General features: G+C 30.2%; 7 protein-coding genes across 16 annotated transcripts; 4 read left to right on the top strand and 3 right to left on the bottom strand.

The window, feature by feature from the left end:
- Positions 1-1,696: 1,696 nt before the first annotated feature.
- On the bottom strand, positions 1,697-124,287 carry LOC129906730 (ATP-binding cassette sub-family G member 1). 3 transcript variants are annotated; one of them, XM_055982738.1, is made up of 8 exons: positions 124,112-124,287; positions 116,855-117,210; positions 54,304-54,918; positions 12,740-13,042; positions 7,743-9,007; positions 7,577-7,677; positions 2,353-2,641; positions 1,697-2,278 (listed from the first exon to the last, which is right to left on the bottom strand). In XM_055982738.1, the coding sequence occupies exons 3-8, from the start codon at positions 54,501-54,503 to the stop codon at positions 2,067-2,069; spliced, it is 2,370 nt and encodes a 789-aa protein (XP_055838713.1). In that variant the 5' UTR covers positions 54,504-54,918; positions 116,855-117,210; positions 124,112-124,287; the 3' UTR covers positions 1,697-2,066. The 3 variants fall into 3 exon arrangements, with proteins under 3 accessions (XP_055838713.1, XP_055838789.1, XP_055838633.1); XM_055982814.1 differs by lacking the exon at positions 124,112-124,287 and having other exon boundaries at positions 116,855-118,923; XM_055982658.1 differs by lacking the exons at positions 54,304-54,918; positions 116,855-117,210; positions 124,112-124,287 and adding an exon at positions 13,143-13,918.
- LOC129919594 (uncharacterized) lies at positions 80,690-82,207 on the bottom strand. The gene has a single exon (XM_056000573.1). The coding sequence runs from the start codon at positions 82,205-82,207 to the stop codon at positions 80,690-80,692; it is 1,518 nt and encodes a 505-aa protein (XP_055856548.1).
- Positions 82,415-86,005, bottom strand: LOC129919682 (uncharacterized). Its single transcript, XM_056000688.1, has one exon. It carries the CDS (start codon positions 86,003-86,005, stop codon positions 82,415-82,417), a length of 3,591 nt encoding a protein of 1,196 aa, XP_055856663.1.
- Positions 124,288-191,444: 67,157 nt separating the features above from the next.
- On the top strand, positions 191,445-237,326 carry LOC129907688 (uncharacterized). 4 transcript variants are annotated; one of them, XM_055984189.1, is made up of 7 exons: positions 191,445-191,682; positions 192,840-193,054; positions 221,623-221,726; positions 232,233-232,349; positions 232,437-232,678; positions 232,759-232,995; positions 236,458-237,326. In XM_055984189.1, the coding sequence occupies exons 3-7, from the start codon at positions 221,625-221,627 to the stop codon at positions 236,765-236,767; spliced, it is 1,008 nt and encodes a 335-aa protein (XP_055840164.1). In that variant the 5' UTR covers positions 191,445-191,682; positions 192,840-193,054; positions 221,623-221,624; the 3' UTR covers positions 236,768-237,326. The 4 variants fall into 4 exon arrangements, with proteins under 4 accessions (XP_055840164.1, XP_055840236.1, XP_055840091.1 ...); XM_055984261.1 differs by having other exon boundaries at positions 191,445-191,619; XM_055984116.1 differs by lacking the exon at positions 191,445-191,682 and having other exon boundaries at positions 192,679-193,054.
- Positions 237,327-246,299: 8,973 nt separating this feature from the next.
- Positions 246,300-255,854, top strand: LOC129907436 (uncharacterized). 2 transcript variants are annotated; one of them, XM_055983783.1, is made up of 5 exons: positions 246,300-246,324; positions 254,299-254,955; positions 255,024-255,201; positions 255,308-255,521; positions 255,588-255,854. In XM_055983783.1, exons 2-5 carry the CDS (start codon positions 254,314-254,316, stop codon positions 255,808-255,810), a joined length of 1,257 nt encoding a protein of 418 aa, XP_055839758.1. In that variant the 5' UTR covers positions 246,300-246,324; positions 254,299-254,313; the 3' UTR covers positions 255,811-255,854. The 2 variants fall into 2 exon arrangements, with proteins under 2 accessions (XP_055839758.1, XP_055839679.1); XM_055983704.1 differs by lacking the exon at positions 246,300-246,324 and adding an exon at positions 246,644-246,817.
- Positions 246,342-265,181, top strand: LOC129907564 (uncharacterized). Of its 2 annotated transcripts, none has more exons than XM_055983942.1 (5): positions 246,342-246,466; positions 263,643-264,286; positions 264,347-264,524; positions 264,596-264,809; positions 264,865-265,181. In XM_055983942.1, exons 2-5 carry the CDS (start codon positions 263,645-263,647, stop codon positions 265,070-265,072), a joined length of 1,242 nt encoding a protein of 413 aa, XP_055839917.1. In that variant the 5' UTR covers positions 246,342-246,466; positions 263,643-263,644; the 3' UTR covers positions 265,073-265,181. The 2 variants fall into 2 exon arrangements, with proteins under 2 accessions (XP_055839917.1, XP_055839852.1); XM_055983877.1 differs by lacking the exon at positions 246,342-246,466 and adding an exon at positions 261,599-261,796.
- A 1,955-nt stretch (positions 265,182-267,136) lies between these two features.
- Positions 267,137-286,975, top strand: LOC129907287 (uncharacterized). 3 transcript variants are annotated; one of them, XM_055983520.1, is made up of 4 exons: positions 267,137-267,287; positions 285,531-286,353; positions 286,411-286,624; positions 286,677-286,975. In XM_055983520.1, the coding sequence occupies exons 1-4, from the start codon at positions 267,240-267,242 to the stop codon at positions 286,882-286,884; spliced, it is 1,293 nt and encodes a 430-aa protein (XP_055839495.1). In that variant the 5' UTR covers positions 267,137-267,239; the 3' UTR covers positions 286,885-286,975. The 3 variants fall into 3 exon arrangements, with proteins under 3 accessions (XP_055839495.1, XP_055839414.1, XP_055839559.1); XM_055983439.1 differs by lacking the exon at positions 267,137-267,287 and adding an exon at positions 271,047-271,148; XM_055983584.1 differs by lacking the exon at positions 267,137-267,287 and adding an exon at positions 271,218-271,430 and having other exon boundaries at positions 286,677-286,966.
- Positions 286,976-288,358: the final 1,383 nt, after the last annotated feature.

The raw sequence follows: 288,358 nt of genomic DNA on the forward strand, positions 1-288,358 counted from the left end.
CATTAAACAGACAGCAGAATATGACAAGATAAATGCTTTCGAATGGGACCTTGTTGTTAAGTGGATAAAAAGTTTAACAGGGCACTATTCAAAACTTCTATAAAGTGTCGGAAAGGGTTTCAACATTTTAGTTTACATTTTTTTTGTGATGAAATTAGTTCTCATGAAAAGATAAATAACAATTCATTTTCCGTAACCTTTTTTTGGAAAATTCAAAAAGATTGAATGATTCATAGGAAATCTATGGTTGTGCAGCAAATCGCTGTTGGATAAATAACCTTAATCAAATAAAATAGAAATATGAAAAAAAAACACAAAATTATAATTTTTAAGAGACAAAAAAAATGTGATTTATTTATTTATTAAAAAAATATCACCAAATAAAAATAAAAGAATATTTGTTTCATTTTTGATTAATTATAATATAGAATAAAAAATATATATAAGATAAATTGAATAAAATTTTCTAAATTAAAAAAAATGAACATCAAAATTCAAAATATTTATTATAATATCACAATAAAATAATAAATTAAAAAAAATATATAGGTAGTAAAATAAAAAAATCCCATTTTTAATCCAATTTTGATAATTTATAAAGTAAGTTAGAAAAATAATAATTTTACACTGATTTTATGCGATCCGAAATTGAATTCTAGTTGTAGAATCAAATTCTTCGCTTTCTTTAAATACAAAAAATAACCAAGCACTGTGTGTATAAAAATATTTTCATTTTTAATGTATGTCTGTTTTTTTTTAATAATAAAGATAAATAAAACTATAAAAATGCATAAAAGAAATAAATGAGTTTTTGTTCAGAGGCCATTTCATTTTTCCTTTAACGTTTTCTTTTCTATCATGACAAAAAATCTAATTTTTGTTTATGTTTTTATTATGTTGAACATTTCAAGGTATTTTTATTTAATTATTTTTTTTTTGTATAATGCATATTTTTATTTTTATTTAAAGTTTTATATTATTCCAATTCGTTTAAATATTTAAACATAATGTGATGACAAAAAGGACGGAAGCTAGTTGTTAGTATTTTTATGTTGATTTTGGTTCTTTTATTTTTTTGTGAAACATTTAACTTTTAATGATTTCCACTCATTTTGTTTTTTAATACAAAACAAATAATATAATAAAATAAAATCAAAGATGTTTAGAAAAATGTGTTTTAGTTTTTCTTTGTCTGTTTTGCTTCCTGATTTAAAAAAAATATTATAAATGATTTTACAATTTTCGTTGAAAAATAATATTTTTTTAAACGTAATTTTATAACTTTTAAATATGTATGAACGGCAAGATAATTTTGAAAAAAAAAAAAATACGTTGGATATCTCAATTGGTTTTTTTAGTATTAAATATGTCACTTAAGGTGCCATTTTAAGACGAAAATATTGAAATAAATAAAAGAAAGTGAAATATCATAATTAATTTAGATTTGATGCCTTACCGCATTTTTTACTAAAAAAAAAACTGGCACCTTAAGATACATATTTTTAACTTTGAAAGTTATATCACTTACTGTGCGTAAAAAATGAGCATTTCACTTGGAAGGACAGAACCTTATTGCAACAAACTTATCTCAATACCCAACTTTTTTTTTTTCAAAAACTTTTTTAACTACATAAATGTTTTTTGTTTAATTTCTTTTTTTTAAATGCCTTAATAGTTACAAATGTGTATGACAGTCTTTTTATTTTAATTTTTTTCTTCTTTTTTTCTAAACTTATTTCTAAATAATGTGATGATTTTTTTTTTGTTTATTGAAATATCTATAATTATAATTTTAAAAAATATTTTCGTTACCTAAACATTTTATAAACTAATAAAACGAAAAAAATTATATTTAAAATTATTAATTTTAATCTAAAGTGCACATTTTTTTTTTTTTTTTGAAATTGTGTCTAAAATTTTGTTTTATAGAAAAATAATTGAAATCCCCTAAAATATATTTAATAATATTTTTTTTTTTTTGCTTTTTTATAAATTTTATATTGTTTCTTATTACACAATTTAACATTAACACTGATCCACATTTATGTATAATATTTATAATAATTTTAACGAATAGAGTGTAATTTCCATCTTAATACAAAATATGCAACAATACGTAATGCTATAAATGTACCAATTAATGCACAACTATCAATCCAAAATTCAGCTTTGTCCATTGACATTTCTTCAAGGAATTTTTTAGGACTACGAAAATGACAATAGATTTCGGAACATTGTAATTTAGCACGATCCATGCCGTAAATTGATACCATTGCACCTTTTTTTAAAAAGAAAAATGATACAAAATATTAAATATTTTTGGATTGTTTTTGAAAAGAAAATAATATTTACCTTCGAATCCATATCGAACATAACTAACATATGTAACCCATTGCAAATATCCAGGTATTGTATCAAAATTGACAAAGAAACCTGAAAATAGGATCGTTGGTATCGTGGTGACTGGTCCCAGGAATACGCCAGCCTCAATATTCATGCCAGCGCCTATAAGTAGACCCAGACTTTGTGCTACCAGCGATGTTAGCACACAAATGAACACAAACATATAGACACGTTGCAATTCCATTGGTTGAGATGTTAGGTAATAGACAACTATTACATACACACTGGAAAATACGATCTATAAAAAAATAAAAAGAAAGGTTAAATATCGGAAGAAATATATAAACAAAATATGTAAAGTTCTTGAATAAAATTAAATATCTCAAACATGTTGTAGCCCTTTTGTCAAGAAGATGACTTGATTCCTTATTTTCATAGCACTAAAACAACAATTTAAACATTTAAAGGTGCGCCACATTTAAATTTAAAAGCACTCTTTTAACTATTGAGCTATATATTGACCACGAAAAGACTGCACAAGACTTAAAGGTTTAATAATAATTTTTGAAAAAATTGATATTGTTTGGTAAAATAATCAGATAGGTAGCTTGGAATTGACCTAAGAGCTAGCAATTAAACAAAATCCAGTTTTAGAGATAACAAGTTGTTATTTTTGGAACAAATGCTTACAAGAATCGATAGAACCGTTGCACAGTGTGCAATTTTACATAACAAGTGGAACTTTATTAAAATTCGAAGTTTTCCGAATATAAATATTTTGATGTATTATGATGAAAGGTTAAATTCCATACAATGAAATTTTAACAAGGAAACAAAAATTAAAACTGCATGCGGCGTTCTGCAGTGTCATGAACATAAGTTTAAAATAAGCAAAAATATATTTAAAGTTAGTTGATTTTTTTGAGTGAAACTAATAGTTTGTGTATTTTATTATTTATCAAAGCTAGCTGGACAAACATTTTTTTTGTTATTTTTTGGTATTCTATTATGATGTTACCACAAAAAAAATTGTGTTGTTAAGTCTTAAAATGGAAGAAAATTTAATTTTGTTTCAAGATCTTAGGCCCTTTATTTCAATTATTTGTTCTGACTTCGGATGATATGCATAAAAAATAGTAAATGCTTTTACTAGAGAATTTTCAAGTATATACTATTTTTCATATGCATAAAAATGAAGTAAATGCTGAAAATTAAGTATTTACTATCATTCATAGTAACTACTTTTTTGGATGAACTTTTTCAGTAAATACTTTATTTCATATGCATAAAAAATAGTAAGTACTTTTTTTCTTTAGGAATTACTAGATTTTTTCAAGGTTACAAAATACCAACTTGTAAAATTGATAGTATATACTTTTTTGTTTTAAAACCGCAATTATGAAGCCATGAAACTTATGAATAGCAGTCTTGAGTCATATTTTGACGCAATCTTTTCATGGTTTTTTCTTAAAAATGGATGGTTGTAAATATTTGTAGAAATGGCAGAATTTTTATGTATCAATTACCAAAAATTTTAGAATGACCGATTATCGGGCTCAGAGTTAAATTTAAAACAACTTTATCAATAAGTCATTATTGTAAATGAATAGTAATTTTTTTCAATACCTAAGTTTTTATTTTAAGTAATGTCAAGTTTCAAAACTGTTGAGATAATTTCAACTCTGAATCATATTTGAAAGTTGCTTGAAATATTAAAGCTTTTTACAAATTCATAAAAGATTATTTTTAAAAAATATAAAAAAAAAACTTTAAAATAATATAAAATTTGGTTTAAAGTTAAATAACGTTTTTTTTTTTAATGCATCACAAAGAATTGGAAATCTAGAGCCGCTTTTTTTAAAAGAAGTTTTTTTTTCATATAAAAATGTTGACAAATTTTTTTTTAAATAAAAATAGTATTCCATTAAAAAGAAGATATATAAATTGATAAATAAAAATAAAGTTTAAATAAAATTATTGAGTAGTTTTCAAAATAGATTTTTCATACAAAATTTCGATCTTTTTTTAATCCAAAAATGATTTTATTGAAAATTTTGCTTTAATTTAATATTCAGGCCACTAAAAAGTTTTTGTTCATGCTTTTTTATTGAAATTGGTGGTGTCGTTTACCAGAAAACGGTTCTATGGGAAATACCGTTAATTTCGGTCCATATTTTCAATATTACATATTTTTTTTAAATCGTTAGAGCCGTCATGTAATATCTGATTGTTATCTCAAGTTCGATTTTTTTATGCTGCTGTTAAGTTCACTTTTGACTCACAAAAAAAGCACGAACAGATGTTCACATCACAAACTCAAATTTAAGAAACAGTAAAAATTTGTATTGGATAACACGTTAAAACTTTCAGAACAATTTATTTGTACGCTGCTAAAGCTAAACGAAAATTTGTCTAGGTCTCCAAAGTCAAAAAACTCTGTTTTAGCAAGTAAAATGACCTGGAAAATTAAAATGCTAGTGGCAAATGATTTTAATTTTTCCAAATGTTCGAGTATAGCTAAGAATTTCGTTGGCTAAGCTGGAAATAATTTTTCCTTCAATTTAGTTGTGCTTGTTTTGATAGAAAATTTTCGTATCGCTTCAGCAGCATACGTACCAGGCTTAAATACGAAACGAATACCAATCATCTAAAAAAAAAGTTTTTACTATCATTTTTGGGTGAATTCTAGTATTTACCTACTTGGATGAATTTTGTATCTACTAAAAGTATTTGCCTTCTAGCAGGTACTTTTTTTTATGCATACGAAATTAAGTAAATACTATGAATTTTACCTTTTACTAGAATTTATAGTATTTACTTTCACCTTTTACTTTAAGTAGGTACTAGTTTTATATGCATATCACCCTTCGTCCAGCTTTTTAAAAATGTATCCGCATGTATCTTTCGTGAAATGGTGCTTAGGACCTCGCTCAATATTCTATTTATCAGAATCCGTAAAGGGTTTTTGTGAATAGCTGCGGCCCCCATACAATATTTTTTTCTTTTGTTCAGATTTATAGGCCAAAAACGTATTTTCGATATTTTCAAAAATGGTAAATCAGATTTTTGTGAATCGCAAATTACTTTTTTAGACTCCTGATAATAATATAAGACAAAAAGATTAAATAAAATTTTTCGATATCATTGTAGAAATACAAAATTCAAGCCAAGTAAACTTCTACAAGCAGGGATGCTTTTGTTCACAATGATGTTAAAAAACAGCATAGTTATTTCTCTCAATAGATGTGGAAAGCCTCAAGTGTCAATTTAAAAAAAAAATGCAAGCAATTGCTTTCCTCTTATTCAACAATATCAGTGATACACTGCTGATCAAAATTGACGGAAACACTGACAATTAAAATTTTCGGTGTTTTATCAGTTTAATTGCTTTTTTTTTGTATGAGAAACTTATAGTTTAATTGATTCCACAAGATTTTAAGAAAGATTTGTTTTCGTAACTTTTTTTCTTGGTTAAAAAGTAGAAGTCAAATACCCACTGGTTTCTTTTGAAAGGCTTCATTTCAATTTTACATCAAGGTTTCATCAAAATTTGTATGTCTTAACGTTAAGTCAGTCATATTATTAGGCCATACAACTTTTTTCCTTGGCAAAAAAGAGATATAATGTAAGTCTTCTCATTGGGAAACTTTGAAATATTGTGAGAAAAAATAATCATTTGATCTTAAGAGGCCTCCGGACAAAATTTTAAGAAAAACGAGAAATTTGGAAAATTTCTTCACACTTTGTGAGGTCCACACAACACTTATTGCCAAAATCTTATTTTCGAATTAAAGATTGACATTTAATCTAAAATATAGTCTAGCCCTATTTTTATTTTTTTTAGTTTTGATCATACCTTATTTTAATATTTCAGTAACAGTTTTTGCAAAATTGTCCAATACACAGAAACGAAATGAACAACAGCATTTCATAAATCAGAAATTTCTAGAAGTTATTACAGTGAATTGTTTTTTTTTTTTTTGTACAATTTGATACAAAACAAGATTCCAAACAGTTAAAGGTTTTGGGAAAAATGTGATACCATAAAACTTCTTGTGTAAGTTAGCAAAAAGCTATTTAAGTGTAATTAAAAAAAAAAAATCATAAAAAAATACAAAATGGGGTCTCTACAGTGAATGTGTGAATGCACCTTATAATACAAGTAGCACAACGGCTCCCAGTATTGATCAAGAAGTTTTGAATATTTTCACTTCAAATTTAGATCTTCTTTAGTACCTATTACAAAAAAACGCACGCATGCGCACTTGCCTTAGGCGAACATTTTCTGAGTGAGTGGTAAGCTATTACTACTGACCCTACTTCCACTTCTCTCTAAGCAAAATCAATCAACGTTTTTTTGTGAGAGCAGATTTTTAACTATTGGGAGCCGTTTTCACTACACTCCAGGGCCTAAAAATCCCTTAAGGGCTCTGAAGTTTTTGGTAAGCAGTGATTTTGAATTGTCAGAATAATCAATATCAGTGAAAGCGATCAGAGCTTTAAAGAGAGTTTGCGTCAAATCGGATATCAGATGAAAATTTCGATGATTCGCCCAAATAACATCAAAGAGAAAATTGTGACCACCTAAAAACTATGCGTTATTGTTTTATTATTTGTTTTATAAGGAATTCTTATTAAAATCAACGATTAAAAAGGTATTTTCATAGAATAAATTTTGATTCGATCTTAATCTAAAAGCAAATTAGCTCTGTAATACTCAGTATTTTTAAAAATTTGAAACAATCTTATATGGTTAAACATGGCAAGAGTGTTGACCTTACTTTCAAATTATTTATTCAGAAGTAAGAGGCAGAGGATGAAACATTTCCAAACCTTCTTTCATTTTCTTCAATCTTTCAAAAGTGAATATCCACTTGGAGAATCTGAAGTAAAAAATATAATAATGGAACGGTTGACGAAATCCATCATGAGTGTTGACTCCCTGACGAAGCCAAAAACCTTATCTTCACTCTGTCAACACACCTTGAGTGTCAAAACGAATTGACACCTCTCTGACGATCTCACAACATGACACCGAGGGTAATGGCGTTGACCGTTTTCGTTCAGGGTCCAATCCTAGCTTAAATATATTGTCTTTATTGCATTGTAGAGTCCAAATTTTTCACGACTGAGCTTCTGATAGGTTTGAGTTTAATTTTTTCCACAAAATTTTAACTTGATCTTTGCTATAAAAACTATAGGTCACTATTTTAAATATTTATTTTTAAGATACCTGAAACGGTAGATCCGCAAGTGTTTTGGCGAAGTAGAAAGCCTTCAAGGAATACCAATAGTTGAGATGTTCCCTCACAAACACTGACATCTCAGTTGGAACTATAAAATAAAAAAAAGAAAAATATAAAACCGTTTTCTTATATAATTAACCTCTCAAGGCTTACATGTTAGAATAGTTGGCATCATTGCAGTGAACATAGTGAATAAAGTCGTAAAAAATATACATCCTGCATTGCTCATAACTTTCGATGCTTCATTGCCAACATCATAATAGATCATTCCAATAATTGCTCCCACAATAATATGCGACGCAAGTCGCATGTGCGTCAACATTTTATCCCGAATAATGGTCACAAAGGAACGTTTCAGCAGTATCCAAAATTGTGTCCAGCCACTGGTCGGGAAGCCTGATTTATTGGGCAGGGTTATAACACTTTCGTGTGAGTCCAGCAGAGATGTGGTGCAGCCAGGACCGGTTGGTGTCTTGGATGACATACTGCTATTATCATCTCCATTGGCGGTGGTGTTAGTGGTTGGTGGCATGTTTATAACAGTGCTCTCAGACTTTGTTTCACATTGTTGTTGTTGCTGCGGCTGCGGCTGCTGGGAGTCCAGCTTCGGTGGTTTCAGTTCGCAAAGGGCATCATTTCCGATTGCTGCTGGCTGCTGTTGCTGCTGCTGCGATAACGGTGGTGGAGGGGCATTGCCCTTGATAAGATCATTTGAAATATTTTTATTGTTCACCAAATCAATGGCATATTCCTTCTGGCTATACTTTTTGCATTTGCCATTCTTCACAGCACACACTAATTTGTGTACAGCTTCACCGTACTCGCCGCACGCCACTTCCATCACATAATCGGCAGGATTGTGGTAGCTGGGGCAATCGAAGCCCAATGAACCCAAAAACGGAACCAAACCTCGAACTTTACCTTCATAAATACTCTGACCTTCAGCCAGCATGTAGAGATGATCGAACTTCTCGAATAGCCTAGCTGATGGCTGATGAATTGTACAAACTATAGTACGTCCGCCACGGGCCAGTGACTTGAGCAGTGAAATTAATTGGAAGCACGTTGAGCTGTCGAGTCCCGATGTGGGCTCATCAAAGAACATTACTGGCGGATTATTTACCAATTCTAAAGCAATCGATAGCCTTTTTCTTTGGCCACCAGAAAGATTGTAGGTTTTTGTGTTAACCGATTCGGTTAGACCGATTGTATCGAGAATCTCTTTGACAACAACCTTTTTGGCTTTGCTATTCATGTCTTTGCCAAGTTTTAGATTTGCCGATACCATCATGGCTTCGGCAACTGTTAAATTGGCTATGAGAATGTCATCTTGCATAATGTAGCAGGATAGTTTGCGGAATCTTCTAAGATTGCGGTCTTTTCCGTTGATTAGTACAGAACCGCTTAATTGGGAGGTTCTGAAATGAAAAAAAAGCACAAAAAATGGTTACTGATTTTGTAAAGTAAAAGGTTTTGACACTAAAAAAAAACGGGTCGGAGTCAAGATCTCGGAAACCGAAATCGGGAAAACCCAAAATACTGAAAATCCAAAATCCCGAAAACCCAAAATCCCAAAAATCCAGAATCTTGAAAACTCAGAATCCCGAAAATCCAAAATCCCGAAAAGCCTAAATCCCGAAAACTGGAAAAATTATTTAATATGATTATTCGGGATGTCGATTTTGGAAACAAATCTTAAGCATGAGATTTTGGTTTTTTTGAGATTCTGGGTTTTCAGGATTCTGGGTTTTCTTTATTTTGGATTTTCGATATTTTGGGTTTTCTGGACTCAAAATTTCAGGATTATGTCCGTCTCCCTAAAAAAAAAACTGATTAGACTAACAAAAAGTTAAAACCTATTTCCTAGACTTCTTAATTTATTCTTCTTTATTTATTATTTGAGATCCATTTTGTTTTATCTTTGGTTACCAACCTCGTAGAGTAAGGAGCTTAAAACCTTTAAGGAACAAGGATTATGAAGACTCTGACGACAAGTTGTATTTTTCCCCGAAAAAAAAATATATATAATTTCCTTCAATGTAACCAAAGTAACATGTGTATGAAAAAAAAAATCTACTACAATTCCTAGAATAACTGGATAATGTTACAGTGAAATATCTCCTCATTAATAATAATAAATCGCGTTTGTATTGCTTTCCATCAAACTTGAGCATCAGTTTTCTATAAAACCTTATTTAACACTTTTCCTTTGTTATAGCTAATTAGGTTTGTTGAAAATATGAAAGCCAAAGGACACGAGACTTTTGCATCAAAGAAACAAAACACAGAAAAAGGATCTACAAAAAGTAATAATTCTTCGAATTCATTTATAGAAGAGAAGATCCTTTTGAATTCATTATGCCATTGGCTTAATTGAATTGACTGGATGTTTTTCCTTAGAGGTCTTTCATTTGACATTTTCTAAGATATAATTAGTCTGACACAACTTCACGTTAAACAAAAAAAAAAAAAAAAAAAAAGAAAACTGGAAAGAGTGGTCAGTGAATGAAAAAAAGGTGTACACAATAAGGTTGTCTGCGTTTTGATTTCAATTTGTGTTGCATTCATAAATTGTCAGTATGTAATATTCAATAGAATACAAATAAAAATGAAAAAAAAAATGTTTTGTGAAAAGGCAAACAAATCAAGGATATGCTTGAGCACACAAATGATTGCTGGAAAAGGTTCAACTTTATGACATATAAACCTACACGTGCAAACACAAAATGATTATGTCTTTTTTTTTGTAAAGTTGTATGAATATTGATTTATGTTTCGGGAGATATGGAATCAAGGTTGAAGGTTTGGAAAGTAATGTAACATTTAAGGAGCCTAAGTTAAGGAATTTTTTCTGACAAAAAAAAAAAAGAATATAGGAATTTTAGTCTATTATGCACATTATGAACTTGAATCACTGCAAATGATTAAAGCAGGGCGATCGGAACAAATGTGCTTGCCTGGGCCCTACTTCATAAACATTGACAAGTATGACAGGTGAATATAAGTAAAACGACAACTGGACAATGGTCTATATCCTCTCTCATAAATTAATTGACAAATTTGTAGAGTTGTCAGAAAATTTGAAATCTGTCAAAATTATACGGATCATACAAAAACTGTCATGGCATTGAATTGTCAGATTTTTTTTTGTGAAATGTCACAAATTTCCCGGCAAATATTATATTTTTTATATTTTATTTTTTTTGAAAAATTTTCTTAGTTCCAAAAAATTAAAAAAAAAATCGTTTGTATAACAATTCGATTTTTTGCGATTCCAAAATTTGCCTATGGTAAAGAGCAAGTAAAAAATCATAGTTATATAGAATAATGGAATTTCATTTATTTTACTGTTTTTCATTCTGGGGGTGACACCATAACAACCGCCCCGGTTGCCACCCATGCTAGCTATGCCACTGCATATGAGGCAACTTTAAAAATGTATGTAAATTTAATACTTTGAATGTACCTATTAAATATCTAAATCCAATATACGATTTAATAAAATATAATATTTTTTTAATTAATAAAATATTTTTCTTTTGTATTATTTTAGGTATTTTCTTTCTTACGAAAAGATGAATAATAATGGTGATATTATTGTCTCTAATATTTGTTTCGCAAGCTATGCGTAGATTAGCCTTATTGCCAATACAAATTTATCAGTAATTCATGCATTTTAATTTGAAAAATCTCAAAGTGGCTCCAAATTAGTATGTTTTTTATTTAAAATTTTTCTTCAGAAAAATTTTGAACAGATCCATTCTTTTATAGGTATACTTTTTCTGAGAATTGGTAACCCTAAAATCATGCACAAGAAATTTTATTTCTATTTTAAACTGGCTTCTGCTGTCGTTAGCGTTTTTAATACAGTTTGAGTCAATTTTTAAAAGAGTATCATTTAATTCAATAATGTTGTATTAAAAAAAGAACAAATTAAAGTTACATAAAAGTAATTTAAATTAATATAAAATTTATATACAAAAATTCGCAATAGTAAAAACTAATTTTTTGTTTTGAAAAAAGCCTAATTTTTGATTTAATGACTTAATTTATATTTCCTTTACACGTGAACGCAAAAATAAATTCAATGCACGAATTTACTGTTATGGTAAGATTAGCTTAGCTAAAAAAAAAATGAAATATTCAATTTTTAATAAATAAAACAAAAAATCGTTTTCAATATTCCAAAAAAAAATTTTAATTGACTGGCATTAAAAACCAAAGTTTCTAAAATTCCATCAATCCTTTTTCTGAAAAAGGAGTTTAAAAAAAAAAAAATAGTTTAGGTACATTTTTTTATAAAATTCAAAACTGAGTTCTTTTACTTATTACTTTTTCTTATTTTAACGGTTATTTTATATCAAGGAAACTAATGGTCCTTTAGAAGTTATTTAAGTGTCAGAGCAAATAAATTTTGTTTTTTTCAAATCTAGTGACAAACTCTGCTCAATACCAGAACGTATTTAGTTCTTTAGAAAGCTGTGCATTAATGTGTTTCGATTCTAAGATCACAATAAAAATATTTAATTATCACTAGGTACATTAATTAGAGACATGCATCGTATTAACTTTAACTCTTTATTTTTATGGATTCGGGTCATAGTCTATTACAACTGTGAGCTCTCCATGAGATAGGTATTAAAGGTTTCTGTTGTTGAGTGAGAAGTTGTAGAAAAAGATTGTAATGTGGTTATACTAATTCAATACCGAAATTGAATTCTTAAAATCTCAGAGGAATAAAAATACCTACTTTTTTTGCTTCAGTATTTAGTTTTATGGCAATTGCTACCATAAAAAAATTATTCGACTCCTATTCATTCAAATTTTTCTTTAAATTGAATTTTTAATACTGTATTTTTTATTTTTTACTAAATTAAAGTTGTCAATTATCAGGAATTTTTCCAAACAGAAATCAGGCTTCCTTTTTCAAATATGTACTTCCTGCACCTTCCTCACAAAATTTCCTATGTTTTCTACAAAAATCTTAACCGTAATTTATTAATACCAAAGTATTCAATGAATCCTTCCAAAATTTCTTTACTTTTCATGATATTCCCTGGCCAAATTTTCGCCATGACAATCCAGTTTTGTTTTGTTTGTTTGCTTGTTTTTTTTTTTTAACAGGGAATAGCATAGCTTTTTTTACTTACTTGTATCCAGCTAAAATATTCATGAGCGTACTTTTGCCAGCTCCTGATGGTCCCATAATAGCTGTCAATTCACCATTTCTAAATTTACCACTAACTCCTTTGAGTATGGTTTTGAATCCGCGCCTCCTGCCCTCCGATACCGAATACGAAATATCAACGAATTCAATATCCACCGGAGGCCTCTGTGGTAGATGTGTAAGAGTGACAGTCCCTTTTTTCTGGCCATTTGGACTGTTGTTTTGTACCTTGGGAGCGAGTATGTGATTTCCGGAAATGCTGCCATTACAAAGATTGTTTTGGGAGCTGTAATTGAAAAAATACAAACAATAAATATTTTTTTTGTAAAAGAAATGTAAAAAAATAAATGAAAAGAAATGTATTTTATTGTTTGCTTTTTGCATACTTCGTACAACATGAAAGCGGATGTCCTGCGCTTAAATATCCACTTTTTGCCAACCTCGCATTCATTAAGGACACATTCTTCGAACAACTGCTGCTGTCGACACCGCCACCAATGTCAAAATCCTCACAAATTCCACCACCACAACCGCCAGCGGCAGCACAGCCAGAGCCAGTCACATCGTTCACAATGACTCCTTCGTAGGCTGAATTCCTAAAGCCGCACACTGTTGTGCTCTGAAAGCTCTCCAAAGGATTCTTGTAAATATTTACCACTAAATTGCTGCCACTGTAAATGCTGTCAGAGCGTTTTAGAGTATGGTTGGACACTTGCATTGACATCGAGCGCAAGGACGATGACATAGACACTGCCGTTGGCACTGTGGCAATATTCAAGGACCCCAAGTCCTCCAGGCTGCTGCAGCCTGACATGTTTTTCATTATGATTTATTCGAGTCTCTTTTATGTTCCCTTAAACCGAATACAACTTTTACACATTTCTATTTTATGATAGAAGAGGTCGGGTATTTTATGTTAACACACAATACACAACTGCTAGCAACAGCTAGATGCTAGAGAGAAGGTCTTCCTGTGGTCAAATGAAATTTTAAACTAAACGCTCTAACCACATCTTTTAAATCGAGACATGGAAAGATGCTTGCGCTTCGTGTTCAAAGTAAACATTGTACTGATGGAAGCTTATTTCGAAGGCTTTTTCGAATACAGCACAAATATCAACCACATTCACCCCCGCCCTTTAAAAAGGTGAACATTCGGAGTGTGTCTGTTTTATTGATTCAATTAAAAAAAATTACCCCAAAGCAAAACAAAAACGAGAACTAAAAACAAAACCGAAAACAAAGTTTCAAATTAACATCTGATGTTCTTGATAAGCATAATACAAAGTTGATATTATACAAATTGTTATCAGCATTGAGAAATTGAAAAATGTGCACTCATATCATAAAAAAAGATGACTTAATTTTATTAGAATGGCTTTTCTGAGTGTACTCTGAGAGTCTGTGAATGTATATTTGGGTTCAAGTCTCTTTTCTGGTCTTTGTCTTTTAAAGACTCTATCAATTAGCCAATGGATGCGAGTACATATTATTTAAGAACCTACCTCAATATTTTTTTGAATAAATTTATTGAACTTAATTGTTTGTAATTTAACTTGTTTTATAAAGGGGAGAAGGTATAATACAATTTGTTACAAAATTATAGAGATATTTAGTTAGGGGAAATTTATTTTAAAATTGATTATGATCAATTGAAAATTATGATACCTTTGGCTTGATTGATTGATTTTGGAGAATTTGTTATTCTATCCGGAATATAAAGGAAATGTCTTGTGTTTGTATATTTAAGTCAAATATTTAGTGTCGATTGTTCAGTTATTATTTTATTTTAAACAACTGTGAACCTAAGGAAATTTAAATTGAGCTTCAAATCAAGTATAATGTTATGGTAATAGAAAATACAGTTTTGTAATAAGAAAAATGTGTTCGAGTTTTTTTCTCTGCTGAGCGACTAAAAAAAAAAACAATAAAGCTTGTGGTTAAGGGAAATCTTTTATGGGCCTTTTAAAAATAATTTGAAAAATTTCAGAAGACAAAATTAGTTCCTGGTTCTACCTATTACCAACTAAACACGTTCATTAATTTATTATTTAGAAGAGCAGCAAACACCGAGGAATAGTTTTATTTCTACAGCAATACCAATCAAAGTTGAAACTTGAACGGTCACTATGGTGTATACGTAATTTTTTGTTTAGCTTATTTTTTTGACAAACAAATTATGAAACTACTTTGTTGCATTTTCTTTAAGAGTTATTTTAAATCAGTCTCAAAATTGTTCTTGCTAACTTTTCACGGTTATAGCTAAATTGGTAGATGTACCAAAATTTTTTTGTATTAGTGCAAGATCCCGCCATAGTTATATTCTGGCAAAAGGCATAGGGTTTCCATGTTTTAAAGCTCATTTTTTGAGTTTTTTTTTTCAAACTATGAAATTCAGAGTTTTAAAGGTGTATAATACAAAAAAATGTGACAGAAAAATTAACTTAACAATTGCATTATTTAGAATTTTTAGAAATTTGTTAAGGGTAAACAAAGGTGAATTTTGAAAAGAGTCGAAAAGCTATAGAAAAAAAGATAATAACGAAATCCATATATTTGGAAATCACAACTCGAAGTCAATGTTTTTGAAAAAATTTAACCAAAAACCAGAATAAGGGTTTTTAATATAATTTGTATGTTATTTTTATTTGTAAAAATGGTATTTTTGTAAAAATACCATTTTTAAAATTTTTTTTCATACTTCAGAGCCGATGCGCGACCGGAAGATATGAACTGATTTTGATTATTTTTGAAACCCTTATTTGACTTCACCATTCGCAACTTTTCCGCGCTATTACGATTTGAAGTTAAAAAAAAAAGTGTTTTTCGGCCCACTCTAATGTACATCGACCTATTTCTGACATGACACGCCAATTTATATTGATTTGTATTAGCATTTTGTTACTTGTTTCTTTTTACCTTGTTTAAGGTTAAGAAAAAAAAAAAACTTTAGGGAAATAAAATGCACGACTGGGTCGCACGTACTTGCTCTTGTTTCAAGTTTCTAAAACTTTTAAGAGTATATGTATATATAAAAACATACAAAATTTATTTGAAAAGAAAAACTTAAAATTCGTTTTTCAAAAGAAAAAACAACATCTTAAATCAAATTGAGCCCCAAAACCAGTATGCAATTTCATTTCTTTTATTAAGAAGCATTTTTAGAAAAAAAATTCAAAATCATTAGAGTCGTTTTATAAAAAAAACTAATTTTTTATAAATCATTTTTTGAAAAAATAAAAAAAATTTTAAATAAAATTTGGACCAATTACCAATTCACATCTAAAAAATCAAAAAATCTAAATTTCGAAAAAAAATCAATATATTATTTTCGAAAATTTGATTTTTATATTATATTTTTATATTATTATTATTATTTTTATATTTGATTTTTATATTATTTCAAATAGAACCAGTAGTTTCGGAGAAAATCGTTAAAAAAACGTTTGTAAACAAAATCGTTAGAGCCGTTTTCGAAAAATTTCAACTTTACTAAAATTGGTATATGAAAAGTACCGTTATTTTTGTTCCAAAAATATTTATTCCAAAAATGCCTCTCGCCAAATAACGCTACATACAAAGTTTGACATTAATCGATCAATATTTTTAGGTTGTAGCTTCGTTTATAGACAGACGGACTTCCGGGACCCACTTTTTTGGCATTCTGTAATGTCATGGAAAATTATTGTCTCAATTTTTTTTTTGTTGTACGAATGCATAACTCGATGTATACCACCTATATCGCAAGTAAAAAGCAAGAACTTATGAAAAAAGTTCTTACAGATGGACGCAGTCGAACAGACTAGCCGGAAACGCAAAGACCTACGGATAGCATGACGCAAGCAACTTTTGTATACTTTTCCATCTTCGTAATGTTGGTTTTGATTAAATCTTCAAATTTTTTTTGACCAACAACTTTTTAATAATAATAAGGTTCCCACCTTGAGAACAATTTAAGTCTCAAAAAAAATTGTGTTTTGCTCAATAATGCATTCTTAAATAAAGTTAAGTCTTCAATTCTTGCTTCAAAAATATTTACTACATTTTTGACTGTCGATACTTTTGGTTTTAAAAGCAATAAGTTGTTGGTTCAACATTTTATTCTTAAAATGAGAATGTAAATATTTGCCTTTAACACTTTGCATTCTTAAATATTGTTGGGAATTTTTTAACCCACATAAATTCTTGGGACAATGTATAAAATTCTTGAAATTACCAACGTTTTTCTCTGAGTGAGGGATTATTTAAGTTCCAAAGTGCATTTGCCTCTTAAATATTTAACTGCTTTTTCTGTTTATAGCATTCATTTACAATATTTTAATAAATCAAACACAAGAAAATGAAACTCCTTAAATGAGTTTTTAAAAATTTTACTTTTACCTACTCTACATTATATATTCGTGCTTCAGTTTCTTTTGATTCGTACATCGTGTAGTTCCTATATTTATAACACTTCCACTTTACCTTAGCTTTCTACTCTTAGATAACCTTGGTAACACATTAAGCTTCAATAACACACTAAAAAGTATACGAGTATAGGTACGTTATACTTCAACTCAAATGCCATGTATCCTGTTCGGTATCCAATATCAAAAGGAAATCCATCCGTTGAGGTTTTTAGATATATTTTATTTAAAAAAAAAAAGAAAAAAGTGTTGAAAAATTTTATTCTCAAGTGTGTTATAAAAGTAATAGCAGTTGTGCATTTTCTTTTTCTTCATCATCATAGTGTCGTTTTCTCAAATGGAAAACTCTCTTCAACAAGATGCGAGCTTTGTGAAATGGGATTTTTTGTCCTTCTTCGTTTTGTGCAACACTACTTTTTTTCAATATGACCTCGACATTATTTCTGGGAAGTGAAGTGATTTTTTTTTGCTTTTTTTTTTAAACCTTTTACGAGTGACTTTATAGGTACGAAAGTGCCTACTTTTATTTTATTGATAATATTATCGTTTTCAAAAAAACTCCTAAACTGATACCAATATAGTCACATCCGGACCCTTTAAATAGAGTCAGCACATTCTTAATTCTTATGCTTCTCATAAGAATGCTTTTAATAAGAATCTTATCTATCTTTAAATTCGCAGAATGCAATGCAGCACTTTTAGCTGCAATGCATTCTCGCCCACAACTTGCTGCTTGCTTCTCTTTTAAGATACCTATTGACACCAGTTGTGTTTTGATCGTCAGAAGTTGAAGTTACAATATTTATTACAAATTGAAATAATAAAATATCATTTTAAGAAAAGCAAATAAATACATTTGTTTAAATCAACCACGGCACCCACGATCACTGGCGACGAGGATTAAAAAAAAAAATATAAAGAAAAACAACAAAACCACACTCAAACAACAACAACAAAAATTTGTGCCCAAAATCGAAATCCCAATTTGAAGAAGTGACAAAGAATTATTGCCAAGCGATGGATGAGCTCAAAAGATGTAATTCAACACGAAATAGGATTGAAAATGCAGGAAATGGTGATTATTATTATTAAACATTATATTTTAACTAAACATAGCTGTGCCAAAAAGAATTGAAAAGAAAGAAAAATAAATAAAATAAAAAAAAAAGTCTATGCCATCTACCTAGTGTATAAAATTTGATGAGCAATTCATTAATGTGTTTTCCCAAATGAAGTGAAAAAAAAAAAAAAACAGAACTATAATTTTTGTTGTTACAATTCTTATTTTAGTATTTTATAACGAAATATAAGTGAATTTCATAAATACCTGATCATAAAATAAATGGTCTATTTGAAAAAGAAGGCGACAAAGTTTCCAATCCAAAATTGTAAGACAAAAAAGCAAACCCTATTTAAATATTGACAGAGATACATAGTGCAAGAAGAAAAAAAATAATATAGCTAGCTAAGCTGTTTTGAAATCAAATGACTCCAGTGAATTTTTAAATTGTCTTTTAGTGTATGTTTTTGTTAATACATATAAACAAAAATTATTCATTATTCAAAATATAATCATAAATTTTTTTTTTCTCCACATTATTATAAGATTTGTTAAAAAAAAAAAAAAAAAAAAAAAAAAAAATGGCTAATTCAGTAGAAAATATGAATTTAATTCTTAATTGTATTAAGAACATACAAGACTTTGACGGAACTGACAAAAACCATTTAGTGGACTTTCTACAGCAGGTTGACTATTTAGTTCCTACGATTGACAGCTTTGACGACAACAACAAAAAAGTTCTAATAGGTTTCCTTAAAAATAAATGCGTTGGACGCACACGTCCAGTTCTCCAAAGACACGGCTTGATAGAAAGCTGGAAAAGAATCAAAGAAATTTTGCTTGAGAATTTCGGTGAAAAAGAAAATAGTTTCACCTTAATAGACAAATTGAAAATGTGTAGAGTAGACTCTACTATTGAAAAGTATTTTTATGAAATAAACAAAATTACCAGTAGAATACATATTCGTATTCTATCACATGGTGACACAAACTACACAACTGATGAGGTAAACAGGATAGCTCTGAAAGTTTTTAGAGAGAACCTTCCAGAGCCTACTAAAACTTTAATTTTTAGTAGAAACCCAAGTAACTTAGACGCCGCTTACAAAATAATTCTAGAAGCGCGTCACCAAAGTTATACGATTCTTGGTCCTGTTATCAAAAATAATTTAAATTTGAATCAAAATCAATCAACAGGAAATCCATACAGAGGTAGGAACAATCAAAACTCTTTTGTATACCAAAGAGGTACTAATACGTTTAGAAACAGAAATAATCAAAACTTTAATGAGAATCAGGAATCAGGTAACACATATAGAAATATTAATAAGAATAATCAAAACTTAAACGAAAACCAAGTATCAGGAAATACTTACAGAAACATAAATAGAAATCATCAAAACCCTTTTGATAATTATGGGTCAGGAAATACGCGTACTAGTAGAAATTATCAGAATTTTAACGTCAACCAGCAAAATGGAAACCCCTTCAGAAATAATTCCAATTTGAACCAAAATCAGGGAACAGGAAATGGCTACAGAAGTAGAAATCAACAAAACAGTGGTGCACGATCTACAGAACCAATGGAATTGGGAAATTTTTTAATGGAGAGCCCAAACACCTTCCCTATATAATAATTAATACTAAAATTAGAAAACTTTACTTTATTGTTGATACAGGCGCAGAAGTCAGTGTCATTAAACCTCAGATATGTCATCCAAAATGGAAAAAACAAGTTCACATACCAGTGAGATCGATCGGAGATAGTTTTGTTTTAAATACAATGTGTTCAATTCCAGTTTTCAAGGAATTCAATGAAAACGAAGATGTTTTTTGCGAGTTTCTAGAACACGATCTCAAAAATAACTACGATGGAATAATAGGTAATAATATTCTTAAAAGATTTAATGCAATTGTAGATTACCCTAAACAGCAGTTAATATTGAATAAAGCAGTGCTTAAGTTGTATTTCGATAAACAAGAAGAAATTTATGACAATCTTGCATATAATAATGAAAATGTAGTAGAAATTAATTTTAATAATGAGGTGGGAATCAATAACAATATAGGTGAATTTATTGAAAGCGAGCATTTAAGTGAACATGAGAAAGGTTTACTTTACGGTGTTTTGAAGAAATTTAAAAGAACATTTTACAATGAAAATGATGACTTATCGTTTACAAATGAAGTAAAGCATCACATACATACAAAACATGAATTACCAGTTTATTCAAAACTATACCGTTATCCGGAAGTACATAGAGATGAGGTTGATAGACAAATTGAAGAAATGCTTAAGCAGGGTATAATAAGGGAGTCTAATAGTCCTTTCAATAGTCCAATATGGGTAGTTCCCAAAAAAGAAGACCTTTCAGGTAAAAAACAGTGGCGCATAGTTATCGATTACCGAAAACTAAATGAGATAACAATAGAAGACCGACAGCCTATGCCAAATATCGAAGAGATATTTGATAAATTAGGTCGATGTCAGTATTTTACAACGCTGGATCTCGCTAAGGGATTTCATCAAATTGAAATGCATCATAGCGACATTCATAAGACCGCGTTTTCCACATCCAATGGTCACTACGAATTTCTTCGTATGCCATTTGGATTGCGTAATGCACCTGCCACATTTCAAAGACTGATTAACAATGTATTAAAAGAATATATTGGCAAAATTTGTCTTGTTTACCTGGATGACATTTTGATTTTTTCAACTAGTATTGAAAAACACATGGAATCACTATCCAAAATTTTGAAACGATTAAGAGAGGCTAATCTAAAAATTCAATTGAATAAATGTCAGTTTATGAAAAAAGAAACCGCATTTTTAGGTCACGTGGTTACACCTGACGGCATTAAAACTAATCCTAAAAAAGTTGAAGCTATAGACAAAATACCACTCCCGAGTAATCAGAAAGAAATTAAAAGTTTTCTTGGCATCACAGGTTATTACAGACGGTTTATTAAAGATTACTCTAAAGTTGCTCATCACCTTGTTAAGTACTTGAAAAAGAATACCAAAGTCAATAAAAAAGACAAAAAATTCATAGCTGCGTTTCATAAGCTTAAAGAACTAATTAAAAATGATCCAATTTTAGTACACCCTGACTTCAAAAAGAAGTTCACATTAGTAACAGACGCCAGCAACTATGCGTTAGGGGCAGTCTTAACCCAAGATAATAAGGCTATAAGTTTCGCAAGTCGATCTCTGAATGATCACGAAAAAAAATATAGTACAATAGAGAAAGAGCTTTTGGCCATTGTTTGGGCAACCAAACATTTCAGGCCTTACTTATATGGAAGAAGTTTTGTGGTCAAAACTGATCACAAACCATTAGTTTGGTTAAATTCCTTAAAAGAGCCCAACATGAAATTACAACGTTGGAAAATAAAATTAAATGAGTTTGACTTCATAATAGAGTATATTAAAGGCAAAGAAAATGTAGTAGCCGACGGGCTAAGCAGAATAAACTATGAAAAGATCGACAATGCAGATGAAGTTTTAATAAATCTCAACGAGATCTTTGATGACGAAATTGACACCGTGCACAGTGCAGACACTGACAGTGCCGATTTTATATCTATTACTGAAAAACCACTGAATATTTTTAAATACCAATTCGTATTAAAAAAATCAATAAGGGAATCCACGACAAAAAAAATCATTTTTAAAAAGAAAATACGAACCACGTTGTATATAAATTCTGAAAGCAATTTATTAGAATTAATGAGAAATCAATTACCCGAAAAAGGTTTAATAGTTGTATTTTGTGAGGATAATGAATTGTTTTTGACTTTTCAAAACAATTACGTAAAATATTTTTCAAAGAATAAAAATCTCAAAGTAATGAAAACTAGTAAAGTATTGGAAGATTTAACCGATAAAGAAAAATTGTTGAAAATCATTGAATATGAACATTTGAAAAATAATCATAGGGGGATTAGCGAAATATTCTTAGAAATGAAAGCTAACTACTATTATCCAAACCTTCAAAAAGAAATTCAAAAATTCATAAATAATTGTAACATATGTAACTCAGCTAAATTTGACAGAATGCCTATAAAACATAAATTTAATATAACAGATACCCCTACAAGACATAACGATATTGTTCACGTAGATATATGGTTTCCTATGCGAAATGTCATGTATTTGACAACAATTGATAAACTCACCAAATATGCTACGGCTGACCTTTTAGAAGACAGAACATGGATTTCAATTACAAAAGCACTTAAAACCCGAATGCAATATTTGGGAAAGCCAAAACTTATCGTTACTGATAACGAACTAGACACAGTTTCAATAAGACAATTTTTAACTTCATATGACATTCAACTTCATGTCACAACTCCTTATTTGAAAACTGGCAATGCTGACATAGAACGCTTGCATTCAACATTTAATGAACACATAAGACTGTTTAATGCTGATCCTTGCAACGAAGATAGTCTTGATGAAAAAGTTTTTAAAGCTGTTGTTTTATACAACAATACAATTCATACAAGTACGAAAATGAGGCCAATAGACTTTATAAACAATATTATTTCAGAGGAAGAAATTACCAGTGGCGTATCCAGAAAAAATTTTGGAGGGGGCTGGAAAATTTTTCAAAAATTTTTAGAGGGTAAATGTGGGAAAAAATTTTCATTTCTTTTTATTAGTCTTTGATCGAGAGTTAAACGCTGTGCTGCGGTACTGAAAGTTGTATAGTAGCATTATACTGCTCTCGACAGATTCGTACTACTTTCTCCTCCTTTCACATTCAGAGTACCTAGTGGTTTTTCAAAGTTCTTGTGTCCCAAACATTTTACATAAACAGCAAGAAGTTGTGTCATCCTTAAAAAAAAAGCACTTCATTTCGTTCGAACTTTGTCATGGGCTGAATCCAAAACTGTTAACAGATTTATTCCTATCACGTCAAGAGTTTTTGAGCTAGACTCATCAATATTTTCGTTAATTACGCCCATGTTCCACAATTCGAACGAAAGTGAATTCAAATCACTTTTCAATTTCACGTGAAATGAAATATCAATATTCTTCACTTCGATCGAATTCGAAAACTTCGAAATTGCTTCTAACTGTCAAAACTGAAGGATCTTCCGTTTTTATTTTGTTTCTAAAGTGAAATTACTGCAATTGCAGATTCATTGAAAAAGGCCCCCAAATTCACGAACAGTAACATAGTGAATTGAATTCGATCAGAAAATCTAAATGAGTGAAGAAATGCAGAACACCTATTTCACTTTCGGCAAGTGAATACGCAAAAAGTGAAATGCAGAACGTGAAAGTCTGAAAAACCAATTTTGAATGAAATTCTTTTTGATGTTTAATCCGAAATATATATGTTTTTTCGTAATATGCAATCTCAAAACGCCGTATTTGATCGTCTTAAGTATATTTACTTTTTTTTAATAATATTTTTCTCAAAGATATTGGAAATAGAAATTTTTGATATCTCAAAATCTAAGTGGCAAACAGGTTTCTTTAAGAAAATTGCAGTTTGCGCTTCCGATTTGGATTAAAACAGCAACAGCAATCCAAATCGGAAGCGCAAACTGCAATTTTCTTAAAGAAACCTGTTTGCCACTTAGATTTTGAGATATCAAAAATTTCTATTTCCAATATCTTTGAGAAAAATATTATTAAAAAAAAAGTAAATATACTTAAGACGATCAAATACGGCGTTTTGAGATTGCATAAGAAGTTTTGCAATAATTTAACGAGGATGTAATTGGAAGTCAAAATACTAAAAAATGATAGGTATAAAGAATTCTGAATTGGACTAAAATCCGAAAAACAAAAATTATCCCAACCCTCATAGTCAGCTTAGGCTCTTACTCAAACAAACCCAAACAACCGTTTCAGAATTTGGAGGGGGCTCGAGCATCTGTGCTGCCTCTTAATCTCTAAGATTTACGAACAAGTTTCAGTTAATCATGTACATTATGATGAAATCAGCTAAATACAAACATGATCTTGAATTCTTGGGGGGGGCTTGAGCCCCCTGAGCCCCCCCCTCAATACGCCACTGGAAATTACCTCATTGTCTAAGTTATTACATGCAAATAAAACAAATAAAATAAATAAGTTGAACGAAAACAGAGAAACTGTTACTAATTTTGAAAATGAATTCGTTAGAAATAATAGAATAGGGAAGTCAAATCCTAAGTATATAAATATAAAAAACTATAAACAAGCAGGAAATCATTTGATATCTGACAAACATCCAAAAAAATCTTATAAGAACCAAGTCAAACGCAAAACTAAATTCCAAAATTATCATTACAGACAAAATGATGACGTTGGCAATTCTAATGCTGTTAGTTCCTCTAATCAGCGGACAACGAATTGACATTACCCCAATTCATAATGACAATGGGTATACCATTGTCAGATTCGAAGAAACTAAAATAATTGATCATTACAATAAGTTTTTACACATTGTAAACATATCAAAATATTTAGAGGCGACAGAAGCAATTGAAACAAGCTTTAAATCCCTTAAAACAAGTAATTCAGTAATGGAAATCGGAATGACAATTATTGAAAAAGAAATAATTTCAATAAAACAAGAACTGTATTGCTTTAGAAACTACATGAAAACTACACGCCAAAAGCGAGGTTTAATAAATATTTGGGGTAACGGTATGAAATTGTTAGCAGGAACTATGGACAGTGAAGACTCTAAGGAAATATATTCGTTTATGGAAAATGTAGAAAAGAATATGAAACAATTAACTGACGAAACGAACAAGCAAGTTGAAATAAATAATAATATGATTCAGAATTTTGAAACCATCAGAAAGCATATCATAGAAAACGATGTGAAAATGAATCAATTTTATAAAAACATTTCGACTTTGACAGAAGACATTCTTTTTAAGACGGACAAAAACTCTTTGATCCTACAGCTTTACATGTACTCATGTAATTTAAAAAATGAAATCTCTAAAATTAAAGACAATATTTTGTTATCAAAAATAAACTTACTAGAACACGATATGTTTAATATTGATGAAATGAGAGATTATAACATAACTATTGAAATGTTACCACTTATAAAAACTGCTGTGCTATTGAAAAATAATCTTATAATATTCGTTGTATCAATTCCGATATTTTGCAAAGAAAAATTTTATAATTCAGCCATTATACCTATTCCAAACCTAGATTCAATGGAAATTGAATTTGATATAACATTTGTAATCATAAATGAGATGAAAATTTACCTCTCAAATACAGAAAATCTTTTAAAAAATAATTTAATTCCATTTCCGAACAAATGTATAAGAAATCTTTTAAATGAAAATAATGTTTGTAACTATAAAAGTAACAAAGAAACTTCAATAACAAAAATTAACGAACACACCATTGTAACTAAAAATCTGGAAGTCATTGAAATTGATCAAGACTGCATTGATCAAAAAATTGTCATTAAAAATCACAATATTATTAGTATTGAAAACTGTACAGTAAAATTAAAAGAATTCGAAATAAGTGTAAAACAGAAAACTTATTATGAAACTTTTGTAATACCGCATTTTATAACCAATACAAGTAAAATATTTAGTAACTTTACATTATCTGATTTAAATTTAAGGAATATTGAAAATAGAAAATATATAAAATATGTTGAAAATAACTACAAGGTAACTTCAAGTTTAACTTTTGTATTAATTATGTTAATTATAATTACAATTTAATTATATTTTAAATGTAAATCTAAAGGAAAAGCAAGCAATACTATTGAATTAAAAATTAATCCTTGTTCAACGGAGACCGTTGAATCTATGGGGGGAGGAGTCACATCCGGACCCTTTAAATAGAGTCAGCACATTCTTAATTCTTATGCTTCTCATAAGAATGCTTTTAATAAGAATCTTATCTATCTTTAAATTCGCAGAATGCAATGCAGCACTTTTAGCTGCAATGCATTCTCGCCCACAACTTGCTGCTTGCTTCTCTTTTAAGATACCTATTGACACCAGTTGTGTTTTGATCGTCAGAAGTTGAAGTTACAATATTTATTACAAATTGAAATAATAAAATATCATTTTAAGAAAAGCAAATAAATACATTTGTTTAAATCAACCACGGCACCCACGATCACTATATCATCTTTTTAGAACCTTATTTCTTAAACAGGGTGTTTCAGGTACTAAAGACTGACGATATGTCAGTCAGACACGCACCAACTGCGTTTATACTTTTTGTATAGATTTGAGCCCAGAAAACTCGAAAATCTTATCTAAAAAAATATTTATGGATAGGTATTCGAGATATGATTTTTCAAAGTTTTTTGTTGTTGTTCTTCCCAGCATACTTAGTATTCGGGCTTTATCTTGAGTAATAAACGACTATAATCAAAACAGAAAAGTCGGAGCCTGAAAGCTGAGTAAATAAGCAAGAAACACTAGAACATTTTTTCTGGGTCACTCCAGATAATTTTTTTCAAAATCTATGGATAAAATATACAGATATGAGTATTTTTGGTTCAAAAAGACCAAAAACAGTAGATTTTGAAAGTCCATATTTTATCCAATTTTCGCCGTATTCAATTTTTGTGACCATTATGTAAATAAAGTATCTTCTTTTCTACTTTACATGTTCAATATCTTTAAATGCTCAAAGGATAAAAATAGACCATTTAGTAAAAACATCAAGAATTTGTTTTTTTACTTGGTAAAAATTTTCAAATTCAGCTTACTTTTCATGTTAAAAAAAAAAAAAACTCAAAAAGTAACAGAAAAAGTTGAAAATATTGATCGTTACAAAAATGGTCATACCTTTATAATTTATCCATAGATTTTGAAGAAAATTATTTTTTTATCTTTGACAGAAAGTGTACTTTATACATGAAAAATTTAAAACTATGAGCATTCGAAAGATTTTGATTTTTTCTTTCGACAATAAAGTTTTTTTTGCAAAAATTTCCTTTAAAAAATCGATTTTTTAAGAAAATAGAAGACCCTATGTACTTTAGAAGCCTTAAGCTCAGGATTTAATGAAGAAAGCTCGAAAAATCCATAAGGAACTCACAATTCAATTTCTATAGATAATGGGCTTATTTCCTGGAGAGTGATATCAATGAACCTTGTACTTTAATACCTGCTTCTTGCATGAGCTTATATATTAATCCTAATTACCTAATGGACTGGTTATCAATAGCATTTCTTATTTCCGGTCCAAAAAATAGCAAAAATGTGATGATTACAACAATCTTATTCCTTCTTATCAATAATTCAGAAGAAAGAAATACCAATTTCATTTGATACATTTGAACTTCTCAAAGTCTGAGGCCTTTTTCAAACGACAGCATCCAGCTTAAGCTATTATTTTACCTATAAACAACAACTAGTCTCCAAAGTCAACAAAAGAAAAGTCTCCAAACAGATGAATCAATAAAATGAATTTCTCAAATGAACTCAAATTACAAATAAAAGGTCTTGCGCAGAGCATGAAACAAAAAAAATCAGCTGTGATGTGAGCTCTTTGTTAGTGTGAGCAATCGCAGAAAATTTACTCAAAAAAAAAGAATGAGAAATAAACATAAACAAAACAAAAAGATAAACAAAACATGTGGAATTGTAGATACATTATCTATAGAGATAAAAAAAGATAAACTGGAAAGCAACATGTTGCAGGAAAAAATTAACAAACTTAAATAATGGATATTGGAATAGTATATTTTACTTCCATTCTCGGTGCAAATGTACTTAAAATGAACTCCCCTTTTTTACATTGCATGTGTTTTTCTCTTCTTGAGGTCATGCTCTACTGAAGCTGGCTGACGCAGCAGCATGTACCCTCTGCGCCCGAAAACACGAACCACGAACCAGCAAGAAGTAGTATCGACACATGTGGATGGGATTGTAGGAATCATGAATTTCAAGGAAAAGAAAAAGAGCATCTGAACGAAAAATAAACAAAATGTATAAATTAGCGACTTCCGAGGTGAAGACATGCGAACGGGAGACACTGACATAGGTTCAGGTTCTTGAGATTTTCTTTATATTCTTTATACATACAGATACTCAGACGTTTAGTTTTTGTTGATTCTTTATAGATTGGTTTGTCGATGAAGTTTTTCTTATAGGTTTGTACGCGGGTTGTCGATTAAGAATTTTAACCAATTTTATGATGCGATTGGTGGGCTTTTAAAGTGCATACGATATACCGGTTTTTTTCTGGCGGTTTTCTGGGACATGGCCAAGTGCAACCTGCAACGGGTAGTGGAGTCGTTTTAATGTATACTGCATGATTCAGTGGCAAGTACTTTGTTCAGAACGTCGAAGTATCAGTTAAAGTATTCTATTTTTTAATGCTGGATATTTATACACTCTATACAAAGTAGATATCCAGCCCTTACTATGGGAGATAGGTAAGTACCTACTGTTAATTTCGCCCCAAAATTAACTTTTCTTATAACACTGGTCAACAAGGTTTTTGTTACAGACACCAAGATATACTTTTCTATAGGTTTTTTGGGTGCTGAGCTTGAATCCGAAGTCAGAAAAATTCTACCACATCACGTTTTTGAGATAATCCCGTTAGAAAATCGAAAATGCCGCTTTTTTACCAGTTTTCGAGATTTTTTCTTAGCATTTGGTTATTTGTTTTAAATAAATTTGTAACGGTTTCTAATAGAACTAAATCTTGTCTTTCAAAATCCGTTTGAATCTTTTAAAAATCTCTTATCTTCTTTGAGAAATCTGAAATTGAAATCAACGTGTTTGGTATATCTCATGTTTATTTACTTTTAATTGCGAATCTCGAAAAGTTCTTTGCCAATCGCTTTCAAATTTTGACACAACGTTCCATTTAGAATCTTGCAAGTTTTTAAATTTGCGAAGGTGGTTAATAGCAGTGAAATACATCAAAGCGTGACCGTGTCAGATACTTATACTAAATAATTACTAGTGAGAAAAATATAATTTTTTTCTTGTTAAAAACAAGATAAGAACTTACTGGAATGTAAATGAAACGTTGTGTCAAAATTTGAAAGCGATTGGCAAAGAACATTTTGAGATATACTATTAAAAGCAAATAAATATGAGATATACCAAACACGTTGATTTCAATTTCAGATTTCTCAAAGAAGATAAGAGATTTTTAAAAGATTCAAACGGATTTTGAAAGACAAGATTTAGTTCTATTAGAAACCGTTACAAATTTATTTAAAACAAATAACCAAAAGCTAAGAAAAAATCTCGAAAACTGGTAAAAAAGCGGCATTTTCGATTTTCTAACGGGATTATCTCAAAAACGTGATGTGGTAGAATTTTTTTGACTTCGGATTTGAGCTCAGCACACCAAAATCCTATAGAAAAGTATACCTTGGTTTCTGTAACAAAAAAAAGTTTAATTTTGTTGACCAGTGTAATCGAATGTTTTAGAATAACAAAGATAAAACTTATAAAACGTAGACTGTGCCGTTTTGTTTGCCGAGATTGTTAGCCAAGTGAAAACATATCAAACCAATTTGATCTAATATAAAGTTTCTAAAATCTTTAAGTTTTTTTTTTGTGATAGGTACCTATAACACAAACCAAACCAAAATTTTCTTTTAAGTGATAGAATAGGTTCAATTTGAAGAGACAGTTAAATTTTCCTACTTTCCGAAAGTAAATTAATTGAGTTGGTGTTAACGCTTCATTGTATTTTGGCTGCTTTATATTAATTTATATAAAAAAAAAAAAAAAAATTCGTTTTTCAAACATCTGAAATCAAATTGAGCTCCAAATCAAGTATGCAATTAGTAGGGGAGCCCAGGAAGGGATTTCGCGCGTTACTCGAGCGCGTCAGAAAATCATATGGGGAGAAAGCTTGTTACTCAGTAATGTACTCCTACCAAATATAAAAGCTTGATACAGTGGTCTGCGTTGTAGGCAGCCCGTCAGATTAGTAAAAAAAAAAAATCGATCCTCGGAAATACTCGAGCGCGTCAGATTAAGAAATGGTAGGTTAAGTTCATCCAGAAAAGTGTATATTTCAATAATCTGACAATTTGAGCGTGGCATAAGAAAATGGGAGAGGCACAAAGTTGTAAAAAAAAACGTCACCTCGAAATACTCGAGCGCGATTTTTTTTTTTTTTATTCTGAATGGAATTTTATCAGGAACACGAAAAACATATAATCTGACGGTTTTCATGGGGCAATATAGCCAACATTTTCGATAAAGCATGAACGTACAGTAAAAAAAAATACAATTTTTTGGTTCGTGTTGCTGAGTTTTTAACGTTTTTGTCGAAATATCTTAATTTTTTTTGTCTTATTTACTTACACTTATTATGTGGATACGGATTGACTTAAAAAAATCTAAAGAATTCATTGAATTGGATAAAAAATAACGTGTCAAAGGGAATAAGCCCCAAAAGACGTTTTATATGGAATTTACTATCGGAGAATATCCAGTCCGGTCCAACACTCAAATTTTTTTATCGAGGTATAACGTGACATTCTTAACTTTATAGCAAAAGCCCCATCTTTAATAAATATAGAAGCTCTGATCGTCTGGTCATTACGTAATGTTCTTAGATTTGGGGTATTTTTTCTTTCGTTAAAGACCAGACGAGCAAAACTTATGAGTTATGACTTTAGGTACGTTTACTTTTTAATAATATAATATCATACGAAAGAAAGATTATCAAGTAAGTATTATAACCATTTTTGCTTACAGAAACACGAGATGACGACAAAGTTGAACAAGTGGAAACCAACCTGGAAGAGGAATCCAGTTATTATGAATATTAAATTATTATTGATTGACCTTTGTATATAATATGTATATAATGTAAATTTTGTATTACATCCAGTAGGTAATAACCAGAAGAAACGAAAAATATTGTTTTATTCAAAAACTGTCTAATTTTTTTTTAAATTGTCAGATTAGCAATACACCTTAACATAATTGTCAGATTATCATTTAGAGTGACTCCGACATCGAGCTGAACCTACAGTAGAAAAATCTGACGCGCTCGAGTAACTTAAGTTAGCAATTTTTTTTTACATTTTCAAAAATGATTTATAAGTGTAGGCCACGTCCAAATCATCAGTTATTCAAATTGAATTGAACACTATTAGGAGTTCATTGAACGTACTCTCTCAAAATCTGTCACGCTCGAATAACTTTTTTTTTTTAATTTTTTCTACCGCTTTTTGTAGCCACCCACCACTGTCTTATCGTCAGATTAATATTTATCGGTTATCACAAAGTCAATGCGAGTATACCCTATTAATATCTGACGCGCTCGAGTATTTCAATGTGGCAGTTTTTTTTTTACATTTTCTTAACGTGTTTATAAGCTTAATTGGAAAACTTCCATATACTTTTTTTCGTTTTAGAACCTAATCTTCGCAATCAAATAGGTCCCCATGGCGCTCGAGTAACTGCAAATTTAGCATCTCGGGCTCCCTTACTAAAAAGTATTTGGACCAGCTTTTGTGTACCTATATTTGTCCTAAATTCTTTGCATATCACAGCCCATTATTATTTTTAAATATAGTAAATTTCAAGGCTACCTATTCAAACTTATTTTTTGCAAACTATGGAGCGGCAAGGAATGCAATAAAAAATAAAAGGCACGACTGGGGTCGCACGTACTTGCTCTTGCAGTTCAAAGCACTTTTATGTTAGTCTACTTGTAGATTTAAAAAGCTGGATCTAAATTTAAAAAAAAAAATGAATATTGGGGAAGAGCCGACATTTAGGGCAAAATTTTGTTAAATGAAAATTTTTTTTTTGTTATTTGACTTTTTGCAGAAAAAATAAAAATTCAACGTATACAAAGTTTAATCAAAATCGTTAGAGCCGTTTTCGAGAAATTCTTAACATCGTATTTTTTCGTATGGGAGGTATACGTTCTAAACGAGATAAAAAAAAAAACAAAAAAAAACCAACTTTCAGAATTCCATAAAAATCATCTGTACCAAATTTGAAAAAAAGCCATCCACCCGTTAAGGCTGTGGAAATGTGTACAGATCAGATGGACGCACAGACGCACGGACGGAATTGCGGGACCCACTTTTTCGGAATTCTCCATCATCGTAATGTTGGTTTTGATTAAAACCTCAATTTTTTTTTTCGACACAAAACCAATACTTGCCCTATAGATACGGTGACCATCCGTCCCGGTTTACCCGGGACTGTCCCGTATTTCTACAGCTTGTCCCGGGTTTTTATTTAAGCAACTCGGGACGTATAAGTGTCCCGTATTTTGTAATTTGTCCCCTGATTGTCCCGTATTTGCACATTCTCTGATTTTTGTATTCAATATTTTAAATAACTTGTACGGAAAACAATAAAAAAGTGGTTGGAAATTAAAATTTTTCGGATAAAGCCTAGTACGCTGCTGAAGCAAAAAGAAAATTTTTCTAAGTCTCCAAAGTCAAAAAACTGTTGCTGCAAGAAAAATTGCCTGGACAAATAAATGGGAGTGACAAACGATTGAAAACTCTCCATATATTCTTGCAAAGGTAAGAATTTCGTTACCTTAGCTGCGTATTGTGCAACGAAAAGCAAAATTTTCGTTTACGATTTCGTTGTGCTGGTTTTGTATGAACATTTTCGTTTCGCTTCTAGACTAGGCTTCAGCTTTTTTTAAATGTTCGTCAATTATTTAGTTCCAGCTTCTCTTTGTTAGGTTGCTACACCAGGTAAAAACGAATAAAGAACAACATATGGAAGAGTAAAGATCCCAGATAAGTTGAAAAACTGTTAAGGACATTTTGTGTTAAAGATCATACAATTTCAAAATCATTTGAAATAAAATTGAAATGTTAAAAAACATCTCTCCCGATTTTGATTAAAAAAACTTTGATAAAAAAAAGTTATTAACAGACATTATTATAAAACCATTTTCTTGATTTCTGATTTCGTAAACGACTTAAATGATTTCAACAAAAACGCTCCCATAAAATCGTTTAGAAAATCTTGATATCAACACAAGGAAAAATTATGAAAACTCATTTAAAAAAATTTAATTTTTTTTTTAAATCAATATTTTCAAAACGATCCAACGAATTTTGTATCTGTCCCGGGTTTCGCTTCCAGAAATATGGTCACCGTACCTATAGAGCAAGTAAAAAAATTGGAGGAAGGTAATGAACTTCCCAAATTATATGTAGGGGAATTGGGGGCAAGACCGCCCACTTAGTGTTGGACTGTCTTAAAAATCAATAAAAAACATCTTTTAAATAGAATAAAGTTTTTATTCATTAAGTTTAATGTTTTTTGCAGAAACTCTCATTATTATCTATAAAAAAAACCGTTTCTGTTGTTTTAAATGCAGCCTATTTGTAATAATAACACAATTATGCTATATTTTCATTAGTTCTCACTCCATCACAAGGTTTTTGGTACCATTTGGTACACATTTTGCACTTAATCCAACAATACTTTGGATTGGACCAAGAAAGCAGTTGCAGATAGAAGGTACAAATACGATCTGCAAAGTCCTCTTCATCAGAATCATCAATTACAGTATTGTTTGGCGCCTGTTGCTTAACTCTTTGGAAGATTTAACGGTAAACTTCTGATTTCACTTTGTTTAGGCTACCAGAGCTTCAAATTTCACCCATGGGCGGTCTTGCCCCAGTCATATCATATTTGATGTTCTGTATTATTTTTTTTTAAATTTATCTTTATGACTCTTTTCTTTCGCAGAGAATACTTTTTAATATTCACTTTCTATTATAAAAAAAAGGAAAAGTTAAAAATTTGAATTATTTCAGTGTCAAAAATACAACTGACTTTTCACATGAACGATTACAATTTGGTGAAAAATCACAAAATTTACCGTAACTCTTCGGGGTCTTAGCCGAAATTGCTAAAACTTACAGACGTGATCGATCTTACCAAAGTGCACCTATTTTATATTGCAAGTGTTGCCAACTCTACTTTTTTTCATACAACATAGTACGAAAACCGTCTTACCCCCATAGGCGGTCTTGCTCCCACTTCCCCTGCATATAACCTGTGAATTTTTTCGGTGTAAGTATTGTTTGGTAACATTTTCTTGATGAGCTCGTCCACCTTTAAGACGTAAATGCAAAAAATTGATGTAATATATGTTCAATCAGACGGCAAAATCTGTGGCAGATGAAACATTAAACAATACAACTGTTATGCTTGTTGAACAAAGAAAATATTTTGGTTTGTTTCAATCGACAATCACAGACGGTTTGTTGACTTGATTCTATTTATTTACAAAATCACTAACATGGTTATGATGGTTCGAAATCTGACTGAAAATCCTGGATTCAATTATTGTTGTAACGCTACCTTTAATTCTTGACTTAAACTGCGTGAGTATTACCTACTTTTCTTTATTATTTTTTTACTTCGTTTCTTTTTTATCAGTTATTGTACCTATTTCAATTATAGACGTAACTTGTTACTTGTATTTTGACCACTTGGGCACTTTTTCCAAGCTTTAAAAGCCGTTTTTTTTTTCTTGTTATCACTGCTTAAATAATGAAAGATCAATGGAAGCTTAATCGGGTAGTTCTCTGATAGCATTTCTGATTGATCAGCCGATAATTATTTTAAACGATTAGCTGCTTATCTGTGAGATGCAATCGAATTTGCTGGAATACTGAATCCAGTAAGTAGGTATTATTATTTTGCAACCAAACGTATTCTCTTTGCAAATTCCCCTGCAACTCTTCTGTTAATACAAACCGACTTGGTATGTTACTGCTAATTGCTTATTAAAAAAATATTTAGTAAAATTATAAAAACGACAAATAAAATGAACCTATTATAATAATTTTGGTGTGATAACCAGAAAGATAATTTCACAAGAGCACCAAAAGTGCGGTAAGAAATAACTGATTTACAATTTCATCGCCCTTAGAGTAGGTACAAAGCTTCTGTAGCAATGACCAAATAAGTGGTAATCAAAATCATACATATAATTCGTCTACAGGAAACACTTTGAAATTAAAATGCGGTCATGATTACTTATTTGAAAATATTATTCCAAATAATTTTTCGAGAAACCTTGAAATGGGGTAACAGGAAATACATTCGTTGCAAAAAGTAACTTTTTGAATATCCTACATATATTGCAGATCTTTTTAAGGTTACCTATTCTACATATTTGCAAAATTATGAAAACAAACACTTAAAGAACTCAACTGAAAGCAAGTTGTTAAAGTAGACGAAATGGTTCAATTCAAACATTTTGGTTACCAAAAACTTAATATTTTGTTTTCCTTTTTTGTTTATTGAGCTTTTTACTCACGTATTTCTTTCAAGAGTTGGGCTTTGAATATCAATTGAACTCAGTTAGTGGGTTATGTTGTGATCAAAAATGCATAAAATCACCCATCAGCTGATGGTTCTTAATGAGTTTCATTGTAATTCAAGGTCAATTTATCGATATTATTTCTTTGTCGTTTCAATGCGTTTTTTTGATCAAAATTGAAGTCACGATCACGAACTTTTTTTGGAATAAACATGAACCTTTGTTGTTAGTTTTGTATAGACAAGACACTTATGAGTAGGTATAAAAAAAAACTATTAAATCATGAGCTTCCTTTAAATTGTTTGCACATGGAGTATTATTTGCATGGTATAAAAACACTTTTGGCTGTGTTATGCATTAATGGTTTGTAGAAGACAAATGCAGAAATGTCTGCAATTTTTGACCTAGAACATTCCATTCTTCATGGATGAGATTCTACTTAACCTCAACCACTTTTTTCTACCACAAATTGAAATCAATATTTTCGCATCATTTAATAAATTGATTTGGTTAATTTTTGGACGAGCAATTACGCATTTAATTTGGTAACCCACAAGAGAGAGTAGGTCATCACGAAATAATTTCCATTTTCGTTTTAATTTTTAATCATCGTGCGAAATTTCAACAAACCTATTATCTACGACGATTTCATGACAAAATTTTAATTGCTTTCAATATCTCCGAATAAAACACGAATACGCTATTAAATCGACAGAAATTTTAATTGCACTTTCAATGAGTGAGCGACTAGAAAAAAAAAAAAAAACAAAACATCACAAATTCATTTCGTTTTTGGGGGAGAATCATTTTGATTCTATTTTTGGTTAAAGAGTTTGAAAGAGAGAGTTAAGTGACAAATAATTTTGAATATTCTTTTAATTGATTTGGTATTATTGTTGATATTTTATATAATCTAATTGTTTGTTTGTTTTTAAGACCCATCTAGTCTAGTAAATTATAATTTATTCAAACTAAACTGAAAGAAAAAGGGACACTAACTAACTTTTATTTAACTAACGTTAAATAAAAGAAAACAGCATTCATTGAACTATTATTTGTATTTATTTAACTTTGAGGATGAAGATTTTAAAATCAATGTGGTAAAACAAAGAATTTTTGAATTAATTCAGAATCAGAATTATATCTTTTAAAAGCCGAAAAAACATTAAAATTTATAAAGCTAACAAACTTAAAATTTGGCTCATGTTTACTTCAGTATTTTTATTGAATGATGAATCTCTGAAAGAATTCACTGATCAACTATATATAATTTTATATCAATGGCCAGCCAAATAATCTAGCAACTGTTAGACTATATATACCCTTATTAAAAATTTAAAATATATCATTTTGGCAATTTTCGAGTTTAAGTTGTATTTAAGCAGTGAAAAACTGTGTTTTATTATTGTCGAATATAAGCCCTTCATGTGAAGCACTGGTTTTTCATCATATAATGACTGCACAGGTTTGCTCTTAACATCATGAAAATCTTGGGTAAAATCACAATGTCGCGTCATTAAAATAAACGGATCACTCCGAAAACATCCCGAATTACTTTGGAAAAAATTACATAACTCTACACCTTAAGAATGGGTCGCTGCTGTACGATTGTGTTTTTTTTTTTTTTCTAAAATCATCTTCTGAACACGTATTGCTTTGGCAAAATCTTCGGTAGCCGGGAAAAAAATAAATCATGGAACGTGATGTTTAAAGCACGGGTTGGCCACTAAAACCAAGGGTAGTTCGAAGTTCGTTTAAATTAATGATTTGGTTGGCCCCTTAAAATCACGAGATTCCTCTATAGGGAAAAGGTGAATACATTCACCTTTATTACGTAAGTCGTTTGTACTAAATCGACACAAAAAACGACTAGCTCTCGACGCTAAAATTGAGGCTTAAGTAAAGCAATTACAGTGTCATAGGAGAGAGGGGCGAAGAGCGAAGGGGACGGCCAAGATAAATTTCTATTTTAAGACAAATTGTAGCTCCCACAGCAAGTCATTTTAGTATAGGTACAAATGACTTAAGTAATAAAAGAGGACTTAAGTAATAGTATAGGTACAAATGACTTAAGTAATAGGAGGGATTTTCTCATACAAAGTATGGGCAAAAGGCGCAGAAGCCGATTACTAGTTGAGGGGCGGCAAACCTGGTGTTTTAGTCTAGAATATGGAATTTGCAATGACTAATGGGAGAAAAAGTCATTGGAAACATTTTTTTACAGAATTTTTGACTTCTATGAGGTGAACAGATAGGTCTCCAAATTTGCCGCCCTAGGCTCCAGCCTACTCAGCCTTCTGGTAAATCCGCCACTGCCGCCAATATCCACATTATTTATCTTTGACCCTTTCTGAACTGAAACTCGGTCCTCATATTTTGCATACTCAACTACCTCTAGCGCCTGCACTATGAAGCCTTTGATGTCGAGAAGGGTTTACGACAAGGTTATCATGCAAGATGCAACCTCTTTTACATCGTATTTGAAGTCAACTCAACATCTGGCTAATGCGAGTGTCATTGCATTATCGTAAGAATGAAGCGAACTGTCAGTGGTGCGTTCTCTCAGCAGCAGATTGTCCTCGAGGATTCAAACATCATACACAGAAGTTATAAAATAAAGAAATAATGAAGAGTTTTGAAACCAGATTTATGCGCGTCAAAGAAATGAAAACCCAAAGTTATGAAAAACCAGTGCTGTGAATGCCAAAGCTATAAAACACTGTTTTCGGGTTGGCAGCAATTGAAAGGAACCTTAGGTATATATTAGGATGGTCCTTATTTGGAACGTGCAGTTGGACAGCCGCCATCCGGTTGGAAATGTTGCGAAATGAATTTCCTAAGTTTTTTAGATTCATACAGACACTCTTCCTCTTTTGGATTTTAAGTGAAATTTTCGTGTGCAACAGTTCCTTTGATTTTAATAGGTAGTTTTAGATAGGGTATTCCATTAGAATAGCTGATTGTACCAGGACACTTAGATATAGAATAATTTTTTTTTCGCTATTTAGAACTAAAAAATATAAGCACCACCTTAATGTAATGGTGCATCCCTCACTCAAGCAAATTACTGAGCTATAAACATAAAGCAGATTAGCAGACCTCAGCTATAGTTCAACTCGAAAATAGGCATGCAAAATTTTCAATTCTTCGAAAGAAAAATCCACTAAAAAATCCACACTATAAAATCACCTTTTTTGGTCGACAGCAGAGAAATTTGAGTAATAAGCGTTTTTCTATTACAAAACGAACATCAAGCTACGCAAGTTTTTTTTTCTTGCTTAAGCAGGACTATCATCTCGAACATCGGAGTGCAGTACCGAAAACCCATGCAAATCTTAAAAATAATCCCAACAAAGAAGCACTTTCTACATTGACTCGGAAGTCGGAACTATCTTTTCAGTAGTGTTTCGTCGCAAATTGAAAATCAATTTATCACCGACTCTTCCCTTCACTCCATCAACGTAAATATCAAATGGTGAACAAATTCAATCGATTAGGAAAAAACGGAAAATTATTGCTGTAGTCAAATTCTTCTTCTTTGGCCTAAAATAAAATGTCCTTAAAGTTTATTACCCTATCCAGAAGACAGAAGAACGCCTTAGTTTTTTTTACATAAAAATTCTTCTGATAATGCTCATACAGACTTATGGGATGGGAGAATTCGATTCAGGTGATGGAACGGAAGCCTTGTCTACGAACTGTAGACTGAAGAAATCTCTTGTTGCTTCAGGTCCAAATTACTAAAAAATTATTGAAAATAGTTGGACACCAATTACTTAACTGTAACTTCAAAAAAAACTGATCCTAAGTACCTAAGCTATAAATCTAATGTTAAAAATCAATAAATTCATATATAAAATAGTCCACATTCAACATTTGTTTAGAATCCTTTGCCAACAACTGAATTGAAGAACTGATTTGTATCCAAAGACAAAACAAATGAATTTAAAATTGAGGTCAGCTGTAATTAAACCATAATAACCTAGCAAAAAAATATGATTTTTTTTTGCACAAGAAAAAGTTTTAAAAACTTTTTACAAATTCAATCGCGTGACTCTACCAGAGCTTAATTATGTCCATAAATTGCATGCAATTTGGGAAACACCCCATACATTGACAGCAACAAAAAAAACAAAAAAAACAAACACACACATTCCGTATAGAAAGTTCGTCCTTCGTCCTTGTGAACCATGAACGTTGTTCGTCGTCGACCAGAATTAGAAAAGCAACAATAGAATCCAATGTAAGCGTAAAAAAATCTATATGATTTATGTCATAAAATTCCTGAAAATGACTTCCTTCACAAAAGTCATTGTAACTTTCAACGAAAACAAAAATACACGTCAAGCGCATTCCATAGAAATTCCAAAACATTAGGTAAAAACTGGCTGCTATACACTTTCTCGTCATTTTGACGTAAATCTTTTGGTCAGCACATTAAAATGAAACAAAGACAAAAAAAAAAAAAAAAAAATACGCAAGGAAAACACGTCCGCAGGAAGACTTTTCTTCTTTCTTTTAAATGTTTTCGACAAAAAAAAAAAAAAAAAAAACCAACGAAATTTTACTACACATTCGAAGTATCGATTTACATTGCACTCCCGTGTCTTTCTCTGTTTTCTTATGTCGATTTTTTCACTAACAAAGATATATTTTTTTTTCAACTTTAAACGAACACATCTTCGGTGCGAGTGCACTTTGAAAAGCACAAATCACTCGTGAACAAAGCACCGATTAAGGAGCAAAAGACCATCGCACTTGCATTGCATTCATTCATATTGAGAGACTCGTAAGACCGCACTTAACATTTAACTTACGTAACGCTAACGATTAAGAAAGCTTTAAGGGATTGCGCGAACAAAATGTACGAGTACCTACGTAAAAAATAAAAAACAACAACGGATTTTTCTGCTTAATTACTATTGATTGTGACGACACCAAAACACATTTCAATTGCCAGGATGTGTGTGTGTGTGGGGGAAGGAGGACAGAAGTTAGCTAGCTTAGCCGACAAAACCGGCAGAGAATATTTTTTGAAATCCGCTTTTTTGCAAGTTGAACGAGTTATGCTCTACAACCGACCGAGGACTGAACAAACCGAAATCGTTTATCCAAGTTTCAACCGCACAAAAAAAACAACAGCCCTAGCCCACTTTTATACCACCACCGACCATCATCATCAGCCTTTAACTATATGGCTAAGGCAGAAAAGTCAGTCCGCCGGAACGTTTTAGAATTCTATACTTTTTCCGTTTCGTAGTCATTACGACGACAACGACACGACTTTTAAACAAATCAAAAGGGTCTTCGTCAAAATAGGGCAAACGGGCTTATGACAGTTTGGGGTTGATGTCTTTGATGGTGGGATGGTGGGACATGGCTATATACTATATTGAGTGAGTGCATGAATCCTGGCATTTTCAGATAGAGCCTACAATAGCTAGCAACATCAAAAATACATATATGAAAATGCATGCAAGCAATAGTCGTAGTTGTATTCTTTTTTTTTTTTGTCTTTTCGTTTTTATTGTGTTAAAGGATATAATAACAGTATCGATTTTTTTTTGTATTTTGTTATGTTTTGTCTTTGGGAAAAACCTTTTATTATGATTGGAGGAGTGCCGACATGGCTGGATCTTAATTATATAGACCCGGAATCAATGTCATTTTGGTATCATTTAACTTGTGGGTTATTTATGATTGTTTCAAATAAGAATGGCCTATTGGGAAAATAAATTTCATTTGCAGATGTAGTTTGGTCTTTCATTAACCTTTTTCATAGGAACTTTTATCAAATTTATTGCAGCGATCGAGGCATGCCAAAAGTGTTTGCATGACAGGATAGTGCAGTCATTATACATATGTATACATTTGGAAATGAAAAATGACCGAGAAAGCTAAATTTTGTATATGTTGTAGGGGATGCTTAAAAAAGCTTATCTTGAAGTTTTCGACCAAGATTTCCTATGAGCTTTTTCCGCAATAACTCGGCTATCCTTCGAAATACGAAAATTTTACAAGGAGCTTTTTTGGAGCTTTTACCATGTTCTACAATTCATGCATACACATTTTTTGCGTAGGGTAAAGTCGGGTGATATGGCACCACGGGTGATATGGCACCCTTTCAATATCTCCCACTTAATGACTTCTTTTCAAAGCAAAAAGAGCAAAATAGAATTCAGTCTGACGTAAGCTTTCAGTGGATGCATTCGGATCCGCAGTAACCATTGCCACTTAAATTTAAAAAATAGACAAACAAAAAAGTGAGTTCAATTTGAGCGAAAAGGTTTTTTGTGTAAAATTGTTGTACGTGTGGTTCCAAAAGTATTTGACGCAGAGGGTTCATTTTAACACAAAAAGAACGGTAACGGTTATATTTTTGTGTTTGCTCATTGCAATAACTAAGCAAACATGATTATTCGTGTCACTTGAAGAAAACAGAAGTGTAGTCAAATGGGGGATATGGCACCAAAAACCTCGGGATATATGGCACCCAAAAACCTCGGGATATATGGCACCGGTGCCATTTCCCCCGCATCTAATTTTTAACCTATTTATTTTTCAACTGACAATTGTATTTACAAAAAACTTCAGCAAACTAGGCCAATTGGACTAAAACCCAGATCACAGTAGCCGTTGGAGTTGCTGAATGTCAAAAATAAAAGCAGGACCTAAGCATTTTGCGATTCTTTTCACACTTCACTACATTAAAAAGGCTTCTTAAATGACCAGAACCTAAAAGTTTGCCAAATAGCTTTCAGATTGGCTGAAAAGTGCGGAATAAGGCAGTAATCATAATTTCACTTTTGGTCTTATGATTCGTGTACGTCTTTCAGCAACACATGCAACAAGTGTCACAAAAAAATATCAAGAAGAAATAGGGTGCCATATCACCCTCGATCAGGTGCCATATCACCCTCCATTTTTTCAATCATGTTTTTTTTAATGTTTTTTATTTTTGCAAAAAATAACAACAAATTATCTTTGAATTACACTTATGTACCTATTTTGTATTTAAGAAATAGTTTTAAAATAAATCTGCTTTTGTTTGAAATAGATATCTTCTTTATTTCTCAAGTAATAACGAAAAACGAAAATGGGTGCCATATCCCCCGACTTTACCCTATCATGAACCGTTTTCGAGATATCGATCAAAAAAGTCAAAAATTTACGATATGCGATTTGTTTTTTGACATTATCTATTTTTGGTGATGAATATCCAAAAAAATATTAAAATCAAATTTGTAGACACTGTTCAGACCTACAATTTTTACAGATGCATTATATTTTACAGATGCATTTTAGAAAATATAAATTGTTGGAAGTAGTTAAAATGTTCCCGATTTTACTCGCTGTTATAGCTGGTCGCTGAAACTTGCACTATTTGGGTTCTGGCTCGGAAATAAGCAGCTGTTACTGGAAATTCAATTTTCCATAACTAACTAATAGTTACATATTTCAATTTACTAAACGTTACTGAGAGTATTTGAATGAACTCTTCTTAATTTTTTTTTAAACATTCTAGAACTCATTTTTTTGAACAAAGAGAAGACACATTACCTCACAGCTTTTAATTGTGCGCCCAAATTAATTATTCGTAGAAAATTCTTGTTTTGTTTTTTTGTATAGGTTATCGGGAAGAATGCAAATCATAGTAACTCAGGTGGATTGAAATTTTTTTCTCTTATTATTTAAAAAGAAATTGTTTGTTGAATTCAGAGTTTTTTTTGAAGATCTACTCAATCATTCTATTAATGCTTATATTATGTGCATTACAGATGTATATAGAGGGTTTAATTCATTTCGAGATAACCAATAGGGCACATGTGAGTTGTGAAATATTAATTAATTTTTTTGGGCTCCTGGAAAGGAAAGAAACCAGAATATTGTTTGTTACCATTGCTAGTCATAAGATATGTGTGTTTGCACACACTTAATCTATTTTTGGGGCCCCTGTGTGGAAAATCCCCCGAAATATTGCCAGAACTGGACAGTTTTGAATTGGTTTTGAAATTGAAATACTGAAATTTTGTATTCGGCATTTGAAAAAAAAAACATTTTATTTTTTGTAGGGGCCCAATACATTTCATTTTTCTAGGGACTAAGTAACGGCAGGGGCTCTGGAATCTGCCTGATTACCCTGGCTACCGTTTCGGGGGCCCCCCTCCGCTCCGCTCCAACTATCCCTACAGTATGTAAGCCACTGAATGTTCCTAAATTCAATATTTAACTTCCGGCAAAATAAATTTCTTACTTCTTTTATAAGTTTGGTTTCATATTTAAAAAAAGCTTTCTTTCTCCCTTAAAACAATAAGATTTCTATATTAAGCTGTTTTACAGAACCTTAAAAATGCCGATTTTTAATCAAAAATACATCGTTCTTGGAAAGTATACGATTCATAATAAATTTTCGAGGTACATTGGAATTTGTTTTCAATGTTACTTGATTTCATCTACAAAGATGCATTTAGAAAAAAAATTCAAAATCCTTACAACTATTAAAATGTTGAATTTAAGTAGTTTTTAATCAGCTACTAAAACTAAAATTTTCAAAAATTAGATTTTTCAAAAAAAAAAAAAAAAAAAAAAAAAATTGTTCTTCAATAAAGATGTTTTGAATATATGAAAATTTAAATCAATTTTTCTATCATTTATATTTTCAACATATACTTCTCCGCAAAGTTGTGACAAAAAATTGACTTACATAAAGGACTTTCTGGCCAGAGGTACACGTTTTAGGAACGAGAAAAGTGGTATTAGTTAAAAGTGAGCGCATGAATTGATATCTTGGCAGTAATAGCGACTAAAAAAGGAATTATGATTAAATAAAGAGCCATCATTTTCAATTTAAGACTGATTAAAGTATGAACTAACAACTATTGTACCAAAATTGTACTATTTTGTGGTGACAGAAACGTTTTTAATTTGTACCTTCTCTTAACGATAAGAGATGGCTTATATTTATAATTTATATGAAAAAAATTACACAAAAATCGCTATTTCAAATATTATGGTTGGTAGTAAGAGGGTGAACAATACCGATCGACTTATTTTAATAACTAGGTACCTACACCTCTCAAAAATCCTTAAAATGGGAACATCGTTTAGGAGCAGTTGAACTACAAACACCGCACGGTGTCACGGTGCACCGTGACACAAGATTTTTATATTTAGATAATACTTTAATAAATTTAATCAAAAATAAATTTTTCGACATACAGTCGACTTCGTCTAAGTCGAACTCCCTCTAAATCGAATTTCCTTTTAAGTCGAACTTTTTCACCATTTTTAATGAACAATTTTGAAGAAAATATATTTAATAAATCCCCTCTAACTCGAATTTCCCTCTAACTCGACCGATTTTTAAATCCCGTGAAAGTTCGACTTAGAGGGAGTCGACTGTATCTTTAAACTGTTTTAATACTAAAGAAGTATAACTTCAACCGCGTAAAGGAGTTCGTAGAACCTTTTCTAACAACCCTTTTTACTTTTTTTTTGACCCGTCATTCCTTACATTCAGTTTTAAAATATCTAGGTTGTATTTTGTTTCAATGATTCTTTGATGTCCTTGACAAAGGACCAGCCATTATAATCTACCTTCTAGTTTCCCTATATGAAATTCAGCCCTGACAATCAGTTTTTCAATTTTCCCATATTATTTCCACTCCTCCACACAACAATACCCACGAATGACCTACCAATAAGTATAGAACAGTAATAAAAGAGAATGAAAAATGGATTAAAGCAACAATCTATCTATACAATATACCAGCATAATAATAATACGAAAATAGTATAGTTTTGTGCTAGCACTTTTTGAACGTGTTCTTTGGGTCGATTTGTTATAAATCTTAATAAGTTGAGTTATTTAATACGATTTGTCTGCATTTTTTTTCACAAAAAAAAACTAAAATACAAAAACCCCAAGAGAACTAAATGACGACACTCTAAGATGGGTATATTTTTATATCTATCTTTTACACCTATCATTTTTTCAATAAACAGTGGGCCAATATTCATTGTTTTGTTGCAAAATCTTTTTTTTTTATTTTTGTAATTTTCGATTTTATTCGTTTATTTCGAACAAATTTTCGAAAAGAGGGTACTGATCCTTACTCCTAAATATTTTTTTTTCATTTTAAAACTAAATCTGTCCCACTGTACTTCGCGTAGGTCATCAGAGGTTTATAAGTGACGAAATGAGAAAGACATTTTCTATTTATAGTTTTTTCAGTTCGTATTGGATTGTATTGGCTTTCCGAGTATAGTGAGAGTATGCTAAAAGGGGTTGAACAGCAAGAAGAGAGGAAAAGGATCTCTTTTTCTAAGTGGATATTCACTTAAAGGTCAATGAAAAGAAAACAGAAACAAAATATATAGAAAAAGACAAAAACAACACCATTTCAATATAAAACCATTTAGATACATAGTCAGTCTCTCAGGTGTGGTTATAATTTTTTTTTTTTTAATCGCTAGAAGGTGAAATTTCACTGACACTGGCAATTCTATAATATGAACGAAGCAGTGATATTGATAGCTTTAGATAGTGAAGGCAATGAAATGTGAGAGAGACGTTGTGGCGTTTAGTTATTGTCCATTTCTAACCACTTTTATAAGCAGTGTGAAATGACATTACGGAATAATCGAAAAGAGGCTATATAGTTTTGTATACTTTTATATGAGTTTAGATTAAGATTTCGATGGGATTTCGACGGAAATAGCATAATACAATGATTTTTATGGAAAAGGCAATAACAATTTTGAAGGTTATAATTGGAAATGAATAAGGGTTGTTTTGATTGAATAAATTATTATTAATATTGTTGAATGTAGTAGTATCCATAAACGTAATAGTTAGTGCGTGAAACTCCACCACCTAAACATCCTTTTGCGGTGAAGACGTTCAATAGAGCGATTTTTGCACTTTAAAGACTGTTGGAGACTTTTTTTTCCAGATATTAAATTATGTAATTGAAAGTTTTAAAAATACGGCTTGGGCTTTTAAATTTTATAGAATGTTATTAGTTTAATTCGTGGAATGTAAAGCAGCAATTAATACTCTTATTATTTTCTCTGAAATTAATACTGCAGTTAAAATTTTAAATTAAAACGTTTGTTTGTTTTTTTTTTTTAGAATGGAGGTTTTTCAATAGAATTTTGTTTATACATTAAGTGCATGCACAATCAACTTTATAAACAGATTACTTCACATTTATGAGCGTTTATCATGAAAAAAAACTATTATTTGACCGTTAAAAAAAATAAAATTAACAAGTGCATGAGTTGAGCACGTGTGTTAATGTACTCCCGCGAATTTCTTTATCAGGATTAAGGAGAAGAAGGAGGTGGGACTCTATGAATGCAAATTCATAAAATTAATTTGAATATGCTTTTTGACAGTGCGATACATTTGGTTAGGCTTAAATTTTAAAGTAAAATTATTTGTATCAATAATTTTTTGCAACCTTAATATTATGCATTTGAAAATTTAAATGTTTTTATTGTTTCGAAAGTATTTTATTATTATGGTTTTATTTAAACAAAAAAAAAAATCAGAAAGAATACGATAGTAAAAAATCATTTTTTTAATGACATTACAAATTAAAAACAACAAAATATTTATGGAAATGCAAAATTTTTGCATTACAAAAAAAAATATTTATTGCATAGTGGAATTTTTTTTATTTGCAAAAAATATTTTTTTTAATGCAAATATTTTGCAGTTTCAATACAATTTTTTTAATGCTAATTTTTTTCACTTGCAACAAAAATTTTTTTTTAAAACAAATTTTATTTATTTGCAATAAATATTTTTTTACTTGCTCTATAGGTACGGTGACCATCCGTCCCGGTTTACCCGGGACTGTCCCGTATTTCTACAGCTTGTCCCGGGTTTTTATTTAAGAAACCCGGGACGTATAAGTGTCCCGTATTTTGTAATTTGTCCCGTGATTGTCCCGTATTTGCACATTCTCTGATTTTTGTATTCAATATTTTAAATACTTTGTACGGAAAACAAGAAAACAGTGGTTGGAAATTAAAACTTTTCTAGTACGCTGCTGAAGCAAAACGAAAAATTTTTTAAGTCTCCAAAGTAAAAAAACGATTAAAAACTCTCCATATATTCTTGCACAGGTAAGAATTTCGTTGCCTAAGCTGCGTACTGTGCAACGAAAAGCAAAATTTTCGTTTACGATTTCGTTGTGCTGGTTTTGTATGAAAATTTTCGTTTTTCCTCTAAACTAGGCTTTTGTTTTTTTTTTAAATGTTCGTCAATTATTTAGTTCCAGCTTCTGTTTGTCAGGTTGCTACACCAGGAAAAATGTTTTCGAATAAAGAACAACATATGGAAGAGTAAAGAACCCAGATAAGTTTCAAAACTTTTAAGGACATGTTAAAAATTGTGTTAAGGTTCTTACAATTTCAAAACCATTTAAATAAAAATGTTAAAAAACAGCTCTCCCGAATTTGATTAAAAAAATATTTTTTTAGAAGTTATTAACAGACAATATTAAAAAACCATTTTCTTGATTTCTGATTTCGTAAACGACTTAAATGATTTCAACAAAAACGCTGCAATAAAATCGTTTAGGAAATCTTAATATCAAAAAAAGGAAGAATTATGAAAACTCATTTAAAAAAATTTTTAATTTTTTTTTTTAAATCAATATATAGATACCGTGACCTTTTTATCAAAACGATCCAACGAATTTTTTATCCGTCCCGGGTTTGGCTTCCAGAAATATGGTCACCGTATCTATAGGGCAAGTATTGGTTTCGTGTAGAAAAAAAAATCGAGGTTTTAATCAAAACCAACATTACGATGATGGAGAAGATCAAAAAAGTGGTTTTCGTCATGCCGTTCGTCGGTCTGAGCGTGTGTGCGTCTGTGTGTCCATCTGTACATCGAGCTAGGGCCTAAACGGATGAATGGATTTGCTTGAAACTTGGTAGAGATGATTTTTACGTAATTCCCTAGACCCGTTTTTTTTATTTTTTTAATATCTCCATTTTAACGCATACCTCCCATATAACGTTTTCGAGGTATTGCAAATTTCTCGAAAACGGCTCTAACGATTTCGATCAAATTTGGTGTGCGGAATACTCTTATTGATTCCAACAAAACTGCGTTTTTAGTTTTTCTCAAAAAATGCGGAGAACGGAAATATGGCGTTGCCGTTTTTCAAAAATTGACATATTTTTTAAGTTCATATATTTCATCAAAGCATTAGTTATTTTATTTAAAATTTATAGAGATCATTAAGTATAAAATGTTATAAAAAAATATTTTTAAAAACATTTTTGAAAAAAAAAAAAAATTTTTAATTTAATTTTTAAACTTTTGATTTTTTTTTTTGATTTTTTTTTCTACAAAATCTTAAATTTCCAATAGATATTTAAGATAAAGATACTGTGAACTACAAGAGCAAGTACGTGCGACCCAGTCGTGCATTTTATTTTAATTTCAAATGCATTTTTTTTTTTTTTCAATTGATATTTTGATAACCCTTTTGGATAGATAATTTTTAACCAAAATTTCATTTTGTAGGTCCTTAAACAATCAATGAAACAAGTTATGAATTTTTTTTAATGAATTCTTGTAATATTTAGATTTGAGTGATTTTAATAATAACTTTTGTATTTTGTATTTGCCAAAACTCCAGAGGACCATTTTTTTTTACACTTTCACACTAGAAATCAATTATATGAAGCGAAAGTCTAGAACATTTTATAATAGCTTTGTTTAATTTTTGAAAGTCTTTTATTTTCCAAGGTCTCGAATTTTAAGTTACATAGTATGAAATTTGCATTGCATGTTTATCGTTTGTGTTTCCTTTACCTTTAGTATACATTTCATTTTCCCAGTTTTGGCCAAAAGTATTAAAACAAAAAAATGGTTTTCTACTGGTTGATAATTTGGTTTGGATAAATAAATAAATGGTTGTTGTTCTTTTGAAACTGATAAGATTAAATACGTTTTAGAGAAACTGAAGATCAATCTGTACTTGTTTTTTTATTTTTAAATTTTCATTTTTCACATTCACATTCACATTTTTGAAATAGTTAGAATACTTTTTTAAAGTTAAAAGAAATATATAAAATTAAAAAAAATCTAAAAAAACGGGGGCTTGAATTGTGTTGTTTTCGGTCTCTAACTTTTGAAATATTGAGCTTACAGGTCCACAAATTTTGATCTTGAAAAAAAAAATTTGTAAAAAATGTTTTATTTCTTAATTTGTCTTAAACGAGAAAGCCAATTTCAACGAAAATTTTAGAAAAACACATTTTTGCATGTTAAACAAATATAACCAAGTTTTTTTTTCTTTGATAAATCAATATTTTGAAAACAGGTTAGTAAATTTTTTTTCAAAATTTCGTTGTAAGGTTTTGATTAATATTCTCTGAAAAATAGATTAGCAGTCTACTAAAAGCCGTTGGTTCAGTGACAAAGGAAGCAAAGTTGGAACAGTGTATTTTGAGAAGCTAAACCGATCCAAAAAGAAAAGTAGATGAATTGCCGGAAATCATTACCTTCCCTGCAATGAATAAAAACAAAATGGACTAAAAGAATATCAAGAAAATAAACGTTAACATAGGTCTAATCAATTAAACTGCACTGTGTGTGCAAAAAAACATCTACATTCTACACATAAAACACAACTGCGTAAGTAAAAACGTAATGTCCTTGAAGCTTAGAGGAGCAATATATTTCTTAGCTGTAACATCAAAACTACTACGTAGGTATATCCTATACACATTTATCACCTGATATTTATATATTTTATGTGTGTTTGTTTTCTGTACATAAAATCGATAGAAAGTCTACACATAACTTGAAGGATTTATGTATAAATATTTAGCTAGGAATTGGAAGTAAAACCTCATTGGATTGGTTTTAATCATTACACACAATCTATATAATGTACGTAAAATATCTCCAACAGAAGCAGAGACATTGAAATGTACACACATCAAGAAGGATGTATGTCGTTCATTCGTTCTATTATGGGAAACAGGATGTGGAGCATTTAATGCCATTGTCGGACTAATTGACACATTGTCAGGGTATTTTTGTTCTAAAAGTTGTTTGTTTTTCGTTCATGAAAGTTTTTTTTTTTCTTCTTCTTTTTTTAAAGGACACGTCCGTTTGTTAGACACACACAGAATATAAAACAAATTTTGTATACCTCTCAATTTATTATAGTTTTTCCTGTTTTACTTTTTTTTGGATTATTTTGTCGTTGTTGATATTGTATCTAAAACAGTAACATAGTAAGATAAAAATAAATATACGGAAATGATAGTGTTACCAAGGTTTTTAAAGACCACTGACTTGTGTGTAGCTTTTGTTTAAAAAAAAAACTTTACTTTGTATTGAAGGTGTGGTTGTGTGAAAAAAAAAACAATTCTAAGGAGCTTAGATGATACTAAGAGAGATTTACAGTTTTATTTTTAGATATTGTTTGGAAATAAAAAAAAACGCCAATTTTAGAAGTTTAAAGTCCAAAAAAGAGGATAAGATTATGTTGTCAACTAAAGAAGATTTGTCACATAAGATAGATTTTTATTTGCTTTTTCTTTTAAATCCTTTTCCACTTGGTTCTTTAAGTAAGAGTTTTTGATAACGTTAAGTTAGCGCATTGTCACATGAGTGGATTTGCCCGTGAGTTATGAAAATATAAAAAATTAAGACAGTTTTTATTTAGGTCACATCTGTGTGTCCTGCGAAACTGGAAGATGCATCCAGTGCACAAAAAAAATTGGCTTGGCCAAAAGTTTATGTCATTTATCGATTAAAATTACTTTCTTTAATTTTCAAAAACTAAAAACGCGTAGGTTTTTGAAAAACTTAATAAAGTAATTTTCTAAAGTTCACGAGAAATAAAGTACATAATTTTAAAAATTTGGAGCAGGTTTTCGAATATTACTTCATACAGTTTTTTTTAACAAGGTCGGTCAGTTTTTCGAATTTCATAAAAATGTAAAAAAAAAAATTAAACTTAAAAAATAATTCAAATAATTTAGTTGAAAATATTCATCGAAAAATTCCGCACAAATGAATATAATGAAATTAGAGATTTTTGACTCAATTTTGTATAATGTTTTGAGAAGGGTTGTCAAAATATGAATTAAAAAAAAATGCGTTTAAAATTGAAAACAAGAAATGTTTATTGCAACCAAAACTATTTTGCATTAAAAAAATGTTATTTCAAATAAAAAATGTTCTGCATTGAAAAAAAAATTTTATTGTTTTTTTTTTAATATTCATCGAATTTCTTAAAATTTTCACTAATTTGGCTAAACTATGTATGGTAAAATCGTCAAAAAGCCAACATTTTAAGATAATCAACAATATTTAAAAAAAATAATAAATGCACACATTTTGTATTGAATTTTTTTTCAATGTAGAAAATTTTTTGTTTAATTTTATTTTTTAATTTTTCATTTGCTGTACATAGACTTCGAGAAGGCTTTAAATAGCGGGAGCAGAGATATTATATACTTTGTGGAGGAGTGCTATCCCAGATAGGATTTAATTTTAATCATTTTTTTTTTATTTATACAGAAAAAAAATCCTGATTTTACAAATGGCTGTATTTAATCCCCTTATTGATATAATCAGCCTTTGCTGCAGATATTTTTAAAATTTTAAAAAGCCTACTTTCTATTTTTGTGATGGTTATTTTTAAGTAATGAAAAATATAATAATTTCAATATGAATGAAAAACGTAAACTCTTATGTTAAATGAATATTAAACTAAAAAAACAAATAAAATGCAAGATTACGTTAAACATACTTGCTCTTGTGTTAACATTTGGTTAAAATATTAAAACTTTTTTAACAGAATATTTAAATATAAGTTTATAAGAAATTTAAATAAAACTTGAACAAAAATAGAAAATTTGTTTTTAAAATTACAAAAACAACTCTTTATGTCGTTCTGACCTCCGAAGAAAGTATATCATAAAATTTGTTTTACAGCAAATAATTTTAAAAAATTTTGCTTTAAAAATCGTTTTTTTAATAAAATAGAATGCCAGTAAAAAGAAAATATTAATCAACACGTAAAATACCTACATGTATTTTTTTTTTATCAAAATCTTTAGGACAATTTTTGAGTTAAACAAACTTTTCCATTTTGATCGTATGAGAAGTAGGTACCGTTAATTTTGGTCCTACAAAAAATTTCCCTCTAGGAAATCACTAAAATCCCTTAACTACGAAATTTGAAGTAATTTCCTTCACAATTTAAGGATGCAGCTCGAGATAGAGACATACATACAACCATCACACTAGACGGACAGATAGAACTACAATACCCACTTTTTTTCGCCTTCGCCATCATCTTTCTGTTACATGGTTGAAGTATTTATAATTAAATTAAAAAAAAAAAATAAATATTCAAAAAAAAAGTCATCAAAATTTCAAACGCAGTTTCCGCAAAACTTTTTCCAGCGAAGCCATTTTCCCAATTTTGTCCCTATTCCCCCACCAGCATCAAATGCTGTCATCTTTTGTTATTTTATTTTATATAAAAAAAATCGAAAATATAATCCTGATAAGATCTTAATACAATACCATGAATTTATATCATTTTAATAGAATTTCGCACATCAGTACCTATTGTATTAACTTTCCCAGTAAAATGGAAATACACAAAAAATGAATATTGGATATCGATTTAATATTCTCTTTTTCTGGCTCATTTTAAATGCAAAAAAAAAAAACACTGGGGCTCTTTGCATTTTATAATCCTGTAATATTCATAAATTAAGTTAGTAAAAAAAAACACAAATATTGATTTTTGTTTACATTGCATGTTTTGCGCGAGAATTCTATATTTACTAGAAAATACACTGATATTGCAAAAAAAAAAAGAAATGCTGCCTATGTAGGTATATTTTGTCCTTGTGATGGTTTTTACTTCGTTCAAGTTTTTCCAAAGCAAAGCAAAAGAAAAAAAAAAAACGCTTTCTTTTCCTGTATCTCTTTGAGTCCGGACGAGGGGGGACATAATAAATTTATATTCGATGAACGATACGGAAAGATTTAATCGTTACTAGGAAATTAATGTTTTTTTTTTTTTTGTGTTCAACCATCAAGAAGGAAATGTTCTCGTTTTTTCCGATCCAGGATGCGGTTGAAAGTGAAAATCACTGTCATTCATTATCATTTCAGAATATAGTTTTGTTTTTGTTTCTTACTTTGCACAGAAATGAACTTTTTTGTATTGATTGTCAGATAAAAAGAAATGAAGGTTTATTATTCAGTTAATCTCTGATTAGACATTGACTGTTTCAGCTAAATGAAGCTTACTGAATGGTAAGAAATATAAGTTCAAAGGAAAATTATCCATTAATCAGTTTCAATGTGTAACCTTGTAGGGAGCTGCCTTCCTCTCAAAGATTCATTTATTAATCTAAAGAAAAAAATGGTAGAATTTTTTTTGTTAGAAAAACGATTTCGAAAATTTAGGTTCGAAAAGGGAAAATTTGGAGAATGTCCTTCAAAGATGAACTGCTTCCATTAGCTATTTGGGTATTGAAGAAGCTCATTTATCATTTTGGTTAGAATTTAAACTGAAGGGTTCACTATGGCGTATGAGTACTTTTTTTTCTTTTTCTTTTCTCTGATCTCCAAGAAGTAAAATCTTGCCCTTTATAATTCCCAATTAACCATTTATGCAAAACAGTTATTGATTCCCAAGCAAAAACCATTATTTTCTCATTTTCGTTTATCCTGTAAAACGGAAAACATCTTTCTTTCATGTTTTTTGTACACAAAGTAAAAAACAAGAATGAATAAAATATTAACTTACCCATGATTGAGTGCGCCATTTTTTAAATTATTCCCAACAAATTCAGTTTGAACTCTTGCCACTGATGCTGCCATAGCACTATGTTGATTTGGAGTTGAATTTGTTTGAGCTTGAAAGCTCACCGTACCAGCGGCCAAAATCATTGCAGTATTTGTATTTTCTTTGCTTACGAGTGGAAGATTTATCCGAGTGTCATCCATATTCGTTCGCGAGTATTATTCAAATGAATGTTTTGTTTTTTTTTTTTTTCTATTTTGATTTAATTTGAATTTAATTTGTATTTATTTTATTTTTTAAGAAAAAACGCGTATTATTTTTTATTTACTTTGCTAGCGCATTTTAAAATTGACACTTTTTTTTGTTAAAGAATAATGAACTTTTTTGATAATGGAAATTTATGTTAACTTCCGGATTGAATTTTGAATGCTAGGATTGGAACGTTCTTTTTTTTGTTTTGATTTTGTATTTTGTGATGATTTTAATAGGTGAATAAATTCAATGATGATGATGAGTGTGATGTTTTGAATTAAACACTTCTTTTATCATTTTTTTTTTGTTTTTTTTTGTGCACCGATCCTATTTCAGTTAAAGTAATGTAAACATTATTTGTTGGATCTGTAATGAGAATAAAATAAATATTGTTATTAGTCTTATATTAATTGAGAGTGCCATTATTTTGAAATAAATTATTATAAATTAAATAAATTGAAGAAATCAGAAGAAGAAGGGTTTACGTCCCAAATTTGTAGCTTTGAGTAATCGTCGTTGTATGTTTTTGGTTTACAACTTTTTGTATGGAAATGAGAGAGATTAAGAAAAAGGATCTAAAATTAATTTCTAAACTAAATTCTAAATTTAATTTGACTTTAAATGTCACTTGACACTTATTCGCTGGAAAAAATAAAAAAAATTCAAAAATGTCCCTTAACCCCTTCTTCTTTTGATGTCTTCAATTATAATATAACATGTTAAAAAGTTTACATTTTTTACTACATTTCTTACGAGTTTGAAATTAGAAGTGTTGTTCGCAAACCTGTTACGCTTCCTGAGTGGCAATAATTATTAACTGTCCCTAGAACACAAATAACTTACTTGTTTCTTAAGCAATAAAAATCTAATGGGTTACATTTAATAAAACAATACGGCAACATCGGCAATTTTTAACCTATAGAGGTTAAAGTATTTTTAATTAAAATCATAAAAAAAATATCATCAAAATCGAAGTTTTTCGGCCGGGTTTCCTAATATTGATATTTTTTGAGCTTTACTTATTGTTTTAGAGCATTTTTGATAATGTAAAAAAAATACATAAAATCTGTTTTTATAATTAAAGAAACACCGTTTTTTAATAACATTATTCAAAAAGTAAGTATGCCACCTGATTTCTTGCCTAAAAACAAATTTTTAGAAAAATAGTTTTTAAAATCGTCAGAGCCGTTTTTGTTTTAATTATTTTTTGTATAGGTATACAAATTTTCTAACATTTTTGAAAAAATAATTAAATAACATTTGACAACAAAATTTCGAAATAATTCTCTTAGCCGTTTTCAAAAAATTCATAAAAAAAAAATTCAAATATTTTTGAAAAATCCAAAATTGTGTTTTTTGAAAGTTTTATAAAATTTTAATATTACGATTACTTAAACGCTTTTGCATAATTTTTTTTTCATATACGAGATATTCAGAAACAAAAAAAAACGGTTCCATGGAAGGTAATGTTAATAACGGTGCAAAAAATATTATTTTTATTTCAAAAGTTGAGTCTGATTTATAACATTGCAAACACAAATTTTACTCAAAATTACTTTTATTTTGGTACCAAAAAAAATTTCAATTTTTCCCAAAACTGCCAATTACCAAGTTTGAAGAAATTAACTTCACTAGTTTAGGCTGTAGCTTGAGGTTCATATATACAGATAGACACACAGACAGACAGAAGACAGAATTGCGGGACCCACTTTTTTGGCATTCTCCATCATCGTAATGTCAAGTCTGATTGTTATCTCAAATTCGGTTTTTTTTTAACGAATCTTGAACTAGCTCTATGGTACCAACATACCTACAAAAAGGTCATTTGAAATAATGAGAATCAAAAAGAACGAACATTTTCATTAAATAAAGTAAAATAGAATCACGAAGTTGCTGGTACTTTTCGGGTTCTTCGATTTAAAAATGGTTAATATATTTGAATTCGTTGCTAAAAAAAACTTCAAACTATAGAAGCTTTGAAATTGTATATTGAATTTGTGAAATATCAATTCTTATACAAGCAAAAAGTCATTGCAAATTGAGTGGATCTAATATACCAAGACTATCTGTCAAACAAATTTAAAGAAAATCATTTTTTGTATGTGAAAAAGAACAATTGTATGTTATCTAAATTTAAGTATTTAAGTATTTTAAGCAACTTAAACAAAAGAGGAAGTTCGTGCAGCCATGTCATGAATTGAATTTTTTATATCGGTCCATAACCTGCAAGCTCTAATTTTTTCGAATCGTATGCAAATCGTCTTACACTAACAAGTAGAACAAAAAAAAAAACAAAATATAATTATAATGAAACTTTGCGTGACTACCTAGCCACCCACTAGTTCATGTTAATTCGTTAAAAATGTGCAACTTAAAATTGGATCTACTTCAAAAAGTACGTCTTTTTGATGAATGTTAACATTGTTCATTGTTTGAATTTAAATATAAAGGTGCATATCATTGTTTTCATTTATTAATGAAATTCCTGTAAAAATTCTGCAGAAAAACATCAAAATTGAAATCCCTGCACAGTTAGTGTTGCCGGGAAAATAAAAGTGATTTCTTTTAAAATAATTGAAATTCCAAAGCTAGGAAAAATATTTTAAGAGTTTGAATAAAATATTGTTTTTTTTTTCCATGTAAAAAATAAAGGTAGTGTTAAAAATTGATGTTAAAAAAGAAATACCTAGTTGCAAAAAAAAAATATTAAAAACGTTCCAGTCAAACCATGCAGTTTAACAATAAATTATTTTTTTTTTCCTTCCTCAATCATACAATCATAAAACCTACCTCAATTTTTATTTTCTTGCTTGTATATTGTGTATTCATTCCCAAATGAAGAACAGCAAAAAAAATATTCAAATCATTTTAATGATATAGAAACAAAAAAAACTCTTGCCTGTGTGTGGCTTATAAATATGAAAAATTCATTATAAATTCAAGTGTGTTTCTATGTACGATGCATACATAATATACAGCACATTTTTTAGGTCGTTGATAACCACAAATAGAATGCGAATACTGCCAGCTAAATTCGCACATACGCCTGGTAACAATAAAAAAAGAAAGAAAGAAAAAATAATAGCAAAAACAAATAACAACAAAAATTAATGTTTTTTTTTTTGCGCGTTTGGCCCTGACCAGCTGATATAGTGTTAGAGGTGGAATCGTCTAAGCCAAATACAAAAAAAAAAAAAAAACATTTTATTAGTTTTTGCATTTTTGTTTGTGTTTAATTTTTATGAGCTGCAAGCTCTGAAAAAATAAATAAATAAGTTTCTGATTGAAAAAGAATTCATTTCGCATTTTTTACTTGTGATATTGTATCTATTTATCATTTTAGTCTATATTGATTCATTTGATTATGACTTATGAAATGAGATTTTAGAGGTTTTAATTTAAGATTTTAAAAAATTCCGAGTTAAACCATTTTGAGAATGCATATTTTAAAATGTTTTTCCTCTTTAAATAAATGATATATTTTTTTTTCTTTAATTTATGACCACTCACCAAAGTTTTTAACTTGGCTTAAGAGATCACAGAGAAAAATAGACCACATAAAATAGAACAAAAACAATAAGATTTCTCTATGGTTTTCATCCAGGAAGGAAAGAAGGAAACCTTATTAAAACAATCGGGTTTTCCTTATTGTTTTAAAATCTGCACTTGTAGGGTTTTGAAAAGAAAAAAAAAAAAAAAAAACGACGACCAGGCCGGGAATCGAACTGGAGACTTCAAATCATTAGTCGCACACCTTACCACCTGAACCAACCCGCTATGAAAACATTGATCGCGATTTTAGTTCTAGTGCCAAGTTGCAAAAAAAATGTACTTTTCACTCAAATTTTAATAAGATTTTCTCTATAAAACTAATAAGAAATCCTTATAAAAAAACCTTATCAATCGTTGCTTTTACACTGAAAACAATAAATTTCGTAAAATTACGAAAATCGTTTCATACACTACATTTTCCTTGGCCCAACGAAGCCTTAGTTGGCTCAACGAAAATATTTAGTTTTTCATATTATGAAAACCTTCATCAATTAATGAAAACGTTTCATACAATTTTTCTCCCTTTTTAGTGCCAAAAAATCCAATTTAATGAAAAGATTCATCACTTAACGAAAAATTTCATTCTCATTTTAAAAAATAAGAATTTTTTCTTACTTTATCAAAGTTTTCATTAAGTAACGAAAAAATTCATTAACTTATGAAATTCAACATTAACTAACGAAAATCTTCATAAGTTTATGAAAATAAATAGGTAATTGTCTTATGAAGATTCTTCATTACTAATGAAATATTACATCGGCTTATGAAAAAATACATCAGTTAACGAAAAAAAATCGTTGCCTTACAAAAAAAAAAAAAAAAAAACGTAGGTGCATTTCTGTTTTAATGATTAAAAACTTAATCTTTCTGGATATAGTTCTTATTAGGTTTTTGTTTAAAAATCTATGTAAGTTTAGCTGAATATAAACAATATTTGCGTATTGACAAGGTGTCTCACGATAAGTCAACTGATGATTCCAAGTGAGCTCCACCCGGGACGAAACGCCAATTTTTTTTTATGGTTAAAAATTTTCAGCGGATTTTATTCATTTCATTTTTTCTTTATTCCCAAATTAATTAAATTAATTTAATTAAATAAATTAACGAAAAGAATTTAAGTATCATCTACTAAAAAAAATAATTAATACAACGAAAAGTTTCGTTAGCTAAAGAACATTTTTTCGTAATTTAATTAAATTATTCATAAAATTTACGAAAAAATTCGTTAGCTAACGAAAGTTCCTTTCATAAATTAATCGAAAAATACATTGACTAACGAAAAATATCACCGTGGTTAGTTAAATTTTACGTTAATCGATTAAAAAATTTCGTAAAGTGATGTGAAAATTCATTGATTCTCGATCAAAAATTTTTATGAAAAATTTCATTAAAATACGACAGTTTTCGTTGATTGATGAAGTTCTTCATTAAAGTATGAAAGCCATTTCGTTGAGCCAATTAAATTTTTCAACGTCTGAAAATTAATTAAATTTTCGTTGGCTCAACGAATTTTTTCGTTGTATTTACGTAAGGATTTGGTTCAGTGTAATAAGGTTTCCTTAAAAAACATATTGGCAGTAAAACAATATGGCAATCTGTTAGTTTTTAGGTGGTCACATTTTTCTCTGTGATATTCTTCAAATTTTCGTATTATTTTTGACGAAATTCGAAAATATTCCAAAAAATGCGGATACGGGTGAAAATCATGGGGGTGGGAAATTTCGAGATCCGAATTATTAAAAAAAAATAAAAAATTTCATGCTCAAAGATGCACTATAAACGAGCAGATCGAAAAAATTTGTATTCTTCATTTTAGCCGCCAAACAGCAAAAATAGTAGTTACTCTGGAGGAATATTCTACAAAATAGTCGTGATTTCCTCAAAACTACGGTTGGTGTCTAAAAGTAGTAGGACTTTAATAAATCAAATATAATTTTATTTCGTTGATCAGAAATACCAAGGACATTGGTAATTTTTTTAGTTTGTTGGTTTTTTTCGATACTCAATAACAAACATTTAATATTTTTATGCATACATATAAGTGTGCATCGATAAATATGAAGCATAAGAGGTGTTAAGAAAAATACCAAACAAAAAAATTAATTTTATCTTATCAGGTTTTTAGCTATTTTGGGTTTATTGGATGGATTAAAATAGAAAAAAAATTTTTTCTTACCAAAACAAATGTATTTCTGAATGCATGGATATTATTTCAATCGATAAAAAAAAATTCAATTTATTTTTGTTTTGATTAAAAAAAAAATTCATGAAACTCATGTTTTCCACCAAAAAAAATTGGCCCTTATTTTGTGCTTGTGCTTGTTGCTTTTGTTTTTCGATGTCGTTTCGATGTAGGTCTAACTTTATAGTTTTCGAAAGAAAGTAGGAATAAAAAAAAAAAACATTTTATTTAACAAATAATTATAATAAAGCATTTTTCAAAACTTAGAAAAGAATTAAGAAATACCCCATACAATTTTCGAAAATTTTTATTTTAAGACGTACCTACACTCTAACCTTACTGATTTTCGTAAATAAAAAATTGTTGAATTCTTAGATTAACTCAAAATCTCAAAAACCCATTTTTTTGCTGTTTTCGAAGAAATATTTTGGCATAATGTTATCTTTTTCAGTTAAAATTGTTACGGTTTATAAAAGAACTTATTTTTTTCTTTCAAATTCAGTTTCAATCTTCTCAATATCTCTTTTCTTCTCCGAGATATCTTAATTAAAGTTAGTTTAGTGGGTTTCGCATATCTTACCATAAAGAAACCGATCTCTAAAAATTAAGATATCTTTCTCCCTAGAACAAAAGTATACTATTCTAATTGACTTTCGTGTGCTGATTTTGAATCCGAACTCAAAAAATTTCGGTCAGCTCTACTCTGGCTTTTGAGATATAGTAGTTTTTTTGAGATTTTCTAAAAAAAAAACTTGATTTTGTGATACATTAATGCGAATATCTCAAAATTCTGACGTGATAGAATTTTTTTGACTTCGGATTCTAACTCAGCACATCAAAAACTATAAGAAAAGTATACTTTTGTTTCTAGGAGAAACAAATCTGAAGCTTTACCATGCAGTTTATCGATAGGTCGTCGCCCGAGAGTTGTTTTGTCGTAAACGCCAAAATGCACTTTTTTAAACTGGATATGTAGTAATAGGTTTTAGAACGTTCTCTTTTCATTTCTGTTATCAGATTTGTCCTATCGTTTACCGTTACTGAGATAATTAGTGTGCATTTTGTCGTATATCCACAAAATAAGCATCAGATTAGCGTTGGTTTGTCGTAAGCGCCAACTTTTGGCGTTTACGACAAAAATTCTATGTATTTTTCAGCTTTTTTTTCTTCAGTATTGGTTTGTCGTATGTCGTACAAAACAGATAGGGTAGAAAATTTCGAACTTGTTTTGTCTTACATGTATGTAGGTATATGACCCAAATAGAATATAAACAAATATAATAAACCTACTAGAAAAGTATTTATTGAAAATAAGGACTTCATGTGCTATAAGGACAATGAATTTAAAAACTAAGGGCTGCATTAAGCTTTGCGCTACTTGAGGTTTTGCACTATTCCTAGAGGTGCAAGGAAGAAAAAGACTTCTCAAAGGTTGTATTTAATTTTGTCATGGTTCTTGTCGTTTGTTCCTGCCGCTAGATACTTGACCTCATCCTCGGTCACAAGTACCGCTTATAAATATGTACACTGTTGGTCTTCTATCGAACACAAGATCAAGAAGTCGGTCGCGGGCGCCGCTTCGTTCAAGCGCGTTGTCTTGAGCGAAGTGAAAAAAGGTCGCAGTTTTATTGTTTTATTGTTGTACACTTATTGATCTTGTCACTTCGTTCGCGCGCGCTGTCTTCAACGAAGTAAAGTGAAAAAAAGGTTGCTGTTTTATTGCTGTATACTTATTGATCTTGTATCGAACACACAAGTACAACAAGTTGACTGTAGTCGTGGACGCCGAGCCCGTGGCGCCTCTTCGTTCACGCGCGTTGTCGTGAACGAAGCGAAAAAGGGTTGCTGTGAGTTTTGTTATTGCACCCGCTCGCAAAAAACACCTGCTGGTCGAAAATTATTTTTTTAAGGCGCCATTGTTCTTCGCTAAATTTGCGTTATTGTTTTGCAAATTGATGATACTGATGATACTTTTACACTATTTTATAAAGCGAGCGGTAGAAAAGTGGAATATAAAAGCTCATCAATATTTGAAACATATAAAAAGTCTACCATAACAACTCCTGTAAATTTGTTCAGCCAATGTCTTCAAATTACTAAAAAATCTAACTCGATAACTAAGGATAAGATTATTGATATTAAAAGCCTTTTCATTTATGCCTAAATCAGACCAAGAATATTATGAAGCGTCAAATCAAAAAATTAGAATAAATTCTTTAGTTTGATATTTATTTAATTTACTTTTATTTATGACCATATATTAATTTAACCAAACTTGGTTTATTTTTATTTTATTTCTTTCATATTTCATAGCCATAGGATGACTTTTATTTTTTGTTAAGACATTTTTTAAATTTTTTTTATGTTTATGGTCATATTTTTTGGTTTTTCTTTATTTTAGATATATTTATTTTAATAATTGAGCCTCTAAGTCAAACCAATACTACTTCTATGTAATAAGAAACTATTTTTTAAATATTTAATTAATAAATAAAAACGAACTGTGAAAATTTTTTTATTTATTTTTTAGTATTGGAATGTTGTACGTGCGCCTACTTTGTCGTACGTGTACGGGATGGAAAAAAAAGTTGATTTTGGTGGCGTTTACGACAAACTGATTTTGGATAAAAACCTTGATAATTTGAAAACTAAAATAGATGTGACAATTTTGACAACATAAATATAAAGAAGATATCGCACAAAATATTCTATTAAAAATTGAAAAAAATCTATCGGCCAGTTTTTTTTTTTATAAAAGCTCAAACCTTAAAATGCGATTTCCCAAAATTCCAAAATTGGCGTATACGACAAAACAATTCTCAGGCGACGAGGTTTATTACAAATAAGATATTTCTAAATAGAAAAGTAGTATATAAAATTACAAAACACGTAAAAATTCTCTTTAATGTATGTTATTATGGTTTTTTGTTTTACATTTTTGACTTTTTAAATATAATGGGCGTTGATATTTTACAATTTCCTTAATTAAGGTGTTTTTGTTCATGTAGGATTTACTAAAAAGTGAAGGATTTCGATATTTCTGCTTTTTTTGTCAATCAGTATTTTAAAATATGAGTAAACATTAATGTAGAAGGAAGGTGTCAATCGATAGGTCATATTATGAGGAATAAGTCCTCCAAATTTGTGCTCAATGCGACAAATAGTTTTAATTTTATACAAGATCAAATGAATCAAAAAGGGTGATTTTTTAGAAACTACCCACATTTTTCAAAAATCATTTTTACAAAAATGGTACTTGATGGAATTTTTCTGAAACCAGATTTAGATTCAGGAAAGTCTAATCTTTCAAAAAATTATTTGAAGGAAAAAAAAAAGTTAAATTTTGCAGACTAGTGTTATAGGAATTTTGTAGTGACCATAAATTATTTGCATATACTACTTTGAAAAACGTCTTTTCTTTTGTAATTAAAATCCTTTTTGAATGTTAACACAACGATTTTCAATATATTTAAGCCATTATAATCCAAAATTAAATAAAAAGTCAATTAGAGGTACATATTTTACAAAATGCAAAAATAAATATGTGTGTTCCAAAAGATCACTTGATAGAAAGCGGGCAGTGATAAAAATAAAAATGTTTGTTAAAAAAAAAACAGTACGTATACACCACAGTGACCCACTTTTTACAAGTGAATAACTCAGGGTGTAGAAGAGCCTACACATCGTCTAACCTTCCAACGCATGAATGTTTGCAACTGCAGTTAATTAGTGAATTGTATTAATATACCTACAAAAAGAAAATTATAGAATTTATTTTCTATTTTATTTTTTTTTTTATTTTTATTTAAGTTGATAAAAATATAGTTCAGATAAAAAGTATCAGTAGTAAAAGACACAAAAAAGTTCTATAATTGTATAATAATTACACTGGTCAACAAGGTTTTTGCCACAAGAACCAAAATATACTTTTCTAGTATTTTTTGGGGTGCTGAATCCGAATCTGAAGTCAGAAAACTTTGATTGGCCTTCGTTTTTAAAATATTACCGTTAGAAAATGTCAAAAAACGTAATTTTGGCTGTTTTCGAGGTTCTGTTTTTATATGCGGTAATTCATTACAAACAAATTTGTAACGGTTATTATAAGAACAGATATTCTTCTTTCAAAAACTGTTTAAATTTTCCCGATATCTCTTTTATTGCCCGAGATATTTAAAATTTAAGTAGTGGTCTTTGATTCAGAAACAACACTGGCCAACCAAATTAAACTTTTTTTGCCACAAGAATCAAAATATACTTTTCTGAAGGTTTTTGGGTTGCTGAACTCGAATCCACAATCAGAAAAATTCTATTAGCCTTCGTTCTTGAAATATTACCGTTATAAAATGCAAAAAAAGGGTTTTTTTTTATAACGGTTATATTTCTAGAACGGAGGCTAATAGAATTTTTCCGATTGCAGATTTGAGTTTAGCAGCTCGAAAACCTTGAGAAAAGTATATTTTGGTTCTTGTGGCAAAAATTCTGTGACCAGTGACTTGAACTTTAGATTAAGTTTAGTTTCTCTTTGGCTTATTAAATGAAACTTAAGATATCTCGAGCAATAAAAGAGATATCGGGAAAATTTTAACAGTTTTTGAAAGAAGAATATCTGTTCTTATAATAACCGTTACAAATTTGTTTGTAATGAATTACCCCACATAAAAACAGAACCTCGAAAACAGCCAAAATGACGTTTTTTAGCATTTTATAACGGAAATATTTCAAAAACGGAAGCTAATCAAATTTTTCTGACTTCAGATTCGGGTTCAGCACCCCAAAAACTACTAGAAAAGTATATTTTGGTTCTTGTGGCAAAAAAAAAGTTAAATTTTGTTGACCAGTGTTATTATTATTCTCATGAAACTTAGTAAAGGCAGTTTTTTGATTGCAAAAATAAAAAATTGATGGGATTGCGCCCTGTTAGTTGAAAGATGTCAAACCATTTGCGTTCTGTTCCCATGTGTTGTTTCTGTGGTTTGTTCTTTCTCCGCTTTTTTTTTTTGTGTTTTGGATAATCTTATTTTGTATGGGCAAATGGTCAAATGGAGGCTGCACCCTCAAAGAAATTTCATCTATTTTATTCTGAAATTTCACATTCGTGAAAATAACCAAGAATTTATAGACTTCCTAAAATTATGATGTAATAAGCCCAAAAAATCTCGATAAATCGTGTAGTATGTTGAAAAGCTTAAAGGGTTTATTTTTTTACCACAGGAAACACTTTTGTTTCCAAAATCAGTAACATTTTACATTAGAATTAAGTGCAAATTTACAGCAACCGAATGGGTACAAAATTTTTCATATATGGCCCTTAACAGTTATAACGCCTTTTATTTTCTCTAAGAAATATATACATAGATATATTTGTATAATTTTGTTATATTAAAAAAAAGCAATACAGTCCTCCCACAAGCTAAGCACACCTTCAGTTGATATATTTTTTTATGAAATAATGAATGTCAACAATTACAATGGCCACATCATGTAATTTTGTCACATTTTCAAGGTCTACCTACTTAAAATGATTTATTTAGGATTAAATAAAAAAAAATATATTGTCGTGAGTTCTATAAGTACCTTCCCACACATTGTAAAAACTCTGACGAAAACAATTTAATTTTAAGGAAAAATGCTTGTTAGGGACATTTTTTTTTTGTTTTAAACGATATCCACCCACATTATACATTAAATATAATATCTATGTTAATAGAGAAAAAAACTGTCCATATTCAATGAGAATATGAATATGAATTTCATACTCCCTCTGAACTCAATTTGGTAGCCTTGATTCCAACCATTATGCTGCAGTTAATATTATATTCTATTGCAAATGAAATATTCACCTACAAAGTTTTTTGTTATTATAAAATATCCATAAGTCCAGCATTAAAAAAAAATATGAAAAAAAAAAAAATGTATATCGCCTCCAGTTTTAAAATTCGTGCCAATTTTTGGTGATTCTAACCTCAAAGCAACTCTAGCAGCAATATTTTTTTTAACTGTGTTGCCTTCATTAAAAATTCAGTGTGTTTTCACTCTCCTACACCAACACCAATTACCCAGCAAAAAAAAAACATACCCGTGATTTTATTTTATATCTCTTACGGTTTACGAGCACATAAAATATTCCACCTATAATTTGAGGTTATATCCCTGGTGGGTGATAAGGTTAACTGGAGTCCATGCAAATATTGTATCATCTCACTCTTACCCTTTATTGAATTTTGAAAAAGGCGAAAAAGCTATTTAAAAAAAAGTAGGTATAGGTACCTACTTTAACGTGTGAGAAAGCATATTGTGTATCCTTACTTTTCACAGGGTTTAAGTCTTTTTGAAATTTTTGCATTCCTTGACAGACAGCTTTCATGCATTCAATTGATGTGTTTTTCTGTAGCCATTAATCTATTAGTCTTGTTCTTTCAGAATTTAATATCATTTGCAGTTTTTTCGTTCTTAAGTCTCTTTGAGTCTTTTCAAATTCCTTAGAATTCTTTCAAGTCTTTCAATTTGTTGGATCCTTAAGTCGTTTGAAATTCCTTATAACCATTTACAGCCTTTGGTCATTTTGAAGTGTTTTTGCAATTTAAAACCTAAAAAAAATCTCTCTATTTTCGAGTCCTTTTTTAAGGATTTTTTTTTGTGGGAAATAAGTTAATCAATCATTGGATAATTCATAGAGAAACTTTTTTGTGAAAGTAAAAATTCAAAAATGATTGAAAACCGTAAAAGGTCATTCCTAAACTCAATCCCTCCCTCGTATAAATTTCAAAATTTGCAACAATTCCATCTCAAAATCATAAACAAACAAAAAATGTTCATTTTTTGTTTGCTTGCATTAAATATACACCATATATCACATTGAAATGCATTGCTTTTGTTTACATTATTTTTTAGTATTCAAACACTTTTGCTACCTTCTAACAACCCCTATAGAAGCTCTATAACAATAAATTATAGCCTATTTTATTTGGTTTTTACTACAACAATGCTCACAAACATATATACACACATAGATGGCTTCTTAGAGTCTGTGACAAAATATACTTACTTTTTAATTAGATCACTTAACGACCTTCTGTGATACTACTTGCACGTTTTATATGCTTTAGAAGTATTTTGTGTGTGTGTACTTTTTTTTATTTTTTTTATTTCAATGAACAAAGTACGGTAATTTTCAATTTTATATTAACCCTTTCGAACCCAAGCTATGAAAATCAATATTAAAAAATGTTTTTTCGGTATTATCGGGTCAAATACATCACAACTAAGAATTATGAATAGCAAAAAGTTATTTTCCAAAATAATAAATAGCAAAACTAATGTGTTTTTCTCATGTTACATGTAAGTAACATGCACTGCCTATGACCACAAAAAAAAGTCGGAGAACTGAGATAATAACTTTTTATGAAACTATAATGTATGCTACTTCTTCTAAGCAAAAAAACAAAACACTTTCTGCATTAACATTTTTTATATCTTTTTTTCAAAATTATGACCATATATAAAAAATTTTTTTTTTGCAAAAAAAAAAAAAAAATGTGAATTTCAGTCCCTTTCTCAATAAAAAAAAATTAAAAGTATGATATTTGACTAACTTTTTGTAATAATCCAGTAACTAGGCATTATTATCTTTCAATTAAGCCATCGTAACCTAAAAAATTGTTTAATTTAATATTTTTTACGAATTTTTAAAAAAATGTTACATGAGAGTAACGCTGGGTCCGAAAGGGTTAACAAAATAAACTCTCGTTTTTACACAGACAACGTCATTGTCCTGGTTTATATTTTTAGAAAATAATTTCAAAATCTAGGTGCATTCACTCACACAGTAGGGTATTATTTCGTGCGGGGTGGTAGTAGGATTTTAGATACCGAAATGAAATGTATAGTTTTTAGGGAGCTGATGGAAGTAAACTTTATAGAGGACAAGAAAAAAAAGGATTTTAACAAATCACAATTGCTCTATTCTTAAAGTCGCACAATAGTAAGAGTGAATTTTATTTTTTTATAAAATATGTTGCCAGTTCTAAGAATTTGAATATTGTAACTCTCGAAAACCGTTGAAGCTTGATTACCACAATAACCAGGTCCGTCAAGCTGGGTACGCCACAACCGAAAATCCAAAATCTGAGTATGCAGGAATTTGTTGCTAATTTGTTGCTAATTTGTTACCCCAATCCCGAATTTGTTGCTCCTGCCCTTACCCCTTAAATCTGTGGCGTGCCCAGCTTGACGTCAAGCTGGGTACGCCACAAATTAAAATTCAAAATTTCAAAAATGTAAGTATGCAGGAATTTGTTGCTAATTTGTTGCTAATTTGTTACCCTAATTTCGAATTTGTTGCTCCACGTTTTGCCCTTCAAATGCACATTAACAGATTATGCAAAAAAGCTAAATCGCCCAAAAATGATCGCACAGTCAAAAAAGTGGTATCAATAGAAAGAGGTCCTTGAAACCTTTTCAAAAAGGTCCATATCAAGTTTTTATTCCAATCCCTTCATGTCCAAAATGCCTTGTGGAGCTTGAATGCATTTGTGGAACATATGTGGATGAAACGAAAAAACGCAAAAACACGTAATACTCAAAATTTCAAAAAAATAAGTATGCAGTAATTTGTTGCTAATTTGTTGCTAATTTGTTACCCCAATCCCGAATTTGTTGCTCCCCCCCTTACCCCTTAAATCTGTGGCGTACCCAGCTTGACGTCAAGCTGGGTACGCCACAACGCAAATTTGAAAATCTAAGTATGCAGGAATTTGTTGCTAATTTGTTGCTAATTTGTTACCCCAATCTTGAATTTGTTGCTCCACGATTTGACCTTCAAATCGACTGCAACAGATGCAATTTTGTGGAGACTTTTTATCTATACGCTTTTTCAAAAAACTAAAAACGCCAAATTTTTGACAGAATTTGTTGCTCTGCAAAAAGCTATTTTTAAATTTTCTATCATTAATTAATCCCATCTTACAGGAGGAAAAATAATTTTTCGATGACGTCATCAAACAACGCAAAAAATCGTAATACTCAAAATTTCAAAAAAATAAGTATGCAGTAATTTGTTGCTAATTTGTTGCTAATTTGTTACCCCAATCCCGAATTTGTTGCTCCCCCCCTTACCCCTTAAATCTGTGGCGTACCCAGCTTGACGTCAAGCTGGGTACGCCACAACGCAAATTTGAAAATCTGAGTATGCAGGAATTTGTTGCTAATTTGTTGCTAATTTGTTACCCCAATCTTGAATTTGTTGCTCCACGATTTGACCTTCAAATCGACTGCAACAGATGCAATTTTGTGGAGACTTTTTATCTATACGCTTTTTCAAAAAACTAAAAATGCCAAATTATAGACAGAATTTGTTGCTCTGCAAAAAGTTATTTTTAAATTTTCTATCACCACCCAATCCCATCTTACAGGAGATAAACTAATTTTTCGATGACGTCATCCATCAAGCTGGGTACGATAAAACACAAATTTTAAAATCTAAGTACGCAGGAATCTTAAGCTATTTTGTTGCTAATTTGTTACCCTAATCTCGAATTTGTTGCTCCACGATTTGACCTTTAAATTGGCTGAAACAGATGCATGATTTTGAAACTTTATGATACAAAGTTAACAATGCATAGATTTAATACTCTTTGCAGATTAATGCTTAAATCTTTAATTTGATGTAAAAACTACCTTAAAATACTGTTAAAAACTTCCAAAAACAGAACATAACGCACTTAAACCAACTAGCTGCAGGTAATTCAATGCTCTTTAAAGGCTACGTCATTTCCAATATTTGGATATACATACATACCTATCATTACCCTTTCATATTTAAAAACCTTTAAAGGCTGGACCTACCTTCAACCTACTTTACTCCCTTCAATCAATGCCGTCTTTACCATAAGGGCACACGGGGCCCGTGCCCAGGGCCCCCATTGTCAGGGGGCCCCGAAGGAACGAATATTATATTCTCAAAACATTTTTGTCGGTCAGACCATCTACCAAAAAATTTTAGTTTTTATATGGCAACCAAACAATCAAATACATTTTTTTCTACACCTATACGGAAAATATATGTTTTCAAAAAGAAAAGAAAATATGTGGCGTTGTATGCGGAAAAAAATTTAAATCCAAACCACCAAACCCAAATTCAATTTTCAAAAAAAAAAAATAAGAATAATATTTTCAAAAAACAAGAAAATACCTTTTTTCCACTGTAGGTAAGATTATTTATTATTTATTAATAAAAACAACGAATTCTCTTCCATTATCTTTTTCCTTAAATAATAATTTCGTTTGAAGTTTGCAAAACTGTCAAATTTGTAGTGCGTGTTAAAATCAGTGTAAAAATATGAGTAGATTCGTATTAAAAGACGAAAAAGAATCAATTCGTCGGCAAAAAACATCAATACTTTTTCCGTTGGAAAACGTTTGAGAAAAAACTATTGCCGGCTCGTCGACGGTACATCAATGTTTTGGTTCAATGGAAAACGCCATGGTACAATGGTTTTAATTTGAATTGCGAATTGCTCTCGTATTTAAAGATTGACACATAAAATTCATTAAATAACTTTAAAAAACATTTTTTTTTAAGTTTTCTTAGTTTTAATATCAGTATGAACCTTTTTATGTAAAAATTTTCATTAAAATCGGTTGTTTCGTTTTCATTAAGAAATCGGTTCTATGGCAAGTAGGTACCGTTAGTAACGGTCCAAAAAATATTTTTCTTCTTTCAAAAGTGCGGCCTTATTTGCAGCAAAACATATTTTTTTTCAAAGCAAAATCGTTATCCGTTTTTGAGAAAATTGCAATATCTCGAAAACTTTATATTGGAGATATCCGTTGAAAAAGAGACATTAAAATAAAAAGGCAAAAAATAAAAAAACGGCTCTTGAAAATTACGTAGAAATCGTCTGTACCGAGTTTTTAGCAAATCTATCAATCCGTTTGAGCTCTTTTTTCCAATTCTTCAAACTGAAACTTATAACGGATACAGGGTACAATTATTGGCAGTGGCAACGATTGATGTCTCGATGCACGTATTATTGGCACCCCCTTTACTTTATATGAAACGATATATTGGCACCCCTTTTTAACCATAACCATTGCCTTTAAGCCAACCATTGTACTTATTTTACTTTCCAAAAGGGCCCCAAAATTCTTGTGTGCCCAAGGGCCTCAGGATAGTTAAAGACGGCCCTGCCTTCAATAAAACGCAAAGTAAAATTCAACACTCCAACTTGATTTTTATGGATGCTCCTCAATTCTTAGTTTAATAAGTGTTAGGTACTGCTACCCATTCAATTCCTATATTGCCAACAGCTTTTTTGTTCTATTTTTCCCAGAAGTTAGGTTCCTCAATTTCAATATATAAAAATAAATTGAATTTAACGTATTTTTGCATCTTCCTATTTTAAACATATTTACTATATAGGTAACTTCTTCAATATCCTAGAAAAACCCTTAGACATCTTTTGAAAATACCCCCAATTTTTTTCCATCTTTAAATTTATCTCTATAGCCCTAGTTTTGGAGAGATGCATTTCATTTACTACCACACTAACGACCTAAGACCTCAACTCAATTTATGTACCTACTATTCATCCAATCAGATTATTGCGATTTGCGACTTATTTTTATATTATAAAAACAAACCAAATACCTACATAAAAATGTGTACCTACATTATACTAAATACAAAAAAATCACACATTGATTTTCTATTTTCATAGAAATAATCGAGTGTGTATGCGTTGACTTTAAATTTGACTCCGCCCACAACGGTCTGCTTTGATGAAAATAATACATATACTATTACAATTAGTTAGTATCTATATCTACGCACTACGCCTTGAAATGTTTTTTCTTTAGTCGGCCTCAGACCTCTAGTAAGGTAAGTACCATGTACGTTCTTTAGAGGCAAAAATGTTATGAAATAGGAACCTACATTTATAATGTTATAAACACACATAGGTAGGTAGTTTCATAGGGTTTTCAGTTGAACTGAATTTAAAATTTTTAATTCTGGAAATATGTAGGTATGTGCAAGTTTTTTTTTATGTTTTGGGTCTGCTATTGATGTGATGAACAACGCTGCATATTTTTAGGGAAAAACTTTAAATTCTAATAAACTGAAGACCCGCTTATTGTAGGTATTCTAAATAAAATTAAAACTCTTAGGAAGGTTATAACGGTTTTTAAGTGAAGGTTGAAACGTCTATTTTTTTAACTTAAAGTTTTTGCTTTATATTATGTAAAGAAATGAAGAAATATTTTTGTTCATATGTTTTTCTTTACGTCCGCAATTCCCGATTTTTTTTCATATAAAGTATCAACCTTTAATACAAAAAGTTTTTCCATCTCATCAATAAACTATTTTCATCACTAACTCTTTCCTCGCGAGTGATTTTCGATTCAATTTGATAGATTATCTTACAAATTAAAAAATCTTATTAAATTACAATTCCTTACAAACATTCTTTGTTGTGATTGAGTGACTTTGATCATCGCCTACATTCATCGGTCTCTCTCCCTCACTGTGTAAAGTGTTTTGTAAGCGGTTTTGCCTTGTCTCCCTTGGTGAGTGCAATTTTTTTTATATGTTCTGCCGAAAAGAAGCAAAAACATTGAAACTACATCAAAACAAATCATTATATTTCATTCTGAGCCTACTCTGTGGACTACATTTCATCGAAAGCTGTGGAAGCTCATTGAAATAATTCAACAATTTTCTTCGCTGTCTGAAACTACTTCAAACAATACCACTCAAAATCTTTTTTGCTGGCCTGCAACATCAACAATTTGACTTTTTGTCTCATCTGGCCCGAGCTTTCGCCCGCTGCACTCTTCAGCTTTCATCTTAGCGACATATCTCCATTCTTATCATCTCTACCTATCTCATCTACCATCCCGGTGAGTGACTTTTTTAACGTATATGTTCTGCCCTCGAAGCAGTGTTTGATGCTACATAAATCAGTATTTCTCTTTTCCTGCACTTTCTTGCTGAAATTATCATCTTCCCTGATTGCTCGAGTTTCGTCAGACAGCCGCATCTCATCATCTCGGACTAACTCTACCAACTAAATTTCACATTCAAACATCAATGCCATTGCTTTTTGGCTTTACCTTTCTGGGTGAGTTCTTTTTAGTATTGTTCTGCCAAGCAGTTCTACTTTGTTGCTGCACCATTAAGTAGTGTCTTCGGTGTTTGTTTATTTACATATTTTTCTACCATCTGCTACTTGTCATCTTTAACGCCATCTCTTCTTTCATCTATACATTATACCTTACACTATTCATCTACTACTTTTCATCTTAACGCCATCTATATCCTCATTCATCAACTAATTTTCATCTTTAATCGCCATCTTTACTATCATCATCTACAAATCAAGCAACATTAATACTTCTAAACGTCGCCTACGCCATCTACATTCTAATCCGATAAACTTTAATAATTTCGGTTTGTGTCTTGAGTGTACAGTATGTACATTCTAATCCGATAAACTTTAATAATTTCGGTTTGTGTCTTGAGTGTACAGTATGAACCAACAAACAAAATCTGAAACTAAAATTATTTATTTTATTTAATCTCCACTACGGATTTTTAATAATTACAAAAAAAAAAAAAAAAAAAATCTAAATTTTTCCAAAACTTATATTAATACAAATTATTTAACTATGGAAAATAGTTGCGGTTTCTCCGATTGTTCTCATAATGATGGTAAAATTTCTGACCGAGTGAAATGCCATGGTGTTTGCGGTAACTCTTTTCATATTTCATGCATCGGTTTAACAAAAAGAGCAAGTTCTCATTTCAAAGAATATTTAAAATACTTCGTTTTCTACTGCAATGAATGTAAAGAAATATCTATGTCCCACGTTTTGCTTGCAGTGAAACTTCTCAGCGATTCTACTAATAATATCACATCGGACAATGAACTTTTTCATAAAAACGTTTTAGCAAAGTTTAATCTTTTTGATGACCTATCTAAAAATATCGAAACCGTTAATTCAACTCTTGAAAACTATGGTAAACAGTGTCTCGCGAAGCATACGAAAATTGAGAAAAATCTTACCTCCTTAGTTCAAAAATACCCCCGTGATGACCAACTGAACATAATCGAAGATATCAAGCGAGTCATTAAAACGTCTTTTGCTTCTTTGGTCAAATCTAATCCCCTTGATGATATTAAAAACCAGCTAAAAACAATCCAATCCGATTTGGATATTCATTTCCAAAATACCTCAAAAAACTCATCAAATTTCAATCAACCCGCTCCATTATATTTCGATTTGGTTCCTCAATTCAACGATATAAGTAATGATCTTGCAGCGACTCGTATATCCATCGATGATCTCTTTGAAGAAATAAGATCCGTTTCCTGCAAAATCGATGAAATACCGGATAAAATTCAACCTAGTACCTCAATTTACAATACTTCTATCCTTGCGGAAATGGTAGATAACTCAACATATCATCATTCAACTCCCTCTCTTCTTGCTGAAACTCTCGACGTCTCCGAAAACCCTTCTAATTTTCGGCTACACCCTATCACCACTACTGACTCTGCAACTCAGACCAACTTTTCTGGATCTCCTAAAAAAGACCAACCCACCATCATGCGTTTCGGTTCTTCTTGGACACTATCCGAATGGAATAATAGAATAAATAAGTTGGAACTTAACTCAAAATTCACCCCCTTCTTTTTGAAGCGCGTACCTAAGCCAGCCAATATTTCTTGGATCCGTAATCTTTTTCATCACAAGTTCTCCATCACTTTAGGTGAATGTAAACGTCTATCACCATCAAGTCTCAAGATTTACGTCCCATCCAAATACACATGGTTGTTTTCATCATCTACTAATGACGTCTTCCGGTTGGGTAAAATATTAATGTCCAAATGGATCTTCAACAACAGCAATAAACATGATACTTCCAGCAATTATACCCAAACTAGTTTTAAGGCTAAACATTCCAAAAATAATCCAATCCCTCAAAACCGTGTGTCTTTTAATCTGGACCCTGTTTCCAAACCCTCATCGTCCTCAAAGAGTTCAAATAATTCATTATATTATCCTAATTTTGTTCAGTCTCACACATTAAATCCAACCTCTTTGTCTCGCTCTTCTTCTCCTTCCTCATCTTCTAAGCCCACCCCACAATCTTACAAAAAAAGAAACGTCAAGTCTTCTACCATTCAACAAATAAATGTACCTCCTCCAGCCTTTGATCCACTCTGTCCTCCAACTGTTAAACACTCTTTTAGATTTTCTAATTCACTTTCTTCTGTCAATGACATGAACGGCCGGTATACGATGGCACGGTTACGTGATAATAAACTTTTTGATAACGTTCGCTTGTACCTAGCCTACCTATATGACAAACCTGATTCTGTCTGTATTGACGGTAAAACCAAAACGCACATAATTTATTCTATAAAAAAGGAAGGCCTTCCAACTGATCCTATCCCCCTTCGTAATATTTATACTCGCTTCCTTGAAAATTTTGATATCTCTCCCTCCACTGCTTCTAAAGACCTCGCGACTTTTGCCTCTCACATTAGTTCTAAACAATCTTCTTACCACCGATCTCGTAATGCTGCTAATAAACATTCTCATTCCTAACTATTCTGAATTTACACCCCATATATTATCCCTGTATTACCAAAATGTTAGAGGTCTTCGCACCAAAACTTCTTCAGTTTTCCTAAACTCCCAAAAACTGCCCTATGACATATTTGCCCTCACCGAAACTAATCTTAATTCCTCTTTTCTTGATCTGGAGCTTTTCTCATCTGAATTCTTAGTCTTTCGAGCCGACTGTGTAAGCTTTAATAATACTTCTTCTGGTCGTGGTGTCCTCTTAGCAGTTCATAACCGCTTTGAAGCAAATCTCGTTAGAGTATCTAACTCATTACCTTTTGAATATGTTTGTGCTAAAGTATCAATTTCAAAACGCAATGTGTTTGTCGTTTGTTGTTACATTCGTCCTGCACAACCAATACAAGCCTACCAATCGATAGTCGACGAAATTGATTCTCTCTATGAGATGACAGCTCCTGATGATGATTTTATAATCGTTGGAGACTTCAATCTACCAAACGTACTTTGGGTGCCATCTGAGGACGAATCTTCATTTGTTCCTGATAATAGTCTTTCTGATAAAGAATACCTTCTCGTTGACCGTTTCTCTGCCTCCGGCCTTTTTCAAATGAGCAACATCACCAATTCATTAGATAGGCAGTTGGATCTCATTTTCTCATCTGACCCTTATAATTCGGTTGTCACTAGAAGTCAACACCTTTTATCTACCCTTGATCATTTCCACCCCCCTCTCTCCTTTTTTCTTTCCTATGATAACACCAATTTTACTATTAATCCGGATGACTCCCTTGCGTTCAATTTCCGTAAAGCTAATTTTAAGCAACTGAACGACCTTATTAAAATGATTGATTTTGACCTCTTTCTTAATAATAGTACCCCAGTTGATATTGCTTTGACATTCTTCTACACTTCTGTTTTTGAATGTATAATCCAGTGTGTCCCTTTTCAGGCCCGTAAAAGCTGTGAGTCATCCCCTCCGTGGTACAGTAAGGAACTAAAATCTCTTCGCAACAAAAGAAACAACTCCTGGAAATCATTCTTGTTATCAAGGACTTACACAAATTTCGCTTGTTATCAACAAGCTTCCACCAAATTTTCCACACTCTGTGATTCTCTCTACAATGAATACTTAAATAATATGCAAAACTCCCTTATCTCTGATCCTCGCCGTTTCTACCAGTTTGTAAATGTAAAAAGAAAATCTGACGGGTTTCCTTCTACTCTTAAATTTCTCAACACAACATCCTCTGATTCTAAAATACTAGCCAACCTTTTCGCAAACTTCTTTAAATCGTCTTTTAGTGACAGTAATCTCGAACCTGATCCTGTTTATTTCAATTATTTATGTAACTGCCCGCAAACATCCCTTGTCTCTTTGGTAATTGAGTCGTCAACAGTGAGAGAAAAAATAAGTCTACTTAAAGATGACTTCTCCCCTGGTCCCGATGGTCTCCCTGCTATTTTTCTTAAATGCTGTGTTGATTCCCTTTTCATTCCTCTCACGAGACTATTTGAATTATCTATTTCTCAGTCCTCTTTTCCCAACACTTGGAAGGATTCTTTCATTTTTCCTATCTTTAAGAAAGGCAATAGGAATGAAATATCTAACTATCGCCCTATTGCCAAGCTTTCCTGTATTCCCAAACTTTTTGAAAGTATTGTCTACGACTCAATATACTTCCACTGTAAATCTATTATTTCTCCTCTACAGCATGGTTTCCTTAAGGGCAGGTCTACTACAACCAACTTAACCCAATTTGTCTCTAATTCCCTTCGTGCCTTACAGAAAGGTTTTGATGTTGACGTTATCACCACCGACTTTAGTAAAGCGTTTGATAAAATCTCTCATAAAATTATCAACCTTAAACTTAAAGCCTTCGGGTTTCCTCCTGCGTTTATCTCGTGGGTTAGTTCCTATTTAGAAAACCGCCAGTACAAGGTAGTCTTTAGATTCTCCTTATCTGAACCCATTTTTGCCACTTCAGGCGTACCTCAGGGTAGTCATCTGGGCCCCTTGCTATTCGTCTTATCTATTAATGATGTTGAGAAAATAATAAATAGTTCCGACCTTTCCATTTATGCTGATGATATGAAGATTTTCAAAATCATTACCACTCCTTCAGATTTCCATTCACTCCAAACTGACTTAAGCTTGTTTCATAATTGGTGCACTAAAAACTTTTTGGAGCTTAATATTAATAAATGCCAAACCATGCATTTTTCCCGAAAACGTCTCTCCCAATCCCCAAGGATTTACCATTTCAACGATTTACCTATTCCTATTGTCTCATCCATCCGTGATTTAGGGATCATTTGTGACAAGGAGCTCAATTTCCACGCCCATATCGATTTCATTATAAATAAAGCCAATTCCTCCCTCGGATTTGTGAAACGATGGTCTAAGGAATTCACCAATCCATATGTTACAAAAGCATTATATATGACATATGTGAGGCCAATCTTAGAATATGCTAGTCAAGTTTGGTCTCCATATCATATAACATACTCCCGCAGAATTGAAGCAGTACAGCGTCGTTTTTTACGTTTTGCCCTACGTGGTCTCCCATGGGCCGATCAACTTAATCTACCTCCCTATGAAGATCGGCTAAAGCTTATTAGCCTTCAGACTCTTAGTCAACGCCGCGCCATTGCGGACATAATTTTTGTCCACCAGCTTATAACAGGCTCTATTGACTGTCCAGCCTTGCTTGAAATGATTATATTTAATACTAACCCACGTAACCTTCGTTCTGTCTCACTTTATCACCTTCCTCTTCACCGTACCAACTATGGCCAGTTTGAACCCATTTCCAGAATGATGCGTCTCTCTAATAATGTCCACTTTATCCTTGATTTCAACATAAGTGTTTCTTCCCTTCGCAGATCCCTTTACGACTTCTCCTTCCCATAATTTCCGCTTCCTCTAGTTTTTAAGTTAGAATAAGTTTAGAATGTTTAAGGTTTATCTTTTTAAGCTTAGTTTAAGTTTGTTTGTTTTTTTTTTTTTTTTTTTTTTTTTTTGCGTGCTTGTATTTAAGCCTCATAAATAAATAAATAAATAAATAAAATGTGCAGAAGCAATTATTATTGCTTTTTGTTTATATATATATATTGTTTTATTGTAGCAAAATTTACATTATTTTTTCTTAAAACTATATTGCACACTTTACAGAGATTGGTATATAAGCTACCTAACTGCTGCCAAGTTTATCTTTTTGAACAAGTTAGTGATTTATTTAATTATGTTTGAAGGAAAAGCTACTTGTAAAAACCTTCATTAAAGAGAAAAAAAAAAATAATAATAATAATTACAAAAGAAGTTATAATTAAAATAGTAATACAAAAATATGGATACTAAAGATAGGAAAATTTGTTAAAGATGGAGAAGAGGTGGCTTAAATTTCAAGACCAACAATGAGTTTTCAAAATTAACTTTTACATGTATATAAACTAAGATTATCAGTCTTAAAGGAGTTATAACTAAACGTAGATGAATAAATAAACAAACGCATGAATAAATAAATAATAGATAACAAACGAATAAATAGAAAAACAAAAAAAAAAAACAAAAGAATAAATCAATAAATAAATTAAAGAACAAACAAAAAACAAAAATATGAATATGTAAATAAATATATAAATAAATAAACAAATAAATAAATAAATAAATAAATAAATAAATAAATAAATAAATAAATAAGTAAATAAATAAATAAATAAATAAATAAATAAATAATAAATAAATAAATAATTAAATAAATGATTAAATAAATAGATTAAAAAATAAATAAATAAATCAGTCAGTAGATAAATAGTAATTAATAAGAATATGATAAGTAAATAAATAAATATTTAAAGAATTAATTTACAATTTAAAAAAGAAAATGCATATTGTAAACAAAAAAACAAAAAAGTATCATTTTAGTAAGTTAAATTTGAAATCAGAACATTGTCAGACATAACGCATGACAAATTATAGCGTTCTTTAAGATTTAAGATTCTGTTGGAGACATATTCAACATTTACTAACGCGTGCAGTTCAGAAGTTGAAAAACACCAAGGAAGGTTTAGCATCATTTTTAAAAGTTTATTTTGCATGACTTGGAGCCTTTTAATATGGCTTGTAGCACAACTTCCCCAAGCAGGTGATCCGTAAAACATGATAGCTTGAAATATAACTTTGAAAATTATAAGTTTGTTTTCTTCACTTAACTTTGATTTCCTGTTAATAAATGGATAGAGTATTTTGATTGTTATATTAAGTTTTCTTATGATTTCTTGAACATGAAGACCAAACGTTAATTTTTTATCTAAATGAACCCCAAGATACTTTACGTTTGATTTCCAATCAGTCGGTACGCTGTTGATAATGAGTGAAAAAGCCGTAACTAAAACTTTTATTCTTTAAATAAAAGACGATTCGAACTTATTTTTATAAACTTTTATTTCACTTGCTGGTACAACCGTACCGGTCTGTGACTCTTACAAGACTAATTAATAGATAATAAAAATGTATGTTATGGCGTCAACATTCCGACCGCCTTGGAACAAATTAACAAATTAGTTCAAAAAATATCATTAAATTAATACAAGGGAAAATTTAAATTAATTCATGAATTCAACATTGGTAATTTACAAAGAAAATAATTTCAAATTACGAAATTCAAATACACTGAATTTAAAATTTTAATTTTTAAGTCGAAGTATGCTATACAAAATAACTCAATTATTTGAAAATAATTAAAAGAATACATTTAAAGATTGAGAATTTAAAGAAAAAAAATAGTTATTTATAATTAATTTCAATTCCAATCATTGTCGATTGTCGATAGATAACAGTGGTGAAACTTTTACAATTGGTCGAGTGAGACAACCATCAGATGTCTTAATTGTAACGACACGTACCTTATCATCGTCGCCAGGGTGAGTGCTAGCGATTCTACCAAGTTTCCATTTGGTTGGGGGCAAGTTTTCATCACGTATGACGACTAGGTCACCTATACTCAAGTTAGGATAGGATCGATTCCACTTGGAACGTTGCTGAAGCTGGATGAGATATTCAGAACTCCATCGTTTCCAGAAGTGCTGACGTAAGTTAGAAATGCGATGCCAGCTGTTCAAAAGATTGCCTTCAAAATATTTAGCATCGGGTTCTGGGATTGTTTTGAGTGGTTCTCCGATCAAAAAATGACCAGGCGTGAGAACTGCCAAGTCATTAACGTCTGATGAAATGGGACACAGTGGTCTCGAGTTGACGCAAGCTTCGATTTCGGCCAATAAAGTTGAAAATTCTTCGTAAGTAAGAAGATGTTCACCAAGTGTGCGACGTAGATGAAATTTAACTCGCTTCACAGCAGCTTCCCAGTAGCCGCCCATGTGAGGAGCTGCTGGAGGATTGAAATGCCAGTCCGTTCCATCTTCAGAAAGATAATGAGCTAGTATTTCGTCCTTGCAAGCTTCAGAGAGTAATAGCTTGAGCTCTTTTTCGGCACCAACAAAGTTCGTTCCGTTATCACTGTAAAGGTCTTTACAGTGGCCTCGACGAGATACGAAACGTTTGAAAACGGATATGAAAGTAGCCGAAGAAAGGTCGCTAGCGAGCTCTAGGTGCATTGCACCAGTTGCCATACAAATGAATACCGAAATGTATCCCTTCATAGCTTTAGCTCCTCGACCTTTTGACATTCGTAGGTAAACAGGTCCAGCGAAATCGACACCACTACTCAGGAAAGGTCTAGATGCTGTTACTCGAGGTCTAGGCAAGTCACCCATGAGTTGTCTTTGAAGATGATGGGTTTGTCGACGACATTTGATGCAGGATAGAGAAATCTTTCTCAAGACACTACGAGCGTTGATGACCCAAAAGCGGCTTTGTAGCGTTGCTTGCATTAATTGCGAACCTGCATGAAGTGTAATGCGATGAATGTCGTCACAGATGAGTTTTGTGATTTTTGATGTCTTCGGTAGTAGAAGGGGATACTTTTTGTCTGGTGATAAGGATGTGTTTGTAAGTCGACCTCCAACTCTCAGCATTCCTTTTTCGTCCAAAAAAGGGTGGAGTCTTAGTAACTTACTGTGACATGAGACAGGTTTGTTGGATTCGAGGCGTTTGATATCGTCATTGAAGAAAAGTTCTTGAGTTAGTTTTACCAAGAAGAGAAGAGCTTCGTCCAATTCAAAAAGTCGAAGATGATGATTTCGAAAGGGTGTAGCTTCTTTTTCTTTGCGTATTAGCGCGGCTTGTTGAAGATTGTACTTGTACCTTAAAAGGTATGCAGCAATACGCTTCAATTTTGTGAGTGACGAATAGCGATTTATTAGTTCATACATCGGCGGTGGGTTGGAAGTAGTTGCGATGTTGACAGGTTCAGAACGTTGGTCCAAGATGGTTGAGTAGATTTCTTGAGGGGGCCAAGATGACTCAGGTAGGCGCAGCCAAGAGGGACCATTCCACCAAAGGGAAAATTGGGACAAATTATCTGGAGTTATGCCTCTGGTTGCACAATCAGCTGGGTTTTGGGCAGTTGGAACATGATATCAATTTTCGGGTGGTATTACTTGTTGGATTTGTGAGACTCGATTTGCCACAAAAGTACACCACTTGCCAGGAAATTGTCGAATCCAAGCGAGACATATTGTTGAATCTGTCCACCCAAAGACATGACGGATGTTGGTTCCTAAAGTTGGTTGTATTGTTGAAACTAATTTGGCTAATAGAGCGGCTGCGCATAACTCCAGGCGGGGCAAGGAAAGTGTTGTCGTTTTCAAAGGAGCGACCCTTGTTTTTGCTGTCAGTAGTTGAACAGTGATGTCCCCATTTGATGTGACTGTGCGAATATATAGGGCGGCGGCGTAAGCGTTTTGCGAGGCGTCAGCGAAACCATGCAGGTCGGATGTTGCATTGGGGATTCCTAACCCTACCCACCGTGGAATTTTGATTTTTGCTAGTTCTGCTATATGTTCGGTGTAGTGAAGCCATTGTCGGTTGACGTCCTGTGGCACTGCTTCATCCCAATCAACCCTGGGTTGCCAAAGGCGTTGAAATAGCATTTTAGGAATGATTGTTGTTGGGGCGAGAAGGCCAAGGGGGTCGAACAATTTTGTGGCTTCTGAAAGTAGTAAACGTTTTGTTAACTTGGATGTTCTTACCTCAAAAGTTTTGACTGAGAAAGATAATTTGTCAAACGATGGGTCCCACTGAAGTCCTAGAGTTCGAACTCCATCTGCGTCTGATAAGTCTAATGGCTGGAGGAGTTCACGATGATGGTCTGGCAGAGAATTTATGACGAGAGCAGAATTCGAAGACCATTTACGTAGTGAAAACCCTCCTTTAGCTAGGATGGTGGATACGTCTACCTGAAGCCTTTGCAAATCTTCTTCTTCATGGCAGCCAGTCAGAAGGTCATCCATATAAAAATGGTTCATGATGGCGTTTGCTGCAGCAGGAGAGTTTTGACCTTCGTCTAAAGCGACTTGTTGTAATGATTTGACAGCGAGATGGGATGAAGAAGCGACACCATATGTGACGGTCAGAATTCGATATTCTTCGATGTCGTCTTTGGGTGAATTTCGCCAAACGATACGTTGGTAGTCGATGTGTTCTTTATGCATTCTTACCTGGCGATACATTTTGGTCACGTCAGCACTCATAGCAAACCGGTAGGTCCGCATTCGTATTAAAGCCAAGTAAAGTTCAGGTTGAAGCTGTGGACCGACCATTTGGGTGTCATTAAGCGAAAACCCGGTGGTAGTGCGGCAAGACGCGTTGAAAACGACTCTCAACTTAGTCGTTGTGCTTGTTTCCTTGAAGACGGCTCTATGAGGCATGTAATAATGCTTACCAGGGACAGCTTGATGATTAACTTTTTCCATGTGACCAAGGTCAATAAACTCTTGGATGAAATTCCTATATTGATCTTTTAGGGATTCATCTTTCAGGAATAGAGCCTCCATGCGTTGTAGAGCTCGAATTGCAGCATTTCGTGAATTGCCGAGAGGGCAATCGGATTTGAATGGTAGTCTGACAACGTATCGCCCATCTTCTTGGCGATAATGAGTCTTTTCAAAAATCTTTTCGCATGTTAATTCTTCGATTGAAAGATGTTTGATTTCAGGTAGAGCTTCAATTTGCCAAAATTTTGTAACAGCCTTGGTAAGTGCGGTGTTACAAAACAAGCATACTGCTGAGTTGAGTGCGGTAGATGTGTTCATTGATGGGGTTTTTGCGGTAGAAGCGGAAATTGCGGTTTCTGATGCAGCAACTGCGGTAGTAGAAAAAGCGGATGATGCGGTTGTGGTCATTGTTGCGGGTGATACAGTAGAAGCGAGTGTTGCGGGTAATATCGTTGTATCGACTGTTGCGGAGTTGTGTATTTTGCCGAAAAGAATCCATCCCAGTGTAGATTGTTGTGCCATAGGTGTTCCAGTGGGGCCTTTGATTAACCCTGTGCAAAGGAATTGTCCTAATTCATCGGCTCCGACTAAAATATCGATGGAAGCTGGTGTGCCGAAATGTGGGTCAGCGAGATTAAGTGACATTAGGTGTGACCAGTTTTGTCGACAGATGTGGACCGGAGGAAGCATGTTCGTGAGTTTAGGTAGAACTTGAGCGATTATGGTGGTAGAAAAGCTGTGATCAGTTGATGAAACCTGGAGTTGAACCTCACCCTTGGAACTTCCAGCTGTTGTGGCACCAATTCCTTGTATCATTGTTGTTTTTGGAGATCTTTTAAGTTTCAATCTACGCATACAATTTTCAGTTATGAAACTGAGATGAGATCCATTGTCGAAAAGTACTCGGGCTGGTTGATATCGTCCAGAATTGTCAAGGATGTCGACAATAGCCGTGCCTAAAAGCACTTGATGTTCTGATATTGAGCAATAAGATTGCGAATAGTTTGATGGTATTTTGCTGGACGTAGATGGCGAATCATCGTGTAGAAGCGAATGATGACGTATGCGACACGTGCGGCAGGTGTTAGCGCTGCGGCATTTCTCATCTAAATGCCCAGATCCAAGGCAGTTTGTGCACAGTTTATTGTCTTTGACAAAACCAATTCTCTTTTTTACATCAAACGCGCGAAACTTGTCACAGGCGAAAATCTTGTGGTTGCTGGAGCAAACTGAACATGAATCAGCTGATGACTTCGCAGGTGTATTTTGGTTTTGTTCTTGTGCTGCGGATGATGCAAGAAGAGAAGAAAAAGGTTTGTTTGGCTTACCTCTTTGTGGTGTTGCTTTAAATGCGGCAGGCTTTTGATATGAGTCAATTGCATCCAAGCTACGACATCTTTTTTCAAGAAAAGTCACTAAATCATCGAATTTGGGAACAGTGTCTTCAGTAAATGATAATTCCCACTGCCTGTGAGTTTCGGCGTCTAGCTTACTGACCGTTAAATGTACCAGCCAGTCATCCCAATTTGTTACAGGTCTGCCTAAAGCCTTGAGACTCTGGAAGTGCTCTTGAATAGTATCAACTAGATGCCTCAAAGCGGATGATGACTCATTGTTGAGTTTCTTCAATGAGAAGAGGGCGCGAAAATGAGCATCGATTAGCACACGTTGTACATCATAGCGTTTCTTGAGCAGACTCCAAGCTTCTTGGTAGTTATTGTTTGTAATGGGAAGCCCATTAATTATTTGCAAGGCGCGCGCACTATCTGCCAAGGAACATCGTAAATATTGCAATTTTTGTGCGCCTGACAACGTGTCAACGGAGTGTACAACGGAGACGAATGCATCATGGAACGGCCTCCAATCTTTTGCTTCCCCAGAAAATTTGGGAAGACCCAAAGGCGGGAGTTTGATATTGGCGCGTGTTGGTGCGGGTGCATTTTCATTATGGGGTTCAATATTTGTTCTTACCTTCGCTAATGCCCTATTGAAGTTGGCGAGGGCTACTCGATACCATTGCTCTCCCTGCTCCCTTTCAGACTCTTGGTCTTGAATGGTGTCCTCGCCGCAAGAGAGCTCCACCGCTTCTTGGGCAAGCAAGAAATTGCTCCAATGGTCGCCCAAAATGACGAGGTATGACTCAATGTCTGGTTGATCAAGGGATTCAGCCTTTTTGCTTGCGGTTAAGCACCTTTTCAAGCCATTGCGCGATGAGTCCCGTTTAACTAAGCTCATTTTTTATAAAAACAGATTTTAGTTTATATAACCTTAGCGACACGAATAATTTTGGTATTTTGTTCAGTTTTAAATTAACTTTAGTGTAACGAATAACTTTGCTTTATTTTTTTTTAAATTTATGCTTTGTAAATTTGCAGTAGCGAAACAAGTAACTTAGCGTTTTACTAAATTTGAATTAAAGAAAAAACATCACCACACAAAATTAGAATTTAAGAAACAGCACATCACGCCACTTTGTAGACAAATGTTTAACTGTTTATTTTTTTATAAATGGGAATTTAACAAATAGTACATCACGCCACTCCAAAGAACTTTGTCGAATGTTTTAATAAACCGTTTCCAAATATTTTACCAAAAAATAACTCCATATCATAGTATTGAGCTAACTGTTGCACTTTGAGATTTGTTTTCGTATGTAATTAGGAGCGAAAGAGACAAACAGATTTGTTATTTGGATAATGCTATTCAACAAATTATGTGTATTGTGTTTGTTAGTACATAATTATTGTGGGCGAATGCGTATATAGGTGCATGCATTTTATGTTGTTGTTTATGCAGTGTAGTGTGATTGGGATTGATTTGGTGTGATGCGATTGCGGTTGATTTTTTTTTTTTTAATGTTTGCAATTGTATGGTACGGATGACTTGTATGTATGCGGTGTGTTGCTATTGCGTGATTGATGATTTTAAGGGGTCTGCAATTGTGTGCGGGTACATACAAAAATTGCATGTGTATGCTTTTTGTCGAGAATAGAGACAGAGAGTCTTGCGGGAAAAAGCACTTGCGGGAGAAACATACAGGGGTCAAAAATTAAATGAATATAACCACTTTCTTTTAAATATTTAATAAATTTGCGTTGAGCAATGTAAGAGTCGTATTTTTTTTAACAAAAAAATATTTATTCACTCGAAGGACCATGAAAAAGCCGTAACTAAAACTTTTATTCTTTAAATAAAAGACGATTCGAACTTATTTTTATAAACTTTTATTTCACTTGCTGGTACAACCGTACCGGTCTGTGACTCTTACAAGACTAATTAATAGATAATAAAAATGTATGTTATGGCGTCAACAACAGAAAAGTCATTTTCTTACTAGGTAAGAAACAGGGTTTTCTTTTTCGAGTAAAAAAGATTGCCTGAGTCTTAGAAGCATTTATTTTAACTTTCCAACTGTTAAAATATTCTTCCAGGATATTTAAAGCAGATTGCAAATTGGTTCCAATAGTAGAACCAATAGAATCCGAAGAAAAGATACACGTATCATCAGCAAATATAGCTTTTTCGCAATTTTGCAATTGGGGAAAATCTGACGTAAAAACTGAATACAATATTGGGCCAAGAACAGATCCCTGGGGAACACCCGCAGAACTTACAAAATCATCGGAACAACAACCATTGACAAACACGGCAAAACTTCTCACAGACAAAAAGGACTTCACCATTTTAATCAAGTACATAGGAAAATTAAACATTAGAAGTTTGTGTAAAAGCCCTCTCAGGCTCTCAGAATTTGGTAACATGTTCATCCCAAATCCTTACGGTTTTCGATTTAATGCAATTCTTGTGAAATTTCGAAAAATCCCTACTTGGCAACAGTATTGTGCTTCCTACGCCCATAATTGATTTTTGTTTTTAACAATTCTTTCACTAAAACATTGCCAAATATTTAGGAACAATTAGTTGATCAAAATATTTTTTTTTCATACTCCATTTCACTGGAAATTAATTAACAGTTCCAAGTTTTATAATAACTCAATTTCTAACTTTTATTTCAGAGCAACACCGCGAAAAAAATTTGTATGGTGTTTATTATTTTAAAAACTTGCCCTGTTATTGTAGTTTTCAAAAATGTATTAAAGTGTCCAAAGTTGCAGTTAGATCGAAAAACATTACGGTTTGAATTCAACAAAACAGGATTTTTCATTGCAAAAATACAAACAAAAATAGAGGCTTTTTTTCAAAGAAAAATAAACAAATAACAGTTTGAGAAAATGTGTTTATTTTTGGTTGTTTTTTGTTCTGAAAAACCCTGTTTTGTTGAATTCAAATTGTAATATTTTGCGATCTGACTGCAACTTTGGAAACTTTTATACATTTTTGAAAACTACAATAACAGGGGAACTTTTTAAAACAATAAACCATTCTCACACTGTACAAATTTTTTTTGCGGTGTTGCTCTCAAATAAAAGTTTGAAATTGAGTTTTCATAAAACTTGAAATGGCGTATGGAATAAAAATTTTTTTGATTAATTAATTGTTAATAATTATTTGGCAATGTTTTTGTAGAAGAATTTTAAAAAACAAAAATCAATAATGGGTGCAGGAAGCAATATACTATTGCAAAGTAGAGATTTTTCGAAAATTCACAAGAATTGCATTAAATCGAAAACCGTAAGGATTTGGGATAAACATGTTACCAAATTCTGAGAGCCCTTAAGTAGGCCTTTCAGCATATTTCGTTTGATCCATTACTTTTGGGACACCCTGTATAATATAATATAAATAAATATTGAAAAAAATGCAAAAATAGGATTTTTTATTTTTATCTTTTGGGCAATTCCATGGTAACTCACGTTCAATTCACAAAAATTTCCAACACATTAATAATTTTTTTTTTTTTCAATTTTAATGTTAATTGATAAGAAATTACTATCCATGAATGGAGCATAACTATTACTTTCATAATTAACTAAAAAAATTGTCTGTATTTTTAACATTTGCTTGGGAAAAATAAAAGTTTGATGGTAACTCACGTTACAAAAATCGGACACGAATTTTAAGAGTCCGACAGTATGAAGTTTTTATCTGAAATTAAGAATCTTAATTTGTTTTCAAAGAAGATTCCATACATACAAAATTACAAGCTTTTAATATGAGTGACAAAACCAAAGATTTTTTCAATATTTTGAGGAAAAATTTTAAAATATTTAGGTAACTCACGTAACATTATTTTGGTAACTCATGTTACCTGCGATTTGTGGTTCCAAAAGTAAAGAAAAGATGCATTTTCACTCAAGTTTTTTTTTAATCTAATAGTGTGTAACGAAGCTTGCTTAAATGTTAACTTATTTTAGCACTCACGAGGGGATATTGTCATCGTCACTATTAGACTCATCATATTTTCAGTTTGCTTGTTTTCCCGTCATTTTCATGTGAAATTCTTCTGTTGTTGGCAAGCTTATGCTATAAAAATGCTTTAAGATTATTAAACTCCCTGAATTTTATGTCTATCCATAAGGGAATACAACAAACAATCTTTTCTTGCAACTTGCATAAAGAGTTGCCGTTTGTAAATAGTAATTTGCTAATAAAAAAAGTAAAAAGACTGCATAATTTGTTCAAAATTCGTGTCCACTTTTTCATGAAATCTATCGAATATCTATTTAATATGTTTTTTGAGAAAAAAGTTAATATTTGGATTTTTAACGAATTTAATTTGAAAAAATAGCCTATTTTTCAATCAAAAAAGTTACCAAAAAAAATTTTCATTTTTGAAAAGCTTGGAATGCAATTATGTATTTAGATTAAAAACTATTTTTTAAGATTAAGAAAACCTACACTTTTGTTTTAGAAAATATTGAGAAAGTTGAAAAAAAAAACTATTTTTAAGATTGATTTTTCCGTAAATGACAGTAATATTGGCGAGAAATAATTTTCCATAGAAACCAAATTATACTTTTCTAATGGCCTTTAACCTTCTTATTTTGAATCTAGCATTAGAATAGCTCTTACGTGAAAAGTTTTTGAGATATTGTATTTTGAACGTCCAAAACACTATTTTTGTGATGTTTTGGCATGGTAATATGTCAAAAATGTGAAGTGATAGATTTTTTTTTTGACTTCGGATTCGAGCTCAGCGCACAAAAAACATTAAACAAATATACTTTGATTTCTATAAAAAAAAACTGTTTGACTAGTGAACTCGAACAAGGCATTCGATTATTTCTGCCCGTTCGATTTCGCCAGTCAAAAAGTTTTTTTTTTATAGAAATCAAAGTATATTTTTTTAATGGTTTTTTGTGTGCTGATCTCGAATCCGAAGTCAGAAAAAATCTATCTATCTTAAACAAAAAGCAATAATAATTGCTTCTGCACATTTTAACATATGAACAAAAATATTTCTTCATTTCTTTACATAATATAAAGCAAAAACTTTAAGTTAAAAAAATAGACGTTTCAACCTTCACTTAAAAACCGTTATAACCTTCCTAAGAGTTTTAATTTTATTTAGAATACCTACAATAAGCGGGTCTTCAGTTTATTAGAATTTAAAGTTTTTCCCTAAAAATATGCAGCGTTGTTCATCACATCAATAGCAGACCCAAAACATAAAAAAAAACTTGCACATACCTACATATTTCCAGAATTAAAAATTTTAAATTCAGTTCAACTGAAAACCCTATGAAACTACCTACCTATGTGTGTTTATAACATTATAAATGTAGGTTCCTATTTCATAACATTTTTGCCTCTAAAGAACGTACATGGTACTTACCTTACTAGAGGTCTGAGGCCGACTAAAGAAAAAACATTTCAAGGCGTAGTGCGTAGATATAGATACTAACTAATTGTAATAGTATATGTATTATTTTCATCAAAGCAGACCGTTGTGGGCGGAGTCAAATTTAAAGTCAACGCATACACACTCGATTATTTCTATGAAAATAGAAAATCAATGTGTGATTTTTTTGTATTTAGTATAATGTAGGTACACATTTTTATGTAGGTATTTGGTTTGTTTTTATAATATAAAAATAAGTCGCAAATCGCAATAATCTGATTGGATGAATAGTAGGTACATAAATTGAGTTGAGGTCTTAGGTCGTTAGTGTGGTAGTAAATGAAATGCATCTCTCCAAAACTAGGGCTATAGAGATAAATTTAAAGATGGAAAAAAATTGGGGGTATTTTCAAAAGATGTCTAAGGGTTTTTCTAGGACATTGAAGAAGTTACCTATATAGTAAATATGTTTAAAATAGGAAGATGCAAAAATACGTTAAATTCAATTTATTTTTATATATTGAAATTGAGGAACCTAACTTCTGGGAAAAATAGAACAAAAAAGCTGTTGGCAATATAGGAATTGAATGGGTAGCAGTACCTAACACTTATTAAACTAAGAATTGAGGAGCATCCATAAAAATCAAGTTGGAGTGTTGAATTTTACTTTGCGTTTTATTGAAGGGAGTAAAGTAGGTTGAAGGTAGGTCCAGCCTTTAAAGGTTTTTAAATATGAAAGGGTAATGATAGGTATGTATGTATATCCAAATATTGGAAATGACGTAGCCTTTAAAGAGCATTGAATTACCTGCAGCTAGTTGGTTTAAGTGCGTTATGTTCTGTTTTTGGAAGTTTTTAACAGTATTTTAAGGTAGTTTTTACATCAAATTAAAGATTTGAGCATTAATCTGCAAAGAGTATTAAATCTATGCATTGTTAACTTTGTATCATAAAGTTTCAAAATCATGCATCTGTTTCAGCCAATTTAAAGGTCAAATCGTGGAGCAACAAATTCGAGATTAGGGTAACAAATTAGCAACAAAATAGCTTAAGATTCCTGCGTACTTAGATTTTAAAATTTGTGTTTTATCGTACCCAGCTTGATGGATGACGTCATCGAAAAATTAGTTTATCTCCTGTAAGATGGGATTGGGTGGTGATAGAAAATTTAAAAATAACTTTTTGCAGAGCAACAAATTCTGTCTATAATTTGGCATTTTTAGTTTTTTGAAAAAGCGTATAGATAAAAAGTCTCCACAAAATTGCATCTGTTGCAGTCGATTTGAAGGTCAAATCGTGGAGCAACAAATTCAAGATTGGGGTAACAAATTAGCAACAAATTAGCAACAAATTCCTGCATACTCAGATTTTCAAATTTGCGTTGTGGCGTACCCAGCTTGACGTCAAGCTGGGTACGCCACAGATTTAAGGGGTAAGGGGGGGAGCAACAAATTCGGGATTGGGGTAACAAATTAGCAACAAATTACTGCATACTTATTTTTTTGAAATTTTGAGTATTACGATTTTTTGCGTTGTTGGATGACGTCATCGAAAAATTATTTTTCCTCCTGTAAGATGGGATTAATTAATGATAGAAAATTTAAAAATAGCTTTTTGCAGAGCAACAAATTCTGTCAAAAATTTGGCGTTTTTAGTTTTTTGAAAAAGCGTATAGATAAAAAGTCTCCACAAAATTGCATCTGTTGCAGTCGATTTGAAGGTCAAATCGTGGAGCAACAAATTCAAGATTGGGGTAACAAATTAGCAACAAATTAGCAACAAATTCCTGCATACTTAGATTTTCAAATTTGCGTTGTGGCGTACCCAGCTTGACGTCAAGCTGGGTACGCCACAGATTTAAGGGGTAAGGGGGGGAGCAACAAATTCGGGATTGGGGTAACAAATTAGCAACAAATTAGCAACAAATTACTGCATACTTATTTTTTTGAAATTTTGAGTATTACGTGTTTTTGCGTTTTTTCGTTTCATCCACATATGTTCTACAAATGCATTCAAGCTCCACAAGGCATTTTGGACATGAAGGGATTGGAATAAAAACTTGATATGGACCTTTTTGAAAAGGTTTCAAGGACCTCTTTCTATTGATACCACTTTTTTGACTGTGCGATCATTTTTGGGCGATTTAGCTTTTTTGCATAATCTGTTAATGTGCATTTGAAGGGCAAAACGTGGAGCAACAAATTCGAAATTAGGGTAACAAATTAGCAACAAATTAGCAACAAATTCCTGCATACTTACATTTTTGAAATTTTGAATTTTAATTTGTGGCGTACCCAGCTTGACGTCAAGCTGGGCACGCCACAGATTTAAGGGGTAAGGGCAGGAGCAACAAATTCGGGATTGGGGTAACAAATTAGCAACAAATTAGCAACAAATTCCTGCATACTCAGATTTTGGATTTTCGGTTGTGGCGTACCCAGCTTGACGGACCTCAAATTTTCCACTTTCGGGTTTTAAGGATTCTTACACTTTTTACATAGCTTAAATTTTTGACCTCGACCCTGCAAGTCTTAAAGGTATAATAAAATAATATATCAGAGAAAATTTGATTATTTAAGAATTCAGCATTTTTCGAAATTGGAAATTTTTAGTACTTTTAGCTATTTTATTTTAACAAAAAGTGATACAAATTAGATTGATATTGAAATCTATAGTTATTTTAAAAAGTATATGAAAGTCACACATCATGCAATGAAAATGTAAAAATGTTTAAAAGCCAAAACCTTCAAATTCAATGTTTGAGAAATAATTCACCAGCATGAAACCATTTTGAAATACGTTTTATGTTATTAGAAAATAATTTGACACTTGTCTGGCAAATTTTTGATTTGGGTTGGGGTCAAAATTCTGCCAGGATCAAAAACCTCTTTTTTCAAAATTCTGCTTTACAAAATTCTGCTTTTCCAAATTCAGTTTTTCGAAATTCTGCTTTCCAAAATTCTGCTTTTCATAATTCTGTTTTACAAAAAGCGCGCGCTTTTAAACAGTTTCCAAACCATTTTTTTTATTTTTTGCAGAGTTTTGTAAAATCATCTTCTCGCTTGTTCACTTTGTCAATTTTTTTTTGTTATTGTTTGATAAATCAATAAATTGAAAAATATAAAGAAAATCGTTTGATGTTAAATAATTTCGAAAAATAAATTAGACATTTATTTATTTATCAAATAAAAGTGAATGTTCGAAAAATTGATTAAGAAAGCAATATTTTGTATCCTTCTTTTTAGTTTCTAATAGATTTTAACGGTTTATAGATGTGAATTATAAGAAAGTCAGTCTATGCATTATAAAAAATATTTGCAACAGTTAAAAACTAATAAGTTTGGAAAGTAGTAAAGTTGAATTACATTAATTGATTAATGAGATGTGAGCGCATATGCTATGAAAAAAAAAAAGAATTAGAAGAATTTTTTTATTCAAAAATATCCAGAATTTTGAAAAGCCGAATTTTAAAAAGCAGAATTTTAAAAGATAGAATAGAAAATAAGCAGAATTTTGAAAAACAGAATTTTCGTATAAAAAGCAGAATTTTGAAAAACAGAATTTTGACCGTTCCCTTTTGATTTACCTACTTAGTTTTTTGGCATTTTAATTAGACTGCTTATTTTTTTGAAAAAGATAATAATAAAAAACCAAAAACTCGGTTATTTGAATTTTTCATACACATTTTGAGGTTATCTTAAAAAACTGTTAATACAAAAGTTGTAGATCTTTTTATTACCTACAACTTTGCAAGCAACTTTCTTCCACAGGTCTTGTAGTTTTGTCGGAAATCGAGAAATACCATATTTTACTATTAAAAACAACCCATCGAGAGCTACTACGTTTTGTACAGCTTATTAAACAAGTCGAGCTGCTATAGCCAAAAATCGGGATATTTAGGTCTTCAGGCATCGCAAAAATTCCAGCTTCGACAATATCCGAAAGTGTTAGAGATATGACGGTGGCGACACGACTTCTTCCTTGTATCAGAAAAAAAAAACAGAAGTAATGTGTTTCGTTTTAGCAAGGTGAAGTCAAGAACTTCTGACCTGGGGCCCTGCAATTTAGCTTTGTGCAATTTTGGCAATCACGAAATTTACTTTTTGGTCACAATGTTCGATTTTAGCTTAAATATTTTACAAATTTATGTATTTTATTTCTATTCTAACTATTTGAAGATACACCTCTTTTACGGCCCTAACAGAGCAGAGTTAAAATTTACTATTTGACAAGAATATCAAAGGGATTAACTTTTTTCGCACCATCTAGATCTCATACTTGTAAAACAGTTTAATGTGAATTTACCAAGTGAATTTCTATGAGTGAGACCATTATCTTTCTGGAATGATCAGATGTTTTCAAAAGTTTTAATTCATTTTTCAAAAAAAAGGAGGTTGGTGTACTCCACTATAGTATAGTTGAATAATTTAATAGAACAATACACAAAAATGGGAGTTATTCAAGGCAGCCGTAAAGTTCGAAAAATGTCACCTTTTGGAATGAAGTATACACTTGTATAGACCGATTACAACGACCCGACTTTCAATGTCAGCCCACTACATGTTGGGTCTTGACAATTTAAGTTAAGACCGATTTCTGATATTGCTTACTTTTTTGTGGTTAAGCCCCAAAATTTTGTTTTAAATGTCCAAGGCCAGATATCTGGATTCTTTTGATCGTTTTCAAGACATGTTTTGAATTATGCAAGTGTTACTGAGCCGCATATAAAGTTGGAGCAAATGAAGATACATAATTTGACGGTTCTATTACCCTTGTCAAAGAACAAATGGGTAATTCTATAATAACTCACGTTGTATATTCACAAAATTTTCAAAAAATAAAGTTGGCTATCTGCAGGTAACTCGCTTTACATAAGTTTAGTACCTACCTCATGTTACCTGTGATTTATTGTTACAATAATCAAGAAATTAATGCATTTTCAATAGTTATTTAAAATAGTATCTTGTGTAACGAAATTAGCAAGTAAATTTATTTAAGCAATCATAAGGGCCAAAAGTCTTAGCTTTGTCTGGTTTCTTTAAAAAAATAAAATGCACGACTGGGTAGCACGAACTTGCTCTTAGAGTTCAAGTTGCTTAAGTTTTTAAGACTTTTTATATAGAAACTTTGGAAATGTAGGTACAGTGGCGTACGTTGAGTCACCGGGGCCCCGGGGTAAGACTAAATTTTGGGGCCCCTTTGATATTTGGGGGCCCCTTAGTTAAAAAAAAATTACGTATACGCCATAGTTTTTTTTTTGATGGCTTATTTATTTGGTAAACACTTGTACTAGGGGCCCCCAAAATTAAATATTTAGAGACCCCTAAAATAAAATTTCTTTTAGCTTAGAATTGATAGTTCTTGGGGCCTCTGTTCTGAAGTAATAAATATATGTTTTATTTTCCATCATCAGACATATTTTTTTTAATTTTGGGGCCCCTGAAAAATTATTTTTAGAGCCTCAAAATTAAGTGCTTAGACGCCCCTAAAATATAATATAATTTTTTTGGAGCCAAGAATTAATAGGTATTGGGGCTTCTGTTCTGAAGTAATATTCGGAATGCCACCAATAACGTAATGTTTTTATTTTGGGCCCTGATGTATTTATGTTGGGGCCCCTGAATTTATATTTATTTTCCATTTGATGGTTTTGAACCACTTTTTAAGATCCTCAAATAATATTTTTTTGCTTTTTTGGGGCCACTAATGTATTATTTGTGGTGGCAAAGATTTTTCAAGTAATATTTTTTGGGGCCCTTAGATAAAATTATAATTTTTCTTTTAAAAAAGCAGTTTATTTTTTTTTGAGGCCCCTGGGGTAACTTTTTTTAAAATCAATATACATATATTGTGTGGCTACCAATGCATTATACATTACACTGAATGTCATAATTTGTCTCACTGGTTACTTCGTAACTCAATTTATGCTAACAGTTTTTTCCCTGCATTGTCTCCAGTGGGGGCCCTGGGGTCGGTCGGGGGCCCCGGGGCACCGCCCCGCTTGCCCCAAGGGAGTGTACGCCCCTGTGTAGGTATATATAAAAAAAAAAAACAAATACAAAAAAAAATAAAATTCATTTTTCAAAAAAATAAAACAATATGTGAAATCAAATCGCCCCACAAAACAAGTAAACAGTTTTATTTGATATATTAAGGTGCATTTTTAGAAAAAAAATTTCAAAATCGTTAGAGCCATTTTTTAAAAAAATAATTTTTTATAAATAATTTTTTGAAAAAAAAGTTTTAAAATAAAATTGGTTTTTTTTTAGAAATCACTAATCAACATCTAAAAACAAAATTTCAAAAAAATTCAATCTCCCGTTTTCGAAAATTTGTTTTTTCAAAAAAAAATTTTTCAAATTTTTTTTTAAATCCAAAAATAATTTTTTTCAAAATTTTATTTTTGGCTTATATTTAAAGTATATAAATGCTTTTGTATAAAAAATTTCTTTGAAATACAATAAGCAGTTTTGCAGAAAATCCGATTTGAAAAAAGCGGTAATATGGCAGGTACCGTTAATAATGATTTTCAAAAAAAAAATTTTTTTTCAAAAGATAGACCTTATTTAAAAACTAACATTTAAATTTTTTTAACAAAACCGTTGGAGCCGTTTTCGTGAAATTAAACTTTTCCCAAATTTTTTTCCCGTTATTTTTGGTCCAAAAAAATTAATTCCAAAAACCCCTCTGGAGAGTCTCCAAAAACTGCTACATAGCAAGTTTGGAGTCAATCGGTCCATCCGTTTAGGCTCTAGTTCCTTGTACAGACAGACAGACAGACAGACAGACGGACAGACCCACTTTTTTGGCATTCTCTATCATCGTAATGTTATGGAAAAATGTTATCTCAACTTTTTTTTTTGAACGAATGCATAACTTGATATATGTATAGTACCTATATCGCAAGTAAAAAGACGAGCTCAAGTAGGTACCTATGTAGTTTCTTAAATGCGTTTTGTTTGCCCTTTATCCCTTTTATTATGTCAACGAATCTCTAGTGAGCGCCAGAAAATTTAAAATAGCAATAATAGTGTCAGATTTCAAAATTTGAATGGAATAAGATACATAGCTTCGGTCTAAACAATTTTGGACCATATTGCCACCAGCTCCTTAACCATAATATCGTTCTACATTTTATCGCTTGGTTTTAGCTTAATAGGTAGCATGTAGGTGATGCACAAAATACACATTGCACGTCATGCAAAATGCAAAATGTATATCAACTTCGTCTTCGTGCTCGTATACTGATTTGGTTTTTTTCGTTCCATCCATTCAATCTAGACCAGGCCAGAGAAGCCATGAAGGGCTAGGGGTTGCGGGGTTGATTCTCAAGTGCATATGCACTCGCTCTTGCACACAGGAACACACGTGGAAGTTTGCCAAATCAGACAAATTGTCGTCGGCATTTATTTTTGTAATTATTTTTGTTGTTTTAGTTCTTATTTTAGGGAGGATTGTGTACAAAAAAGAAAACAGTGTTCGAGAATGAAGTGTATGACATTTACTTGTTCCACTTCTGGAATATGTGTTGTTTCGTGTAAAATTGAAGTATCGACCTATAATTCTTAGCAAAAAAAATAAAATCCACAACGTTTGCGCTTTTTCAAGTCGTTAATCAGAATACGAGACATGCAGGTACTAACATATAACCGTCCCAGAACACGCTACAACCTACACGTGAAATTTTAGTTTTTTCCTTGTGGTTCTGGGTTTAATTAAAGGGCATCCTCTACTGAATTCTAGTTTATGGATGTTCTGCTAGCTCTATGCAGTGAAGCGGATGAAAAAAACGGAAACACCTGAGCACATTCAAAAAAGGTATAACTACCTCGCACATATACGTAATGCAATAAACTAGTATTCGGGTCACGTCTGGATGAGCTGGACTATTTCTTCACCTTAGACTGATTGTTAATTGGATTTGAGGTTTCTTCCCTAAAAAAAAAAAAAAAAAAATAAAGCAAAAAACTATCTTTTGAATATTCAGAGGAAAAAATAAATTGTGGAAATGGAATATGGTTCGGTTTCTGAGCTTTTTCACTAGAGGGCAAAGGTTTTTATTCTAAATTTTGAACTTCGTATAGAAAATGGTAGACAAATTAATAAGAGCAAAAAAAAAGAGGTTGTCTGTAAAGCCGATTTACGGACGATGATTTTACGTGATAACGTCGTCAGAAAACAGGTTGTGTGCTTTTGTTTAAAATGAGTCAATTGAAGCGTTACCTTATTTCAAACAATCATAATTTACAAGAAAAAGCTAAAAAAAAATACCTTTTTTATTTTCTTTTTACCTATATTAATTTTTTTATTTTAAAAGCTTACAAAAAAAATTATGCAATTTAAAAGCCAAGTATTTCTTCCATTTTTAAATTTTTACAATGCGCAAAAAGTATAAAAATAAGTCATTGAAAACAATCATTTTCATTAAAAAAAGCAAAAAAAACATGAATTTTTATCTTCTCACGTCATTAGTTCCATTTTTTCCCTAACAACCTATATACCATCTGAGCTTATTGTCTTAGCTCAAAATATATATATCGATTAGGTCTATGAGACATCTACAAAAAGAGCTAGAATTTTTTGAACTCGATCAAATTTCATTAAGAAAAGCAAAAAAAAACATTTATTTTTATGTTCTCACGCTATGGAATCAATTTTTTTGTTTGACAACTTGTAAAAATTTTTATACAATGTGAAAGCTTATTATTTCACCTTTCATATGACTTGTCAATCTCATTTCAAAGATGCCTACAAGAGAAGTTAGAATTTTTTAAAGTCAACTATGTCGAATTTCCAGACTGAGATTACGGTACTTCCCACACTGGTGCCTGTTCGGCGGGCAACAGATCTCCAAGGGTGTTTTGAGGTTTTTCGCAAATTTCTTGATTTAACATTGTGTAGCTTGTAGTTAGTCTACCGTTATGTGTGATATACCAAATGAAAGGTAATTGTATTAGAATGCTCATAAAAGTTTAATAAAATTTCTATCTACTCTTGGTCAAAAGTTATAACCTGTTGAATTCTAAAATTTTATTTTACCGTTATCTCAAAATATAAGTTTTTGGTGAACGGGCTTCAGGTCAAATGAAACAAATATTTTCTTTTTGTCACAACGTTTCGTCCATGTATATGGACATCATCAGGTGAACAATGGTTTCTATTTAAGCATTGATAAATATTTTAAGAAATGTTTACAAATTATTAACAATACAGTAAAACTTACAAACAATTATTTTTACATTTAAATTAAATAATAAACTTCTTACAACTACACAGTATATCTCAAAATTGTGTAGTTTTGTTTTGTTATCTCAAAATTGTGTTTACGAAAATGATTGAAACTTCGCACACATTTAGTCGTGGTCATGGTCTATCATTACTTTATGTACTTTATTCCTGTATCTATTAAAGAAAAAAAGATAAAAACAAAAACCGATGAGAATCGGTTAAAAACGGTCAAAAAACGTGTTTTCTTAAAACTTGTTTCTTCCATTATTCAGTCAAAACTCACTTAACGATTCCAATTTTTTGCACATGTATGCATAAGACAAGAAAATACATGTCCTATAAGTTTGAGATTTTTTGAACGCTCCGAAAATACCCCTAAAAAGCAAGGTGTTTTTCAAAAATTCATATTTCGAAACGCAGAGTGTTGGAAAAAAATCCGTATAAGACGCCTAATTTTTTTTTCTCTCATCTTTACCTGGCACTTTTAAAATTGTCAAAAAAAATTTTCCCTATCCAAAATCATCATTTTTTCATAGCCCCAACACGTGTAAAACGTTCAAACAAAACGTTATAGCTTAGTTTCAAAATTTTTAGAATTTTTTTAAATGCAGTTATTCTTACATTAGTCTCATCTATCTATAGTAAAAAAAATCAACTGTCTTCGACTTCGCGTTCAGATTTTAGCCTAAACTTCATCTTTCTGTTTTACCCCTGTTTACCCTATTAAATTACGGATTTTTTAAAAATCCTTCATTTGGATTAAGCTTTAGGTTATTATCTTTCAAATAAGCTATAGAAGATTTTTGTATCTCTAATAGTTTTTTTTTTTAATTTTGAATTAAAACTTTTTCCGCACTGCGAAAGTGGAACGGGAGAAAATGGCGTCACTTTTTTGTGGTAACTGCCATGGTTCATCGATTTATAAGACGTTATCACGCCAAAAAAAAAAACACGTGAATGAGTTTTAAGAAAGAATAGTTAAATATGGTTTCGTGGGACACTTTTGGACTTTTCCCCTTGGACTTGGCTCAAATATAATTTGAAAAATATAACTTTTGGAAGCTATGCAGGCTTAGGAAAAAACACATTTTTTGGATAACGAAATAATTATGCTTTTTGTCTTATTATACAAAATTGTGGCGTCTGTTAAAAACCAGATTGAATAAACCCATCATTTCAAAGTAAAAAAGAGCAGTCATTTCATTAATATATGAAACTGAGCTCAACTTCCAACGAAACTATAACAAGAGGCCATCAATTTAAATATATTATAAAACAAAAAATGTATTCCAAGTATCACCACATGGAATTTATTAAGTTTCATTTTAACTATATTACGTAATCCACATTATAAAATAAAGATATGTTTGTTGCTTCAAAATTGAAACCAAACAACTGCACAGCAATGCTAAATTATCCATGAAATAAGATATTTTCCTCATCAAAGTGCATTCATTTGTCCATGACACAAATTATTATTATTATTATCGCTTATATTATATCCGAGAAGTGTTTTTTTTTTTTTTTTTAATGTAAATTAAGTTTTGTTTTTATTCTTTGTTCTTTTTCTTGATATTATTTTTTTCTTTGTACAAAAAACATAAACACAATTGTGTCTGCCATTTCACGTCTGATTCTTTTCTTTTGTTTTGATATGCGTCTTGTGATTTTATTTGTTTTGATTCAAGAAACAAGAAAAATAAATAAAAAAAAAAACAGAAGTCTACACGAGTGTGTTGTGTTCTACTTTTATTCAAATTTTTTCCAGGACACAATTTTATTTATTTGTCTTTCTTAAAAAATCGAGATATTGTGCCTTCAAATTAAGAAGAATTTGATCTTTTAAGTGGAAATCACAGTCAAACTCGGTTAAAGGCATATCCCGTTGATAAGAGATTCGAGCCTCAATTTGAGTTAAAGAATAATAAATGATAGCAAAGAAAAACAAGCAATGTTTAACTCAGTCGCATCTACTTTCAATACAATTTTTCAATAGTTAAGCGGAAGATACTGTAAAAATACACAAAGCTTATATTTTTTTCGCAAGAAATCCTCATTAAAGAACATTTGATTGAACGTATTTAATGGATTCAGATTTCCCAACAAAGGATTTCTAGATTTCTATGAAAAAGCAATGAAAGCAGTGTCACAGTCTTTAGCCCATGGATCAAAGATATCCGTTTTCTTATTCTTCGTCTTGTTACACAATGTCCTTGCGATGATAACAACAAGAGTATAGTCGAATTTGAAGACGACAAAATTTACTTTTTCGCTGAATTGCTTTTGCAAATCTTCTATTCCACCTTCTGATTATGATGAGAGGATTCTAAGAGGTATAGAAGAGGATTTACTTTCAAGCAATGCTTTTGCATAATCAAATAAGTTAAAATATATAGGCTTCCCATCATCCTACACTTAGCGCGTTGAAAAGCAACTCCTACCACCTTGTTGACATTTTTATATTCCTTATAATAACTCTTGATTTTTTTATTCACCAAATATAAAAGCAAAAAAGAGAAAAAAACCTTTTACTTTTTGAATACAAAATTTTTTATACAAGAAAATGTTATGAAAACGTTTCATTAGGATAAAAAGTATAGAAGGTACGTGTTTAACTAGGATAAATATAAATATTAAAAAAAATGTAATTGGAATTGTTTTTTCTTGTGTTTGTTGTTTTATTTATGCAAAGTATGCATAAACAAGAAGGTTTTTTTTCTTTTCTGTTTTTAATTTAATTTATAAGCCTCTTCTTGTGTTGAAGGATTTCATCATTTTGTGATTACGATTAGTCTAGGTTTAACCTTGGTTTTATAAGATTATAATTGTTTCTAATACAAATAAATACAAACCAAGAGAGATTATTCACATTTTTTGTTTATGAAAACTTAAACGAAAGAATGAATCAGTTTTATAGAAATAGGTACATTTTTATGTGATTAACTTAAGAAAGGATTCTTTTCATGAGCCATAACAAATAGAATAGGTAATAAAGTTGGCATGTTTATGCAATCATATAAAAAATTGATCCATCTTAAATGAAGATTAGAAATATGTATCTCAGGTTAAAAAGGTTCATATTTTATGACTTGCGATTGGGTGGTATATTGTTACTTAATACTATGTTCACATGGAGAAAAAACAAGGCACTTTAAATCAATAAGATGATGCCCAATTTAAATCCAATCTTCTTAAAAGAATAGATTTAATATTATTAAAATAGATGGAATCTAAATTCTGTTAAATTAAAAGTGAACCTAATTTCATTTTAATGAGAATTTTCTTTTTGAAAAATCTAGTTGAAATGAAAAGATTTCTTTTTGATTTTACGTGCATACTTATACTTTACATATTAAAAAATTTATAAATAATGTGGAAATCTTTTCTAAATGTTTCGTAGTTATTTTTTTGTCAGGTGCATTGTTTTTGAGTGTAAAAGCGAGTGGTGGTCAATAATGCGGTTGCAGTTTCTCATACTAAATTTCAAAAGTGAGATAGCTTGATGGTACGGCACTCGCCTTGTGACCAAAAAGTTGTTGTATTACCTATTTCCAGTGGATGCCAACTTTTCAATTTTTTTTTTTTTAAATTAAAACATCATCACATAAAATTAAAAAGATTTTCTAATTAAATTTAATGGATTCTTTTAAATCAAAATATTCAAGAAACTTAATTTAAAACCGAAGTCTTCTCGGCTAAAAACCATGCAAAAATCTTATTTTTAGTATGTCTTTTAAGAATACTCCACAATGCATAGTTAAAATTTTACACTTAAACCTCAACATAAGTAGCTCAACTTTTATTTGATAAAGTGAAACTTAGGAAGTTAATTGGGCCCTTATTAAGACTTAACCTCCCAGATTTTATAACATCGTTTTATAATGAAACAAAACTGCAGTAAAAACGTTGTTTGATGTAAAATCTGAAAAACGTAACCGTGAGACCGTAAAATTGTGGAAGATTTTAAGATTCCTATTAAAGTTTTCGAAAAGTTCAGCGGAAATAATGTCCACCATGCTTTTCCCATTTACTGTCGTTGTCTAAAAAATTTTAAGATTTGTTGTTTTGCAAACTGCTAGTAGGTATTGCAATATCTTCGGCAAACGTATTTTATCACTTGAAAGCAAGAGTTACAACATTGCACAAATTATTCACAGAGAAAAATAAGGTACTTTAAAAAAAATGATGCCCACTCTAAATCCCATCTGCTTAAAAGAAAAAGATTTCTTATTAAAACAAATGGAATCCGCTCCGATTCTGTTAGATTTTAAATGAATTTCTTTTTATTTTAATAAGAATTTCCTTTAAAAAAAACTCGACTAAAAATGACGAGATTTTTTATAAATTCTGTGTGCATATCTGCACACGGGTGCGAATTTGACAGGACAAAAATAAAAAATGGTCACAAAAAAGTGTTTTTATAAGGGTGAAAATACATTTTTTTGGAATTATGAATGCAATATTCAAATTCCTATTAAAATTCTAAATCAATTTCACATATAATTCCCAATACAATAGTGAGACCGAAAAAAGTTGTAGGGACATGAAAAAGTATAAACCAAATTCGCAAAAAAGAGGTGTGTTTACAGAGGATTAATATAAAAAGATTTTAGTTAAAAAAGAGAATCATTTTTCATTAATGTGAAAATCTTTACTACTTGTTATATTTTTTTTGCCAGATGAATGTTGTAATTGAGTGTAATGGCGAGCGATGATCGATATTGCAGAAAATTTACCAAATGTGGCAGTTTTAGTGAATTAAATTTGAATATGCACGACAGGAATAGAGAGCTTATAATAGTCTTTGCAATGTTCTTAGAATGCTGTAAAAAAATTTACATAATATTGATTTCGATTCTATTTTGTCCAATCAAACTTTGTTAACACCACAAACTGATTTGTCATTAAAAGTTTTGAAAACACGTAACCATCACTTGCTTCGCGAAAAATTAGTCTCTAAATCTTTCCAAAACAAAATTTATAGATACTTTAAGCTCTATGCGTAACAAATAATAAACACTCTTCTTAATTTCCATGCTATCAAATTCCATGTTTATCAATGACAATTACTCGACACAAAAAATAATGAATAAATAAAATTATGCTAATTCATCGTCTTAGGGCAATTTTCTTATACATCAAATTATCGAAGCAAGCTTTCAGATAAACATCTGTAATTGGTTGTTTTCCATTTATCTCATAGAAATGTGCCACACTGAATATAAATAAAGTATTTATTACATCATTTTTTTTTTTTTTGCATTCTATCGCATATTACTTGGATACAATGTTGTAATTTCGAATTTGTGCCTTGACTGACAAATGAGGAATTATATCAGGAAATTGCAAATTATGAGCGTCAATGAATGTTGAATTATCTAAATACTTCATAATGTGATTATTTAATGTATTTTAGTAAAATATTCAATGATAGATAGATACAAATTTTCTTGGAAGTATTGAAATACTGAACAATGCTTGCAGAATATTTTAGAGCTACACTGCACATTTAAAATTGCATTTGCACTACATCAACAACTACAAAACTGACTGCGTAGAAAAAGGAGAATTTTTGCTGAAATTACAAGACTCTTGAATAACGACTGGAATCAACAGTAGATAGATTTTTTGAAAATACAATTTTTTTTTAGAAACACACTTGAATTCAGTTTTTTTTGTGTGTGTTGTTCAGCTATGCGATATGAAGTATCTAGGTTTTCTTTTTTTTTACGATGGGTGTGAAATTGTACTCTCTGTAGGTATCAGCATTTACCTTGAACGAAAGAAAATCTCTCTTGATGGTAGTAGAATCTAGAAGTACCTGATGGAAGGTCATATCTATAGCAAAAAATGCCATAGCAAAAGCTTCCAGTTTATACTGCTAGAAGAACTATAAAAATGCTTTCGAAGGTTTTTTAATAGTCGATCAAATGGAAAAAAAGTTAAGTCCTTCAGAAAGTTTTCCGGTAATTTGTTGCACAAAAAAACGGACCAAAAACTACAAACCTATACACATACTTCTACATCTAACCATAAAAATAGTATTGTAGATATAACTTTGAGAAGAGTTTTTTTTTTTTGCTCTCGTTACTATAAGAAAGGTTAGGTGGTACCTTCCTAACATTCTGGTCATTTAGAAAGAGAGTTCGTAAAATATTAGGTTATGTATGTAGCAAACCCGCAGCTGTTGTAAGAATAGTTTGTTGCATGCTTTGCAGCATGTCTCTGTATTATTATAGTCCTTGGAGATTCTTAACACACATAACTATACACACTTGAATGTGAGTATAAGCTTGGTCTTGGACAACTTTAAAAGTTCATTAAATTTTGCGAGTGCATCAGGCCAAGCAGCAGGCACCACACAACATGAGTGTGTATAATAGTGCTCTTGTCAGTAATTTTAAGAAAAAATGTTTTCTACTGCCACATCAATCAGAGGATACATTGCAATTTTTAGTTTTTGTTTATATAATTTTTATTTTTCGACTTGATGCTGCAAAAAATGTAGGTCAAGTGTGCAGTCTGTAATGATTATTTCCAGCTTCTAAGTAAATAGGAAATTTGTAAATGTTGTAGCATTTGTACTACTAACAATAAGTAGGCGATTTATCATTATTTCATCATTGACAGCATAAATCTAATTTTATTTTATAACGTCATTGTTTTGTTTAGTTAGTGAAAAATTATCTATTCCAAGTGTGTCAGTCGTACCTACTCTTTTCAGCCCTAAACCAGTAAAACAGTGAAAATTTCTATGAAGAATTTCATTATTTTCAATTAAGAAAAAATATGGAACTGGTCTTAAAAATGAATCTTTTTTTTCTCGTTCGTTGACGTGATAACGTCTTATAAATCGATGAACCATGGCAGCCACCACAAAAAAGTGACGCCATTTTCTAACGTTACACTCTCGCACTTTCGCAGTGCGGCAAAATATTTAAATTCAAAATTAAAAATAAACTATAAGAGATACAAAAATCTTCTATAGCTTATTTGAAAGATAATAACCTAAAGCTTAATCTAAATGAAGGATTTTTAAAACAGAAAGATGAAATTTGAGCTAAAATCTAAACGCGAAGTCGTAGAGAATTGATTTTTTTTTTGCTGTAGATAGATGAGATTAATTAAAGAATAACTGAATTTAAGGAAAAATTCCAAAAAAATTTGAAACTAAGCTTTAACGTTTTGTTTGAACGTTGTACACGTGTTGGGGCTATGACAAAACGATGATTTAGGGTAAAGGAAATTTTTTTTTGAAAATTCTAAAGATGCCAGGTGAAAGATGAGGGAAAAAAAAATTGGGCGTCTGATACGGATTTTTTTTCAACTCTCTGCTTTTCGAAATATGAATTTTTGAAAAACACCTTGTTTTTTAGTGGTATTTTTGGGTAATTTTTGATTTTTAGCTTTTTTTGAAGCGGTCAAAAAATTTCAAACTTATAGGACATGTAGGTTTTGGCCTTATGATTAATTTGGAATCATTAAGTGAGTTTTGACTGATTAACTAAAGAAACAAGTTTTTAAAAAACACGTTTTTTGACCGTTTTTAACCGATTTTCATCGTTTTTTATTTTTATCTTTTTTACTTTAATAGATACAAGAATAAAGTATGTGGAGTAATGATAGACCATGAATACGACAATATGTGTGCGAAGTTTCAATCATTTTCGTAAACACAATTTTGAGATAACGGTAAAATAAAATTTTAGAATTCAACAGGTTATAACTTTTGACCAAGAGCAGATAGAAATTTTATTAATGAGCATCCTGATACAATTACCTTTCATTTGGTATATCACACATAACGGTAGACTAACTACAAGCTACACAATGTTAAATCAAGAAATTTGCGAAAAACCTCAAAACACCACTGGAGATCTGTTGCCCCCCGAACAGCCACCAGTGTGGGAAGTACAGTAATCTCAGTCTGGAAATTCGACATGGTTGACTTTAAAGATGTCTTAGATGTCTCATAGACCTGATCGATATATATATTTTGAGCTAAGACAATAAGCTTTCAGATGGTTTTATATACTAGGTTGTTAGGGAAAAAAATGGAATTAATGACGTGAGAAGATAAAAATTCATGTTTTCTTTGCTTTTTTGATGAAAATGATTGTTTTCAATAAATTATTTGTATACTTTTTGCGCATTATAAAAATTTAAGTATGGCTTTATGAAATGAAAGGTGAAATATATCACATGATATAAAATTTTTTTAAAGGTTGTCATTGAAAAAAATTGAAACAATAGCGTGAGAAGATAACATTATATGTGTTTTTGCATTTTTTGATGAAAATTGATCGAGTTCAAAAAATTCTAGCTCTTTCAGTAGTTGTCTAATAGACATGATCTATATATATTTTGAGCTGAAGCAATAAGCTTTCAGGTGGTATAAAATTTATTAATCACGTAAAATTTATTAATCACGTAAAATCATCGTCCGTAAACCGGCTTTACAGACAACCTCTTTTTTTTAATATTAAAAATTTGACTTCCCTGACTCTAAACCTGGTTTCAGAAAATTCCTAGCACGTGTCATTTTTATAAAAATAGTATTTGACAAATATGAAAGGTTTATTGAAAATAACCCTTTTACATTCGATTGACCTTGTACGAAAAATAAAACTATTCGTATTTAAATTTGAAGAACTTGTTCCTCATAACATGATCTATAATATGACACTAAATTTGTATATGTTCATTAATGTTTCCTTACATTTTAAAATTCTATAGTAATCAAAAATAGCAAAAATATAAAAAATCCTGCAGTTTTTAGTAAATCCCGAATGAATAAAAAAATCTTAATTAAAGAAAATGTAAAATCTTATCACCCGCCATAATATAAGATGTTGAAAATGTAATGAAAAGTATTTTAAAATACATTTAAACAAATTTATACGGGTCTTATAATTTTATTATACTATTTTTCTATTTATTTATTTTTTCTATTTGTTCTGCAAAAAGTCAGAAAAGTTCTATAACGTAAGGATTTTAAATTTACGCGTTAAAATTCAAAAAAAATTTTTTTTTTTTTTGAAATCCAAAAAATCACACCTATCTCGAAAATGAGAACTGATCAAAAAATTTTGAATTCGGTCGAAATCAGCATACCAAAATTCATTTTGTTCCTATGACAAATATATATAATTTTATTTTTTCAAATCCGTTTATTTATGGTACAATTTGCCAAATCTGCATATCTACTTAACCTAATTAAATTTCAGATATTTCAAAGAAGAGAAATTGAGAAGACTGAAACTAAATTTGAAAGCAACAAATTAAAACTGTATACGAAATTTAGTTGAAAAATATTACCTAAATTTAAAATATTGCATCAAAAACAGCAAAATTACACCAGAGTAATTAGTACCTACCTTACACAAAAAAAAACAATTTTTAACCAAAAGACCCTTTTTGCTTGCGATATAGATACTTAATATATGTAAGTATATGTATCAAGTAAGACATTCGAACAAAAAGAGAAAAGTTGAGATAAAAATAACACACAAAAATTGGGTCTCGAAAGTCCGCCTGTCCCTCTCTCTGTCAATCTTTCAGTCTGTTATTCTATCACGGTGAATATCGATGTGCATTAAGGAGCTGCAGCATAAACGGATAGGGTGATCCACTCCGAACTTGGTATGTAGCAGTTTTTGGCCCCTGTACATAGGAGTTTTTGGAAAAAAATTTATTTTCTCGAAAACGGCTCCAACGATTTTGTTAAAAAATTTAAAGGTTTTTTTAATGATTATTTTTTTTTTCGAAAATCATTATTAACGGTACCTCCCATAGAACCACTTTTTTTTAAATCTGCCAAACTTGTTATATAATTTTATTATAAATCAAAAATAAAATTTTAAAAAATAATTATTTTGGATTAAAAAAAATGTTTTTTTTTTTGTAGAATTATCAAATTTTCGAAAAAACACCCTTTCATCCAAAATTATTTGACGAAGTCTCTTTATTTTTTGTTTCTATCCCAACGTAACTTTATTACGGAATTTATTATTTTATTAATTTAACTTTTTTTTTAATACCAAAAAAACACCCTTTTAACCCTCTGTAGGCACACCTTTTTTTTGTGACGTGATAGGCACACGGGTGCGAATTTGGTTTATATTTTTTCATGTCGCTAGAACTTTTTTCGGTCACAATATTTTACAGAGAATCAAGTATGAAATTTATGTAGAATATTCCGAGGAATTCGAATATTGTATTCACAGTTCCGATAAAAAAAATATTTTCACCCTTATAAAGAGACTTTTTTGTGACCACTTTTTTGAAAAATCGTAATTTTTTTTATTTTTGTCCTGCCAAATTCACACCCGTGTGCCGACAGAGGGTTAACAGTGATATTCTTATCGACACTTCAGATTCTTGCTTCCAATCTCAAATCTAACTAAATAATTTTATAAACTGCTTAGATTCTTGGTTTCTGTTGTAAATTTTACATTTTTACCAATTTTCATTAGGGTACCTATCATTTTAGTAAAAGTTCTTAAGTTACTTATTTTGAGCTTTATCTTTTTTTTTTTTATTAAAAAAAACTCTTTCTTTCAAAATAATGAAGTTCAAAAACTAAATAAAATTTATATCAGCTTTTATGAAACCTTTCTTAAACATAACTTACTGACAAATTTCGATTACCTAAGTTTATATAGATTGGGCTTAAGCTTTTATGACGGTCTTTAGAAGGATTTTAACTTTTTTTTTAGAACCAAATAGGTATCTACAACCAATTTTTGAATTTTTTTTTTCTCAACACCTAATTTTTGTTTCAAAACTGTACAGTTTGCGATAACAGACAATAATAAATGTATACGCTCAAAGGATTTTAAAAAGTATTTGTAAGCCTTAACAAGAATGAAAATTCTTAAAGTGATATTAATTCCACTCGAAATTCACTTCACGTTAAGCAGAATGAACGTTCAAGTTCTCAATATTTAAAAATTCAATTCGTATTTCAACAATTTCTTCAGCCATTGAATTTTATTCATAAAATGAAGAAAAAAAGAAAATTTTAAAAATCAATATTTCAAAATAACACAAGCGTTAGAATCATCATAATACACATTCTAATATATGAGATACTTCTTTCTTTCTTTTCTTGGTAATAAAACGTTCCATCCCTTTTTTTTATATCTGCATCATATAATATGACTTCCCTTCAACCAAAGATAACATTTTTATATATTTTTTGTTCAATATGTGAATTCCGGATGAAACTATATCCTTTCTCATGATTATTACAATTTCCTTTTTTTTTTTTGTTTTGAAGCAGAATTTTATCTTTGTACAGGTCTTAACCCCATGGAAAATACATACAAAATTCGAAAAAAAGCATATTCTCTCAATTGAAAAGGTCTTCTTTCAATCTAATAACAATAAAGAGTTCAACATGGTTAAGGATACAAAGTAGGTATGTTTTCATATTGTTTAGAGGAGAACATTCCAACGACAACAACAAGAAAGAAAAAAAAAAACGCATTTGTTAAGGAATTGTTTAAGCACGCTTTTGTTATAATAAATTTATTGTAATTCAACATCATCGTCCTTGCGTGGCAAATCCTTTTTTTGTTATTTTTTTGCTCATGAATGTCAACTATTGTTAAGCGAAACTTAATTCTGTCGCCAGCGACAACGCACGCCCATTTATTTAAAATATAACACAACAAAAATACGTTAATACCACCCAAAGAGCGCGAGCGGTTTTAGGTATAGGTCAAGGTTGAGTTGCGTTTCCTTGAGGCATGTCACCGAAACTTTGACAAGCAAACAATTGAGCTTTGTATTTTATATTAAAACCCTCTCCACAGACGAAAGTGTTGGATTGTGTTTTGTTGTTTCTATTAATAAGTTTTACGTTATATCCTTTGTTCTTTCAAAAAGTTACCAGTTCTTCTTGGAATTTCATGCCAGGATTTCAAATTCAGTTATTATTTTCGGATGAAATGATTGAGAGGTTTTGTAGTTGTCATCGGTACCAATTTTGTTTTAAACTTCCTTCTCACTACGACGATTGTAATAAAAGAAAAACATGTGAACACTCTTAATTCTGATACAAATTTCGCAGAAAAGGTATATATTCACTTTGATCCTCTTATATTCTGAAATGGAACGAAAAGTTGTGAAATTTTTACGAGGCGTTCATAGGAAAAAATGTCAGGGTACATTTTGGAACTTGCAACAAAAAAAAATCCTTTTTAATTAAGTAAAAATCCCAAATAAAACTCTCTCTACAGAAAAAGTTTTTTTCTCTCTGGTTCGTCGAGTATCCTTACAACGAACCAAAAAAAAAAGTTCCAAAAGAATGGTTCGTTGAATGTTTTATCATGAACTTCTATAATTATTGCGAAAACTAAAAATGTATGTGGGTGGTAGAGGTCTTATAGTTCTTTTTCGGACTTAATAAGTTTTCGATCCCAAAAAAAAACTAAAAGTTTGCCATATGTGGTAAAGAAAAAGTATGTAAAAAGGCCGCCTTAAGTTTTCAACAGAAGAAAAACAAATAATCTACAAGTCAAAAGTTTTTGTGTAGGTACAGTTCGTAGCAATAAATAAGAAGGTGGAATTAATTCACACACTATTTGTGTAAATGTGTATTATATTTGTTGGCATGGCTTAGGTATGTTTGAATAATTTTTGGAATTAATATGTGCGATGAAAGTTGGAGGTAAAAAGGCCACAAAACTTTTTCGATTTGATTAGTGTTAGTGGATTTTCTTCCACAAGAGTCTTTAAAATTTAAGTTGCATGCTACACACCATCACAAAAATGAGAGGGGCTAAAGAAAAAAATAATCCTGCGAAAAAAGGAAACTCGAACACAGATTGCCAATTTAATAAAAAAAATTCTGGAAATTTGAAAAATCAAATTTATGTTCAAAAAGCAACATGAAACGACACTCTTTACAAAAAAATTCAAATAATCAAAGACGTGAAATATTTCCGAGAAATAAGAGATTTAGTAAACTCGTTCTCGTCAAAAGAAATCTTTAAATCCTTTGTTTTATTTTTTTAGAAAAGAGAGATTCTAAGAACTGTGAAATAAGACTTGATTGATGAAGAAATTCTCAGAAATTCTCTGCATCGCAGCCTTGCCTATGAAAAATCGCATACAAAAAAAAAATTGCTTTGAAACCTTGTAAATCATCACATGAAAAGAAATCTTTTAGGTTCAATTTATCCCTTCCATGGTGTTGAAAATCTTTAAGTGAGCATTTTTGTATCGTCTTCTGCAAATAATAAAACAAAAAGGCCTATTACATATATGAGCATATTCGTTTGCTTCTAGGCAAATATTCAACGATTAAATGAATTCATATAGTTACCGACGTAACTAAGAAAGATAATGTATTCGGTGGTCGTTTTTTACATATCGACATGTCGAATGTTTTTAAAACAGTAAAAAGACCTCAAACCCATAAGTTCTGTCTAAAGGACTTAGAACAATTGTTAAGCAAAAAAATCTAAAGATGCAAGTTAGAATTAGAAACAAGTATATTCGAGTGTAAATCGCCTGATTTTTTTTGGTTTTATTTTATCAAACTCATTAAAACTTTAATTCTAAAAGTTTTTGTTCTCAAATTCTCCAAAACGAAAGTTCCATTAGATGTCTTCTCAGTTAATCTCCATTTTCGTTGGTTTTCTTATACTCCCGAATTGGAGCCAAAGACTACTAAGGAAATGTTTCTACATATATTATATTAGCAGGTCCGTGAACTCAAAATTGTTTAACAAAATGTTCGTTTTTCCAACCTTCAAAAAAAATTTTAGACCACAAATTTTGAGATAGACGTATTAAACCAACTGCAATCGTTTGTCCACCTCGAGTTCCCCAAAAATTACTTTTTTTTTTAAATTTAGGTTTCTGTCGTTTGTCTTCCTTTAGTTCTTTAAGTATACCAAAAATTGTCGTTTGTTCACCCTACGTTTAAAAGATATTCAAAAAACAAATTTTATACTGAAAAATTTTAAGTCCCATAAAATCCCTCAAAAATTTAAAAAATTAAAAACTTTCAAAAAAAAAGTATTCAAAAATTAAAAGAAAAATAAAAAATATGTTTGCAGATTTTTAATTTTTCTGTAAGAACATTTTTTTTATGAAGACTTAATTCTTTTTGTAGTTTTCATTTAGATTTCAAATATATAGCCTTGCATTTTTCGTAAAATGATCCGTTGTTTAGGTACGGATAGTTAAAAGTAGTTTTTGGGGATTTTGAAATTTTCACTGTGGCGTATTTTTTTTTCGATTTTTCAGTACAAAATTTGTTTTTTGAATATCTTCTGAGCGTGGACAAACGACGATTTTTGGTATACGTAAAGAACTCGAGGTAAACAAACGACAGAAACCTAAATTTAAAAAAAAATAATTTTTGGGGATTTTAGGGAGTTTGAAATGTTCAGTAGGTACACTGTGGTGTATGCGTACTTTTTTATGGGAATTTTGAAATTTTGTTTTTTTTTTTTGAATATCTCCTAAAACTTATCCATTTCTCGAGGTGGACAAATTATGGACGTTTGAATTTTTGGAAAAAAAATAATTTTTGGAAATTTTAGAAAAAAACGATATTTTGTATGAGAGCTGCTATAAAAAAAATTCTCTTTGGAATATCTCCTAAGCGGAGGGTGGACCAACGATGATTTTTGGTATTCGTTAAAAGCTCAAGGTGGACAAACGACAGCATTTTGAGAATGAAAAAAATTGATTTTTGGGGATTTTAGGGGAATTTCAATTTTTCAGTGCAAAATTTGTTTTTTGAATAGCTCCTAAAGGGGGGATGGAAAAATGATAATATTTGGTATTTGGTATGTATTCAGGCTTCTTATAAACAAAAATTTGGTCAAACATTTTTTTGAAGGGTGGACAAACAAAAATTTTGGGTCTACAAACATTGACAAACGAAGGACAAATGCATTAGACAAGTTTGGCTCAAAAATTTTGAGGTCGCAGTTCTGGCTTCATGGAGCTTATATTACCCCAGTCAAATTAGATCGAAAATAGTGTGTGCTCTTAAATAATTCAGACATAGCTGGAAATTGTTTAAATTTACTTTGGGCATCTCAAAGAAGAGTCGTACAATTTTGCGACGGATTCTGAGCTCCGCATAACTTTTGAGGGCCAAAAAACCCTTACATTTTAGCACTTTTTTGTAGTTTTTGGGTCATAACTCCTGAAAAATAAATCGCACAAAAAAATATTGTATGCCAAAGTTAAAGAATATTAAATTCTACATCCATTAAAGACCAAAAACATTAATTTCGATTAAGAGGTTTGGTCTGAATGAGCAGTCAAAAGTAGTAAAATTTGACTGCTTTGAATAAAAGGTGTGTAATCTCCATTTCAAACTTGCCTGTAACTCACTGTTTGAGATATTATTAGAATGTGAATTTAGGTAGACATCTGCAAGGATTCAAAAATAAAACTGAAAAAGTTAAATAATGCCGACTTTGTGTTATTGCATTTTATCATGATGAAATAAGATCGAACGTCAAGATTTGATTATATTTCATTTTCGTAAAGTGAAATAAGGCCAAATTTTGAAATTTGGCGTTATTTTACGGCACCAGATTGTATGGATTTTAAAAGGAAATAAAATTGCGAATTGCTTTTAAATTAGATGATGGAAATCGAAGATAGGGGAGCAAAAGCCACCTTTTTGGGTTTTTTATTATCTTGGAAAAAAAGCAAAATATTGATTTATGTATGTATTGCATTATAAACTTTTAATATAGGATTAAATTTTGAAGCTATCAGAATAATATTTTCCAAAAATTAAAAAAAAAGCCTTTTTTTGGGCTGATAAATGGGCATAAGCATTGTTTAAAACAGAAAAAAGGTTTAATTTTCTTCAAAATGCTGGATTCAGATAAAAAAATGGAAAGGAACGTAAAATTTCTCATTTCGTCTTCTCAGATTTTTACTAAGTGATTTCAAAAAATATGATTGCAAGCCCATTGAAACACCCACTGTATAGCTCACCGGTTCGGTTCAAATTTCAAAACCTTTGGCTCTTATCATTTTCTTTAAAAAGCAATCCTTTTGTTTTTCAATCGCTCCGCTCTTTAAAAATTGACATAACAAAAAAAAAAATGCAAAAAGATAGCAGCATTTGGGAAACACATAAAACACTACAAAATCGAACCTCTTTTCCAATTTAATAGTCTAAGTTTTCATACTCAATCGTATTATTTACTTAAAATATCATTTAGAAATACCTATCTTCTTTCAAAAACCTTCAGTAGGTCGAAAATCGCTTAGGGTATCCATCTCTATTGTAAATAATCAAAAGTGATGGCAAACAGCGCTTTCAGTTAGGCGGTTATGACTGTTTTATAACATTTTTTTCTGCTTTCAAATAATAAAAACTCTCAGTTAATTAACGTTGAGAACAGATTAAGATCCATAAATTAACAGCTTTACTCTGCATTAGAATATTCAGTTTATATCTTCAAAGCAAAACTGGGTTCATAAAGACCATTAGTGAAAACAAAATCTACTAAATCACATTAAATTAAAATTTAAATTCTAATATATCCGGTCGACAAGGACCAAACGTGTGTCTGTGTAGGTAGTATTTATACATTCTTTTTTTTCATCCAACTAAATAACCCAACTTTGTGTTATAGGGTCCAACAATTTCTTAATTCCAAATTAAGCTTTAGATGACTTTGTATAAAAGTTTTTTTCATTGAGTGTTATCCCCAAAAGGCATATTCATTCTATTAACACACCGGACATGCCAACAGCTCATCTATCCTCATTTCCTACAATGTAGATATAGTATACATAGTTGGTATAGGTACCTTTTCCTAGGTTTTATAATTAAATTTAAAAGGACACAAAAAAATAAAAGAACGAAGAGAAACATATCCTCTGGTACTACCATCATGAAAAGAAAGTCCAAAGCATTTTTGTTTTTTTTTTTTTTTTTTATGGGGGATCAATCTAAGACGCACTTTCAGGAGAAAAAATGTCAGATGAGAATTAAAAGGAAAATACAAAAAAAACCTTAACGCCCATATATCCTTCAATAAGGATCAAATAATGTAGGTACCAAGCAAAAAATATCGATAAATTTGTGTATTAAAGTTGATTGATATTGAACTTACCAAAAAAGAAAAAGTATAGCTGGCACGTGCTTCACTTAGAGATGATAAATATCCTTTTTTTTTCCTTGTTGTTTGTTTTCTTTTCCTTTTTTGTTATTATTATTTTTTTTTGTTTTGTTTGCGACTTACAATTTATCACAATTTCAAAAAGCCGTCCCAAAGGATGTGGGTATTAATGTAGTTTCAAAAACAGGACACAATCGTTTTTAACTTTTGAACACTTCTTTTTTATTCCCTTTTTATTTGTTTATTTTATGTTTTTTTTTTCTTGAAAACACAGGCCTTTTTTGTATTTATTAAAAATTGAACTTTTCATCGCACGTGCACTTTTTTTTAAATTTGAGAAAATTCTAGTCCTTTATAATGAATGAAGCAAAAATAAAAATTATAACAATGATTGTGTTTGCACCTCGACATCAGATACCAGACGATTTCATTTCAGTACTAGTGTACTCGGATCTCGGCAGAATAAGGACGCAGGTTTGGTCATGGAATATGGAAGAACTATTTTTATATAGTATTGTTGGCTTTCGAGATAGATTCTCTGGATTATGCTCTCTATGTACACACTCAACTCAATGGATGGCCTAGTTAAAAGTCAGCAGCCTCTCTCTCTTTTTAGAGAAAGGTGAAAATGAAAATTCATGAATGAAAATGAACGTTTTTGCGAATGAGCAGGAGCAAAAATTTATTATATCTCAAGGATATGGTTGCTTGGAAATGGAAACTGGGTTTCTGGTTGTGGGAACTCTCTCTTTCTCATTTTCTCTTTGACCTCAAAAAAATGTGGAATAGAATTCTTTTTTCCTATGAAAACGTGTGAAGGATGTTTTGTTTTTGTTGTGAGCATCTATATCTATGTACCAGGATAAATTTATTATTGTTGTTTGAGAACGACAGTGTTGTACCTTAGGGATTTTCAAAATACCAAAAAAAAAAATATTAAAATCAATGAAAAATTACGGATGGGAAAATAATTTTGGTGATGACTGATGAATTTTTTTCAAGACATTACACTCAAGTTGGTATACACCAAGTTTGTTTATACCACATTTCAGAGTTAAAATAAAAACAAAGGAAGGTTGTTTTGTTTTACAAGGACATTTTTAGGTGATTTGATTAGGTATGAAGTTTGGGGACAAAAATTCCCCAACAACCTCAGAAAGCCTTTAAAAACAACCTCATCTACGATTTCCAACCACGATATAGGAAGGTCGTCATCGTAGGTATTTGCTTTTAAGAGCACAATTACGTATTGTATTAGCCTTGACCTGACGCAAGTTCGACTCTAGGGACACATTAAAAGGGTTTTTTATTGAAATCCTGTAAAACAAAATACATATACCGACAATCAACACGTCTAATTTCAAAACCCGTCACTTGAATAACAAAATTTAGACCGAAAGGCACGTGTGACAATTAATTTTGCTCTCATTTTTTATGAATCAAAAATTAAACAAGAGAACAATCAATTTAACAAATTTTAAATACCCAGATTAGTAATTGATTCACATTTTTGCTCTTTTGTGTTTTTTGTATATTTCAGTAATTTGCAATTCAAAATAAGAAAAAAGTGTTTAAATTACAGTTAACTAGAAAATTGTGTGTAGATATTTATTTTAATTAGAATTTATTTTTTTCACAAAAAACCACTTTTTATCTAAATCTAAATTGGAAAAGCCGAAAAAATTCGCCAATCTTATTTGATTTTTCCTTATTTAGTGAAATTTTGTTCGTTCTTGTTGATTCTCATGGTTTCTAATGACCTATTTATTAGAAATTAATTAATATAATTTTTTGTTTTAAAATGTTTGAACCATTTATCATTTATGTTATTATTTTATATTAATTAATCACTAGTATAAAACTGAAACCGAGGATGTCAGCGTCTCAATATTTTGGACAGATAGAACTAAAATGTGTAAATTGCAAACAGCGCAGAGTTTCCAAATTTTAAGTAATCAACTTTTTGTCTGTCCTAACAAAAATTAAATGCACGACTGGGTCGTTTGTACTTGCAAAAGTTGAAAGAATGTTAAATATATTCTTAAGTAACGATTCATAAAAAAATAATATATTTAATTTGCAAAAAATGCAGTGGAAACCTGTTAATTTCTATTTAAAATTAAAAAATTAAAAAAAAAAAAAAACAAAATTGGTATTCTATTTTGAGAAGTTGTTAATCAAGACATAAAACCATAGTTGAAAATTAAAACAAATTTTTAGACTTTAAACTTTAAAAAACTACAAAGCTGTGATTTTAAATCTAATTAACTTGTTTTAATGAATTCAATCTTTCCAATCCATTAATTGACTGTTTTTTTTTTCTTAATTGTATATAGGTGCACTTAAGACCTCGTATGACTTTTGAACTAATCCAAACGAAAATCATAGATCATTTAATAAAAAAAGTGCAACTCTGCATAAGTAATCATTATATTAATTAAAAAATATACATACCTACATATATATTAAAAGTGTGTTTTTCAATCTATCTGTCTGTATTAAGATAATGGTGAAGGAAAAATGTTTTTGAGCTAAATCATTGTTAAAATTCAAAAGCCTGTACATTGAGCTTGAATTACTTTTCTTTTGAATGTCCATGTGATTTTTCTTAACGTGATTATTTGAATAGAAAATGACAGTTCTGTCTTCAAACTTTAATATCTTTCCAACTAATAGTGTTGAATTATGTTAAGAGAAATTTTTTAAAACTACAACAATTTTTTTATTAAAAACATATGTAGAGTCAGTTGGGGTAAGTGCGCGCACTTTTCACTTTAAGGCAAAATTGTGAAGATTCTATAAGAGATATCAGAATAAAGTTTTTTACGTTTGATAAACCTATATTTTGGGAACAAGAAAACACAAAAAAAAAGTTTTTTAGTTTAAATATTTCATATGATTATAAACAAAAACCAAATGAAGTCAATGTGCGCACTCTTACCCCAAATTCAGGGTAAGATCGCGCAAAATCTTGGGTAAGAGCGCGCACATAGTTTTAATAGGAATCTTGACAGTTTACGTGAACTAAATTTCTAAAAACTTTATGTTATACTTATATCGTTTTCGATTGGCAGTCCGGAAGCGTCCGGAATCATTCTGAAAAAATTTTATTCACACAAAAGTGTCAGTTTTGTACGAATAAAACGCTTTCAGGATGATTCCGGACGCTTCCGGACTGCCAATCGAAAACGCCATTAGTTAAACAAAACTTTGTTTCAAAACTTCCAAGTTTTCACTAAAATTAATGAAAATATAAAAGAAAAAACAAATTAAGTTCAAATACAAAAACTTAAACTTTATTTACAAAATAAAACAAACAAAATAATATTTCTAATTAAATTAAAAGAAAACTGCCTTTCTTTTTTGAAATTAAGGAATAAAAGCCTTCGTTTCTCAAGATTCAAGTTTGACATTTCTCTGTCTTGTTGAAAAAAGAAAAGTTTAATATGGGAAGAAGTGCGCGCTCTTACCCACAAAAGGACTGCGCGATTTTACCCACAAAGGTACTTTTTTTTCTATTTATCAAATTTATTATAAAATATAAGAAAGTCTAACAAATTTTTGACTTAAATCAAATATAAATAGGCACAATTCAAAAATATATGCTACTTTCGGTATATAATGCTCCCACGCCGACGCCACACACTTTTCCCGCACAACTTTTTTTTTTTTGTTTTTAGTCATATTTTTTCAAGCCTGTTTTAAAATAAAATGGAGCTGAGCACACACTCCCGAAGGTTATCACTTATTGACGTCTTACTAAGCGCTGATTTCCTCATTTTCAGTTTTAGTTTTTTTTTGGACACAACTCGAGAAATAAGCAGTGCGCGCTCTTACCCACTGCGCGATCTTACCCCAAATGACTCTACGTCATTTTAATGTACATTATGTATATTTTGTCATCTTTTTCATGAATTTGAGACAAAAACATAAAAACATAATATATTAATTTGCTTTTGAGTAAGAATCATCTGGCCTGTACTTTTATCTATAAAGTGATGTATGTTCTTATGTCGAATTCCTTTCAATTTTTTGAATCGCCTCAAAAAAATCGAATTTTTGGTGTTAAAAAGGAACATGAAAACAGACTTTTTGCGATTGTATGTGTGTCATTTGACAACAATTTTTACACGAACGTCAAGCTGAAACCAAAACAATTTCTGCAAAATAAAACCAGAGATTCCTTTGATCAATAATTTTGTTTTTTTTCTTCGGTAATATAGATTTATTTTAATCAGAATCAAAGGGAAATTGCAGTTATTATTAAGATCTGAGTGAAGATGAAGTAGAAGGTTTTTATTTTGGCCGTATGCTGTGCAGAGAAAAAATTTTCTGACGACAATTACGAGAAGAAAAGTCACAGTAATTTGACTTTTTCACAAGAACTATGCCAGGAAAAAATATATTTTGATCGCACATTGTTTTTTTTTATTTATTTTATATTTTTCCGCAATAAAAATACGATATTCAATTAAAATTTACTCTTTATTTGAAGTTGGTGTTCTCAAATAAACAAACAACACGAAGAAAACTTTCAGCTTGACGTTTGAGAAATGTCAAATGTTCCAAGTGTGTGTGCAAATCCGTGTAAATCTCTCAAAAAAGAGGGATGAAAAAAAAATTCGAATTCTGCTTCGTTTGAAGCGAATTTTTTTTTCTATGGAACATGATTTTCAGAAAAAATTCGCTTCGAGATCGCCGAAAATTCGATTTTTCAATTGAAAGGAATTCGACATTATATTAAACTCTAAAAATATTGAAATATTGGAACAATGGATACTGGACTAATTTAGTATTCATTAAAAATTTTAACTTCTTTTTCATATCGCAAAATTGATGATTTTAAATCAAAGAATAACTCTTTACCTCTTTAAACAACCAGTGTAATTGCAATGAGAACATGTTAAAAAATGTTTTTTGAGCCAAGAAAACAGCCGTATTAATTTAAGTGGACAAATCTTTTTAACTTCTTGCACCTAAAAAGAGAATCAATGGCGGAAAATGTAGATACACAAAAAATAAAGAATCTTTTTAAATTAAGGTTAAGATCCTTTTATTATTGTTAAATCTATTATTTTCAATAAGAATCCACGTTAAATTAATGAGAAATCATTTTATTCTTAGCAGACACTTTAATTTTCTTAAGAAGAAAATTCTTATTGATATGAAATAAATTTCACTCTGATTTTAGCCGAATTTAAGGGGTAAGTGCGAAAAAACGTGTTTTTTTTTTTTTGAAAATTGTTTTTGTGAAGAAGCTTTTTATTAAATAAATTTATATGTAGATTAACATTTTAAAGAATTTAATATATTCGCGATGTTTTTACAGACTTCCAAAAAGGAGGAGGTATTCAATTCCAATAAAAAAACATTTTTTTTCGGATAGATTAATACAGATAATGATGGATGGAATAATCAAAGTTTTCTTTTTTAACAAAATTTTGGCTACTCGAAGAAAAAAATCGTTTTTTGTTCAAGAAAATTTACATACTTTAAAAAATTAATGTCAGAAACCTTATTCCTTCAATCATTATCTGAAAAAAGTTTCTAAGGCGATGATTTCCAGTCGTTTCGGAAAAATTTTCCTCTTCCAAACGCAAGAAAAAACGCGTTCCGAGAAACATATTATGTAAATCAAGTGAAGACATCTTCACAAATATACGCTAGTTTCTCCGAAACTATTTTTTGAAGCAATGTGAATTTTTGGTTAATATTAATAAATACATTCAAAATGTCCAAAAAATATAAATTGATTCTTCCAAAATGAAAGTGGCTTTAACCCCTTAAACGGATTTAATTTTGTTTAATTTAAGAAGAGCATCATCTTGATTTTAAGTGTTTAAGTTCTCCGTGCGAAAGGGACGGTTTTTTTTTTTTCTTTTACGCGCTTTTTTGTAAATTTGGAATATGTTTTTTGCAAAATATCAGTTTTTAATTTCAAAGAGAATACTAAGCTCCAAAAAAAACTGTTCAAGTGGACAAAAGTTACTCTCAAATTTTTCATTTTTACAAAAAGTTTTTGAAAGAGAATTTTAGATCAGCGCGTAAAACTTTAATGTCTCATGTTTTCTCCAAAATAAACGATTCAAAATCATAACGAATTGCATCCTCTTAACTAACTGACAAATATAACTAATTTAATGATGCAAATTAGTAAGTACCTACGCTGAATTTATTTAATTGAGTTAAGTTTCCGGTTAATTGTCCTGTCAAAAAAAAAATGCAATTCAATGAGTACCTAATTCAATTATCTTCGTATCAAGATATCACTTAATTAAATCAAGAGTTGTGCACATTGTCAAATTAAATTAAATCAAATCAAATATTTCCATTTATGTGGTCAGCATTCACTCAGAACACTAAACAGCTAAACCAACGAATTTTGGCATTTTAATGAATTAAACAGTTTCCAGTTTAAAAAAAAAAATCCACAAATACATTCTTCATCTCTATTTCCATCTAATTAATTCTAAATGATAATACCTACTTTGAAACCAAAAAAAAACAAGAATGTTTTTAAATGTCTCCACTACAGCATCTTTACTGTTAGTTTCTTATTAGATAAATACCTTAGTAGGTATCTGCAAGAAATCCAATCACTTTTTGTTTTCATTTTTTATATTTTTTTTTTTTTCTTTCTAACTGGATTTGTATCTTTAGAGCTACAGACCAGCCCGTTTACTTTTATTTCTCTGTTTTTTTATTAAAGAGTTGGAACAACTTTTTTTTCAATAACAACAAAGGTATCAAAGAACAACAACAAACATCGATCTGAAATTGAACTCTGTGTGCGATAATAATTACATAGAAAAAGGGAAAATTATTATTATTATTATTAACTGCGAATGCGCAATACAGCATCCATCGTTGAAATACACAAAGCATTTTTGAATCGAAGAAAAAAAAATTCAAAGAAAAATTTTTAATAAAATAAATTTACACTGCAGATACACTAGATTTTTAGGTACCACGTCAAATCTTAAAAATACATTCAACGAAATATAAACAAAAATTTCGTTTTCGCAAAAAAAAAGATTCAGATAAGATATTTTGCAAAAACAATTAAGATGAAAAAAACAAGATTTGGTACATAGTATATGAAAAATATTTTTCGAAAGATAGAAGAAAGAAAAACAAAATTGTAGGTATCTAATGTCGAGTAAAATAGGTAAAAAGTGTATCTTTTTTTCCACAAAAGATACTTTTGTATCTCAAATTGAGAATTTGGTGTAAAATTAATTCAAAACCTACAGAATAATAGCTAATTTATTGCAATTTGTATTTTTTATCATCAACGCCACACAACACAAAACATTTAACCGAGAGATGTGAACCCAACGTAGACGGAAAGATACGACTCGTGTGGTTAAACCGTCAACCGTTAATGCAGAGGTAAACTGAGAGACTGTTCGCCGCTTTTGTATTTCGAAATAAATTCAAGTTTTTTTTTTTGTATGTTTCTTTCCTTCATAGTTTTGGATGAACTCGATTGGATTTTTATATAAATATTTTTTTTTTTTTTAATTTTAATTCAGAAGCCTTATCGTTTTATAAAAGTAAAGAAAACAAAATTTATACTATCAAATAAAATAATATTAATTTTTACAACCCCTGATGAATATAAAATTCTTATCATGTATAGGTACAATTTGCAGTTTGATTAATAATATATACATTTTACATCTGTTCAATTTCCAATATTATTCATCATCGCAGTGTGTAGCTGAGCAGCTGGTTTCCCCCTTCATGTTTGTAGTTTCCATTTCCCGTAGATACATTTTAATTCATTTTGAATGAATTTTATCAAATTGTTGCTAAACATTCCAATTTGATTCATTTTTTTGTAAACTCGCTACTCGCTAGAATCTTATTCCAATTTGATGTGAATCGTTTTTGTTTTGTTTTTTTGTTTACAAAATTGGAATGAATGGAAATGAATTTTTGATATTCATTGAAAATGGAGTGAAATGAATTTGTTTGTATAGTTTTGTTTTGTGTGTTTTGTTGATATTGATAAATGAACTATAGATGTATATTAGGAGAGAACAAGGTGTTGAAGATGAAATTTTATCTTTTGTGTCCCATTTTTTGCTTTCCATTGATCTTATTTTATAAATTCAGTTAAATTCAGTTGTTGACTATGGGTAAAATTCTATTTCTATTGGACTTTGAACTCTCAGTGAATGACACATTATATTAAACAAACAAAGACTGATGTGGAATGAGATATACATACGTCATTTTGTTTTATCCGTGATTTGTGTTTGGAAAGTAAATTTATTTTTACTTGGGACTTGAGTTACATTTTGTATGCATAGGTACCAGGGGCGTATACAGGTTTGCTTCTTGGGGGGGGTCATGCCAATTTTTTTTCAAAACTTTTGATAGCAGGCATAAATCTGAAAATGGGCTTTTTGAATTATTAAACATTAAAATTTGTGCGTCTTGCATTTCGAATCGAAAAGTTCCGAATGTAGTTCTAAAAATAACCAAACAAAAACGGTATGAGATTCGTTTAAGTTTAGCGTTAAGCCTTAAAGCCTAGAACGCTGCTGATGTGAAACGAAATTTTTCGTCGGTCTCCACGAGGACAAAAACAACGAAATGCTTGCGAAATCTGCACCGAAAAATACTCAAAAATTGCAAAACATAAATGAAAAAAAAGCAAACACGCATCGCAGAAAGACATGCAATGACAAAATGAACAACAAAAACAAATAGTACAGGAAAGTTAGTAAAAAAACAGGCATATTGTGGAACGAAATATAGGACGGCTGAATTTTTCAAATCTGAAAGAGGGGTATTAGAAAAGCTTAAGTCCTGGTTTTCGGGACGCCACCCCCCTGGCGAAATCCGCCATTTTGGAAAACGCGAATCGCTCTATATCTCCAAAACTATTTGTCCTAGAGAAATGGTTATCTGACCAAAGTTCTTGGAAATTTAATAATCTTTTTCTTTGTCCTACATTATTTTTCTAAGCGGACAATAGTTTTGAGGTTATGTTGTTTTAATTTATTTTTTTCCGGTTTTTTTATGTTTTTATTTTTCCCGCTAATAGTAACATAATTTTTTAAACAGTTAAAGTTTTAGACCATCAAATTACCAATAATTTGGTGTATTTTTGAAAGTCATGCGATGTATGAGTCGAAAGTTATTGATCTGAAAACTATAGACTAAGTACAGGAAAGTTAGTAAATAAAACAGGCATTTTGTGAAACGAAATATAGGAAGGCTGATTTTTTTAAATCTGAAATACCTAAAGGTATTGGAAAAGCTGAAGTCTTTGTTCTCGGGACGCCAACCCCATGACGAAATCCGCCATTTTGAAAAACGCGAATTGGCATATATCTAATAAACTATTGGCTTGACCGAATAAGTTACGTAACTAATGTTGTAGGTAATATAAATATCTTTTCTTGTGCATTCACTGTTTTTCAGCGAGGACAACACTTTTGAGGTTATGTTGTTTTATTTTTTATTTTTCGTTTTTTTAAATTTTTCTCAGTCCCTATGATAGAAACATAATTTTTTACCATGATTAAAGTTGTAGAACATCAAATTTACATTAGAAGATTATATTATATTATATATATTTTTTGCAGATGGTTTTGTTTTTTTTTTTATTATTAAAAAGGAGTATCATGGCAGAAAAAAGGCAAAAACTAAACAATAATTTTTTTTTTTGAAATTTTTTTGTTCACCTCAATAGTGTCAAACATTTTTGCACGGTTTTTACTATTTAACGCAATTCACACGGCCTAAAACATTATGTTTCTAACACATACTGAGAAAAATTTAGAAAAAAACGAAAAATAAAAAATAAAACAACATAACCTCAAAAGTGTTGTCCTCGCTGAAAAACAGTGAGTGTACAAGAAAAGATATTTTTATATTACCTTAAACTTTGGTAACTTATTTGGTCAAGTCAATAGTGTAGCCGATATCTATAGACCAATTCACGTTTTTCAAAATGGCGGATTTCGCTAGGAGGTTGGCGTCCCTAGAACCAGGACTTAAGCTTTTCTAATACCCTTATTTCAGATTTGAAAAAATCAGCCTCCCTATATTTCGTTTCACAAAATGCCTGTTTTGTTTACTAACTTTCCTGTACTTAGACTATATTTTTCAGGTCAATAACTTTCGACTCATACATCGCATGACTTTCAAAAATACACCAAATTATTGGTAATTTGATGGTCTATAACTTTAACTGTTTAAACAATTATGTTACTATTAGCGGGAATGATAAAAACTTAAAAAAACCGAAAAAAAATAAATTAAAACAACATAACCTCAAAACTATTGTCCGCTTAGAAAAATAATGTAGGACAAAGAAAAAGATTATTAAATTTCCAAGAGCTTTGGTCAGATAACCATTTCTCTAGGACAAATAGTTTTGGAGATATAGAGCGATTCGCGTTTTCCAAAATGGCGGATTTCGCCAGGGGGGTGGCGTCCCGAAAACCAGGACTTAAGCTTTTCTAATACCCCTCTTTCAGATTTGAAAAATTCAGCCGTCCTATATTTCGTTCCACTAAAAAGTCTATCTTTCCTGTACTAAAACAAAAAAACTCAAAATGTCATTTTTCCACACACAATGAATGTCCCCGGCAATTGTTTGTGTGCGAAAAAGAAGTTTAGACTTTCAATTTCGTTGTGCCGAACAGCGTACTACAGAACGAAAAGTTGAACGAAATTTTTGGTTTACCATTTCGTTGTTTCATTTTGTATGGGATTTTTCGTTTCTTATCAGCAGCGTACTAGGCTTTAATTTTGACCAATTTAGGCTATCCTCTCCTAAAAATATAATGTACTGTACGAGTACTTCGATTGAATAATTTGCTTTAAAACAACTGTTCATTGTTTTCCGCTAGCCCAGAAAGTTAATATAAAAATCGTTTTTACTTAATAACAGATTTAACTTTTGAATTAAAAGTCTTCCTAACCTCAGGCAAACGAATCGCAAAGTTTTGTAAAAAAAATTGCATTGAAAATATAATTTTTTTTAAATTTTGTTTTAAAATTGTATGGACATTTAAAATACCTCTATTAAAATAGTAAAGACAAAAAAAATAATTTTGGCGATATTTTGGAATTCGTCCGTTTTCAGGTATTAATCAGCGGCTTACAATATAAAAAAACATTCAGTTGTATTTATTAGATTAAGCCCTGCTTTTTCAATCGTCAGATAGACTATCAGAAGAATAAATGTCACTATAAAAAAAAACTTTTATTCCTAGGAATAAGCTCTAACTTATGTTTATCTAACTATTCAAAAAATTAGCCCTAAGTGATATTTTATAATAATATTTAAATTGCCTTAGATAAGGTTGCTTACATTGCTTCTATAATTGGCTGGCCATTGATGATTAACAAATCGATAGTTGTTTCAAAAAATGCAACAGATCTAGCAAATTTAGTATGTACAAAATACTGTTATATTCTGTAAGCAACAAAATTCACCAAATTTTATCAGACGAATGTATTGAACTGGAACATTGCAAAAAACTAAAAAGATTTGAGAAATGATATCCTTCTTTAACATTTTGCCGATGACGAATTTTATCAACAGAATTGACCTCCACACAGCAAGGCCACAGAAAGCTTCCCTATTTAAAACATATTTTATTCACTTCATCATATAAAAAAATAGAAGATATGGCTGCTTCTTTAATTTGCTGGTAAGCAGTGTCTTGCCCTTAAGATATTATTTATGTGTACCTACTAGATTCAATTTCTTTTAAAAAGCTTTGAATATAATACTTATCCGGATTTTGTTCCATACAAAACTCTACAGCTCAACTAATATTATCGAACGAATCAAAATAATCCTAATCCAGCATAGCGTTCGCTAAAAATATGACCACATCCCCAAAATATGGTAAAATAGTTTGTTTGAATACCAAAAATTTTGTTTACTTTTAATTTTCGTTCATGTTCTAAAACTTCAACATTTCAATTTTCGTTCATGTTCTAAAACTTCAACATTTTGAAAATAATCTTACTCAAGAGATTTCAGTATCACATAACAAATTCTTTTTTAAGTTCTGAGTTCTTGGGGGGGGGGTCATAACCCCGTGACCCCCCCCTTGTATACGCCGTTGATAGGTACCTACATACGTATGTTTACAAGCTTGAACAAATTTAAAATAAAAAGAATTAAATTAAAAACACAATCATGGTTTTTATAATCATTTCGTCGATTCGACCATTTTTAGTAGGAAGTTAGTGAGGTTCTCCCGTCTTTATTTTAAGCTGTTTCACTTTTAGGTATTTCGGATTGCTCCGAGTTATTTTTTCAGAAATGAATGTCTTATATCTGTTTCGACTTGGACCAATAAGGTAATTTTTTACTTTCAATTGAAATTATGTATATAATTGTCATAGAGAGAAAGAAAAGAAAAGCAATAGGATAGGTGTACCAGTACCGGCCAGTTACTAGTATCCAGGCCCATGTAATGGTTTGGTAAATTCTGTCAAATCTGCACATCAAAGATCTTAGTAAAAAATAAAACAATACATATTTAGTTTTTATGTTCTTTGTTAAAGCAGGAAATAATTTGTAAAAATATAGGAAAAGGTATGTACCTACGTATTTTATTTAAAAAAATTAGTAGCCCATACTGAAACATAATTTTTATATAATGTCCAAGTATTCGGGCGGGTTATAAAACTTTGCATAAAATCGAATAATTTACCTTTTTCACTTAAATGAAAGAAAATACTACATCCACAGTTTAGTTAAATGTATTAAGTACGTACCGCCTACATATTTCAAATATTCAATATTACAGCATCTGGTCACTCTTTTTTTGTAAACTATGGCCGGAACGAAAATGCCATACACCGTCCAAAAAATTATAAAAATAGAAAAAAGGGATTACACTTTTCAAAGATGATCGCATAGGAAAAACTTGGCTGTAATTGTTCGTTAAATGAAACTTCTACTTAAGCTTAAGAGAGGCTGAGATTTTATTCAAAGGCAAAGTATAACTCTTTCCATCATCTTTCAATCTTATATAAGTTGCTTTAAGGCTCTCACAGTGAAATCCTTTAAACAAGTTATTTAAGATTGAAAAATGATGAAATTGAGAGAGTTGTACTAAAGTGGTTAAAAGACAGAGCCGTCGTTGTGACATCAAAAAACAAATTAAAAAGTGGTTTCGAGATTTAGAAAGCGTCCTTATAAAAACCGGACTTAATGATAGCCACCTCAATGCAGAAAGAATATTGAATTGAGAAGAAACCAAGTTTTTCTTGTGTTCGAAGAATTGAAAAGTAGTTGCTCCAAAGGATTTCAAAAATGTATACCAAATGGAAATGGTTAAAGAAAAATACATAATAACTGTTCTTTCAATGATGATAGTTTCCGAGGAGCTCTTACCGCTTTTGCTGATTTTTCCTAAAAACAGAAATGATCGGATAGAGGAAGAAACTTAGTTTTATTTATACCTAAGGAAACTTCATGAAGTTTGGCAGTCTTTCTTTATTTTTGGCAGAGTACCACTTGTTTTTGTGATTTCTGTATTTCGGATCTAATTTTTGACCACCGATTTTTGGTAAAGGACTTGTGAACCAAATAAAAAAGTTTTCTTTTATGGCGAATCAATCAAAATCACTATGCTTAAAGTTTAATAAATTCAAGCCAGTTTTGTGAAAATATAATATTAGATACCTATTGAAAAAAAATAAATAAAAGCACTTATAAAGCTCCTTCAGGACACCTTTGAATTTTGTAATTTAAGCACATTTGACAAAATGGCGAATTTGCCTCAAGTTAATATTCGAGTTTTTGATTTTCTTATGATATTTTTTTACAAAAAATATGATTGGAAACAACAAAAGAAAAAAAATAGGAGTGCGATTGATAGAAAAAAGTGAAAAGACCTATTTCCGCAAAAAAAAATTGAAACCGGCAAACATCAGTAGCTGCAAAATATGGAGTCAATAGATCCAAGTTGAAAATGCGTATGAAAAATCAGGACCCCTTGAAAGACTGGTTGGAGTTGAGCAATGAATGTAACTGCGAAGATTTCGCTTTTCAAATTAAATATACGGCTCTAAAAACCCTCACGAAGCTGCAAGAAAACAGGGAGTATCTGGAAAATTTAACATTAACACAAAAATGAAGTGCAATTTATTGATAGATAGCGCTAATACTATCGTATCTATTTTTATGTTTCTAACAACAAATCAAAGTAAAAAATTTAAGCTTTAAAATGAGATTCATGATCTCTTTGACTTTGAAGAAAATTTTTATTTTTAATATACATATAATAAGTAAAGATGGAAAATAATTTGCCATAGACATTTTGTCGGTAACACAATTAAAGATAAGTTAATTTATTTGGGAGCGGGTCAAAATTCTGACTTCAAAATTCTGATTTACAAATATTACAAAATTCTGCTTTTTCCAGGAAAATTCTGTTTTCTGTTTAAAAAATTCTGCCAAAAATTTAAAAAGGTTTTGGAAAATGTTAAAAAGTGCGCGCTTTTTAATATTTTCCAAACCCTTTTTAAAGTTTTGGCGAAATTTTTTAAAACAGAATTATTATGAAAAGCAGAATTTTGAAAGCAGAATTTTGACAAAAGAATTTTGACCCCGGCAGAATTTTGACCCCAACCCAATTTATTTATCAGAAATCATGTGCATGTTTTTTTTTACCAAAAATATCTCATATTCCCGTATGGAAACTATGATGGTTCCTATTACACATATCGTCAAAATTATGTTCTTCCCCGTTGCTAGTATCAATGAACAATCACATTTATTTAAATTATTTTATAGATAAAAAAATCAATTAAAAATTTTAAATACTAATTCATTTCGCCCCTCCAAAAATATCATATATGTATGCCTCGTTTGTACACTCACCTGAAACAATAATTGTCTTAAATTTGAACCATGATAAATAAAATATTTTAAAACAAAGTGATTAAATCATAAAATTGTTAAAATTATCCCCTTGGTCGAAACACTAAACACGCTGCGTCATAATTGCTATAGAATGTCTCTGATTAAGTTTAAGTAATAATTATATTTTATTATATAAAAACACATTCACAATCTGCGAACTGTGCAAGTGCAAATTGAGTACACTTGCACCTAAAATGATCTCAGAAGTAATTACACATTGACTTGTGTTGTTGTTTCATTTAGAACGTTCAATTTATTATTGACTTTGTCTGGTTTGTAATTTTTTTTTTTTCAAATAAACGTTAATCTTACCCGTGATTTTGATGCGTTTTTTTGTGTAGTTTAGCACTGAGTTCAAATAAATTAACCTTTAAAAACGGGTTACACATAATATGACGTACATATACAAGATTCATTTATCATCTACTCGCAAACTTGCACGCGACATTGTTGATAAATTTATTGACAGCCAATGTAATCCAAATTTGTTCGTTCAATAAAAAAATACATTAAATTGTAACCAAGGAACTAAGACAAAGAATATTGTCTTTGTTGATCTTTTTTGATGAATCTTTGATTAACTCATGATCAATTACGTTTTGTATGTAAGTTTAAAGTTGTCAATAAAATCCTTTGTTCAATTTACTATTGATAGTGTATTCATCGCAAAGATTGCATTTCAAGGGAGAGGCACTTTGATACAATCGGAGATTAATTTAAAGTGCAAGGACGTTTGTGAATGCATAGCGTGGCTATTTATAAATCCCAAGTGTTAGTGCATTTATGAAACTAAAAATGGGCGTTCTAGCAACTTGTACTAGACTAGACCCAATATTGTTGTCTCATTCGAAATATAATTGTATTGTCGAACAAAAATTGTTTATGAGATCATAGAGTTTCCACGATTTTAGAAAGATTTGTCTTCTTAATGTTGAAAAACATAAAATGTGAAAAAGAGCTAAAGCATAGAGATCTTGTATATTTGGTCTGGTACTGGATAAGAGGTATATCAGAAAGTACTTATCTATTTCCGTTGAAACAACATAACAGCAACACTTATAATTACTTGTTAGGGTGTTCTGTCCAGTCAGTAGATAAGAAAAGCTAAGTGGTGATTCTGAGATAGGTATATTTTAAGACATAAATTGTTTCACAGTATCGGTCTATCTGCAAAGTTGATACAATTGGCGATAATTTAAAGAATCCCTTACTTCGGTAAACCTTTTACTTTACTAATGTTAATGATAACACTGGTTTACAAGGGTTTTGTTGCCGAAACAAAATTATACTTTTCTGAAGGTTTTCAGTGTGTTGAACTCGAATCCGAAGTCAGAAACAACTAACCAGCTCCCGTTTTTGAGATATTATCGTTAGAAAATGCAAACAAACGTTTTTTTTTATTTCTTCGGACCTTATTCTTTTGTATAAGGAAAATTGTTTGAGAATATTTAGTAACGGTTTCTATAAGAACTGTTTTCCATCTTTCGATACCTGTTTAAATCTTTTCAATATCTTTTGTATTGCATGAGATTTCTTTAAATTAAGTAAGTGGGTTTTTCTTCATATATCATAAAGGAGATAATGACGTTATAAAATTTATAAAAATACCAAACAACTGAGGATATCTCGGGCAGTAAAAAAGATATCGGAAAGATTTAAACAGATTTAAAAAGTAGATAAATAGTTCTTATAAAAACCGTTACTAAATATGGTCAAACAATATATAAAAGAATAAGGTCCGAAGTACTGCATACTCTAACGGTAATATTTCAAAAACGGGAGCTGATCAATTTTTTTTGACTTCGGATTCGAGCTCAGCACACCAAATACCTTCAGAAAAGTATATTTTTGTTTCGGCAACAAAAAAAAATTTAATTTTGTTAACCAGTGTAGTTTTTCAGTTAATACAAGATTTAGAAAATTTATTAAGTTTTTATTTTTAGGAGTACCTCATGTTATTCTTTAATTTTTAAAGACTTCCATTATTAATAAGCTTGCCAGAAACCCCATATATTTAGGAAATGATCTAACGATACTTGGGAAAACCTGCTGAAAACAAAAAGAAAACAAAAAGAAAACAAAAAGACTCATTTTTGTTGTTTAAGATATTTTTTTATTAAAAATGCATTTACAACAAATGTTTAAAGTGTTTTCCTTGATTATGAATTAACAATTAAGAAAAAAAAAGGGCTGTCATGCCCCTTTTCTTGGTCTTACTTGTTAATCAAAACATAAATACAAAATTCTTAGAAGTTTAAAAATAAATACAAATTTTAAACTCTTTAAAACATTGAAAATTAATTTCTTTGAATATTTCTCTTAATTTTTAAAAATAATGTCAATAAAATATTTTCGTTTTTTTTTTTTTTTTTTTTTTTTTGCAATCGGTGGATCCATTAACGAGAAAATAAAAAATTAAGTACCTACCTACCGTTGATAACACTGGTTTACAAGGGTTTTGTTTGCCGAAATAAAAATATACTTTTCTGAAGGTTTTTGGTGTGTTGAACTCGAATCCGAAGTCAGAAACACCTAATCAGCTCCCGTTTTTGAGATATTACAGTTAGAAAATGCAAAAAAACTTTTTTCTGAGTTCTTCGGACCTTATTACTTTGTATAAGGAAAATTGTTAGAGCCTATTTAGTAACGGTTTTTAAATCTTTTCAATATCGTTTGTATTGCCCGAGATATCTTAAAATAAAGTAAGTGGGTTTGGCTTCATATATCATAAAGGAGATAATGACGTTATAAAATTTATAAAATATGCCAAACAACTGAGGATATCTCGGGCAGTAAAAAAGATATAGGAAAGATTTAAACAGATTTAAAAAGGTCTTATAAAAACCGTTACTAAATACACTCAAACAATTTTCCTTATATAAAAGAAAAAGGCCCGGAGTACAGCATTTTCTAACGGTCATATTTCAAAAACGGGAGCTGATTAATTTTTTTTACTTCGTATTCGAGTTCAGCACACCGAAATCCTTCAGAAAAGTATATTTTTTTTTTCGGCAACAAAAAAAAGTTTAATTTTGTTAACCGGTGTAATAGATAATGGTTAAAATCCTTTTGCTTTTATTTTAAAAGTAGGTATAGATATGGCCTCCTTTAAAGCATTGCCCTTATTTTCGAGAAAAATTACAATTTCAATTTTGGTCATAAGCCAGGAACCTTTAATCTGGTTCTAAAAAAAATGTATAGCACATCTAGAGATTCACCCAAAACAGACTCATCTGAAGAAACTTTTTTTAGTTGTCTTAGCCTTATATGAAGCCTAAAAAGTCCATTGATAGCTATGCGCTCAGAATCCGAACATAACGCAGTACGAAAACGAAAACTTTAAACGCATTTTTCTCGAAACGCGATATTTGACCACACTAGAATTTAGTGGAAATTACTCTTTAACTCATTGGAAATTGCCAATGCATGATTTTTAATTTTAATTTTCACAATAAATATTGTTTTTTAACAGTTTGTTTATAAAAGGACATTGTGTTTTTTCATTTTTTGGTCTCTAATTTTTATTGTTCACTTTTTTTTTAAGTTTAGGTTTATGCAAAGCGTACTAAAATACCTACCTATGGAAAAAAATTTCCCTTTATAATATTTTCCTGGACCTGGGCATTGCACGGCGCAAACTCGAGGCGCCAACTTTGAACGACTGCAGAATTTGTTTTTCTTCAAAAAATTTTGATCAATACTTCATAATATTAATAATAACATATTCTGTTCCGAATTTCAGTAAATGCTTTCAGTTTTCCATATGTTAAAGTTATTGAAAAAGCAGTCGTCCAGAGGGACTTGCTCAAAACTATGTAATTCCCAAAAGACCATGTTGGAAACCCTCTTTCATTGTGGAACAAAGTTTGCGAAACTGCATTGGAAAAAAATAATTTTCGATGATTCAAATAAAATTTCATTGGCCAAAAACAATTTCATTGTTTAAGAAAGAAATAGGCTTACCAAAATTCTTAAATTGTATTCATTAAGTCACATGTTGTTTTGTTAACTGCAGGTTTTAAGGTGTCAAAATGTGTATTTAGTTGTCCTACCTGGCTATATAATTTTAATGTAAATTCTTTGTTTCGTGCTCTCCGTAGTGGGTTTTATACAGTTTTAGTTGTTTTGTGCTTGCTTATTTGGTAGTTCATAGTTTGCCACTATAAATTCAATTCTCCGCTTTTTTTTTAACAACGCCCGAAATATATCTTGCAACTAATATTAATGCTACCATATGCCATTTTGCCAATTTTACAACTTAACAAGTCAAACAGATTGGTACATACTACTTAAAACATTTAAAAAGTATGACATTCTGAATCTGCTGTAAAGTCTCATGTACAATTAGGTAGCTAGGTAATTTAGTAATTAAAGTCTCATTTTTGTTGACTTCGAATAGTAAAATTACTATATCTTTATTTATTACTTGATTGCTTCAATATAACACAAAACTATATTAATTATTTCTGTATACATTGTAAGATCATTGAATAAGCAACGCTTTCCGGATTTGTTTATAGAGTCCAATCCAAAAAGTATTCTAAGTACACAAGAACCTTACTTGTCAGGAGCGTATCCAAAATAGATCTCAATACCTTCTAAAAATATGACTTGTATTTCTATTCAAATCCTCAGTTTATCAATTATAAAATTAAAAAATTCATTTTTATTATTTCCCACGAATTATTTTCTCATATACAGCCTTGTTAGCTCGTGTTAATTTACTATCGTCACATTTACGATTAAATTAATAGAACACGTTTTTCATTCAAAAAAATAAATACTAATACAAAATTACTAACTCGGTGCTTGCAAACTTAAATAATATTAATGAAATTGTGGGAAGTGTACATTGAACTTGGAGATTTCGTTTTATTTTTTTTCCTCGTAACTATTAAACTATTTTGAAAACATTTTCTGATAAGACTCTAAGGCCTATCGCTCCTTATGTGGTCACTTTTGTTGATTAGCTGTATATGAGAGCTATTCTTTGTTCATAGGTGATCTTGAGCTATTATTTTTTTTTTTTTTTTCTAAATCCGCCCTTGATTATTGCTTTTGTGTTAGAATTATATCAGTAAAACAAAGAACTTTGTTGCAAAATAAATCAACAATTTGAATGGATTTAGTGCTAACTGTAATATAATTTGATATTTATGACATAGATCGATATACTAAAAGCTTAGAGATAGAGATTTTGGAGACATATTCAGTTTAAGGCTCATGTGATTAGATTAATCGAATTCAGTTTTATGATTTCTTTATCGGACACCTGCTTTCGAAAGTTTGAAAACAAAGATTAAGCTACTTTAAAAAAGATTAATAGAGCTCTTCAGGTTTAAAGTGTTTAGTTAGAATTTTCAGGGTTAGTTAGGATTAAAAAAAACATCACCAACATAATTGAGGAATCAATTTTTATCAATTGAAGGTTAGTTTGTTAAACAACTGGGTAAAATATGTATTTATTACACTATTCTTGAAAGATAGTAGTAAGGTATTTTCACCTTCAAAAATAGTGGAACAAATTTGTTCAACTTTTGAAACACTTTGAATAGTAAGTGGGTGAAGTGCAATCAAGAAAGACACTATAAATATTTTCATATATCTAAAGTTGATTATTTGGCGATTGAGCTAAATTTCTATCTAATATTCAGTTTTGAAAAAAATTCTATAAACGCTTACCTATATTCTGTCCGCCGCGCCATTTTGAAACCACCATTTTGAAAAAAAAAAGTTGGAAGATTTTTCGTATTTCTCATACTAATATGCTTCAGTGCAGTGTCCTAAATTTCATGAATTTTCGTCAAGAAATGGCCATGTAAATTTTTGACACCATAAAGCCCCAAATGCACCACTGTGCGGCGAGGAGAATGATAAATAGTCAAATAGTCATTTTAAAATCTTTAACGAGTTCATAGCAATTAGTGAATGTGTCAAGTCAACTTCATTTTTACTTCAAATTTTCTAAAAATAATAATTTACCAAATAGTCTATAAACAATAAAAATAAAATGCACGACTGGGGTCGCACGTACTTGCTCTTGCAGTTCAAAACACTTTTATGCTAGTTTACTAATTAGTAGATTTTGAGAGATTAAAAAAAAATTCATATTGGAGAAGAGCCGAAATTTAGGGAAAAATTTTCATAAATGAAAACAAAAATTTTTTTTTTGACATTTTTGAAAAAAAAAATAAAAATTCAGTTTTACTGCAATCGATTTGAATATTACGTCTGCAAAGTTTAATCAAAATCGTTAGAGCCGTTTTCGAGACATTTGGATTAAATTGAAAAATTTTTATGGGAGGTACACTTTTTAAGCGAGATATTTGTTTTTTTTTTTGACACGAAACCAATACTTGCCCTATAGGTACGGTGATCATTTGTCCCGGTTTACCCGGGACTGTTCCGTATTTCTTTAGCTTGTACCGGGTTTTTATTAAAAAAAAACCCGGGACGTATAAGTGCCCCGTATTGAAATTTGTCCTATGATTGTCCCGTATTTGAAAATTCCCTGATTTTTGTATTCAAAATTTTAATTACTTTGTAAGGAAAACAAGAAAACAGTTGTTGGAAAATAAAAGTTGTTCTTATTTTCAAGATAAAAGCATTAAAAATATTTTTTTAGAAGCTATTAACAGAACCTATTGTAAACCCCTTTTCTTCATTTCTGACTACCTTGTAAATGTTTAAATGATTTCAACGAAAATTTTCCATAAAAATCGTTAAAGAAATCTAGACTTCAAAAAAGGAAAAATTATGAAAAGTCATTTTTTTTTTGAAAAATCTAGATTTTCAAAACGATCCAACGAATTTTTAACTGTCCCGGGTTTTGCTCCTAGAAATATGGTCACCGTTCAACTTTTCCGCACTATTACGATTTGAAATTCGAAAAAAAAAATAAAAAATAAAATCTAATGCATATTTTATCTTTAACTCTGTTCAGTATTATACATCCCGGCTGAATCATGAGTGCTTTTGCACTTGAGAAGGACTTCAACGAGGCCTTATTTTACTTTAAAACACAAGTTTTCTTTAGAAAGGTGTTTATTAAATAATAAGATTTCTTATTAAAATAAAAAGAATCCGTTTGAACTTTATTTAAATCAAAGTGAACTTCATTTTATATCATATACATTTTTGCTGAAAAATAAGTTTTTTACATTTTTTTTAGCATTTGAATAATGTTGCCTTTACTTGCTTATATTAAAGAATCAGTACCCGAGATTTTTTTAATAGAACATAGTATCCATGGTTTAAAAAGACAAGGTATGATCATTAGAGCCGCCATCTTACAAAATGGGGTAATAAGGTTTTGACGTTTGGCATTTGGCAAAGTCAAAAGCAACAACAATTTCCAAGACAAATTTGTTTACAACAACAATTTCAATGGGCTGGGCTGTCAAAACCTTAAGTAGCCATAAGTTTTGACAGTTCTCGATACTGAGTTTTTTCTAATGATCATACCTTCTCTTTTTATACCATGCATAGTATCAGCTAAATCATGTAGCGTAGCACATTCTTGTATGATAGTCATACTTTTTTTTTCATTTGAATAGGGTTGCCATATTTGTAGGCCTTTATTCCTTAAATTATTTTATTATTTTAACTTAATTTTTACTATTAAGGTTCTTGTTTGGCATATTAAACAATTTCTTATTTTATCAAACGACAGAGATACTCGTATCTAATGTGTATGTCAAACTTAGTCATGTGGCAAAACTAGGGTTGCCTGCCCTACTAACAATTTTGCTTCTATAATGCTTTACAGAAGCAACAATTGCATCTGTAAAGCTTTATGGAACCAAAATTGTTTGTCGGGTGGTGCCACATAGATCCTCATATTCTAAAACTGGCAAATCTATTTCCTTTTAATCATGTTTTGTTTTAACTTTTTAGTATTGAATTATCTCTAACTTTGAATCAATTATAACCTCCAAACTTATAAGCTTAGTAACCTGATCGAATCGACATTTGGGTTTCCGATGAAAAAATACAATGAATTTTTATTTAAAGCTAATTTTATAAAATTTTATTTTGTATAAAATATGAAACTATGAAAAAATAAGTACATATCGCACCCTCAGTGCAAAAGAGCGAGAACTCAAAAAAGTTCATTTCGAGAAAACGCTTCTGCAAAATACATACTGACTCTAAACTTTCCCCTATAACTTTCCATGGGACAGCAATTTCCATAAAGTCAAAGCTCTATTACAAGAACCATTATGTTTATTTTGTAGTTTTAATAAATTTATTTTTTAAAATTGTTTGAATTAGGAAAGAGTTTGACTTTTAATATAGTGGGAATTGGATAAAAACAGTCATAATCTTTCGAATTTTTCGTTTACGTTAACAACAAACCCTTCAAAAGAAAGATAATTTAAAAAAGCAACATTTCCTCATCATTATCTCAAAAATGTCATTTTTTGACTTATCGCTTTTTTGCACTGAGGGTGCGATATGTAGGTACATCTTGCATAAACATCCAATTCTCTAACTACAATATATCTTCAAACATTTTCTGTTATAAAAAGATTCCATTCCAAGTTTGCTTTAATAATTCGTAAGTACTTGACAATTTGATGTGCATCTTTGTTCTCTAAAGCAGCTTTACCACACCTAATCTCTACTCCTTTTAAAATGCAACCTCAATTTTCATCTTTAATTTATGAGGTCAACGATCAATCCTAGCGTAGACAAAACTGAATTATTATGTGCGAATAATAGTGAATGCAAATTTTCATTTAGTGCTCTCTATTTGACTGAGGGAATTTGGCGCAAGCACCTATTAGGGGCGAGTGTGTTGTGTCTCTCTGTCTCGTTTCGTTTTATCCTCCACTTAATAATTTCAAAAATTTGAATCAACAATGGGATAAGTAGTCTTTCTCTATCTAGCTATAAGCATCATGGTTGCAATAGCAACGTTGGGGTTATGCCTTGTTCTTTCTACTATCATACTGACACTGATATTCAACTCGTATGAAGGATGTTGAGTTGAGTGCGATGTTCAAGCTGATAGTAAATTATAGGTTCATCTAGGGGTTGGCATATCATAGCAAAAGTAGACCGATGTGATGTTCAATTTTTAATCCGGATTATGTGGTGCGATAACCTCATTTAATTTAAAGAAATGTAAATGGAAATCGGCCCGTCAGCTTATTTGTGTAGACTTATCACTTACATAAGGTAACGATGCCGACGACGGTAGGGTTTAAGCACAAAGGTACCTATATAATAGATAGAAAAGAACAAAACCTTGGGCATTTAATAGCAATACTAAAAAATGTAGGTACTGCTGAACGATAAAGTTAATATCTATTAGACTAGTTAACAAAAAAAAAAATATATAAAAAAAATTGGACACTAAGCGCCCAGAAAACTCAAAAACCATATTAAATAATCATTTTTATCTAAAAACAAAACCGACTTCCATGGATTAAAACAGGGTTTTATGGTTTTTCTAATAGTTCCCATGACTAAAACTGAACGAAATTAAAATAGGACCACATTGCAGCTACCAGCTTTTAAAAAGAACTATAAAAATTGGTTTACTCAGTCCAAAGTTATGAGGTAACAAACATAAAAAAAAAAATTTAGACGAATTGAATACCTCCTCCTTTTTGGAAGTCGGTAAAAAAAATGTTTATGGATATGGATAGGTTTTCAAGATATGATTTTTCAAAGTTTTTGGTCTTTGTTTTTCCAACCATGCTTTCGGACTGTATCTTGATGAACCGGTTCCCAAATAAATATATTTTTAACCCTAGGTAATCCGGTTTTTGGTTTGATGACTGACATTGCAGCTAAATAAAATCGTAGAAGTTTGAAACAAAAAGAATCTTACAGCTAAATTAATAGCATTTCTAAAAATAATAATCATTTAACAGAACAAATTTTCCCAGTAGTTTCTTAAGAGAAAAATACAAAAAATTGAGAAATTTTTAGTTTTTGAACATTTAAAATGACTTAGATATTTCAAGATTTGGAATAAGATATTTAGTATTAATATCCTAAAATTAGAAGAATTAAGCTTTCCAATGCGTTTTCTTTTGTCATGATACGATCATTTTTTCATGAGAAACAGGCTTTCGAATAATATAACTATAAAAATAACGAATTTTTTTGTTCCTTTAATTTTTTGGGCTAGTAAAAACATTAAACAAATTTTTTTCTCTATTTTCGAATAGTTTTTCTCAATTTTTGTATACTATTCTAATTTTTTTTTAAATTTTTATAAGGATCTTTATCGATAGGAAATTTAATTATCTACAAAAAGTTTCTTAATAAAAATTTTCAAATTCGACTTGCTTTTCAAGTTATAGACCAAACTCGAAAAGTAACAAAAAGAGTCGAAAATTCTTTTCGTTACATATCTTTATATTATAACTAATTCATAGATTTTGAAGAAAAGAATCTCAATCTTGTCATACCTATTACACAAAAATTCTACTAGACAAGACATACAAAATTTAAAACTTCGAGGATTCGAAAGATTTTGAATTTTTCTATCAGTAAGAAATTTTTTTGTCGAAAATTTCCTTTTTTTTATGAAAACGTTTTGATTCAATGGACTTAAAATTCTGAGAGAGGACACAGAAAAAATATTCCAGTGTTTCTTGCTTATTTATTTATGTTTAAGGAATCGGTTCTTCTGTTCAGATTGGTCAAATTTTCTCAAGATATAGCTTGATTTTGCTGTATACCGGTGCTATTAGTGAAAAATAAACAAATTCAATACACTACACATAATCTACAACGTTAAGGCTTATAAGCTTACTATATTTTCCGGATCAAAGAAACTTTAAGTCATACTTCCCTAACAAACATAGCTTTGATCTATAAAACACCGAAAAGATGTAATTTGTACAGCTTTTTTAGTCAAAAATCTATCCAAATATTAACTGCTGAATCCCACTCCCAATTAGAATTTTATCTTTGTCAAAGACCGAAACAAAAAACTTTTTAATGTATTTTCTTTTTTTTTTTGTTTATGTAAACAAACTGTATATCTATCGATATCGATTGGCACATGTTCTTATTTGAACCAACACCCAATTTGCCTATTATAAATTTAGGTACCTCTAGCTTCAAGCGGAAGCAATTTTTTTTTTTTTTTTTTTTTTTCAAAAATATAACATTCGCTATTATTGGCATAACAAATACAAATAAATTAAAAAATATCAAAGCAAAACAAAAAAAGATACGATAAACTCGAGCAAACAATAAAACCTGACCTGCCTCACTGCACGAGAAAGAAACAAATTCAGTTGAGGTTTTTTTTTCTTTCTGTTCAAGCAAAAATGTTAAGTAATCAGCTTCAGCTATTTTATTGTAGGTATATTTACTGTGTCAGGCAAGAGCCAGAGCCAGCAGCTGCTGCTGTGAAAAACCAATCCGACAGTTCATTCACTTTTACCCATTCCTAGTGCTTGCGCACTAAGAAAATTGTAGAAGGGAAACGAAAACGACATCCGTCAGATGTGTACCGCGAGGCCGAGTGCATTTTAAGTACATGTGTACCTAAAATGAATTTATAGATATAAAGTGAACTTTGGTTAGAAGGGAAATGAAGGGCTGGGAAAAAGGGAAAATTAATGTGGAAAGATTATGGAATAATGCAATCAGATGATAGATTAATTTAATTTCTGGTGAATCATTGTTTATGAACTTTGGTCAATGAATTTATTAAGTTTTTGTATACATTATTCAAATCTGAAAATATTGAATCACACAAAGGAAATGCATTTAGAGATTATGGATTATGCAGGAATGTATACATCATGATGAAATGTTTCAGCAACATTTCAGCAGAAAAAACAGGTTGGAAATGTTTTGCAACATGCCATTATCATTGGAATCTTGAATGCCTTTGTTTCCAAAAGGTGTCTGTATCTACATCTTGTTATTCTGTGAATTTTTAGTGATGCCAAACATAGTTTTTTTTTATAATTTCGTTTTGAACACAATAAAAAAAAAAAAACAGTCGACAGACAAATAATACATTTAGATTTTTTTTCCCATTAGTTTGTTTTTATAATATTTTTTTCATTGATCAAAATCAATTTATCAGAAAACTAAATAAAAAATTAACAATAGGCATGTTTTTTCTACAACTCAGTAGGTACTCATTTTTTTATTTTATTCGAAAAGCAATAAAAACAAATACTTACTTGTGTAATTTTATTATTATTTTGTGAATAAAATCAAAAATGAGTAGCTGTAGCCAGTGGCGTATTGAGGGGGGGGGGGGGGGCTCAGGGGGCTCAAGCCCCCCCAAGCCTCCAAAATCATGTTACTATTTAGCTGATTTCATCATAATCTACATGATTACTGAAAGTTCTTCGTAAATCGTAGAGATTTAGAGGCAGCTCAAATGATCGAGCCCCCTCCAAATTCTTAAATGGTTGTTTGTGTTTGTTTGAGTAAGTGCCTTAGTTGACGTTGAGGTTTGGGATTTTCAGGATTTTAGTCCAATTCAGAATTCTTCAAATAATTTGTTTATTGTTTTGACGTCGAATAACATCACCGTTAAATTTTGCAAAGCTTCACGTCGTATTTTATTGTCTTGAGTATATTATTTTTTTTTCAAAAATAATATTTTTCTCAAAGATATTGGAAATACAAATTTTTTATATCTCAATATCTTAGTGGTCAACATAACTAATGGTTTATTTAAGCAAATTCCAGTTTGTGCTTCTGATTTGTATTAAAAAAAAAAACATATTATTAAAAAATATAAATAAAGAATATTTCATTGAAAATTAGTTTTTGAGACTTTTACGTTCTGCATTTCACTTTTTGAGCATTCACTTGCGTTGCCGATAGTGAAATTAGGTGTTCTACATTTTTTCGCTCCTTTCGATTTTCTGATCGAATTCAATTCGCTTTGTTTCTGCTAGTGAACTTGGTATCTTTTTCAATGAATCTCCAATTTTTGGACAAATTATTATCAAAACTTATATTTTTAATGTTTTGTAATGTTTAATTGTTTTTAATTTAATACAAAATACATAAAACACATGAGGCATGAAATATCATGCCTCTGTGTTTGCAACCTCATTCGCTTTATCTTTGAAAATTTTTCTTTGAAAATTTGCAATAATATCGCCCATGTTCTGCATTTCACTTACATATTTCATATGTCTCGCAAAATGTGACTTCTTATTTTTTCTTTTAAATTCTGCTTTTTTCCAATAAAGTTGACAATTACATTGCATCCATGTTCAAAGTAGCAGTAATTTAACTTTAGAAACAAAATAAAAATGGATGATCCTTCAGTTTTGACAGTTCGAAGCATTTTCGAAGTTTTCGAAATCGATCGAAGATCAATTTCACTTGAAATTGAAAAGTGATGCCAGTTCACTTTCGGTCGAATTGCGGAAATATGGGCATTTATACCGAAAAAAGTGATGAGTATAGCTCAAAAACTAGACGTGATAGAAATAAATCTGTAAACAGTTTTGAATTCAGCACATGAAAAAGTTCGAACGAAAAAGTGTTTTTTTTTTTTTAAAGATAACTAAACACCTTGCTGTTTGTGTAAAATGTTTGGGATACAAGAACTTCGAAAAATAGCTACTTTGAATGTGAAAGGAGACAGTAGTACAAAGTTGTCGGGAGCAGTAAAATGCTTCTATACGACTTTCAGTACCGCAGCACTGCGCTTTTCTCTCTATCAAAGATGAATAAAAAAGAGACAAATTTGTTGTACATTTACATTATCAAAAATTTTTGAAAAAATTTTCAGCCCCCCCCCAAATTTTTTTCTGGATACGCCACTGGCTGTAGCTACTTAGTAATAGAAGAAACACGCCTAATATCAACTATTTTAGAGCACTTCTGATTATCGTAGAATCTTGAAATTTGGTAGAATTGTAGAACTGGTAGAGGTAGTTAATACAAAAGAGACAATTTAAAATTTGAAAATTTTAGGCAGGGGGCGTGGTAAACGCCCATTTTCGATGAATTTTCATTAAATATTATGGAACACTTCTGATTAAATCTTATAGCTTGGAAGAATAACTTGAATCGTAGTGAAATCACAACAAAAAAGTAACTGTTAAAAAAAAAGTTAAGCTTTGTTACCAAGTTTTAAAGTTTTGTTTTAAAAGAGAATTCAAGAGAATTGTTTGTTATGCTGAAAGAATTGCCACTTTTAAATGAAATGTTTGATTTTAATTTTTATTTTCCACTGTTAATTGCTGCAATAACTGATAAACTGATTTATGAGGTCCTTACTGAATTTCAGAAAAAATGTCAAATTATTAAAAAAATTTGTAGGCAAATGTTTTGTTTTTGTTTTGTTTTTTGTTTTTGCAAAACTGAAAAACGGGATCGATCTTACAATAAGGCTATTATGTATGTATAAACTGAAAATAACCTAAAAATATTGCTCTTTTAATCAATAATCCTTAAATATTGGTATCTATACAGTATAGATTCTTATTCGCTGAAGGTCAAGATAAAAAAAAAATATACAGTAAAACCTGCTAATTGGGACACTCTATAATCGGACCACCTCCTATTCGGACCGCACTTAATGCTTTCCCTGCTATTTTTCATACAAATTTCCCTCTATAATCGGGACAACTGCTAATCGGACCATGGACCACCTTTATAACATTCTTTGCTTATTGTTTTACCTGTTTAATTGGACCAAAAGTCAAAATTTGAAACATGTGTGTTCAACGTTCATGTACATAATGCATCCCATTTTTTTTTTTCTTTGCCAATTTTGCAAAGTTATATTTGTTATTTGCGGGGATTCCTCAAAATGTTTAATTTTATTTTTTTATTTTTCGTATCTTGGCGAAGGAAACAATTTGACAGTGCAATAGAGTTTTTGAAGTTGATTGTTTTGTGAAATTGATTTGAAACAGAATGTTAAAGTTATTAAGCCTTTTGAAATTTGTTGGTACCTATATTTGTTGTAATTTTTACGTGGGTAAGAGGTATGAATGAGAGAATTTTTTTCTAAATGTACCGGTCCGATTAAAAAGGAACCTCTATAAGTGGACCACCTTATATTCGGACCACTTTTCTTTGGTCCCAAGGTCGGTCCAATTAAACAGGTTTTACTGTATTCGTGTTTTCTTTTTCTTTTTTGTGGTCAATAAAGGTTGTTTACTTAAATTAACTGACATTTTTGTATCACACTTTTTAATTTATTTTTGTTGAAATTAATTATATTTTTTAACGGGTTGATAATTTTTTTTTTTTTTTTTGAAACTTCGTTTTTAAACCAACCAACTTTCAAAAAAAGCAAAACTTTTGCATATTTATTTTAAAAGTTTTCGAAATTCTGTAATTCAAAGTAATACATTTTTCCTTCTTTGGTAGTAACAAATCTTTAATTAATTTTATACAAAGAAAAGTTCATATGCATTCACTAAGGTGCACAAAGCTTTAAGTTTTAATAACTTTTTTTTTTCAAATATAAACTTTTCTAACTTGTACAAAGCTAAAGCTTTCTGTACTTTGAAAATGGTTTGTTTCTAAATTAACAATGAAGCTTTAACTATTGAAATATTGGCTTTTAATAAGCTTAAAAATATAGAACTATTTTAAATATTGGCAGTAGATTGGCTGTATCTTGCCGTTTGTACAAATTGAAGTAAGGATTTTTTTTCAAGAAAATGTTTTTCTGATAACAATGCTAAATAGCTTTTGTTGGCTGGTGACTGATATGGCGTAGTATCTATAAAGTTGTGTTGGAACTAGGTTCTAAATACTCTGCACCATTTTCAGAATCTCGAAACTTATTTAATTTCTTCTTGGTGCAAGTGGGTTTTAATTTCACATTCAGAGGGAAAAAAACTATATACATTTTGTTTCGTAATCAGGGGTCGAATTACGGCACAAGATTACCATCATACGTTTACGTTTTGACTATTTCTGTCTCTATTTAATTATTAGAAAACGATAGGGACACATAGCAACCATTCGTTAACGAACGTATGCCGTAATTCGACCCCAGATTCCCTCCTAGAATGGATCAAAGTCGTTTTAACGAAAGTGTATTTTGTTTCCCCTCAGTGAGAAATAATCCACCTTGTAAATGAGCAGACAAAGAAAATAACTTTTAAGAAAATGTGGGGATATTTTATTTTCTATGGGATTTGAAATATGATGTTTTCGCTGTACTTTCAATACACTGTTGTAATTCTTATTTAAAGGTAAACAAAATGAAGAGTGATATAGTTTTGAGGTTAAATAGCAACATTTTATTCATTGTAGTGTGGATTACTGTGGATGGTACCTTATAAGGAACTCGAATAAAGTTTGCAATTAGTTACTGCACATAAAAAAGGCCCTAACTACATTTTTTCTACTTCTGAGTTATAGAAAGAAACACTAAATCCAATACCACAATTTGCATATAAAAATGAAAAAAAGAAAAAATCATGTGTGCAATTCACACGTGGTTGAAGTGAAGCCATAAAAATAATTTTTCTTGCAAAACAAAAATCGAAAAAATATATTTTTTGTATTCCATCATTTTTTTTATATGACAACCTACAATAAATTTTATACCTTCTGAAAGCTTATTGTTTCAGCTCAAAATATTTGTATCGACCATGTCTATACAACATCTAAAAAAAGAGCTAGAATTTTTATAACCTAATTAGTTTTCATAAAAAAAAAGCAAAACAATCAATCTCTTTTCTCTTCTAACGCCATTAAATCCATTTTTTTTTAAAAACAGCCTATAATACATTTTATATCATTATTATTTCACCTTTTATATGACGCTTCAATCATATTTCTACCATGCCTACAAAAAAAGTAAGAATTTTTTAAAGAAAACCATGTCGAAATTTCAAACTGAGATCGGCAACAAATCTTCACAGGTGTTTTGAGGTATTTTTCAAGTTTTTCAATTAAAGATTATATAACTTGTAGAGCACGTACTGTTATGTGTGATATATTAAATAAAAGGTAATATTATCAGCATGCGTTTTAAAGTTAAATAAATTTGTTATGTGCTCTAGATCAAAAGATATAACGTGTTTAGGAAAAGAACATCTTTTCACCGTTATCTCAGAATTTTGAATATGGAATTAATTGAAATTTTGCACAATCATAATTTATTTAACTATTTAATTATCTACTGTATAAATTTCATTCATCTATCTATTACAAGTAATGATCAATTGATTTTTCGTTTCGCTTTTTCGTTTCATCTTGTTTCAAATCACTACGATACTAAAGAAGTTTACACTTCAAAAATATTTGGTATTTTCTGATTTATTTGAAGACCTAGGCTACAAAATTAAATGAGAAAAAATCAGAGAAAGTGCCCTAACTCAAAATATGTAAAAAAAAATCAAAATCGAAAATTTTGTAGTTAGACCCTTTTAGAGGTTATGGGCAGAGTAGCAAACAAACTTCGACTCTTTACTACCATATTGCTTTTAAAAAATTTTCTTATTTTAGCGTAAAAATACGAAACAGTTTTATGGGACTCTATGGACCTATTTCACAATTACTTATTACCCTGTTGCATGCATCAGATCGTGCTTTAAATCTGGTACTTTTTATTTTTGTCAAACTTGTTTATGTTTATGTCTTTCTTTCATTCTGAGTTTATGAACAAAATTGTAGAAAGTATCATTAGCTGTACTTTATTTTCCACGTGATCCAGATGAGATCAATGCAAACTTTATAGACCAATATTTTGGAAACGATTGTGCTTATCTTTTTTTCTTTCATGATCAATAATTTCATGGTCCATGTCATCAAGGCTGATTTATCCGGTATCTGATATCATATGGTTCTTAAAAATAAGTCTCAATTTCGTTACCTTTTACCATCTTAGCTGCAATAGTTTCAATTGAACAGAGAATTTGTTTTACCATCTATGTTGCACTATTTGATCGTAAATGTCAAGTAGTCGTGATACATTTGGATCTGTTTTTCTGGGATCCCGGGTTTGATCGGCTCCAAAAATAGCTCCTGACGATGTTTGCTACATAAAAGGACAAATGAACCGAGATCTCAATAAAATAAATTGCTCATCGATCCTTCCAATATATCGTATCTTAACGCCAAAATTTAAAAATGTATTAAAATCAATTGTATGGCCAATAACACTAAAACTAAAAAGTTTAAAGTTTTCAATCCATATTATAATTTTGCTTAGGTTAGGTACTGTAAAATTGCCACGATAAAATGGCGAGTATAGTTCATTTTCTTGTCTGTTGGATGGTTAATATAATCTTGTCTTCAAACTTTTACACATGAATCAAAATAGAAGAATTCATAGAAAAGAGCGTTGGGTACAGAACAGAGTTCTAAGAATTTCCTATTAATTTAATTTTCATGTCTGGAAATAATGGCACACAAAAATAAGTTTTCAATTCATTAGTATGTAAATCTTATTTAAATAAAGAACCCAACACGCGCTATAATGATTCATCGCCAAAAAAAAAAAAAAAAACAAAGAAAAATACAAATCATCTTCTACAAAAAAAAAGTCAAAAACAAGAAAAAAAATACTGTCATAGCAAGTAAAAACTGTAAATTATGACGCATATTACACCATTTTACTGGCGCCTTGCCAAATTCAATCAGTAACGACCAACAACTACTGCGAATATGAGAGACCAACCAACCCCTCTCCCATATCTAGAATTTCTTTGCTTACTTCATTTTTTGTGTCCCCTTATTGGGTCGTCATCTCAATTTGCAATGTCCTGCCCCACTGGGGACTATCGATTATCTTATTTATCTATCCTGATTGTTTTATAAAAATAAAAAAAAAAAAAAGACAAAAAAAAAAACTTTTACTTACATAGTATATATCCTTAACCCGAAATAATTGAACATCACCCAAGACCATCTACCGACCAAAACCTTCATTTCTCATTCTCTAATTGGACAACAAGCCACAATGACGCTTATACGAGTATTATAGAATCAACATTGAGTTGATCACACAAAACAACTGTTCGTCCTTGAGATTATATAAAAACATATGTAGACTCTAACATGGCTACATATGTATGAACGAAAATAAAAAAAAAATTAAATATGCAAAGTAAATGTTGGGGACCGCAATGAACTACACAAAAAAGGAACGAAACATTCATATACACAACACACTGCCCCTTACCGTCATCATAGCAAATCATCAGCTAATGTGACGTGAACTATATCTGTGGTTCTCGATGTGGAAATAGGCTTCTTCCTCGTGTACTCTTTGATACCTTTACCTTAGGTCTATTCAAGTCTGCGGCAAAGCTTTTGAATTTATTAAATTTAAAGACTTGTTAGTGTGGTATGGAAAATATATGGAATGGTATAATGTGAACAGTGTACCATGTCACTTAAGTATGTCGTCATTTAGCCTCGAAAGTCGAAAGTCCCAAAAGAAGTAAATCACTCTGGCACTCTGTCTCTAGGGACCTTATAGCTCTGTGGCCGAGTATTTAACACATATTCATTGATGACGATTTCGTGAGGTGAATTTTGCCAAAAATTTTCTTCTCGAAAAACATTTTTCAAAACTCGTCGTCTCAGATTTTCAGATGCAGTGAACCTATTTTTTTTTTTTTGGTTAAAAATCAACTCTCGATTCCCTTTCAAAACTCTACTCTATTGCGCCGTCCTTCTGCCCGCTCCTCTTCAAAATCTTTACCACGAACCAACCTTGTTTCCTGACATACACCAAGTCTACATTCTCAAGATTAACTAAATTAAAGTTTAGGAAATACCTCAGCAACAAGAAATTTTTGAAGAAACACACATATTCTACATATTGACAGATATTTGCTAAGATCCATTAAAAAATTTCTGCAACAACAACTTACCTCAAACCATCGTCTCCAAGGCTGGTGATAATCATGATGCTATCATGCATTACTAAATGATCTTTTTGCTGAAGAAGGATACGCGACCTGCGTCTGCGAATTGCTTATAGTCTCTGAATTTGATATTTCATTCATATTGAGTGGTCGCAAAGAGCTGCGAATTGTAATACAAAATTTAAAGTTAAATCAAAAGATAGATTAAATTCGTGCGAATTATTTGTTCGTAGCTTTGTGGAATGCGTTTTGTAGGTATTTGTGGACTGGACTGCAAATTTATCGCAGATCGTAGTTGTTGGTCGTATAAAAAAATATTAAAATGTGTTTATTTTGTAGTTTTATCTAGTTTCACTTTATTAAACAATTAAAATAACAATAAGTTTATATTTGCTTTAGAAAAAGCTTTAAAATAATTATTCGCAGACGCAGTTCGCAGCTCAAGGAGCTTCTTCTTCTCAACCAATCATGTAAAGTAATTTTGTCTTATTAAACGACGAGCCCATAAATAAAGTGTTTTTTAACATCATTGAGAGAATCAAACAAAAATCACAATTGGTTGAATAAAAAGAGAATCCTTTTGGGTAAATCAATTGCAAATGATTTCGATTGGACATCAAACTTAATAGTTAATGTACTACAATTCCTTTAATCTTTCGACTGTAAGAAGACGAAATAACCAACTATTAACCCATTCAGCAAATATTTCCACTGCAGTAGAGCATATGACTTGCTGCTATAACATTCAGTTAAATATAACAAAATTATTGTTTTTTTTTTTAATTTGTGTACATTATTTATTTTAAAACTGAATGGAACTCACTCAAAAGTTAGCACAACATTTAAGTACTATCTTTAATGGGAAGAAGTTTACATAACCCGCAAATAAATACAAATAAAATACAGTTTTTTAGCTTTTTAAGAAAAATCGGGTCACTGAGGTGTATACGTAACATCTTTTTCTATAGTAAAATTTAAACAATTAACCTTCCGATGACAACACATTTAATATGGATTTAATATGGGTGCTAGGATTGAATTAAAAAAAATACTTTTAGGTAAAGTACAAATTATCTATTTAATCATTACACTTCATAGACAAATTGTCAAAAAAAACTAAGAAAGAAAAATCAAGTCTGCGGTAGTATTGCAACCTTGTTGTCATCGGAAGGTTAATATATATACAATTTGAATCGCTGACCAATTAATCAAATGATCATTGATTGATTGATTTTTTAAATTTAAAAAAATGGTCTTTAAAAAACTTAATATTTTGGAAACTGAAAGGAACAACATAATAGATAGAACATTTTTCAAAAGAGGAGCCGAATTCAAAACTCAAAATTACATGTACTTTGTTGTACTTGAATCAATTTATTAAAACTCACAATGTTAACCCTATTGATACTAGTCACATTATCAGAATAATGAAATGACCAACTGTCAACGTTATCAAATGTGAAATGTACTTTTTCGGTGGTAAAAATAAAAGTGGAATGTAATTATTTTTATAAAAATGATTTTTCGCTATAACTTTCAAAAAGTAAAATCTGTCAGAAAGTGTATTTTTAAATCACACAATTTTTTACCACAAATGTAATGACACTTTTTACTTCAACTGACGCTTATAAAATATATTGTTTTTTTTTTTTTGTCAATTTAACGGAAAACAGCAAGCACTGTTTTTACTTGATACACTGATGATATTTGGGATAAGGTTAAAAATGAAGCAGGTACAGAGGCTCCATAAAGTTCTTTAAAGTGTTTTTATGAAAAGGGTGTTTTTTTTTTAAACTTAGTTATTTGTAAGAAAAGTTTCATAACTGCCATAAATTTTAAATATTTTTTAAGCTTTGTGAAAAAGTTTCGGTTTTTTATAAAAACTAAGAATCTAACAGTCTTTATTATTATTTTGAGTGAAAGGATGTTTTTTTTTAAGAAAAGAAAAATTTCAGAATTTGTGGCTGACAAAAAAAAAAAACTACTCCCACATGAATATGTTTCATTTACCATAGAATGTTTCATTTACCATGTTTCATTTACCATAGAAACCAGGAGTTTTATATAAAAGGGTGTTTTTTTTGGGAAGTAAGAAAAATAAAACTAGTTCAATAATATCAATGGTGTAAATAATACGACTTCGAAAAGGAGGAAGTTATCATTTAGTCTGTTTTTTTATGTTTGTTGCCTAATAACTTTGGACTGGATGAACCAATTTAAATAATTCTTTTTGTATTCGAAAGCTGGGTCCTGCAGTATGGTTCCATTTCTGTTTTGTCTAGTTCTAACTATAGAATTCATAAGAAAACATTCATTCGAGTTTCGATCAATAGAAGTCGGTTTTGTTTTTTTGATAAAAATTTGGTAATAATGTTACATTTGAAAAAAAAAGCAAAAATTAAGATAATAATTTTGAATTTATGTACATGAAGGGAATAGGTATGAGGATTTATTTTCAAAAATCAGTTTCAGTCTAGTACTCTGCTGATGTAAAACGGAAAATCCCATACAAAAATGAAAGTAAACCAAAATTTCGAACGACTTTTCGTTTTCTATTCGTCCGACTAGAGAGAATGAAAATTCTAACAGTTTAATTGGTACTGGTGGAACTGACGAAAATCAAATCCAAAATCAAATCCTTTATTAACTTTTCCTATAAGAAAACATTTAAGCTCCTTGAAAAATTCACCTTTGTTCTAGTTCTTGCAAATCATCGAGTGGAAGAGGAAGTGTGGTTTGGAACAATGTCACGGCCATAAGGCGAAAACAATGAGTTTTGAAGTGAAGTGGGCCAGCTACTCTTCGTAGCAATAGCAACGCTGTCAGTGACAAGCAAGATTTAAACAAAAGCGTTAAAGTTTTTTGTTTTTTATTATCATTATTATTGTTTAACTCACGACTGACCTTGACTTTTTACTTTGCCCAGGGAAGAATAAAGCAACTTTTATGTATTTCTGATTTGCTTATGAAAATATGTTTGCCTCAAGAAAGGAGTCGTGTCTCGTGTGTTTTTTATATAATTTTTTTTTAAATATAATCAAATCATCTATAGACTTTATGCAAGTCAACGACCATAAGGGAGGAAAGAACATTTTTATTGACGGATATGATAATTTAATCTGACTCATGTTTTTCAAATTTTTAAATTAAAGTTTTTTAACCTACTAAAAATTGCTGCAGACTTTGCCTTGCCTCAAGCAATCTGTGTTGCCCTACTTCTGGGGTTGATTGTCTTGTATATCGAATTTTTGCGCATTGAGATGATTAATCTCTTGGATGAGTTTTGTTTTTGGTTTGAAATAGAGAAGAAGTTTTGTGGACAAACACATCTATGATTGTGATGATGCATCTAAAAGAAACCTTTTTGTTTTTAGTCGATGAAAGGTGCAAAACACCAAGAACAATCTGATCTCAAAATTATAATACAAAATGCGAAACATAAAAGGCTTAAGAATGGTTCTCACGTGCTTGACATTTGATTTTAAATTGACACGTTCAAATGGCAAAGCACTTTTGTGGATACATATTTTCCATATATTTTTTGTAGTTCAAGACATTTGATTGTAATGTAGGTAAGTTGAATTTTGAAAATGGGTTACACCACTTATGTGTTCGTTATGTTAAACTACAGTAAAACTGCAAGGATTTAAGATATTTGTAGTATAAATAAGGGTGTTGCTGTCAACTACTTCAACCAGTGTATATACTTTTAAATATTTAGGGCTTACAGCTGTTGTACTAGACTAAGTCGCAAAATTTGAATTCGGAGATATACATGTATAGAATTAGACGAAGAACGTATCCTTTAACAACTATCATAATGAGTTGTTAATTTTAATTAAAGTTTAATCAAATACGGTATTAAAAGATAAGAGATAAGATTACAATATTAAATTTTCTTTTTGATTTTAACAAAACAAAAAATTACAGTTTCAGTTTTCATTTAAAGTTTAAACTTAATTGGTCACTGTGGTGTATGCGCAACATTTTTTTCTCCGATAAGAAAATCTCTTTTTTTTGACGAAAGCATAAAACCAGTTGCGCTTCTTGAACCGTTTTCTGTATACTAATTTTATACATTGATTAGTCAAAATCTCTTATTTAAATTACTAGTCCTTTGGGACTTTTTATTTGTTTGTATAAGTGGAACCACCTTAATTTCATTAAGGGCCAATTTTTCAATAGTCAGTTAAACAGTCAGTTAGTACTTATTCCTAAGGATAGATAAAAAATCAATTTTTCAACAAGCAGATATAGCTTATTTCTAAGAATAAAACTACCTGCTTCTTTCAGAGACGAATAAAAATTATTCTAAGAAATAATCTCAATAAAAATATTGTGTCAGTTGTCAAAGCTGTTTTGAAAGAATTTTGAAAAAAATACAGTGGAACACAAGAAAACAAAAACAATCATGAATAAAAATGACGTTTATTTTAAATATTTTTGAATTTGACACATTTTTTTTTTGTTATTCTGTAGAATAAATTACTCTTGATTGAAAAATTCAATGTTTTTATCTGATTGTTTTTGAGCCTAATAACTTTATTCGTCGAACAGCTAACTGACTGTTTATTAGAAGATTGAAAAATTGGCTCTAAGGGCCAATTTTTCAATAGTCAGTTAAACAGTCAGTTAGTACTTATTCCTAAGGATAGAGAAAAAATCAATTTTTTATTCCTAAGAATAAATCTATCTGCTTCTTTCAGAGACGAATAAAATTATTCTAAGGAATAATCTTAATAAAAATATTGTGTCAGTTGTCAAAGCTGTTTTGAAAGAATTTTGAAAAAAAATACAGTGGAAAACAAGAAAACAAAAACAATCATGAATAAAAATGACGTTTAATTTCAAATATTTTTGAATTTGACAATTTTTTTTTGTTATTCTGTAGAATAAATTATTCTTGATTGAAAAATTCAATGTTTTTATCTGATTGTTTATGAGCCTAATAACTTTATTCGTCGAACAGTTAACTGACTGTTTATTAGAAGATTGAAAAATTGGCTCTTAATGAAAGAACTCATTATGCTGTTGTCGAGGTCTACGTTCACGCATTATAGTTAAGAAATATTCAAAAAATCGCCTCTATCACATTTTATACAATTTGAAATATAAATAAAATATATATACAATTTTTTTGCCAATGAAATAGTTAGTGGCACCCAAATTTGGCCTCTATAAAAAGATAATTTCATAAGGAAAATGTTTTTAATAATTTCTAACTGTAGGCAAATGTAGCAACAATTATATGTACAAAAATATGAACAAAACATTTTAACTTTTTCTCTTCTTTTTAAATAATTATATAACATCATTTACATCTTAAAAAGTAATAATTTCTTCGATTTATAAGAGACAAATATGGCTTCTTTACAAAAAAAAAATAGAAAGGTAGGTATAAATCAGATCAGTTCAAGCTAAAAAATTTGACAAAACTTTAATTTTTCATACTTTCAACAACTTGTCCCTTCACAAGGCTTTTAAAAGTAAACTAAAAGTCCGATTTTAGCAATTCTTTTCGATTTTGACTCAGAATTATTCAGAATTCAGAAATTCAGAAAGAATTTTTGACTTTTTTCCGCAAAATCTCCAGTGTTCGCCGAGCCTTTTTGATTGTTCCGATTTTAAAGCATCAAAACCGCTTTTCTTAAGCAAAAGTTTCAAAAGTGTTTTTTGCTATTTTCTTACTGAGGTTGATATTGAAAATTCTAAGGGACAAATATTGATGTCTGGCAGCCCCGAGTTTTCGGTGTATTCAATTATATGTCCTAATCCTATTTTCGAGAAAATTGTTCTTTAAACGATTGACAATTATTGTTCCCCAATTTTTGCTTTTAAAAAAATAGACAATTAATGAAATTATTCAATTCAAAAAATAAAAAAAAAGTTGAAAAAAACCAAACTGGGGTTTGAAAAGCAAAAACCAAAACTGAGTTAGCAGCCTCGAAAAACTTGTGAAAACCGAAAATTTTCAAACTTTTCATCAGGTTTGTTTTAGTTAAGGCATTGTAAAAGATATTCTGCAAAATTACTAATTTAAAGAAACCAAATATACGACCGATTGATAGGTACTACAATTTCAAAATTTTAGGGGAAAAATTCTAACTTTTGAAGTCCTATATTTCAAGATATAGCAAAACTACAGAACTGTGGTTAATTTTCTATTAAGCTTACACTCAATACCATACAAAGATGAGACTGGTATCGAATAGAATGATGTGTCAAGTTGTATTTGTGCCGATTAATTTCGAAATTGATTTTGTCAGTTTCTAGATATTTGAGTGTGAAGTTGAACGACAACTCAGAAAAATCAATTTTTTTTTTTCGAAACAAATGTTCGAAGTATAGGTAACTTAAAAAAAAAAATGATTTTATTCTGTTTGTCAGTTTTGATAAAATCTGTTTTACCGTTTATTCTATTGACTTCGAGTTACAATATTTCCCTGCGAAAAAAACATTTATGCCCTATTGCACGCCAACGAGGCAAACATTACTCAATCAAATATTAAAGGGATTATTGTTCTGAGGTTAAATGTCATGTGGCAAAAATTTTCATTGCCAAAAAAAAGACGTCCAAATGTTATTTTTGATAACTTTGATAACGCACTACAAAACCGGGTCAAAATGTTGTTTTTAATTAATTTCTTCGATCCCAGTAGTTATAGTTCTTAGCCAATAAGGTAATAGGAACAATTTACATGTTCCCGAATTCAATCCTTTTATTTTATTGTAATCCCATTTTTTTTAATGTAATAATATTTTTAAATATTTAGTTTCCATTATTTACTTAAGGTACCCATTTTATAAATGGGTTATATTGCTTACCTAATAGAAAATTATTTGGAAAAAGTTAGATTTACTGACTGTTCTTGTATATTCGCCGAAAATATCCAAAAATCTTAAATGTTATTTTAATATTTAGGAAAACAATAACTTTTTTCTAATATTTATTTGGTTTTGTTGAAATATTTAGTTATCAAATTTAAGATCTACCTTGATTTTTTTGTAAAATTTCTCCCGAATTTAGCTTCCGCATTTACTCTTTAATTTTGTTTTTACTTGTGTTCACAAATCCTACAACTTAAGTGTCTTGTTAGTTGATTTTTATTTCTTAAAATCTCTACAAACAATCTTGTTTTAAATGTTCGATTACTTTCAGAATTTTCACACATTAATTAAACAAAAACATCATCAGTTCTTGTACACGTGGCGGCATGTAGGAGCATACAACTGCATCAATAAATTTGTATCTAATTTTCAAAAAACAAAATCAAAAAAAAAAAAAATATGAATCTAATTTTGCATCGTTATTTTGGCATAATAATTAATTGCATTCCAACATGTGCGTCTTCGGGACATACGACAAATAAAAACATACATACACTACAACTATGTATAAGCTGTCGCATACGTCCGCCAACCCGAATTCACTTGGCTAACACCATCACCTTGCTAACAAAACAGGTGAGCAAAAATCATTTAAACGAAAACAAATAAAGATAATTTTAATATTTTATTTATTTATTTATTTATTTACATAGGTAAATTTATTAATAATGAAATATGCTTAAACCAAGATCATCAAAACCACAAAATCATTTAAATCAAAAACACAGATATAAAGCTATAGGTAGCGCTAGCATTTTCCTGCAAAATTTTGTAAGGGTAAGGTCGATGCGGTTGACTATTTTTAGAATTGCCAAAAAAAAAAAATTTATATTTTATTTATTTTGTTTTAGTGACATTGAATCTTAAACACACTTCTCAAGAATTGTGACACACTTAATGGACATTAAGGAGACTCACATGTTTTTTATCGATTATTTATGAGCTAAACGTGACTTCATGCTTCTCTGAGCCTTTTTCAATTGTTGTTCTGGTTTGTTGGCCAAATTTTATTTTGTTTTTAATTTATTTTTTTTTTTGTTCTATGTTTTATTTTGTTGTTTTTGTTGAAATTATTGTTTTGATTTCTTCACTTTTGAACATTTATGGTAGAATGCCAAAAATGTTAGACAAAGTCGCAAAAATACTATCGGAAGGAATCTCTTAATTACCCCTCTTTACTATAATTGTAATTCACAAACTGATGTGTACATTTAACACAAAATAAATAACTATCAATCGGCTCAATAATTTTCGATATAAATTAAATGTAGCAGAATTGACAATTTTCAAAAAATATTGAAATACATTTGTTAAAGCAAAATAAACGTAAAATTAGTAAAATTTGGTATACAAAACCAATCAATATTGTTATTCATTGCTTTTAAGTGTTTGCTTAAAGTTTTTGAAGAATTTTTTGTTGAAAAATTTATTTTTAGAAAAACGGCAAACAAAATGTTTTTAAAATTTTGGTTTTAGATTTTAATAAGTACCTACCTAATTGCTGCCAAATGAGACACAAGCTTAATTTTTTTTTTCAACAAATGAGTTAAAAAAAATTTAAAAAAAAAAATTTGCAGAAAAACATTTGAATTTTTTATATAAATTAATCTTAGTCTTGATTTTTCAACTGTCAGTTAGACTATAAGAGGAATAAATGTTAATATAAAAAACTTTTATTCCTAGGAAAAAGCTCTAACTGAGCTTTATCAGACTATTGAAAAATTGTCCCTTAGTCAGGGCCGTACACTCCCTTGGGGCAAGCGGGGCGGTGCCCCTGGGCCCCCGACCGACCCCAGGGCCCCCACTATAATTTTATCTTAGGGCCCCAAAAATATTACTTGAAACATCTTTGCCACCACAAATCAAATCAAAAGTGGTTCAAAACAATCAAATGGAAAATTAAATATAAATTCAGGGGCCCCAACATAAATACATCAGGGCCCAAAATAAAAACATTACGTTATTGGTGGCATTCCGAATATTACTTCAGAACAGAGGCCCCAATACCTATTAATTCTTGGCTCCAAAAAAATTATATTATATTTTAGGGGCCTCTAAGCACTAAATTTTGAGGCTCTAAAAATAATTTTTCAGAGGCCCCAAAATAAAAAAAATTATGCCTGATGATGGAAAATAAAATATGTATTTTTTACTTCAGAACAGAGGCCCCAAGAACTATGTATTCTTAGCTAAAAAATTTTTATTTTAGGGGTCTCTAAATATTTAATTTTGGGGGCCTCTAGTACAAGTGTTTACTACTTTTATGAGAGACATTTTAAGTAAGTATAGCAAAGTGCATTACGAACATATTAAAACATTAAAATAAACCTAAAAATAAATAAGCCATACAAAAAAAAACCTACGTAATTTTTTTTGTAACTAAGGGGCCTCCAAATATCAAAGGGGCCCCAAAATTTAGTCTTACCCCGGGGTCCCAGCGACTCAACGTACGCCACTGCCCTTAGTAAAACAGATATAGTTGCGACCTTCTTCTGAAGCTCAAAATTGTATTTATAAAGTTGTTTTTTTTTCCTCTGAAGATCAATTTCTTTTTTAATTTAAATTATCCAACTTCTTAGACAAAAGAAAATAAATATAAATTTAAGTAGTTCCAACTTGAAGAGCCAGTTTATGCGATCTATTAACAAAAATTTCTTGAGCTCCTTCAAAAACATATGTATACTATTTTTATTATATCAGAAGTCAATCGATAATGTGAATTACTGATAATGCGATTTTCTCTAAAATGTGAATGGCCAAAAATTGTCATTGTCATCTCTATTATGTGAAATTTGAATACTTTTAGAATCTGTAATGTGAATTTCTTTTGTAAAAGCTTGTGTGTTTTTTTCTTGTTCGTGCACGCAATTTTTTTTACAATCCTGGATAATGGACAACTGTTATTTGTCTAGATAAATCCTAAGAAATTTTTTATTTACCTTTGAAAATTTTTTCAATAAATGCTGAGGTTCAAAAAAATATTTTGTGCCACATTCATTGCTTATAAATATTGTTTTAATCAGTTTAAGGGGAATTGGAAAAAGTTCCAGAAGCTTACAAATAACACTGGATTACAGCCAAAATGGACACTCAATTTTGTTAAAAATGTCTATATTTTTATCTGGACTTTAGTCTAGGAAAAAAAGGAAATTTATTAACAACAGGATCGAGAATAATAATATATAGTATCAAAAGCGCCATAGGTATATACTTTTTTAGTATCATATAAAACAAAGTGCACAAAGTTCCATAAAACATTAAGCCTTTTTAAAAACCCATAAAAAGAAAGAATAAGAAAATAAAAAAGAACTTAAAAAATAATTTAAAAAATTGTTACGAAGTTACAAAAACATCTTTTTACAGATTTTGACCTCCAAACGACTTATTCTTTTAAATTTCTTGTGTAACAAATAATTTTTAGAAAAAGAAAATTGAAAATAATAACAATTTTTTTCCAAAAAAAAAATTTGAAGGTTTTTTTAATACTCAAAATTGTTCTTGTCTTTAGTTTTAATATTAGAGTTTAAATAAAAAGTTTAAAAGAAAGTCAGTGATCAAGAAAAAAGTTCTGTGGCAAGTACCGTTAATAACGGTTGTTATTTCAAAAGTACAACCTTATTTACTACATTTCATGTAATTTTTTGAATCAAATCTTCAGCTTCAGAGCCGTTTTTGAGAAAAACAACCTTTTTCATTTTTGTATAAAACTAAATATGTATCTGTGTCTCCGCTATGAAATCACCAAAAACCCTTAACTACTTAACTAATTTAAAATTATTGCATTTAGGCTGCAGCTCGAGATAGGGACGGGCAGAAGGCAAATAGACAGTTACACACACAAATAGACAGAATTGCTGTGTCGTAAACGCCGATTTTGGAATTTTGAACATTAAACAAAAACAGCGATGAATTTTTTTCAATTTTTAAAAAAATATTTTTTAGGAAATCTTCTTTTTTATTTATATAGTCAAAACTACATAATTTGTTCTGGTTTTTAAATTGCCAAGGTTTTTACTCAAAATGAATTTCTTCTAAACTCTTTTTTTTTACCACAAAATAATACTAATGTGATTCTTATTTTTATTCTTATATACGACAAAATGAATACTAATTATCTCAGTAACGGTTCACGATAGGACAAATCTGATAACAGAATTGAAAAGAGAACATTTTTAAACCTATTACTACATATCCAGTTTAAAAAAAATGCTTTTTGGCGTTTACAATACTCGGACGACAATAATAAGGAGACAAGAGGTAATATCAATAGCTTTTTCATTTTCGTTCTTTGATGCGCATCTGTGCAAAATGGCGTCATAAGTTAATGACGTTTGATTTGTCAAAGTAAAAAAAAAGACAAACAACAATTTCAATAGAGCAGCTGTCAAAAACTTAAGAATCCATCTTTTTTCTTTCACTTGACAGTTCTCGTCAGGGCCGAATTTAAGGCATCATTTAAAAATAAATCTTAGCTTATGGCAAATGATCTTAGGGTATTTTTTGTTGCTGCATCTCATGAAACTAAAACCAAGACAATTTTACAATCCCTGAAAAAATTTTTGGTTGAAAAAGCACTTTATTGTTTGAAAATAAAAATCGTCATAGCAAGTTAAGGGGATGGTTTTTTGAAAAATTTGTTATCTACTATTGAAGCGCTTTCAAGGAATATAGGTCTCATTCGTATTGATGGTGGGTTTTTTTTTTGGGCATTTACCAAGATTTCAAAAAAAAAGCAAATAGTATAAATTTCAGATTACGAAAATTATCTATATGTATTTCCAATCCAAAAATTTCAAATCTTCTTAGAAAGGTCACCTCAACGTACATAAAGAAAAAAACTTAGTGAGTATGTTTCTTTATTTTTTCCGGATAACGAATAGAATAGACGGGGGAGACAAAATAGTTTATCCAGAATATCCAGAACTCAAAAATAAAGAAACATAAACAGCTTCTTAAAAAGAATGTCAATCAGCTGTTCAACCACATTTTTTAGTTAAAACACAATCCCATATAAAATCATCTTTTATTATTTCTTAAATTTCTATTTTCATGAATAAGATGGAGAAATAAAAACAATATGAATAAAAACTTTTGTATTAATTAATTATTTTTTCCCACAATTTTTATTTATTTATGCGCAAAAATTGCTTCAGAGCGCATTTTGTATTTGTTGAAAAACTGACAGCTTCTTACTACATCTACACACAACTGCGTATGTGTGAAAGAATATTCCATAAATTCCAGGTCTGATTTGGAGTAAAAAGAATGCATTCCAAATATTCCGGGATCGATAACGAAACAATAAAAAAGTTTATCCGGAATAATCCGAGAAATAATGAAACGAAATAGACGTGTTCCACGTTTTTGGAATATTCGGAAAAAATAAAGAAACACACTCAGGAAATAAGTTAGCTGAGAGGGGGGCCCCACATTTTTGCAGACCCGGGGCCCCCACAGCTTTAAATCCGGCTCTGGATCTCGTTACTGACAACCATCACATAATATTACCTTCGATATTTTTTTTTCCATAATTAAAAAGTGTGAGAATTTAAATTATAATTAGGCCAAAAGAAGGGTTATTTTTTATCCGTAATTGAAATATGTATGTTCATCACAAATTTCAATACATTTTAATTTTAATTACGTTTTTCTTAACCATAATACGTTTTTCTACTTCAACCGTTTCAGAACTTACTTTCAAAAGTTCAGAAAATTTACTTAACGAACTTTAAACTATTAAAGACTGTTTATGTCATTTAAAATGATCGAAGAGTGGACTCTTATTATAAAATGAGTTTGAAAGCCTTATCTTATTAATTAATTTTGTTTAAACATGATTCTTTGTATACTGTCTTGTACCATTATTTGCCAAAACTTCACGACAATCACAATATAATCCATAAAGTTGAAACACATACATACAGTGGTGGAAAAATAATTAGAAACACGCTCTTTCTTTTCAAAATGTTTGTATGTTCTTAATATGAATAAAAAATATTAGAAATATTTTTTAACAGAGGTATTTGAAGAGCTTGATGTTTTACTAAGGATCTCCTCTCTATTGCACCTTTTTTTCTAAAATATAAGGGGTTGGTGTGTCAGGAATATTGTTAAGGACGTTTTATTATTTTTTTGGAACATGTGGCATTTTTCGAGGACTGCAACCACATTAACCAACTAATAGAAATTAGTTGGTGATAGTCCTTTTTATTAATTGTACGTTTAATTAATTGACCAAGTTTGGCAAATGTAAATGCTAAAAATCAAAAACAGGATATTTCTTAGTAATTTTTCCTCAGTGTTTCTAATTATATTTCCACACAAAACTGGACTATATTTTAGATTTTTTGCAATATTTTTCTTTTGTTGGATAAATTCTAAAATTTGTTTCCTAAAATGGTATAAGGATTGTATCATCACTCTTGTTTGCTAAAAATTTGTTAAATATTTTGTATTTATAGTAAGAAAAAAATAACATTTTGTAAACAAAGGAGAACGTTTCTAATTATTTTGCCACCACTGTACATACTACATAGGTATATACATACGTGTATTGAAATTATTAAAGAATAAGAAAAATTCTTTCTATACTAAAGTAATGTGTGTGTATGTGTGTTATTCGTGCGAGTCCTGTGATACACGCTTCGTCGTCGGTCGACAGCGGCTGGCATGAAAAGGCCAAATTCTCAAGGCTGAAGGATTACTCATTGTGCATTAGTTTTCCCGCAAAACGCAATTTCAATATACATAAACAAAACAAAAAACAAAAGGTTAACCTTTAGTTGTTTTTCTGCTTTATGATGTTTTCTTTTATATTTTTTTGTTGGTTTCTGTTCAGTGAAAAAGAAAAAGTGCTAATTAAGGACATCAAGCTACCTGCCAGCCTGTTGTGTGTGTTGTTATAACACCCGACATTGCGTGGGCAAAAAGAAAAAAAAAACAAGTTGAAAGTGATGACTTATTGGATATCGAAGTTCAATATGATTTTGGAAAGAAAAAATAGAGATATCAATGAATAATGATATTGTTTTGATTATAATGTCTTAAAAACAAGTTATTTAATGGAGAGGGAGAAGAACACGGTTTTAGGATCTTGAAAAATTTAAGACACCAAGCATGGTTGAGTAATGGATTAAGATGTTTTTTGCTTTTACACTGAAAAAAGTATTATTCTTAAAAACTATGAATCTCGTTCATAAACCAAAATTCATACATTTTTAAGAAAAATTCATTAAATTTAAGCACAAATTCTTAAAAAAAAAGTTTAGTTTTAAGAAAGATTCATAAAATTTAAGAATCATTTTTCATAAAAATTTTCCTATGGAAAATATTTTTATGAATGTTTTTTAAGAACGAATACGAAAGCTTATGAATAAATTCATAAACTTCTAGCTCCAATTTGAAAGAATATTTTGCTGAATCATATAGAATCTGGACATACTTTTATGAATGAAATTCACTATTATTTTCCATTCAGTTGTATTTTGAGTCAAAATAATTTTTAAAATTGACTTTTTCCCTTCTATTTTCAAAATAACATTTGTAAGAGAAGTTCATAAATTTTATGTTTTTAAGGCCCATTTGCTCATACTAGTCATAAATTCTAATCTTAGATAGGTCGAACATAGCTCTAAGGTTTTACTTAGTTTATTCTAAGTTTCTAAAAAATATTTATGTTTATCCTAGCAACGATTTACTTTCATGCGAGAAATCGCTGAGAACTTCAAATTAAAATGTCAAACGACACAAACGTCAGTTTATTTGAATTGTTTTTGAGCAATTTACCGGGAATAATTCAACAAATTTATTGTTTTGGCAATTTTAATTGCAGAAAAAAGTGTAAAATAGTGAAAGTGGCAATAAAAGTGTATTTAATTTAATAAAAAAAAGTATTTATTTGACAGAAATTGTTTTGTAAATATTTTTGTTTGTCAAAAGTTAATATGACCAATATAAAAACAAAAAGTGAACAGTGTTTCCAAAATGTGTGTTGTAAATTTTACCATCGGTAAATGCTTAATGCTAATGAATGTGAGTTAATTTATATTAAATTGATAATTTATTTCGTTTTTTACCACATGCATACATTTTTCAAGCCGCGTTAATTCTGTTTTGGTCAATAAAATACTTTAAGTAAAACATAAAATCCTTAAGTTCTACTATTTCTTCCACCTAAGTTATGTCAAACTTAGAGCAATTTACGACACAATTTTAAGTTCGTGCAAACCACTATGTAGAATTTAAGGGTTTATGTTTCACATAAATATTTAAGACTCGTTTCAGCAAATGGGCCTAAGTATTTTTTCTTAAAATGAATGTATTATTTTATTAATCGAAAAACAAGGAATCTGTTCATACTTTTTATGTTCGAAATTCATATTTATCCAAAATTTAAGAATTAATTCATTAAATATTATGAAAGTATATACATAATAATTAATGACAAAATTCTTACGTTTTGACTGTTTAAGTATATTTTCTTGAAGTCTATGTACTTTTTCATCAATCTAGAAAATAATAACTGTTGTTCTGAATATATGCCTTAGAAAGATTTCTTTGAGGATTTAATTTAAAATCTGATATTCAAAGTGGACGGTAGTTGCCGAAACAAGTTATAAAAGTTTGTGAATAAAAGACAATATTGTTTATAGTGTTAAGCATTTTAACCACGTAGACAATTTTAAAGAGTATAAGTACATTTCAAAAGTGTAAAATATTGTTGGTTCCTGTTGCCTCTTTCCCATATACTTAGATAAGTATAATGTTAAAAATTGCTTTCTTTTATTTATTAAATATATATTTTTTTTTTTTTATAGGTGTATATTTTAAAATTGAAAATCGTAATTTGATATTTTTGTGAAATATGGAGGCACGTACGTAATCTTCAACTTTGGACCGGCAAAGGGGGAAAAATCAACACAAAATAAAAACCATATTAAAGGCGATTCTCAACAAATCCTGTACACTTGAAATTGTCATTGCAAACTAAAGCAAAACATTGAATTTATTTATTTATTTATTATTTCTCTAAATATTTAAATTTTGTTTTAACTTAATATTATCAACATTTCTCATAGGTACCTAAATTCTTTATATTTTTATCTTTCCCCAACTTATTCAATTTTGTATTGTTTTTTTTTTTTTTTCAGCTCCAGAGTCTAATGCTGCCGATTACAATAAGGTAATAATTAGATAATTTAACCTTCTAGCTATTTCGATTTTTTTAAACCAAATACTACATAGGTATTCATTTTACTAATACAAACTTTTTTCTATCTTTCCAGATGATGCATACATTAAAGAAGTGAAATTTATAGTGATAGTGATCAATTAAACATTTTTATAACGTTTAAACACTTAGTAATTTCTTTTATTTTTAAAAACAATTTTCATTTTTTTTTTGGTTTTAGATTTTGGGTTGTTTTCTTTTGCTGTTTGTTTGTTTGGGATACAAATTTTTTTAGGAACAAATTAAAGGCTTGGAATGGAAATGGTAATGTATTACCTATATGCATTTATATAAATAAATGCATACATTTTAATGAAAAGCGTATTATATTTTATGAAAACAATCATACAACTTTAAGAAAAACTCATAGTTTTTATTATTTTTGTCATAAAATTTAAGCAACATTTCATTTAAATTTTTACGAAATTTATGAAAAAAATCATAAAATTCAAGAAATAATCTTAAACTGTAAGAAACTTTTCTTAAAATCTAAGAAACTTTTCTTAAAATCTAAGAAACTTTTCTTAAAATCTATGAAACTTTTATTAAAATCTAAGAAACTTTTCTTAAACATGTTCAAAAATTTTCGAATTCGTTTATGAACAAATTCATAAAATTTAAGAACTCATTCTTAATTTTTAAGAAAGATTCATTCCATTATGAATTTGTTCATAAAAAGATTCTTAAATTTAATGAATTTGTACATTGGCTCATTTGCCATGAATTTTTACATTAAATTCATTAATTTTATGTACCTTTTTGGTTCAGTGTAATTGGCTGTCAAATCAAGCTACAACAAAAAGGGAAACCGACGAAGTTAAGAATACCAGAGTTACGGCCGTCAAAGTTACGCGAAACCGAAGTTACGAAAAACTAGAGTTACGAATTCTAAAGCTATGTTAAGCTATGACATGTGATTTTTGGGTTGGCAACAATTGCAACAACAGTTCACCACACCAAAATAACGTCTGTAAAAAAAGGGGTTTTTTGGTTATTATTTTAATATAAATAATAACAAAAAGGGTATTACAAAATACGCTATGAATAATTATATTAATTAATAGAAAAAAAAAATACTTATTTGCAATATTAGTTAAACAAATAAGAAGTTAAATTCAATTATGTGACCAAAACTTACATAAGTATACTTATGTTTTTTTTTCTATTTCAACGTTTTTGCGATCTTCTCACAAAAACAAAACCATATATGTATTATACCTATCCAATCAAAATTTTACAAGATTAAATAACACCCATTTTCGCTTTACTCATTTAGTTCTGACCAATGAGAAAAATGTTTATCTCTTGTTTGTATTTCCATAATTCCATATCGTTTCTCGCAATTATTGTTGCCAACCCTAAAATCACATGTCTTAGCTTAACATAACTTTAGAATTCGTAACTCTAGTTTTTCGTAACTTCGGTTTCGCGTAACTTTGACGGCCGTAACTCTGTCGCGCGTAACTCTGTTATTCGTAACTCTACCATTTCCAACAAAAATTCTAGTAAGGAATGTAACATTAAGATAAAATCATAAATAGATTCTTTTCAACCCGGACATGGACTTTTAAAAGCAAAAATAAAATAAGTTTATCTATCAATAGGACAACAAAACATGAATTTTGTAAAGGAAAACTCTTGTAAACTCACAAATTCCTCAAACTTGCACAGCACATCGAGCCCTTCCTGAAAAATTATTGTAAGCGCCAATTTAAATTATGGACAACATATAACTGTATTTCTGAAACCTTTGGGACGAATAGATTGGATATATTATTAATTTTTTTGTGTTAATCTAATCTAATAGCCATGTCGCTTACGATAATTTGGCGGGAAGGGGTCGACATAATGAACCAACAGCAAGATTTCTTGAACAGATAAACATGTGTACAATGTACAGTGGCGACAAAATAAATAGCACATGTACCCTAAAATTTCTAAAATGAAAGTTTTTCGCACTTTTTTAACTTAAAAGAGCTGTTTTATTAATGAGGAAGTAAGAACACAGATATATTTGATTTATTAAAAAAGAAATTAAGTACATTGAATTCTTTAACAAAAAATAACAACAAAATCATTAATACAGCTCAAGTTTTTTAGGACAAAATAAATAGCACACTTCCTAAAAACAAAAACAAATTACCAAAAATTTTAACACGGCTAAAAGAAAATAACTACCATTTGGTTGGGTAACCCTTATTATTTATCACAGCATAAAACCAGCGGTTAATAGACGTAACAAGACTCCGAAATCGTTCAAAAGGTACTGAGTACCAAGCTCGTCGAAATTCCTGCCAAAGTTTGTCCAAATTTGAGGTATCAGACCTGTTAATCGCTTTTCCCACGTCACTCTACAAGTCCTCAATAGGATTCAGATCTGGGGACTGGCTTGGCAATTCCATATCACCGATTCTTTGGACGGATAGCAATTGTTTCACAGACTTAGTCTTATGTTTTGGATCGTTATCCTGTAGAAATGTCCACTTTAAAGGCATTTCCTTCTCAGTAAAAGGTAGAATAGTGTCCCTTAGGATTTCCTTGTACTTAAGGTGGTCCATAATACCCTCTATCCGATGAAATGGCCCCACACCATTCCAAGAAAAACATCCCCAAACAAGAATACTAGCCCCATTATCCTTAACAGTCTATATTTTATACTGCGGGTCACATTTCAACTACCCCACGCGTGGAATTTCCGTATGGGGCATTTAGAAATGCCCCCTATAGGGCATAAGAGCCATTTCCAAATGCCCCATACGGAAATTCCACGCGTGGGGTAGTTGAAATGTGACCCGCAGTATAAAATATAGACTGTTAAGGATAATGGGGCTAGTATTCTTGTTTGGGGATGTTTTTCTTGGCATGGTGTGGGGCCATTTCATCGGATAGAGGGTATTATGGACCACCTTAAGTACAAGGAAATCCTAAGGGACACTATTCTACCTTTTACTGAGAAGGAAATGCCTTTAAAGTGGACATTTCTACAGGATAACGATCCAAAACATAAGACTAAGTCTGTGAAACAATTGCTATCCGTCCAAAGAATCGGTGTTATGGAATTGCCAAGCCAGTCCCCAGATCTGAATCCTATTGAGGACTTGTAGAGTGACGTGGGAAAAGCGATTAACAGGTCTGATACCTCAAATTTGGACAAACTTTGGCAGGAATTTCGACGAGCTTGGTACTCAGTACCTTTTGAACGATTTCGGAGTCTTGTTACGTCTATTAACCGCTGGTTTTATGCTGTGATAAATAATAAGGGTTACCCAACCAAATGGTAGTTATTTTCTTTTAGCTGTGTTAAAATTTTTGGTAATTTGTTTTTGTTTTTAGGAAGTGTGCTATTTATTTTGTCCTAAAAAACTTGAGCTGTATTAATGATTTTGTTGTTATTTTTTGTTAAAGAATTCAATGTACTTAATTTCTTTTTTAATAAATCAAATATATCTGTGTTCTTACTTCCTCATTAATAAAACAGCTCTTTTAAGTTAAAAAAGTGCGAAAAACTTTCATTTTAGAAATTTTAGGGTACATGTGCTATTTATTTTGTCGCCACTGTACATGGAAGGCATCATTTTCAACAAACTATTTTTACACTGCTTCGTAAGGCTGCATAAAAGTATTCTACTGTAATTTAGGAACATGCGAAGATTTTTGGATTCCTGGTAAAATGATTTGGAAAAGTTAATAAAAACGAACTTAAAAATAATCGAAAAAACTTTGATTTAATTTAATTGCTAATTTATTTTATTTTGAGCAGAGTATAAAGTCAGTCAGTTTTTGCTCTTCAAACCTCCAAAGCTTTTATTCATATAATCACAATTAATGCGGTGGTACTTAATGGCAAATTTTTCTTTTCCAAGATAATAAGAAGTCGAACTTTTAATCAAATATGCCATTACGAAACAATGATTATATTCGTAAAAAGTTAGTCTCTACAATTAATCCCTACAATTTATCCCTCCGTCTGTCTAGAACGCTGAATCGAAATATATAAAACATTGTACTTTGTGTATTATAATTATTATGTTAAACAAGGACTATTGAATTTTTTTGTTTTTTAAAAAATAGAAATGCAAGCTTTTTAGAGGAATTCAATGCAAGCAATTTTAACTTGTAGACAGACTGTTTTATTGGATAAGTAACAGCAAGATCTATACATAAATTTTAAATTAAACTCCTTTAAAATATTTTTTAAAAAAGAAATAAATTTATTAGTTTGAATCTCAAAGGTTTTCTAAAGATACGAAGTATCTTGTTCGATGGTCGACTTAAGATTTGATGTATGTTCTGCGACAGCCAACTTAAGATTCAATTATAATTTTGATATTTGGAATGATCCAACTGGGAATCGTTACAATGTTCTTTGTTTAAAAATGATGACACAGCATCTTACAGTTGCTCTAGCGGATGCTTGGGTGTCGAAGTTTATTACTACTTAAAATGATGACACAGCATCTAACAGTGGATGCTTGGATGTCGCAGTTTATTATTACAAGATAAATATTAGAATACACCAGAAGGGTATATGCTATGATCCAACATTGTAGATCGATACAATGTTGTATTGTTTATTTGTTTATGTCTCGCTATTTTGTTTTAATTTATTGTGGAGGCGCACAAGTGATATCGGATAAAACTCCTCCCCCTTTAGAGTCTTCTAATGGTTGAAATGAGACCGTTGGAAGATTTACATTATTTATTATCTTCCTTTTGTTATTTTTTAATTTCGAATAAGCATAAATGATTAATGTAATTAAAATAGTTAAAATGATAAAATATACTGTCAAGTTTGACTTTTTATGATTATGCTTAAGTTCTATAATTTCCTTTAAATTATTAATATTTTGATAATGTAATTTCTCAAATGTGAGTTTTTCAAATCTTGTATAATTAATATCTAACATTGTATTAGGTATTATTATTTCATGTTTATAATTTTGTCTTTCATAGATTTCATTGTTTATTTCTATTTGACAGTTTTGAAATTTAATAAGATAGGTTCCTTTAACATAAATTTTTTGTTTATTACAAGTTTGATTAAGTATTTGCTGTTTAACATTTATAAGTAAAAGGTTATTGTTTCCTATTTCTAAAATCTCTTCATTTAGGTTTTTTATAAAGTTACAATGCATTTGTGCGTTAAAAAGGTTTTCAATACAATTATCTTTTATAAGTTTCAAGTTTTTAATATATTTTGTATCTTCATATACAATTTCATTATTAGTTAGATATAAATGTTTATTTATGTATAATTGCAAATTATTTTCTTTATTAGGAATAGGTTGTATATATAATTTTTTATATTTTTCATTTGTGTATTCTGGTAGTTGAATTATAAAAACTATATTGTCTTTATACAATGCAAGGCTTAATTCGATGTCTTCTAAATTATTTATTTCAATATTGTATTTTTCTATTTCTTCTGTAGTAAGTATATCCCTACTAAGTATTCCTAATCTTGAAGTCATTATTACTTCCTTAATTTTTTCAATATCTTCGTGTAAGTAGTCAAGATTTTCTCTTAGTTTTATTTCATATTGGATCTTAGCTATGTCTTTTTCATAATCATAAGTTCCTATAAAGTTATCTATTTTTTGTATTATATCTTTTGTTTCATTGTTTAAGGTATCAGTAAGTATTTTAATTTGCTTATTAAATTTATCGTTAATTATTATCTGATCGTTAAGGTTTGTTATTTCATTATGTTCGTTAATTTCGATTAATTTTAGATGTTTTTCGATGTTTTGTCTATTGTTATCGTCCATTGTTCCGTATAAAAATTTTAGTCCTGTACCTACTATATTTATTAGTCCACGTTTCGGCCTATTTTCCTTAGGGTGTGGTAAAAGGATTTTGAATTCATTTTTTATTTTTATCATTTTCTTTAACAAATTGTTGTTTTCTTCTGGTAATCTATTAATGTTTCTTTCCATTATGTCTATATTTCTCTCGTATTCAGTTAAATTAATGATATGAAGGATTGTATTAAATCTTTTTATGATTGGATATTCTCCTAATTGTATAGTTGTAAACCCGTTTCCTTGATTCAAGTCAATTATTTCTAACTCCGCTTGTACTAGGTTGAGAGTTGTCAATATCGTCAATATTGTCAATATTGTCGGAATTTTCCCCGAAAGTAGCATTATTCGATATGCTTTCACTGAAGGATCTAGAATGGAATGATATGTCATCTTGAAACTTTTTATTTTTTCTAAATTGGTCTTTGTGAAGAGTGCGTTTAGCTTCTTTTATTATATATTTCTTATTATTTTTACTTATTACCTTTGCTTTCTTATGTCTTGGTATAATTTTATTCTTAATGCGTTCTTGTGTTGTCGTTTTTATGAATTGTTCATTAATGTCAACGTCTTTTCTTTTTTCATTTAATTTGTTTAATATCTTTTCTATTTTTTCTTCTATATTTTTATAAATTATTTCATTGTTTACTTTATTTAAGTGAACATTAATAGGTTTCTCTTTGGTAGTTAAATGTATAGTGTTATTATAAATAGAAAGAATGTTAATAACTTGATCTATTAAAGGGAATGGATCATCTGTTTTTTCTATTTGAGATAGGATTCTAAGTTGTTCGTTTAAAGTACTATGAAATCTTTCAATGTCGGAATTGCCCGTATGTCTGTTTGCTGTACAGTAATGTACCTCTATATCGTTATTCGATAAAAAGTTTTTTAATGTTTCTGCCATAAAAGCATTTTCGTTATCTAAAGTTATAAGTTTGGGTTTAGTCATGTACGAAAATATTTTTGTCATAGCGTTCATAACGTCTATGTATGTTTTATTTTTTATTTGTTCTACGGCTACGTATTTTGAAAATGTATCAATACAAGTTAGGTATTTTCTGTTTTTATCCCTGAACCAGATATCTAAATGATAATGTTCATGTGGTCCTTTGGGTGTAATTGTTTTTTCATAGGGTAATTTTATCGGTTTTCTATCTATTTTTGTCATACAAAAATGGCATTTGTTCAAAATTTTATTAATTAATTCTTTAAAATTCGGAATATAATATTCTCTTGTAAGTTCTAAGTAAAGTTTATCGATACCTATATGATTAAAATCTTTATGGGTTTTAAGTATAAATTCATGTGCATCTTTTATATTCAAGTCTTTAAGTATTTTCTTACTTCGCAATAGTATATTCTTTTTTAGTTTATTTTCTTTAATCCATATACTTTGAAAATCGTTAAAATGTTCATCATTTTCAATATAAATTGCATTTGTGATATTTAAATCGATTTGATTTATTATTTTTAAATATAATTCTTCATTTGGACTAGTGCTTCTAAATGTAATTCTCCTTCTACCAACATGCGGGAATAAAATTGTATGATCACCATTTGCGTTGGCATCAAGAACAATTTGTCTCTTAAAATAATTTAGAGGTTTTTCGCTAATAGGTATAAAAGAAGAACTGTCTGATTCTGCACTGTGTTGAGTATGTAACTCATTATCTTCGTTTATCATATTTATATTATTGTTTTCTATTTTAATACGAGAAAGTGCGTCTGCTACTTTATTTTCTTTTCCCTGAATGTACTGTATTTCGAAGTCGTATTCTTCTAGTTTTATTTTCCATCTTTGGAGTTTACTATTTGGTTCTTTAAGATTATGTAACCATACTAATGGTCTATGATCAGTTTTTATAAGAAATCTTCTACCGTAAAGGTAATGCCTAAATTGAGCTGTAGCCCAAACTATAGCCAGTCAGTGGCGTATCCAGAAAAAATTTTGGAGGGGGCTGGAAAATTTTTCAAAAATTTTTTAAAAGGTAAATGAGCGAAAAAATTTTCATTTCTTTTTATTAATCTTTGATCGAGAGTTAAACGCTGTGCTGCGGTACTGAAAGTGGTATACCTAGTTGCATTATAGTGCTCTCGACAGATTCGTACTACTGTCTCCTCCTTTCACATTCAGAGTACCTAGTGTTTTTTCAAAGTTCTTGTGTCGCAAACATTTTACACAAACAGCAAGGAGTTGAGTCATCCTTAAAAAAAAACTCTTTATTTCGTTCGAACTTTGTCATGTGCTGAATCCAAAACTGTTTACAGATTAATTTATATCACGTCAAGAGTTTTTGGGCTATACTTATCAATATTTTCGTTATATACGACCATGTTCCGCAATTCGAACGAAAGTGAATTCAAATCACTTTTCAATTTCACGTGAAATGAAATATCAATATTCTTCATTTCGATCGGTTTCGAAAACTTCGAAATTGCTTCTAACTGTCAAAACTGAAGGATCTTCCATTTTTATTTTGTTTCTAAAGTGAAATTACTGCAATTCATTGGAAAAGGCCCCCAAATTCACGAACAGAAACATAGTGAATTGAATTCTAAACTGAATTGAAAATCTAAATGAGTGAAAAAATGCGGAACACCTATTTCACTTTCGGCAAGTGAAATGCAGAACGTGAAAGTCACAAAAACTAATTTTAAATGAAATTCTTTTTGATGCGAAATATATATGCTTTTTCGTAATATGTTGCTCTTTAATCCAAATCGGAAGCGCAATACTGCAATTTTCTTAAAGAAACCTGTTGACCACTTAGATTTTGAGATATCAAAAATTTCTATTTCCAATATCTTTGAGAAAAATATTATTAAAAAAAAGTAAATATTTGATCAAATACGGCGTTTTGAGATTGCATAAGAAGTTTTGCAAAAATTTAACGGTGATGTAATTGGACGTCAAAATACTAAAAAAATTATCAAAATTATAAAATTCGGAATTGGACTGAAATCCGAAAAAAAAAATTATCACAATCCTCATCGTCAGCTAAGGCTCTTACTCAAACAAACCCAAACAGCCATTTCAGAATTGGACTGAAATCCGAAAAAAAAAAATTATCACAATCCTCATCGTCAGCTAAGGCTCTTACTCAAACAAACCCAAACAGCCATTTCAGAATTTGGAGGGGGCTCGAGCATCTGTGCTGCCTCTAAATCTCTAAGATTTACGAACAAGTTTTAGTTAATCATGTACATTATGATGAAATCAGCTAAATAAAAACGTGATCTTGAAGACTTGGGGGGGGCTTGAGCCCCCTGAGCCCCCCCCTCAATACGCCACTGAGCCAGTAGTTCTTTTTCTATAGTGCTATATTTGCACTCATGTTTATTTAAGGTGCGTGAAGCAAATGAGAGAGGTCCATGTGTTTGACTTAACACGGCTCCAACTGCAAAGTTACTTGCATCAGTAGTTAATATAAATTCTTTTGAGAAATCAGGATGTCTATTTATTAGATCAGTAGTCATCAAAGTTTTTAATTTATTAAAAGAATCCTTGTATTTTTCATCATTTATATTTATAATGCTATCTTTTTTAAGACATAACGTCATTGGCTTTATAATAGCTGCATAATCATGGATAAATTTGCGGTAATATCCAGTTAATCCTAAGAAAGATTGGATTTCTTTCACTGTTTTTGGTATTGGAAATTTTTTTTATAGTTTCAATTTTTTTCGGGTTTGGTTTAACACCATTGGGAGTTACTACATGCCCTAAGAACTCTGTTTCTTTACGAAGAAATTCAGATTTATTTAATGACACTTTAAGATTTGCGTTCTTAAGCGTATTTAAAATTTTATGGAGTGAATCCATATGCTCTTGTAGGCTGGAAGAAAATATTATAATGTCATCTAAATAGACATAACATATTTTTCCTATGTAGTCTTTCAAAACCTCATTCATAAGTCTCTGAAAGGTTGCGGGTGCATTCTTTAAACCGAATGGCATCCTAATAAACTCATAGTGTCCCGATAAAGTACTAAATGCTGTTTTTTCTCTGTCTTTAGGTTCTACTTCTATTTGATAGAAACCTTTTGTTAGATCTAATGTAGTGAAATATACTGCATGTCCTAATTTATTTAATATTGAGTCCATGTTTGGAATGGGATATTTATCTTCTTTTGTTTTATTATTTAATTTTCTATAGTCAATGACTATACGCCACTCCTTATTTCCAGCGTGGTCTTCTTTTTTAGGTACGACCCAGATTGGGGCGTTATAAGGCGAAGTTGAATGCCGAATTATTTTTGATTCGAGCATTTCTTTTATTTGCCTATCCACTTCCTTTTTGTGGATTTCAGGATATCTGTATATCCTTGTGTAAATTGGAGAGTTATCCTCCTTAGGGATGTTATGTTTTACATGATTAGTAAATGTCAAATCATCACCTTTTTTATAGAATGCTCCATCACATTCTTTTATTGCTTTGAATAATTTTTGTTTTTCCTCTTTATTTAAATGATCTATTCGCAGATCTTTAATTATTGTATTATTTAATATGGAATCTACAGGTTTAATATCATTAAAATAATTGATTGAGCTTTCATATTCTTTCTCTTCATTTTCGCTGAAGAAAAATGGAATGAATATGCCGTTCAATTTTAATGTCCTATTCCTGTAATTAATCTCCCCATCGTTTGGGATCAGGATATTATTTCCTATTATTCCGTTGTACTCTTCATTGAAGGTATGTACTTGGAATTCACAATCAGTTCTCACTGATAGTGCAAATTTATTTTTTGGTATTATTACGTCTTTATTTACAGTTATTGAATTTCCTGCGGTTCGTATTGTCATAGGCTTAGTACGCCATTTTGTATATTCCTTTGGTGAATCTTGTTCACGCAAAAGACTATTAGTTGCTCCTGTATCAATAAGGAGTCTTAAAATAGTGTTCCCTTTTTCTAACTTAATATAGGGAAGTGAATTTCCGAGGCTGAATCCCGAAAATTTGCTTCTGTATGTTCAGTGTTTTTATTAATATAATTCGTTTTGTTAATTCTTCTTACTTGTGATGAACTTGGATCTATATCCATTGGTTCAACTTGTTGAGGATATTGTTTATTTTCGTAAGTTCTTTGATAATTGTTATTTTGTCTTTGGTTATTTTTATTATTGTAATTATGGTTATTATTTCTGTTATTAGAATTTTTCCTAAAATTACTATCATTTTTAGGACTTTCATTTTTGGATTGGGGTTTTGAATCAGAATTATGAGTTACAAAACCTGCTTCTGATAATTCGTGGAGTGCTGCTTCCATACTGGAAGGCTTAGGGAATATAAAATTGTTCTCATATGAACAGGAAGTTTTTCTTTAAAAATTTTTAAGGCTGTTTCGTTATTTCTAGGAACGTCTAACTGGTTATTTTCCTGTAAACATTTTTGATTTAACAAAGATAAAGTTCTTTGTATATAATTATAATACTTAAGCACATCACCTTTGAACTGTGCTGCTCTGAGGTCATCATACAGTTGATAACTGTTTTTGAATCCCCCGAAATTTTGAATTAGGATAGCCTTTATATCGGCCCATTGAGTGAGGTGAGAATGAATCTCAATAGTTTGCCTAGCTCGACCAATGAATTTGGACTTTAATAAATTAATACACATTCTTTGTCCTTGATCGTTGTATGTCAGTAATGTTGGAATTATGTCATCTACGTTACTTATAAAAATAGGTAAGTCCTGTGTCTTACCGTCAAAAGTAGATAATCTTTCTATGTACTTTAAAGGATTGAGTTCTAAGACTCTTGGAATTAAAACATTGTTATTAATATTAATATTGTTACCATTGTTGTTTTGTGCTGCTGCTGCTGCTTGTTGATCCATGGTGTGATTTTCTAGATTCCTTTGTTGGTTGAATTGTAGGCTTCTTTTTTCTTTTGAATTTCTGTTCAATTTATTGATGATCTTCTTCATCTATTTTTCGAACTCGTTGGGGCTTTCGATCATGCCACTTGCCGTTGGATTCAAAAAGTTTTTACTTTATAATATGAACCATAAATTTTAATTTTTTAATGTGCGTTTTTTTTCTTCACACAAAAGTTTTAAACAAATAATTTTTATTTTGTTTTGTTATATTTTTGAATTTAATTTTCTTTAAACAATTTTTTATTTTATTTTACTTTGTTTTATTTTGAGTGTACACTTTTTAATTTTATTTTGATCAATTTGTTAATTTTCTGAAAATACCTTCCTCTACGGAAATTTCAGCATAGGCCATATGCACTGGCTTGAGCTGGGATATTTTCTGTAAAACACTTTTATTGTTCTTTTATACAATAAAGCACTTTAATTTGGTTTTGGTTTGATTATTTTCACTAATCGATTTATTGTGTTGAGTATTTTCGTTACTCGATACAATCAATAGTTTGGTTGTGAATTAGTAAAATTTAAACACTTATTTTTCCTTAAATGGATTGGTTTAATTCACTTATTCACTTATGTAATCAATGATTTAATTATGAGTTTGTAAATTTAAAACACTTATTGTTCCTTACATGGATTGGTTTAATTCACTTATTCACTTTATTAAATTTGATTTTCTTTTTGATTCGTATCACTGAATCTCATTTTATTTTAATGAGATCCTACCGACTGCGCCAATTTTAAATTAAACTTCTTTAAAATATTTTTTAAAAAAGAAATAAATTTATTAGTTTGAATCTCAAAGGTTTTCTAAAGATACGAAGTATCTTGTTCGATGGTCGACTTAAGATTTGATGTATGTTCTGCGACAGCCAACTTAAGATTAAATTATAATTTTGATATTTGGAATGATCCAACTGGGAATCGTTACAATGTTCTTTGTTTAAAAATGATGACACAGCATCTTACAGTTGCTCTAGCGGATGCTTGGGTGTCGAAGTTTATTACTACTTAAAATGATGACACAGCATCTAACAGTGGATGCTTGGATGTCGCAGTTTATTATTACAAGATAAATATTAGAATACACCAGAAGGGTATATGCTATGATCCAACATTGTAGATCGATACAATGTTGTATTGTTTATTTGTTTATGTCTCGCTATTTTGTTTTAATTTATTGTGGAGGCGCACAAGTGATATCGGATAAAACTCATATTTGCAATTTACGATAGAGTGCGAAGTAAAACGAAGGTGAAATACTCCGCAGGAGTCACAGAGGAGTTCCACATCAAAAATAATGTTCACCAAGGAAACGTGATTAGGATTGTGAATTAAATGAATTAAGAAAAGGAATTTTAATGAATGTTTTAGAAAATGATTAGTTAAGGGTCATCTTTCTTCCGGTTCGGATGGCAAATGAGTAACCGACGGTGTCGCTTCTATTTGTAATCATTCAATGCTTATATTTTAGTTGTTTCAAAAAGTTTTAGCTTACATTTATAATTTTAACAACAGAAAAGAACAAAACAAAATTAACAATAATTAAGAGGATATCTAACAATTTTTTTTATAAATTATGATTACTATTCGTTATTCTTTCTTTTATTCAGTGTTGTTACACTGAACATACAGGTTCAATCCGTTTTCATACGGTGGAAAATGTTGAGTTGGATCACGTGGAAGATTACGAAGAACGAACCAGTTTTTGAAAACTTTCAATTTTATTGACAGTGATATCATAAATAGGACACCACACAAAGCTACAATACTGCAAGATACATAGGACGGACAAGTGGACACTACAAAATCATCGATATCATCGATATGTGGAAGTTGTCAGGATAGGTAAATTTCGCAGGTGCCCTGTGTCGTAACGCTCTACATGAAGAAAGGTTTTTTTTATGTTTAAAATATTCTACAATTTTTACATGACTGATTTACGGTGCACCGGACGTACATGTACTGGCTGGTTAGAGCTTTGTTCTTTAGTGCTAGTAGATGTCATATTTTCGACGTTCCTCAGTACCTACTTTGCTAAATAGTTGTATTGAATTTAACAGAAACCGGGTTGTTTTAACAGTAGAACAGTTGGCTTGTTGAACGATAAGTGAAATTCACACCTAGGTGTTATCCACTATTTTAAATCGTCTGTAGTTGGGAAGTCGAAAATCTTCGATTCGACCATTATAGACAAGATAAAAAAGTCCTGAAAGAAGTCGAAACATCAAGTCTTTGCCGCCGGATACAAAGGGGTTAAGACACTAAATTGCACTTTTCGGTTTTCGATGATATAAGAATAACCTCTTTTTTTTCTTTTATTTGGTATCAAAAACATGAATTTAGAGCAACTCTTTTATATAAAAATGAGAGGACCAATGCTCAAAAATTCATCGATTAGCTGAACTTCGCATTTTCTGGCCAACTTTCATTTATGACTTAACCCCTTTGTACCCGGCGGCAAAGAATTGATGTTTCGACTTCTTTCAGGACTTTTTCATCTTGTCTACAATGGTCGAAGGTCGAATCGAATATATTTCGGTCTTGTTGGTATTGATCTTCATTCCCTATTATAGATAGCAGTTTTTAAGGTATATGACGTTATCCGAACTCTCAGAAATGCTACTGAGTTACATTTGCATTAGGTTAGGTTAGGTTAGGTAGAAATGGCTGTCAGGAAAACAACTGACACACTTAGACCATTTATTGGTCCGTTGTGATACCATGATTTTGTGAGGAAATTCCTCACTAATTAAACCAGTTGGAGCTTTTAATAAAGCGGTGAAGGTTGAAGATGTCAGTATTGATTAGCTCACTGGTATCTTCTAAGAAATATTTTTCCAGGTATTTTTTACGTCTACTGGAAAGGGCAGGACATGAGCAGAGAAGATGTTGGATTGTTTCTTCTTCTTCTTCATCAAGGCAACTTCTACAGAAGTCGTTAGAGATTACGCCAAGTCTTATGGCGTGTCTACCTATGAGACAGTGTCCTGTTAAGACACCTATTACAGAGCTGATATGCAATCTGCTTAGAGACAACAAATTTTTTGAACGTTTTGGATCTAGCCTAGGCCAGATCTGCTTGGTCGTTTGGCAAGTTATAATGTTTGACCATCGTATGTTTGTTGCCTCTATAGCTTCTTGCTTCAGCATGAGTTTGCACGTTGCGATTGGTATACCAATATTTGCCTTATTGGGTAAAATTGGTATTAGAGTTCCATTTCTGGCGAGTTCGTCTGCTTCACAGTTTCCCAGAATATCTCTGTGACCCGGCACCCAGAAAAGGTGAATGTTAAACTGTTCTGACATCTCCATGAGAGATGATCGACAGTCGCGGGCAGTAACGGAGTTTGTGGAAACCGAAGCTAACGATTTAAGGGCGGCCTGGCTATCAGAGAAGATGCGGATATCCGATGTAGATATCACGTTTTCTTTGAGCCAAGTCAGTACTTCTTTAATCGCCATTATTTCCGCTTGGAACACGCTGCAGTGATTAGGGAGACGGAAGGAGAGACTAACATTAAGTCTATCGGAGTAAACCCCGCCACCCACTCCGTCATTGGTTTTAGAACCATCTGTATAGAAATGAATTGAATCATCTCTTAGAAACTCGGCATTGTCCCATTCTGATCTATTTGGGATGGTGACTTCATAATCATTGCCGAAAACCAATTGTGGGGTGGTGTAGTCGGAGTGACTGTGGATTGATCCGAATGAATTCAGAATATTTGTGTGGCCAATAGAGTTATTGGTCCATTGAGAGATGGCTTGGAGTCGAATAGCAGTGCTCGCGGCCACCTGCTTGCTGAATATATCTATGGGTGGAAGATTGAGTAATATATCAAGAGCGGCGGAAGGTGTCGAACGGAGAGCTCCGCTGATGCACATGCAGGCTGAACGTTGGACTTTGCTTAACTTGTCTCGATATGTTACTTTTTCCAGAGCAGTCCACCAAACTGCTACCCCGTAAGTGAGAATAGGTCTGATGACTGCAGTGTATAGCCAATGAGTTATTTTAGGAGATAGTCCCCATTTATTCCCTATAGCTTTTTTGCAAGAAAAGATTGCCACTGTGGCTTTTCTTATTCTTTCTTGTATGTTGGTTTTCCAGTTTAATTTGCTATCCAAAATAAGACCCAGGTATTTGGCTTCGCTGGCAAAATTAAGTGGAACACCATTAATAGAGGGGGGGTCTAGTTGTGGAATTTTATATTTCTTTGTAAAGAGGACAAGTTCTGTTTTTTGAGGATTTACCCCTAATCCACAGTTTGTTGCCCATTTTAGTAGCTTATTTAGAGCAGTTTGCATTAGTTCTATTATAGTATGGAGATGTTTTCCTGATATGGCAATGGCGACGTCGTCAGCGTATGCAATCACTTTGAATCCATCTACTTCTAGACCGACTAGTAGTTCATTAACCACTAAGTTCCACAGGAGTGGGGAGAGTACCCCTCCTTGTGGTGTACCTCTACTAACAGATCTTCTTGCTGAGAAATCTCCTAGAGTTGAGTTAATAATTCTGCTTTTCAGCATAAGGTCTATTAGCTCGCTCAGTGAGCTATCTACTTTAAGGTTCTTCAGTGCATTTGTGATTGCTATGTTGCTGACGTTGTTGAACGCGCCTTCAATATCAAGAAATGCAACTAAGGTGAACTCTTTATGATGGAGGGAATATTCAATAGTGCGCACTACAGTATGTAGTGCTGTTTCAACCGATTTCCCTTTACAATAAGCGTGTTGTGCTGTAGATATAAGATTGGGATCTATGACATTACGCAAGTGGATATCAATCATTCGTTCTAAGGTTTTAAGAAGGAATGATGATAGGCTGATAGGTCGGAGGTCTTTCGGATTGACATGAGAGAATTTGCCTGCTTTGGGTATGAATACAACTTTAACTTCTCTCCATAGGGCAGGGATGTGTTTCAATTTTACACATCCATTCAGAATTATCTCTAAGATGGGAATTAGAATATCTGATGCCATTTGAAGTTCGGCTGGTATTATACCATCCGGTCCAGCGGATTTGTATGGTTTGAAGGCGTTGATGGCCCACTTTAGCTTCTCTCTTGTAATCAGACCAAGATTGTTTTTTGAATTTGTGTCTGGCCCTGATGGGTCGACTCTGTTTATAATGTTTGAGCTACTTGGAAAATGAGTATCTAGTAGCAAATTGAGTGATTCTTCACAGGAGTTGGTCCAGGCCCCGTTATTTGTTTTCAAGGCACTGGGCATTAAAGGGTTTGTTGAGAGAATTTTTCTTAATCTAGAGGCTTCTGAAGAGTCTTCTATTTTTTCACAGAAATTTCTCCAAGAAGATGTTTTACATTTTCTTAGCTGTTTTTTGTAGACTTTCAGGGATTCTTTGTATAGGTCCCAGTCTGAAACATCTCTAGTGGATTTGGCGAGATTGAAGAGTTTTCTACAAGCTTTTCTGTGCGGTTCTAGCCCTGAGTTCCACCAGTGTGGCTTCTGCTTTCCTCTTACTTGTATGAGTGGGCAGGAGTTATTCATTGATAGGTTAAGGGCAGAAGTGAGATCATTGACTTTGTTGTCGAGATCGATTGTATTTGAGGGATAACTTAGAAGTTCAGGTTTAAGTAAGCTTGTCAGAGTTTCCCTGTATTTTTGCCAGTTAGTTTTGCGATAGTTTCGGAATGCTAACTGTTTAGTAGTCACATCGTTAAGACTAAATTGGATGTATCTATGATCAGAAAACGAGTGTTCTTCAGATACTTTCCAATTTAAGATCCTTTGATGAATCGAATCGGAGACAAGAGTAATGTCTAGTACTTCTTGTCGGTTTCTGGTAACGAATGTTGGTTCATTGCCAGTATTACTTACTATCAGGTTAGTACTCAAAATAAAATCAAAAAGTGACTCACCTCTATCATTTATGTAGAATTATCTACATTAGTGCTTGGGGTGTCAGTAGTACTGTAAGAGACAGCCGTACTTCCACTAGTGGGAGCTACCAAGGTAGCAGGGTTTGTATTGGTGGTTGTTCGCCGGCTTCCAGTTTTGCACTTTGCAGTCTTTCTGGAGGCTGAGGTCGACTCACCTTTACTTTTCTTTTTGTCAGCGTTTTTCTTTATTTCCGCCGAGCTAACTTTTGTCACTGGCGACTTAGCCTCTTTCGAGGCCAAGCCCTCGCCGGCAGTCGCGACACCTGCCGACACTTGAACGTATATCCCCGTTCGATTTTTTATATCTTCGTTAGCTTTGCATCCTGCAACTGGATTGCTGGAGGATCCCACGATAAGCACCCCCACCACGACAAGGTCAACTCATAGGGGGTGTACATTTGCATTAGAGTTGTTTCTGTTGTATGATGATTGGTGACTTTTGAGTACTGACTAATAGTTTCTAATCAGTAATTAATATTTCTTGTGAAAGAAAAGCGTTAACTATAAAAAATTAAAATATTGTTTAACAGATACAGATATGTTTAGGTTTCTATAATAGATACAAAAAATCCCTTAACATCTTTAATGGCAACACTGACAGGTACAAAAATAAAGCTAGCAACAGGTTGGTTGACTTGACAACATAAAGCAGAACCAACATGGAGTAGATAAAATTATTGCTGCAAAACGCGCGCACAAAAGACGGCGCAGATTTTTTTGTTTCGCAAAAAATACGAGGGAGATTTCGAAAATAGTTCTGGAATAAGACTGACTAATCGCAACGATATGATTTATTTCCGATTTCAGTTTTTTTTTTTCGTTTGTGTTTTATTGTGTGTTCCTTATTCCTTATTGGAAGTCAAGAGGGGTGAATAGCAAACAGCAGAGCAGCACACTTCAACAACATGTGTGTCAAATTTCTAACAAATACCAGGCGCTCAGAAAAAGAAGTAAAGGTAATTTCCTGCAGAGGAACAAACCTGATATCAATGCGGGGGTTGTAGGTAGAAAAAAAGTATTGCATCCGTTTCCAAGGTGTATAACAAAAGGTGTGGGATAACAGTGTTGATAAGAGTGTGTGTGCTCTTAGGAACAAAGGACGAAAATAGAGACTATCAAAATCTTTCCCATTAGTAGCAGACAATAAACGAGTCATAAAACCCGTAAAATCTGGAAGATACGTTATGTAGATATGTTTGAACAAGTTTTACAAAGAAAATGAAAATACCAGCACAGCCTTGGTAATTGTGGTGTTTGGGGAGTAGCAAAGCAGGCAGCAGGGTGCATTTCTCTACTTCCACCATGAAAGCGCAAGCACCGGCTGAAATGGATTTTCTCTTCCCCAAGACTTCTTGGATTTCACAAGAGAAAGCTACATTATTCACCTACAACTTCAGCAAACTTACCTAACCTAAAAGTATAGTTTGAAATGCTGACAGCTGAATGCCGAAGAAGAATAGCGGCGACTAACGGCGGGAAGGACACAGAAAATGGTGACGAATATCATATCGACTAGGGGAAACACCACAGAAAAGATTTTCTCCATCAAGGGAATGAAAAATAGGCCGCCACCGTTGTCGCCATATCGGCACTCTCTTCTACCACCGACCGACCGCGCCAAATGTGTGATTTGCTCAAGAAATTGTCGGCAGCATGAGATTTTAGCAAAAAAAAAAGCATATTTCGTCGAAAACGACGAAGAACCAAGTGTGAGATTGAGTGTTGTATGAGTTCTTACAACGTTGGCCTGAGGACTGATGTTGTTGTAGCAAATGTTTTGTACACTAACTGTACTTGGAAATCCAGTGCAGATTTTTTGGGAATTATGCGCATGTGTTGAATTGAAGGAAGGACGTTTTTATTGTTGTTTTCCTTGTAGGTTTTTTTTTTGTGTTTTTTTTTTTTTTTAGTTTTACTTTTTCAATTCCATTTTTTGCATGTATTTCTGGTACTATACTCTAAAAATGGTCTTTAATGAAGGGCGATGTGCAAAACGTAGATGAAGGTGTCTGGGTTTTGTAGGGAACGATGCGAAATTGACTCATTTTATATTAGCATAAGGTAGAATTGGATTTTATCGGCTCATACCTACCTAATTTATGTGTGTTTTTTTTTAAACAAAGGTATAAATCAAATTTAGATAAATTAGATCAAGGTGAGCTTAGCGACACAATATCAGCAAAGGGCTATTCTATAATCTGCCAATACAAGCAAATCTCTGGGTAAGAAAACTGGAGATCAACCCTCGAAGCGGATTCGTTATAGAAAATCAAACAAAAAGAAAAGGATCATTGATGCTAAGTGTCGAAATTTTTTTTTGGAAAATTTCTATAGTTATAATATTTGTTGCTTGCATAAGAGAGTGAATGCTTTGTTATGCATGCATGGTTAAAGGTCATGATCCGATTTAAAATAGACGATGCGCATCTTAATTTTTTCCGGAGAATAGCAAAGTAATGCAATAAGCCGAAAATAGCGAGTTGGAAAATTGGACTCACGAGTGATATCTTTTGCGTCCAAGAAACTTATAATAAATTAGCGAACCACGAAAATACATTGTTTTAATTTTGAGCTTAAATTCAATACTTGCTCTAAGAGCAATTACAAATGTTATTTTCATGTAAAAAAAATAGTTTCGATTTTTTAAGATTACCAACACTACGAAAATGGGCAAATCCAAAAAGCTGTATTTGTCATGCCATCCGCAGTCTTAAGCCCAATTCCGCAAGAGTGAATTTTTCTGTGTGAGTTTTTCTTTGTCTTGTTTGCAAGGCAATTACTTTTTTTCGTATACATAGAAAAACTCAAAACTCTTACAGGATTTGGTTCCTTTCCTATCTGTGCACTATTACACGGGAAGTAGGATTTTCTTCAAATTTGGTAAAAATGAATTGAAGCTTATAACGGATTTTTTCAATTTGAAATTTTCTCGGCTTGTAATATAGCTTTTTTAAATTATTTCTAGGTACCTATACGTGAAAAAATTTGATGTTTTCGCTCATAAAACCTTTAAGTACTTAATTGCCAGCAGTTCTGCTCGGAACACACTACCCAAATTAAGTAGCAGAAAGGATTTTGAATTTAAAGCATTCATGTAAGACATCCGCACCCACGCTACACTCCATTTTGATTTTTTTAGAAATCAGTAAAAATGCACGGGCCAAAGTCTCTCGTCACAATGCTCGGTGCAGTGCCCACGGAATTAACCCCCGCGGGTGCTAGTTAGTTCGCAATAAAAAGAAATTTTTTAATTGGAAACAGGGATTAATTCTTTTTTTGAGCGGGATTAATTTCCAATTTTAAAAAATTCATTCGTTAACAAGTGTAACAACAGCTTTTTTATAGTGAATATTTTTTGTTAAGCGGAGTAAAATAAGATTTATACATCGGAATCCAGAGAAAGTCGATGAATCTGTGAAACGAGTATAAAAGGTCAAATAAGAAAGTGAAAAAAAATTTCACCGCTCTCGATTACAACAATTTTTAATGACTGTTTGTAGAAAAATATACCTATGTCATTCCGTATAAAATAGTGAATCGGAATTTCTGTCTCATTTTAGATTTTGCTCAAACTTTGTAGGGTGTTCTCTAGGACTGTAGGAAATTAAATCCATGATGATTTAATTTTAAGTTGCGTGGTTTTCCCGCTACCCGCATTCGAACTTTTTCAAAACGTCATTTTTATGTTACTATAGTTTTGCGTCTATTGAAGATATTATTTTGTTTGAAACGGCATTTTAAAGCTTAAGAATAATAATATTTAAATAAATATTAAAAAATTACGTATTAATTATCCCTGAATAAAAATCAATTTTTGAAAAACTGGTAATTTTACTCATTTTTCATGGTTTTTGACCGACTCCAGAACCTTGGCTATTATTATGTAGGAGGCTTATACTAACCAAATATTAAATATAGATATTTTTCAACAAAATAAATTTGAAATCAACTCGATAACAGTACTCCTCATGCAATAATTTTAAGCTCAAAGTATCGAGTTTTGAAAAATTTTAGTATGAAAAAACATTAAAAAAAAAGATTTTTAAAATACTCTTTTAACAAGAAATCAAAAGCAAAAAAATCATATAAAATAATGTTTTAGTATAAAAGCAAATTTTACATTTTTTACGTCACTTGTGATATTCCATAGAAAGTTTTAACATAAGAGCAAATACGTTTGACTTAGTCGTGCATTTTATTTCAAAAGATTTTGCTACAGTCATAGAAAGGAAAGTTCGTCTTCTTGGCCCGTTTATAAAAGTTGGTTGTACCTACTGTTTCTGGGCTATGTGAAGTTGGCACCCCCAAATGCTGATTTCTTTTTAAAACCTGCCTGGTTCGATTTCCCAAGGTTACCCCAGGATAGCCCAAGATTTTTTTTCGCTAGCCCACATTTAGTTCTAAAATTATAACGGAATTATTTTTTTTTTCACCTCAAAAATCACAGTGGTTTTGCACTGTGGTTCGTTTGCCTAGGATAATAAAACTTTTATTATCACTATCCTTCGCTTAGTTTAAGAAATATAGAAGAATTAGTTTTTCTCCACCACACCAAAAAAACAAAAAAAAGTACGCATACACCACAGTGACCTTTTTTTCAAATTTATAATTAAGAACAATTAAATCCACTGGTGTTTACATTGCGCCTCAAATGTTATTTATTGGACTTAAAATTTTTATTTGATTGAATGTAGTCCATATAACATTCCTGTTAAGAAGCTTAAGTTGACATTTCACCTTAAAAACCACAACATACAAATATTTTTAAAGTGTAAAAATCATTGATTTTTTTGGTTTGCCATATAAGCACCTAGAAAAGGTACATGCTAAGTAAAATATACCCAAACATTTTTAAAAAATAACAATAAATATAAAATGGTTTGAAGTGATTTTTTTATCAAATTATCAACCTCTTAAAAATCAAAATTTGTTTTTTTCAGTGCAAAAATTGTCCTTTTTCTACTTTTTCTCAAATAATTATGCTAATTCCAACAAATTACATCACTTTTTTTCTGTGCCACCCTTAGTTCAAAAGAATTACCATGGTTAATTCAGAAAAAGTGTAAAAGTGCAATTTTAAATTAAATAAGTACAAAATTGTGATGCCTTTTCAAAAAAAGCTCCTCTTTGTCTGAACCATAGAAACAAAAGTAGTAGGTAGGTACCGATTGAAAAATTCCATTAATTGCTCAAGGAATTCTCTTCTGCAGAATTTAATCCTCCAGAACAGCTTTAAAATTAAAAATGTATGAATGATCAATTTTTCTCCATTGATTTCCTAAAATTATTGACTTACATTTCAACAGTTTTATGGGAAAGGAAATGAAATTTAATTCGTTTTCCTTGCCATTATCTGTTATAACTTAAATCAGCTTGGCTATGGTTCAATTTTTTTAGTGGTGTCAAATTGACTATGTCATTATTTATTAATTAATGAATTAATTAATTGTATATCTAGGTTTAACACTTGTCAAAACTTTAATTTGATTTTTACACCAAATTGCAAATAAATTGCACATTTCTGCTGACAATCGCATCATCTACCCTAAAGAGAACAAACCAAGCACACTTTTGTGTGTTGCACACAATTTCGCAAAGCAAAAAGTACCTATACACATCATTTCCCCTTCAAAATTTTTGTATTTATAATAAAAATATTCTTCACCCCTTAACTTGATGTCATGTTTGTTTTTTTTTTCTACATCAACCAAAGTCACAGACGACAGCAGAGTGGTTGTTGTTTTATATTTTCTGTTTTTCCGCCCTATTCGATTTGTATCTTGTAGATACTTATTATTTTTTTTTTTTGCTTATTTTTTTCTTCACTCTTAATACTTCCATTGGTTTAAATCTGAAACTGAAACAGCTGAAAAACCGCACATATGTTATAGTTTTTCTCCTCGCAGATATACTCAAATAATATCTACTTTTTCAGCGCACCACAGAAAAGCCAGCAGAAAAGTAGGGGTAGGTATGAGCGAAATATCCCTAATATTCCAACAACACTCAGCACACAAATGTTAAAGAGAAACAAACCTAATACGACTAAATGAAGAAGGAACAGAACAGAAAAATAAAACACACACATTTTCTCTGGTATATTTTCTATGTCGAATCGAATCGAATCGAGATACAAAATACGAGAACAAAAAATATTCTTTCTTTCGCATGAAAACGGTTTGGCCAACTGCTTCGTGTATCATCTGCTCCTTGCCAAACATTCAGTCAGTTCAATTTAAGTCAACGAATAGGGTCTACCATTTAAAAATATTCTTCATCCTTAAAGAGAATTAAAATTTTTTTGTGAATAAAGAAAGGCAGAAGATACACAAGTGTAAAATTATTTAAATTTTTCAAATTTGAATAAAAAAGAAGAAAAAAAAACCGCCTTAATTCGGTTCGTTAAATATCTGAAAAATTCAAAAAAATCGCAAAAGGATACAAAAAAACTCGAAGAAAAAAACTTAAACAATCCGATTTTTTAAGGACTTCCTCGAGACGAAGGAAAAATTCCGGATACCTACTTGAAAATTTAAAAAACGTCGCGTTCGACTTTTTTCTCTCTTGAATTTTTATAATTTATATCTTTTTGTTATAAAATAATATCTTTTTGAAAAAAAAAAAAAATCATTGAAAAAAAAACAATTTTCCTTTTTTTTGCTTGAAAAAAAAAATTGGTCCAGCACACACACCACAAAAAATAAAAACACATACACACACACAATCGTAGTGTGTATGTGATTCATATCTATAGTTTGCGCTGCAATTTCGAAATCCAGAACAGAAACCCACCATCAAGGTATCTGTATCTTTTTCATCATATATAGCTTTTGTTGCTTTTTGCTGGCTGCTGAAAGTCTCTCCACCAACCACCACAACTACACCAGTACACTCTCTCTCTTATACAATCGGTGAAATAAAAAAAATTTAAAAAAATTAGTGCACACGCTGCTCTTTAGAAGGATTTTCCAAAAAAAAGATACCCCGAAAAAATCGCTTCCTTCATTGCTGTGAATTTTATTTAAAATCAACCAAAATCATCGCTAAAATTAAATTAATTGAATCAAATTATTAATTAAAAAAAAGTTATTCTCACCTGGGGACGGCCGGTGGAGGTGGTCTGGGGGGCCCAACTTAAAGTTCGAGTCCGCATCATACAACCCAAACTATATCATCAAATTCATCATCATCATTATTATCATCAACCACAGCCTGGAGGCCAACCTCTACTGCTTTTTCAACACTTATTTGCTGACTCAACGGAGCACTCTTGTATCCTGTGTCAACCCCGATTTTAAGTGGTCGGTTATTTCGTCGTAGAAAAAAAAATTAAAAAATTTAAAAAAAAATTAACAAAAGTAAATTAAATTTACAAAAAAAAAAATAAAATTAAATAAAAAAAAATTAACTTTTTTGACAAAAAAAGAAAAATACTACAAACCGCCTCCCGTCTCCTCCAAAAGGCCTACCCACTGCGAAAAGAGAAAAGAAAAAAAAAATTAAATTAATTGCAAATTAAATTTTAATTTTTTAAATATGTTTATGTTTTACAAGTGATCATCAACAAATGAAAAATTAAAATAACAACCATCAACACATTCGGAAGTTTTAAAAATATAATTATCTGTGATTTTTATAAATAATTAAAAAAAAAATAATAAGTTTTAAGAAAAAAAAAAGTAAAATAAAATAAAAAGGAAACACAAAAAAAAAGTTCCGCGTTCTTTATTCACACATCTTCAAGGTCGTCGGCGGATTTAATTTTTTTTGTAAGTATCTATCCCTTTTTGAATAAATTACTGATTTCATTTCTCATTTTTTTTTCTATTTTTTTTTTTTTTTGCAAAAACGTATATTCGTCATGCGATTTTCTTTTGTGAGATAGTATGTGTTTTTCTGTTTGTTTCATCCCTTCATTCATACAGGGATGTTTTTTTTTTTTTTGTGAATAAGGGCTAACACACATAATACCTTGGTAGCCAGCTATTCATGGGTAGAGTAACGTAGATATTTGAGAAATCTATAACATTGTGTTATCTGAGGTGAAGTTAAAACCCATCCCGTCTTTCCATCCATCTCAACATGAGATAGATTGTGAGGGCATAACTATTATACTATTGGAAATATTTTTGTACCATCCCAGGAGGATTTTTAATGAATTTACTTTTTTTAAGACGTGATTCAAAAAGCAGTTTGTTTTTGTGTATAGTTACTTTTTATTGTTGTTTTGAGGAGAGGTTATTGTTAGGGTTCGGTGGAATTTCGAATCGGAGTAGGCAACATTTTTATCTACACAGAATTTTAAATTGAAAAGAAACTTTATTGAATTCTTGGTAATCTTGGGAGTAAGGAAGGTACATGTACCTACCTTCCTACAAAAAAAAAAAAAAAATGAAAGCGAAAATTACATTACTTAATTTAGGGAAACAGAAAATAAAAATGGAATATTTGATTATTCTTCAAAGATTGAAACAATCATTAATTTAGTATTTTCAAGGTAACAGCAATAAAGCTGAATTAGTTATAAAGATCGTTCGCAATTCGCTTTTAATTCAAGTCTTTGTATTTGTGGAGAACATTTTCAAATATATTCAAGTTAACCTTTCGGAGAAAAAAAATTTTTTTTATGTAAGGTAGGTATGCAAAAAATACAATTTTAATGTTCTAAAGAATTTGATTATGGATCCAGTTCCAGACTTTTTTGCAAGGTACTTTTAGTTTTTCATATTTGGTTTTGAGTTATGCTTGATAAAAATTTTTTTTTTTCGTTAACATCCTGGATTCATGTTCATGATCTCAGGAATTATACTACTTATTCATTTACATTTTTTCATCTAACTGTCATAAGTTTCACAATTTTTCTCAATTTTGTATAAAGTTTTCATTCTAAAGAAAAACGGTATTGACTTAAAATCGCGCATCTTTAAAACCCACCAAAACAATTTCAATCTGCTCATAAGTTTCAAAAATGATTCAACCCATCTTGGAGTGAAACAACGAAGGTTATGTGGTTTTGGAAAATATCCGTTTTTATAAAAATGTTTTATTTCAATTTTACCTCAATTTTATAAATTGTTTCGACTAGGGAAAATGATATAATGTTCCATACAAATTAAAAAATGAAGTAAGATTATTTTCGGGTTGGGGTTGAAATTCTGTATGTGCCAAAATTCGGATTCTAAAATTCTGTATTCCAAAATTCTGTATTTTAAAATGCTGTAAATTCAAAATTCTGTATTTAAAAATTCTGTAAATGCAAAATTCTGGATTTCAAAATTCTGTGCGCATTTTTTTTCATTATCAAAACAATTTTTCTTTTATCATTTACAGAATTTTGGAGTACAGATTTTTGGTATTTTCTTTGGATTGAATTTGAATGACATACTTTGAATACCAAAATACTAGTAATATTTAGCCAAGAATCTTCATACATATTTCACCATTTTATTTTTTTTTTTTTGTTATTTTTTATTTGTTTTTGTCTTTTTTTGTAAGGTCTGAAACGAAACTTAAATATTTATGTATGTAGAACATAATCTCTTATTCCCTAATTTTTCTCTGCGAAAACTGTCACATAAATCCTTAACTTGCGTTTTACCAAACGGCTCTTATACACTGTTATACTTAATTTGTTAATTGAATACAAATTGTTTAACAGGAAAGACAAAAAGGTATAGGTGTGGAATATACAGAATTCCAAAAAGCAGAATAATGGATTTCCAGAATTTTGAAAACAAAATTATTTTGGATTTACAGAATTTTGAAATACAGAATAATAGAAAAGCAGAATAATGGAATACAGAATTATGTTCATACAGAATTTTTTATTGAAATACAGAATTTTGGTCAAACAGAATTAAGGAATACAGAAAAACGACCCGTTCCCATTATTTTTGCCTGTTTTGGTTTCAATCAGCTAGACAATGAAGTGATCAAAAAGAACTGACCAATGCACATTCAAGTATTGGGTGCGTTCATTAATGAACTACATCGTATCCTAGCTCATTTCATCCCAATAAAGTGGAAATTATCTCGTTTCAAAATTGAATTTTTGTATCTATTAGAAATTGTTTCATTTGGCTTTGTCGAAACAGGCTATTATTAATTTCGGAATCTCATTTTAAAGTAACATTGTTGGTTGTGTTAAATTTTTCGTTCATCGGATTGTAAAATTAATTACTCCCAGGATTGAAAGGTATGTAATATCAAGGAGTTCTGAAAATGATGTTGATGTTCTTTTTTATATTTACACATAGTGTTATAGTTTGAAGACAATGGATCTTTGATTGGGTACTAAGTAAGGGTTTTTTAGGAACATGTTTTTGCGCTAGTTTCCCCAAATTAAAAGTACATATAAAACATGTTAACAGATTATTTATTAAGGGGTTCGGCTTAAATAATTGTAAGAAGAACCTCAATAATTCTAATACTATCGTTTTATATACTTTTATTTGATCAAAATTTTATTTAAATTTTTTTTAGAATTGACTAAAAAATTAACAATTAGTATTTTGGGACCATATTTTTGTTGTATTTGTAAAAATCGTGTCAAAAACAAGTGTGCGCATTTGCTCTTGTAGTAAAATGTTGATGTTTTTAAACATTTAAAACAAAGAAGATAATTTTATTTTTTTTATTAATAAAATTTGGTGGATTTATTTTTTTCTAAGCATGTATTTATTATTAACAGTGAATAACTAAAATCAATTAAAAAAATACATAACCGTTTTTGAAAAGATATTATTTCGTTTCAAAAACGGTTGGGTATTTTTAGAATGAAGCATTATTTCGGATTAAAAACAAGACTGATAATGGTTTAACTGAGATGATAAATGTGTCCTTAATAATTATGAAAGTGGGCTAAGTGACTTTTTGCATGGTTCCAAGAAAAACAAATCTAATAATTTTATTATAACGGTTTTATGTTATTTCTTTCTTTATGCTAGTTTTAGTTTTTTTTTTTTGTGTTATGGTCACAAATATAAAGACCACTTAAACCACATAAAAAACCTTAGAATCTGAATAGTCTACAATTATTGTTCATATTTGAATCATCAGTTGTAAGAACGGAATAAGTCCATTTTGCAAAATTGTTGGGAAAACGCAGAAAACAAGAAATGGGAAATTAGATAAAGATAGGTTCGAATGGTCATTCTTCGGTTAATTTTCAATAAAAAAACTTTTTGAGCCCAGCATTTTGAAGGAAATTTGATCTTCTGTTTTCATTTAGAGCAATTCATATGACTATCTCAGCCCGAAAAAAAAATAAGGTTAAAATGCAAAAAAAAACTCAAAAAATCACTTCTTGACTTTTTTAATTGTTTTTTTTAACTGTTTTTGGTATTTTTTAATTTTTTTAAGAATAATTTTCCGATATTAAATTTGATTATCTACAATAATTTTTAAAATCAATTTATCAAAATTATGCTTTGTTTACGAGATGTATTGAAAAAAAAACCGAAAAGGGGGCTTTTGCACCAGTATCTTCAATTTCGACCCTCTCACTTAATAGCACTCCGCGGTTTTAACTCCTATTTTAACCCATCCAACGTTTTATGCAATTAAAACCCATGAACGTCTTAATTAAGACATAATCAGTAGCCTGAAATCCTGGATTTATTCTGTTCTTCAAACTTATACATTTTGCAAGCCCTGTAACTTCTACACCCAAAATATTTTTTTTGATTTTTTTTTTTTTCAATTTACCCTTAAAGATAACATTTGCATCAAAAAGTCAATTTTGAAAAAAAAAGTGAACTTGTTCCGTTCTTAAAACTGACGATTCAATTATTTCTGTTCATTTCAAAGATTTCTGTTGAACAAGTGCAAGAACCAGATAACTTAACTTCCAAAAATCATGAGGTTCTCAATAATTCATCTGTATTTTTTTTTTATGCTTGTTACCTCAGAACTTTCAACTGGAAAAAAAAAATAGCTTCACAGTAAACATTTCTTAGCAATAATTTAGAACTCCAGCAATATCTATAAGAAGTGAAACTTCAAGAAATCGAGTGAAATGTTATCCTAATTAAAAATAGAGTGAATTTTTTTTTCATTAATAGGTTATTGAATAAACCTTAACCGTGTTTTATTGGTACTCAGTATTTTACTGAGTAAAATTTTTATGCTGTAAACAACACAAAAAGATTACTTTTATTTATTTTTTATAATCCTATATTGTTGACGGGTCAAAAATTTAGATGTCTATAAAACAATTTTTCTCTGTAAACCAACAAATAAAAAACTTTTATTTATCTTTAGCAATCATTTGTTGTTGTCTACCGTGTAAAATTTTACTGAGCTAAGTACTGAGTTACCAATAAAACACGGCTCTTTCAATGTAATAATTGAAGACCTTGCATAAAAAAAAGGACAAGTTCAAATTTAACTTTTTTGTGAGAAAATAAAAAACAAAAAACTCCTAAACTAACTAATTAGTTAACATTTGTTAATCAAGTTTTATGTTAAGTAAGAAAAAAATTTTTTATTCCTGAGATTTTTAAAGTTTAGATCTGTCAAGGCTAAGAATATATACTAGACCTGCCTCCTTTTTGATGCAAGGTCTTCAATTTCAGATGAGAATATTTTCTTGTTTGATATTTTCATGATTTAAGAACATTCGGATTTTAGTTTTTGTACTTATTTTTTAATATTTATTTTGCGAGAGAAATAAAAAACCCTTTGAAAATTTTAACTTTAGAATCTTCTTAAATTGTTAACAATTAAAAGTTAAAAAAATGCAATTCTAGGAAATGTGGTAAAAAAAATCGTTTTATCGTGGACATTTTTTTTTTACTTAACTTATACTTAATTGTAAGGAGCAAAAACACCTTTTTGACTAATTTTAATGTACAAAAACTTTCCAATAAAATTTTCTTTATAAGATCTTTATGATGCAAAATACGTATATTTTCAACTCTTTTAAGAACTTGAAAATTTGTTGGTACCAATCTTATGTGTACACGATATTAAAATCAATCACCATAATATTTTTTTCACGGAGAAAAAACAAGTCCATTGTGTATCCTAAATTAAGCAGATTACTGGATATTTTTTGACAAGATGACTTTCGTCAAAAATTAAGCGATCAAACTTTCTTGATATCTTGAATGCGCTAAATTAAAAGAAATCCACTTAATTTAAGATGAAATATTCTTATTTTTATGTGATGGAAACATTTTAATTAGGCGAGTGCTTTATCATCAAGCTATACCACTGTTGACAATTGGTATGATAACGTTTTTTTTTCACCAAACGCACTTGTCTACAATATATGTTTGTATCGATTTTTTTGCAAAAAATTTGTAAATAGGATCCGAACCCTGTTAAATTTGAATGAAAAGTAAGATACAAGTAGTAACTCTTTTGAAATGATTATTATGAATATAAATTTTTATTATTTCCACTGCAAATGGTTCGGAAATGCTCTTAACAAAGCAATAAATAACATGCACCACAAAAATATCAATACAATGTTGTTCAATAAAGAATTTATAAAACCTCAGAAACACATTTTACTATATCTCTTCAAATCATATAACAGTTGGTTCGACCCCTGGGTAATTGATGTCGATTATGAAATTTTTGTAAGGTAGGTATGTGTTTGTTTGTTTTTTTTTTTTTTTCTTTTTTTGAAGGACTCAAACTTCCCTTGTCCTTTTTTTCTATTGTTCTAATGTGGGACGAATATTATTATGTACAGTTTGCTATTAAATATGTGATGTGTATATTCGTTTGAAGGTGTTTTAGGTATCTTTGTTGTTGTTGTTGTTGTAGTGCCAGGTGCAAATGCAGTAGGTTGATGTGTGTAGCGCAAGCACCTTTTTTACTTCGAAAAATAAAAGGGAAAAAATGAATTGCTCTTTAGAGACCTTCTCTGGTTCTCTTTATTCTTTGAAAGGAAATAATGTGCAGCAAAGCGCATAGTTCAAATAGTTAGATTGACGGAATATATTCATTTATACATGAGTGTATTTGTGTGTGCAATGTGCATTATGTGTACAGTGGCGTATCCAGAAAAAAATTTGGGGGGGGCTGAAAAAATTTTTTAATTTTTTTTTTCTCTCATTTTTATTCTTCTTTGATCAAGAGAAAAGCGCTGTGCTGCGGTACTGAAAGTGGTATTGTAGCATTTTACTGCTTTCGACAATTTCGTACTACTGTCTTTTTTTTTTACATTCAAAATAGTGTTTTTTTTTTTTAAATCTTGTATCGCAAACCTTTTACACAAACAGCGAGGTGTTCAGTCATCTTAAAAAAAAAACACTTTTATTCCTATGACGTCTAGTTTTTGATCTATACTCATCACTTTTTTCGATATAAACGCCCATGTTCCGCAATTCGACCGAGAGTGAATTGAAATCACTTTTCAATTTCACGTGAAATTGACCTTTGGTCGATTTCGAAAACTTCGAAAATGCTTCGAACTGTCAAAACTAAAGGATCATCCAATTTTATTTTGTTTCTAAAGTAAAATTACTGCTACTTTGAACATGGATGCAATTTTATTGGCAACTTTAATGGAAAAAAAGCAGAATTTAAAAGAAAATATAAGAAGAAGTCACATTATGGGAGACATATTAAATATGTATGTAAGTGAAATGCAGAACATGGGCGATATTATTGCAAATTTTCAAAGAAAAATTTGTTGGGTAGAGTTTAAAGCAATGAGGTTGCAAACACAGAGGCAGTGATGAATTATGATATTTCATTACTCATGTGTTTTATGCTTTTTGTATTAATTTAACACCAAATAAACATTACAAAACAATCAAAATATAAGTTTCGATAATATTGTGTCCAAAATTTGCAGATTCACTGAAAAAGGCATCAAATTCAAGAACAAAAACAAAGTGAACTGAATTTGATCAGAAAATCTAAATGAATGAAAAAATGCCGAACAAATCATTGCCCTATGGACAAGTGAATGCTCAAAAAGTCCAATGCAGAACGTGAAAGTCTCATAAACTAATTTCACCGGCACACAAAATAAAAAAAGTGTCATGTACCAGGAACCAGACCTATCTTTCTTAAAGTTTTTGGGCACGCTGAATCGAATTTCAAGTCCGTTTGCCCCTGTCACCCTCCAGTTTTGAGTAAAATGCAAAAAACTCAAAAAAAAGAAGTTTTGTGCCTTTTTTTACATTTTTCTCAAAACTGGAGGGTAAACGGGCAAAACGGACTTGAAATTCGGATTCAGCGGGCCCAAAAACATATAGAAAGATAGGTCTGGTTCCTGGTACATGACACTTTTATTATTTTGTGTGCCAGTGTTTTCAATGAAATTCTTTTTGATGTCTAGTCCGAAATTATATACTTTTTCATAATATGTTCCTTTTTTAATCCAAATCAGAAGCACAAACCGGAATTTGCTTAAAAAAACCATTAGCTATGTTGACCACTAAGATTTTGAGATATCAAAAATGTCTATTTCCAATATCTTTGAGAAAAATATTATTTTTGAAAAAAAGTAAATATACTAAAGACGATAAAATACGGCTTTTTGAGATTGCAAAAGAAGTTTTGCAAAATTTAACGGTGATGTAGGTAGTTCGACGTCAAAATACTAAAAAAATATTTGAAGAATTCTGAATTGGACTAAAATCCGAAAAAATTATCCCAACCCTCAACGTCAGCTAAGGCTCTTACTCAAACAAACACAAACAGCCATTTCAGAACTTGGAGGGGGCTCGATCATCTGAGCTGCCTCTAGATCTCCAAGATTTACGAACAAGTCTCAGTTAATCATGTAGATTATGATGAAATCAGCCAAATAATGACATGATTTTGCAGGCTTGGGGGGGGCTTGAGCCCCCTGAGCCCCCCCCTCAATACGCCACTGTATGTGTATACAATTTTAAAAAGTTTGTTGTACAATTTTTTGTTTGAATGGAAAAGCATTGCCAAGAGGAAATATTTGTGTGTACCCAAAGTATAGTAGGTAGGTACGGTACAGCCTCTTCCTCTTTACTTAAAAGTTGTTCTTTCGTAAAAAAAAAATATAAAAATTTGTAATTTGTTCGAAAAAATATGTAGATGAAATAGAAATTGAAAAGGTTAAACACATTTAGTGGTTTTATGGATTGAAGATGGGTATCGAATCGATTTAATAAACTCAGTGGGTGTTATTTAAAAACTATAATAGTTCGATTTTCGATAAAAAAAAAAAAACACCAAATGGTCGGCGGTTAACCGCTAACACGAACTCTTAATAACACTAATAGCTTTTTTCTATAGATAACCTCGATATACATATGTATTTTTATTAGCTAGGACAATTATCAAACTGTTGCATACCTATAAGACTGACTCAACAGCGTTTGGATTCTCACCTACAATTTTTTTTTTTCCATTGCGAAAGCAGTTTCTTGTCAACGCACATTAAACATATTAACACATTATTGGATTTGTGCGTAGCATATGTTATGTATATTTCATGAAAGGTAGTCACCAGTCAATTAGAAGGACACTTACATAGTTTTTCTATATTCTATTGATTTCTAAAGTTTCCTGAAATGAGGAAAAATAGGCATTAAAAATAAATTTAATTGAAGAATCAGGGTTCTCTTTGTAGATGATTTTAAAATTTATAAATGCCAAAGCGACATAAAAGTTAAAAAATTGTCAAAAACACATCTTGAATACTTGTTGAAGTACTCAATTAAACCTTAAAAGCAGTACCAGATAGAAAAACCCTATGTGAAGTTATGGATGATATGATTAGGTACACTGGTCTGCAAAATTTATCTTTTTTTTTCTCCTTCAAATAGTTTTTTGAAATTATGAAAGATTCTACTTACCTGAATCTGAATCTAAATCTGGTTTCCGAAAAATTCTAGCACTCACCATTTTAATTAAGTGTGAGTAGATTGTAGAAAATAACCCTTTTAGATTCGGTTGACCTTCTACAAAAATAAAACTATTATTCATACTACGCTCAGATTTGGAAGATTTATTTCTCAAAACATGACTGTCATATGAAACCAAATTTGCATTTATTAAGAAAAGTTTAAATACATTTTAAGATACTAATTGACAAAAACAGCAAAAATATCGAAATCCTGCAGTTTTTAGTAAATCCCATATGAAAAAACAAAAACACCTTAAATAAGGAAAATGTAAAATATCAACGCCTATTATATTTAAAAAGTTAAATATGTAAAGAAAATCATAATAAAATACATTAAATAAAATTTTTACGTGTTTTGTATTTAGAAATATCTTATTTGTAATAAACCATTTGATAAACTGCCTTGTAAAACTTCACATTTGTTTCTCCTAGAAATAAAAGTATACTTTTCTTATAGTTTTTGATGTCAGGATCACGTCAGGATTTTGAGATATTCGCAATAAAGGATCCCAAAATCAAGTTTTTTTTTAGAAAATCTCGAAAAAAAACTACTTTATCTAACCAGAGCTGATCGAAATTTTTTGAATACCAATTCAAAATCAGCACACTAAAATCCATTTTAAAAGTATACTTTTGTTCTAGGGAGAAAGATATATGAATTTTTAGAGATCAGTTTCTTTATGCTAAGATGCCAAAATATTTCTTCGAAAACAGTAAAAAAAAAAATGGGTTTTTGAGATTTTCTAACGGGAAAATCTAAAAAAAACGTGAAGTGTAAGGCCAATTCTGACTTCGGATTCGGAATTAGCATACAAAAATTCTTTAGAAAAGTATAGTTTTATTAAAATGGAGGATTTCCTTGCAGACCAGTGTTATCATGCTTGTACAGTGATTTTTGGTTGGTATATTTCTGGTTCCAAACTGCTTTTTATCTTGTAGATTTATCGAAGTTCTTCAGTAATTTTTGGCTGTTTGTCCTTTTGCTGACCTAAATGAACGTCTATAACACACTTCTTCCAATTTTATGGAATTTATTTCTATCTCAGCGCTGCTGGAACTCATAAGTCAGAATTTTTCGATTGTGATTGGTCGATTATAAAGAGGAATTATCCCAACTTTGATTCTTGCACAATTCAAGCTCCAATAGACTTCATTCGTATAAGCTTCAAAGATAATTTTCTTCAGAATGTGAAAAAAAAAATTTGATAATAACAGCAGCTATCAAATTAACATTTTTCAGTGACAAAAGTCGTCCAACAATTAAAATATCAATTTTGATATGATTATCATATCATTTTTACATTTTTTAATTTTAGGTGGAAAGTGAAAATTTCACTTTGACAGTTAAAATATCAATGTTGACTAGATTTTACGTTTCAGTTTATTATAATGATATTTCTTTCTTTTTCTCTTTTACTATTTTTATTATTTTAAGTATTTTCTTTCTTTTTTCTTTAAAATCAAACAAAACATTAGTGAAAGTTAATATTCTTTATAAAATAGTGGTGATATTATTTTATCTGTTATAGGTTATATAATTATTGTTTTGTTATTTTCTTCCAAACTATGTGAAGTAAAATCTTATTGCCGTTCAAATTTTATCAGTAAATCATACATTTTACTTCGAAAAAACACAAAGCGCCTTTAAGTTAGTACACATTAAGAGATTTTTATTTAATATTTTTCAATAAATTGGAATGAGAAAATGATATGATAAATTGATAATAAAATATCAACAAAAATTTCTAAAATGTGATATTTAAATATCATTCTGATAATAAAAATATTGTTTTGATATTTTAATTATCATAAAACACATTTTATAGAGCATTTTTTGTTGATATTTAAAAAATGTTAATTTGATATTTAAAAAATGTTAAATTGATATTGGATTTTTTTTTTCGGTGTATGCATACAAAATAGTAAATGCTTTTAATTGAGAAATTATAAAGTTTCAACTTATCAATCCACATTTTGTGCATATCAAACCTAGTTAATGTTTTAAAAACATAATGATTGTAATGAATACATAAAATACATACATAGAAGATTATTATGTATATTATTAAAATTCTTGAAAAATAAAAGTATTTTATAATGTTTGCAGAGACAAAATAAATTAATTACTTAAAAATATACATCATGGCCACAATCCATTCTTTTGTTTTTTTTTTTTTTCATATTTGTTTATGCCGTTTCTTGTTGCAACAACCCTTAATTTATATGCCACTGATCATGATCATATTTATTATAAACAAACAAGTGACGTATTTAAACATAATAAAGATGTTCACATACATTTGTATCTATTTATGAAAGAATTTTATGTGCAAGACTTTTAAAATTAAGGTCTTGGCCCTTTCAATTATATATTTTAACTTTTTATTCTAGAATTTGTTTTGTTCCCTTCAGTTCTTTGTTTATTTATTTAAAACAATTGAAAAAAACTTTTGTTGATAAAAATCACTTGATGCTATAGGCATTCTAATAGTATTTGGCAATAACAACTTAAGGGGGGGTAACCCTCTGGACGACAGCTTTTTCAATAATTTTTTATGAAAAACTGAAAGCACTTATTAAAATTTTTAAAAGAACAAGATATTACTGGCATTATTAAGTATTGATACAATTTTTTTCAAATAAAAAAATAACAAAATGGCGGCCTTAGAGGCCTTCAAAGTTGGCGCCTCTAGTTTGCGCCGTGCAACGCACAGACCCAGGAAACAATCTAATATCAAAAGGGAAATTTTTTTCCGTAAGATGATATTAATACGCATTGCATGAACTTAAAATTATTTTTTTAAAATGAAAAATAAAAATTAAAAATAAAAAAAAAAAAACAAAAAAAAGGTGTTTTTCTTACAAAGAAGTAGTTAAAAAAAATATTTACTGTAAAAATTTAATTCAACTTTTAGGTTCATGCAATGGCCAATGATTCAAGGAGTAATTTGCTTCAATTTCAAGTCAATAGCTTCATTAAAGCTGAAACACAATCACGCTTTGCCATCGATTTTGACAACTGCGAAAAGTTCAACTATAGGAAATCTGTGTATCCTCACACAATGACGCTTTTCTTATGTACGCTTTTTTTGACAAACGTAAGGAAACGTAAGAAAGCGAGCAAAAGTTCAACCAGACTGAACTTTTGCTCGCTTTCTGACATTTAACAGACATAGTTACAGTCACCCACATTATTATTGCGCCAAATGTGAATAAAAAAAAAATAAATTATTGCAAAACTATGTGTGTTTTTTAATTTCTCTATATAGATTTTGCACAAAAAAACGACATCGAGATATTTTAAATCAAAAAAATTTACGTATTAAAAACAAAAAAAATTTAATGATGTTTTAGACTGAGTTTTATTGTTAAAAACAATATATTTTGATTGGTTTTGTTTTTATAACTAATGATTAAAGAATAAACAAATTTCTATGCATTTTTTAAACATATTAATATCCTTTTTCATTTTTCCACAATTAAATCAAGATAAAGACTTGGCCCAATAATTTTGTGAGTGACTGTGTTTTTTTTATTTGACAGCAGATTTTATGTTGCAATCAGCTGTTCAAAGTCAAAGTGACAGAAGCGCGCTTTGAGGATTTCTCAACGTAACGCAACGAAGCGACGCCCTAAAGCGTGATTGTGTTTCAGCTTTTAGTTTTTCAGCTGCGTTGCACGGCGCGGAAAAAAATGTGTTTCGAGAAAAATGCGTTTATAGTTTTCGTTTTTGTACTGTGGTAGGCTCGGAACGCTTGGGTTTCGGGACTATCTGGGGTCTTTTGAGGCTTCATTCAAGGCTAAGACCAATAAAATTGTTTCTTCGGTTGATAAATGAAATTTTTAGGGAAAAAAATAATAATGCAAAAATTGAAAAAAAAATCCAGAGATTTTTCCCCCCTTAAGTAATAAATACAAATTCGGAAGTAGTTTTTATGTTAGAAAGAGTGTTTGGTTTTAAAATACCTACAAAAAAATTATTTTTTATTATGTCCTTTCACCCATATAAAAAATTAAATTAATTATATTTTATACAAAAAAAAACACCATTTTCTTGTTTTTATGTTTATTATTTTTATTTGTTTTGATTTTATTTCATTATCTTTTTTTCAGTTTTTGATCCATACTTCATTTTAAAAAAATACAGTCAAGATGCTCATTGAACGACGTGGTAAGAATTTTTTTTCTTAAAAATGCAATACATACACACATTCATAATGTAATTTTACTTTGTTAAATAAAAAAACCATTCACTTGAAAATTATTGTTCTTAATATAAGGTAGTTCAGTAAAAGTAATACTTCATATGTATAGAATTGGCTACTAGAAAATTAGTTTATTGACATAATATTATGTAATTGTGTGTTTACAAAAAATAGAAAAAAACATGATTAAAAATTCTCGTAGCTGTTTGTATGTAAGTATTTTAATTTAATTTAATGTAATTTTTTTTTGAAATTTGGTTAAAAGATATTTTTTATGGAATTCTAAAGGTGTTTTCGTTTTAAAATACATACCTCACCTCGAAATGATAACTCCCATTGCAACATTTTTGAGGTATTTTAATTTATTCAAAAACGGCTTTTAACCATTTAGATACAAAAATGCATTTGTAAAGAATGGATATCTATGGATCTTTTGATGGAAAGAGGTTTTTTTTTTTTTCAAAAATTATAATTAAAGGTACCATAAGACTGTTATTTTTTATATTTTGACTTTTTAGTCTAATTTCAATGAAATTTTATATACTTAAGCATTATTATATAATTCGGATTTTTTTTGTAGGTATGCCAATAATAACGGTACCCATTATATAACATACTTTTTGAAAATTTTAATTTCTGAAAAAGAGCTAATACAATTTTAATTAAAAATCCAAGTATTAGTTTTAGTCTATCTTTTAAAGAAAAGAATTTTATTTTTCGAAAATCGTAATAAACAGTAGACTGATTCAAAAAAAAATATTGACGAAGGGCCTGTAACCTTTCAGGATTTTTTTTCGTCATTTCCAACAATATTTTCGATATAACTATGAACAAAAAAAATACTTTTTTTTTAATCAGTCTAATAACCAGTACCTACCACCTTTAGACCCGTTTTTTTTTTTCATACAAAACTTCTTTTTATATACGGGTCAAACGATCTAACTATTTTGAAATTAGTCTTCTAAAAAAAACTTAATAAAAGAAATCTAGTTATTTACTTTTTTCGGAACCTTTTATGACATTATTTATTGCTATGAATTTTATATTTGTTTTTTTTTTTTTAAATTGCATTTACCAAACTTGTTATAGTCGTGTTTTTAATTTTATAAAATTTCATGTACAATCTAGACCAATGCAAAACACCATTTTAAGCTTCTGCAGAAAGCCACGTGTTAAAAAATTTTATAAGTGTTTCTATTTTTATATTCAAAACATTTTTTTGATGCAAAATACTTTTTTTTTAAATACAAATTTTTATTTTAATGAAATTTTGTTTATTTGCAATAAATATTTTAGTTTTTAATATTTAACTTGCATTAAAAAAAAAGAAAATGATATTTAACAAACATTTATTAAATATTTGACTCTATGTAACATTCAATAATATATCTAAGCAAAAATAATGATTGGATCCAAAGTAACAATTTTTTTACAATACAATCGTCGGCTTCTTAAAAATATGCAGAACTTTGCATAATCTATTTTTTTTATTTTTCAAAAAAAAGTTACGCATACACCAGAGTGACCTACGCGGGAACAGTTTATTTTACTGACTTAATAATGGAATAAGTTTGATATTATTGACAATTATTCCCTAATTGTCAATATAGTCTACAATTGGGGTTCTTAATTATCTTTGAGCGTCCATCTTTATATCAGATTGTGGCCAAAACGAGTTAATGAATTGTGTTTGAAATAAAATACGATTTTTTTAAATTTTTTTTAAAATATATTTAATACATTTAAATTTTCTCAAAAACAACTTTAATGATTTCAATTAAATTTAATAATTGTATTTATTATAATTATTCTATAAAACTTCAATAAAAATGGCATTTTTAGCTATTTGTTTAGTATAATGCTTATACGTAATTTTCAAAATCCATTTTTGTTCAATATCAAATAACCTTTTCGATGTATTGCAATATTATCGAAAACAGCTTTAAAGATTTTGTTTAGAAGGTATTCAATGGGGGTTTTGTAATACTTAATCCTTAGTTTGGAAGAAAAACCGTAATTTTTAATTCCATTAATTACGCGTCATTGTTTCATGTTCCTATGTGTTCATCTGTTCATACATAGTAAATACACAAACCTAACTTGTTAAGTTCAGTTTTGGGGTTTTTCGGATTTCCTTTTGATATGAAAATGCTTAATTTTTACATTTAACCTCATTTTTTATTCTCATTTAATTTGCATAGAATTTCTATGCCAACCTTTGCTTGAATGTAAAAACAAAGAAAATGAAAATCTATCGCGTGCCAAAGAATTTATATTTTTCTTGAAGAAAACAAAAAAAAAAAAAACCTATTTTAGCACCTTATTTAAATATGTACAAGTACATATCCTGTATGTATGTGTTGTTAGAGTGCATGTATTTTATATTTTTTTTTTTATTAACTATTTACCAATTCCAAGTACCTTAAAAGAAAATAAAAACTGCCAAACGCCAAAATATTGATTTTAACTCAGATTTTCAAAATGAATCACCTTTTTCGCAAAAGTCTCTTCTCGTATACTCCATCTCACCATTTATTATTTTATGTTTTTTTTTTCTATCTCTACCTACATACATGTTTAAAGAGAGAGAGAGAGTAGCAGAAGGATTTGCAAAAGGATTCCGATTTGAAACGATTAGATACAAAAGGTTATAGTTTCAGGGTATGGTCGGACATGCGGTGAACTCAACTCACCAGAGTTCTTTTCTATTTATTCTTCTACTAAATAATTCTATGTGTCATGCAATAAATTTCAATGTTCAGGACTTCAGGTTAGATATTTTAAAAATGTATATGGGAACGAGAATATGGGAATGATTGTGTGAGAGTGTATAGGTTTTAACCGGTGCAAAAAAAAAAATAATAAAGAAAGTCATAAAGCGGAAGATAGTAGATGTAGAAAAGGATAATGAAAATGTTGTAGGCTAATTAAAAGCAATGAGAACTTTTTTTTTAGTTGTATGTTTGCATAGATTGAGTATTATAAACTTGTAGTTTTTTTTTTTGTGCAGAAAGTATAAATTGTACACTTAGAGAAAAAAAATTATGTCAAATTGATGGTTCAAATGAAGATTACGTCTATTCTTTTGAAGCACACGAAATTGAAAAAATAAATAAATTAAATCATTAAAAAGTTTCTCCGTCAGGTTTGAACCACCGACCGTTTGCTTCTAGAACTTGGCTCTTACCGAGCTGGACTGATCTCGAGCGATATTCCATGTTGGACCCTCGTCTGTTTTAAAAATTTAGGACACTGCTTCTAAAATGTTGTCTGATAGTTGAATTATTACTTTAGTTGAAAACTTTTTGTTTGTTTAAGTTATGCCATTTGTTTTAATTTTTGTGATTAGTTCCAATAATCAAGATTAGTTTAATATATCCTCTAAAAATTTTACTGACTCAAACCTACGAAATATTTACACTTTCTTCGCTAATTTAAACATTATAAAAATCAGTTGAATTGCAAGATCAAACATTCAAAATTGTACGAAATTCGACGATAATTAGAAAAAAAAAACTATCAATGCATACATTTTGCATTGATGTTTGTTTTTTTTTTGCAGCAATTTTTTTATTTTGCAATGATATTTTATTTAAATGCAAAATATTTTTATTTGCAATAATATTTTCTAATACAGAAAATGTTCGGTTTGCATCAAATTTTTGTATTGAAAATTTGTTTTATTGGTTCATAGTGTACCTATATTTTTATTTAAATTTTAAATATTTTTTTTTTTATTTTTTAAATTGATGCTCCCAATCAAAAGTTTATGGAAATTTTGATTCTTTTTTGCTTTTTCATTATTATTAACGGTAAGGGAACCAAATTAAAACAAAAAAGGAATGATATTCTTAGAATTTTTTGATTGGGAGCCATTCTCCGGAGTTTTCAGTCAGAATCGGTCTGATTATGTTCGTTATAGCTAGAACACAATATTCCCGAAAATTTTTGTTTTTCTATACTCAATTTTCTAGCATGATACTAGCCTAGTAAGAATAGACGAAAAATTGTCAAAGAAAGGTAAACATTTGTAACAGTCTGATTTTTGATATACAGCTTGGTGTTAGGGTGGTTTAAAATATGTAAAAAGTCCTGAAGATTCCTCTGTCCGCTAGTCCCATTATAAGGGGTCAAAGGTCACAACATTTTTATTTTAAAAACGGTAGGTTTTAGACAAAAATAATGTTCTATAAAGTTGCAGCTAAAGTTATTTTACAAAAAATTGTCATATGAAGTTGTTTTTGTATCACTTAGCGTTTAGACACTACAACATTTCAAAGTAATTTGATTTAAATAACAAATACATATAAAAATATCAAGAAAGACATATAAATACGTGAGTTTGTAGCTTATAAAATACTTTAAAAAAAAAACGTGGCCGGGTGAATTTATCTCATCACTTTTATTCCTTAAAAATAAGTTTTTAAGAATACATGCAAATTTTTAATGCTAATTTTGACTGATTTAGGCTCAATTTATTTAAATTCCCCATTCTTCTTCTTCCTTCATTAAAATCTTGTGATGTATATTTTTTTTTAAATAAAGTTGCCACACATAAATTCTCATTTTAGAAGGTACATCGCTATTTTCATTTGAAACCACTTTTAACTTGTAGTCTTTTGAGCTAAGTTATTCCACGATTTCCTATTCAACTTATATAGGGGAAGTTGGAGCAAGACCGTTTTTGTACTATGTTGCATGAAAAAAAGTAAAATTGGCAGCACTTCTAATATCAAATAGGTGCCTTTTGGTATGATTGATCACGTCTGTAAGTTTGAGCAAGTTCAGATGAGACGCGGAAGAGTTATGGTAAATTTTGTGATTTTTCATCAAATTGTTATCGTTCATGTGAAAAGTCAGATGTATTTTTAAGCCTCTGTCGGCACACGGGTGCGAATTTGGCAGGACAAAAATCAAAAGTGGTCACAGAAAAGTGTCTTTAAAAGGGTGAAAATACATTTTTTTGGAATTGTGAATACAGTATTCGAATTCCTCCGAAAATTTCATATATGATTCTCCATAAAATAGTGAGACCGAAAAAAGTTCTAGCGCCATGAAAAAGTATAAGGTGTGCCTACAGAGAGTTAACACTGAAAATATTTAAATTTTTTACTTTTTCTTTTTTTATAATAGAAAGTGAATATTCAATAATATATTCTGCGGAAGGAGTAGTCATATTCATAAATATAAATTTAAAAAAAAAATAATCCAGAATACCAGATATGATATGACTGGGGCAAGACGGCCTATGGGCGAAATTGGAAGCTTTGTTAGCTTAAAAAAAGTAAAAAAGAAGTTCACCGTTAAATCTATCAAAAAGCTAAGCGACAGGCGATAAATAATACTGTAAGTGATGATTCTGAGGAAGAGGACTTTGCATACTGTATCTGTACCTTCTACCTGCAACTGTTTTCTAGATCCAATCCAAAATATTTTTGGATTAAGTGCAAAATGTGTAAATGTGCTGGAGTAAGAACTATTGAAAATATAGCACAATTGTGTTATTATTGCAAATAGACTGTATTTAAAACAACAGAAACGGTCTTTCTACCAAGAAAATTTGATCGGGCGGTCTTACCCCCATGTGGGGGCAAGACCGTTTTTTGTTAGATGTTTTTTCATTATTATATTTTCTTCAATATTTTTTTTATTATAATGAGAGATCCTACAGTAAACAACTTAATGAATAGAGACTTTATTTTAATTAAAAGTTGTTTTTGGTATTGGTTTTTAAGACAATCAAACACTAAATGGGCGGTCTTGCCCCCACTTCCCCTAAATCATTTTAATGTTAGCACATACATATGTATAAATAATTGTAGGTAGGTACTCATGTTTATTGGGTTTTGAAAAACACAAAAATAAAAAAAAAAAAATAAAAATTATTTTATTTTTTCTCTCAGTGTAGACATATTAATTTGCTACCTCATTTCTATAAAATTGTTCTTTAACCCTGTTGAACTGAAAATTATTCATTTTAAATTTGTGCCCACAGACAAGACAAAAAAAAGGATTCTACCCGAGACGCAGATGCAGATGTAGCAGTGTGATATTTGTATAACTAGAAGAGGCAATTTGGATTTTCTTTTTGTCTCTTCTCTTCTGTTTGTTGGTTTTTTGGGTCACATAATTTTCTTTCTGCATTTTTTTATATAAGAAGCTATAGGTATGAGAAGAGTACCTACCTAATCATGCTAATGAAATCTTTTCGGATTCATTGATGTGAATGAAAAAAAAAAATAAGACTTAAACTTAATTGGGGAACCTTAAGATGGGAAGTGAGTAGGTACTTCTGCACTGTGACTTATAAATATTTTAAAACAAGTTTTTTTGAAGTTATAAAAACCTTTAAAAATTACTTTTTGGAGGCATTGGCTTTTGTTGAGATTGATGAAAATCCCTTGGGAGTCACCCTTAATCTCTTTTATGAAGAAGATTGAAAAAGAGTCTCAGACAGACAATAAAATTTTTTGACCTACATCAAATTAATCAGTTTTAATAACTGAACTCTTTCAATTATAAAATTGAATGCAAATAGAAAAACAATCAACTTTATTGTGTTTATCTTAAGAAAAAAACCGACAAAAAAAAAAAACTTTCATTGTCAATTTGTACTGCAGCAATGCACTTAACTCGTTGTCAATTAAAAGAATATTTCTTAGACTAAAAGTATCTATACAACCTATAGATTTAGAGATACTTTTATATCTTACCTATTCATCCATCTAAAAGATTGCTATTTGTATTATAACCATTCCATGTCTGCCGTGATGCATTGAAGGTTATCTACTGGTTAGTATAGATGGATTGAATTGAATAGAAATTGATTTCTATTTATGTCGACTAATTGCTATAAGTGCTTTGTTGTAATTTAGCAAATATTATGTATCAAGGCATGTATTAATAATAGCGCAATATAGTTTCCCATGAATGTGGTGATAATTGAAATTGTGTGGTACTGGTGGAGTTATGCATTAATTATGTCTGCAATTTTCGATTTCACTATTTGGTTTAAGGGAAAAGATTGCAATGAGTTCTTTTGAAGGATTTAACAGATTCATCAGAAAAAAATTCTTTTTCGTAAGTCGCTTTTTGCAACCTTTTTTGAGTGTGTGCATTGTGCAATCAAGCGACGGCTTTTAAAAAAAAAGCGACCTTTTCATTATAACGAATTTTTTCAAATATCCAAATAGTGATGGCATTTCAGACTGCAAAACTAACAAAAATGATGCAAATATATAATGTAGTAACTACAGCTAAAAAAAAATGACAATATTAAAAATATTTGAACCGCAATGGGTTTAAAATTTCCGTTGTTGTCGTATAGTTATTTTAAAATATTTTTTTTTTTAACTTCGTTCATAAATTTATAAGGAATTTCTAGATTTGTTTAAGTATAGAAGGATAGAAGGAGTGGTAGAAGCAATTTTCTCAAAAAAAAAAGTAAAAAAGTTGAAAGCTGTCCCTCACTCAAAATTTGTTGATAAATTAAACTTGACAAAGATAAAAGTGTCAATTTGATAATTTTTGGAAAATAGACAGTGGGACAAAAAAAGAAGGTTCTTGAAATGTTTTTTTTTTTTTTTACAGATTTTCTATGAATCTATGGCAATTTGATTTGACTTAGTACAGAAAACATTTCTATCTCTTTAATAAAATGGGAATTGATACACAAATTATGTTTTTTAAGTAAAAAAAAATGAGTTCCCTTTAAATGTTACGGGTGGAACAACTTTTTGTCTCGGGTGGGGGGTACTTGTGAATGGTTCTGAAAGAAGACAATTTTTTTAATGAATTTAAATTTGAACCAAAAAACTAATGATGTAAAAAGTTAAAATAACATTTGTTTTCAATAAAAAAAAGAAATACAGATTTGCAGTCTGAATCATTCCAAAAATTTATATCTGTGTTCGAATCTACGTCAGCATTTTTAATTAACGGCTCCACAAGTTAAAAAAAAAAATTATCAGAATCGTAGGGTCAATGTGGGTAAATGTAAATAGGGGTAAATGAAAACATGGCTTCAGTTAAATCTCTTTGATGCATACATAAGTACAAATCGCGGACGCATGTATCTTTTAACTTATACGTCAAACTCATTGCTGTCAAGAGAGAATTCATTCGACGAGCGTATTTTCCGTGAAAGATAATTTTTTAAAGTGCCAAACAAGTCGCTAGTCTTTAAGAAAAATTAAATATTTTTGCAGATTCAATTAATTCAGTATAATTTGCAAATATTTTTTAGTTTTGAATTTTGATGTGAAGCAAACAAATTTTAAAATACAGGCCATTTATGTCGATTTCCATGTGCTTACATTTACCCCAAAATATTTTTCATAATGGGAAAATGTAAACAACTTACTCTTATTTAATAAAAATAAGGTATTTTTAGTCAATTACTATTGCTAAAGTGCCGCGGAGTTACATTTTAATGCAGCCAATACTATCATTTTCAGTGGATGATGTTGCAAAATAGGTCTTTGACGTAAAAAAAAAACATATGACGTTCAGAGCTGCTCAGGATGCATATTGGGTGCCTATATAAAGAATCAAAGGAAGAAAACAAAAACTTTTATTGGAATTTGAAAAAGTTTTTGTCAAATAAAGAGGAAATTCTAAATTTTGAAGCACTGCACTGTTTATTTAATTTCAAAAAAGAAGAATATTTTGACAAAGAAGATTTATATCGATAGCCGAAAATCAGATTGGAGTTTCAATATATTTGGATGAAAAAAAAATTTCATGCAATGACCAATGAGTTAACGAGTAATTGACACTTTATTTCAAGTCGATAGCTTCATTAGTTTTTGAGTTACGTTGCACGTCGCGGAAAAAAACGTGTTTCGAGGAAAATTCGTTTAAAGTTTTCATTTTTGTACTGTGGTAGGCTCCGAACGCATGGGTTTCAGGACTATCTGGGGACTTTTGGGGCTTCATTTAAGGCTAAGACCACTAAAATAGTTTCTTCGGTTGATAAATGATTTTTTTAGGCAAACAATTAATAATGCAAAAATGAAAAAATTCCAGAGGGTTTTCCCCCTTAATGGGGTACCACAAAGTAGTGTTCTAGGTCCTATTTTATACCTTTTGTATACACGTGATAAACATCGAAGTACTGTAAAATAATAAAAAAAATTTAACATTTAATTTCAAAATACTCTAAAAATTATGAATAAGAAGAAGAAAACGGAAGAAAGTTCCAGTTAAGGAATAAGTGAAAATTTCTATTGTTAATAACACTGGTCTGCAAAATTTATATTTTTGTTTTTTCTCCTTTAAATAATTTTTTGAAATTATGAAAGATTTGACTTTCCTGATTCTTAATTTGGTTTCATTAAAATTCTAGCTGGTACCATTTTTTTTAAAATGACTTTTGAAAAATATAAGTGGTTTGTAGAAAATAACTCTTTAAGATTTGGTTGACCGAGTACAAAAATAAAACTAATATTCGTATTGAGCTCAAATTTGGATGACACCAAATTTGTATTTATTAATTAAAGTTTACAGACATTATTTTATATTTGAAATCCTGCAGTTTTTAGTAAATACGTTAGCAAAAACATCTTAATTTAGGAAAATGTAAAAACTCAACGCCCGTTACATATAAAAACTTAAATATGTAAAGAAAACTATAATAAAATACATTTACACAAATTTATACTTGATTTGTAATTTTATATACTATTTTTCTATTTAGAAATATCTTATCTGTGATAAACCATCCGATACACTGCCTTCTAAAGCTTCGAATTTGTTTCTCCTAGGAACAAAATTATACTTTTCTTATGGTTTTAGATGTGTTGAGTTCAAATCAGAAGTCAAAAAAAATCTAGCACGTCACTATTTTTCAAAATCAAGTTTTTGTTTAGAAAATCTAAAAAAAAAACTACTATATCTCAAAAACGGGAGCTGATCGAAATTTTTTGAATTCGAATTCAAAATAAGCATACTTAAATCTATAAGAAAAGTATACTTTTGTTCTTGGGAGAAAAAAATATGAATTTTTAATGATCAGTTTCTTTATGGTAAGATAAGCCAAACCCACTTAACTTACTTAAATTTAGATATCTCGGATAAGAAAAGAGATATTGAGAAGATTGAAACTGAATTTGAAAAAAAAAATTAGTTCTTTTATAAGCCGTGACAAGTTTAATTGAAAAATATTATATTACGCCAAAATATTGCTTCGAAAACAGCAAAAAAAAATGGGTTTTCGAGATTTTATAACAGGAATATCTAAATAACGTGACGTGCTAGGACAATTTTGACTTCAGATTCGGAATTAGAAAATCCTTTAGAAAAGTATAGTTTTATTAAAAGGAGGATTTCTTTGCAGACCAGTGTACCTAATTGTGTGGCCAACTATTGTAAAAAAAAACTAAGTAAAATTAAGCTTTTTTCTTAAAAAAAGCAAAATAAACAAGATTTTCGATCTTTTTTCGTCTAACAAGTACTTAAGTCTGAAGAAATACTTCCCATTTTATCTTTGTATTAAAGTTTTTAAAGAAAATAACACCTCATTACCAGCTTTGGAAGTTCTCCAATAATCATAGTTTCTTCTTTAAAATCATTTTCCTTGAAAAACACACAAAGAACCTTCAAACACAATAAGTATTTTTTGTTTTCTTTATCTTATACAAAGGTACTCATTTTTTTTTTTTTTGCATTAAAGTACCAAGAAGAGATGCAAATTTATTTTGTATTAACTTGCTGCTGCTGTTTCTATGCTATAAATACGAACAAGGTTATAACATCCCCTTCGTACTTAATTATTATTTTCTTTTTTTTCTCAAAAGAACCCTACCTAATGAAGAACAAAAGAAATCAATTATCATCATTTTACAAAGAAATTATAATCTTCTAATCACTCTCCAAAGGTTTAAAATTATACCCACAATCAGCTTAGCTTAGTTTATGAAAAGTCCCTTCGAGAAATGAATATATACCTACTCCCTAAATGAAAAGTAGGTTAGTTTATCTTCAATCAAATATTGCAATTCAAGGACGTATCTTAATAGAGTTAGTTTATCTTAATCTATACTAATCGACATTATTCCCATACGCCCTTTGTTCTATTAGTTTTCATTGACAAAAGAGCCTAAAGCAATTTTTGAATGTGAGTGAGAAGGTATAACAAAGAATGATTAGGATCAATTGTACACGTATGAGATGTGAAATTCTTGCAAATCCTCATGGGAACAAATGCAAATTATAATGCAATAACCGTGCAATTGTGAAAAAAGGTCTCAGTTAAACTTTAACAGAATGTTACAAATTGAATCTTGAATGTATTCTCGTATAAAAATTTTTTAACAGGTCTTAAAGAACGTAAAGTTTAAATTTATAGATACGACCGTGTGGTTTCAATAAATCAAAAACCCCATCTCTCTATCTTTTGTTGAAAATTGCTTTTCTCCTTGAAATATCACACAAGTATATATTCGAAACTATTGATTAAATAAAACACCTCAGGGCCACCATACACAACATATCTTGCATCAGGTCATCCGATCCCAGGGAAGCAACAAGAATCAATTTATTCTTCGCTTGACCTTCTGCATTATGCATGATTTTCCAGTTTCCAGTTCTATAAATAATTTATATAATATAAGTCCATCTATCTAAGATATTTAGGTACGTAACTTGTCCGTCCATTTTCATCCATTGCCATTAAAAATTGCAAAAATCGAAGGAAGAACAAAAATTTAAGAACAAAATCTGATGGTATTCATCCAAGTGTTACTACTATTAGAAAAAGAAGGAAATTTTAATAGAATCCCAAAAGATGATTATATATATCAATATCGACACGACTGCATTGCGCACATACCCTTAAGTTTTTTTTTTTTTTTATTTTTCTTCCAATATTGCTTCTTCGAGTGTCCATCAACGAACACAACTTCCGACACGAGAGTAAAAGAATTTGATTGTGGTGTTGGAATACAGCAGCATTATATTCTCAACGGGCCACTTCAATAGAATATTAAGAGAATGACTATAATATACGAATACGGTGTATGCTGTTTGGTAGTTATTTCCTTCGGGGAATAAAATAAACAAAAATAAAAAAACGGTGATGCTAGAGCTTTAGCTGACCATTCAGTTTCAATGTCAAGGACACCAACTATCAGAAGCATTATAAAATCGGAGGAGGAAACTGAAAAACTTATGGCTGACATGGCTCCAAGGTTAAATTTGTGTTTTTTTTTTATTAATATAAACAAAATAAATAATAAAAAGTTTTGTATTTTTGAACAATTCATTTTTTGAATTATACATGAAATATTGAACATTGGTTTTAGATGCGTCACGTGAAAAGAATAATATTTCATTGGAAACTTTGATTTATTGGTAGAAATAAATTCCTTGAAAGAAGAACTTTTTCATATTGATTGTTCATAACAAGTAAAAAAAAAAAACATGATTAAAAAGTATATGTACAACTTCTTTTAAAAAGAATAAGTATAACTTCTTTATCCATCGATAGTTTCTTGCTAAAGGTGGAAGCTGCAATCAGTTCTGAATAACATATTTCTTTCCAACAAATTGCTTCCAAGTACGCGCATAAAGTTTATTAAAGTCTTTTTGGGATCTTTATACTCATAATCTTCTACCCAATCTCGCCTCGCCTCGCCTCGCCCTATGCTCCGGTACAGTAAAATATAGGTAAAATCTAACCTTTTTACCTAATGAATGAACCCTTAATCATACTTTCATCGTAATCTTCGCCATATCAATTCTTTGGTTTGTATTATTATTCGGTTTAGCAAAGTGTTCCTGAATGCTTCAAAATATACCTACTTAAATGGGATAAAACTAGATAACAAGTTTTAATAAAACGGTTTTTATAGGCATCTTTAAGGAGCATATAATAGGTCTGTTTCATCGGTACTGCCTAAAACGGAAATATTTCTACTTTTCTCAACATTTCCTGTTTGGGTACTCTGGAATGGTGTACTTTTGTACATTATTTTTTACAAAAATAGAAATATTTCTGTTTTAGGCAGTACTAAACCAGACCTATTAATATGAATAACTATTTTACTTGTTGAGCCTGAGGTGAAAATTCAGATGTGAAATGTTCGCACTTTAAATTCAAGATTTATTAATAAGGTAGGTAGACCGGTCGTCCTTCGTCTTGTTTTTGGTTTCTTTGAATTTGACATTAAAAATATCTTGAATTAATGTGTCACATACAACAAAAGTGAGATAGTAGAAATTTATTTTAAAGCAACAAAATTTCTCCAACATTATTTAAAACAATCAATCATAGAAGATATAATGGCCATTTAAGGCGTTAGACCAATCAAGGTGGTAGAAAAAGGTCAATTTTTTTATTGAAAAAAAGTTCCTATTGTAGAAGAAATCTTCTTATACTCGTAGATATGTATATTAAAATAAAAATAATTTTCATTATTTTTTTCCTCGTTATTAATAAATACGAGTACATAAGTGTAATTGAAAATAAACAATTTTACGAAATGGAGTTTCTATAGTGAATCTCTGTATGCGCTTTGTAAAAAAGAGTAAACAGTTTAGAATATTTTCATTTAAAATTATGTACACATATTTAAAACAATTACCACTCAGAAAATACGTACATACGCGTTTTTAAAAATATTGAAATTAGGTTTTTTTTTGGCACGCTTTTAAAGTAACTAGTAGCGTTTTTACAAAAAAATCGCAACCTTAATTGCGTATAAATCTTATTATTGTAGGTATAGTTGATTTATCATAAAATCTGTACGTCATTTTGTGATACTTCTGTGTGAAAAATTTTGAAAATACGCATCATTGCATTCAAACCGTTAATCTTTGTTTACAGCGATTTCAAAATGACGATTCGGTTCAGTTATAATAGTTTCGAAAATCGAATAGTAATTTTCGTATTTTGTTGTTTTTATTTTTGTGGAGTATTTTTTAATTGTTGTACCTATTTTGTTTGTTGTGAGACACTAAAATCATTATAAGAAATACAAAAAGTCTCAATTTCGAACAGATCTATTCAAGGGAAAGTGACGACATTCTAATCAATTCATTTCTACACGGAAATTTCAAAAACTAATGATGTAATGAATGACGGAGTTTACTCAGAAAGACAAAATCTTAGTCTCACCTCCCATTTCTCTTATAATTTCAAGCGGAAATTATGCCGATAGCCAAGCCACCTTTAAAGCGTTAGCTTCTGTTTCCATGAACTCCGTAACTTCTCTATGCTTTCGATGATTTTTCATGGAGGTGACGGAAGAGTTTAAAATTCATATAGGATTCAGATACAGTGGACTCTCGCTAACTTGAACATACGATAACTTAAACAATCCAATAACTTGAACATCCTATTTTCTTGAACATTTTTATTGCTGACTCTATAAGTTGAATAATTTAAATATTTGAAGCTCTTTAACTTGAACAAATAAATTGTATTTAGACAGAAGTTTGAATTTCCTCAATGTAGGAAACTACTTTTGCAATCGTGTTTTATGTCATTTACATTAATTTATAATACAAAATTGAATTCGGGCAAAAACGAAAACTTTTTATATGTTCCAGTATCTTGAACAATCCAATAACTTGAACAGGCCTGGTTTCGTATGTGTTCAAGTTAGCGAGATTCCACTGTACTAGCTTTCTACAAAAGTCATTTTGTGATGATATCACAACGGACCAATAACTGGTTACAGTTATTGGTCTGACAGCCATTTCTACCTAACCAAAGCAATAAAAATGTTTCCACCGACCGGCATAACCTAAAGGTCCTGAAGTGGTTAAAGGAAGCCATGAGAGCCTTACCTACTAATTCTTACACATTTTTTTTTTATAAAAACTAATAAATAAATAATAGCAAGATTATACATACGAGTACCTATTGATTTTCTTTTATTATTTTTTTATTATTTATTTCCTAAAAATTTTTTCGTAACAATAAATAATAGTTACAGAATTTCCAAGATTTCAGTTTTAATAATTTTTATTTAGTTTTGAGTTAGTCAGTTATTTCACCAAATTTGCTTAAAATATTTGTTTGATTTTAGTGTGAATACTAACAGAACTAAAATTATTCTGGAATAATAATGAAAAAAGCTCTTTTATATACTATACCATTCAATAACTATGATTTATTTACTATTTTTTCTGTAAAACTAAATGAAAATTTTGTATACTTTCATTTTCTATAAATAAATCAATACTAATTTATTACAAAAATAAAAAATATCAATTGAATATATATGATTTATTGTACATTTTAATGTTTCAATTTTAATTATTGTTCTTTTGTTTTCAGAAATGGAAATCATTCCTGAAGGTAAACACTTCCGATTGGTGCAAGAATCAGAGCTTCCAGAAATTTTGGAGTATTTGGAAAGATTTCTACCGGAATCATTAAAGGTATGAACCCAAAAAGCTTTAAAGACAAATATTAGAGTGGATTTTCTTTAAGATAAAATATAGTTTAATATTTTGATGGATATTAGATTAAAAAAAAAGAGATTAGACTTTAAATTGTAGAATTTCAGAACAAAATACAAAAACTGTGTTGTTTTTTCATCTGCACTGGTATTCGCCCTGGGCTCAGCTTAAAAATACACTTTATTTTGTATCCTCACATAATCAATATCCAGACCCCAAACTGATGGAAATTTATTTTTTTAAACCTTTTGAGGTTGAGGGTTCAAAACATTTAATTAAAATTTAGACACTTTCCAAAATTAAAAATAAAACGATGATAGAATTAAGATAAGTGATGTCCTGACAACCTCTATTACCATAAAACTACTGGCTAAACCTTTGTCAACACAAAAACCCTCCCAAACAAAAAAAAAAACACCTCTTAACCAAATTATAAGTCCTCAAACACACTATTCGTTTTTAGCTTTTGAATAACCTTTACATGAAATGGAAAACAAAATTTAACATAAAACCTTTCAAACTAAACTGTGTTTTTTTTTCTGTCCCATTTCAATGCAAATTTTATTTATTTATTCAAGAAAAAATGTATGTTAAAAAGCAACAAACTTTTGAGTGGGAGGGAAAAAATGGTACCTGACTTGGTCCGTTATGAAAACTAATGTAGGTATAGTAAGGTTATTATTAAATAAATAATAATAAAAAAATGAAAAACATTTTAACCATGTGAATAGAAGTAAGGTACCTATGTATATTGTTGTTGTTTCCGTAATAATGATGGCGCTAATTTTGTCAACCTTGACACGCGACAATATCACATGGAAACAGTGTTTTTTTTTTTTTTTTAATATAGAAATAGAAATTCCATATTTTTTTTATATTTTAGTTAATTACCTTTATATACAACTTACTAATATATATGTTATATTAAACATACCGCTAGTAAACTAATGAAAGTATTTCCACATTTCATGAAACTTTAATAGCGTGTATGTGTTTTGAAATGAATTAATAACATGATATCTGTGAGGGGAATAACAATTTGCAGAGGTTCTAACTGCGCGGAACCTATTTGCATTATTTCTTACAATATTTGGCATTTCCTTATGGGTTTCGATTTGACTTAGCAATTAAGTTTAGTTTCTGTAATAACGACAATAGTTTTCCATTCTAGATTAAACCAACCACTGCACGACATGTTAAGTTTAATTTTTTATAAAACTTATTGACTTATAAGTCATAATATTTATATAGGACTGATAAAATATGTAGTTGAAATAATATTTGATGAACTTAAAAGTATAATTAATTGCAATAATTTGTTCATTTATCAAATATACATACATTTTTCATCGATTTTAAGATATTAAATCGCTAAATAATTTTGTATGACTTTAGACCTAAACGGACACTATGGTGTATGAGTAACATTTTTTGTAAGACAAATTTTGGCAGGCAAAACAAAAATTTTCATTTTCTAAGCAATCAGTTTATCTTTGAAGGCTATTTTAAAGCCATTATTCATCTTATTTTTTCAGGGTTAGAGGTGCTATAATAAACAGCGGTGTGCAATATAATAGTTCCGAAACACGAATTTTCTAAAGAATTTGATTTCTTTAGAAACAAATGAAACAAGTCCTACCGAAATTGCTCAGGAATTGTGTTGCACTTTTCTTATTTAAGTTTGTCGATGTTTCACGTTTGTAAATTTTATACGTAAATCTTTTTTAAATAATCCCAAAAAAAAAAGCAAAGCTAACTTTTAACCACAAGTAATCGCCACTCATTTATCTAAATTTTGCACACCCCGTCAACGAATGTGCCGAACAAAATTCAATTTTTAGCGAAAGAGCTCGATTGGTCAGCAAACTCGCTCATTTTTTCAAAATTCCGAGAAAATCGCGTTTGAAAGTTGGGGTAAAATTTTTTTTCGAAAAATCCCCGAATGTTTGAACGCTCTTGGAAGCTAAACCGCTTGAGAGCAATTTTTGGGAGTGATGCTAAATGATAGCTTGTGTCATGGGCCTACGCTTTGCACATTGTCAGATTTTTAAAAAATCGCCTTCCATGTTAAACCGCCACATCATGCCTATTTTTGCAGAATCGTGCCTATTTTTTTTTACTTTTAAGTTCTACCTTTAAAAAAATATATTCCACTGTTGTTTTCCCGACGCGAAATTTTTCATTAAATTGAATATCACTTAATACTATAAAATCATTATTAATTCTTTCCTTAAGAATTCGAGGGCGTCTTTAACGATATTCGATTTGAGAATCTTCATCACTTTCACTTGAGGATAAAAATATTTAACATTTTTAACCGTATTTGTCACTACAATATAAACACTTGACCAAACTCGATTGCCTGTCGCAATTGTCAATGACATACCGACAAATTTGTAATTTGTATATTTTTTTCTGTCACACAAAAAATTGTCACGACAAATTTGTCGGAAAATCTGTGACAATTCTCGGAAAAATCTTGACAATTCATTGTCATGACAATTTTTTTATGATCCGAATACTTGACAATTATCACGAATTTTCCAACAACTCTATATAATTGTCAAATTATTTATGGGACTAAAATAAGACAATTGTCAAGTTGTCACTTGACAAATTGTCATCTGTCACCTGTCATAATTGTCAATGTTTATGAAATAAGGCCCTGCTCTCGAGCTTTTTAGTCTTGCATTAAAGCAAAAAAACTCAGCTTTTTCGTACTCTTTGATGATTAAATGAATTATTATACTATAAGAATTAACTTTTTCACAGAAAAAAAAATTCAATTAAAATTTGTAAGGAGAAAAAACGTGGCCTTGTGGGTGTTGTTCTCCTGGAAAGATAAATATAACCCGTTTTCTAGAAATCTTTATAAAAAAAAAAACAAACATAATATAAAATGTTCAAAAACAACACATTTTCTTCTGAAACACAAATTATCCTTATCTTCCAAAGAGAATTTTTTCCTCAAATTTTGATTTCGTTAATATTAAATCGAAATCAGCTTATTGAGAGTAAAACAAACCAAACAAAAATAAAAGAAAACTCGCAGAAAAAAATCCATTAAATTTCCATAAAAAGCCAATAAACTCGATAACAATATTGTACTATGGGGACACATTTTAAGTCTATGGTATTGTCGTTACTCGCACGTTTTATGAATTATTTAATATAAAAATATATTTTCAATCGAAAAAGATACTCACATAAGAAGTAGAAACGTGCTGAATTTTTTTTTGAAAGCCCATCAGTTTAAATATTAAAGGTAGGCATAGGTATCTTGTGTATAAAGTATAGGTACTTGACAATATTTGATTTGCATTTTTGTGTGTTTTAATAGGCTCTTTAAATTTAATATTGCATGATAATGTTTTTAACATTATTTTCTTTTTTTTTTTTAAGTTAGAAAAAATGTTAATAGGCCTGTTTACATTTTTTAAGGATATCTCTATGGCCGCCATTAAACTGTTAAGATAGTACCTACTTATGATTTAAATAACATTACACGTCTAAGTTAACGCAGTCCTTATACTTATACTTGATTTTATAGGCTAATTTGTTTAGAATTATTAAGCTTTATTATGTTAGATATTTCTTCCCCAGGAAAAATCATGAAATTTTTCTTATTTATTTTTCATAAAGGAAATCTTACATAATACCTGATTTTACAATATTGCGAGACTACGAGAAAAGAACGTCATACGACTTTGTAAACTAAGAAAACTTTTATCCACATAAGTTGCTTAGGACTTTTAATATTAACCTTGCGAGAGAAACCCTGACTTTGACCAACTATAAAATTTAATTTAACTAACTCACGGAATTCGTTTGTACATCATTTTTAAGAAAATTTTTATTGTGAATAAGTTTATCCTTAGTTATTTTTGGTTTGAATGATTGAAAATGGAGCAATTAACCCTCTGTAGGCACACCTCTTTTTTGCGAATTTGGTTTATACTTTTTCATGTCGCTAGAACTTTTTTCGGTCTCACTATTTTACAAAGAATCATATATGAAATGGATGTAGAATTTTCGAATATTGTATTACCAATTCCAAAAAAACTATTTTCACCCTTATAAAGACACTTTTTTGTGACTACTTTTGATTTTTTTCCTGCCAAATTCGCACCCGTGTGCCGACAGAGGGTTAATAAAAAGCGGTATCAACCTCTTTTCCAAGATGTCGGCTGCTCCCGACATTCTATCATCCCAACAAATTGACTTTTATGATAAGCACATTCAATCAAACACATTCCATGAGAAAAATTTTGTCCCGCAAAAAATCTATTTGATTTGTGATTACCGTATCAAAAACAGCAATCCTCAATACTTACCGGGACTTACCTAGAAATCCTTGACAGTTATCAGACAACCGTGGTAACTAACAGGGACAACCTGTGATATGTACAGTGGCAGATCGTGAAACCGAATCGAGAACACGTTATCGACAAAAGATAAGCTTCTAGAAATGTGGGGCTTTAAAACGACAACTTCGGTTATATACTTACCGGGGGAAACCTGTGATATCTACCGGGCTACCCAATAATAGGTACTAACTGGAAAAATCTTTAATACTTATCGAGAAACCTTTGATACTCTCTGGAGAAATCCGTTATACTCTACGTAATAATACTAACTAAAGCTTCTCTACATAACTTCAAGAATATTCCGTGATATTTTCGGTGGCACCTCGCGACATTCACCGGAACACGTTCTCGATACCTGTTCACAACTCAAAAAAAGATCGGACTTTAAAACTTAAACTTACGGTGATAGTTGCCAGGCTGAACCTGTGATACATATGACAAACAAAGCTATGATGCTTAATTGAGTAGGTAAAACTTGTTTATTTCCGATAAAATTTATGACACTTACTGGAGTAATTCTTGATACTTACCGGGAAAACCCGTGATACCTACCGATGAACACGTTATCGACCGCAAATTACAACCTTGAAAAGCAAGACGTTTTATTACCTATATTTTGCGTGATACTTGCCGGGGAAAGCCGTTATATGCACCGAGGTTACCAGTGATAATAACACTAGTTTACAAAAAAATTAAAAAATTTTTGGGCACCAAGTGCCGTTATACTTTTCGTATAGAAAACTCAAAAATCTTATCTAAAAAAATATTTATGAATAGGTTTTCGAGATATGATTTTTCAAAGTTTTTTGTGGTTGTTTTTTCCAGCCTACTTGGTATTCTGCAAAAAAAACTTTATTACTGAAAGAAACAATCAAAATCTTCCAAATCCTCATTGATTTAAATTTTTCATGTGTAAATGCTCAAATGATAAACAACAGACCATTTAGTAAAAACATCAAAAATTTCGTTTTTTTTTTTTCTTTTTTTTTTGAATAGTTTTTCTTTAGTTTTTCACAATATTTGAAATTTAAATTTTTTTAAAAGGATACATATCGATATAATCCAGTCAAATAAGGATTTAACCTCGGAATGAATGTTAGTAGAAATTTTTTTTGCTCAATATCTTCCTTTTGCCATTCTATAACATAACTCAAAAGTCTAGAAAAATCTCATGTCCGCTTGTCGCGATTTCAAGGTCAAATCGCGAAATGAAGATTTTCAAAATTAGCAAAAATAGGCTATGGTATTAAATACACATATGATACATGCTTTCAAGGTATTTTTTAATGCTAATTCCAAAAAATCTAAAATCAAGGCAATCTGACGTCTTTGAAAAAAGTTATACCTGTTTTTCATCTTTCAACCCATATTATTATAACAGTTGCTAACTTACTACCGAAATACCCTTAAAAGTAATGGTAGCGGAATCATATTTTGCATGAGGGTTTTCATATCCATTATCATTAAGAATCAAAACAATGCAATGCAAAAAAACATTTATATCTACGACAAAATGGTATTTTTTGAGAAAAGGGGAAATTTTGGGATGTGCTTGTGCACTAAAAAACATCCTGGTACAATCTTGGAATTAGTGCTAATAGGCTAATTTTTTTGTTTCTATCTTTGTTTGGATATTCTATAACTTATGTCAAAAATCTAAAAAAAATCTCATGACTGCAAGTTCTTATTTTCCAGGTTAAACTAAGTTAGGTGCAGGTTTAAAAAAAATAATAAGAAAATTTTAGATTCTTATATGTTTACCAACATAACCCATATCATTTCAATATATTTTTTAACGCTGATTCCAACAAAACCCACAAACAAATCAATATGACCATCCCTGAAAAGTAATGTACCTTATTCATGTTGATCTGACACAAATATCTGAAGAATAGTTTTTCAATTTTTTCAAATCTGCACCTTATCTTCAAACCAAGAAAATTAGGACTTGCGGACATGAGATTTTTTTAAAATTTTTGAGGGTAGTTAAAGAATATCCAAACAAAAATTAAAATGAAAAAATTAGCCTATTAGCACTTATTCCTAAGATGAACAAGAATCTTCTTTAGTGCATATCCTTAAATTTGCCCCTCCATCGAAAAATACCATTATTTCGTAGGTATATACATTTTTTGTAATGAATTGTTTTGATTTTTAATAATGATGGATTCTAAAATCTTCATGCAAAATTTGGTTCATCTACCATAACTTTTAAGGGTTTTTCGGCAGTAAGTTTGCAACTGTTATAATAATATGAGTTGACAGATGAAAAACAGGTATAACTTTTTCCAGAGACGTCAGATTGTCTTGATTTTAGATTTTTTGGAATTAGCATTAAAAAATACCTTGAAATCATGTATCATATGTGTATATAATACCATAGCCCATTTTTGCTAATTTTGAAAATCGCCATTTCGCGATTTGACCTTGAAATCGCGACAAGCGGACATGAGATTTTTCTAGACTTTTGAGATATGGTATAGAATGGCAAAAGGAAGATATTGAGCAAAAAAAATTTCTACTAACATTCATTCCGAGATTTACCCCTTTTTTCTCCTTATTTTACTGTATTAATATGAAATTTAATTATCTACAAAAAATTACTTAATAAAAATTTTCAAAATCGGCTTGCTTTTCAAGTTATAGACAAAAACTCAAAAAGTCACAGAAAAAGTCCAAAATATTGATCGTTACAAAAATGGTCAATGGTCATATCTTTATAATTTATCCAAACATTTTGAAAAAATTTATCTTTTTACCTTTGCCAGGAAGTGTACTACATACACATAAAAATTAAATCAATGAGTATTCGGAAGATTTTGGTTTTTTCAGGCGCCGCCGGCTTTTCTGTTCAGATTAGTCGTTTATTACTCAAGATATAGCCCGAATACCAAGTAGGCTGGAAAATACAACGACAAAAAACTTTGAAAAATCATATCTCGAAAACGTATCCATCTTATTTTTTTTAAAGTGATTTCCGAGTCCCTGAGGTCAAAGTTCGTAAGAAAAAAATATTGGGATTGAGTGTCCATTTTGGCTGTAAACCAGAGTAATCGGACAAATCTGTGATACTTTCGGTTTATTACAGGATAAATCCATGACATAAAGCAAAAGCAGCATCCCATTTCTTCCGTCACTCAAAAGATCTCGCATGCTCTGATATCAGTTCAGGACGCAGAAATATCATAGAAAGATTGGTGAAGCTTCAAACTACATGGATAAGGCTCACCATTGGTGTTGGTCACAACAAAAAAAAATCTAAATAAATTATAATATTCTATTAAATTGCATTTACGTTTTTTTTCTACTTGAGGATTAATGAAATTAATATTGCACTCAAAATATTAATAAAAATAAAAAAAAAAAAACTGTAAGCAAAAAATCCCAGAAAACAAAAGTTTACAACCTATTAAAGAGGAGTTAATAAAAATAAAAAAACTCCCATCGTTATTGCTTTTTGCTGGAACAGCTTATACTACAAGCATCGATTTACAAATTCAATTATATCCGTAAATGCCTTCGACTAAAACATCCAGTTTCTTAATTAAATTTGCCCGGCCCAGCGCCCATAATACCAATGGCAGACCAAAACAATTGGAAAAGTTTTTTTTATTAAAACAAAAACAACAACAACAAAAAACTACTAAAAGCAACAAAGCAAAAAAAAAAAAAAAAACTAATAAATCCTCGTCATCAAGTTTGCCGCTTAAGTGGGTGTTGTCACTAATTGGAAAATCAATAAAACTACACACTCGTCGCCTGCCAATACCAATTTTTGCTGATTCCAAAGTTAAATCGGCTGGCAAGTATACTACACAACGCACTGCCAATGTAACTGCTGTGCAATTTTTGTGCTTTAAGTCATATGGTGTGCATCTTTTGATCTCTTCTTTTTTTTCCTTTTGTTTTTTCCTATAAATTGTGGGAAATATAATATGTGGGGATAAGTATGGAATTTAGTTTTAGCTTATGGCAAGAAAAAAAGGGTAAGTTAATACATAGAAACGAATAGAGTTTTTCTTTTTATATCCTTTTTGTTCATTTGATACATACTTAAGAAACCTTAACCTTTAAGTACGGTATTTTGTAATCCGTAACATATATTTGTTAATTTTTATAATATCAAGTGAAAGGTAATCTTAAGTCTTTTCGAATAAGGTATAATTTGTGAGCTCAAAAGTGTCGGTAAAATTTCCTCAGTACCGTTGCAATAATACGACAAAACGTATAAAACCATTACCTTGCGAAAATGAAATAATTTGCGTTAATTTTTATTTTCCCAACTCAAAATTGATTCTCCCGTGGGAAAATTTTGTTAAGTTGCACTATTTGAGTAAACACTGGGTTGACCAATTTATAAGTAGACTTCACTAAGAATAAGCCTGGTTATCTACCTTGTATGGGACATGAACTTAATCCTGGGAGGGGAGGGGGGTATTTATGACCACGTTTTAAAGATTCCTGACTTTATACTTTTCTGAAGGTTTTCGGTGTGCTGAATCCGAAGTCAAACAAAATTAATCATCTTCCGTTTTTTTGATATTACCGTTAGAATATGTAGAACATCAGACCATATTTTGCATCTTTCAAGACCTGTTTAAATCATTCCGATATCTTTTTTACTGCCCGAGATATTCTCAGTTGTTTGGCATATCATATCTGCCATAGAAAGATGGAAAACAGTCCTTTTAGAAACCGTTACTAAATATGCTGAAACAATTTACCTTATACATATAAAAGAATAATGTCGAAAGTACTCAAAAAAACGTTTTTTTGCATTTTCTAACATTAAACCTCTGTCGGCACACGGGTGCGAATTTGGCAGAACAAAAATTAAAAGTGGTCACAAAAAAGTGTCTTTATAAGGGTGAAAATACATTTTTTTGAATTTTGAATACAATATGCGAATTTGGCAGAACAAAAATTAAAAGTGGTCACAAAAAAGTGTCTTTATAAGGGTGAAAATACATTTTTTTGAATTTTGAATACAATATTCGAATTCCTCGGAATATTGTACATCAATTTCATATATTATTCTCTATAAAATAGTGAGATCAAAAAAAGTTCTAGCGACATGAAAAAGTATAAACAAAATTCGCAAAAAAGAGGTGCGCCTACAGAGGGTTAATACATGATTCAAAAACGGGAGCTGATTAGTTTATTCTGACTTCGAGTTCAGCACACCGAAATTCCTCAGAAAAAGCATATTTTTGTTTCGGCAAACAAAACCCTTGTAAACCAGTGTAAAAGATAATACATATTGGCATTTATCTGTGGCATATCCCATTCATTCAATTAATAATGTCGATTTTTGTTATCAACGAATTAACATGACCTAATTGCGTAAACAAACTTTTCGATTCATTTAATGAATGATAGTAGAAGTTATCTAGTTCAAAAAAGTTCAGATAAATCATCTTAATATCCGACTTAGAATATATTTTACTACCATAGAAAAAAAATTACTACCGCACTGCCAATTACCCGTTTGAGGTTAACTTTTATACAATGCCTCTATAATTTATTCCAATGCTCTATATTTCAATATTTGTGTGCTTGCGTGTCAATTGCCAATAACAGACATCTAATAAGAAACTCAATTATCCATGAAGGCTCTATATATAAAGGATTGCACATCAGAAATTATTCTCAGAGGAGGACACTTCAGTTTGGATTTGTGTGTTCTTTTTCCTTCCTTTGAGATTATACTACAACTAGCCAAGGATTTTTTTTTTGTTTTACGTTTTTATTCAGGATCGAAATATCTTGAAGTAATATGGACTGTTGAATATGGGCGGCGTTTTTTTGTGGGCTTGGATTGTGGTTTGAACGGTCTTAACGGTTATCGGAGTAACATTATAAATTTACAAGGTTTTAAAAATGTTGGGTGATGTAAGAAAACATTTCTTTCTCAGAGCAATTTAATCAAAAGGCCTTTTGTTTAAGGTATTTTAAAAGTCCGGCCCTGTACACTCTTTCTTTAATGGTCGGTTTTTGTGTTTATTGAAAGCCTCTAATTGGCTTTTGATTTGTTATCTGCTAGATTTAAAGACCAATGAATAGAAAATGTGTATAGTAAAATACTAACTTTCTATGAATTTTTAATTTTTCATTTCAGTTTCATCAAACAATTAAAACGTACCTGAATGATCGAGTTTGGGATTTCCAATTTTACGTTTCCAAAGATTGGCCAGAAAAACCAATAATTTTACATTTCCCAGGATGCACGCTAACGGTAATTAAATATTTACCCAATATTTTTTAAAAATATTTTTGAAAACTGTTTTTTATCTTTTTTTTTTTTTTGTTTAAATACTTTTAGCCCAACAACAATATTTATCAAAGTTTTGGAATCTTTTGTCCATCGAGCCACATAGAATGTGTAGATTTGATGCGCACCGAAGATGTGCTAATAGATTGGCAAATGCCATTGTACCTGAATTTTACGCACATAGATATTATGAATCGCCTGGATGATTTTTATTCGAAATTTGGCTTAATGGAACGACTGGAAGGCGATATATATGTTTGTAAAGAATTAAATACTGAATTGGAGTTGGAAGAGTAAATATTTATTTATAGTTTTATTATATTATTTGATCCTAAACCATTTTTTTTTTTTTTTTTTTTTTTTACTTTTAAAGCTTACCGTCTGATGAGGCTGAAATGCGTCCACTTACTGTGGATGATGTTAAAGGTATACATGACCTGTATCCGGCCAGTGAGATTGAGTGTGTTGAAGTGTTTGAGATATTAGTGCGAGTGCTACCCGGATTAGGAATATTTAGAAAAGATACAAATGAGCTGGCTGCTTGGATGGTTCATTCTTATTATGGTGCAATGTTTTCAATGCAGACACGTCCAGATTATCGACGGAAGGGGTAAGTTATACGAGTATTTACTTTATCTTTTATCAAGAGCACGTTTCTGAGATTTTCTTATAGATTTAGTTCAGTTCTTAAACAGTGATAAAAATATTTGAAATAAAATAAGTCATTGGCCAACAAGTCGGGTTGAAAAAAGAAAATTCTTTGTTTTTTTGTGTGAGCAAAAGACTTGCAGAGTGCCCAGTTATAGATATATATGTTAAAGTTGTGGATAGTATAAACTATAAAGATACAACTTTAATTCGGACGATCAATTTGTTTATACACTCCTGCTCAAAATTAACACAGGCTTTTTTCTTCTTTAGTTGGGTAATTCCATGAAAAAGTGGACAAGAATTTTGAACAAATTATGCAGTCTTTTTTACTTTTTTTATTAGCAAATTACTTTTTACAAACGGCAACTCTTTATGCAAGTTGCAAGAAAAGATTCTTTGTTGTATTCCCTTATGGATGGACAAAAATTTCAGGGAGTTTAATAATCTTAAAGCATTTTTATAGCATAAGCTTGCCAACAACAGAAGAATTTCACATGAAAATGACGTAAAAACAAGCAAACTGAAAATATGATGAGTCTAATAGTGTTGATGACAATATCCCCTCGTGAGTGCTAAAATAAGTTAACATTTAAGCAAGCTTCGTTACACACTATTAGATTAAAAAAAACTTGAGTGAAAATGCATCTTTTCTTTACTTTTGGAACCACAAATCGCAGGTAACATGAGTTACCAAAATAATGTAACGTGAGTTACCTAAATATTTTAAAATTTTTCCTCGAAATATTGAAAAAATGTTTGGTTTTGTCACTCATATTAAAAGCTTGTAATTTTTTATGTATGGAATCTCCATTGAAAACAAATTGAGATTCTTAATTTCACATAAAAACTTCATACTGTCGGACTCTTAAAATTCGTGTCCGATTTTTGTAACGTGAGTTACCATAAAACTTTTATTTTTCCCAAGCAAATGTTAAAAATAAAGACAATTTTTTTAGTTAATTATGAAAGTAATAGTTATGCTCCATTCATGGATAGTAATTTCGTATCAATTTACATTAAAATTGAAAAAAAAAAAAATAATTTATGTGTTGGAAATTTTTGTGAATGTAACGTGAGTTACCATGGAATTGCCCAGTTATACCCTTGTATCTTATTTAAAATGGATTTAAAATTCTTTGGTGTATTTTTTTTGTGTTTGCTTATTGTTTAGCAAGTTGAAAATATGCTAAACTGCAACACTTTTACCAACCAAAAAAAAATATGAACCAAATTTAACAATTCAAAATCTGAAAACCGATATTGGAATAATTTTTGTTTTATAAGAAAAATTATTTTAAAAAAATGGAAGCAAATGACAGTTCTTTCAAATAATTTTATTTTATTCAATACTTGGTATTGTCTTCTCTAGCGCATATGACAATTTGGAGTCGTCTGTTCATTCCACAAATTAGCTTTTGAAGGTTTTGATGTAACTTTTCTTTCACAGCAGTTTTCATTTGATCAAGACTGCTTGGAAGTGGATTTCGGTCGCGAATGCATCTTTTCAACATTTCCTAGACTTGTTCTATTGAATTTAAGTCCGTTTTTTTTGTGTGGATTGACCAAAGCTGGCATATTACAATTATAAAGATTTTTTCAAACCATCACTCTAGCATGCATTATCTTGATTCAGACTAAGCTCTGGACTAAATAAAGGGGTGATCGGAACCGCATGCTGTTCGAGGTTATCAGTCAAGTATCTTTTTGTATACTTAACTTATGTAGATCTAGTAGATCTAGTAGGGAGCAAGTCTCTCCCCAAATCTTCCCCACAAACATTTTATTCCATACCTTGAATTTAAGATCACTACTGTCTCATTTGAGAAAATAACCATGATACTATGACATAAAGTTCTAATAGGACTTTTCTGTAAAATAAATAAGATGTGCGATAAATTTGAGCAGGAGTGTATATTATCTTAAAAATGTTTAAAAAAATAATATTTAAATTTTTTTGATAAAATTTTGTAAAAATGAACGCTTTCATTATTATTTCATTATTTTCCAAAATATTAATTTTTCGATTTAAATTTTTTTATTTGAAAAAATTACCTATTTTTTAATCAAACATTTTTTTAAATGTAGTAGGTGCATCATTTATAGTATTTTTTTGGATTTTTACAATAAAAAAAAATAAGCTGCTATGTTAGAAAAATTCTGTCAAAAACAGTGCCAGTAATGATGGCATTTTAAATATTTTTGTTTCCACACATGTATGTAATATCAAGTCCTTAAAATAATAAGACTTATGGTGAATTATTTTTTTAAATATCTAAATGAACAACGAGGATTTATAGAATATTTTGTAAAACTAGTCACCCGTTGGAGTTTTTTTTTCCTTTACCAATTGCAAAATTTCTAGCGTGCGTTTCAAAGAATTCTTAAACGTTTTCCACCAAACACACAAATACTGAATTTCGTCCAAAACCACAACCACAACAATCGTTGATTGAGCTAAACTAATATTTGTATTTTCCTCAAATTTTTGAGTAAAGTATCTCATTTTCAGTAATTTCCTATGTAACTCTAATGGTTGTTTAAAATATCAAAAAACGCACAATTTGGCGGAACTGTAACTCTGTAAGTATCACTCCTTGAGAAAAATGATGTAGTAGAGAAAGAAAGATAATTATATTTGCAATCTAAAAAGTCTTTGTAAGTTTTCTGTCCGAATAGTCGTTCTCGAGATATTGAGACTAATGCGTTTTTCAAAATGGCGGACGCCCCACAAAGCCCTCTTCAATTCTACATCCAAACTTAGCTGACGTCACAACTTTTTTCGGATTTTTTCCCGTTGACTTAACTGACTGAAATACATATAACAATGCATCATTCAAATTAATACTTATTCTAGACCCCTGCAATCGCTTTCAAGATATCATCACCGTTTTGGGGGACGTTTATTTATTAACTACTTTTTGGTGTTAAGCGGGAAATTGAAATTTGTCTTGCTATTAATTGTTTATTCTCATAATGGTACAATCACAATTAACCTTTAAAATTCCTGTATAAAATTGAATATGAATGTGCAAACATGCATACAATTTCTTGTTTCTTTTTAATTGAACGACATATTCGTTTGAAATTTTGTCCTTTCCTTATTCTCCATGTATTTTAATAAAAGAGCATACATACGAAGAAATTCTCTATATACCAATGGCAACAATTTGGAAAATAAACTTCAAAATTCCATCTAACTGTTTCTTAGTTTCTATAGCATTTAAATGCATTCCTTTTTGTTATTTCAATGAGAAATAATTACTTTTTCCAAAAATTGTGTGCAATTAATTTTAAAGTTCCTGGCGCTTTTAAATAAAACAAAATTAATACCCAAGCGAAACGATACAAAAACATCATATCAATATAATTAACTCCATAATTATTTTAATAGAAAGATAAAAATTTTTTCTCTTCATTTCAGTTATGGCATCCGTCTTGCTAGAACTCTTACAAAACTTGTCATCGAACGTGGCTACACACCATTTGTGGTCATTCGTCCAGAAAACGATGCTTCCCGCAATCTCTACACAAAGCTTGGCTTTGTTAAAGCCTTCGAAACGTGCCGTGTTAAAATGACACCATACGAAACTAATGGCAAGTCTCTGGACTCTGATGAAAATCAAGTTGACGATGAAGGTATCGAAGATATGCTAGCTGAAAAGTGTGATATCAGCAACGAAAAGGGATCAAAGGAGAAAGTTACTGACGAAGGAATTGAAGAAGATAAATAAGTTTTTTTTTTTTAATTAATTTTTTATTATTTTTCGAATTATTTTTTTCTTCTGATTTTTCATATAAAAAACAAATAAAAAAAATATATAAAAAAAATTGTTTAAGCTATCAAAAAGACAAAAAATGAAAAAAGAAAACTTTTTTTTCGAACAAAATAAAACAAAACAAAAAACAACACACTTTTTTGATTATTTAAACAACAAAAAAAAAAAAAGAAAATATATATATTTTAATATGCTAAAAATTGCTTTTACAAAAACAAGACAAAAAAAAAAGAAAAAACAAAAAAAAATATCTTCTCTACCTTTTTTTGTGAATCCTTCCAGAATAAATTTACATACATACTTATATACAGAAGAATTACCTACTTAAAAACAAAAATAACAACAAAAAAATGTTAAACAACAAAAAAAACCAAATATCGCTTAAGTTTTGAATTATATAAAATCAACGAGCACAAAGAAAATCTTTCCATCAAAATTTAAGCGGCTCACTTACAGCCATGAAAAACCAAAAAAAAAAAAAATGAAAATTAATAAATCAGTTTTTTCTAAAAGTTTTAAGATTAATTATATAAAATTAAAATTAACAAAAAAAATACAAAAACAAAAAATATATCTATAGAAGTTACTGTAAACAAACTCAGACATTCGCTTTTTAATTTTATACATACAACCAACAATCTTCATACATTTTCTTTTTTTATAATCCTATATTATTAATTTTATAATAGATTATATAATTTATAAGTTTTTGTACTTTGTTTGAAACATCATGAATTTTCATTTGATTTTCATTTAATATCTTCTCCTTCTTCTTAACATTTTGGAAAAGATGTGTTTTGCTTATAAAATTGTAGATTTGGGAAAAGGTAGGAATTTTAAATTAAACAAAATATTATAACTCGGATTTATTAATTTATATTTGAACTTTTGAAATATGTATTTAAATTCTGTTTGTTTTTTTATATAAAACAGCAACTTATTTTGTCACCGAAAAAAGATATTTGTAGGTCTTGGTGTGGTGGAAGAGGTTACCACACCAAAGTACTCATACTCTTATTTTAAGAAAAGGATGTGGTTAAACCATTGTATGCTTGTCAAATTTCCAAACTCATAGTGAAATAAGAACTTATTTTTGTTTAAAAAATGAAATTTCAAAATTGATATTTTTGTAATTGCATCCAATTTTAATTCTAAAAGTTTTGTGAACTTATTAAAAAACTGACCCGTTCAATGAGTCTTAAGGACCATAATTTCTTCTTGGAAGGCAGTTCCGGGGATCTGACTTAATTCCACTGTTTAGCTGATATGCAAATGACAAACAGGTGGTTATTTTAAAAATTTTCTTTGTAAAAGCCGCTGAGTTTTAAGATTGGGATAAAAAAAATAAAATACGAACACAGCTTTTGATTTTTTCCTTTTCGTGAGAAAAGTATTTTACATACTTCCAAACAAATAAAGTCAAATTACTTCCGAGTTGCGGAACGAAATCCACGCCATGCAGCTACTTATTGGACATACATTGGCCTTAAGTACGGCAGTACTGTGAAAAACCCATGGGTTTTTTTGGATCGCTAAGACCAATGCATAGAAAGTCAATAGAATTCATTTTGCCATTTTTCGTAAAAGTTTTTTCATTGATACTGCAGACTATAGACAGCGCTTAACTACATTTTGAGTACCATTTCATGCATGTTCTACTTCAACAGAGAAGCATTGAGGTCTGAGGGAGTTACCAATAATCAAGTTGAAAGCTCATTCACACAGCATAACATCAAAAGTGGTAAAAAAAAAAAACGTTTTTTTTGCATTGGGTAATGGTCATCTTTAAAAAACGGGAGCTGATAGAATATTTCTGACTTCAGATTCGAGTTCAGCACATCAAAAACCTATAGAAAAGTATATTGTAGTATCTGCACCAAAAAAAAATTAAATTTTTTAGACCTGTGTAATCAAATTGAAAGCTCATTTACATAAATAGTTAACTGAATTCTACATATTTTACCATACCAAAAACCAATCTATTATTCAGATAAAAGGCTAACACTCGGTTAAATTTAATAGTTGAGTTTCCCAACTGCAAAGAATTTTGAAACGGTTTACTAAAATCAGGGGTCGAATTACGGCATACGTACGTTAACGTATTGAAGCTTTATGCCTCTATCTTTTTCTTCTGATTAAATAGAGAGAGCAATAGTCAAAACGATAACGTATGATCGTAATCGTATGCTGTAATTCAACTAGAATATGTATAATATTGATACGACTTGAAAGTTGAAAAACACAAACTTCGACAATTGTTGGTTGTCCATTATGGATTGACATTGTCAGATCATACCTATTTAAAGTTTGATTCTGTCACTCGGATCTTTTTTGAGCCCCACCATATTTTTCAGGTTAATCAAGATATTTTTTCTAACAAAAGCCCATAGTTGTATTCTGTAACCACTTCGGAGTGGAGCTCTAGGTTTCAAATCTAGCCCATATAAGAATCACTTAATACGTTTTGAACAGGCAAAAAACTGTAGGTCTCTCCAATTTTTGCAAACTATTTACTCTCTCACAGTAATGGTATATGTCTTGCTTTTTCGGGAGCTAGTCTTACTCCAATTTTTATAAAAGCTCAGAGCGATTTCTGTATACGTGTTAACATATGGCGTTTTCGATTGGCAGTCCGGAAGCGTCCGGAATCATTCTGAAAGCGTTTTATTCGTACAAAACTGACAGTTTTGTGTGAATAAAATTTTTTCAGAATGATTCCGGACGCTTCCGGACTGCCAATCGAAAACGCCAATAAACATGTGTGGAGTGTCAAAAGGAAACTTGTAAATTTTCATTTGTTGTCAAATTCCAACAGCCAATGTTTCTTTGAAAGGACAATTCTCAATTCTGAGAACAATTCTTGAATTCAAATGACATTCGGTTAGGAATTTTTAATAGTAACAGAAAATAACTTCCGAAATTTATCGTGAAAATGACACATTATATTGAAGAAGTAGTTGACGACTTATGTCCTAGGGAAGTCAAAAATACCACTCGAATTGACATTATTGGCACTTCTTAAGTTGACAAGTTGCGTTCAAGAATCAAGTCATGCTGGTAAAATCAAATTAAATTCCTTAAGGAATTGTAACAGTTTGATTTTTGTTTGGTTTTAGGTTTTTTACAGTTTAAAAGTTTTATCCGTCCAATAGGCCGAAAAAGCTTGTATGTTAAAGACATAAGCTTTTACGCGCTAATTTTACAAAAAAATTTCTGAAATTTTTGTGTAGGTATCACTATTTAGAAAATTAAAATAGAATTAGAAACTATCATATTAATCACAAAAGTATGCAATTCTGTTTTATGAACATTGTTAAATTTTAAATGACGTAATTTCTAAACTGTGAATGATACAAGGAAACTTCAAATTTAATTTTTATTAAAATTAGCTCAGGTACAAATTTTTGTAATATATTTTTCGTTTAAAAGCTACTGTTTTTAAGATACATAATAATCTTTACTGACCCAATATAATGCGTCTAGCGGACGGAGGGTACATCAGGGCTTTTTAAGATTCAGTCTGTACATTTTTTTTTTCTTTGACCTTTATTGTCTCTTCTTAAAATGTTGCCATGAACAAGTTCCAAGAATCATACTTTTTCCAAGTTTGTGAACATCAAGCAATTCAAGTGGGTTTAATACATCGAAATATTTCTTCTATCTTCTTAAATTTAAATTCCTTAATTGGTCTGATTTCTTTTTCGAATACAAACATGATACAAATCTATGATTTCAATAACTTATATTGGTAAATTAATTGTTTAATAGTATATAAACAATTTTCATATAAAAAATATATATCGAAACTATAAATAAGAAGAAATATTTCTTAGACAAATTTTAAAGAATTTTAATCCCTTAGCTACATTTCAATGGAAGGCGCAGCGCCATCATTTTAAATCCACAATAATATTTTGCTAAACTTGTCGTCCTAAAATGTTATTTTTTACCAATGGAAGACAATTTTTTCTGTGCAATTATATTTAATATAATTTATCGATTTCTACTTCTGAATATTGTACATATTTTGTTTAAGGTATTCAGGCATTTTTTGTTTTTCGTTTTGAAAAATTGTAGCACAATTTGTTTATACCTAAAATAATCCGCCATTTTCGATATCTTTGGATCTCTTGTTTACTTATTTCTTATTTATTTATGATTCAATATTGTTTTGTATTTGAATTTTTATTAAGTTAAACATTTTTTTTTGTTTATATAAAAAAAACAACAATTAAATTATAATTAAATGGAAAATTAAAAACGAGACCGATAATAACAATAATAAAGATAATTGCAAGCACAATATAAAACAAAAATTATAAAACAAAACAAACAAAAAATCAATCCGAAAAAAGTAACTTGCTGAAAATTTTAACACAAAAAAAAAAAACTTGATCGAAATATCAATATGCTGAAATGTTTGACTGGATTTTGTCCATTCAACCAATTTAATAAGAAAAAAAAAACAAACAAACACAAAATTAAACTAAAACACAAAAAAAAAAAAAAACAATTAGAACTCAATAAGAGAGGATAGCAAAATACAAGATAAATCGAGAAGAAAATAAAATATATAATAAATAAACTTAAACTAATAAAATTTAATAATAATAAAAGAAATTAAATAAAAAAAACAAATAAAACTTTATTTTTGTAGCACATTATATATTTAAACCAAAAAAAGAAAGAAATAATAATTTTACTTTACGAAATTTCTTTTTAACCAAAGAAAATAAACAAAAAAAAATATATATAAAAATCAAAAATATTGTTGAGAAGAAATTAAAATTGCAGTTGGAAGATTTCTTTTATTTTAAAATTTATTAAAAAATATTTATGTAATTTTATTTTTCTCTATTCAAAATGTTTAATTTATTTTATCATAAATTATAATCATTAAATTATAACAAAAAAATAAAAAAAAAAAACAAAAAAAAAAAAGAATAATTACAATGTACTTCTATCACATATATTTATATATTATATATACTTACAATGGAAATGTAAAAGAATAAAGCAAAATGGTAAAACATTTATAATAATGTATGTACTTAAAAACCAAAAAACAGAGAAAATGAAAAGAAAAATGAAATATGGAAGAACTACACAAAAAGAAAAAAAAAAATTAAAGTGAAAGAGAAAAAAAATGAATAAAAAAAACGTATATGAAACTTAAAGAAAAAAAAAAACTATAAATAAATCACTGGCTTTTAAATTAAGTTGAAATTAATTTAGCTAGAATTAAACAAATTTTTGAAAAACTGTCAAATAAACAAACAAAACATTGTAGATTTTCTTCTGACAACAAAAAAAAAATGCAAAATGTGTTTTAATGACAATCAGAAATGATTGATTGATTGGGTTCAATAAATAATTGTTTTTTTTTTTCAGGACTAAAGTTTTAAAACTCTTGCCCTAACCAGCAAATTTTGGGAGAAAAATTAATGTTATCTTAAATTTCTTAAAGGAAAATGTATATTCATCATGGATTTACAAAAATATACATGGTTATCAAGTAAAATAAAATGTGTGTACTGAATAAAAGTTACATATACGCCCGAGTGCAAGAAAATGGCAAAAATGGTTCAAAAATTAGTTTTTGATGTCGAAGGTATAATTATATGAGTGATACACCCAAAAACCTGGAAAAAAAGAAATATTTGAGATCCAGACGTTTCACTTGCAGCATGCATCCAGCTATAGTCTAAGAGATGGCTGCAAGTGGCGGGGGTGGTCGAAGAAGGTGTTAAAGTGACAATTCCAAAATGGCAGAAAAGTAAGTGGATGGAAAAGAGGTGGCAGAAGGGCGGAAAGTGGTATTTTTTTTTTTTTATTTACTGACTCGGAAATGGCTGCCACTTTGCAAGTGTGTTTCTGATGGTACGTAGTTTCTAAATTCAAAATGGCAGAAAGCAGTCTGGATAGGTTTAGTTTTTGAAAAAAATAATGTTTAAACTCAAAGTTTTAATTTTTTTAAATTTTTTTTAACTTTATTTTTTTTTCTAATTTTACGATATAAAGCATCGCTTTTGGTTATTAAATTCAATTTTGTAATAGAAGTACTAGAAGTCTTTGAAATTCTAAAATGCATTTTTCTAAGAACAGCCGAAAAAACTTTTTTCTCAAAACATAATCGAATATTTGTTTTCCTGCAATAAGTTTTTTAACCGCGGTGGATGGGTTACATCCCAGACGTTCCTGAAATTCTCCAAAATGATTTTTTCACGAATTCTGGGATATTTTAAAGACGTCTGTGAGGGGTAAAGTCTCTTTTGTCCAAATACAATGCACAAGGTTAGATACTAGGCAAGTGTTTTACCATCAGCATATGTCAATATTGAAAATTAACTGCAACTAGTAGTGAAGTGTGATAAAAATTTAAAAATATACTTAAAAAATGTTTCAACTTTAATTTAAGGACGTTTTATGCAAGTTTTTTCACTCGATTTTATTCACTTAATCTTAAAGGCCTGCAAATATGCTTACATTTCTTTTCTTCTTTTGTCATACATGAATCAATCCATAAAGATTTTTTAAACCATCTATGAGTTGTTTTGAGTTTTTATGTTAAAATTGAGGACCTGGGACCAAAAGCGTTACAGGTCCATATCCTTTTTATCTAAGCAGATCCAAACTTTAAAAAATCCCAGTTTTATTAAAGCTAAAAATATCTGAAAATGTGCTAATTTTTAAGTAGCACATACTACTTTAAAAAGTTAGTGAAACAATAAAATTTAACATACTTTCATACTTTTAAATGCAAATCTTTAGTATTTTTTAATAATATTCTTTAGAGGGCTTACTGTGCATAAAATTATATCCACAGTCGCATTAAACTTTAACTTATATTGGAATTGTGTATTTTCATGATGTAATTACTAACTCCACTAGTAATAGCTTTGCTTTCCAAAAAAAAAAATATATAATTAAAATAAAATAAGTAATTTTAATTTAATTTTAGCTTAATAAAAACTTGCAAAATTATATCAAAATTGCTTCAAGCTATTAAAAATAAAAAGGCAATAAAAAGAAATTTTATTATTAAATTTATAATAGGATAGTTAACTTAACCTTGGTAAAATTTAAACTAAAAAAAAAATGTTCATGTCTCATATAATTAATAAGAAATTAATTTTCAAATTGATTTTCTTAATATTTTGTTGACCAATTAAATACCTACCTGAAGTAGATACTTATTTAAATAAATTGCACGACTGGGGTCGCACGTACTTCCTCTTATGCTTAAAGTAACTATAATGTTAAAGCTTTTTATTTAAGAAATTTAAAATTTGATATTTTGAAGAAATTTCATAAGTAGTATAAAAAAATTAAATATGTTTTTATAATTAATAAAACTCCGTTTTAAAATATCTTAAAAAAAAAAACAAATACGCCATTTTATTTCTCGTATAAAAAGGTATTTTTAGAAAAAAAATTTTGAAAATTGTAGGAGCCGTTTTTTTTTAAATAATTTTTTATATATAAAATTTTTTTAACATTTTTCAAAAAAAAAGTTGGTATGCCATTTTGAAGAAATAATTAATTTACACATAAAAACTAAATTTCAAAATTTTTCATTGATCCGTTTTCAAAAAATTGATTTTTCAAAAAAAAAATTTTGAAATATTTTTTAAAAAACCAAAAATGCGTTTTTTGAAAATTTTCTAAAATTTTAATATTATCTTTACTTACACACTTTTGTATAAAAATTTTCATTTAATATTAAAATCGTACATCTCAGACCGATTGTTTAGAGTAAGGTACGATCAAGAATATTCGGAATTGAAGAAAATAGAAGCCGGTGTACCACAAGGAAGTGTCCTAGGTCCTACCCTGTATTTACTATACACAAGGGATATCCCAGTTGGGAATCACACCATAATGGCTACTTTTGCAGATGATACCGCAATTTTGGTACCCGACAAATGTGTCTCTAGGGGAGCAGTAAAGCTGCAATATGCCGTCGACACAGTCAGAGATTGGACCGAAAAATGGCGTATCAAACTCAATGAAACAAAATCTTCACATATAAACTTTACAAATAAAAAGATAAACAATATTCCAATATTCATTAATAATCAAGCTGTACCTTACGCCAATACGGCCAAATACCTTGGAATGACTTTGGATGCAAAGCTAAAGTGGAAAGAGCACATCAAAAAGAAAAGAGAAGAACTAAACTTGAAATATAGAAAAATGTACTGGTTACTTGGTAACAACTCTGATTTATCAACCCAAAACAAAATAATGCTGTATAATCAAGTACTAAAGCCTGTTTGAACCTATGGTATCCAATTATGGGGCTGTACAAAGAAAACAAATACCGAAATCATCCAAAAATTCCAAAACAAAGTCCTTCGTGGAATAGTTAATGCACCTTGGTACATAAGAAATAGCGATCTACATCATGACTTACAAATAGAAACGGTTACAGAAGTTGTTAAAAAATACGCTGTATCCCATAATCAGAGACTGCAATGTCATACCAATTCTGAAATGGTGTCCGTCTTGAATACTAGAAACCATGTTCGGAGATTAAGAAGAACCAAGCCTCATGAGCTTATGGTCTAAAAAAAAAAAACATGGGAAAGTATTAAAAGTTTAAACTTCCCCCAAAGTGATTTTACAAAGTTAAGAAAGAAAAATCTGATGTCGATCTCTCAAGATTGGTCCTGATAAAGAGGTGGTTTTAGTGGTTAAGAGTCCCACACTACTTGGTGTCGAATACTGCCAAGTGTCTTTTGAAGATTTCCTCCCGTCAAAAAAAAAAAAAAAAAAATTAAATCGGGTTAATTTTGTACGAGATTTTCAGAAACGAAAAAACCGTTCTATGACAGGTACCGTTAATAACGGTACAAAAAATATTTTTTTTATTTAAAAAGTTGGCCCTTATGTGTAGTACTACACACAAAAATTTTAATCAAAATCGTTAGAGCAGTTTTTGAAAAAAATTACCTTTTCTATTTCCGTTATATGGCAGGTACCGTTAGTTTTGGTCATAAAAAAAAAATTTCAATTTCCCCTCTAGGGAATCACCAAAAACTGCTAACTACCAAGTTTGAAGAAAATCACTTCACTCGTTTAGGCTGCAGCTCCAGATAGAGACAGACAGACAGACAGACAGACAGACAGAATTGCCGGACCCACTTTTTTGGCATTCTCCATCATCGTAATGTCATGTAAAATTGTTATCTCGAGTTCGATTTTTTTTACGAATCCTAAACTTGCCCTATAGGCTATAGTACCTATATCGCAAGTAAAAAAATATTAGCCATTAAAAGCTGTAGCGTAGCCGTAGGTGGAGTTTATAGTATGTATCTGCAGCTTAATCTAAAAAGTGTAAAAACCCTATAATAGCTTAAGAATTGACAGAACTTCCACTTTTACTACAAGCTACATTGAAACTATTTTGTTCGTGGGGTAAGTATCTACAAATATTTTTCTTACTTAAAAGTTTATTATAATTTAAACAAGTGGCGAAGCAGTCAGACGTAGATGAAGGTAGAAGAAGAGTATGTACTAGTTCATTTATTACACGTTCTTTGAATTTGACTGATTTAAGCAATCTCTGCTGATTGCAGTTGCAGTTTTGTAGTTACTTTCGAGCCTAGTAGATTGTTATTCTGTGTTTCTTAAGTTGTGCAATACACTAAAGTAAGTGCTTCCATATGGAATTTTGTTCTATGATCCTAGGAATGCTTTATTAATTAAATAATATAAACAAACCAAACAATTGCGAAAGTGAACGTAACAAAGTGTTGAGTAATTTTTATTACTACACCAAATAGCTGATTAATTGCAATCATATAATGAATTTTTTACATTTAAAGAGGCCAAGGCAACCAAGACAACATCTTAACAGTCTGATCGCTACGTTTTCTTATAAATATTCTTGTTCAAATTATTGCTAAAACTCTAAATAAAAGTTTCTAGTTGGAATAATTTTTTTTTTTTTTTAATTATTGACAAGATTCTTTTATGAACAAGCAGAAATATTTCAAATAAGTACGTGCTTTCAAAATGCCAATAATATTTGGGCAAAAATGCAATAAAACAAGCCGTTCACTATTAAAGGCTCAGACTATTGTTCATATTTTTTGGACATTTTTGTGTTTTGTAACTTTATCAAATTTTAATTTCTGTGTTTATTTTTTATTTGAAAAACTAAAAAAAAAACTCATGGATTTTAATTAAAATAAAATTGCTAGCGTGATTTGTTTCTTTGCGTGTTCAAAATGTGCAAAAATTATTAAAAAAAAAAATTAACTAGTGATCAAGGAAATAGATCTATTACTTGCAATGAGAAATGAAGATTAATAGATGAAGTGCATTTTGATTAGTAAATTGCAGATTTTATGGAAATTGAACTGATAAAAGATATAAGTACAAATTCTTATAATAATAATATGTTTTGTTATTGTGTATCTAATTTCAAATCTATCTGTATTTCGTCTCGCTTGTAAAAAAAAATAATAATTTGAATCAGATGTCTTACAAAGATTATCTAAAGATTTAAAATATTTTTGTTGATCAGTTATTACATAAATTTTTGTTATATAATTTGATATAATTTGATATCGTATTTGTAGAGCCACTGTTGACTAAAAAAATAAACTAAGTTTTTAGTTCGTGACTTTCGCAATTAAGATAACTTTATATAGCTATTCACCGGCGGACAAGAAAGAAGCTTGTATCGATAACTTATTTGCTGCATTGTAAAAAGCAGGAAGAAATATACACACTTAGAAATATTTTTGCAACACCCCCAGTGGTGCATTTGGTGCTTTTTGGCTTCAAAATTCATTTACACTGCCATTTGTTGGAGAATACGAAAAAGCTTCCAACTTTTTTTCATCCAAAATGTTGGCCAGAATAGGCCATTAAATAGAATTTTCATTTTCAAAATAGTAGATATATATAATAAGCTAGAAATTTGGCTAAATTCATGTCAAAAAGGTGTTGGATCTTAGATTAAGAATTCGAAAAATTCGTAGATTCATAATTCCATAAAAAAAAAATCAAAAATTTTGAAAAAGAAGTCAAAAAAGTTCCAAATTAGTAAAAAAAACTTTTTGGTAGAGATGCCGCGAACATTCGGCCACCATTCGGTATTCGGCCTATTTTTCTGGTATTCGGTATTCGGCCGAATAGTTTAACTATACTATATAATAGTCTTTCGCTGTAAACACTTGTCCCAGGAGAAGAAAGGTAGCTTTAGCAAATGTTGTCAAAATATGAAATTTTGTAGTATGTGTTGACCACCACTTGTATGGGTCCGCCGTTCGATCTTGGCGAACAGTCCTCATATATAATTCGATTTTGGATGTCTACCTTTGCAGTAGTAGGTAGTGTGTTCAGACATTTACATATCTTAAAAGTAGTTCAGTTATTCATCGTTACAATACAATGTTTTTGGGAATTTTTTAAGCCACATCTATTCTTGAGACAAAGTATAAAATTTTTGAAACTACCAACGTTTTTTTCTGAGTGTCCTTGGCCGAATATTCGGTATTCGGCCGAGGAGCGTGGCCCAATATTCGGTATTCGGCCAAATCAATGTTCGCGGCATCTCTACTTTTTAGACTCTTATTACGCTATTTCATGGATTTATTTTGTAAATTAGCACAATTTTGACATCTCTTCTATGTATGTTTCATAAAAAATTGAATATTTTGGGGTTGTATGGTTGCCAACTATATTCTGAAGTAGATATTAAAAAACATGATACAATGAAAAATTTCAATGTGCAATAGAACTAAGAATTTTTTTTTTTTTCGGTAAACCAAAATATTTTTTTTTTTATTTCAATTTTTCGGACTTACCGCGATTTACTTTATTTTTTTTTTTTGTTTAACGAAATTAATGGATTAAAATAATACATTAAAATATTTTAATGACGGACGTTTCGACAGGGATGTTCTTGCCAGTGACCACGACAAGTGCAACCCTGTCGAAACGTCCGTCGGTCGTTGGGACAATATTTTAGTCGATTAATTTCGTTTAAAAAAAAAGAAAGTAAATCGTGGTAAGTCCGGAAATTTAAATTTAAAAATGTGTAATAACCGAGAAAAGTCTAAAATCTAATAGATTTTAATATTCTAAATTCAAATATGAAGTCGAAAAAAATATTTGACGTCACATAAATAGGAGATAAATAGGATTGTTTAAGATACTAAATATAATAATATTCATTATTTATAACTTATAACCTACTTCGAGTATATTATGGTGAAAAGGGGGAAGGATAAGGAGTATATTATGGGGAGTGTGTAGTTGACAGTAATGAACAATAGCCCAGTTTTTATTACAACTGAGTAGCTACTAATTTTTTATTTTATTCGCAAAACAAGAAAAAATTCTTCAAGTAAGTATTTGTGGAGAGTTTTTGAGCAAAATATTAAAAGATGAACAACGTGGTTATTTTCTCTATTACAGTTTATTAAAAAAGAGCATCAGATAGCAATACGACAGCTATATTTATAACAAAATCATTAAACGGTATGCTTTTTACATAGGGAAGATCATACGATCAAAACGTTAGTTGATGTATATAAAGTTTAGTTAAGTATTTCGGAATACAGGGTGCATCAGAAAAGATGACATTGTAAAATTATTTTTTTTCTTTTAATTGAATGCCTACAGATCGGCCATCCTGATTGTGTGATCGTCCCGATTACATTAGCAATACCAGTAGTTAATTGTTTTTGAATATACATTGAGTACAATAATAGATTTTTTCATTTCATTTATTTTTTCAAGTCATTTATATGTATATGTACGTATCTACATACTTTGTATCATTTCATATCAAACAAAATTAAATTTAATAAATAGTTTTTAAAAGAAAATTAATCGATTACATTTGTTAATGTATTTAAAGTAAAATAAAATTAAACATTTAAAAATTTAGAGCGTTGAACATCGGTAGGAAATTCCGAGTTTATGACAGGTGAAAATTCGATTTGAAGTTTAACATTTCATTCCGTTAATGTTTGGTATAATTGTCATGCTTCAAGATTGTATCTAACGTCACATACAGCTTCATGTTGTTAGGCGAGCTTACTCCTTTGTAAGGTAAGCGAGTTAATTGTAAACCTTCAATATCGCCAATTGCATACCTGTCATTGGGTAGCACGCTTTTTATCTCGTACGGTCCTCGATACTTAGCTAGAAGCTTTTTATTTATACCTGGAATTGTAACTACGTTTTTGACCATTACATAATCTCCTGGGCTATACTTTGAAGGATTCTTGTGTCGTTTGTCATAATAAATTTTACTACGTTCTTGTTCTTTTTCTATATTGCATTGAGCCTGATCCCTTACTTGATCTATTTTTTCTTCTAAACAGTCTACTTTATCATTGAAAAACTCCTTGATTTTATCAAAAATGGGTCCCTTTTGATCTCTCCCAAATAAAAGGCAACTTGGTGTAAAACCAGAACTCCTATTCACAGTGTTATTAATTGCAAACTCAACTTTACTAAGATGTTTATCCCAACCACCTGTAGACAAAGCTTCGCTTTCCTTCGCTAACATGGGGGTGATTACTCGATTCAGCCGCTCTACCTGCCCGTTCGACTGTGGTGAGTGAGTTGCTACCTTAATGTGCTGAATATTATTTTGTTCTAGGAACTCAGAGAACTCTTTTGAGGTGAAGCAAGTCCCACGGTCGGATATGATCCGGTTAGGCCGAGAATAAATTTTGTTAAGCTCTCGAAAGTCTAGACAAAGTCTTAGCTCTTTATTTTTCTTTTGAACGAGAACAATAGGTGACGCGTACTCTGAACAAGACTCACGAATTATCCCTCTACGTAAAAGATCATTAAGGATTTTTTCTAACTCGATCTTATGTGCATAAGGCAATCTGCGCGGTGGACAATGAAACGGTATATCCTTTGACAAAAGTATTTTCATTTTTAATTGGCTATTTTTAAAACTATTATCATCTCTTTGTTCAAACGCTGGCTTTATAATTTCTAACACTCGCTTGCGAATTTGAGCTGGTATGTATTCACTTATATTTACGTCTAATTCTGACTTATCATAACTATAATCAATGTTTAAAATTTCATGCACTAAATCTTCATTAATTGTATCTGACGTACTTACAGGTTCATGCAATTGACAACATTTACTCACGGACGATTTAGACTTCAAACTTGCATGCACTGACTGACACTTCACTGATGGGACGACAGATAAACATGGAGCATGACAATGTTGGACTTCGATTTGATTAATTGGAGTAATATTGTCTCCATTTCCAGCAATTTTAGTTGACCTCTGCAAAACCATGCCAATCTTCTCAATGAAGTTCCTACCAAGCACAACGGGATAACTCATTGATTGATTCTGAACTACAAATAAATTCAAATTAGTAGGAAATTGATCAAAATATACAAAAGAATTAACACTTCCCAAAATATGTAATGGACTGCTATTTACGCCGCAATAGGATCGGCTATTTGATTCCAACGGTGCTATGACAAACGAAGGCACAAATTTTTCTTGAATAAAGCTGATTGGGCTGCCAGAGTCCAATAAAGTTGAGAGTTTTACGGAAATTTCAGCTTGACCTTCAACGAAATGGTAAACAACTTCTCTCTCAAAGTCGTTGTCTGGTGGAGAATGGATTACATCGGTGTTGTTGTTCTGCTTATCAGTCGTCATCACAATTGCTGGGCTATTATCGCAGATGTTTTCGGTGTTCTCTTCTTCCAGAGTCAAAACAGGTCTTTTACTCGTACAGTATTTGGCGGTGTGGCCCTGAGAGCCGCATTTAAAGCAAGTGAATTCTTTATTTTGATAAGAATTTAAAGCAGGTGCGGCACTTGTGTCTCTTTTAGTAGGGTGATCTTTTGATCGAAACGGATTCTGTTGGGGTTCATTGTTACGATTATGAAGCTGAGATGTACCCGGTCTCGTTAGAAAATTGTCTCGGCTGTTGGTCTTGTACTTTTCATATTTTCTAAGGGCGGTCTTTAATTCCTCGATGTTGTTTGCGCTGTAGAGTAGACTTTTGTTGACTTCAGTATCGGCAATGCCTTTGATGATAAACTGGATGAGATCCTCTTCTTCAATGGGGTTATGGGATGCAATTTCTTGCATTGCCAATACATACTGTTGCGCTGTTTCGTCTCGTCGCCTCTTTCGCAAACTCAATTCTCGGAATATGTCAGCTTTGGTCACAAAACACATGAATTCTTTCACAAGTGAGCTCTTTAACTCATTCCAGTTTCGCAGTTTTTGGGTTCTTGCAAACATTTTCGCAGAACCACTCAGGAGTCTTTTTCCAAATATGAATTTTGAGCGGTCATCCAAGCGGAGGATTTCTGCATATTCGTCGAAGTGGTCAACCCAACGATCTATGGGATAGTTATCGTCTCCGCTAAATGAACACAACAAATCTTCCATGTCTCTGAAATTTTGTGCACCAAGTGGTCTTGAACTCGTGTCAGCTTCTTCCAACTGCAGGTCTCTTAACTTTTGCTTCAAGAAAATGATCTCTTCTTTCTTCTTACATAAATCTCGAAGTCGATTGAGTTCTTCATCAATGTTTTCGGGGCTCAGTAAACCTGGTTCATCGTCATTCGGCTCATCATCGTCTTCCTCTCCGTCATCGATTGGTTCTATTGATGTGACTTCTCTGATAAGATTTTCCAGTGCTTCTTCAGAACTGCCTTGAACAGCGTCTTCTACACGAAGCTTCAACGTTGCCTTATTACCATTAGGACTTAGTTGTAAAGCTCGCAGAATATCTTTAAGTGTGGTAACTTTTGCCTGTTCCACGAATCTTTCAAACTTTTTCGACATTTTTTTTTTAAGTTTGCTTTTAACACAAATTATACATAAATATACTTTAAGCACCAAATTATACAATAATTAAAACACTTGTTTAATTTAATTGTTCAGATCCCACTTCTGAGAAAACTGTGGAGAGTTTTTGAGCAAAATATTAAAAGATGAACAACGTGGTTATTTTCTCTATTACAGTTTATTAAAAAAGAGCATCAGATAGCAATACGACAGCTATATTTATAACAAAATCATTAAACGGTATGCTTTTTACATAGGGAAGATCATACGATCAAAACGTTAGTTGATTTATATAAAGTTTAGTTAAGTATTTCGGAATACAGGGTGCATCAGAAAAGATGACATTGTAAAATTATTTTTTTTCTTTTAATTGAATGCCTACATATTAATTTGTATTGTTTTTATATTTCGAATAAACTCAAAAAATGAGTACTTACTCAGTTGTAGAAAAAACAGGGCTAATATAGAATTTTATTATGTGAGATGATTAAGAGAGAAAGCATCATTCCTATACTGCCTATAATCTCGTAAAGGCCCTAAATACCAAATTTTCGATTTTGGTTGCTTTGCATATTTGCAGTTGGGGCGGGGCATAGTTTCTGGTTTATTCTGATTTATTTTTTTAGTCTAGGTCTTCAAATAAGCTAGAAAATTCCATATATTTTGATTTTTTTTAATTTCTATATGCAGATTGCGGTAAGCGATTTAGTGTTTACCTTTACATATAACTCAGAATTATGAGAAATGTAGTAAGACCCTTTACGATATTATGGGCAGTATACAATACATAGGTAGTATAAGCAATTTCATATAATAATGTATCTTCAATTCCAAATCTTGGCCCTTGTGGTATTAAAAATAAACCATTCGCGCTAAGAAAAGTTGAGCTCATAAAGACTTTTGATCAGCATATTATGAATTCATTTTTTTATCCGAAAATCTCAGGACTTTCATGGGCAACATTTTCCCACGAGTATCATTTTTAAGTTCTCTTGCTAATAATAAACACTTAATCGCAACTAAATTTTTATCGATCGTTTGTGTTTACTGTTTAGTCGCATAGTTCATAGTATCTCGCAATATTTCGTGGAATCAAGATCTAGAGCAGTTGAGCGTAATGGTGTAGTTTAAAAGTGTTTTATGTGTGAAAAATTTATTTGTTGAAACTGAAGTTTACAAGTTTGCAATATTAGCTTTAAAACAGGTAAGAAACAGCATGAACTTAAGCATGTTTAGTTAATTATTCTATCGTCATTAATACGGCTATCAAATTTGATAGAGACGAATTGAAGAATTACAATAAAAAATATGCATTGCTACTTTTCGTCGCTAACAAAGTAGCAAAGTATCATGTCTTGCTAACTTACGTTCAACAATTTGCCGGTGTTTGAATTTTATAATTTGAATTTGAGCATCAAAAATCATTTGCATGACCATTTTTTGACACTGCAATTAAATTAGTTTGGTATTGAAATGCCTTATTTTTATTATATCTTGAAATTTGTCCTAGCTCCCAGTTAAATGTATACATTAATCCCAATAAATTCCTACCATTATTTCTCTTTGACAAAGTGCAATAAAGCTGAATTTTGAATTTCAGTATACATTGCGGCACAAATTTTCTGACTGTCTATAACCAAAAAATATTTTTTTCTTTTTGTTTATTTAGATAATTTCTATAGATATGGCAAAACCACCAAAAATAATTGATCTTGCCAAAATTCTTGAACCACATTTAAATGGTGGAAAACTTATTGACTATTCTAGTCGATATTTGACAAAACCTGGAGATAATTATGGCAGTGTTATGCTTGCCATTTCTGCCGACATACAAAATTCTGATGGACAAAGTGAACAACTTCAATTAGTTGCAAAACTACCACCACTTACCAATGAACTATTTTGGACGCTATTCAATCCTCTTGTAACGGCTTTAAGAGAGAATGCAATTTATGTAGAACTATCACCAAGTTTACGTCAACTTCAGCTTGACAGTGGAATTCCAGAAACGGAGATTAGCGATGTTTTTGCCGAGTTTTATGGTTGTCGGATATCATTGGATGAAAAAGCCACAGTTCTTGATCGTAATGCAGTTTTAGTACTCGAAAATGTGCAAATAAATGGTTACAAACCTGGTAATCGACATAATATGTTTGATTATGAACACATAAAGTTTGTACTCAAGCATCTTGCAAAATACCATGCCTTACCAATAGCACTTCGACAAAAACAACCGGAAAAGTTTCAGCGTGATATCTTGCCCAATTTTCGACGCTACGATATAAGCAAGGAAATGAATGAAGAAGTTGAAGAACAATTTAAAGGAGTATGGCAAATAATTCTTGCATATAAAAATGGTTATATTTATGGTATTTTTTTTTTTTTTTTTTTTAGCAAGTTTTTGAAGAAGTCAGATTGGCGCTAATTGATGATCCTGAAGCTTTTGATCTGTACTTGCAACTGGCAACAATTTTCTATGATTTTATGGGCAATCCTGAAGAATGTCAAAATAGTTTATTTTCAACTATTGCACATTATGATTTGTGGACAAATAACATAATGATCAAATACGGTAGGCAAATTTTTTAAGTTGGGAACGATAGAAAGTACAAAATAGTCAATTTTACATATAAATCAGTTTTTTAGAAAGAATATTAGAAAATGAATTTAACTTTTAGATGAATCTGGAGCTCCTGAAAAGATTAAATTTGTTGATTTCCAAATATCACAGTACGAGTCATTAATGCATGATCTCATATTTCTATTGTTAACAAGTGTTGAAACATCTGTAGTTGACGAACATTTTTACGATCTCATGGTTTACTACTATTCTGAATTTATGGAATGCTTAGAAAAGACCTTATGCTCAACGGAAGAATACAGTTTTGATAAGTATGTCCTCATTATCCATTTAAAAATTTGAAGCTTATATAATTAAAATTTATATTTTTATTCTAGATTCATGGCAGAAATGCATCGTATAGCTCCAATTCAAATTCATCATGCAATGTATATGGCAAGAGTTCTTTTAGCTGACGACAACAACTTTCCTGATGATTTCAAGGATATTGATTTAAAAATGCTGGAAAAACGTCCATCGGACAAATTATTGCAAAAAATACGTGATATAGTGAGATTGTCAAAGAAATTTGGTTTCTTTTGTGATAATTATTTAATTTAAGATAATTTATATTCAATAAATTTATATAAACACAAAAATCAGAATTACGTATATATAAAACGTATTTATGTTAGTGAGGCGGCTTAGCATTTAAAAAAAGTTCAATCTTGCACTTTGTGATAAAAACATGAAATTAACATCGTTGGTAGTACTCAATATAAGAGTTAATTTGAGATATTGGACCACCTTGTATTCCATCCGGAAGGGTAGATACAAGACTTTTTCTGTGTTGCACTCGATTTGTTGCATATCATAGTATAGGCAATGAAACATTTGTATTAATATGATACATGATTTCGAGGTATTTTCTAACGCCCGATCGAATAAAATCAATGCCAAAATGTCTCGACCATCATGTAAAAAGTTATTGGACTCTTTATGAATTGTCTTTTACTCAAAGAGGTATGAGTCAGAATATTACCAAGTACTCCTTGAAAAAAAGTGGTAAGTTGATAAAATTTTGTGTGGACGTTTCATATACCATAGGAAAAAATAATAAAATATGTCCATAAAAAAATTTCATATCAAAGGGTGTTTTTTTTTAGCGTGAAAGAACACTTTTGAAATGGTACCATTGCACCCCATGGAAAATTTATGAATTTTTTTGAACTGCATATATATTTTATACATCCTATGAGAATCAAAAATTAAAAAAAAAAAAAAAATGAATTATTTTTACCATGGAATATTGAATATTCATGCAAAACTTAAATTGCTTGCTTTTATTTTTTATTAAATTTTCATACAAATTAATATTTTGAAGGAGTGAGGTGCAAAAGTAAAAGTATGAAAAATAAGTGTGCAGTTTGTGATAAAAGGATTAAATTAATAGGATTGTTAGTACAATATGTAACCCTCATTATAAGATATTGGGCCACTTGTTATTTTACCTATGAGGATGTTCATAACGATGCACAGAAAGCAATTTAAATGAAGTTTTGTGAAATTTGTGATTATTAGATGGCTCATGTACATTGTACATTAGACTGATTCAAAAAAAAATTTTATTTTTTTTTTGTTCAAAGCATTGTTGAAAATATTGTTGGAAATGACGAAAAAAAAATACTGTAAAAGTTTCAGCCCTTAATGTTAACATTTAGTACCGCCGCATCTGAAATTTCTATTTCCCATACGATTTGTATGTGAAAGATTGTGTATTTGTTTTTAAATTTTTTTATCTTTTTAATGGTTCATCAAAAGGCTTGAAAAAATTTTCTTTTATAAAATTTTCCGCTCTACAAAAAAGCTCTTATTAATTGTTTTTGATTTACTCCCGCGTTTCGAAGTTATTCAACTTTAAAATATAAAAAGTAATTTTGAAATTTGTTTTAAATCAGTCTATTGTACATCCTCATAGGTGAAATAAATAAAATGCACGACTGGGTCGCACGAACTTGCTCTTAGAGTTAAAGTTGCTTAAATTTTTAAGACTTTTTGTATAGAAATTTGGAAAAAAAATAAAATTCGTTTAAAAAAAAAAAAATAAAATCTGAAATTAAATTGCCCTCCAAAACAAGTATGCATTTTTGATTGATATATTAAGGTGCATTTTTAGAAAAAAAATTTTCAAAATCGTTAGAGCCGTTTTTTAAAAAACTAATTTTTTATAAATAATTTTTTGGAAAAAAAGTTTTAAAATAAAATTGGTATGCCATTTTGTAGAAATCACTAATCAACATCTAAAAACAAAATTTCAAAAAAATTCAATGTCCCGTTTTCGAAAATTTGTTTTTTCAAAAAAAAATTTTCAAAATTTTTTTAAAAATTCAAAAATTATTTTTTTGGAAATTTTATTTTTGGTTTATATTTAAATTACATAAATGCTTCTTCACAAAAAGTTTCGTTGAAATCGAATAATCAGTTTCGGAGATAATCGGATTTGAAAAAAATGGTTCTATGGCAGGTACCGTTAATAATGATTTTCAAAAAAAAATTTTTCATTAGAAAATAGACCTTAGCTTAAAACTAACTCTTGAATTTTTTAAACAAAATCGTTGGAGCCGTTTTCTAGATATTTGAATTTTACTAAAATCGGTATATGACAAGTACCGTTATTTTTGGTCCAAAAAAATTAATTCCAAAAACCCCTCTGGAGAGTCGCCAAATAACGCTACATACCAAGTTTGACATTAATCAGTCCATCCGTTTAGGCTGTAGATCCTTATACAGACAGACAGACAGACAGACAGACAGACAGACAGACGGACTTCCGCGACCCACTTTTTTGGCATTGTCTACCATCGTAATGTCATGGAAAAATGTTATCTCAACTTTTTTTTTTGTACGAATGCATAACTTGATATATAGTACCTATATCGCAAGTAAAAAGAAAAAAATGAGAAAGATTAAGATTTATAATCACGGCACATGAAAAACCGTCACAGGGGGACCATTTTTTCGATTTTTTTTGCGAATGCCCATAACTCACAAAATATATGGCTGCGATATTTTTTTACTATTTTTCTGATAACTGTCAGCACCTACACAGAGAAAAAATAAGGCAGGGATGACTATGCTTCTGGTATATTTAACTTTATTTCTGGTATATTAAACTTTATTCTGATTAAATATACTAGAAGTAAAGTTATCCCTGGCGTTATGTTTTCTCCGTGTACTCTATCTACCGTTTCCGTTTCGACGTTGACTTTTGGGACACCCTGTATATCAAAGTTATGCATTCGTAAAAAAATAAAATGCACGACTGGGTCGCACGAACTTGCTCTTAGAGTTCAAGTTGCTTAAATTTTTAAGACTTTTTATATAGAAACTGGGGAAATGTAGGTATATAAAAACAAAAAAAAAATTAATTTTTCAAAAAAATAAAACAATATCTGAAATCAAATCGCCCCACAAAACAGGTATGCAGTTTTATTTGATATATTAAGGTGCATTTTTAGAAAAAAAATTTTCAAAATCGTTAGAGCCGTTTTTTAAAAAACTAATTTTTCTTAAATAATTTTTTGAAAAAAAAAGTTTAAAAATAAAATTGGTATGCCATTTTTTAGAAATAACTAATCAACATCTAAAAACAAAATTTCAAAAAAATTCAATGTCCCGTTTTCGAAAATTTGATTTTTCAAAAAAAAAATTTTCAAATTTTTTTTAAAAATCCAAAAATTATTTTTTTCAAAATTTTATTTTTGGCTTATATTTAAATTATATAAATGCTCTTGTATAAAAAATTTCGTTGAAATACAATAAGCAGTTTGGCAGAAAATCAGATTTGAAAAAAGCGGTCCTATGGCAGGTACCGTTAATAATGATTTTCCAAAAAAATTTTCTTCATCAAAAGATAGACCTTATTTAAAAACTAACATTTGAATTTTTTTAACAAAATCGTTGGAGCCGTTTTCGAGAAATTAAACTTTTCCGAAATTTTTATATGGCAGGTACCGTTATTTTTGGTCCAAAAAAATTAATTCCAAAAACCCCTCTGGAGAGTCACCAAAAACTGCTACATAGCAAGTTTGAAGGCAATCGGTCCATCCGTTTAGGCTCTAGCTCCTTATACAGACAGACAGACAGACTGACAGACGGACTTCCGGGACCCACTTTTTTGGCATTGTCTATCATCGTAATGTCATGGAAAAATGTTATCTCAACTTTTTTTTTTTGTACGAATGCATAACTTGATATACAGGGTGTCCCAAAAGTAATGGATCAAACGAAATATGCTGATAGGCCAACTTTAGGGCTCTCAGAATTTGGTAACTTGTTCATCCCAAATCCTTACGGTTTTCGATTTAATGCAGTTTTTGTGAAATTTCGAAAAATCCCGACTTGGCAACAGTATTTTGCTTCCTCCGCTCATAATTGATTTTTGTTTTTTACAATTCTTTCACTAAAACATTGCCAAATAATAAGAAATAACTAATTAATCAAAATATTTTTTATTTCATACGCCATTTTGATGCAAATTTATTAACAGTTCCATGTTTTATAAAAACTCAATTTCATACTTTTATTTCAGAAAAACACCTTGAAAAAAATTTGTATGGTGTGACACTGGTGTATTGCTTTAAAAACTTGCCGTGTTATTGCAGTTTTCAAAAATGTATAAAAGTTTTAAAAGTTGAAGTTAGAACTAAAGATATTACAATTTAAATGCAACAAAACAGGGCTTTTCAGAGCAAAATAACAAAGAAAAATAAACACATTTTCTCGGCTGTTGTTTGTTTATTTCTTTCTGAATAAAAGCCTCGCTTTTTGTTTGTTATTTTGCTCTGAAAACCCCTGTTTTTTTGCATTCAAATTGTAATAACTTTCGTTCTAATTTCATCTTTGGAAACTTGTATACATTTTTGAAAACTGCAATAACACGGCAAGTTTTTAAAGTAATAAACCAGTGTCACACCATACAAATTTTTTCCGGTATGATGCTCTGAAATAAAACTACGAAATTGAGTTTTTATTAAACATGGAACTGTTAATTAATTTGCAGCAAAATGGCATATGAAATAAAAAATATTTTGATTAATTAATTATTTCTTATTATTTCTCAATGTTTTAGTGAAAGAATTGTAAAAAACAAAAATCAATTATGAGCGGAGGAAGCAAAATACTGTTGCCAAGTCGGGATTTTTCGAAATTTCACAAAAACTGCATTAAATCGAAAACCGTAAGGATTTGGGATGAACAAGTTACCAAAATCTGAGAGCCCTAAAGTTGGCCTATCAGCATATTTCGTTTGATCCATTACTTTTGGGACACCCTGTATAGTACCTATATCGCAAGTAAAAAAGTTGAGATAACATTTTTCCATAAAAGTAAGTCCCGGAAGTCCGTCTGTCGGAATTAGTTTTTTTGGACCAAAAATAACTTGTCATATAACAATTTTAGTAAAGTTGAAATTGCTCAAAAACGGTTTTTTGGATCTTTAAATGCTGGAAAAAATCTATAGCTTCCTCGAATTCAAATTACTGTATCTGGGTTGAAATTGTGAAAAAATATTTTTTTAGTATATGTTTTTGAAACAGCATGTTGTTTTTAAAAAATATACTTTAATTGATGTCGAAGTTGGGTAAATGAAGAAAAAAATGGAGTTTTTGAACTTTGTCAGCTTATAAGTTCTAGGTGTTTTATGCATTATTGAAAGGGTCTAAATGTCGTCTATTCAAAACTGTTAACGAATCTAGAATAGGTAAAAACTTAACGAAGCTAAATTTGTTTCACTGGGTGAAGGTCCAAAAGACCGTTTTTTGCCCCTAACTATAAATTCTGGGGGTGTTAGGTAGTTTTTAAATACCGTAATCAGTGCAACTATGTTACTCTACACAACGTAGAGATATACCGCCGCATTTTTTGTTATTTTTAGGAGATCACTTATTCTATTAGGATCACTTATACTATTATTCTCAAAGCAAAGTTGTACAACAAAATGTAGTTCTGATTATAAATTGTATCACTGTCAATAAAAATGATTGATAAGCATAATTTTTGTGACAAGGGTTCTTCAAATTAATTACATTTGTATCTTCACTTTGTATTTCAAATATTTACTCATTTAAATAATTTAAAAAAAAAACAGAACTATTCATCAGTACTTAAATGCCTTTAAGCATATTTAAAAAAAAAAAAATAACAACAAAACAAACGTTTAAATGTATTTTTTTTTTATCTTTTGTTTACCTACCAATTCATAAAATATGACATATAAATAATTTGGCACATGCTATTGTTTCAACAAACGAGTTACAAACATAAATTTTAATTTCCTAGTTATTTGATGATTTTTCAAATATGTAATTGTAGACAGTAATTAGGTAATAGACGCGGCTTCAAGCTTTTGTGGTAGAAAAATTGTTAAAGCTTTTTCAATCGAATGAAAAATATCAGACTGATCGGATCGGATTGTTTTATTAGCTGTTGTCGTACCTGAGTGAAAATACATTTTTCTATTTTTTTAATAAAACAAAATCTGTGATTTATACGCTCACGAGACCTTAAGAAGTGTTATTCAACTTTGTGATCTTATTCTATCAAATAGGTCAAGTATTTAATGATTTTGTGGGAAAAAAAATGAAGAAATATCTTAAATTTTTAAAGATTGGAAGAATATAAATTAATCAGGAAAAATGTGTTCTTGTTTGTTTAGTACCATTGATCGATCGGCTAATAGCAATGACGCTTATTCAACTTTGTTATGGAAAATTTAAAATATTCAATTCAAACTTACTAGTATAATACGTGAATATGCTTAATTTTACAAATTTGCTGACATGGTTGTTATCGGGGTCCCGGGTTGTAAAGTTATGGTGTTGATTGTGTTTTTGGCATTTAGCCGCATTAGAAAACCGTCTGCATGTAGAGTGGACGTAGAAATAAACTCCTTCTTCGTTTCCTATAATCTGCTACCAGAATATTCATCCAACAAGTTTCTTTGCTGGTTGCAGTACTTATTCAGCGGCAGGATTTTTGCTTCTTTCGAAAATCGGTCGATACTTTTAATCGAATAAAAGTCCTGTGATGATCCTCGGGATTTTCGAAAAGTTGTTGGCGATGAAAGGTCGGAGAAGCTGTGGTTGTTGATTAATCCGTGGTTGAAATAAACCGCTTAATCTCTTTAGCATCTGAAAGCTGTCTGTGATGTGTTTATTGCTACAAATTTTTGTTGATCTTCCTGATTATAAACTCTTTTAAAAGCGTGTTTACAAAGGAGATTTGTCTGCGGTTTCAGGTCATTTCCCGAGCACCAAAAAAATTGCCCTGATTTTAGCAAGTTTTCAATTTTTAGGGCAATAAGCTGTTGATAAAACAGTTGTTGAGAATGATAGCTTTGGAAGATCATTACCGTCTTAAAAAAAAGTTAGCAAAGAGCTGGGGTCGAATTACGGCAAACGATTAAGATCATGCGTTATCGTTTAAACTATTGCTGTCTCTATTTAATTAGTACAAAAAGAAAGAGACATAAAACGTCTTTTCGAAAGGATTTTTGTGTGCTGAGTCCGAAGTCAAAACTTCTTTGTCACGTCACGTTTTTGAAATACTTGAATATTAACAGATCAAAAACGCGTTTTTTGGGTGAATTACGGGTGTAGTTTTATCTGGTTAAGTTTAAAATTTGCATTGTCCTGATTGTTTCAACAATATCCAAATCATCAATTTCGATAATATTTGTCATAAATACAGAGGAATTATTACAAAAAGACCCATTTTTTTTTTTGTTGATTGAAAGAAAAAAGTTTGATGACAAAACCTATATAAGTTTGATATAGAATATGACTATGAACCTTAAAAGTAATGAAACATGCAAAATAAATACATGTGACGTTGTAAATAAATAAGTTTGTGAGATTAATTTTCAATTATTGGTTCCTGAAAAAACTCAAATTGTTGGACTTAAGTGGTTTAAGCAATGACCGATTCAATTGTAGGTAAAGAGAAAGGTGACCAACGGTAAGGACTTATCTTAGTCGCTATGTGGCACAAAGTTTACTGGAACGGCACTATCCGGTCTTTCTTCATTACTAAAATAAGATTACTTCCAAAGAGGCGCTCTACTTCGTTATTAAAGTATAACTTGGTTGTAAAAAAAATTAGGATTATTGATCTGTTTGTGTCTGTAGTTGGCCTAATGACTTGTTTAAAATAAAATACTGGTTGGAAATTATAATATTATATTGAGTTAGAAAAACAGTTTATCTATTTAACATTTGACGAATGATGTCTTCCATCAGTGGATGGAGTGTTAAATAGAAGTTGGAAAGTTGGAACTCTAACATATAAATTGACTTATTATTTTAGGATTTACTTCTGTTTTCTTTCTAAACTGCAACATTTAAGAACAATATCTAAAACAAACTTATTCTAAAATTTCTTTTTTATTTCTTTAGATATGGCCAAACCACCAGAAATAATTGATCTTGCCAAAATTCTTGAGCCACATTTAAATGGTGGCAAACTAATTGACTATTCGAGTCGATATTTGACAAAACCTGGTGATAACTATGGCAGTGTTATGCTTGCCATTTCTGCCGATATTAAACTTCCTGATGGAAAAAGTGAAAAACTTCCTTTGGTTGCAAAACTACCACCACTTACCAATGAACTATTTTGGACGCTATTCAACCCTCTAGTTACGGCTTTAAGAGAGAATGCAATTTATATGGATGTTTCACCAAGTTTACATCAACTGCAGCTTGATAGTGGAATACCGGAGTCGAAAGTTTTCGATGCATTTGCAAAATTGTATGGTTGTCGAATATCATTAGATGAAAATGCCAAAGTTCTTGATCGTAATGCAGTTTTAGTTCTTGAAAATCTCCAAACAAGTGGCTACAGACCTGGTAAACGACAAATAATGTTTGATTATAAAAGCATAAAATTTGTACTCAAACATCTTGCTAAATATCATGCCTTGCCAATTGCACTTCGACAAAAACAACCCAAAAAGTTTCAGAATGATATTTTACCAAAATTTCGACGTTACGATATGAACAAAGAAATGAGTGAAGAAGTTGCAAGTGAATTTAAAGGGGTATGATATTCATGTCAAGAAGTTAAAATTAGCCCAACTTAATTTTTATCTTTATAAAAGCAAGTTTTTGAAGAAGTCAGGCTTGCAATTGGAAATGATGGTAAAGTTTTTGATAGATACATGGAATTGGTTACAATTTACCACGATTATATGGCCAACACTGAAGAATGTCAAGACGGTTTATTTACAACTATTGCACATTATGATTTGTGGACAAATAACATAATGATTAAATACGGTACGTAAACAGCCAATCTCAAAACTTAATAACACATTTAGTAAAATATTTATAACGCAATTTATGTTTAGACGAATCTGGGGCTCCAGAAAAGATCAAAATAGTTGATTTCCAAATATCACAGTACGAGTCGCTAATGCATGATCTCATGTTTCTATTGTTGACAAGTGTTGACACATCTGTTGTTGAAGAACATTTCCACGATCTCTTGAAATACTACTATTTAGAGTTTATTGAATGTCTGAAGAAAACACAATGCAGAACGGATGAATACAGTTTTAATAAGTATGTTCTCTTAATTTATCAGTCTGTATAACATTTAAGAATATCCCAATTCTAGATTCATGGAAGAAATGCATGGTATTGCTCCAGTACAATTTCATCATGCAATGTTTATGTCAAGAGTGCTTTTAGCTGAAGAAACAAATTTACCTGAAGACTTTAAGGATTATGATTTAAAAACGCTTAAGAAACCACCACCAGAGGCATTGCTCCAAAAGTTGCGAGATGTAACGAAGCTGGCACAGAAATTTGGTTTCTTTTGGTGAACTTTGTATTCTAAAAGAAGATTGTGGTAATAATTATTCTAAGATTAAGAAGATCAATTCATCTGTTTAGAATAAAAATATTGTTAATTAAATTGAAAAATCATCTCTATATTACATTATATCAATCAGTCCGCTTGCCATCTTAACTCTTTGTGCAACAAGTTACAAACTTTACAGGTGGATAAGAATAATAAGACATTTTCTTTGATTTTCTTAGGATAAAAGTCACGTAAGAAATCGGTTCTGATGTCGTTAGAAGAAGACAAAACTGAATAAATGTTTAATACACTGCTCAAAATTAACGCACACTTCTTATTTCAAATGGCTTAAAAATTCTTCGGTGTATTTTTTTTAGGTTTGCTTATAATTTGGCAAGTCGATAAAATGCTCAACTGCATCAGTATTATAACCAAAAAAAATTAAATGGAAGCAAGTTACGATTCTTTCCAATAATTTTATTTAACACTTGGTTTTACCTCCTCTAGCGCATATGAAAACTTGGTGTCGTCTATTCATTCCACAAATTAACTTATGAAGGTTTTGTTGTAACTCTTCTTTCACTGCCATTTTCAGTTGACGAAGATGACTTGGAGGCGGATTTCGGTCGCGAATGCATCTTTTAAATATTTCCTAGACACGTTCTATTGAATTGAAATCCGGATTTCTGTGTGGTCAATCCAAAGCAGGCATATTAAAATCTTGAAGATATTCTCAAATCACTCTATCATGCATTTTCTTGAAAAGAAGTCTTGGTATTTTTGTAAAATTAATCTATAAAATTAATATTATTTTATTTTAGTGCTATACGTTTGCCATATACAATCAACTCAAAGGCATTTCTGAAGTTTTCTATTCACGATCTGATACATTTATCAATTTGGCCCTAGCCCTTAAAAATTTTATTTGACTAGTGCTTCGTATGTGTATGTAAAATATAACTTAAAGAAATGATCCACAAAAGTCAAGTGATTCAATTTCTTTTTGTTTAGCAAAAGAAAAATTTTCCTTTAAAAAAAAAGTTGCACATACGCCACAGTGACCGTTCAAATTTCTTTTCTTTTTCAGTGTAGTATCCAAAGTAAGTATACAAAGTTCGAATGAAACAATAATATTTTGTGTACTACCACGAGAGTACTTATTTTGGTACTTTATTACTATGAAATACCAGTACCCGGTACTAATACTTAAGTACTTAATACTGTTAGTTGAAAAATTTAAAGAACCAGAACAAGTACTAGGTACTTAAGTGCCAAAGTACATCAAACGGCTTTTTAAGTAAGTACCAGTTCCTCAACAACTTAAATAGTAATTTGGAAACAATACTAAACCAATAAATTGGTAATAATTGCAGATTGGAAGAGATCACAGAAAATTCAATTCTTTTCAAGTGTTTGTTAATTTTTAATTAAGAAATAATAAAAATTAATGTAGAATTCAAAGCCGACCACAAAGCACGGCCAACATAGGACACTTAAGAGACCGCAACAACGTACAATCATTTTAACTTTAGACAGCAGATAAAGAAAACAAAACAAAACAAAACAGAATATGCAACGGATAAAAATAAAATAAAAATACATAAAAAAAGAGAAAAACAATGATTCAGCTGCGGAGTTAAGCTAATGGGATAAGTTGCTTGATCTGTGTACTGAGTACTGACCGGTCGCTGCAGTTGAAATTGATTTAAATAATGAATAAAGAATAAATAAATTTGGAATTAAATAAACATAGTTATTCTGACTCGGACCCACAAATGATGGGGACCGGATTTGAACTCCGGACAATTTTTGTGGTTATAAAAAGTGCGCATAAATGTCATTTTAATTTTAAAAGAAGCCCCAGCAAATATTTACAGTGAGAAAGAAATACTGTTCTCAGAACACATCAATGTTAAAACAAATCAGAACAGAACTAAATAAAAATAGGGCTTCATTGAACGCAAAGAACTAAAATTAAGTCACAAAGCTTCTTTATATAAAAAAAATAACAAAACCAACAACCGTGCGTCGTCAACAGGTGTTTGAATAAAACACATATACATAAGGTGTACACCATACTTGTGAATGTGAGACAGTCACGACTCACGAAGATCACCTAACAAAAGCCGTCTCAAGGCGAAAGAAGAAAAAGACAAGCGTCAAGACAAAAGAGAGAAAAGTTCAGTGCCATGGCCGACGAGAGGAGTGCGTTGCTGCTACAATTAAATAACATAGAGGTAAATAAATTGACGACTATTTTGTCGAGGAAATTCCAGAAGTCAACTAGGACAAAAAAAATAATGTTGTACACAGTTAAGACGATAAATGAGTTTAAGTTCTAGATTAAGGTACGGTTCAATTTAAAAGGGGCTAAAGCGCACATAAAAAGTAAATGAAGCGTGGGGATGGTTTTGGTTAAAAACACTGAGCATTAGACTTTTTATCCTATTTTAGATGATCACCCAGAAATAGCAAGAGCATTGGATCTCGGGAAGCGAGGCAAGGCTGATCAGAAATGTCGCTGAGTGGAAGGAGCGGAAACTGAGTTAACTATTATGTCATCCAGTTACTCACCAGATACGGGTACTTCAACGCCTTTCTTCACAAGATCTGCAAAACGAGAAGTCCAGCCTGCCAGCATAGGGACTCTCAAGAAGAATACGCACAACATACCTTCTTCGCTTGCAGCAGGTGGGCAACAGAAAGAGAAGAACTGGAGGAACTCATAAAACATTGGCATTATCACTCCAGAGAATATACGCGAAATGATGCTAGCTAGCAAACATAACTGGAATTAGATCTGCACATACACCAACCATCTTCTCAGAATTAAGAAAAGAGAAAAAGAACAGTTCCACGTTTCTAACCTATAACCTACTAACCACTAACCTTACCCGATCTAACCTAACCCAACCTAACCTAGGAACGAAGAAAATAGATAAAGAAAAAATTCCGCTAGAGGACGCGAGCTCAGAAAGGGCGGTACAACAGGACCCCCTCTTGAAATAATCCAACCCGTGGTCCCAAGGGCTGTGATGTGTGGTCTTCGAGACACTTTTGGAGGTTTATCCGTTATGTCATTATATGGTTGAAATCCCTTAGAAAGACCGGCACACAGGGAGAATACCTAGTTAAGGTGCGTAACGCATTCCTCAAAAAGTAAAAAAAAAAAAAAATATTTCGGTGTTCGGAATTTTTGTATTGAAAAAAACTGAATTTTCATTTCCCAACTTAAGACCTTTCGGAAAAATAGTACAGATTAAATATGTTCTCTTTCCCATGGGAACTACGAATAATGTAAGTCTATAAATTTTTTTTATGTGAAAGGGTGTTTTTTTTTAGAAGTAAAGAAAATATGGGTATATTTGAAAAAGTGTGAAATACCTACTAGTGTAATATTAGTGGTACCCTATTGATATTTAGCAATTATGTTACTTTTAAAATAAGAAACAAGAATCTTAAGTATCTATAAAAATATCATGGTTAACAGGGTGTTTTTTTGAGTGAAAACAAAAATGATGGGTCACCCTAATGAAATTTGGTAAAAACATTGATTTTGGGATAGAAAGCAAGAATAAAGAGCGATAATAAAGAGAGAATAAAAAGGGTGTTTTTTCGGAGAGGGTGTTTATAGACACTTAAGACACAAAAATACCTTGAAAACATGTGTCATATGATGATATTCAACAAACAATTTTTTTCAGTATATTTTTGACCTTCACCCCCTCCCTCTTGTCCGCGAAAAAACACCCTTCCACACAATTTTTTTTTTATAGACTTTTTTTGTACAAACTTTTTGCCAAGTTTCATGAGTGGAACAATTTTTTTTTTCTTTCTTGATTTTATGTACTGTTTTACCTGTACTAAAATGGCTCATCTACTTTATTAAAATAAAGTGTTTATATAATTCGTTCTCAGTATTAAAAAAAATACTATTGAATGTTGTCTATAGTTCACCATTTTTTTAGTGCTTATGATAAACTGGCGGGTAAGGCTCGATACGTTGTTCTATGATAAAAATTCCATCAAATGGGGTTATACTTTGCAACACAGACCAAATGTGAATGTTGTTCGTTTGACGCTCAGGAATTTTGCGTTTTGAAAATTGAAATAACCCGTCAATTGGCCCTGTAGCACTCTCGATTGAATAGGGGCTTATTTATAAAGCTAAAAACCAAATTTACACAAACTTTTATTTCCAGCGGGACTATGTACAAAAATGCATATTTTTGAGTTTTTGGTTTCATTAAGCTTAATTTTTCTTTGTTTTTGTTCTTAGCCAGAAGAAAAAGCGGTTTATTTATGATCATTATTTTCTGAATTATGAATTAATAACTTTGTAGAAATAATAAAATGGAAATGAAATTTAATGCAACTGATAACACAGATGAGTTATCAGATATAAAGTGATATTGGGTGCAACGAACGAAATTTATTATATTATTTTAGGATTTAGTATCGCAGGTACCTAACTATATTATAGTCAAAGATGAAGAGTTGCATAGAGCTAATATACAAATATATTATTTTAAATTTGCTCAGTTCAAAAATATTTTTTGACCATACTGTCACCTAATATTGGAATCATAACCGTTTAAATGATAAGACTTCTACTTTTTTTTACAAAATGATTACACTGGTCAGCAAAATTTAACTTTTTTTTTGCCACAAGAACCAAAATATACTTTTCTAGTAGTTTTTGGGGTGCTGAATCTGAATCTGAAGTCATAAAAATTTTATTGGCCTCCGTTTTTGAAATATTACCGTTATAAAATGCTAAAAATCGTCATTTTGGCTGTTTTCGATATTCTGTTTTTATGTGGGGTAATTCATTATAAACAAATTTGTAACGGTGATTATAAAAACAGATATTTTTCTTTCAAAAACTGTTTAAATTTTCCCGATATCTCTTTTATTGGTCGAGATATCTTAAGTTTTAGTTATTTAAGCCAAAGAGAAACTAAACTTAATCTAAAGTTTAAGTCACTGGTCACAGAATTTATGCCACAAGAACCAAAATATACTTTTCTGAAGGTTTTTGGGTTACTGAACTCGAATCCGCAATCAGAAAAATTCTATTAGCCTCCGTTCTTGAAATATTACCGTTATAAAAAAACCTTTTTTTGCATTTTATAACGGTAATATTTCAAGAACGAAGGCTAATAGAATTTTTCTGATTGTGGATTCGAGTTCAGCAACCCAAAAACCTTCAGAAAAGTATATTTTGGTTCTTGTGGCAAAAAATGTTTAATTTGGTTGGCCTGTGTTGTTTCTGATTCAAAGACCGCTACTTAAATTTTAAATATCTCGGGCTGTAAAAAAGATATCGGAAACATTTAAACATTTTTTGAAAGAATAAAACTAGTTCTTATAGGTACCGTTACAAATTAATTCATAATGAACTACCCCACATAAAAACAAAGCCTCGAAAACAGCCAAAATGACGTTTTTTGACATTTTCTAACGGTAATATTTCAAAAACGGAGGCCAATAACAATTTTTTGACTTCAGATTGTAGTTCAGCACATCAAAAACTACTAGAAAAGTATATTTTGGTTGTTGTGGCAAAAACCTTGTTGACCAGTGTTATTTTAAAATGGCGGAAAGAATAAGCATTGAAATTTAATTGTAAAATTCAACAGCTCAAGAACTTTCCTACTTTTGCGAAATTCAGTAGCTAAAACAGAATAAAATAAGGTAGGAAAAATGTTAAAAGGTTGATTTGTTGTAGCTACTAGCTAAATTTAAAAGAAATTCCAATTTTCTTTACCCAAAAAAATTTATAAAATAAATTTTTTGCAACTTAAGAAGCTGAATTATTTGTAACTGTAATTTCCAGTCTATAGCCTAAATAGGAATACATTTGAACATTCTGTTCTAAATATACTTCAATATGCAGTTACATATTATTTTAATCTTAATTGTTCATGATGAGTTGCAATCTTTTGAGGCACCCTCACTATCAGTTAACATGTTTGCACTTTTAAAATCAACATTTTTGATTCAATTAATAAAAAATTAAAGAAAAAAAAATTATAATGAAAAAAATGTTTATCAGTTGTAAAATCTCCATCAGAAACAAAACATTGCATTGTAATGTAAGCATCTATTCAATTATAGATACTAACGAAACAAACGCTTTGACACATTTTAGTGTCTCAACATTTAAGCTATAAACATCAATTGAATTTACTAGTTGATTTGATATTATTCAAATAACTGCATAGGGAGACTTAATAGAACCTATAGACTATAGTTTACAGACATTTGGTTCAATCTTTTGTACTTAAAATATTTGAGAGCTTTTTTTGTTTTATTAGTCGGCCAGAAAAGATCGTGCTGAACGGAGTGTTTTTACTAGATACTATTTTCAATTACATGTGAGTGAAATAAAAATTATTGATTAATTTGAATAAAGATTATTTAATAAACACGAAATAATTAAGTAAGTAATAGGTACATTTATTAATGTTTTTAATTAATTAATTCTGTTAATGAGACAAATTGTTTATACTCGTAAGTCGAAAATTATTTACCGGAAGTGTCCCAACTAAATATTTTCGCTGGCCGGTGGCTATTTTAATCTCCACAATTTAATGTATATTAATACGTCGACTATGCGTAGATAACTACAACAACTCTAAACAATGTCAACATTGATGTAGATTAAAGACAATTTAAAAATCATCTGATTGCTAAAATAAAGTAGTTAAAAAAAAAAACAAATGAGTAGCTACTGAGTATCTAGGTATTAGAAAAAAAAAAAACACGACTGAACTTAATAAAAATAAAGGGTTTTTTCGGTGTGACGTTGATGAAATTCAACGTAAATGACATGTAAAGATCGCAATCAGCAAACCTAAGTGGAAATTTTGACCGGCATATTGGATTTTAATTTAGAATACCTTTAGGTAGTTGTTTCAATTTGCCTTTAAAAGAAATCGTGATACCATGACTCTGGAATAACCACAAAGACGTTTGATTTTATTTGACTGGCTAAATGCGTTAAGATATTTCTGAGAAATTTGGCATTGTGAACATCCGTTTAAAATATTTGCGTCATGTGGATGACGAAAAGAGTTTCAAATAGACAAAATAAATAACATACCTACTATATTTATGTAGTTAAATATATTTTTTTAAACAATATTTTGTTCTTGTAAATGTTATATTTTTTACTTGCTTTATTAAATTAAAACATAAGAGGTTTTCTTCTATGCGGCTGTATGTCTACCTGTACTCATATCCACTGACAAATTTGTTCGATGCATTCCAATTTTCTCGAAAGCAGTAGTTGTACAGTAACAATTTTGATAAAAATTTCAAGTTCAATTTTTTGAAAATTAAAAAAATCTCAGAAAACGGTACAAGGCATAGAACGGTCATTTTTAATTGAAAACCATAGATAAGTAACGGTACATTGTATAGAACTGTTTTTTTTTTTTTATTTTTAACTTCTTCCCAAAAGACTATTTCAATTCAATTTCAAAATAGCTTTTTTACCTATAATTTAAATTAAAATTAAAAATAAATTTTCGAAAAAAAAATCGACTAAAAAAATTTGTTTTTGAAAAATCAATTTTTTGAAAAAAAAGGACATTGAATTTTCTTTGAAATTTTAATTTTAGATGTTGATAATTTTGTTTTTTTTGTTTTTTTTTTAATCTTTCATATTTTTAACAAATTTCCAAAAGAAAGAGGTTATGAGTTCGTCTTTATTTGTTTTTTATGTTTGTTCACTTATTACTTTGGACTGGGTGAACAAAATTTGGTAATTATTTTTGTATTCGTGCAGTTAGAACTATAGAATCCATGAGAAAATCCATAAATCCAAGTTTTGTTCCATAAAAATTGGGTTTTTTTTATAAAAATGATTATTAGACTCCAAGGATTTTAATGTTTTATTCTTAAAAATTCGTTTTAATCAAAGAATTCAAGCTTCTTACTGCTTTTCGTTTCTTTTTTGAAGGACTCAAACTTTATTATTTGTTTCTTTTTTTTTTTTTTTTTAATTTAACCACATTTACAAAATTTGTAGGTATATTAAAAGTTCTAAAAATTTGAGCAACATAAAATCTGAGAGCGACTGGGGGCACATTTTCCACTATGACCTCAGATGCCACTACACAGTTAGAGATAAGTATTAAAGCAAGTACGTTCGACTTAGGCACTTCAGAGTATTGGTACAAGAAAAGTCAACATTTCACAACTTAAAATTACTTGAAATTCTTTGCATTATTCCAAATAATGTTAATAAAACAATGTACATAAATTGTTTTTGAAATAAAAACCATTATTTCGTATTTCAAATTTGGAAATCAAAACGATTTTTTCTTACGAATTAAATTTGCGTACCTAAAAAATTTTTGTTTTCATGTGATTCACCAGTGGAACAAATTAATCAATTAAAATTAATCGAAACAAAAAAATTAAAAACATTACCTAAATTTATGGCTGGATCCCACGAACTTGCATTTACGTTTAATTATTATAATTAAAATAAATAATTTAATTTTTAGTTTTGAATACCTTGGTCAATTTTTTTAGTGAAAACAGAGGCGTCCGATAAAAAAAATTAAGTGTACTTGCCTGGTAAGTTTCAAATAGCCATAACTCTAGTCCAGTCAAATTAGCAGAATTAATTAAACTAATTAGGTAAAAGCTGAAAATTGGTGGAGAGCTAAAGGCATACTATTGAACATAGTAAAAGTCCTGACTCCTGACCTCTACCTCCAGGGCCGGATCGGCAATATTCACAAAAAGGGGTGCCAAACTTTTTTAAGTCACTCCTAAAAATGGCCTCAAATCTAGCCTTAAAATAATTATTATTTAAGGGGTAAAGTTTATTTGAAAGCGAAATTGCAGTAAATAAATTTCTTTATTGCTCCTCTAGTGATTTCATAAAAGAAATATAATTAAATCGTTATAAGAAAATTATTTTTTAAGTTTTTCTTTAAACAATGCAAAAAGTGACTTAGTCCACTTTCATAATCATGGGCACATATGTACTATGTATGTAGGTATGATAAAAAAAAAAACTGGTTTTGCTGCCCTTTTTGTCAATATTGCCGATCCGGCCCTGGAGGTATTTTTTTTATTTTATGAACTTTTGACAAAAAAAAGTCCTCAAATTAAAGTCTTCTTCTTTTCTGTGATTCACCGGAAACTATCTAATCCGAGTGTTTTCAATATTATTTCAAAATTTGATGGAAGTAAAGAATTCTATCACGGAAATAGTGGCATTTTCAAATAATACCGAAAATATGGTAATGAGTAGTAAATTCAAGGTGTGAACAATTTTCGGAAGAAATATTATTTCTAATTTGTCTACCTTATCGTACTACACATAATCAAAAATACAACTAAATAAAAAAAAAATTGATTTTATTTGTCCTTTGTTCACAAAAATTGTATTTAGAATTAAAAGAAATATAGTTTTATCGCTTTTAATATAAAAAGAACTTACAAATTTGACCTATTTATGCATATATTTTTTACTTGCTCGATAGGGCAAGTATTGGTTTCGTGTCGAAAAAAAAAATTGAGGTTTTAATCAAAACCAACATTACGATGATGGAGAATTCCGAAAAAGTGGGTCTCGCAATTCCGTCCGTGCGTCTGTGCGGTTGTGCGGTTGTGCGTCCATCTGTACACATTTCCACAGCCTAAACGGGTGGACGGATTTTCTTCAAATTTGGTACAGATGATTTTTATAGAATTCTGAAAGTTGGTTTTTTTTTGTTTTTTTATATCTCGTTTAGAACGTATACCTCCCATACAAAAAAATACGATATTGCGAATTTCTCGAAAACGGCTCTAACGATTTTGATTAAACTTTGTATACGTAATATTTAAAGCATTGGCAATAAAACTGCATTTTTATTTTTTCTCAAAAAAGTCAAATAACAAAAATTTTTTTTTTTCATTTCACAAAATTTTGCCCTAAATGTCGGCTCTTCCCCATTATCATTTTTTTTTTTTAATTTAAAGCCAGCTTTGAAAATCTACAAGTAGACTAACATAAAAGTGCTTTGAACTGCAAGAGCAAGTACGTGCGACCCCAGTCGTGCATTTTATTTAATATAAAGAAAGGTGCTATCCAATTTATATTTGCTAAATGTTATGAAATGATAAATTATGTTATACTAGAATCTAGTGTCCTAAGCTTCGGCTTCGGCCGAATTCGGCCAAACCTTCGGCTTCGAATTTTATTAGTTTATTATATCGAGCATCGTACTAGGCACCGGAAAAAATTTCAATTTTTGAAATTTTTGAAATTTTTGAAAGATTGCAATCTTTTCTTCGGTAGGTATTCAAAAATTTCAAAACACATGTGTGCCATCATAAATAAATACCTAAATAAAAATAATATTTTTATCCAATTGGAAAGGAGAATTCTTGACTTTTTTCAACCTTAGGCTTCGGCTTCGGCCGAAGATTTTCTTTAAGCCTAATACATACATAATTCGACTTAGGCTTCGGCTTCGGCTGAAAATCGACCTTCGGTCGGACACTATTAGAATCTATTAGGGTTCTTTTTTTTAAGGCGATCATCGATTTTCGTCGGTCCCATTTCAAAATTCGAAATGGCCAAAAAAAAATGTTTTCTCAAAATGTAAGCCCTTAAAATTAAGGTTTAGCACTCGCCATTTGAGTTTGAAGATTTCCCATAAAAAATATGAACAAATCTAAGCTTATTACACTGGTTAACAAAATTAAACTTTTTTTTTTGTTGCCGAAACAAAAATATACTTTTCTGAAGGTTTTCGGTGTGCTGAACTCGAATCCGAAGTCAAATCAGCTTAATCAGCTCCCGTTTTTGAAATATTACCGTTAGAAAATGCAGTACTTCGGACATTATTCTTTTATATAAGGAAAATTGTTTGAGCATATTTAGTAACGATTTTTAAAAGAACTATTTTCCACCTTTTTAAATCTGTTTAAATCTTTCCGATATCTTTTTTACTGCCCGAGATATCCTCAGTTGTTTGGTATTTTTATAAATTTTTTAACGTCATTATCTTCTTTATGATGTATGAAGCCAAACCCACTTACTTCATTTTAAGATATCTCGGGCAATACAAAAGATATTGAAAAGATTTAAACAGGTATCGAAAGATGGAAAACAGTTCTTATAGAAACCATTACTAAATATGCTCAAACAATTTTCCTTATACAAAAGAATAAGGTCTGAAGAACTCAAAAAACATTTTTTTGCCTTTTCTAACGGTAATATCTCAAAAAACGGGAGCTGATTAGTTGTTTCTGACTTCGGATTCGAGGTCAGCATAGCGAAAACCTTTAGAAAAGTATATTTTTGTTTCGACAACAAAACCCTTGTAAACCAGTGTTATCTAAAGAAATATCAATCCTGAGCACTTTTTTGTAGGAAATTGAATGCTCTAAAACTTTGGCACATAAAATTTTGTTGTAGAACCACCCATTTCTAAAATAACACCGAAATCAGACCAAAAAATCGTGGAAAAAATGGCTTTCATGACTTGCTCTGTCTCACTGGTAGAAGTTACAGTAAAGTCATCTATGAGCTATGACACTTTTATAGACCGATCAATTCTGAATAATATGCTTTTTGATTCATTGAGATAACATAAAATTCAGCTGAGCTGGATAAATTAAAATAAAAAAAATCTCTAAAACTTCGTGTATTTTGTATCCCGAGTCGAACATTTGGTACTATTTAACACCTAAATATCAACTAAATAATCTCTGTTTAGATTCAATACTCCATAAATATCACTTAATTTGTAAAGGAAATAGCCTCTACTTAAGACCGCAAATAGTCAGTTATCGGAGAAAATCCCATTTTGGGTAGTTATTTAGGACCAACAAAAAAATCTAATTAAACCCTTTAGATCCTCACTAGGGTCTCGATATATTTTAAATAGGTCCTATAAATTCTAATTAAATCATAACTTATGTTCAGGTTAAATAAGATTAATATTAAATACTTATTAAAGAATTATTCTGAAAACTAGAAAATATGATTAAGAAATAAATTAATACCAAAACTGCTTACTAAATAATTTTTAAATGTTTTTAATTAAGAAAGTGCAGTTTTATTGCCTAATGACCTCTACAGCTAGAATCCATCGGCTGCACCGGGTGCTCCAGGCATATAGTAAGTAAAATTCACATGTCAGTTTTCAGGCGTTATCAATGCAAAAAAGGATTTGTTCAGGATAATCCAATACTGTGTCACTTTATTGTATGCCATAAAACTCTGAATGTTTAAAAAATAATAGGAGCAAGATTAATGTTTCTTAAATTTATTTACCAACAAGTTCAGACACGTAAAAACAAAAAAAAGAGATTTCTCAGAAAAAAGTAGTTTTTTTAATATCTCGAAAACGACATGACATTTTTACATCATGTCGTTTAAATAAAATAAAATTTTGAAAAAAAATTAGTTCAAATAAAAAAAAGACTCACGCACGTTAACTTTGTTATTTTTTTTTTTTTTTACAAAAATATAAATTTTTAGTTTGATTCACTTTCACTTTTTTCTTTTTATTTATTTCGCAAATTTTAGATTTTTTCACATTTTTCCCCATTTCTTTTATTTTACGTACGTAGCGAACACTGTTTTTTTCACTAAATCCACAAAAAAAAAAAAAAAAAAAATTACCGACACCGATCCGCACTTACCACCGAATGCCTTTAAAATGTATAAAGTATTATTCAACGTATCTATATGTTCGTACCGAACAATGTTTTTTTCAGTAAAACATAGTTACAGGTCTTTTTAATAAAAAAAATAAGTGGTGAAAAAAAAGTTTTTTTCTTGAAAAAAATATCTGTGGTGAACAGATGACAGCTGTCGAAAAAAATCGTGGTGAAAGAAATGCATTATTTTTTTTTTTGCTGAAGCACTGTATACTTAGCTTAAATAAAAACAAAAATTACTGACACCAATCCACACTCGCCGAATGCCCTTTGAAATGTCAAGTCATTGGCCCAGGTGGTTACATGTCTGAACTTGTTCTCTTAGGACTTAACTAGTATTTGGAGTCTCAAGAGTTTGAAAAGTAAACGAATATTTAGGACTAAAAAAGTGTTTGCAGTTTTAATAGTCTCAACTTAGCTCATATAATGTTAAATAGTATCTAATAAGCTTAAAGAGGTTTAAAAGTACATAGTAAGATCTAAAATTTCTGGACACACACAGAATATTTAGGATTAAACAAGTGTTTTCAGTTTTAAAAGGCGTTATATATGGTTCGTGAAGGGTTTTCAGGAGATACTGAGATAGCTAAGTATACAAAGTTCGTATTTAGGTTTATTTGAAGATGAAAACTGCCTAAATAGATTCTACTAAGCAGTTTGAGTTCAAAATTCGTACATAACTTTTTAAGGCCGTTGTTAACATTTTGTATATGCAGAAAATCGAAAACAAAATAAGGGTGAGAGGGTTGAGGGGTTAATAAGCTCGGTTGAAAGAGAAGTATCAATCTCGGTAGGTGCAATTTAAAACTGTCATATAAAAATATGTTAATGTATTCTTATAATCTTGTTTTAAGATTTGATTTTTATTATATCAAATTCAGTTAATTCTTTGCATGAGGGGGTAAGAAGATTGGAGATTATAGGTATGTGTCAGGGTAAGAGAGATTTATGGACTGACTGCATAATGAAAAGATAATAATACTGCCCTTTTGAAATAAAAACATCTTTTTTTATCTTAAGATTATTTTTTCATAATTTTTTCTGAATCACTATCAGTATTAACATTTGAGTTCTCATTATTTTCCTCATTTGAAAAAGAAGTCATATACAAACTTCATCATTTTAAGTTTTTTTCTTTTTTTATTGTTGTTTTCCGAATTGATGATACATAAGGATCTGAAGATACAAAAAGCATGTTTAATAAATCCGTGTTGGTATTTATTCTTGAATTTTTTCTGGTGTGGTCTCTTCTCATTAGCCTATATTCTTTATTATATGCTTCTGCAGCTTCTTCTGACAGTTGACCTTCGACCGTGAATAAAGATATAATAACCAAATAAGTTTTATTGGGTTATATGAAATTTACTTATTTATTTACCCAACGGCAAACTCATATTGCGAATGACATGAGCACCATGCAATAAAATTTGATGTACGCTAGATGGAAGATAAAACCATGGATAGAGCGTAACAAATAATTTTGCGGTCTGTCGAGCAAATGCCTCAAATTAATTTTTTTTAATCTCCGGGCTGGGCTGTGTTCCCATTATTTGTTGTTCCTGCGCCTATGTAAATGAAATACAAATTTATCTTTTTGTTCGTAAGTCATTTTAAAAGTTAAAAAATGTAATAACTTTTAAAAAGGAGATACTTTTGAATTTTGGTTATAACGTTAAAAATATAAAACACTTAACACGCACTTGTACTTACTTGGAAGCTTAACTGAACTGAGAGTCTATTAAGCTTTCGCTACTTAAGTAATGTTTAAACGGCTGACAAACAATGGTAATATCACGCATTTATGTTATAATTCAAATCGTGGCATATAGGTATAAAATGGCAGACAATACGACAACTTACCAGTCGGGAAAAACAGAAATTTAAAGTCATTTTGATTGATAATCTCTCACAAAATATGGCATAACTAGACAAGTTGGCTGGAATTGGCCGAGATTTTTTGGCAAGTTTACCTCAAGGCACTAGCCAACCAAGAAAATGAAAAGAGAAGAGCTTGCGAGAGCTTGCAAAATTTTGGCGGTCTTTTGAAAACTAAATTTGGGGACAAAAAAGCACTTAATTTAATTGTGTGAATTATAAGCAACGAATAAAAATTTAAAGTTGTTGTTCGTCATTACTGATTCCTTACATTATTTAGTAGTGGGGAAAAAAAATCCTAGCTCACATCTGTTTATTAAAAGAGGAATGTCGATTGATTGAAAAAAGACCAATTTGGCTTCGAAATTTAAATTATTAAAAGGCCTCTATGATACGACGAATAACGGTGAAGTGTATTGGGTTTTCCAATAATGGGTACTAGAATTCTTTTAGTTCAAGTATTAAGAGTGTTCTCTGAAAATATTAAATATTTTCGAAACTATTTTTGAAAATGGGTTTTGGCGCACTAGAGTCCCATTTCATCCCACAGTGGGGCGGCTTGCTTGGCGGTGGGAGCGGACTAAACGACTTTGCGGCCGGCTGGAAGTCGTAATTTTTGTCCAAAAAAAAATATAAAAATACAACATAGTAGGTCTGAATGTGGGCTACAATTTTTATGTTAATAATTTTTTCGATATTCATCACCCAAAAATAGATTATGTCAAAAAACAAATGGCATGTCCTAAATTTTTTACTTTTTTAATCGATATCTCGAAAACGGTTCATGATACACAAAAAATGTGTATGCATGAATTGTAGAACTCGTTAAAAGCTACAAAAAAGCTCCTTGTAAAATTTTCGCATCTCGTCAGATAGCCGAGTTATTGTCAAAAAACTTTTTTTCAAAATGGCGGAAAAAGCTCATAGGAAATCTTGGTCGAAAACTTCAAGTTAAGCTTTTTTAAGCATCCTCTACAACATATCCAAAATTTAGCTTTCTCGGTCATTTTGCATTTCCAAATGTATATAATGACTGGCCTAGTATGAGAAGTCTTAAAACTGGAGAGTGCTAAATCTTAATTTTAAGGACTCAAATTTTTAGGGAATTTTTTTTTGGCCATTTCGAATTTTTAAATGGGAGCGACGAAAATCGATGATCGCCTTAAAAAAAGCACCCTACTCAGGGTTCCCAGGTTGAGGGGAAAATCACCATTTTTGTCGATTTTTTTTAAACGAAAGGGATAAAATAGGGGACGGGGATAAAAAAGGGGAAAAAATATCTAAAAGGGGAAAAATCTAAGCTTACAAAAGCATTAAACACAATCTTTGAACAATGGAATCTATTTAAATAAAACTCAATTTCGAAATAACCTATCGTATTCCACGCTAAGTGGATTTTGAATTCCTCAGCTCTATTAAAGAATAGGGTGCTTTAATTTTGTATTCACTCCTCAAAATACTTAATACATATTACATTAATTACATTTTATTTTTTTTTTTAGTATATCAAATAGATTTGAGCCTGCTACGCGACGGCAGCCCCAAAAAAGACTAATAAACTGATAAACTGTTACGACACATATCGTGGTTGAAGAAGCCTGCCTTATACTGTATGTTTCCACCTACCGTAAATCCGAGATTTAGCTAAGTAGATTTAGAACAAATCTCGAGATTTATTTTAAATCTACTTAGCTAAATCTCGGATTTACGGTAGGATTTTTCCTCAAAATAAGATTTATATGTACCTAAATTATAAAGTATTTTTTTAAGATTAAATTAAATAGGTACAAAATTAATATTTTTTTAAAAAAGTTTTTAAATACTTGCATTTTTTTCTTCACAAAAAAAAAAGGGGATTTTTTTTACGAAAAAGGGGAAACAAAAACGTTTTGGTGTTAAAAAAAGGGGATTTTTGTTTTGAAAACCTGGGAACCCTGACCCTACTATACAAGATTTCAATAGACTCACTTTATTATTTCATAAAAGCTAAACCTTTTAACTTTGTCAACTTAAATTAAAATTATGTAGGTATGTGCAAGTAATGCCACTTGTTATTAAATTTTTTTTTTCTAGTGAGACGAAAATTCTAAAAAAATTTACGTACACGTAGTACATCAATCATATTTATTCCGAAATATTATTCTATATGTATGTTTGTAAGCAACAAACAAAACAAAAATTGCTTTGTTAATGATATTTTGTTTCCGGGGTAAAGTTAAGAAATAATGATATGGAATAACTACCCATCAAAGTTTTGATGTTTTTTTTTTTTTTGGTTTCATTAAGAGACTAATGATCAATTCTTTAAAAAAAAAAGTTACCAAACAATAATTACCTAATTCTTCTAAAAAATAAACATATAATTAGACATACATATACCTACCTTAACTGCTGAGAATTTTGTATGTATCCACGCAATATAATTATTTGAAATGACAATAGCATTTACGAGTATAATTATTAAATATTTGTTTGACTTAATTAGAGGATCTATAATTTTGTTATAAACATCTTCAAATCATTTGATTATAATTAGATTAAAAAATGCAATTATTTATACTCTCCACAAATTAAACGTTGTGTGTTAGGTATTTAATATTTTTAATAATAAAAATATATGTTTGCATTTGTAGGTATGTTGAAACTTACACATTTGGAAAAAGTATTAATGATCAGTTATTACGATGTTTGATACCATTTGTTGCCATTCACGTATCGTTGGTATCTAGTTACTCTCAGTTTATTATTTGTGTTACTCTGTAAGTATTAAGTATTACTTACTTAGCATTTTAATTTTGTGTACTTAGTATTTTTAACTGTTAAATATTAAACACTGTGAAAAATTCGCCTTCTTTTTTTACCAAAAGTGAAATAAGGCAAATTTTTGAATATTGGTCCTATTTCAGTTTATCTTTATGGTTTTAAATATAATTAATTAAACTGTTTTTTTCTTGGTTATTGGAAAAAATCTCTCAATCAATGATTTCAATCTTAATCCATATTTAAGTGCTCACGTAAGCAATTTGGCTCATCAATTAAAAACAACAAAAAGTACCGCTCGAAAATACTCGTCGTATATGTTTATGAAAAAGAAATAAATTTATGGTAAGGAAAAATATAAGCATTAAGATTTTGTATTAAAAAAAAAGGTTCCACATACACCATAGTGACCCATACAAATTTCCTCTCAATTCAATAGTGAAACGAATTTAGTTTATGTTGACTGTCAAAATGATAAAGTTGTTAATTTAAAAAAAAAACATAGGTTTTCATAAAACCAATTGACGTACAATTAGCGCATCTTTTTGTTTATGGGACAAAAAACTGTGAACATTTTGCAGTACCAAATTTGGATATTCAAAATGAGCAAGTTTAAAGTAAATCGAAGTTTAAAAAGTGAAATCAGAATTATTAGTTGCTATGCCATATTATTTTCATGGCTAAAAATCATCGCAACATGTAAAATTTTGCAAGAAAACTTGTCAATCGTACTTCAATGTCACTTTTGGAGCAATTTAATTGCCCATATTTGCCTTATAAATTTGAAAATGTAATAAGAATAAAACACCTTTGCGTTTGATTGAAAGAGTGTTTTTTTTTTTAATTTGCGGGTTAAATATACTTTGGCAGAATTTAATTTAGGGTTGGGTTCGATATCCCGCTTTTTATATTCCCGTTTTTTTAAATCCCGCTTTTAAAATCCCGTTTTTCATAATCCCACTTTTTATAATCTCGCTTTTTTATAATCCCGGTTTTTGTAATCCCGTTTCTTATAATCCGTTTTTAAAATTTTTTAAAATAAAACAACTAGTTTTGATTGCAAAATCGGGATTGTGAAAAATTAAAACTAATTAAAAAATGAGAGATTTTTCTAAACGCATTTAATTATAACCTTAAACAAAAAAATATAATAAATAAAAAAAATATGAAAATTTAAACAATGTAATATTAAAAAGAAATCAATTAACAATCTAATATTTACTCTAAGGTTTCAGAAGAACAATCAAATCGTGATAATCTCATAGATTTATAATAACAGCCGTGTTTTATTGGTACTCAGTATTTTACTAAGTAAACATTTTATGCTGCAAACAACAAAAAACGATAACTTTTATTTATTTTTTATAATCCTATATTGTTGAAGGGTCAAAAATGTATAAGTCTATAAAAACAGTTTCTCTGTAAACCAACAAATACAAAACATTTGTTTATCCTCAGCAATCATTTGTTGTTGTTTCCCGTGTAAAATTTTACTGAGCTAAGTACTGAGTTACCAATAAAACACGGCTAACATTAAATAATGACCTTAAATTTAATACACACTACACAATCAAAATAAATTTCAATTAATTATAAATCAACTTATATTTGGATGCATTTCAACAGTTTTGATATTTATTTAAATGAAATTTCTTTTACTTGTGAACTCAATTTAAGGTTTTAATCATTTTATGTTTTTACAAAAGAAATACCGTTTTCATAATGTGTTGTAGGTACATATTCTGTGAACTTTATGATTTTTTTTATTTATGCATTAAGCATGTAAAGGGTCCAGGGGAAAAACGGCACATGTCCACTTTTTGTCAAAAATAAACTAATAATGAGGTCTTGTAGTATTTACTGAGCACTATCTGATGGCATCCTTACTTTTCTAAAACAAATTTAAGCCTTACTGAAAAAATAAATAAATTGTGCTTTAAGTAAGTATGGAGAACAAAATTTAAAAATGCATTTTTCTCTAAATGAGTTGGAATGGACTTGTGCTTTTCTTCCTCTGGACCCTTCATGTATTTTGTAAAAAAAACGAGACTTGCGGGATTTGACGGGATTTTAAAATGCGGGATTATTATTGATCGGGTTTTAAATAAGCGGGATTTCAGAAGACGGGATTTAAAAAATTGGTATTTTAGTAGACGGGAATTTGAAACTTTTTTTTCGAAAAACGAGATTTTAAAAAGCGGGATTCCGATACGCTCCCTTTAATTTAAGAGTCAAGTTCTAAAACACTACAAAATACAAAAAAATGTAGATTTATAATAAATGACAGAAAGTATCCCCGAGTTCATTAATGTAAAATAACTGAAGTACTGCTTGTAGGCCGGTATTCTTCAAGACCTCCTAAGATTTTTCATCACACAACTAAAGAATGGTCAAAACTCATCTCAACAAAACTTTATCAAAAATTGCTAAAGAAAACATAAATATACCGCATCGTCTCGAATATAGCTAAAAACAAAAAGTAATGGAGAATTTCAGTTAACTCAATTGTCGCTGTATGTCGATTACAATAAAATGGCGAAAAGGCTCCGACATTTCCGGTGAAAGGTTGCTTTCTTAAATTGAACCAACCCCAATTTGGGGTTCTTGATCCTATGTATATCCACATCATTTTTAACTTGACCTGCTAAAATCGAACGATTTTGACTGTATACCAGTGCCCCGTCAATAGATAAGGAACATTTAAGGGGTGGTTCTTGGATAAATTCTATATCCGCAAAGTTGATATCACTTAAATGCTTACTTTTGTTATACCTTGACTCTTGTTAACGATAGCTTCTCTGTTAATACATGTTCAGCAACCATTATAATATTTTTTAAATACGCAATCATTGATTAGGTAATGGCTTTATTAATTTTTATAATACAAAATAGATTTAGATGAAATTTTATAAGATTAAAATAAATCTATTATCATCATCATTACAATCAAATTCATTCATGCGTTCAAAACTATTTTTTTGATCTCAAAATTTTTCAAACATTTCCATCTTCCAAATAAATTTAAGTAGGTACCTAGTTATGTTTGCTCATTTGTTAGCCTCATCGATATGCATATTTTCATGGACTTTATTTGGTGTAATAAATATTTAACATACCTACATTCAAAACTAATTCAAAAATTTGTTAATTGATAATTTCAGATCATGGGTGATCCTCCAGAAATTAAAAACTTAGCAAAAGTTGTTGAACCACATTTAAATGGTGGCCAATTGATATCATATTCAAGTCGTTTCTTAACCAAACCTGGCGATAATTATGGCAGCGTTATGATGGCAATATCTGCCAATATCCGAAACGTTGATGGAACAATAGAAGAACGTCCACTGGTTGCCAAATTGCCACCAATAACAAATGATTTATTTTGGAATATATTCAATCCAGAAGTTACATCGCTTCGGGAGAATGCAATTTATGAAAATGTTTCACAAGATTTGCTTCAACTTCAATTAGATAGAGGAATTCCAGAATCGGAATTAATTGACGTCTTTGCCAAATCCTATGGATGTCGAATATCCTTAAATGAAAATGCAACAGTTCTTGATCGCGATGCAGTTTTGGTATTGGAGAATCTTCAAAATAATGGTTATAGAGCTGGAAAACGACAAGTTATGTTCGATTATGATCATATTAAGCTTGTTTTGAAATATGTTGCGAAATATCATGCTTTGCCAATTGCCTTCCGAAAATTGCAACCGGATAAGTTTGACAAAGATGTACGATCAAAATTTACTCGTTACGATATAAATTCTCATATGGATGCTAAATTGAGTGCTTTATTTAGAGAGCAAATGTTAGAGGAAATCACAATTGCTTTGGGCGATGATACTAAAGCTATTGAACGCGTTGCTGAACTAGAATCCTTGTACCAAAAGTACATGGGCCAACCAGAGGAATGCAAGGATGGTCTTTTTACCACAATAGCTCATTACGATTTGTGGATTAACAACGTAATGATTTTGTACGGTATGTTACTAACCCAGGCCAAAACAAAGCGTTTTTTTAAATGTTGTTTTTCCTTAGACGAAGCTGGTGCACCGAGCAAACTAAAAGTTGTCGATTTTCAAATATCCCAGTATGAATCACTAATGCATGATTTAGTATTTTTATTATTAACAAGCGTTGAAACAAAAGTTCTAGAAGAACATTTTGATAATTTATTAAAATACTACTACGATGAATTTATTGATTGCTTAGAAAGACTTTCTATAAAAACAGAAGAGTATAGTTACGAAAAGTAAGTTCATGTGTTATCATAGTAAAATTTATCATCAAAAACTTTCTTTCAGGTTTATTGAAGAATTACATAGAATAGCTCCAGTACAAATTCCACATGCTTTGTATATGTCAAGAGTTTTACTTGCTGATGATCAAAATATGCCACCGGATTTTAAAGATTGTGATACAAATACATTTAAATCACCAGCATCTAAAACATTACTTCAAAAACTAAGTGATATTGTTAAGATTTCACAAAAATTTGGCTTTTTCTGGTAGTGTTGGAGCTGCAGTATTATTTTATTGTTTTTATTTTAATAAGTTTAAAATGGTCTTAGGAATATTTTTTGTTATAAAATGAATTGATTAATTGAAAAATAAATATTAAATTATTGACTAAATCGATGTTCAAAGAAAAGAAAACAAGTTTTTAAAATAATAATTTTTCGACCAATCACTTTACTTTCCAAGAGATCATTTTAATGGGAAGCCAAAAACTTCACAGAAAAACAGAAAAGGAGGAGAAAATTTAACAAGTTTTTATTTTCCTTCTTAAACGTAATGCGATTTTAACATTGATAACATGGCTTCTCCAATTTCTACATTCCGCAAAGTGTTTGAACCCTCCCCACTCGCATGTAAAACCTCAGCAACATTAACAAACTAACCTTCCATCATTGAATAAATTATTTCAAAAGAAATGTATTCAATGCTTTTTAAAAAAAAGCAGTGTTGTAAAGATCGAAATAACATTCATATACTTTTTTAAACCTCTCCCCACTAACCCAACTTGTACCACTTTTCAAATAATTTCAAAATTCGGTTTAGTTTGGCCTTACGACGTTTTACATAATCACTGTTCATTGTAGCTATCGTTTACTTTAGTATTGTTAACTTGTCGCTCGTTACTGCTCCAACGATTTTGTTAAAAAAAATTCAAATGTAAGTTTTAAGACAAGGTCTATCTCAACAAAACAAAAGAATATACCTACACATCAAATGTTATAGGTCACCAAATAATAATTAAACCATTTATACCTACACAACATCATAGTAAGAACAAAACAACGTAAAATTTGTTTATATTTTGTTCCCTAAAAATGATTTAAACTTCACAAATAAACAAAAAATTGGCTCTGGTTCTTCATTCCTTTACAAAATTTTAGTTCGATTTGACGTTTTGTATTTGGCAAAATTGCAGTGTGTGTGAAAATCTGTCTGAAAAAAGAGATTCGGCAAAAAAGGAGCGAATTTTTTTCCATTGGAATTCGTTTAAGGAAAACGTAGCGACTGCAAATCGAATTTTTGGTTGTTTGGAACTCGACATTATTCATTGACCTTCCAAAAGTTTCCAATTTCATGCTGACAGACGAGAAGACAGCGATTGAGTAACAGAGAACAAATCAAAGACGATCATGTTTTTGCGATTATCGATTATTACCTGGTAACACAACGAGCTTTTTCAACTTATTTGCACCCAATGCACTATCCATCACGTTGGAGAGCGTCAATATGATTCACCTTAGCAATTAGTAATGTTCCAAACCGGTGGTTAGTCCGCCTTATCACTACATTTTCAATCCAGCATTAAAAATACTCCCCGAGGGCTTAGATAGATTAGACATAAACGATTGCAATATTCATAAAAGCATTATCCCGCAAATGCATATCGATAATGTCATGCCCAAAACTTTTATTGAACCATGATTACCTTCACTTGCTGGCCGAGTGCTCTATCATCATTTTTTGATTT

This window comes from Episyrphus balteatus, chromosome 1 (assembly GCF_945859705.1).
Source record: "Episyrphus balteatus chromosome 1, idEpiBalt1.1, whole genome shotgun sequence".
NCBI classification, from domain to species: Eukaryota; Metazoa; Arthropoda; class Insecta; order Diptera; family Syrphidae; genus Episyrphus; species Episyrphus balteatus.

What these genes read in the sequence shown, in the direction of transcription:
- LOC129906730 (XM_055982658.1), bottom strand. Translation starts at nt 13,579, where the DNA reads ATGAAAAACATGTCAGGCTGCAGCAGCCTGGAGGACTTGGGGTCCTTG. An exon ending in GATGCCAACTATTCTAACAT is followed by an intron (nt 7,678 to 7,742) that starts GTAAGCCTTGAG and finishes TTTATTTTATAG; the next exon opens with TTCCAACTGAGATGTCAGTG. An exon ending in TTGCGGATCTACCGTTTCAG is followed by an intron (nt 2,642 to 7,576) that starts GTATCTTAAAAA and finishes ATTTTTTTATAG; the next exon opens with ATCGTATTTTCCAGTGTGTA.
- LOC129919594 (XM_056000573.1), bottom strand. Translation starts at nt 82,207, where the DNA reads ATGTATGAACTAATAAATCGCTATTCGTCACTCACAAAATTGAAGCGT.
- LOC129919682 (XM_056000688.1), bottom strand. Translation starts at nt 86,005, where the DNA reads ATGAGCTTAGTTAAACGGGACTCATCGCGCAATGGCTTGAAAAGGTGC.
- LOC129907688 (XM_055984044.1), top strand. An exon ending in ACTGAATTGGAGTTGGAAGA is followed by an intron (nt 232,679 to 232,758) that starts GTAAATATTTAT and finishes TTACTTTTAAAG; the next exon opens with CTTACCGTCTGATGAGGCTG. An exon ending in CCAGATTATCGACGGAAGGG is followed by an intron (nt 232,996 to 236,457) that starts GTAAGTTATACG and finishes TCTTCATTTCAG; the next exon opens with TTATGGCATCCGTCTTGCTA.
- LOC129907436 (XM_055983783.1), top strand. Translation starts at nt 254,314, where the DNA reads ATGGCAAAACCACCAAAAATAATTGATCTTGCCAAAATTCTTGAACCA. An exon ending in TTGAAGAACAATTTAAAGGA is followed by an intron (nt 254,956 to 255,023) that starts GTATGGCAAATA and finishes TTTTTTTTTTAG; the next exon opens with CAAGTTTTTGAAGAAGTCAG. An exon ending in TAACATAATGATCAAATACG is followed by an intron (nt 255,202 to 255,307) that starts GTAGGCAAATTT and finishes TTTAACTTTTAG; the next exon opens with ATGAATCTGGAGCTCCTGAA.
- LOC129907564 (XM_055983942.1), top strand. Translation starts at nt 263,645, where the DNA reads ATGGCCAAACCACCAGAAATAATTGATCTTGCCAAAATTCTTGAGCCA. An exon ending in TTGCAAGTGAATTTAAAGGG is followed by an intron (nt 264,287 to 264,346) that starts GTATGATATTCA and finishes TCTTTATAAAAG; the next exon opens with CAAGTTTTTGAAGAAGTCAG. An exon ending in GATGAATACAGTTTTAATAA is followed by an intron (nt 264,810 to 264,864) that starts GTATGTTCTCTT and finishes TCCCAATTCTAG; the next exon opens with ATTCATGGAAGAAATGCATG.
- LOC129907287 (XM_055983439.1), top strand. Translation starts at nt 271,089, where the DNA reads ATGAAAAAAATGTTTATCAGTTGTAAAATCTCCATCAGAAACAAAACA. An exon ending in ACAAAACATTGCATTGTAAT is followed by an intron (nt 271,149 to 285,530) that starts GTAAGCATCTAT and finishes TGATAATTTCAG; the next exon opens with ATCATGGGTGATCCTCCAGA. An exon ending in CAACGTAATGATTTTGTACG is followed by an intron (nt 286,354 to 286,410) that starts GTATGTTACTAA and finishes GTTTTTCCTTAG; the next exon opens with ACGAAGCTGGTGCACCGAGC.